This window comes from Mustela nivalis (genome assembly GCF_964662115.1).
Source record: "Mustela nivalis genome assembly, chromosome: 5".
Taxonomy (NCBI): Eukaryota; Metazoa; Chordata; class Mammalia; order Carnivora; family Mustelidae; genus Mustela; species Mustela nivalis.
In genome coordinates, this window is record NC_139024.1 from 55,418,622 (window position 1) to 55,706,979 (window position 288,358).

The following is a 288,358-nucleotide window of genomic DNA, read 5'->3' on the forward strand; positions in this document are numbered from 1 at the left end:
TCTAGGGGGAAGCCAAGGGCTAATTTAGTTTGACCTTTAGCACACAGTCTATTTCAGACTAAATTTTATTATGGAAGCACATTCCACAATATACTTGTAGCTGAGAAGTAGAATCTAATCAGAGCTGACAGCAGCTCCTAGCCTCAGCAAAACTAACAACAGTATGCGCAAGAACCTGGCTTGGTGGAAATATGAAACAAAATTATTGGAACTGTATGAAAACAGAGTACCTGAGGTACTTCAGGGAGGCTGGGCAGGCACATGGTAGTTGCAAGGATGAGACTGGCAATGTTAAAAGTATAGGTAACCCATTGCATTGGCGGCAGCAGCTAAATAAAGCCTGACATCAAAAACCCAAATGAGAACAGAAGCTGCTAAAATATGTTAACTCAAACCAGAGAAAACACAAGAAAAAGGAAAGGTTTAGGGAAATAATTCTTTGAATTAAAAAGAATAACATTAAAATAATCTACTCCTTCTCTAAGAATTCCAAGGAAAGCATTTTTAGAACTATGGGAGCATGCTTGCTAAAAAAGAGAAATCATTCCATTCTGTGGTTTATTTTTCAACATTACATTTGGTTTTGAAAAAATAGAAAGATAGAAGTTTTATAGTCATTGTACAAAGAGTAAGACATAAAAGTATAAAAAGATAAAACGACTTCTTCACAATTAGGCAATGAGTCAGCATGGGTCCAAGTTTTCAAACATAGATCTCCTGCACCAACTTTAGGAAAATGTTTTTAAAAATATAAAATCCTATAAAAACAGATAGAATAATTACCAATAAAGTCATATTGCCTATCATACAGTAAGTGTTTTACTTATTATGTTGATTGCACACAAAATTTTTATGTTTTCTTTTTCTCTTTCTTTCTCCATTTAATTTCATTATTATTATTATTTTTTTTTTTGCTCTGGGTAACATCTGTGTATGATATAAATTTAAATGTTTTCTCATTTTTATCCCCATATGTAACCACTTTTGTTGTTTTTTTAATGCATCTCTCTGGAGCTAATCTATGCACTGGTAAGACTATACGTGGAAATAGAATTGTCTTATACGTGGAAATAGAACTGTATTTTGCACATTATTCTGCATTTTGGTTTTGTCATTAAACCTGAATCCCACGAGTTTTTACCTGGTTGTCTGCCTTATCCTTCTTCTAAGAGGTCATACATCATTATTCACATCTAAAAGCCAAGGCTATATATTTAATAGCTCTCTACTGATGCACACTTGTTTTCAAGTTTTTTGGTTTTGGTAGTGCCAGCAATTCTTCAATTAATATCTTTATCAAAAACATTTTGCATGAGTGGGAGTATATCAGTAGAATCATTTCCTCAAATTAGCACTTACTGAAACATTAGGCTGCATCTGTGATTTTGATGGATATGCCCAAATTGCTCTCTATAGAACTTCTACCAACTTATATTCACAACAACAAAAGATGAGAATGCGTTTCCCATATCCTGGTCAGTGAGCATGTTATTTAAGTTAAAAAAATGTATATCATTGTCAATTTAATCTATGCAAAATGTTTTCTTTTTTCTTTTTTTTTTTTACTTTGAGAATGAGCATCTTATCATAAATTTGTCATTTTTATTTCTTGAACAGCTAGCATAAGTTTGAAAAAATATTCTTTTATCTTTTCATTTAATTAATTAAATTAAAAAAATTAATGATGCTTAACATGTATTCATATCTTAGTGATATAAACTGTGTACTTGACCTCGTAATTCTCTCTAGACATCTTAATTTTTCTCTTCTAAAAGTGGAGCGGTGTGTGTGTGTGTGCAAAATGGATTATCATCAAGATAGCTTTTATTTAGCATATCACAATGTGACTCCATTGGCAAGCTTATATAGCTGTCCCTTTGTTGTCTGTCTTTAAATCTTGAATTACTACAGTCTATCTGAGTACATTATCCAATAAATGACAACTTTGGCATCAGGGGAGTAAATGTCAGAATAAAGCTGAGGATTATCCATCTTTTCCTCCTTTGAAAAGGATTACTAGAGTTTTTTCCTTGTGATGAGCACATTTTGCAAATTCTTTATGTGACTTCAGTTCATGGTTAAACCTAACTTCCCTATTTCATCTAAGAGATTCTCAGTCTCTGAAAGAGATAAGCTATCTGAATCTTTTAGGAGCTTCTGAGGTCGATAAGGAGCTCCATGCCAAAGGAGATGACTTTTACCAGAAAAGCAATGTACTTCATCTTTTAATACACAAATAAAGTCTGCACTATCAATGAAAATGTCGTATGTGAGACCTTCTGGTGAATGATTGATGCCATCCCTCATGTCTGCTGCAGACCTCCCTGGGTTTTCTCAGGCTACATTTCTCTAATCTTATTTCCATGAAAAGGCCAGTAGAGAAGAGCAGCCTATATCTGGCAACCCTGGACTGGGTCACATGACTTAAGAAGACTGGTCAGAAGTGGGCTAAGGAACTGTACTGGTCTCTGTTGTCATTTTATTGACAGAAAAATGAGTCATTAAAAAAGGACATCTGAAATTATAAACCTGATTTAGTTCCTGTCTATTAACCTGCAATTCAATAAAGCCTGAGAGCCGTTTTCATGCACCTGAAGTAGCTGAAAGTAACTGGTTTAAAAATCTGTTTAGTCTAGTCCCAGGAAAACTCAAAGATCTGCTGATTTCTCTCCTTTTCTCTAAAACACAGCATCTGCAAGGCTGGAAGACAGTCATCCCTCTACAAGATGCTGATAGCATTTCACAACCTGCTCAACCACTTTCTTTCAGCCCAATTTTGGAAGAAGAAATAACTTAGAGCTGTTTGTTTCCTGACTTGGGAACTTGATTTGAACCTTTGAAATCGTTTATTGAAATCTTTGATTTTTTTTAACTAATGATACCACTGTAGGAAAAGGAGATTTGCTTATAAAATTCACCAATTTGGTTCTGTTATCTCTGTGTCTTGCCATCACAAGTATCATTGGTGAGATCGCTATTGAGCATGGAAATAATTTGGGGAAATAAAATAGAGAAGTTTATAAAAAATCTAAACGCCTATAAATTCTAAAGTAACTATATGGAATATTTTAGCCTTTAAACCATTTGTTTTTTTAAGAGTATATCTTCCAACATTTTTAGGTTTAAAAGCTAAAATCAAATTAAAAGATGAAAAGAATATTCTGTGATTCTGTCTTTTCATGGATTTATACAAATATATTTTTTAAAAATAAGAAACCACTCAAGTAATGCAGAATTATGCTCTGAGTTTATGCTGTACAGTCCCAAGACTGTTATCAGAGGACAGTGTTTTTCTCCATATTGGTGTCCTTACATACAGAATATGTGTACAAACAAATGGACCATATTTAATAGTCTGGTGACTGTACAAACTGAATTTATGGTTTTCCTTTATGCAAATCTAAAAAATATAATGGGAAAAAGATATTATTAAAAATAGCAACAAAAATTAAAAACCCATAGCAAATACCTTAAAAGAAGGGTCTATCCATATAGAAAAAACTACTAAAGTTCATTGAGAGTCACACAGATGGATGTGAATAAATATCTTCCAAATGGAAAAAAAAAACAAAATATTGTGTGATGTCAATGCTTTCCAAAGTGATGTTTATATTTAATTCAATTCTTTTCAAACGTGAATTTTTGAGAAACATTCTAAAGTTCATTTGGAAGGATAAAGAGCTGAGACTCACCATTTTTGAAAGAAAATCTTAAGTTGAAACTTGCATTGCCAGAGATTTGAACATATTAAAAAGCTATGGAATGTGGAATGGGTCGTGTTGGTGTCAGGACAGGTACACAAATGAACAAAACAGTAGAAACACCAGAAAAAGACCCATGTATACATGTTTTTAGCATACAATGAAAATGACATTTCAAATAGGTGAGGAAAGAATGAATTACTCAATAACTTGGATGATTGATTAATTATTTTTTTTATAAAGTCATGTCTTATAGCAGAAGTGCCAGTGGTATGCCAGTAGTGGGTTGTAGATGAGCTGGGATGCTATCTTCGTAGAGACAGGAGTGGCTAATAAATTCTGTGAACAGCCTCATTTGTTTACTCCAAAGTATCATAAAATAATCATTTTCTATGTGTACTTTCTGTGATATGAATATGGGAGCAAGCACTGTGTTTTACTGTATACCAAAATATGTTCAAAGTGGATTTAAGAACTAAATGCAGATAAAACTGTAAAAGCACCACTACAAAATATGAACAAATGTCTTGGGTTCAGAAAGACCTTTAAAGGAATAAAACAGAAAAGGGAAATTATAAGGGAAAATAAATGAGATTTGATGAGATATCATGAGAATTTCTGCACTTGAACAGTATGAGATGAACAGAATTTAAGGGCAAGTGATCAACAGGGGAGAAATGTTTCAACCTGTGTTGAACAAGTGGAAAACTCCTACCAACTGAGAAGGAAAATATAGTCATCTATATATCGTAAAAAGAAAAAGGCATGAACAGGCAATTCACACAGGTTATTTTTTAAAAAACATCAACCTTATGAAAAAAATGTTAAATATCATTAATATAGAAATGCAAACTGAAACAATAACAGGACCTCTTTTCACGTATCAAATGGGTAGACATGAAGGATATATAATTCCTAGGGTTGATTAGGGTGTGGGACAGCAAGCATTTTCATACTGAGAAGTAAGTAAATTGAAATAAACTTTTAAAGGGCAATTTGAAAATAGATTTCCTAAGCCTTTAAAATGTCTATACACTTGGACCTACTAGTTTTAGGGGTCTATCAGAAGTAAATAAAGATGGAGTTCAATCAGCATAATTCATAAAAAGGTCAACTTAAAAAAGTCTAAAGTTTCTTTGAGCAGGGGATTATATAAATTATGTTATATATTTACTGTAGACTTATATTTAGTCATTGAAAGTGTTAATAGAAAATGCTTACTGGTAAGAGAATATATTCACAATATAGAGCCAAAAAATAAAATGTAAGATGTCAGAGTGTGACACTATTTTTGTAAAATAATATTTAAACAAATGAAAAAGAATAGTAAATAGCAAAAAGTGAAGGATTATATATCAGTGCTGGATTACAGACAATGAGTGCTTCTCTGTGATTTTTCAGCTTCTTAAGTTACCTGCACAGAACATTTGTTCCTTTTGTAACTATTTTTGAAAGGTAGATATTATTAAAAAACAAAAAAAAAATTAAAAGTTTATTTCATTTTAGCTATGTTTATGTCAGCATGCTTTAAATGATGATTCAAACTTCACCACATATCAGAGCTACCATCATCAGAAGAATCAGTCTTCTGATGTTTGACTTGTCATCTTCATAGGAAATTGGCCCATCTTAAAAGATGAGGTGATGAGATCAGATGGAAATATGTAGTGGGGCTGGAGCACTGGCCAAGACTCTCCTAGCTTTGCTATCCATCCCACAGAGATGGCATCACCTACATAAGTACCTTGTACACAGTCAATAAATATTTGATGTTTATTTTGAAAATTCCTACTCTTACTCACTTACATTGCAGAAACTTTGCATCATTGATTCTGACAAAAATAGTAATCAAAAATTTAAGATTATCATTTAAACTACCCAAAACTTTGTGTTTATATAATGTTATAGTCTGAGCTCATATACTAGTTAAGAAATAGATTTGACTTTTAAGACTGTATAAAGCTCAAGGTTGGGGTGCCTGGGTGGCTCAGTGGGTTAAGCCGCTGCCTTCGGCGAGTCATGATCTCTGGGTCCTGGGATCAAGCCCCGCATCGGGCTCTCTGCTCAGCAGGGAGCCTGCTTCCTCCTCTCTCTCTCTCTCTCTGCCTGCCTCTCTGCCTACTTGTGATCTCTCTCTGTCAAATAAATAATAAAATCTTTAAAAAAAAATAAATAAAGCTCAAGGTTATGTATACAAAAGGACTCTGTAACCTGTTTTAATGACACTCTTCGAGGTGTGGTGTTGGCTTTATGTGTTCATAAGTTTGGGAAACTCACAAATTTAATAACCTACTGTGATGTGTTTATTTTTATCAGCTATAGAACATTGAAACTTAACGTTTATGTGGATATACTACATTGACAATGTGTGTAGTTATATCAAGTTTTTAAAAGCAGAGGGAAATAATTTGGATCAAGAGAAGTTGGGGGCCTCATATGTGGAATTTAAGAAAGAAAACAGATGAACATATGGGAAGGGGGAAAATGAAAAAAAAAAAAAAAAGGAGAGGAAAAGAAGCCATAGTGACTCTTAATGATAGAGAATAAACTGATGGTTGATGAAGGAAGGGAGGTGGGGGATGGGCAAGCTGGAAGATGGGCATTAAGGAGAGCGTCCGTGATGAGGACTGGGTGTTGTCTGTCAGTGATCAGTCCCTGCATTCTACTCTGCAAACCCACACTGCACTGTATGTTAACTTGCAAAATTTAAATACAAATAAATAAATATAAATAAAAAGAGAGGGTGGGGCAAGCACTGTAAATGTCTTAAATATTTAGTTATATTTAAATATGTCTTATAACTGGGACACCTAAGTGGCTCAGGTGGTTAAGTGGCTGCCTTCCGCTCAGGTCATGATCCCAGGGTCCTGGGATCGAGTCCCACATCAGGCTCCTTGCTTGGCAGGGAGCTTGCTTCTCCCTCTTGCCTTTGCCTGCCACTCTGTCTGCTTGTGCTCGCTCTAGCTCCTCTCTCTCTGACAAATAAATAAATAAAATCTTTAAATAAATAAATAAATATGCCTTATAACTTAAGATATTAGGTTGGATAAAATTGGTCAAAGATGATGTGCAATTTGTAGCCTCTTTTCATCAGTTCTGGGAACTTCTAATGACTTGCGATGTCTTTTTACTTCACAGGCCCATCCACGCTCTCAGTGAGTTTGTGGCTGAACTTGAGCCCAGAATGAGCACGTGAAAGGAAAGCCCTCTTGACGAAAGTCCAGGAGACACCTTGATGGATAATGTGTAGTGTTTCACAGCGTGAGTCACTAGGGTTTCGAAGCAACATCAATTTGGCCATAATATGTTTCTATGGTTTCCACATTTATCACTCTCTACCTTGGTAATGAGCACCAATAAAATATGGCCTGAGCAGATTATAGCAAGAGAAAAATCTGGAAAAACAAAAAACAAAACAAAACAGTTTTTTTTATGTTTCTTCTCTTGTAAAACACTCAGAGGACTCCTCTTGCTAAGGCCACCCTGTATTTTATTGTACGGAGCAGTATAAGGTCATTGGTTCTCAGTATTACGGGAGGCTTCTACGCTGCAATCACAGAAGGATTGTGTGCCTTGCCCGTGTCCTTAGAAAAGATATCTGCCTGGAAACTAGAGAAAAAAAAAAGGCTGGAGAGTGGTATAAACAGGAAACCGTCCAATGTGTTGCCAGTGTCTATAAAATGCATGAAATGCACCTGCATCTTTTATGGATCAGTAACAGATGGAGCTGTCAGGCAATGGTTAAAAAAATAAAATAAAATAAATTTTAAAAAAGTAATATAAATGGTCCTCCAGAGCTGTTTGAAGAAGCAAGACATGGTGCTTTCAACTTTTAGCTCCTTAGTGTTGGGTTAGGTGATAGAACAAATGGGAGCAGTTTTTCAAGTCTGATGATTTATAGATCACTCAGCCATACAGAGGTCCTTCTGTGGAAGATGCAACATCTATTCATGTTCTCTGTGCCATGTGTGTGGCTTCTTCAATGATCAGAATTCCCAGTCTGTATTTCCTTTTAGTAAAAACTGCACCATGTGTAGGAAGAATCAGCTTGCTCCCTATTGTACTAAATCCCATATGACCCTCTCTTCCTCTGCTCTCCAGCACCTGGCTTGAATAGCTGCTGCCTTTCAGCCTCCTCTGTTGGGTGAAAGGGTTTACCAATGGGCTGTTTGGTGCCTTTCCTGGTGGAAGAAAGTGGCACGAAGGACCTTGTACCTCTGGCATTTGTCAGAGCGGTACCAGCAAGCCGGGAGTCCCTGCTTCTCTGTGGGGCAGAGGCACCTGACAATAGGTATCTTTGTTGTGTGGCTTCTGCTGGCTGTTGATGCCTCAGTCATGCACAGAAAATCCAGGGCAAAAAGTCATAGGGCCCTGTTTATCCATAGCATTGGTGAAACTCCTCTAGTGACTATGGTTGAAAACTCTGGAAACCAAGTTTGTTTTCTTTTTTTTTTTTTTCTTTCTCCAAAGAAAATGAGAGAGAGAGAGAGAAGATAACTAAGGTTCAAGGCTAACTTAACAGAGGTTATATAGTGATCATGATTAGTCCTATTCATTTTCATATTCAGATATCTTAGAGACCAAAGTTTGAGTCCTGGAATAGAGAAACAGTCTTATTTTGAAATTCCAAAAATGCTTATGTCCAGATAGGGCGTTCTAGTCATAGCCAAGATATCTATTCTGTCACTTGGGATCTGTGTTGCTGCCCTGAGCCATGGACTTGACAACTTTCTATTACAGTTTCCTTGTCTGGAAAACTGAGATAATGATGTGTATTGAGAAGCTTAGATGAAATAATGCATCCAATACTGTGGCATATGATAAAAATTCAATAAATGTCATTTATCAGTATTATGATTTTAGGAAAATAGCCTAATTTTTTTCTAATTACTACACATTTCCTGGCTGTTCTATGCATAGACTGCTTTTGTTCAGAAAACAAAAATAACCTTCAAAAAGTGCTTTTATTTCTCCAGGGGCTATTAAAATGTCTAGTCCAATTATAAAAACTTTTACTTTCTGCCCAACAGACATGCTCAGAAATGGAAAGGATCTGTGGCAGTTGGGGCTATGGGTTTAATGACATCAGATATATAACAACTACCACTTTAGGCAAGTCAAGAAATACCCTCTGTCCTGCCTAACCATATGGCAAGCCAAAATCAAGCAAGTTACATAGCTAAGAAATGATTTTTGGGCTCTTGAGTCTGTTTTCATTAATTCTTTATCAATGACGTACTGAGTACTTGTTGACTTCTATAAGTGAAGTGTTGTAGGCTAGCTGCTTTGGGACTGTATAAACATAAGACACAGTCTGGTGACCACAGGAGTAGATGCATAGTAGAAAAATTTACATGCAAAAAAATAGCTACAATAAAAGTAAGTGTGGAAACTCTTATCAGAGTGATTTTTTTTTTCCCATAAAAATGTTTGGATTTTGTTGGATATTTATTCATGGAAGAAAACAGCATTCAAGAAGTGGCAAATGGCATAAACAAAGAAGTAAAGATTCTAAAAGTGATTACTGTGATACCAGAAGATGACTAATTTACATTTTATACAGTGTGCTGAGATATCTATCTATCTATATATCTATCTATACATATGATCAAATGGATATTAGAGAATGTCTCATACTTCCCTATCAGGAATAAAAGGCTTTCTAGTCTGGGGTGGCCTATAGCTATGGTGTCTGGTGGCAGGTGACTAAGTGAATGTAAGTCTGGTCTGGTCAGCTTTTGGGATTTATTGCCTCAAAACCATCCCATGAAGTAGGTAGTGAAGATGTTGTTATGTCCACTCTATAGGAACCAGAGGGATGGTGAGTCATTTTCAGAGGTCGGAGTGTCCAAACCTTGCTTGCCTGACTTTCAGTGTGCTTCAGTCTCAAATCCACATTCTCCCCTGTGGCTGTAATACCTCAAGTTGCTAATTTTACAGTAGAAGGCAAAACCTTTATGTCCAGAGATCTGTAAAAAGGTCCAGAGAGCTGTAAAAGATTAAAGTAAGTGACAACAAGTCCACTTGAACTACTTGAACTGCATGTAAATTGTAGACTATAATTGTGTGATATTTATTTTTGAGAAGCTATACGAGTGGTTCTAGAGGACATGGGAGAGTCCAAGAACCTGAGCATTCAGAATTCATAGGTCATAGAACTTCAGAAGTGGGAGAATCGTTGAAAACATCTAATTTCTTTATTTTACTAATGACGAAGCCTTAGAGAGGTCAAGTGAATTGCCAAAATCATATGGAGAGTGGAGTAGGGCCACAGCTAGGTCTCTTTTCTCTTAATCTACTTGTTATCAGTCAGGATTCTCCAGAGAAACAGAATGAGTAGGAGACACACACACACACACACACACACACACACACACACACTATATGTGTATATAGATATATAATATTTATATATTTATATGTAGGATATAAATATTTACATATAAATATATACAGGAATGTATTTATTATGAGAATTGACTCACATGTTTATGCAGTCTGAGAAGTTCCACAAGCTGCCATCTGCAAGCTAGAGATTCAGGAAAGCCAATGGTGTAATCTAATCCAAGCATAAGTTCAAAGGCCTGGGCACCAAGGAAGCCAATGGTACAAATCCAAGTCCAAAGACTAGAGAAGATGAGATGAGATGACCCCACTTGAGCAGGGAGACAGACAGAAACGAAAAAGGTGGCAAATTCTTCCTTCCTCCGCCTTTTGTTCTGTTCAGGCCTTTAACAGTTTGGAGGTGCCCACCCACATTTGGGAGAGCATTAGATTTACCATGTCCCCCAACTTAAAACACTGAACTCACCTAGAAACACCCTTGCAGACACACACAAAGCTAATGTTAAATCTGGGAACCTTGTAGCCAGTCAACAGATAATATTAACCAATATTAACCAACACACCACTTCTGATAGAGAATGAAAACCTATATTCTTCATCTTTTAGAGGAAATATTAAAAGTGGCAACATATGAGATGGGAAAAGAATGAATGGATTAGGGAACAGAGGAGGGTGAGCTGAGGATAGCTGTGTGTGAACAGAGGGGAAGTTGTTCTATAAATAAATCCTGGGACATTTGCCACAGCTGGTACACAAATGTGAAATTATAAAGTGTCCTGACTCCCCTTGGAAACACTGTCTTCAATTTTACCATGTTCAGTTTTACCATGTCCCTCTCCAGATGAGGAAGTTTTAGAAAAAGTTTAAGTGGTTTTGAATATGTCTGAATTTTCAACCCATAGTGACTGAGAAATCATCAAATCTTATTAGCTTCAAATGGAATTGGTTGAATCAAGTTTTCTACAGAAGACAAATTAGGGGGTTCAGAGTCATACATTAAAAATTAGTTTTAGAAAATAAAGTCTCAGCAGCACCTGAGAACATTATGGTAAAAGTACATATTTATAAACTTCCAGGTGAAAAAAAATCTTGTGATTTAAAAAAAAAAAAAAACTTAAAACTTCTGTTCTATTAAAGAGGGTTGAAAATTCCTAGTCTGTCCCTACAGAGAGATGTAACAATTTGCCCAACGTCACAAAAAATAACTAGGGCTAGTGGAAGACATGACCTGGGAATATTTCTATCCCTCACTTTTAGAACTTGTGCAAAACAAAGGAATTCCAGATATTACTAGGTGTTGAGTGGGGGCGGGATCCTTTTGTAAGCACACACCATCTTCTTTGTGGGAGGTACCTTGGGGCAGATATTCTTGGTTCTGCCCAGGGTGACCTGAAGCCCCTCTTGGTGATGCCTGTGTAGGTTGGAGAGACATTTACTATCCTGGGGGAAGAACAGACCAAGACCTCCAACAGTTTGAGAAAGGCTGCCCTTTCTAAATCCTAAAGAGAAGGTATATCGGTTTGCATAAGAATCCCTGGGGCTTTAGAAAAGGAAAGGAGGTGAGATGGGTTAAATTGCCCTGGTTACTCAGGTACAACAAAAAGGCCTTGAGCCTTAGGCAAGACGAATCAATTCAGATTATGCAGATCTGGTCACCCACAGTAGAGCCTGGTGTCCACTTTGTTAGTGTGTTTGCCAGATTTTGTATTTTTCCCTCTCTTTGACCCACCACCTGTCCTTCTTTGGATTTTCACCCAATAATTATTTCATGTATAAATAAAGGCATTTTTACTTAAAAACAAAACAAAACAAAACAAAACAAAAAACCAACATTCTCGAATGAGTAAGCACGTAGTGTTCTTGGTTAAGTTGGTAAGAGGGAACCTGATTAAAATGAGCAGATATTTTTCTAATAAAAATTGTTGAGCTTCAAAAATTAATTGAGAGGGAATAGGAATTTAAAAAGGAATATAATCTTAAACAGCAAGCTGAAAAAAAGTGACTCATCCTGGCTACACGTGAATATCATCATCTCAACTAATCTGTAGATAATTCTCGTTCTAAAATTCTGTAATCCAGCATTTTAAAGAGCTCATGGACTTTAAATGTGTTGGTGGATGCTATGCTGAAATGGACAGGCATGGGAAGAATACATTAGAAAAAGTGAAAGAAGAAACAGTGAATCTTCAGAGAGCAACCTTTATTATAATTATTTAATGAACACCTAATTTTGAATGAAAATATAATATACTTAAACTGATGTTTTACCTTAGTAGGTTTGGGCATTTTCTCCATTTTACTGATAAGATAATGCCATTTAATGTACAGTTAAGTAAGCAAAATAATTTCTTGCACATGTATTCTCCTTAAGTTTTGAAGGACCACCATATTTTCACCCGATGTGGCACATTAACAGCACATATTCAAGGTTTGCTACAAAACAAATAGGATCTTGTAATAATTAAAGTACAGTTATAAAAATAATATATAAGAAGATTACTTATGCTCTTGAGATAGCCTGCCAGTGACTGGCATTATATCTGTACTTATTTGGTTATTTCCATTATTAATTTTGCTGCTGGCAAGTTGGTTTTCTCCACTTCTCTACCAAGCCTCTGCTCAACACTTCTCAGAGGCGCCATATAAGTTAGATAACTGAAAAGGTTCCTGATAGCTTTACTCTGTTCTTCCTTACACAATTATTTTTTTGGTACCCAAAATTTATAAATGAGTATGTGGAAGTGAATGAAACCCCATTCAAAACCCTGCTTATGGAAATAAACTTGAAATATGGAATTTATAATGCATGTTGCTAAACTAAAACACTCTGCAAACCAGCAAAGGATTTGAGCTTCTCATTGAATAACTCCATTTCACTTCCACTGCCCTTCTTGTGCCGAAGGCCGAGAGCAACCTTTCTGGTGCAGGTCAACAATGCTGAGTAACACATACGCCCTAGTGGTCCTTCTTCTAGAGGTGTTGAAGCTGCAACACAGAACACACCTAATTCTGATGTCCAAACCAGATTACTCATGAAACTCCAGCTATAGTTCTTCTGTGTTCTTCATGGCCTGTCCCATATAATTTAGTTTAACACATAAATTTATATTTGAAGATTTAGGGACATATGGCCTAACTCCTTGGAGGGCTGATGACTGGTACAATTGAAGCAGGTACTGACCTTGTTGTAGAATACAGGATTTGGAGTGAGAAGCAAGCCCCAGCTTTTCCTTTTGTAACTGTTATTTCTCCATATATTGACTGTTTCTTGTGCCAATCATGGACCTCTGAAGGTCAGCTTCATCCCCTGGTCAACCTTAGTACTGTATTGCTGAATAATATAACAAGGAAATATATTACTAGATCGCATACAGTTTGTTATGTGCATTTATACTACATCATTTCAAATGAACAACGGAAACTGATCTACTCTTCCTAGGAACTGGATTTCTGCAGTTATCAGAGGCACTCCCATGCCTGTTTTCTGGGAAGAGCTCAGGGATATGGGAGTTCAGTCTCTGGAGCACAGTCAGAGTCTTAGGCTCCTTCCCACAAATACATACACTCTAAGGGGGAAAGGCCAAGGATTTTGGAGAGGTGTAGAGTCAAGAATAGAGTCACCGGTCCAGTCCTTGGATCTGTGCCAGCCCTCCACTCCTAAGTAAATGTGGGATAATGTATTGTACTCTTCACAGGCAAAGCAGATCATGGAAATTATTTTATGAAAAGTACCTGGGAATTTTGCCAAGCTCATTTTGGTTCATTATACCATCTATTATTAATACATTATCACATAATGATCACTTGGTCTGATTTTTTTACCCCATGCATACAGTGGTTGTTTTCCCCTTTTCTGTGCATGCAGACAATATAACTGAATCATAGTCAATGCTCAATTTTAAAATTTGATCATATGAATATTGGCAGAGAGAATCATCCTGGTGCATGCAGTTCTTCTGAGAATTCTTAACTTATTTTGTCACAAGGCTCACTTTTCAGAAGGTAGAGAAAAGAAAAATAAAATTGCTATGATGGACTGAAGTCAGAGCAACTGGGAATAAAATGTGAGGTGAAGGGAAATGGTAAAGGATGTTGGGAGACAGTAACCATGTCATCTTAGTTTTCATAATAAACGTGGAGGGAAATACAGAGAAAACACAATACACAGGATTTTAAGTGATCAGAAAGAAAATATAGGAACAATTCCATGACTGAAGATTTTAAAAAGTAAAGACAGCTCAAAAAGGAATGAGATTCTGAAAATATTGTAATGATACAATCTTGGAAGACCTTGATAATATGGCAGTTTATTAAACTACTGCAATAGAAAAGGGCTCACTAACTACTTCCAAAAGTGGTTAGATTAGAAAAAGGAAGGGCTAATGCATAAAGAAGAATCAATTTTTACAGACCCATATAGGGACTGGAGTATGGCCCTATTTTATTCATCTGCTCAACTCCAATAGCCACTGTAATACGAGAGTCACCACATTTCTCTCATTACTCCATTTGGAGAAATTTTATCCCAAGTTCTTATAAGTGACTGATGAGATTCCGGCATCACCGTTGATGGGATGACACATAAAGAATGAGAGAGGTGTCAAAAGGTGCAAAAATACTGTGGCAGAGACATCTGGTTGCCTATCCCAATAGCTAGTCTCCTTTTCTTCTTTAGTAACAGAACTGCAGCGACCTATACAGAACTAACTAAACTGATTTCATTCGGAGGCAATATTTTCAGTGAACCATATGCATTTCTCAGCCTCTCTTCCAGCTTCCTATGGCCATGGGACAGTATTCTGGTCAACGAAATATAAGGACAGGTGTCAATATGATTTCTGGGTTGACCAAGATCCCTGAGTTGGAAAGAGTGGCTCTTTTGTCTCTTCACTGTTCTGATTACTGTCATCCTGTAGTGAAGCCATCTTGGACCACACCAGAGTCTGAAGGACGGAAGTTAAATGCTGAGAATAGTGAAGGTGGCTATTAAAACCTGGATTCTTCATGGGTCCGTGGAATGTCTGCCTCTGAACTGTCCACCCTGGATATTTCAGGAAAAAAAACAAAAACAAAAACATGTCTAGTTAAATGAGATTATGTTAGTTAATCTAGTTAAATGAGATTATGTTATTAATGGAGAATCATGCAGCTGAACCTAATCCTAACTGAAAAAATTTCCAGAAACTATGAATGGGTTTCAAGGACTAAAGACAACTGCATGTAAATCCTGGGAAAAACCCTTAGGAAGAATTTTAAGTCACCTTGAAAATATTTAGGGAAGGAAATGGTGAGCTTTAGAAGATAAGACAAATTCAAAAAGAATAGTTATTGCCAAATTAACGTCATTTATTTGGAGCTTGCTATCAGATCAGTAGCTTTATCTTATAGCAAATGCTTGAGAAAGATCTAGTACTCGCCAGGTATTGTTTCAGGGACTCTACATGTTATCTTTTAAAGTCATCACAACAGCTGAGGTACTAGAATTTAAATAACCAATCCAATGGAACACAGTTATGAAATGATGGGACAAGATAGAGCCCAAGCAGCCTAAGTTCAGAGGTCACCCTAATGAGTACACTACACTGTCCTTTAGAGGAAAGATGTAGATGATGGTATTATAATTTCAAGTGCCACTGGATATAATCTCATGATAGATGGAAAAATGTAAGATGTGCGTTTAGATAAATCCAAGATGGTCAACCAACGTCAGCCTGGAATTCTCCTGATACTTGTCAAGGTGTCTTATTCAATCCACTCCTGTTTAGAAATTTATTAATGGCTGCAGACACAGAAGATATGTTTCTCAAATGTGTGCGACAAAAAGTAAGTTTAGCCTGAAAAAGAGAAGATCCATGGAAACATGGGAGTTCTCATCAAATATTCCATAATTTTAGATCTTTAGCAACCTCCAACACATCAGTTTAACAGCCTTACCGAAGGCAAGAAGGCGAAGTAGTATAAGACCTATGGAAATATTTTGCAATACTGCAAGAGTTGACAATATTTTGAGAAATTACATGTACACTTATACTTTGATCCAGAAATTCCATTTCTAGTATATCACTACACAGATATACCCATGAAAATGAAAAACACAACAGAAGAGTACAAATTCACAAAGCTACCAATTGTATACTAATCACATATAATCTAGTTTCCTTAACAAAATTGTAAGGAAAAAATTAAAATAAAATTGACAAGGGGCCCCTATAGATTAAAATAGATTTAATTGAAATGATAGGCCCTTATTTGCATCTTGACTGAAGCAAAGAGGGACAGAGGACAAGGTGGGGAGTTGTACATGTTGGAGAAATATGAACATCTCCTTGTATAGTTAAAATATATAGGAATTTTTTTTTTTTAATTTGGGAGAAGATAATAATGGTTTGGGGTTGTTACAAAGTCAGAGTCCTTAGGTCTTAGAAAACTGAATTGTTATGGATGATATGGTATGGTATCTGGGATTTGCTTCAAGAAAAACCTAGGGAGGAGGTACGTTGGATGAGGATGAGCATCTCCTTACCACTTCCCACCTTCCTCTGGGCCTCCTCACAGCCTCCACTGCTCAGCAGCATTTGCTATCCTGAGTAGAGCCAATTAGTGGCAAAGCTGGTCATGTGTGGACAACCACATCCTCTCACCGAGGAAGGATGGATGGAGGTCTTGTGAAATAAGATTAATCACAGGTGGATATGTTTACAGTTGGGTGCTAACTATCAGGAGTTTCCATTATCCTATCACATCAATTTCTGTATATGTTTGAAATTCTGCATTATAAAAAGTAATAGTTAAACCATATCTCTGTTTAAACTAAAATACTTCAATGTATTAACAATTTTTTTCCACTTGAAATGTAGAGACACGGATCTTTAAAAAGAAACTCACCAATGACATCCTCAGGGAAATACTGAATTTAAACTAAGGGTATTCATTTCTAGCAGAGCTAAGAATCAAATATGGACTCCAGAAACTTACTCCCATGCCCAGTGTATTTTGTGGTTGACTTTCAGTTAGGGGGCACGGAGGTCAAAGGCAATGCACTGTTTTCTGGGTTGCTGGTGGGGAGCCAATCAACCAAAATTATACAAAAATATATCTTGCTCAAACAACACAAATGTTTCCTACAACTGAGGTTCCTGGGCAGCACAATGGGTTTTCCTCTAGGTTCTGGACAGCCCCAGCCTGGGTGAATACCTACGTGGGTAGAGACTTGAGAGCCCCCTAAAGGATGCTGTAAAGAGAATTCCTGTATCATCTCCGAGGCTGAACTTGGTGACCTTGAAGTTCCCTTTCTAGTTGATGATGCCATAATTCTGTAATGAGACTATCCTTCTTGTTTTGACACATAACTCATAACTCTTGCTGGAGGGCCAGCATGAGCAAGGGCAGCATTAGTACCTGACTTGAAAGAAAAACATTTGATTTTCAGAAACAAACTGATACAGTCCTTCAACAAGCAATAAACCTGAAGACTCAACTTATTAATGCAAATAATGCAGTTGTAGTAGTTTGGCTTTTAATACATATACTGAATTCCTTGAAAGTGCTTAGAAATAGAACACAGAGAGTAAAGGAAGTCATGCCCTGCTCCATGTCCTGAGATGAGTCTGAGACCTCCAGCCTCTGTTTTCCCTCTGCTGAGAGCTGCCCATGACCCACCACCCTTAAGCAGTCTTTCCTGCGAAGAAACTTGCTCCTAGATGAAGTTCTGAGACCCACCTTGTAGTAGAACCTGTAGAGCCAAGTGTGAGCTAAAAGCAACATGCCACCATTGAAATAAAGCTTTATTTCAACCAGAATGAAAAGATTTATTCCTCTTAAAAAAGAACTCCTAGGGTGCCTGGGTGGCTCAGTCAGTTAAATGTTTGTCTTCAGTTCTGGTCATGATCTCTGAGTCGCAGTTTCGAGCCCTGCATCGAGCAGCCTGCTCCCTGGACAGCCTGCTATTCTCTTGGCCTCTGCTGCTCCCTCTGGCCATCCCCACCTACCCTGGCTCATGTTCTCTAGCTCTCTGTCTCTCAAATATATACATAAAGTCTTTTTTAAAAAAATGAAGAGGAGGAGGAGGAGGAAGAAGAAGAAGAATTCCTAGTGTCAACAAATAAATGGTGGGAAGAGCTGACATGGGCCTTCTGAAATGACACAGGATAACCAAACCGTGTATTCTGGAGATTACAGAGAAAAGCTAACCACATGATCACACCAGAATAGGTCAGGGCTCTGCTACCTCAGGCCAAAGGTGGATGCCATCCAGGACCTCGGAGTTAACCTTGCAAGGACAGATCAGGAAGGACGTGTTGCCGGCCTTCCACAGATCCATGAGGGTGTCCATCCGGCCTCTGTTATGCTATTACCTTCTCTCTCCCTGCTTCCCTCTCTCTCTCTCTCTCTCTCTCCCCCCGTCTCTCTGGTTGTCAGTGACATGACTTTCGGCTCCATCCTACATGGAATATTTCTGATCTAATTCTAATAGCCCCTACATTTCAAGAGATGGATATAAACACCAGATGGATATTACAAAAAAATTGGATTGCTCTGCCATGAGTGAGATATAGAAAGGCCTTTTCGCAACCAAGCAGTAGACAAAATTGTAACAATAAGTTGTGTTCGAAATAAAATGGTTCATAGATCAGAGGTGACACCGCCTTTTGTAAAGCATGAAATTGTTCCTTCTGTTGGATAGAATGAGGATTAAAAAAATAAAAAAGAACACAGAGAGTCTGTTATCTATTGGGTTATGATCTGCCTTAATTCACAAAAATGTACCTATATCTCTATGAATATAGCAATAAGGCTACATATTTAATGTGTTTCCATGCTTCATGCGGAGCAAATCTGATTTGTCCCTGCAGACAAATTATCCTCAGCTCTAGGGTTCTTTAAGGTTGACTTCGGTCACCTGCTAGATTTCCAACGTGAGAGATGAAAGTGTTCTACATCCACTCCTCAATTATGTCTCCTCTTTTACATTCCGGCCGTATGTTAATGTGCCCTTGACATTGTCTTTCAGTTCATTCTTCCCTCTTCCTTAATCATTTCAACACCAAACTCACGATTTCGCTTCTCAAGCCACCTCTGCCAACATTCGTGGTGCCCTGAGAAGTCTATGATCCTCCTGGAACCTTACCATTTAGCACATTAACACCTTGTATCGAAATTTTTACAAACGCATTTTTATCCATCTGGACGCTGTAACTGTATAACTAAACTTTGCATTTCCCTTACAGAGACAAAGAGAACTTGCCCAATGTCTGCTTTGACCCCTTGTGTGGTGGGATAGCTTTGATCTTGGACTCACCCTTTCCACCATCCCCATCCCCTTAATCCTCCCTACAGGCTAGCAGCTATCAAAGCTACCACAGCGGGAGAGGGCTTTGAAAATGTAATCAGGCTGGGAAGGAGATGAACTTTTAGGAAAACTTGTGAGAAAACTGGCAGGAAGCTAATCTCAGCGCAAAATGTGTGCTCCCACAGGCCAGATGACCACGAGGGACCTGCCCTCCTTGCCAGTCTCCACGCTTTCAAAGGTCTCTGTCCAGAGGCGGATCAAACACCTAGTCACACACCCCAGGGGCAGAGGCAGTGGTGGTAGCAGAAATTGTTATTTATTTTTAGTTTAGTTTTTTTTTTTTTTTTTAGTGGGTGGTGATCAGGCTATAAAGAGGTCACAGGAAGAGGCACGTCTGGTGAGGAACAGGGGCCTCTCTGTCCAACAGTGGGGCTCACTAAGGCCCTAGGACCACAGATGGCTGGAGGGCAGGCTGGAACAGGTAAGAGAAGTTATTTTCAAATCAGCACAATCTCATGGATTTTGAATGTATTATTCAACATTATTAAAAGTCCTCTAAGGTTCCATATAAGCACTGATCCAGCTAATAGTTAAACCTTCATGTCCCAAAGTAAGTAATGAGTGCTGGGGTTATAATTACGACGAGCACAATCTCAAGGTCTAGCTGAAGTACAGCTTTGGATGACAAAGGATTGAAAAGGAAAGGAGATATTTCTAGAAGAAGGTGCCATAACAGGGCTCTGGGCCAGTTTGTTGAAAACTGATTTTTTAAAAAAGATTTTATTTATTTATTTGACAGAGAGAGAGGTCACAAGGAGGCAGACAGAGATAGAGAGGGGAAGCAGGCTCCGTGCTGAGCAGAGAGCCTGATGCAGACCTCAATCAGAGGACCCTGAGATCATGACCTGATCTGAAGGCAGAGGCTTAACCCACTGAGCCATCCAGGCGTTCTGTTGAAAGCTAATTTACTAAAATTAATTTCATGAATGGCCAATAGCCTGACTCTTTGAGGGCTTTGCTTATAAATTTTAGTTTAGTTCCTACCCCTACCTCTGCCTCTGAGATTGACCCTGCCTCACAGGCAAAACAGCCTGGCAAACCTCTGAGAGGGGGTAGGAGAAAGCACAGGGCAAGGATAAAACAAATTTTAAAATGTCCCCAAAGTCTTACAAATTGAGCACTTGGCAGATTGTGTTTCAGTAAATTGGTGGCTCTGTACATTGACTTGCCTTCCCCAAAGCAGAACTATCTCCTACTTGTCTCTCTCTTTCCTAGAGGAGAGAGGCTCCTATCCCTTTAACACTCAGTTAAAATAAGAAGGGACAAAATCTGCAAAGACATGCATACCCAACTATGCATGAATGCATACTTGTATGTCCAAACCGGTTATGGGGTTTGAGACACCAGGTGAAGAAGGATTTTTGAAAGGTCATCTCTTCCCCCATGCAACAATCTCACCTTATGGTAGGCCACCTTGGGAGCAAAAATCACCAGAATCTTGTGCTTAGTCTTTCCAGCCATGGTGGGTTATTTATTTATTTATTTATTTATACATTTACTTTAGATTTTATTTACTTAATCAGAGAGAGAGAGAGCATACAAGCAGGGGGAGTGGCAAGCAAAGGGAAAAGCAAGCCCCCCGTTGAGCAGGGAGCCCAATGGAGTTGGGCTGGGAGTCCTGGCTCCATCCCAGGACTCTGGTATTGAGACCTGAGCCAAAGGAGAAGCTCAACCAACTGAGCCCAGCCATCCCACTTGGTGGTTCTTTCAGCTATTAAAGCTGAGTAACCAAATTTAAGCATTATTTAAACCTGGATCCCTATGCACAGTCTCTCTCTGATTTTCTTGGCCATGAATCCTTCCCACTAAAGGTCCTGGGTCTCTATAAATGCCTCAGTCTATGCAAGGGGCTTTTTTTCATCAAGTCTCAGATGTCTTAAATGCCAGTGCCTCCCACTGCATGGCCTTCTTTGGCTGCTGTACACTCTTATCTTTTATTGTTTACATCAGAATCTAGGCCTGTTAAAAAGGTCCTTAAAGAAAATCTGAGTAATTCAAAAGAAAACAGCAGAGGAATACAAATTAGAACAACAACAAAACACTATTTGTAATTTATAAAACTGGCAAAGCATACAAAAAGGAACGATATCGGTGTTGGCTCAGAATTGATGAAAAGACAAATTGGAACCATGTTTTCTGGAAGGGCATTTGCAAACACACAGTATCTTAAAATATCTGTTGATCTTTAATTTCTCTGGTAGAAATTTTCCTAAGGAAATACAAATGTATATAAAGACTATTATCCCAGTGATGTTTACCATTGTAAAAAAAAATGGAAATAGATTTAATGTCCATCCTTATGGTATGAACTGAACGTATCATGCTACATTTATATGATAAATGACAAGGCGTACTATGCAGGAATTAAAGATTGCCACATATATTAAAGAAGAAAAACAGATTATAAACCAGTATATATATTATAACACTTTGTAGCATAGCATTTAAAATGTTAGAACAGAAGGCCATCAATTCATACACTAAATTAAATAACAATTATCTCTAGGCTAAATGATTATGGATGAATTTTATCTTCTTTTATTTTCCAGATCTATACTTGACAAATTTTCCACAGTTAACTTGTCTTCAATGAAGGAAGCTGGGTTTTGACCTCTTTCTTCTTCTTTAAAAAATTATTTCATAATTTTCCTTACGGTATAATTAAGACGGGAAAGGGATAAAACAAACAGTCCTCTTACCCTACCAAAAAGAACTCCATAGTACCTTTGTCTCCTTTTAAGCCAGTATTTTCTTTAGAATATGATATCAGAAAAGATCACCAACACATGTGAGGAAAATTGAAAACAAAACAAAGCCACACACACACACACACACACACACACACACACACACACACCTTAAACTGTAAAATAGCGGCAAGATGCAACTGATTTCAAAAGAAAAGAATCAAACAATACTCGGTTCCCTGCTTGTTCTCTAAACGTAAGCTTTCTGTTTGATAAGTCCAGTAAATGCGGGAAAGGGTTGGTTTCCTCCCTCCCTCTCTCTCCCTTTCAAAAACGAGCTGTGTTCGCGAAGCAGCACAGTCTGATGTAAGGCGCTGGTGGGACCCCTCACTGCAGGATGGGGAAGAGAAAAATGCAGAGCTGAAAAAGATCCGCGGTGCCCGTCAAGCACCTAGCTTAGCGAAGGCATTTGGGAGCTGCTTAGGAAAAGGTGCCTAGGATTATTATTATTTAGTGTAAAAAATTAAAATCAGGACAACAGTTTTTGGAAAACAAGCAGGAGCCCTGAGCTAGGGTCACCCAGTTCACAGTCAGCTGACAGCTGTGTACAGCAGCAAGTCAACCAGAAGAACTACTGAGCCGTTTCCAGGGTTTCACGGAAAGGATGAAGAGTCCTAAGAGCCGGTCTCCCCTCAGGGGAAATGGGCCACTTGGGCCGCAGATGTGCCTCTCTGCCCCGACTCCTGCCTGCGTCAGCACCAGCCGGCCGGGCGGTCCCGGGCCGAGCATGCGCCCTCGGCGTTACATAATCCTCCCGCGTTCTGGTCGTAAGCTCCCCCTGCTGGACAAGCGGGGAAACGGCGCTTTCGCCACCCTCCGCTCCTTGCCTCACGCTTTCGCCACGTGTAGTGAGTGGTCTTTTCTCACCACATCACCACCGGAGGGGAATTTTCTGCCCAGGAAGAGAAGCCATGAACCTTAACCTCGCACCATAGAGCATCCACTGGGGCATCAGTCAGTAGAGTCGTTCTTAAGCCTGGGAAGTGGAGCAACCAGGCCTCTGTCTGACAAGGGTAGAGCAGGGACCGGGGTCCGGGGTGGGTACCTTAAGCCTGGGCGGCAGCTTTGCAGCCGTCTCTTGTTTTAACTGTGCGTCAGATCACAGAAGCAGAGGGACCCACAGATTGCAGGGATGTCCTTCGCTTTCTCCCCCCTTACTCCAGTCTAGACGAACTGCGTACCCATTCTGTAGAATCGCAGTAATCTCCCTTGAAGTGAGAATCATCTAGCAAAAAGAGTATCAGAGACATTGGAGGCTTGCTTCTAACTTGTCTTTGCAAAGTTTTAAGACCGCTGAGCTTGGGTGAGCTGTGGCAGCACCCACTTTCCCGCAGGGCAGTGCGCTTGCACTCTGGCACGGAGGTATCATTATTGTTCAGCAGAGGAAAAGTTAATGATACTGTCACCTTTCCTTTGCTCAGGATGTGACAGATGTGACAAATCTCCCACCTGAGCCATGGCTCCCTTGTGCCTGGGCTGAGTAGAGATTGAGGGGCTGAGAGCGTGGTGCGGGGAAAAACGCGGGCCCCCAGAGTATTCTGTCAGAATCTTTAAGGGAATCCTTGGCATTTAATTTTGGTCCAAGTTATTTATGATCTTGTCTTCTCATGGTTCTCAATCCTGGCTGCACTTTAGAATCACCTAGGGAGCTTTTAAAAATCGCCGATGTTCAGGCTATGCCCCAGAATAATTAAATCAGAATATCTGGAGAGAGGAACCAGGGCAACTGTATTTTCTTTTTAAGATTCTGGGTTGACTATGTGGATGGACCAAGGTTTAAAAGCACTACCCTAGTCTTTACTTTCCTATCTTGAAGGACATGACTTAGTACAGAATAAGAACTCAGCAGTGTTTGATGAATGCAACAAGTCAGTGAATGAATAAAAGAATGAAGACTGAATAAAAGAATGAAGACAACATGTGTTGGAGAGGATGTGGAGAAAGGGGAACCTTCTTACACTGTTGGTGGGAATGCTAGTTGGTGCAGCCTCTTTGGAGAGCAGTGTGGAGATTCCTCAAGAAATTAAAAATAGAACTTCCCTATGACCCTGCAATTGCACTCCTGGGTATTTACCCCAAAGATACAGATGTTGTGAAAAGAAGGGCCATCTATACCCCAATGTTTATAGAAGCAATGGCCACGGTTGCCAAACTATGGAAAGAACCAAGATGCCCTTCAACGGACCAATGGATAAGGAAAATGTGGTCCATATACACTATGGAGTATTATGCCTCCATCAGAAAGGATGAATACCCAACTTATATAGCAACATGGATGGGACTGGAAGAGATTATGCTGAGTGAAATAAGTCAAGCAGAGAGAGTTTCACTTATTTGTGGAGCATAACAAATAGCATGGAAGACATGGTAAGTTAGAGAGGAGAAGGGAGTTGGGGTAAATTGGAAGGGGAGGTGAATCATGAGAGACTATGAACTCTGAAAAACAATCTGAGGGGTTTGAAGTGGCGGGGGGTGGTGTGGGAGGTTGGGGTACCAGGTGGTGGGTATTATAGAGGGCACAGATTGCATGGAGCACTGGGTGTGGTGAAAAAATAATGAATACTGTTGTGCTGAAAATAAATAAATTAATTAAAAAAAAAAGAATGAAGACTGTGAAGGGCAAAAACAGGTAAGCTAAATATTGCATATTTATTATTATGCATATTATGCATATGCAATATTATGCATATGCAATATTCTGCATAAATATTGAAAAACCAGAATGCTAAAATATTGCCATTAGCAAATTAACAAATAACAAAGAGTAGGCAAAAAACAAACAAAAACGCAAACAAACAAACAAACAAAAACTAAGAGTAGGCCAAAAACCAGGGGTGCAAAACTCCAACACAGGCATAGGGAGATGGGTCAGTGGGCTAATGTTGATGAGAAAAGACCTCAAAGCAACTCATATTTACTGCTGGCATTCATCTTGTGAAGTCCTCCCTTCCTGCTTGGAGGGTGAGAGACAGAAGACAACAAAACAAGGAAGAGGAGGAGAGGGGAAGAATTTGAAGTCTCATAACTGATTCAGAAGAGAGGATGGCAGGGCTGCCTTTGTTTCTAGGAGTTGATGTGCCAGAAGAATCTTGCTTAGCCCACAGAGCCTGTGGAACTTGGGGTGCCTGGGCGTGGTTGAAGCGGAGTACCAAGGTGCCATGTGTTGAGGAGGGACAGGATGCAAACCCATCCAAGAGACTCAGGAACAACAATACCTACCGGGGAAGTCTAGGCAAATCCAGTCTGCTGCCCAGACTTGTGGGTGAACTCACTGAGACCAGAAATAGTATCTTTTTCAGACTCTTTCTGGAACGTTTCTCTTTCCCCATATACACCGAAGTGTACTGGCTTCTCAGGTGAGTGTAAACGATAGGAGAACTAAAAGGAAAATGTACGGCAGAATTCGAGTTCGGTGGGTTTGGAAACAGTTAAATTCATACCATGAAGTGTAGCACCAGATGGAGCTCTTCTGGGGCAAGTGTATCGCTAGAAAGGAGCCAACTGGTGAAGACATGAACAGAATGAAAATAGGTCTCAGCTTGGACTAGGCTGGCCCTCAGGGATTATATCTCCAGGCTTGAAGCTGACCAATTTTTCATGAACAACTAAGATTGTTTCCTTTCTCATTTTTTGATTCAATATAGAATTAATAGCACAGAGTTTCTGTCAGTGCTTGAAGCAAAACAATGCTTCTTATTAGTCACTTGAGAATGACCTGCTTCATAATTTAGTGGAATCCATTCTCTTCCCAGCTAACATTTGAAATGTAACTGGTGCATTTAATGCAATGGAATAGTTAGGTAAATCTGGAAGCTCTTAGGTAAAAGTGGAAGGAAAAAAGTTCTTTTTCCATCCTGGGTTGGGGGAAAGGACTTTGGTGAGGTCTTGAATACAAGCATATATTCCCTAATTTGACTTTAAAAAGCCTTGCCCAGTCTAATAATTACGTGATTCCAGGCAACTGTTATAATGCAAACTCTGAATGCTCAGACAGTCTGAAGTTTCTCCTTCCTCCAACTTGGGCTTAACAGAGGTTTTGACCAGACCAGACAGAGGGGTGGGAGCAAGGTTGCCTTCTCCCTGAGTCCTCACTACTAGTTGCTGCTTTTTAATTCCTCTGGGATTGGGTCCAGGGGAACAGACGATTGGGGAGTTGTAAAGGGTTAGAGGCTGGGACAGCTGTCATCTAGTGCTGGTGACCCACGGCCATGTTAGTTGTTTGAAGGTATCTCGTGAGATGTTTGTTAATCTTTGGCAGTCCTCTTTCTGGACGCCTTGACCTGAAGTTCTCTACAAATGGGAGGTACCTGTCCCCTCTCATCTGGCAGTCAGCTGTGACTCCCAGCTCAGGCCCTGCAGTCCGGTGCTCAGCCCCTCTCTTGGAGTAATACTTGACTCCAGGCATTCCCTGTGGGTGACTCTTTCCTAGATTATCTCTAGCCAGCTCCCCCCTGGTATTCATACTTCTCTGAAAAACTCAAATCTTTGCCTGTTCATGTGGTTTATTCTCCTATAAGAGGTTTATGCTCATGGCCTCTGATCTTTAGACTTTTCAAGTGTCTCTCTGAATCTAGTCCTTACATTCCTGGACACTCAGGTACAACTCTTTAAAGAGTCTCCTTAAAACCCCTTTCACTTGGGCTTAAGGTAAGGGGCACCCATCCCTCTTCCCATATTGGGAGGATTTAGGGAACATAACTAAATCCAGATAAGTTCTCTGGACTCTTACATCTTAGTCTCTAATAAAATTAGAAGTGAGATCAAGTACCTCACCTTAGAACATAGAAGTAGTTGGCGCTAGTTGTGGTTTTAAAATATGTTCATAATTTGCATAAAACTCCTCCCTTTTGTGGTTTTAAAATATGTTTATAATTTGTATAAAACTCCACCCTTTGAAAAGTGGGACCTAATTTCCTTGCCCTTAAGTGAAGGCTGGACTTTGTGGCTTGTTTCTAGAAAAAGAATAGAAAGACAGTGAGGATATGAGTCTTCCAAGATGAGATCATAAAAAGGCTTCCTGCTTACTCCTTTTCTTTCTTGTGAAGATACTCATACAACCCCTGAAGAAGTCTATGTGGCAAGAAACTAAGACCTCTTTCACCAGCTTTCTAAGTGAGCCATTTTAACAATGGATCTCCCATCCCCAGTTGAGCTTTCCATGCCACAGCCCTTGCCAAAATCTGGACAGAAAACTTAGGACAGACCCTGAGCTAGAATCATCCTCCTAAATTTCTGATCCATAGAAACTGTAAGGTATTAGAAAAGTTATAGTGGAGTGTGTGGGTGGCTCAGTCAGTTAGGCACCTGACTCCTGGTTTCAGCATAGGTTGTGATCTCAGGGTCCTGAGATTGAACCCTGCATTGGGCTCCATGCTGAGTGAGGAGTCTGCTTGAGATTCTCTGCCTCTGCCCCTCCCCCTGCTTGCATATGTGCTCTCTCTCACTCTCTAAAATAAAATAAATAAATAAAATCTTTAAAAAAGAAAGAAAAAGTCATAGTTATGCTTTTATTATATGCTTATGTTATATGCATGATCATGGCCTATATAAAATAGTAACTTCATCTTTTGAGAAGTACCAGGGAAAGTCACTTGTGCATGGATAACAGAAGTTGGCAATGCCCTGCCCATATCCCCAAACACTTACCACTCCTCTTAGGTCTACAGCTTTTTTCCTGCAAGCCAAGTGGGAGTCTCTGCCAGAGGACTTTGGAACTATGGCCATAGGAACTTGCTCTCCTGAGTTGGGGCCACCAGAACTACTGAAAAGTCTTTGCCTCCAGGAGCAGCTCTCCTCTGATGATGGGAAGAATTGGTTGATAATACCCCAGGAGCCTCTCTGACTGGATGGGGCAGCTTTCAGATGTGCTATTCACAGTAAGGCACAGGCTCCTAGTAGCCACGTGTTCACTGATGCCCCATATTGGCTCCCGTCCCTTCTGGGTCTCACTTTCCCAACCCATTGTGGAGTGGGATCATATCCCACATAAACTGTTTGTATTCAAGTTCTTCCTCAGGATCTGCTTCTGAGGAAACCCGAACTAGATCACCTTCCCTCTGTCCCCACCACCCTACACTTTCTTCCCTTGAGGAAGACAGACTGAGCTGATGGGTGAGTTTGAGAAAAGGATTGGAGAATGGGTGACTCAGCCAAGACTGGGATCTCTCGATGAGATAAGTCTGTCAGGGTCAGGGTATCCTATTCTCAAGAGGTCTACAGCCTCTGTGCACCCAGTAACATAATATCCAGGGCACACTCTGCCTTTGCAAAGGGGATCTGAAATTAGGGGTTGATAAGCTTGGGAGGGGTGGTGGGTAGATGTTCTAGGAGATCTGATTGTGGATTGAAATTAACCCATGCTTTCCAATCCTGTTCTCTCTTTCTAATAAACCGCTGATTCCTGTCTCTTTTCTCAAGTTTTGGAAGCCAGTAAGGGTAAAGGAGAATGTTCTTTATTTGTACCCTAAAACTTCCACTACTTACAAAAAATAGGAGGTGAAATGTGTAAAATATGAACCTTTTCAAAGGTTTTTTGTTTGTACAAAGAAAATTTAAGAATCTCTAGTCAGCTATCATTTAAGAGTCCATCTCAGATACTCAAGCCCTACAAAAGACTGAGAGAAAAAAACAACATGGCAGGAAAGTAGGTTCATAAACCATACATGCCTACATCTAACACTGTTTAGAGAACTCCAGGATAGGGTTCTGGAATGTCATTGGGATTTTAGCTTCACAGAATTCAGTATCTTTTAGCTTGGTATGAATTTGTTTTTGGCACAGTGGGAAGTCCTTAGTCATAAGCTTCTGGGTATTTTTTAGTCAAGATGGTGTTTAGCATTTACTTTTTAGCTACTTTTTTCTAAAATTTTATTTTATTTTTTCAGTGTTCCAAGACTCATTGTTTATGCACCACACCCAGTGCTCCATCCAATACGTGCCCTCCTTAATACCCACCACCAGGCTCACCTATGCCCCACACCCCTCCCTTTCCAAAACCCTCAGTTTGTTTCTCAGTCTCTCATGATTCGTCTCCCCCACAATTCACTTTTTCTTTCCTAATGTCCTCCATGTTATTCCTTATACTCCACAAGTAAGTGAAACTATATGATAATTGATTCTCTCTGCTCGACTTATTTCACTTAACATAATCTCTTCCAATTCCATCCATGTTGATAAAAAGTTGGGTATTCATCCTTTCTGATGGAGATGTAAAATTCCATTGTATGTATGGACAATATCTTCTTTATCCATTCATCTGTGGAAGGGCATCTTGGCTCTTTCCACAGTTTGGTGATTGTGGCCATTGCTACTATGAACATTAGGGTACATATGGCCCTTCTTTTCACTACATCTGTATCTTTGCTTTAAGCTTAATTCCACCGCACCCCACACATCCTCACTACTCTTCCCTCCCTAGAAATGAATAATTAGGAATGACAGATAAAGTTCTTAAAATTTTAATCAAAAGGATGTAGTTCACTCAAAATTTAATTGTTTGTAAGACAAACAGAACAAAAGAAAGAAAGAAAAGAAAGAAAGAAAGAAAAAGAAAGAAAGAAAGAAAGAAAAGTAGAACAGAGCCACACAGTAGAAACTAGAGCTGAATCTGTGGCTATATGAGCTTCCAGGAACAGAAACAGGCATTTGATTCCATAGGTGATGGAGCGCAGACATACTCAGCAGATGGGAAAGAACCATAGCCAAAGTCAGGGTATAAAATTGGGAGCTAGGTTGGCTTTCTCCCTCCAATAAAAGGAGACTGAGAAACAAGCCTGCTCACTGTCAAGGGCTGTGACTTGTCAAACGTGCATGATGGGAAGAAAGTAGTATTACAACTAGTACCTGAGCCAAGCCACCTGCCATCTCCATGCACAGACTTTTAATGTCTCTGATGTCATTGCTAGAGAGGAGCACTGAACGATAGTAAAGGGCCTAGCTAGAAAGGGAAGGAAGACGAAGGCAGAGAGGGTTACATTTAAGTTCAACCTACAAACTGAAGTTCGAACACAGCCCAAGAAAGCGATTGCTGAGAGAGGCATCCAACAAAACCAACACAGAAACTCAAGTTATTTTCAACAAATCACAAGTAAGAGAACACTCTGTATAGAATTAAAGCATAATTGTGTTTAATATCCAGACAGACATTGTCCTAAGAACTTCACATGTATTATAGCATTTGTTCAAGACAATAGCATTATGAAACAGGTACTATTGTCCTTGCTTTATAAAAGAGAAAAACCGAAGTGCAGGGAAATTTAGGAAGTAACACTAGGACATCTTTCCACTGAGAGTGCAGAATTATAGATTCAACAATAGTATGAAATTATAAAGAACAACAAATTATGAAATCAAGTTGAATGGAATAATAAATTATGAAATTTAAAGAATGACATAAAAATCATAGGTGGATATTAAAAAACTGTAAATTGAGGTGGGGGATGGGTGGCATGCTGGGAAAGACAAAGAAACATCCCCAGTAGAAAATGAACTTTAATAAGATATATTTGACAGGAGTGCCTGGGAGGCTCAGTCAGTTGAGTGTCTGACTCTTGATTTTGGCTTAGGTCATGATCTCAGGGCTGTGGGATAGAGCCCCACATCAGGCTCTACTCTGGGTGTGGAGCCTGCTTGTGATCCTCTCTCCCCCTCTCCCTCTGCCCCTTCTCTGCCTCTATCTCTCTCTCTGTCCCCCTCTCTAAAAGAAGAAAGAAAAAGAGAAAGAAAAAAAAAGACATAGTTATCAGATGACGGCGTGCAGTCGCACTGAGTCATTTACCTAGAATTTGACACTGCAAGATAAAAAAACCAAATGTATGAAACAGATGTTAACAGTCCTAGTGACTAGAAAGAAGGATTTCAGCTTGGATCTCATAGAAGTCCTAAAAGTAGAGGCATGAGAGAATGCCTGAGAAAAACCATTTCTGACACTATATAAACACTGTCTCTAAGGAGACATCAGCTGAGAGTTTTTCAGAACCAAACAAAGATATAATTTCTCAGATTGAAAGTATACACTGAGCGCTGATCAAGATAAACAGAAATAAGCTCACACTACACACATTAGGTGGACTTGCAGAACAAGGGTCATGGTAACATCTTAAATGCCACCAGAGAGAAAGAAATCACATTGCCTTCAACAGAATTACAATTAGATCGAGGTCAAACTTCTTATCAGCTAAAATAGAAGCCAGAGGTCAGTCAAACGATATCTTCAGAATGCTTCAGGAAGTTGTCTCTCCAAAGTTCCCTTTGTGTCAAATTCTCTTGCAAGGGTGATAAAGGGGCGAAGAAAGTTTGCTGTGTGGTCGCTCAATGAAACAATGAGTGAAAGATATATTTTTTACGATAAGGAAAAAGCCAGTCCAGAAGGAATAAGAATTACAGATATTGCAGTGAGCATTAAGAAAAATTATTTAAATATGTCAGGAAAATCTGAGTTGTGTATATTCATGACTTTTACAATCTGTTGATGTGCCAGTATATGGTAGTCTTCAATTTTACAACCCCAAGTTTCTCTGAGAAAAGAAAGTCAGTTACTTTGGTTAAAAATTATAATATGGGTGGGTCAGAATACATTAGGAGCAATAGTGACAGAGAAATATAACCGTGTTTGAGCTTCTGTTTTTAAGGAAACAGTGGGTAGCTTTGTCCTCAAGTCATGTCATTTTGTTCTAGATTACAAAAGAGCATAGTGAAGGAAAACATTTAGAAAATGAATTTTCCTTACCTTAGTTATAATACCCAGGTGAGAAAAAAGCCATGACGTATTTTTAAATTTTGGAGAACAAAATTTTTGATGGAATCTATGTGTATTGGCATACATACAGCATACATCTGAGAAAAAAATCACTTTATAACATATATAATAACAACACCATGTAAATTCAGTTTTAAATCTCTGCTGAACATATGGTAATGCTCATATAACCATCACTTAAATGAAAAATAGTTTAATAATGTCATCTCACAATTTCTTGTCCCTTGGCAAACTCTCCCTTTCCTATAGGTAACCACTTTTCCAATTTTGACACAATAATTTAGTTTTGTTTTCAAACTTTATATTAATGAAATCACTTAAAACACATTCTGTTGTGTATTCATTCTTTTGTTTAGCTTACATTTGTGATGTTTACTGATGTTGGTGGTTTGGGTTCAACTATCTATTCATTTGGAAGAAAATTCTAACTATCACCTGTTCATGTTGTAGTCATAGTATATTACATTTTATTTGTCAAGGTATATTAAGCTTATGTAGTAATGTAAGGGTAGTAAAATATCTGTAACATCTTAGTGAATTAGCACAGTGTTTATTTCTTATTCATGCAAAATCCACCACAGATGAGGTGAGCCGCCATGGCTATTTGTCTGCCACCTGTGACTCAGAGATCCAAGCTATTTGGTTCTCATGGCGCCGACATTAAATAGATAGACCCCACACTTGCTACCAACAGAGAAGCCACAGGTGTTAAACCACAAAGGGGCTGTGTTCTGTTCCAGCATGGAAATGAAACACTCATCACACCGACTACACCATTTGCCACAAAAGCCATAGAGCCTTCTTTATCTACCTGGAGGCTGGGAGTCTAGGCAGGAGAGGAGAATCAGATACTGGGGGACATTAATAGGGTTTATTGTACATACTTAAAAATATTTTTAGATAGATATGATATAAATTATATATCATAATCATGACAGAAAAAATACTGGCTACTGTTTTGTGATACACTAATGGTGGACAAAACCTATATAAGCAAGATAAAGAATTCAGCTGTCCTAAGAACAAAAAAAGTTAAATTTAGTTACAAAATATGTCAAAATGTTTTTACTTTTAAAATATTGTATTAAGGAGTACCACAAACAAAGTCAAATCTAAACAAATTAGAATGTAAGTACTGTAAGCCTGACTGAAAGTCAGTTACTGACCTTCCCCCGTCTTCCTTAGAACACCTCCCTCACACCACTCCTCTCTGTCTATTCCTCAGTGAATACACAGAGCCTTCATGACATTACTATATTTATGAAAAACAGATTTTGTTTTCCCTCAAATTGTTTCTTATTGCTTATGTAAACTTGATTTCACTGTCAATGAATCTATTTTTCCCGTGAAAATCATTGTGGCATATTAAGTTGGGTTGAAAGGAATCATAATTTTTTTATTAAAATTGATATAAATATTTCCTTACAATTTCATTACTTTCTACTTAGTGGCATGGTTTCAGGTATTAATTAAAATTGTTAAACAAGATATAAGTGTATTAAGGAAATTTTGCATAATGATGTTCAAGGTTTTCTATGATAATTGCATGAGAAAAAGCAAGTTACTGGCTATTTTATAAGTTATGACCTTGTTTTTGTAAAAATGATCTGGAATGATCCAGAATGACACTATTTTTTTTTTTTTTAATATCTGACCATCTCTTTATGAAATGGTGATTTGAAACTGTTTACATTTATGAGGTTTATATAAAATTGGGCTTACTTTTTTCAGTTTCTTTTTTTTAATTTTTTTTTAATTTTTTTTCAGCATAACAGTATTCATTGTTTTTGTACCACACCCAGTGCTCCATGCAATCCGTGCCCTCTATAATACCCACCACCTGGTACCCCAAACTCCCACCCTTTGCCCCTTCAAAACCCTCAGATTGTTTTTCAGAGTCCATAGTCTCTCATGGTTCACCTCCCCTTCCAATTTCCCCCCAACTCCCTTCTCTCCATCTCCCCATGTCCTATTAATAGTGATTTTTTTCTGGGCTTATATAGAATACTAGTTATAGTTCTAAGACCCTGAGAAGTACTGTAAAGGATCACATTCTGCCTCCATAACTTGTTAATTATAAGACTTTGGACAACCTAACTCTTTACTCCTTAGCCTCAGTTTTCTCTTTAACCTGAATATCCAGAATAACAATTACTTCACAAGGTATTTGTGATTATTAAATAAAGTAATTAACTATCACATACAGTAGATAAACTTCACATTGCATCTATGGGTACTACTTTTTTCTTTCTTTTTTTCTTTCTTTCTTTTTTTTTTTTTTTTACATTTCTGTATTGTTCAAGTTTATTTAAAAATAAACATGTAATAAATTTGTAAAAAAAAGAAAGAAAGAAAGAAAGAAAATAAACCTATAAGGTCTACTGAGCTTTTGGAATAGGTTTTCCTCTACCACATAGGTTTTGCAGCACTGTCCTGAATAACTTACATAAGTATGTACATTTGAATAAGTTTGAATAAATGTTTCTACGACTCAACTATCAATTCCTGGGTCTAATACTAGCTCTATTTCCACACTCTCTCTCTACTCCCTGGTAAAGATGCTTCTCTAGCTTTACACTTCTAGGTAAAGCAGTTCTTCAAATTTTGAACACCATAAAATTATTTAATCCTTTGTGACCATCTTCACCCATTTTGCCCATACTATTTTGAGTGCTGGAATTTTTTTTAAGTCTTATTTATTTATGTAGTGAAATTTTAAATGATAAGTGGAATATATGTATTTTTTCACATAAGGTATAAATACCTGCCATTTATTAATTATTGCTTCTTTTTATGTTCTTTTTTGTCTTCATTTTTTGAGAGAAGGGACATGGTCATGAGGTTAATGTGGAAATACTGAGTTCCTGATTTCCACTCACCTGCCTTCTGAGGACACTGATAAATGGGGTTAGTTAAGGAAGTGGGGCGCTCCTGGAATATGGTAGTAAATCTCTGTCTGCTGCCCCACCAGAAACTGAGAGACCTTATAGGTCAACTAATAAGGGTTAAAGGAAAGCAAAATGACACTAAACCAGACTTAGATTATCTACTCAGTGACAACATTCTGTGGTAGAGTGAGTCTACATAGGAAGCACTCAAAGAACATGGAGCAAAGAGACCTTCTTTTCCTTGAAACATAAACAAATGCGTTATCTCCCCACATTGTGAGGAGGAGGCTATCTGGAAGGTGAAAACTAAAAGGGGAAAGGTTTGGGAGACCTAAGGGAAGGACATGCACTCACTCCAGTTTTATAAAGATATAGCTTTTATTCCTTGCTTTATCCACAACACAAATTACATAATGAACTTTTAATTTTGCTGGAAACTGAAGGAAATCCACTTGAGACATCAAACTTTCTTCCCCTTGGCCTGCCTGGTTTTTGGTCCTCACAGATCAGGAGTTATTCTGGGTGTTCCATCACTCAGGCTTATATCTGAGGCTTGAGAATCATTTCACACTTCAACAGCTCTTTAAATGAAGCATCAAGTTACCTCATAATTGACTTGTCTCCACTGTGTGCTTCAACACACAAAATTCCAGCCAAATTAAAGTACAACAGATGGGGAAAGTCGCTTGGGAAGAAACACTAATGAAATAGTTTTACTTTCTCTTTGAAAGCTGGAATAACATACTGATTTCAAATAACTCCGGTTGTGTTTCAAATACTTGGGGTTTGGAACACAGGTATGTGGATTAAAAATGCGGGTAATGCTTCTGAGCATGTAAAGAAAGATCCCCATTTCAGAAGGGTCATCATGGTCGTCATGGATCATGGCCTATGTCCTGGGTCCTGAGCTCTTCACACCACTCATTGCTCCTGAGAGCAGCTGACCCTACCAGTATTAACCTACTGTGAGTCAGCCCTGTTCCTACACAGGAACAGAGCCAGAAAAACATAGTCAGGACCATCCCAAGCAAACCCCAAACCCCCAATCCTCAAGCACAAATTTTCTGCTGTAATACAATGTCAGATCAAGAAGATTGACATTGATACCATCCACCAACCTTACTCAGGTTTCTGCAGGGTTTTTTTGTACTCCTTTGTGTGCATGTGTGTTTAGTACTATACAGTTTTATCACCTGTGTAGGATTGTGTATCTCCTACCACAGTCAAGACACTGAGCACTTGTAACCCCACAGGGCTACCTTGCAATGGCTCTTAATAACACAACCAGGATCCCCTCTCCAAATCTTGACAACCGTGAATTTGTCCTCCATTTCTACAACTTTATCATTTCAGCAGTGTGATATAAATGGAATCATAAATGATGTAACCTTTTGGGATTGACTTTTTTCACCGAATATAATTTCCTAGGGATTTCTCCATGTTGTTATGTGTATCCATTGTTCATTCCTTTTGATTGGTGAGTACCATTCCATGGTACATGTCTGTCACTGTTTACTTCATCACTCAACTGTTCAGGTACAATGCACTGATTCCAGTTTTTGCCAATTGGGAATAAAGCCTCTATGGGCATTCATGTAGAAGTTTTTGAGAGAACAAAGTTTTCATTTTCTGAGGTAAATGTCCAAGAGTTCTATTGCTGAGTCATATGATACTGCATGTTTAATTTTTTTGAGGAACTGCCAAATTTGCCATACTGATGGTACTGTTTTATATTACTACCAGCAATATATGAGTAATCTAGTTTCTTTTTATCCTTCTCAGCTGTTGTCAATATTTTTTTAGCTGTCTGGTGGGTATATAATAATATTTCATTGTGGTTTTAATTTATATTTCCCTGATTGCTAATGATGTTGTACACCTTGTGCTTATTTATCATCTCTCTTTCTTCTTTGGTGAGGGCTTTTCAATGTTATTTGCCTATTTCCTAATTGTATCATTTGCTTACTGATGGATTTTGAGTTATTTATGTATTTCAGATACTGGTGCTTTGTCCGATACATGATTTGTAGTTTGACTCTTCCTACGATGTTCTGCAGAGAAGATTTTTAATTCTGATGAAGCCAATTTAGCAAATTTTCCTCTCTTGGGGTTGTGATTTGGATGTCAACTGTAAGTAAACCTCTTTGCCAAAAGTCCCAAAGATTTTGTCCTATGTTTTTTCTAAAAGTCCCAAGTTAAATTCATGGTCTATTTTGGGTTAAATCTTGTCTGAGTCAATAGGTTTAGGTTGAGGTTCTTTTATATTTTTCTTCTCTCTCTCTCTTTCTTTTTTTCTTTTGTTTATGGAATTCCATTTGCTCTGGGGCCATTTTTTGCAAAGCTATCTTTCCTCCACTGACATGGTTGCATGCTTTAGCACATTGGTCAAAAATCAGTAGGGTATATTTGTGTGGATCTCTTTCTGGATTCTCTACTCTGTTCCATTGATCTATTTTCTACAATGTTGACAATATTCCATTGTTTTGATCATCATAGCTAAGAAGTTTGCCTTAATATTGGTTATAGTAATTTCTCTCCTGTCACCATTGTTTTAGCTGCCCTAGGGCTTATGATCTAGAGACTCTTGGGCTCATGAAGACAGAGATGCTTCCTTGACCAAGTACCAGCTGTACCTGGGTCCCTCCCACCAGCTCCACTAAATGCCTCGTATCTAAGTGAAAAAAGGGAGTCACAGGCCCTGCTAGGAAGGACAATGTTTCCTTCAGCTGTTTATTTGTAGTGGGGCTCTCAGCTGGTTATCCTTGACAGTGGTGTCAGCTCATCTGTGGTTGTGAGAGAGATTCCTTTTCTAACAGAAGAAAAATGTATTGCAGGAATTCTCTGACTTTAGCGCCCCCAGTTCTTGGTCACACAGCTTCAAAGGATGAAGAGGTGAACCAGAGGAAGAGTGGTGGGCAGTAGAGCAAGGTTTATTGAGCAAGAGCACAAAACTTCTAGAGACAAAGACTCCCAAGAGGATTGTCCCTGGAGTGTCTACATTTAGGGGTTTTTATGAACTCTTTTGTGGAACTAGCTTAAGCAATCAGGGTGTGCTGAGTCTTGCCAATCAGGGCTCTGGTCACATGTCTGTATATCTATTAGGTTAATGTTTATGAGCTGATGGTCATTTTTTGCTGACATCTGGCAGCTTAAGCTTTAACTGTCCCTTGCCCGTGATAGGGACAAATGCTCTGTGGTTAATTGTCTTATTTTAGGACATTTTGCAGAAGTGACTTCTGCAAAGGCCACAAAGCAGAATGCTAGAATGGTCCTGGCTAAGCTGCAAAACCAGATATCAGTGCTGTCTGATCTTAGCTGTCCTGAGTCCATATTTTCTTGTTGAGAATCCCACCCTGACTATGGAACTGTCCAACTCACTCCTAACAAATACACCTAGGTGATTTTCTTTTTCTGGTAATTTGGTGATCAGAAAACAATGGGTCTGGGTGGTCTTTCTATGTTGTGTGGGGAGCAGAAAGATGCCTGCTTCTGCACCATTTCTCCAGTACGAAAGCCCCAAATCAGCTCCCTTTCACGCCCATTGTCAGGATCCCCCTTTTGGTTATGTGGGGCATCATTTCTAGACTCTACAGTTGTGCTTAGTGGAGAAGAGCAAGGATAAGATCAGAAGTCAGAATCTATCACACAGATATTTTAAAAGGCAATAGATAAGCAACTATGTTTTTCAATAAAGAAGATACTGGTATATCAAGAACCACCCTTGACCCTTTATACAGAATTGAAGAGAAATCTCAGAGCCTGAAGAATGTGTGCCATATCCCCAATTAACTGATGTTCTTGTGCTTTATTAAAATGCTTAAACTTTTTTCTTTTCCCTTTTTTTTTTTCCTTTGACAAAAATAGAGTCTGGGCTAAATTCCAATTTGAATAAGTACACTGATCTTCCAAATTCCCTTGGCAGTGTAAATCACATGCAGTCTTCTTCATGTTCTGTCTTTAACTAGTGGAACAGGATGGCTGTGCACACTGAGATAGACGCCGAGTTCTACCGAGAGCTGCCTGGAGATGAAACACCTTTCGATGAATTCCCCACCCCACGCCCCAATTTACACTGTTACCCAAGCCTGCAAACTGTGTACTTGAAGAAACACTCTCCTTCTCTCCCTGATTGAAACCTCCTTATTTTCCTTGCCATTGTTTTTGAATCTGTTTCATACTTTTGTGAAAATAAAGAGATCTGTTTGCTGGGGGAAAAAAATCATGTTGACTTTTCATTTGGATGAGTGTACCAGCGCCTGCCAATGAATCCGCACCTACCTCGGTCCTTTACCCTCCCACATGCTAGTTCTGATGTAGAAAATGTTGGGGTTCGGAGCCCACAGCCAAAAAAGAATTCTTGAGACATTTTCGGGCTAAAATGGTGGTTTTATTAAAGCAAAGGGATAGGACTCCTGGGCAGAAGAAGCAGCACTGAGGTTGTGAGGAAGGGCTGATGGTATAATTTGCAGCTGGGGGAGGAAAGATGAAGAGAAGTTTCCAAAGGGACTTTCATATGCTAAAGAAGACTTCCTGGATCCCACAGGCCTAGCTACTTTCCAGCTAAGGCTGTTCTTCCTTCTAGCAAAGCATTAACATGAAGACCGTTGGGAATTTCCTGAAGGAAGGTTAGACTCTGCACGCCTCAAGGATTTGTCAATGGGCTGCCGCTTATAAGGACGTTTAGTTTTATCTGCATTTCCTTCTGCCTTTTTTTCCCCATAAGTAGAACTGAAGAAAGTATCTCCACCTTTCTTTCTCAACTGAACACCTCCCACTTAAATATCTTTGCACTTATGTCCTTAATGACTGCGGGCCAGATTCTGACCCCATACGGTATTTTGTATTTAGATACCACCCTATTTTTTCCCCAAAAGATAGAATCTTAAAAATATAGAATTCACAAGATGTCCAACTCAATCTTTTTAAGGACAAATGTAAATCAAACAATTTACATTGTATTTAAGAACCTCCAGGGAGATAAGTTTCATAATGTCTTTTGCAGATACATTCTAATATTGAATAGGTTTATTTCCAAGTAAATTTCTACAAGTAATGATGGGGTTTGGGAATATAGGTGAGGTTCAACGGAGTGAGGTCCAGAGCTGACAACAAAGAAGGAATTCTTGAGACGTCTTTGGTGCAAAAAGGTGGTTTATTAAAGCACAGGGACAGGACCCGTGGGCAGAAAGAGCTGCTGAGTGGTTTTGAGGGTTGGTTGATTATATACTTGGGAGTTGTGGGAGGTAAGGAAAAGGAAAGCTACGCTTCTTTTCTTTTTCTTTTTCTCTTTCTTTCTTTCTTTCTTTTTTTTTTTTTAAGGGAGATTTCAAAAGAACTTTCATATGCTAAAGAGGACCTATAAGATACCAGAGACCTTGCCATTGCCAATTTAAGGTTGCTTTTCCTTCTAGCAAGGCATTACAGTGAAGACAGTCCGGAGCTTCCTAGAGGAACATTACATTTTGCCCACTTCAAGTATCTGTCAGTGGCTGCAGGTTATAAGGACATTTAAATGTACCTATATTTCCTTCTGGAAGCTAGGCCATTGATAGAAATGCTTTGTTCTTGTAAATTACTGAGACATTTGTAAACTGAGGGAGACTCGAATCTCCTCAGTAGATTGTGATCTCTGTAAGTTAACTATTTGTTTTTCCTTTCCTTAGCTTTAGGGCAGCCTAAGGAATGTCACACAGATCCCATGGGGGCGGAGGGCATTGTGGGGTGTCAGCTTCTGCTTTGTCCTCAGCTTGCCTTCTCTTTCCTCATCAGTATTATAGGCATTAAGACATTCTTCAAAGAAAAAGAATAATTTTCAGTAATATCGCTTATGCTAATGAAAAATTGAAAGTAAATTTGTAGAGCAGTAATCGTTAGAATTTTATGCGTTGCAGGGTCCTTTAATAATCTGATCAAAGCTATTTTTTTTTTTTTTTTTTTACCAAAAGAAGATATATATAATTGCAGAAGGCTTACAGGTCACCTAAAGTCCACCCAAAGCCCCAGGTATAGAGCCCTCATTCTGAAATATAAGTAGTTTTTGATGAGGGAACGGAAGGCTGGTTGAGGACAAAGCAAAAGCTGACACCCTGCAACCTTCTCCCACCCCCACTCCGGGGTGGGACATAGGTGCCATTCTTTAGGAATCTCCCAACTGTCTTTTTTTTTTTTTTTTTTTAAGATTTTATTTATTTATTTGACAGACAGAGATCACAAGTAGGCAGAGAGGCAGGCAGAGAGGGAGAGAGGAAGAAGCAGGCTCACCGCTGAGCAGAGAGCCCGATGTGGGGCTTGAAATCATGACCGGTGCTGAAGGCAGAGGATTTAACCCCCTGAGCCACCCAGGTGCCCCTCTCCCAACTATCTTAATGTTAATACCTTGCTGGAGGGAAACAAGACCTTGACAATGGCAAGGCCTCAATGCCTCTAGTATCTTATAGGTCCTCTTTAGCATATGAAAGTTCCTTATTACCTCCCCAACCCCATCCTACATAACCTGCCACCCCTCACATTTCTAGGGCAGAAGCTCTTTCTGCCCACGGGTCCTGTCCCTGTGCTTTAATAAACCACCATTTTGCACCAAAGATGCCTCAAGAATTATTTCTGGGTCATCAGCTCTGGACTCCACCCCACTGAACCTCACCTATATTCTAAAACTTCATCATTTGGCACCCAAACGTGAGACTTTGAGTCTTTACATTTGAATGCTGAGCTTCGGTGCAAAATTGGTGAGTACTTTCTCACTTCTCCCTTTACTCTCATTTCAGGGGCTTTTCAAAGAGTATGGTCTTATTGGAACACTTCCATGTTGATTGCTCAGGCTGTAATCCTTTAGCCCATGGCTACTTTATGGGGAGGAGAATGTCTACCTTTGCTTGAAGTTAGTACCCTGGCCGGAATGGTAATAAGACCCAGAAACCTGATGCCCTCTCTTTATTCCTGTTCTTATATAAAGTTGTCTGTGTTGGGCACGGGACAGCCACCTAAGTAAACAGGACGGCTGCCCATCTAAGACTCCCATGTGACGTTTCCTCTTGATGGATCTAATGTGATCCCCTCTTTATACTTTGTCTAGCACTTCTGGCCACAGGACCTCCACAGGGAGCCAGATGAAACCAGTACTTGATTGAATTAAAACCCAACTGGGACTGTTTCTTAGGGAAGTTGGGGACCGTTTCTTAGGGAAGTTGGCTGTAAGGACCACATGTGTTGGAATGTCGCTTAGACCATGATGGATTTCATTCTTTACTGTTTCTTGTCAGTGTCCTTTACAACTACTTAGAGCTACAGAATTCAGTAATTTCCCCTTGTAAAATTTTCTAGTATTTCCCATGGGTTAAAATGGCAGAACAGTATGCAACCTTCAGTACAGAGGATGGCATGGTATGGGACAGTATTTTAGTCCATTCACCAGGCACCCATCGGCAGCCTAGGATGTGCTGGGGTAGGGAAGGGGTGCTGGCACCCTCCAGGGCCTTTTATGGCAGGAATGCCTTCATGGGAAGGCAGGACCATGGTCAATAGCGATGTCTTGTCTGCGGGATGCCTCCAGTCGCTTTTGACAAATGGGAACCTCTGACATATCCTGCGTGGGACTCCACCCAGGAGTCAGGGGAGATTTGGTAAGTGACCTTCTTTACTTTTCTGGGAGCATGGCCTCAATAGGCTTCTTTAGTTCCCAAGGGCTCTACCTTGGGGTGCCTTTTAACCCACTGGAGACAAATTGTATTGTAAAACCTAGGAAAGGACTGAGCTCCTGGAACACTGCATGGCCTCAGTGGATCTATCAATTAGATCTCCTCTGCAGGAAATAGGGCAAACGGACCTAGGATACCTTCATTTCTCTACACCAAGACCCCACCCTAAGGGCCTTTTGCAGAATATGTTTGCCCGAATGGGTCAGCTAGTAAACTCCCTCCTGACATATTGGGTGATAATTATCTAAGTAAGCCACCGTCTGGTAAACCCAGGTTGCTGGAGGATACACAGGCCATCCCTAGCAAAGGGGACTCTGACTTTCTCTCTCTATATTCTTCCTAATAGATGTGGGGGCTTCTCCCTCACTCATTTCCCATGTTAATGACTATAACTGGAGCCAACTGAGGCTAGTCTAACTTGGGATGGAGAGTTTAAGGAATATTCCCAAGCAGCTGCAGAAACTGCCTTTGTTTTGGGGAAATTCCCTGTCTTCTCTGGCTCAACATGGACTGCCTAACTTCTCCCCCACTTGTTGGTAGGAAAACATGGTGTCTGCTCCTCTATTGGCTGATGAGCTCTAAAATCGGGAACGCTTTCTCTTCCTTTGGCAGCACTTTGTTTCTTCTGTCTCCCCCTTCTCCTGTTTCTGCACCAACTTGGCTGTGGCTTGGATAACTGGCCTCTAGACCATCCTCAGTGCCTCCTGCACCATGGTTCCTTCTCTCTTCACTGTCAAGGAGCAAGAAAAGCACCGCCGGACATAAAACTTCCCACTCTAAATTTCTCCACCTATGTCTCAGGTAAACACTGAAAATGGGGTGGGCCCAGGTGGAACATAAATCAGTATTTAAACTAAGTTAAGTTTGTTGGTTTAATTAAGATAGACATGAATTAGAATTTACAACAGTAAATGTGAAACTTTTATTCTATCAAGGTTTACTGAAGATCAAATAACCTTGTGTTAACTCTGTTGGGTTGTTAGCAAAAAGATGACTAAACTGATGGTTCATTGTCTGTCTCAAATTTTCATGGATAATTGCTGAGATCGCTTTCAGAGTCTTTGGTAACCTGAAAGTTTATAGTTTTGTTTGGATGACAAATGGAATTAAATTTGTTAGACATCTAGGTCTTTTAAAATAAGATAAAATGCTGAGTCATTAATTACTGGATGTAGGTTTGTGCTTTTGACTTCTTACTGCATAGAAAACAATACTAAATCTGTTGGTAACCATATTTTATGCTTAACTGATTAATAAATTGGCCATCTAAAGAATTCTGTTGTAACAGCTCACAATTGGTTAATACTTAGTCTTCACTAGAGATTAAGGTGTTTCTAAGAGTACAAAAATCTGCTAACTGCAACTAAGACTGATGGAAATAAGGGAAACAGCTCTGTATGTGGGAGATATGTAAAAAAAAAATAAGGAATGGGAATGCATTTTGTTGAAGGTAAAAGAAGGTAATTTTGTCCTAAATGAGATGGTTGTTTGGAAGGAAATGGCTTGGGACAAAGCCTGAATGCAAAGGAAAGTTAGAAGGTTTGTGAAGGGAAGTCTTCAGAAAGAGTTTTAGGTGTGGTCAGGACAGACTAAGATTGAAATGAGTGGGTTTTATTTATTTATTTTTAATGATTTTATTTATTTATTTGATAGAGATCTCAGGTAGGCAAGAAGGCAGGTGGGGGGGTGGGGACAGGCTCCCCGCTGAGCAGAGAGCCCGATGCAGGGCTTGATCCCAATACCCTGAGATCATGACATGAGCCAAAGGCAGAGGCTTAACCCACTGAGCCACCCAGGAGCCTCAAACTCTGGTTAATTTAAGAAGAAATATTTTTGAGTAACTCACAGATTTGAAGAAAAACACCAGACCAGAAATGACTTCAAGTCTTTAGCAGATACTAATGCAGCAGTCTCATGATGACTCAACTTCAGCTCTTTTGTTACTACTACCAAAATAATAGCAGAAAAGGATGCAGGGTAGGGAGAAACAGGAAATGCCCATTACAGAAGCCACAGACTTCTGAGAAGAATAGAAACGACTGCTTTATCTTCAATGTTGTTTAATATTTTGATTATAACCACAATTATACTCTTACTTCTTACTAACTTATGCCTGCTTGTAACATATGTACATGAATTTTGAGGAACTGGGATACAAAGGCTGGTCAACCTCCAAGAAGAACTTTCCAATAACCACTTCACATGCGCCCCAAGAGTATAATAGACAAGAAGATATTCTCAGAAGATGAAACCAGAGGCCATGGATATAAACTAAACAGACCAGTCTTTTTAGAGCACAAAGTCAGACCTGATCATGGAATTCCCTACTTCTTGGGGGGTAGGAAGGAGGCCTTCACCTTGTCTATACTGAGGAATTTCAGAGTTGCTGTGAAGTGTGTGCGTATGTGTGTGTGTGTCTTCCATTTTTTTTTTTTTCAGCATAACAGTATTCAGTATTTTTTCACCACACCCAGTGTTCCATGCAACCCGCGCCCTCTATAATACCCACCACCTTGTACCCCAACCTCCCACCCCCCCCCACTTCAAAGCATTCTTCTCATTTCGGATTGACTGCTAAGAGTCTGATCCGCAGTTACATATTGGGTTTGTGTGAAAGCAATGGGCAAAAAAAACAACAAAAAAAGGGTGTTCCTCTGACCAAAGACAAGAGTAAACACCAGGGACTATGGTTGCAGGATTGCAGGGTTCCTGTCTCACAGAGTTGAAGAATGAATCTCATGGACACAAAAGGGTGAAGTGAAGTGAAAGCTTATTAAGTGAAGCTGAGAGTAGTAAAGAAAGCTCTCCAGAGTGAGAAGGGTCTCAATAGGTTGCCACTGAGGGCTTTTAGTGCCAGTCATTTATTGAGAACTGACTGGGAAGCTTGAGGCCTTTGAGATTCTTGTGCCCTCTTCGTTTGTTCCATTATCTCTTGTGCAGCTCTATCTCAGGGTCTCCACCTGTAGCTTCAGGGCCCAGTCAGGGGTTCGCCAGGAGCCTCCTATCTCTTCTGCCTATACCTTCCCCCCTTCCCTCCTCATGGGATAGGACCTGTGGGCAGCAAGAGCTATAGTGGGATTGTGAGTAATGACAGATTGTATACTTTTTAATTAGTGGGGTTAGGAATCTCACAAGTCTCCAAGGAATGTGGAAGCAAGGCTTTTAGGACATTGAGGGGCCAGCTGCTGCCAAGATAAGGTTCCTTTAAAACATTAAGGCACAAAAGCAGCCCTGAGTCCTTGAGGAAGGTCATACTCTGCATGTTTCCGGGATCTATCCCTGGGCAAAGCCAGCCGTAAGGAGATTTTAATTTAAGTTCCATTTCTTTTGCCTCTGTTTCCCAAATCACTAGTAACAGTTTGGAATATTTTTACTTTAATTGCATGAACATGATGAGCTCCCTGGTTGCATTAGTGGTATATAAATTAAGGTCCTATTTGGAAAATGAAGCTGTGTTGACTAGACTCTGATACATATCTTCTGTGAATACTGCAGAATACCATTGTTGACAACCTGCCATCTGGTATTATCACAGTCTCTTAGGGGTATGAATCTTTTATCCAGTCCTATAAACTGTATTTTTCAATATTTTCACTTGAAGGCTAATCTGATAGATTTTTGGAAATGATCATAAACACTGCTTTAGACCCATTTTAACATCAGCTTAATAGCCCACATAATGGGAAATAGTGTAGTTTATCTGATTATAATCTATTGAAAGCCCACTTTGTAAGGTTTTGTGCTATGATTTGTGGGTGATTAAAATGCATAGTATATGACAATTACAATATAGTCCTTGCAGTCAAGTAATATAAAAGCCATTGTACAACAGAGAGATGAAATCTTTACACAAAGTATTAGAAATGGCCCTAATGTGACAAGCTAGTTAAACAGTAATGATGCAACAGAAGAAATAAAGCTTATCGGACAAATCTGAAGCACCCAATTTCCTGAAGGCCAAGAGTTGTTGAAATCTGCAAATCATATATGAGTATCTCATGAGGAATTTTAACTTCCCTTTAGGACATTTTTTTTTTGGTCATATCTTCAAACCACAAATGAAACTCTGGATTTCCCCCTGCTTTCTTCCTCTTTGTCTTTATAGAGCCAGAGATTATTTAAAAGTTGATAAATGAAAAGCAAAAGTAAATACAAGCAGTCTGTATGAATCATAAATTGGAAAGCAGCTTTTGAATGCAAGTTAACCATTTATTTATTTATTTATTTATTTATTTATTTATTTTAAGATTTTATTTATTTGAGAGTGAGGGGTGGGGAGCATAAGGAAGAGAAAAGGGGCAGAGGGAGAGGGAGAAGCAGACTCCACACTGAACAGAGAGCCCAACATAGGACTCCGTCCCAGGACCCTGGGATCATGACTTGAACTGAAGGCAGATGCCAGGCATCCTCAAGTTGACCATTTTAAAAACTATTTCCATGAAGTCTTATTTTAATCGCTAATGATTCAGATGATTTGCTCCAGAAATGATGGTCTTAGGCAGAAGTTTAATATCTGCCAAAAGTCTAATGTTTTTCACACATTATGGTGTAAAATATGTGGACTTTGGGCACCTGCTACTCCAGAAGCAACTTAAGTTAAAAAAATCGGCTAAGTTCATGAAAAAATACAGGAAGACTTCAAAGTTCCTTCAGAAAAAATATACAGCAAAAATTTTGTTATCCTATTAATTGTATAACAATTTAATCAGTAATTTTATCACTAATCAAATAGTCATTGGTGAGTTTGTATCTAATATGATTTTAACCATTTACACAACTTTAATCTTCCTGTTGAAAACAGCATGAAAATTTTCTATTCAAACCTGTAAAATACTATAAAGATGTTAATCAACTGATCCCAGTTTCACCAATGAGCTATATTGATTTATATTATTCAACAGTTTAATAGCTAATAAGTCATTACTGTTTAACATATTAGTTTGGAATCTTTTTCACAAAGCCAAACATCATTTTTAATGAATTTTCTTTGTATCTGTATCAATATATCAACCACCCACAGTTGAATGTGGAATGAAGAAGATATCCATGTGCCATCTGAATTTCTAATTCTGAAATCAATGGTTTGATGAACAATGAAAATAAAGGATATCATTATATTTTATGCCAGATGGGAAAAGGATTTACACATTAGGTAAGTGAATTTTTATTATTAATAAAATGTATTTAAAATGGTTGGTTTATTTGGATAAACAGATTTTTTATTTATGGATTAAAATTATCATACAATGGTAATTTGTTATATAGGTTCACTTAAAAAATAAATCATACTGTGTGTTGATGCTGCCATCTATGCCCATACCAAAAACAAGGATATTTAGCCTAAGCATATGCAAAGTCTTCAATATGTAATGAAACTGTTCCATAAAAAACACACCTGTGGTTGGAAACTATTTTATCTAAATTAAGATGTATAGAATTTGTTTTATAATTGATTAGACAAAAAATACTGTATCAGCTTAAAACAAAGTTCCTTCGTAATGTTAATTTCAGAAATGGGAAGGCCATTGAAACTTTTATTAATCTGTTATTAATGATCCCACTTGGGATATTGCTCAGGGCATGCAGTTTCTTCTCTGAGGCAAATTCCATTACTATATGGCTCTTCTTGCCACTTCCCCCTCTACTTCTCTTTTCCAAGAGGCAGTAGATACAAGAGTTTCATTGAAATGAGTTAGAGACATGAGCTAAACATCAGAATACCATGCAACATGTTTTTAATGTTTGAAAATAGTCTATATAAAAGAGAGGGCTCAGAGACTAGAAATCTTTTTGTTTTTGAAAGCTTGATTTCTATTTTTTAAAGGATTTTTTTTTTTTTTTTAAATTTTAGAAAGAGAGAAAGTGCAAGTGGGAGAAGGGCAAAGGAGTGGGGGAGAGAGATTACAGTCGGGTTCCACACTGAGCCTGGAGCCCAGCAGGGGGCTCTGTATCACAACCCTGAGATCATGATCTGAGCCAAAACCAGAAGTCATACTCTAAATGATTGAGCCACCCAGCCGCCCTGAAAACTTGATTTTTAAAAGCCAGTTAAAAGTTTAGTGAGGTTGTCAGCAATTTTCGGATTCATTTAAATGAAGGCTGTCCTTTCTTAAATTTCAGAAAACACTTTAGTGGACACTTTGATTTTGCAAAAGGGAAAGCCACAATCCTATTCTTCAATGGAGGTGTTAGAGACAATGAGGTGTTAAATTGCTCTTATAATGATGTTTCATTATCACCAGAGTTGCACCCTGGGGATTATTACTCAGAAGCAAGCCTTTGACTGCAGAAGAAAAAGATTTTTCTCTACTCTTACAAGAGCCCCTGAGAAAGGGGATGAAGAGTTGACCTTGAAGTACTTGGGAAGATGTAAAGAGGTAAATGATACGAGATGGAGAAAGAAACTGAAACTTAATGAGAAACCATACATTTGTCAAAGACAATGATCTAGGGATTGTAGGAAGTTGGTATACTTTATACACACACCTTGGTTAATGCAATTAACACAATTGAGGGTCTTTATGCTGCTATGCATTCTAATGGAGTTATTTATTAACTACTATTCACAGATTACTATCTTCAGCTTCTTAGTAATCTTTACTGTTCTTCTACATGGAGGTGATCTCAGTAGGGACAGTGAAAGCCCTCTAGAGGATATTTAGGAAAAATGTAGGGGCAGTTTGGATTGGCCCAAGAACGGCAGAAAACTATTGCTATTTTTACTGGTTGAATGTCAAGGATGTTGGATATCCCCAATCTTCGAAAGAATCACATGCAAAAAAGAATTATCTTACCTCTCTAAGATTTGAATGGTCTGCATTTATTTGTACATACTGCATTGTCAGTGATTCCAAGTATAGGCATAAACATTGCCCTTGGCATTCTGTGTCCCATGTATTTCCAGTGTAGTCACTCCAAGCATTTATTTATATAATAATATTTATAGTATCTTTTTGCAAAATATTTTGATTTTATTTTTCCTTTATTTTAAAGGTCAGACACTATATTTCTTTTTATTAGAAAATACTTAGTTAAAACTGTCTACCATCTTGCTACCTTTTTTTCTATTCTTACCCATTTTTCTTGTACAGAAAAGTTTAGAAACAAAGCAAATATTCATCACAAGAGAATTAGCTGAATCAATGACAATGTATTTGTACCATGAAATATTTCACAGTAATTAAAAAGAATGAATTATTTTTGTCTCAAAGAGATTTTGTATTGTTTGGTTTGAAAAATCAAGACACAGTCAAGAATGTATAATAAAATGCCATTTTGTAAAATAGGTCATGATATAAAATGTTGATGTACGATTATATCAGGTGAGTGAAGAACAGAAATATTTGTACTAGGTTGTTATCATGTTTTATTTTGTGGGGTTGGAAGAACACAGGGTGATGAAAAAAAGGTTAGACAAGAATAATAGGGGAAAAGTGCATGTGTTTGCATATTTAAGTAGAATTACATATATATATATATATGTATATATATATAACTAAACATTTTAAAAAGCTTTAAGTACACGAAAAAAGAAAAATCACCTATCAAAGAGGAACAGCTTCTTTAAAAAGATTTTATTTATTTATTTGAGAGAGAGAGAATGAGAGAAAGTGCATGAGAGGGGAGAAGGTCAGAGGGAGAAGCAGACTCCCCGCGGAGCTGGGAGCCTGATATGGGGCTGGATACTGGGACTCCAGGATCTGAGCCAAGGGCAGTGGCTTAACTAACTAAGCCAGCTAGGCACTCCCAGCTCTGACTGATTACAATATATCACTGGAGTTTTTATCTCAGGAAGGCATGAACTAGAAGTGTGCTTTTGGGAGAAGCCCATTTCCAGTTACATGCCTCAGTTAATCTATTGCAGTTTTCTACAACTGGTATTAGAGAACACGCTCTGTGACTTACAAAAAACAAAGCGCTGGGACTGATGACAAGGGGTGTATTTGTGGTCACTCTCTTTGTGTCTGGGTGACCTGACTGTCAGGATTCTGAGTTCAAACACTTTGATTGAGCTTAACCCATAACAGCTCTTGCCCTTCAAACAGTGAAGGACATTTCTGGAAGTTCAGCTTTTTTGGGGGGTGGGGGAGCACAAATCTGAAGCATATTTTTAAAATATTATAAATTTACAATATTTTTTTATACTTAGAAACAAAATTTCCTCTAAGAACCATAGTTATTTTTCTTATTGTTCAAAGTCTTCAAATGCAATCCTGTTAGCCCATTCATGATCTTGTTTTACTGCTTACCAAAAATGCAGCAATTCAGAGGGAAACACATCAATGTTATTGTATTTTAAATATTTTGAGGCTCTTTTATTGAAATTAGAAAAATTGAAACTGTAATGGCTATTCAAATTATGGTTTTCTGGGAGAAACCAACAATTGAACATTAAAACGCAGGAAGGCATTCTAAGAAGGAAAACCTAATACCTCATCAGCAGGGAAGTTTATAGGTCACAAAAAAGAGACAGAGAGAAGAAGGAAAGAAGGGAGCAAAGAAAGAAGGAAGGAAAAAGGGGGTTTTCCTCTCCAGAAAAAGGCAAATATTGGGCACCTGCTGGTTACTTCTTCTTTCCTTTCTTTTTTTTCTGTGTGTCTGGAGACAGTGTCTTCTTCTCTGGCTCCACTGGACTTGTTGCCTCCTCCACAGCCAGAGCTTCTAATCTTAGGCGCTCAGCTTCCAGCAACTTGTTTCTATACTCTTCCCGGATATCGAAGATCTTCTGTCGGGCTTCATCTAAAGAGTCCTATTTCAAAACAAAATCCTAAGCAATTAAGATTTACTAATAAAAGCTCATGGTCCCAGAAAAAAATTAAAAAACAAAAAACAAAACAAAACAATCCCCTTATCTCTTCCTCATGCCAATAGATTTCTGTGGCAAATTACTGAAGAGAGACCAAAAAAATTAGGTTATGGTCTCAAATGTTTATCAACACATGAAACGTGAGACAGCAACAGAAAGCACATGAGATTTTAACAAAATGGTGAATAGAAGCATCAACAGGAAAAAGAGACAGAAAGGTGAAGAGATAGGCAAGAGTTCAAATATAATCTCTAGAAAACATCCGGCTCAGAGCGACTCTCACCGTAATTGTGCTCAGTAAGTTACTGTACTAGACCTGATACACTGTACTAGTAAGTTACTTGAACTAGAGCTGATATACTATGCTAGTGAGTTACTGTACTAGACCGGATATACTGTACTAGTGAGTTACTATACTAGACCTGATGTATTGTGCTAATGAGTTACCTTTACTAGACCTGATATACTGTACTAGTGAGTTACTGTACTAGACCTGATGTACTGTACTAGTGAGTTACTGTACTAGACCTGATGTACTGTACTAGTGAGTTACCTATACTAGACCTGATGTGCTGTACGAGTGAGTTACTATACTAAATACTATACTAGTGAGTTACTGAACTAGACCTGATGTACTATACTAGTGAGTTACTGTACTAGACCTGATGTACCAGACCTGATATACTGTACTGGTGAGTTACTATACTAGACCTGATATATTGTATTAGTAAGTTACTTGTACTAGACCCGATGAAATGTGTTTGGCATGTATTTGAAGAACTTTCAAATACCATCACCCAGTTCACTGCTTATCTTTGTTATCGTCAGTTTGGCTGTCGTTCAAGTTTAATTTTAAATGAGAGACCACATCTTGGTCCAATTCTTACTTACCCCTACCCTCTCCTCCTGGATCAACTGATTCACTTGGTTTTCTGGACCTCAGGCTCCACTGACTTTTCTTCTACTTCACTAACTGCTCCTTGTCAGTTGTCTCTGCTGACTTTCCCTCTTCTCCTTTATTTCTTAATTAGGAAGTGGCCACGTCTTAAATCTTAGACTTCTTTCCTTGGTGGTTTTTTTAATCTAGCCCCGTGGCTTTAAATTCCATTTCTACACTGATGGGTCCCCTACTTCTTTAATCTCCAGCCCAGATCTCGCTCCTAAATTCCAGAACCGTATATCTAACTTCTATTCCGTATCTCCACATGACTGTAATACTTAAGAATGCCTTTTTTTTTAATATAATAGGTATATCCAAAAATTTCCCAAATTGAAATCTTTGTATTTTCTTTCAAGCCATCAGATCCAATGGCAACTCAACCTGATAATTGTTTAGCCAAAAACCTTAGAGCATTTCTTGACTCTTTACTTTCTCTTATAGTATACCAACAATCCATCAGGAAATCCTGATTCTACTTTCAAAATATATATATAACTAGATTTGTATTATAGTTTATATTTTCAAAAAGAAGGGTAATTTTCAAAGCTTAATGTCAGCTCCAGGCACCATCCTAAATATGTTCACAAATAAAGCAGTTATATAACTAAGTCCCAATGTAGCTTTCCTAAGAAGCTTTGGCTTTCTTATTTCATTTGGATATCTGATAGTATGAGCACAATCACGGTCCACCCTGTTGATTGTTTCCTATTTCAAAAACGATATAATTAAAAAAAAAAAAAAAAGATTAATGAACTGATGCTAACCAGAAAAGAAGCATCTAGAAATGGCTGTTTTGTCTGCATTGCTAAATTCTTTAAGAAATTTTCTGTGGTTTTGCAACATGCATGATTGTGGTAGAGATTATGGAAGAGCTGAATGTCAAAATGAGACTTTTTTCAAATCTTTTGATAAAAGAAAATTACTGTATCCACCACAATAAAATTGGCTTCGCTAAATCAATTGTACAAGATGGTAGTAGTACCATATTAAAAAGAGAAAGAAAGTCATCTAAAGGATTTAGGATAAAGTAAGTTTAATATAGGCTAGTAATCTCTTGAGGATTGGTATCTTTTTCTCCCATCTAATAAGAAATGTGATACTGACAATGCTTCTATTAAGTTTGATTCAACCAAAACTAGGGGTTTTGTACCTCATACATCCTATTCACATTCAAACTAAATTCTATAGAAGACAGATTTAAAGTGTGCACATACTTTATATATATATATATATATATATATATATATATGCTTATATATTATATATTTTATATGATAAATAAATATTTATAATATTTATAAATAATATGTATAAAATAAACATACCTTTTCATGTTAAATCAATAAACAAATACGCATATAGGATGATTGTTTTAAAGAAAATAATAAGGCCAGGCATGGGCCTTCAGATATTGAAGGATGCTAACTATAAAAGGGTAGCCAGAGAAGATCTCTCTAATAAAGTGGCAATAGATATAAGATCTCAAAAAGTAAAGCTGTAAACCATTTGACTCTCTAGGGGGAAGAATATTCTAGGACAAGGTTAAGAGCAAGTTAAAGACCCCAGAGGTGGGAACATGTCTGGCTATTAGTGGAAAGGTGAAGTCAGGAAAATGATTTTATCCTGTGGTGACAAATAGCATCAGTGTCTCAGTGGCTTATGGAAGAAAAAGATCAGAGAGGAAAGCGGGCACTAGATTTTATACATTATATAGAACTCTAGACACCCTAATAAAGACATCTTTTTCTTAGTGAAATGTGAAGTAGTTACAGGAGTGAAATTTTAGAGATGTACTATGTACTATGCACTATGAACTATGATCACCACTAGTGCAACTCATAAAATATTCGCAGTTCTCCAGGCATAAAGTAGCAAAGACCTCTTAGTCTTAGTCTTAGTTTTAGTCTGCTAAGGCTTTTGTTACAAAGTGCCACAAACTGGGTATCTTAAGGAACCAGAATTTATTGTTTCAGCATTAGTGATGCTAGAAATTTGAAATCAAGGTGTCCGCAAGGCTAACTCCTTCACCGTCATTGTATGTGACCATGTGACTAGCTTTGACCAGTGAAATATGACTATGAAACATAAATGTGCTGAGAAGGGCCCTCTGCAGACCTTCCCTGTATATGCAGCTAGAAGGAGAAATACTCTTCAGTTGTTTTAATCCAGGAGTTGGCAAATGGAGGCCTGTGGAAAAATCTGGCTCATTGCCTATTTTTCTAAATAAAGGTTTCCTGGAACACACGTAGACATTATCTTTGACTGAATTTGCATGAACAACAGCAGAGCTGAGTAGATACCATACCTGACCTGCAAAGGCAAAAATATTTACTATCTGGCCCTTTACAGAAAACAAGTTTGCTAATCCCTGTCTTAAGCCACTGAGACACTGATGCTATTTGTTACCACAGGATAAAATCATTTTCCTGATGGTTACAATCATTTTGGTTTGAAGCAGAGATTCCATTGCAGAAGAACAAGATGGCAGCAGTGAGATCAGTCAGGAGGCAGTGGTGATAACTCTGAATAGAAATTACCAGGGTTTGGACTAGGGTGGTAGGCATAGAGAGAACGAAAAGTGATTGAATTATAGGTATATTTTTCAAGGTGATGCGGACAAGTATTGATAATGGATTAGGTGAAAGAGGTGAGAGAAGTCAAGGATGTCTCTGAAATCTGTGCTCTGAGCAATTGAGAGAGCACAACTGCCCTTCCTGAGTGGGGAATGTTGGTGCAGGTGATACGTTTGGGTTGATGTGAGAAAGAGGGCAAGAATGATAGAATCTGGATTGGTGGAGGTTTGCTGAAGGTGCCTATTGGACAAGCAAGAGGATATGCCAACTAGACATATTTCTGAGCCTTTCAAAGATTCCATGGAGCAAATTGGGTTGATTATTTTAAGAGCTTTTCTACTACCAGCTTAGAATTGGGCTGCCTCAAGTCTCTGAATACCATCTTCACCCAGCTCTTTACCTTCACACATATTTCTTTGTTGTCTTCTTTCTCCTTCCTCTCATTTTTGTGGATAGATACTCAATACTGCATTTTGGAGGGGTTTAAGGAAATAAGTGAAATTCGGTGTGTTTCACCGATCCTCCATCTTTTCTGAGGAGTTGGGAACTAAACGCTTTCAAGACTGCTTCCCACCCAAGTCCTATGTGATTCTATGATATTTTTTTTAACATTATAAGAGAATGTGTCAGTGGTACTCTGTATGTTGAGACTCACCCGCATCTCCCCATACATCTCCAGGATTTTATCCTTTATTTTAAGCTGTTCTTCTTGGTCAATGTCTCGAACGCTGAGGACTCTGGTCCTATACTGGCGGAACTGATGAACCTCCTCTGCCTTTTGCATTGCCTGATGCTGGTTCGATTCCTCTGTTTGTAGCATAGGGTCATAGTCCATTGTTTTTCTATAAAAACATCAAAAGAGATGCATAAATCATTTTGGAATGCTGGAATTCAAATAATTTAAAATCATATGAACAGTGAGGTGGTCTGAATCCAATCAAATGTTAGGAATAGAAGGATAAACTTACTATTTTTTGATGGGTTATTCTCCGTTTATTGAGTCACTAATATTTTAGGAAACAATTCTAGGAAAGTACAAGGAAAATCAGATGCTTCATCTGATGAGGTGTTCATGGAATTGGTGTTGAAAAGTATGAGAGTATTTGGAGGTTTTTCTTTTTTTAATTTATGCAGCTAAATAATGTTGAATATATTTTCAAACTTATAAGTATGCTTGAGTCACTATCTCTCTCTGTTAATCCTACTGTCTGGTTCTTGATAAAATTAAATGTACTTAAATAATGCCAGCAGGCATAGTGGGAATTTTCTGCAGCTCACCTCACCTTAATCAACTTACAAATTAAATCTTTACAGAAAATATTCAAATGCTTTTATGATTGACTTAATAAAACATTTGCTAAATTTAAGGGGTAAAATCACGTACCCCTAAAAATTTGAATACACTGATGTATATTAAGTATTTAAGTTCAAATTTTCAGTTGTTTAGCAACTGCTTACTAATGTATCCAAAATTCTGTGAACACAGATTTCTGCATTGATCATGTTTATTAAAACTTACCGTACATACTGATTTAAGTTTACACATTCTAGTGCTTTTCGAATAAGTCGTGGAGACATTTCCAAAATTGTTGGGGATCGTGAACGAGATCCTGTTAAGAAAATAAGTCCCAGGATTTCAAAAAAAGAATCAACACTGCCTACATGACCGTTATATCTTATTTTAATTAAAAATAATATCTTGTGTTTAAAAAAACATTGATTGGACTTGTCTAATATGATTTTAATGTGATTCAATGCAACTTTATTAAAATATATTTCATATTTATCTTCTAGTTGGTGTTACTATACTTATAGTTACTTGAGGGAGATGGCAAAGTGAATATACTCTATAAGAAGGGTAACAGAATGTTACCCCACTGGTAGTTAAATGGAGATGGAGACAAGAAGCAAAAGTCATGCTGTATTTCACCACACACAAATTAAATGACCTAATATTTAAAGTGCTTCATCTAGAGGTAAAAATCATCATTAACACTACCAGGGGTGGGATATAAAAATAATTACAACACAGTAGTCTACTTTAAGAAACTTGCAGATCCAGTGGAATAGGCAATATATAGCAGGTAAACCGTGACAATCAAGTTAGCAGGAAATTTCTACTCCCGAAACGCATATGAACCCACAGGAACAAACTTAATAAGGAGATTTTAGAGACTATAATATTAACCACTCAGACTTTACAGGACATTTAATCTCCTTTTTAAAAAATTATTGGAGTATAATTTACATGCCATAAATTCACCCATTTTAAAAGTATAAGTTAAGGCTTTTTCATACATTTACAGAGTTGTGTGATCAGCACCCAAATTCAATCTCAAAACATTTCCATTCTCCACGTAAAATCTCTTGTGCCTTCTACAGACCTTCTTCATTCCCATCACAAACCTAGGGCAGCCATTGATGTACTTTGTCTTTATAAATCTGTCTTTCTCGAATATTCCATGTAACTAAGAATAGTAAAATGACACCTAACTTTTTAAGAAACTGTCAAATCATTGTGTTTTGATTACGGTTAACCTCATAACAAATTCTGAAAACATGAAGTAAAGATCTTTCCCCTTGTTTCTTTATCAAAATTACTTGGGTCATTTCAGGTCTTTTGCATTTCCAAGTAAGTTTTGGGATCAGGTTGATAAATTCTATAAAATGTCTACTAGAATTTTGATGGAGATTATACTGAATTTATAGATCAATTATGGGAGAAATGCCATCTGACCAAATTGAGTCTTCTAGTCCAAAGCATGGACTGCCTCCTTCTTTCTTTAGATTTTTAAAAATTTCCTTTAGTGACATTTTGTAGTTTTTGGTATACAGGTCTTGCACTTTTATAAATTTATTTCCATACATTTATTACTGACATTACTGTGAATAAAAGGGTCTTAATTTCCTTTTTTGATCACTCATTGGTATTATGTAGAGATGAAAGTAATTTTTGTATATTAATCTTGTATCTTGTACTTTATTTAGTTATATGTCTTCAGAGTTTTAACATGTCTTTTAATTAATTTTTAGTTTATTAGTGCTTTGGGGGAGAGGTTATGTTAAGTCCTAACTTTGCCATCAGGACATCTCATGCCCACAGACTATTTAGTCTTACTTTTTACACGGGGTTGCGATCGCCTCCCACAATATTAGAAAGTGCTTAATTTGTAACAACTTGTTAAAAGTGATCACTCATTCAGAAATTCAATCTAATATAAACCTTTAAAAAACATTTTAACATGATGTACAAATTATTCATTTTTTTTTGAAAACACATGAAGACATGGTACATGTGAAATAAAAAAATATCCCAACTCAACTCTATGATGAAAACATCAATTCAATCATGTCTTTCATTTTATAACATAAAACATTCTTGAAGAATTAACATTCTATAATATGTATTGTAGGAACCAGTAGCCAATAATTTTTCTTTTATCATTGTGACGACTATGGGATCTTAGGTTTCTAAAGTTCATTGGCTTTTCTTATGAACATATCTACTTATGTTAGCTATATTTTTGGCATTTCAAACATGAGTTGTTTTAATAAGACACTAACTCTGCTGACTTTGACTGGAAAGTAATTACTTTTAATTAATCAGTGATTAATTAGATAGTTATGTTTTCTTGCCTTCTGCCAGATAACAGAAAACCACTCTACAAACAGAAGAGGGTGTGGGAAAGGGGCAGAGAAGTTTAGCCTTCATGTTCTTTTCTCTCTCTTTTTTTAAAGATTTTATTTATTTGACCGATGGAGATCACAGAGAAGCAGGCAGAGAGAGAGGAGGAAGCAAGCTCCCTGCTGAGCAGAGAGCCCAATGCAGGACTCAATCCCAGGACCCTGGGATCATGACCTGAGCCGAAGGCAGAAGCTTTAACACACTGAGCCACCCAGGCACTCCTAATCTTCATGTTCTGGCTACTAAACTCTTTTGTGTCAAAATAGGATGTGTATTATGACAGCCTGGTATGTTTCCAACGGACTAAGGGAGAAAACTTACTTCGTCATAGATAGTCTAAAAATCGCTGTTCAAGGGCATAGTGATTGTGAAGCCTGGGGAAAGGATGTAGGAATAAAGACAAAGATCACCTGCAACATTTGTAAACAGCATTTTCTAGAGCCTCCCAGAGATAAAGGGGAAGTGGAAAGCAATGTTTAGATTGCTGAACTTGACGATGGCTTTGGTATTGAGAAAGAATGCTTAGATGTGAAATCCACAGTAATATCATTTTCATATGCCCTCTGCTACTATGAAGGAAATTGTTCTAAGTTACCTACTGTATGAAAATAGGAAGTAGCAAGAATAAGGTAGGTTTTTGTTTTGTTTTGTTTTTAGAGATTTTATGTATTTATTAGAGAGAGAGAGAGAGAGTATGAATGAGGTGAAGGGCAGAGGGAGAAGCAGACTCCATGCTGAGCAGGGAGCCTGATGTGGGACTTGATCCTAGGACTCTGGGGTCATGAACTGAGCCAAAGGCAGATCTTAACAAAATGAGCCATCCAATCACCCAAGAATAACACAGTTTTGTGGGAATTACAAATTTCAAATGGAATAAAGAGACCAGATCATGCAAAGTTCTCCCAGGGTCTGTAATCTCTTACAGGTAATGCTTCTCCAGGAGTGAGGGCTAGTATGGGGCACCAACAGCGGAGATAAGAGCATCATATGGAGTTCCAGAGAACAGCTGCACAACCAGACCCATTGTTCTGAAGCAAGAGTCCTTCTACAACCCCCATACCCAAAGTCCATGGTCATGTTTCAGTGCTGTAAGAGGTACTGGAAACCAAACAGCACACCTTTTCTTGGAGGGAGAAGGAGTCGACTTTTCTTGATATTGTGTGAGTAAATTTATATTTTATTTTACATGTAATATAATATGTATGTATATTATATTATACATATATTATTTGTATTCAATAAAAGTGATAATAAAACACATTTCAGAATGTGTTGAAGACATTTTTGGTTGAGGACAGACCACTTTGGCGTCAGTTCTTAATTTCCACTCACATTTACCTTTCCTCCCTGTTTCCTACCCACTCCTTTCCATCCCAAAGTAGACTCTTTCACAGTGCTGTGAACATTAATAGAAAGGACTAAAGACCAAAGGCCAAAAGTGTGAAGAAATGAAGAACACAAAAGCTGACACAGAAGCAGTCCCTCCCAACACACTGGTCTGGGGCTCTGCACAGAAAATGATTCCACACCATGACTGAGGGGACACACTTTCCAAGGCTGGAGTGAAGAATCATGATTACATTCCATTTTTGCAACTTGAAAAAATTACTTTGTTAGCGTATAAACAGGTCGACCTCCAAACGTAATTAGATTTTCATTTCACAAGTCTTTAACCAAGTGTGACGAAAAGTTTGTGTTCCATTAGAGATCACAACATGTGGAATGAAAAGAACTAGGATTTGAGTCCTGATTCACGCCACATTGTTTCAGCTTCCTGCCCTCACGTGAGACATTTATCAATCACTTAAATTTTGAGGCAGAGATAGCAGTATATGCTTTGTCTAGTTCATAGAGGCTCCAGTGAGATAATAGATGTAAAACCACTCTACAAATTAAATATTAATATAGAATGATAGCTGCTATTCGAAATAAGTTTTAGTGTTACATCCTGTATGTCATTATTTATTAAACGAGTGCCTACTTTCAAAATATTGGCTAAAATAATGGAATCTCCTGTTACGGCAGTAAAAGAGCCCTTTGAATTTTGGAATTTTCCTCTTCCTTGTGGAACTCCTTCAAGGACATGGTTTAGCCATAAGCAGTTTTTAATTTAAAAATTCCCAGACTGGTTTAGCAGTTTTGAGAAAAGAACCATTGCTGTTGGTGTTCCTGAGGATGCATCCTTTCAAAATATCTTTCTTACCTGCCTGGGTTCTGAACAAGTAGAGAAATAAAGATTAAGATTTTTGCTACTGATACAGGTATAATTGGAGAATGTAGCTCCATGTGAGAGGCAAATGGGCCACAGTCACAGAACGCGACAGCCAGATGGCCCCTGCCATTCACCTCACTACCATAAGTAGTGGTTCCAACTCGGGGACAAGCAAGGGACTCAGGATCCCCTATGGGCAGCCAGATTTATTGTTTCAACCACAGAGGACACTTAATCCCTTAGCAATTTTGTCCCTTCATCCAGGAGTTGGGGAGAGGAAATCCTTCCTCAGGGAGACCCGGCATGGAAAGACATTTCTCTGTTAAAACTTCCGTAGAGGATTTACATTCATTTTAGTGAACAAATACGAATCCCCACTATACAAAAATGAACCAAATCAGTGTGGCTTGTGCACCACTGAAAACTCACTCCTCTCCTCCAAAATTTTTAGAATCCAAATATTTAAAATTTGTTATAAAAGGTAAAAAGAAAATACACCATGAAGCCTATGATAGATTAAAAAAAAAAAAAAAAGGATCTGTGTTTGGTGACAATGGCATGCGTGGTCACTGCAATTTTATTTTTAGTGTTTGTAGACACATAGAAGTGTACAAAAATACACCTCCTGTTTTTTGTTTTTTGTTTTGGTTCACTTCTACCTTTAAGTTAACTACTGAGCAATGAGGTCATTGAACCAATTATCTACTCTGATAAGCAAAATGAAGACCTATGAATCCAAAATACGTATTTTCGTAGCTATAACCCTACACATCACATGTGTTTTGTCAGTCTCTTTCCAGAATTTTTATTTCCAAGTACATATTTTTCTTACAAACGAGAACACCACTTACTGATCTCCTTCCGCATGCTCTGCTCCTCCTTCCCTGCTGGGGACGTTCCTCCACTTTCGCTGCTCCCCGATTTGGAAAGATCCTTCAAGCCCTTCCCCATTTGCCACTTCTTCCACAGCATGTTCCCTGACGGTATGACATCTTTGTTATCGGAACTCACAGAACTCTTTGTGTCTGACTCTCTTGTGGCACTTGACAAAGTTTCAACTACAACACGACATGTGCGTTAGCCAAGACAAGCTTGTATTCTATAAAATCATATGCAGAAACTAGCGAGGGCTTGTGGGAACCAGGTTTGGAGCTGACTGGAAAGCTTTGCCACCTCCAACGAGAGCACTAGCGAAAATAATCATTGGTAGCCTCAGAAATTATTTGGATGGCCCAGACCACCAATGTGTTTGGAAGTATACCTCAGGATACAAACACATCACATAAAAATAGAGGCTTTGGGGAGGTGAGACATTGCAAGAGGAAATGGGATCTCTGAACACTGGGACCACTGCTAGGGTGGGCCCTGGTGGAGGTAGCAACCTGCCTGGTATGGGAAATGTATGTGAATGCAATTCTCTCTGGAGAGGGAGCTCTGTGTCTAGGCACTTGTCTAAATTATCTTAAAATAGAGGTGGGAAGAGCTTTTGCTTGTGAAGTTGCAAAGCTGGGAAGTTTTTCCTTAATGCTACAATTCTACTCCCACTGTTCTAGATCTTTATGCCTGGGGGAGAAAAAAACTGTGTAAAACCTATCACAACCTCCACATTATACAGACATTCTCCCCCCATTTACCAATTGTAGATAATTTAATTAATGTTATATTCTGCTTTGAATAAAAGGTGGTAAGAGGTTAGTAATTGAAAGCATGGAGAAATGTTAAAATAAATACACATTTTAACATATTATTAAAACTGATGTACCCTTCAGACAAAATGGATCAAAAAAAAATGAAAAATAAATTTATTTTAGGAAGTTTAACTTACATAAAATAGACAAATTTCTTCTAAAACACATCTTACTAATCTGACAAAAGAAATGTTAGAAGAGCTTCATGGTGAGGGATGGAAAGTATATACTGTAGTAGTCCAAATATATGAAGTTCAAGAACAGGCAAAATGGAAACAGGGTAATAGAGGTCAGACTAGTTGTTACTTTGAGGGAGAAAATGGTTGACGGAAGGGGAATGAGGAAGACTTTGGGGATGTTTAAGTGTTTTATATCTTGATAATGGTGGTTCCGGAGTGTGTACGGATATAAAAATTTGTCAAATTGTACAATATTTGTGTCTTCACTGCGTGAATGCTGTAGGACAAGGTCAGCCTCCTCTTGAGCCTTGCTCTCAACTAGGCCTTGTCCTTGGTTTGTAAATTCCAGTTTAGGCAAAGAATACTGCTGGATTAATTTATCAAGAAATGCCCCCCAACCCCGCTTTGATATTCCAATCCAACTTCTCTCTTCCCCCTACCTTCGATATCTAACCAAGTTTTCTGGGTAACTTTCCACCCATTCCCTACCTAGTCACTACAAAACCCCACTTTTCCCTGCTGTATTCAAAGTTGAATTCAATCTCTCTCTCTCCTACTACAATAGTCTTGACTCCTATTGCAATAGTTTGAATTGTCATTGAATTGTCATTTTTAACAAGTGTCCTGTGCAACATTTTTCTTTTGCATATAACTTAATACATTTTTAAAAACAATAATAAACTCTAATAAAATAATAAAATTCAAAATAATGAGATGATAAAATCATAATAAAACCTATTCACTTTTGTATACTCGATATGACATTGGACTTTTACATTTAGAAAAGTGAGTACTTTGGGAGTTAGAAATATTTCAAATCCTACTCTATCTCCTTTTAGATCTGTGACTTAGGAAGTTTGGTGACTCTCTGAGCATTGGTCTCTTTATCTGTACAAAGGAATAATAGTGTCTACCTCATTGCTGCTGTAGGTTAAAAGGAGATAAAAAGTTCTGTGAAGAGTACTCATCCCAAGAAACAAAATCAGGGTGATACTTGCTGTTTATACTCTTTTTATAAAAAGTTAAGGGGCATTATCATTATAAAAATCATTGAATTTTATTCCTAAGAACATAAACATGGAAAAGCATAGTTGGGAATGTTAACGTCTTCGGCCTACCTGGCATCCCAAGGAGGTTATAGATAGGGGCAGTGAAGGGTTAGTGAAGGTGCTCTGGGGTCATGGAGAGTTATCTGTAAGCTGGCCTGTCTCTGGGTATCTTGTGAATTCAGCAAATTGCAAAGAAAATCACTCTGAGCCTGTGTCCTTATTGGTAAGCCAGAAATCATATTATAGATTACAGATTATAGTGAATTCATGTGAGTGTTCAATGAAATAATTAGTATTTTCAGTTCTGGGCCCAAAACAATCACTCAATAAAAGTGGTTAGCTTTATCTTATTGTTATTATTCACAGCTATTGTTACTAGAAAGGTGCCAGATTAACAGTCATGGGCCTGCCTTCAAATTCACACACTGCTATTTTGACCTAGGCTTCACTCTTATTTCTGGTTTCATCTTTTCTTAAATGGAGAAAACCATATCTACTTGGGGAGAAAGCAAACATCTGCTTGATTAAAAAAAAAAAAAAATCAGAATCTATTTTCCTATCCTGTAGAATCCTCTGTCTTTTAAGAGGTGCAAAGCACAGCTCTGTGCTCTGAGATGGCTGGGGCAGGGCTCACTGACCTTCCTCCAGAGCTTTGGTTTGGCTCTCAGACACAGGCATGCTGTCCGCATCTGGTATTTTCTTAATGAACCGGCTGAGGTAATGCAGGCGAGCCTGGGAAGCCTAAAGAACAAACATTATCAATGAATGGCCCTGGAAACAACATTTCAAGAGTGCATAAAAGAAAGAGGAAAATGAGAATAAATATGGCAGTTTGAACTAGGCCAGCTCTTATTATCCAATAAACTCAGATTCTAAGCCATCCATAATTCTGACAGTTCTGAGAGCTAACAAAGAAGCAGTCTTAAAACGGATACACAAGGCATGCAGCCTTAGGTCCAGTTGCTCCTGAAGCTTTTTCATCTGGCTTAATAACCCTGAGTAAGGCCATGAAACACATATGAGTAATAAAATGGCTCACTATAGCGATGATTCTTACATAGAGTAGGGAGGGAGATGTGAAGTATGTATATTCCACAAGGGGCAGCACAGGCTTTTTATCCACTCAAGGCTGTTCAAAGTATATGAAAACCCATATTAAACATGTTTATGCTTTCTTACTTAGGAGTGTGAGGACAGACGTGGATACTGATGAGGAAACAGAAGGCAAGCTGAGGACAAAGCAGAACCTGACATCCCACAACCTACCCCCCACCAATGGGATCTATGTGACATTCCTCAGGCACTTTCTGGCTGCCCTAAAACTAAGGAAAGGAAAAACAAATAGTTAATCTATAGAGATCAAAATCCTGCAAGACCCAAGTCTCCCTCAGTTTACAAATGCCTCAGCAATTTATAAGAACGAAGAACTTCTATCAATAGCCTAGCTTCCAGTACCATGCTGTCTTGGTGATCACAGCTTTGTAGTAAAGCGTAAAATCAGGTAACGTGATGCCCCCAGTTTTATTTTTGTTTTTCAACATTTCCTTAGCAATTCGGGGTCTCTTCTGATTCCTTACAAATTTTAGGATTATTTGCTCCAGCTCTTTGAAAAATACTGGTGGAATTTTGATTGGAATTAAAACAGACACATAGACCAGTGGAACAGAGTAGAGAGCCCAGATATGGACCTCAACTCTATGGTCAAATAATCTTTGACAAAACAGGAAAAAATATACAGTGAAAAAAAAAGTCTCTTCAATAAATGGTGCTGGGAAAACTAGACAGCTATATGTAGAAGAATGAAATTCGACCATTCTCTTACACTGTACACAAAGATAAACTCAAAATGGGTAAAAGACCTCAACGTGAGGCAGGAATCCATCAGAATCCTAGAGGAGAACATAGGCAGTAACCTCTTCGATATCAGCCACAGCAACTTCTTTCAAGATATGTCTCCAAAGGCAAAGGAAACAAAAGCAAAAATGAACTTTTGGGACTTCATCAAGATCAAAAGCTTCTGCACAGCAAAGGAAACAGTTAACAAAACAAAGAGGCAACCCACAGAATGGGAGAAGATATTTGCAAATGACAGTACAGACAAAAGGTTGATATCTAGGATCTATAGAGAACTCCTCAAACTCAACACCCACAAATCAGACAATCATATAAAAAAATGGGCAGAAGATATGAACAGACACTTCTCCTATGAAGACATACAAATGGCAATCAGACACATGAAAAAATGTTCATCATCACTAGCCATCAGGGAGATTCAAATTAAAACCACATTGAGACACCACCTTATACCAGTTAGAATGGCCAAAATTAGCAAGACAGGAAACAACATGTGTTGGAGAGGATGTGGAGAAAGGGGAACCCTCTTCCACTGTTGGTGGGAATGCAAGTTGGTGCAGCCTTTTTGGAGAACAGTGTGGAGATTCCTCAAGAAATTAAAAATAGAGCTTTCCTATGACCCTGCAATTGCACTACTGGGTATTTACCCCAAAGATAGAGATATAGTGAAAAGAAGGGCCATCTGTACCCCAATGTTTATAGCAACAATGGCCACAGTCGCCAAACTGTGGAAAGAACCAAGATGCCCTTCAATGGATGAATAGATAAGGAAGATGTGGTCCATATATGCCTCCATCATCAAGGATGAATACCCAACTTTTGTAGCAACATGGACGGGACTGGAAGAGATTATGCTGAGTGAAATAAGTCAAGCAGAGAGAGTCGATTATCATATGGTTTCACTTATTTGTGCAGCATAACAAATAACATGGAGGACAAGGGGAGATGGAAAGGAGAAGGGAGTTGAGGGAGATTGGAAGGGGAGGTGAACCATAAGAGACTATGAACTCTGAAAAACAATCTGAGGGTTTTGAAGGTGCAGGGGGTGGGAGGTTGGGGGAACCAGGTGGTGGGTATTAGAGAGGGCACGGATTGCATAGAGCACTGAGTGTGGTGCAAAAACAATAAATACTGTTACGCTGAAAAGAAAAAATTAAAAAAAAATAGCCTAGCTTCCAGAAAGAAATGTAGATGCAATTATATGTGCTTATAACCTGCAGCCTATTCACAGATACTTGAAGCAGGCAGAGTATAATGTTCCTCCAGGAAGTTTCCAGCTATCTTCATATTAATGCAGTGCTAGAGGCTAAAACAACTTAACTTGACAGTCGCAAGGCCTCTAGTATCCTGTGAGTCTTCTTTAACAATGAAAGTTCTTTCAGAAACCTCTCTTCTTCCTTACCTCTCCCAACCCCATAGTATATAGTCAGCCACCCCTCACAACCTTGGGCAGCAGCTCTTTCCGCCTGTGGGTCCTGTCCCTGTGCTTCAATAAACCAACATTTTGCACCAAAGACATCTTTCTTGGTCATTGGCTCCAGACCTCACCACACTGAACCTCATGTATATTCCAAAACCACATCAATACAGCCCACACTATGTAAAAGAACAAGGGAACCCACAATTTGGGCCAATAAAGTGGCACCATCATGTGCTTCACTTTTGTGAATCATCTGGTATCAGCCATTCTGCACATTTCACAGTGTGTTTAAATATGGTCTTAACATGTAGTAAGTGAGTGTCTAACAAAATTCCAGATACCGTTCCTAAAGGAAAGACTATGTGCTTTCACTCTCATGGCTCTCACTTCAGACTGGTGCTTAGGAATGGAAAGTTAAAGAACAACGTTTCCCACTCAAGTGACCTTGATAGCTCTTCCTGGCTCAGTCATCTCCCAGGCTTGCTTCATGGCTCGGATTTCATCTGCTCGTTCTGTATCCTTTTTCACTTCAAAAAATTCTGCTTCATTGTGTTCTGTGACCAACCTCAAAATCCAGTAGGGTTTATTTGGATCTTCTTGTTGAGGGTGAACAGTGGATATCTGATAAATAAAAACCTTTGGGTTAGGTATTGCCCTCCAGTCAAAAGGGTCTGGATTTTAGCTCACGACCCATAATTTCACTATTAAGTATGTACCCAGGAGAAATGAAAACACACGTTCACAAAAATACTTGGACAGAAAAATTCATTACAGCTTTATGCTCATAATAGCCAAGAAAAGGACGAGACAATATAAATGTCTATCAATTGATAAATAGATAAACGAATTATCGTATATTTATATCATTGAATACTACCTTAACAATAAAAAGTAATAAACTATTGAAGTATACCACAGTGCAGATGGATCTTACAGATAGACATCATACTGAGAAAAAGAAGCCGAGCATAAAAGAATACAACTTGGGTGACTCATTTGTTTGAAATTCCAGAACAGGCAAAAACAGCTGCCTGGGGTAAGGTAGGAAGATGACAGAGTCCATTGCAAAGAGGTTTGAGGGACTCTCCAACCTTATGGAAATGATCTATACTTTATACCTTGATAGAGATGTAGATTACAGCATTGAATGCACTAGTCAAAATTCATTGAATTGTGCAATTAATTTTACTGCATTTCACTAAACACAAATTTTATCTAAAATTGTAAAGAAAAAAAAATTTAAATTACATTTAGAGTTATGTGGCACCTCTTTACAAAAATTAGGGTAGGGATAGTTGATCATGCCAGGTGTGGATACACTGGATATATATTCATTATTAAAGTAACATTTTGATATCTTCTAGGATTATTTTCATTTTTATAAGCCATAAGCTGGGAGCAGATTGATTTAGGACTGGAAATATCTAGATGAGTGACGCTCATGGTGACAATCTGGTAGAGAGAGAGGCTTGGATCTAATGTGGTTACTAGCACTTTACACGTGACAATTGTCAATTATTCATGTTGAATAATGAAGATGGGGAAGCAGGGATTGGTAGGGCCACTGAATAAAGTTGTTGTGGGCAGTTTGGTTTCAATGTTACCAAAAAGATCTCATTGCTTTCTACAATATTCCTCTAATATTCTGATGAGAACTTAAATCTCACAATCGGAAATTCTTTTCTCTCTTCCTTTTACAACATGGTACAAAAGATTTTATCATCTTTTATATTTGATGAATGAGTTAATCAGAAACTCTGGGGTCAGGAAAGGGAGTATGATGAAGGACTAGGGGGGCACTGTAACAGTTTATGGATTGAATTAAGCTTATTTGTTTTAAATTTCAATTTGTTTTAAATTTCAATAATTTATTTTGTTGATGATAAGAATATATTTTCGGTGCCTTCAAATAATTGATTTTCTAACACTAAATAATAAACTGGAGCTACAGCTAGAAAAGTTAACACACAACATTATCTCGTTCAAGAGGAACAAAATACTTTCTTGAAACCACTTCACCTATATTTTCTAACAAAACAATATTAAAATAAGCTAATTTTAAAAAGAAAACTGTATGTGGCCCTTTCAAAAGTAATAATCCCTTGGTAGAGAAACTTCTCTTTTTCTCTATCCATTTAGATATTACAATAAAAGTAGCATTTGGATTATAAAATGTAGCTAGTGAAAACACAAGTGATATAAATTTAAGAAGAGATTAGCTTTTCCACATGAAATAAAATCAATGATCAAATAAATTCAACATGATTATGGTAATTAAAGTAAAAATACAAAATATAATAGTTTTCAGGTTCTTGTTTGGCACATGTATTAATACATTTTAAAACATGAAAAGATAAAACACCAAGGTCTACCAAACAACTGGCACAATATTAAGATTCCTAAAGCTTAGTTATTAATATCCTAAAAACCGAATTCTGATATGAATTCTGTAACCAAGAATACATTTGGTGCTATGCAAACTGATCCAAACACCATCTTTTTCAGTATTCCCCAGAATTCAGGAGCATTTCAAAGTTATCTCAGGATGAATCCCACAATTCCTTATTAAATGATGGATTTTCTGAACAAGCTTCTCATTTTTTATTATATATGTGCACATTTATCACAATTTCAAAAACAGTGGAAAACCACCAAACATGTTAGTTTTTAGTTTTATCCAGTCATTAATTTTCTGCAGAATTACTTTTCCTTGACTTAATATTTTTGCAAGATTTTTCATTTTTTCATTTCCTTATTTATTTTGTTATGTTAGTTACCATACAGTACATCATTAATTTTTGATGTAGTGTTCTGTGATTCATTATTTGCATATAACACTCACTGCTCCATGCAATCCATGCCCTCCTTAATACCCACCACCAGGCTAACCCATCTCCCTACCCCTTCCCCTCTAAAACCCTCACTTTGTTTCTTGGAGTCCATAGTCTCTCATGGTTCATCCCCCACTCCGATTTCCTCCCCTTCATTTTTCCCTTCCTTCTCCTAATGTCCTCCATGCTATTCCTTATGTTCCACAAATAAGTGAAACCATATGATAATTGACTTTCTCTGCTTAATTCATTTCACTTATCATAATCTCCAATCCCATCCGTGTTGATGCAAAATTTGGTATTCATCCTTTCTGATGGCTGAGTAATACTCCATTGTATATATGGAACACATCTTCTTTATCTATTCATCTGTTGAAGGGCATCTCAGCTCTTTCCACAGTTTGGCTGTTGTGGACATTGCTACTATGAACATTGGGGTACATATGGCCCTTCTTTTCACTACATCTGTATCTTTGAGGTAAATCTCCAGTAGTGCAATTGCTGGGTAGCTCTATTTTTAATTTTTTGAGGAACCTCCACACTGTTTTCCAAAGTGGCTGTGCCAACTTGCTTTTCCACCAACAATGTAAAAGGGTTCACCTTTCTCCACAACCTTTCTAACATTTGTTGCTTCTTGCCCTGTCAATTTTTGCCATTCTCACTGATGTAAGGTGGTATCTCAATGTGGTTTTGATTTGAATTTTCCTGATGGCTAATGATGATGAATATTTTTTCATCTGTCTGTTAGCCATTAGTATGTATTCTTTTGAGAAGTGTCTGTTCATGTCTTCTGCCCATTTTTTGACTTGTTTTTTGGATGCTGAGTTTGAGTTCTTTATAGTTCTGATATATATATATCAGCCCTTTGTGATGTCATTTGCAAATATCTTCTCCCATTCCATCAGTTGCCTCTGTTGTATTGACTGTTTCCTTTGCTGTGCCAAAGGTTTTCATCTTGATGAAGCCCAAAGGTTCATTTTCGTTTTTGTTTCCCTTGTCTTTGGAGACTGTCTTGAAAGAATTTGCTGTGGCTAATGTCAAAGAGGGTATTGCCTATGTTCTCCTCTAGGATTTTGATGGATTCCTCTCTCATATTGAGGTCTTTCATCCATTTTGAGTTTATCTTTGTGTATGGTGTAAGAGAATGGTCAAGTTTAATTTTTCTATATATAGCTGTCCAATTTTCCCAGCACCATTTATTGAAGAAACTGTCTTTTTTTTCCACTGTGTATTTTTTTTTCCTGCTTTGTTGAAGATTATTTAACCTTAGAGTTGAGGGTTCATATCTGGGCTCTCTCTTCTGTTCCATTGGTCTATGATTTTGTGCCAGTATCGTGCTGTCTTGGTGATCACAGATTGTAATATAGCTTGAAATCAGGCAACATGATGCCCCCAGTTTTGTTTTGTTTTGTTTTTCAACATTTCTTTAGCAATTTGGGTCTTTTCTATTCCATAAAAATTTTAGGGTTGTTTGTTCTAGCAATTTGAAAAATGTCATTGGCATTTTGATCAGGATGGCATTGAAAGTATAGATGGCTCTAGGCGGTATAGACATTTTAACAATGTCTATTCTTCTGATTCATGAATATGGAATGTTTTTGTGCCTTCAGTTTCTTTCATGAGTGTTCTGTAGTTCCTAGAGTATAGATCTTTAACCTCTTTGGTTACATATATTCCAAGGTATCTTATGGTTTTGGGTGCTATTGTAAATGGAATCAATTCTCTAATTTCTCTTTCTACAGTTACATTGTTAGTGTATATGAAAGCAACTGATTTCTGTTCAATGATTTTGTATCCTGCCACATTTCTGAATTTCTGAATTGCTAGTAGTTTGGGGTGGAGTCTTCTGGGTTTTCCACACAAAGTATCATGTGATCTGTGAAGAGAGAGAGAGTTTAACTTCTTTGCCATTTTGAATACCTTTTATTATTTTTGTTGTTGTTGTTGTCTGATTGCTGTTGCTAGGACTTCTAGTACTATGTTGAACAACTGTGGTGAGAGTGGGCATCCTGGTCATGTTCCTGATCTGAAGGGAAAGGATCTCAGCTATTCCCTATTGAGAATGATATTTGCTGTGAGTTTTTTATAGATGGATCTTATGAAGTTGAGGAATATTCTCTCTATCCCTATATTTTGAAGAGTTTTAATCAGAAAATGATGCTGTATTTTGTCAAATGCTTTTTCTGCATCAATTGAGAGGACCATGTGTTTCTATTCTCTTCTCTTACTGATTTGTTCTATCACATTGATTGATTTGCAAATGTTGAACCACCTTGTATCCCATGGATAAATCCCACCTGGTCATGGTGGATAATCTTTTTAATGCACTGTTCGATCCTATTAGCTAGGATCTTGTTGAGAATCTTGGCATCCATATTCATCAGGAATATTGGTCTGAAATTCTCCTCTCTGGTGGGGTCTTTGCCTGGTTTGGGATCAGGGTAATGCTGGCTTCATAAAAAGAATCTGGAAGTCTTCCTTCAGTTTCTATTTGTGCAACAGCTCCAGGAGAATAGGTATTAGTTCTTCTTTGAATGTTTGGTAGAATTCTCCAGAGAATCCATCAGGTCCTGGGCTCTTGTTCTTTGGGAGGTTTTTGATCACTGCTTCAATCTCGTTACTAGATACTGGTCTATTCAGGTTGTCAATTTCTTCCTGATTCAGTCTTGGTAGTTTATAGGTTTCCAGGAATGAATTCTGGAATGAATGAATCCTTCCATATTGCTTAATTTATTGGCATATAGCTGTTGATAATAATTTCTGATAATCATTTCTATTTCCTTGGTGTTAGTCATGATCTCTCCCTTTTCATTCATAATTTTATTAATTTGGGTCCTTTCTCTTTTCTTTTGGATAAGTCTGGCCAGTGGTTTATCAACCTTCTTAATTTTTTCAAAGAACCAACTTCTAATTTCGTTGATGTGTTCTACTGTATTTCTGATTTCTTATTCATTGATCTCTGCTTTAATCTTAATTATTTCCCTTCTTGTATGTAGGTTAGGCTTAATTTGTTATTGATCTTCCAGTTCTTTAAGGTGTAAAGACAGTTTATGTGTTTGGGATTTTTCTGGTTTTTTTTGAGTGATGCTTGGATGACTATGTTTTCCCCCTTAGGACTGCCTTTGCTATAGCCCATAGTTTTTGGACACATGTGTTTTTTGTTCTCACTGGTTTCCATAAATTGTTGAATTTCTTCTTTGATTTACTAGTTGACTGAAACATTCTTGAGCAAGATGGTCTTTACCTTCCAAGTGTTTGAATTTCTTCCAAACTTTTTCTTGTGAAAAAAACAAACAAACAAACAAACAAACTTTTTTTTTTTTGAGTTATAGTTTGAAAGCATTGTGGTCTGAGAATATGCAGAGAATAATTTCAGTCTTTTGGTATTAGTTGAAACCTGATTTGTGATCCAGTATGTAGTCTATTCTGGAGGGAGTTCCATGTGTGCTCAAAAAGAATGAATATTCTGTTGTTTTAGGGTGGAATGTTCTATATATATCTTTGAGGTCCATCCAGTCCAGTGTGCCATTCAAAGCTCTTGTTTCTTTGTTGATTTTCTGCCTAGATGATTTGTCTATTACTGAGAGTGAAGTGTTAAGGTCCCCTACAATTAATGTATTATCATCAATATGTCTACTTAGGTTAACAGTTGGCTTATGTAGTTGGCTGCTCCTATGTTGGGAACATAGATATTTACAGTTGTTAGGTCTTCTTGTTAGATGGACACTTTTAGAATGAAATAGTGTCCGTCTGTATCTCTAACTCAGTCTTTAGCTTAAAATCTAATTTTTATGACATGAGAATTGCTACCCCAGCTTTCTTTTGAGATCCGTTGGCATGACAGATGGTTCTCCATCTCTTCTCTTTCAATCTGGATGTATCTTTAGGTTCAAAATGAGTCTCTTGTAGAAAGCATATGGATGGGTCCTGTCTTTTTATCCAGTTTGCAACCCTGTGTCATTTTATGGGAGCGTTAAGGCCATTCACATTGGGAGTGATTATTGAAAGATATGATTTTATTGTCTATCATGCTGCCTGTGAAGTGCTTGTTTCTATAGATTGTCTCCGTATATTTCTGTTCAATATCACTCTTGGGATCTTTTTCCTTTTATAGAACCCCCCTTAATATTTCTTGCAGGGCCAGCTTAGTGGTAACATGTTGTTTCAGTTTCTGCTGCTTCTGGAAACTCCTTATCTGCTGCTTCTGGAAACTCCTTATCTCTCCATCCTTTCTGAATGACAGTCTTGCTGGATAAAGAATTCTTGGCTGCATGTTCTTCTCATTTAGTTCCCTGAATACGTCTTACCAATCCGGCTTGCCAGGTCTCTCTGGATAGGTCTGACATTATTCTGATGTTCCTCCCTCTGTATGTAAGGAATCTCTTCCCCCTAATTGCCCTTACAATGGTTTCCTTGATTCTAAGATTTGCAAGATTTACTATTACATGCCAGGGCATTGGTCTGTTCCCCCTGATCTTGGGAGGGGTCCTCTCTGCCTCTAGCACACAAATGCTGTTTCATTCCCAGAATAGGACATTCTCAGCTACAATTTACTCAAATATATTTTCTAGTCCTCTCTCTTTCTCCACCCCCTCAGGGATCCCAACAATTCTGACAATGGAATGTTTCATGGCATCATTTATTTCTCTAATTCTGTTTTCATGGATTTTAAACTGTTTGTTCCAGGCCTCCTCCTGTTTCTTCTTTTCCATCAGCTTGTCTTCTAGATTACTAATTCATCCTTCTGCTTCATTTACCCTAGCTATTAGAGTATCTAGACTAGATTGGATCTAATTGATAGCATTTTTTAAGTTCTACCAGATCAGTTCTTATTTCTGCCCTTAGAAAATCTATGTCGCCATTAATAGTTTTCTCCATCCTAGCTATTGTCTGTGTAATTGTTCCCCTGAATTCTGTTTCTGATCTCTTGCTTATATAGCCATTATTTCTGTGACAGAGATCATAGTCTCTGGTCTTTCCTATGTTGGGGGTTCCTCCTCTTAGTCATTCTGTTGAGGGGTGGTTGAAGGATTGTACAGAGTCCAAATTATTGACCACAAGCCAAGGAAGATGCACTTGTTTTATAGAGACCTTAGGGTTGTCAGCCTCTTGTTCTTCCAGCCTGTCTTCTGGGGGAGGGGACTGCCACACTGTTACTCAGGTAACCCTCTTTGTGTAGAATTGTTCTGCCCCCTGTGGAGGGGGAATGGGCTCAGTGAAAACCAGGTTTGGGGAACTTTTGTTCTCTGATGACTTTCTCTGGCAGCTTTCTGCATCCCCCCCACCTGAGAGTCAGAGCAGAAGTATCTGTATCCAAACCTCTGTCTCAGAACAGAGAGCTTGCAGTCTGCCCCTCAGTGAGCTCTCTAGGCCACACTGTCTCCACTTTTGTCTGTACTGCCAAAAACCACAGCATCCTGGTTGTGAGCCCCACAGCAGCTCTCTGAGCTCTTGCTTCCAGGTCCAGGCATGTCCCTGTCCTTTGTGTTCTAAAACCTCCAGCCGCCCCCAGTTCGCAATTGTGTCCCTGCAGCTCCAGGTTTCAGTCTAGGGTGTTGTCTTAAAGTCCTTTCCTCACTGCTACCAGTCTGCAAGTCTGTGCCCAGTCCCCAGTATGGGAGGCTTTTGTGCTCCAGTAGCACAGGATCCCAGAGGCTCCCTCCCTCTTCTATTTATCTTCTGATGGATGCCTGCAGAATCATGAATCTCTGCTTCCTACCTCAAGACCAACCACCTAAAATATTCTGTTTGTAGAAATCCAGATACATCTTCTTCTAATAAAAACTGATTTCAGGGGTGTTCAGAATGGTCTGGTAGATATCCAGCATAATTCAGGGGATTGGTTAAAAGAAGGTTCTCTACTCCTCCGCCATCTTTTTCTTTTCTTTATTTAATTTTTTTTTTTTTTTTTTATGTACCTCAACACTTCCAACTTCAGCTTTTCATTTTGACTTTCATCTAGAGGTATGTTTTCACACATTATAGGATTAAATCTACAATAGATATCAGGAAGTAATAAGTCAAGATCTATATGGACTTCCATATCTATAGCAGTTTGTAACATTAGACAGTTTGGTTTTCAAACTTATGTATATCATGGTATCTCTCACATGTCTCTTATAATGTCCAGTGCCTAGGGATACTATGTATTTATGGGACATCTGGCCAAAATGTTTATGCTCATGCAGTGCTAACACTTAGGAGTTATTCAGAAGCAAACCACCTTGATGAAGATCATTTCATCAAATCTACACTCTGCAAAGTAGCCTAGAGTAGCAGATGAGGCTCAAATGTCCTGTCACATTTTATATGGACAGTTTCCCAAATAGTGAGACTTGACTCTGGGGAAATAACCATAGTTTTTGAGCACAAAAGCTTTTGGCATTCTTCCCCTGTTTATCATGGTACATACTGCAGCTACCACAACACAGCTGGGACTTCTTACTCATTCAGTCATTAGTTCATATCCCATTCTAACCTTAAGAGCACTTCCCCATGTTTGACTCATAAAATGCCTGGCTCCAACTCATTTTGACTGCTTTAACAATGACATTTTATAAAAACATATGTGATGCTAATTTTTTATAAAGTTCCTCACATTCACCCAGGGCCCTATGAAACAACCCAAATATGCAAGCTCATATGGCCCTGTGCTTATACCTACAATGCAGTCAAGATGCTGAGGAAATGGGTTCTAAGTAATTTCAACTAATTTTCAAAGTATCTGAAGAGCAACCACATCCCCTTGCTCCTCTGCCATCAGCTGTGAGACTTTGGATATCTCTTTTCATTGGCTTCATGAAGCCAATTAAGGCCTAAAGAGCACCATTTTTATATCAGTTGTAATAAATATAAATTAACTCTTTCCACAAAATCCTCTTCTTTTCCCTCAAGACATTCCAGTAGATAAAGAGTCAGTTCTTCAATCCTATTAATGCCAAGCTTTGGGTCTGCTGTTCTTAATGTTTGAACTCAAGCTCAGGTTCTGTCATTAATATTCACCTTTGTACCCTTTTCTTGCTGAAGAGATAAACTCTTTCTCTCCTTTGCTTGTTTGTCTTTGCCATAGTCTGCTCAGCTTTGATCATTTGTTTTTATTCTTCTGACTCTATCATACTTTGATCTGGGGATAAGCCCACCAGTATAACTGGCTATTGGGCTTGTACACCTTCAATGGGATAAGAAAGTAAGTTTAGCAGTACTTTGTTTAGTTGAAACTGGAAGAATCTCAGCTGTCCCAGTGGGGCTTGCAGGCTTGTCCATAGGGTATAAAGAAAATATGAGCATAACTTCTGTCAGTCAGGATGCTAGGACCTGGAGAACTGGATTTTTCTTCTTCAATGTGTTTATCTTTAATTTCTGATTTATCCTGGAAATGTTTATTTTCCTTTTATAAGGCATTTTTTCCCTCACACCTGAAGTTTGAATTAATATGATTTGGTAGAAATTGGAATGACTCTTCAAATTTTGTGGTAATAACTATTTGTATAATAAAAGGCTTTACTTTGACTATCTTTGTCTTCATTCACACCATGACATCCCCCCACAAGAAGACTATTTTTTGCTCTTATACAGAACACTGCATTTCTTCAGAGATTTGATGGTTTGTTTAATGTTTTTCTGTCTTAACCAGCCACTAACTGACTTTTTTTAAATACTCTTAAACTTGCTTTACCTTGAGCTAAATGTGAAATCTTTACATTCTAATGGATAAAAACAACCTTCAAAACAAATTTCAAAGTATTTTTAAAAATAGGACATTTGTGTGGCACCTGGGTGGCTCAGTCGGTTAAGCGTCCAACTTTTGATTTCAGCTCCGGTCATGACCTCAGTGTCCTGAGACTGAGTCTTATATGGGGCTCTGTGTGCATCTGCTGGAGATTCTCTCCCTCTTCTTCTCCCACTGTTCTCCCCTGTCTTGTGCTCTCTCTCAAATAAGTAAATAAATCTTTACCAAAAAAATAAATAAATAAATAAATAAATAAAAACAGGACATAGGGATGATCACTTGTATAAGTCCATTGGGAGCTGAAGTCCTAAAGCTTTAAAATTTCAATTTGTAAACTATGGGTGTTCGAAGAATAACAGGATTTACCATAAAATCGGCTTCTCTTTTGGTTCATTCACATCTTATTTTGCTTGTATGAAAACCTCTTTGTAGACTGATGTGATTTTTCCTCCAATAATCTTTGGGTGAGCACAAAAAAATGCAGCTGTTTCTCTCCTTCCAAGACTTCTTGTTTCATGGGATGCAGGTTGCAAATTCTGTAGCCTTGGCAACTTGCCTCTTCCCAGCACTGACATTGACTAGGTCAGCCTGCACTAACTGAATTCCAACACAAGGGAAGAGCCCCACCCAAGGGATTACCCTCCCCTCCCCCACCATCAGTTCCATTCTACTCTCAGCAGAGGTCAGGTTATGCTTTATTTCATCATGTTTCCAAAGGCAGACTCCAACTGGGAAATTAAACTTTGGTGGGGCACGAGAGTGGCTCGGTCTGTTAAGCATCCAACTCTTGGTTTCAGCTCAGGCCCTATCTCAGGGTCATGAAAAGGAGCCCAGCATCAGGCTCTGCCCTCAGCATAGAGTCTGCTCAGGACTCTTTCTCCTGTCCCTCCTCCCCACACATATATTCACAAGCACTCTCTCTATCATAAAAATAAATAAAATCTAGAAAGCAAAGAAAGAAAGACAGATAGATAGACAGACAAACTTGGCAATGCAGGTGGACAGCTTTTCTACTACTGAATTGTAGGACATGATCACTGCCTCTTCCCCCTAATTTATTAATTTCCCTTTAAAGTTCTGTACTAGTGGTACCAACATCCTGTTCAGTTGATTCAGCTGTAAACCTGAGAGATATCTTTTATTTTTTCTTGTTCCTTATCACCCATTTGGGATTAATAACTACATAAACTATTTGTTTCCTTGATGGTTTTTTTTTTTTTTAAGATTTTATTTATTTATTTGACAGACAGAGATCACAAGTAGGCAGAGAGGCAGGCAGAGAGAGGGGGAAGCAGGCTCCCTGCAGAGCAGAGAGCCCAATCTGGGGCTCGATCCCAGGACCCTGGGACCATGACCTGAGCTGAAGGCAGAGGCTTTAACCCACTGAGCCACCCAGGCACCCCCCTCGATAGTTCTTTTTGTCGTCTTCTTCCTTTCTCACCTGTACCTGATACAACTTGCCCTCTTTTGCCTGGACTACTGCAGTACTTTCTTGAGTTATTCTCCCCATCCCTAGTCTTTCCCCCCTTAAATGTATATTTTTAAAAGCCACCAGCATATCTGAAATATAAATCTGATTGTGCCAATAAGTTTTTTTAACCTCCTGTCTCCCAACCCACCCTCCGCCTTGCTGAGCCTAAACAGTGATGACAAATGTTGGGAAGATTTTATCCTCATAGGTATTTTGAGTTCAATGTTTTTAAATAACCTAAATTTGAGTATCTTTCGGCCTATACTCGCACTCCTCAACTCTGCCCTCACATCCTCTTCTTTACCCCTGTCATTGCAATTACCGAACTGGCCCTGAAGGAATTTGGAAGGAATGACCTCTTGGCTATAAACAGAATCCCAGCCTCTTAATGAGGCTTAAAGGCCTTTCTCGTTCTGACTCTTATTTATCGCTCCAGCCCCATCTCTCACACTTCAGTGCCGGAAAAGGAAAAAAAAAACAAAACAAAACCAGAAAAACAAAACACAGAGATTGTGTTCACTTTCACCTTAGAATATCTTTGCTCATTAACTCAGGTCCGGATTTGGCTCCTCTAGGAGAAAGAGGCTAGAATAAGTACCTCTTCCTCCTACCACTTCACATGTGATATTTAACATTAAAACTCTGTTTACCTTCAGTCGCCTCCATTAGACTGCAAGTTCTTTGAAGATAGGGACTGTATAATATTAATATTAGAAACCCAAGGCTCCAAAACAGTGTCTTATAGACATACATGTCTTAAAAGTTTGATTAACCATTTTCGATACTGAACTGGGAAAAGCAGCTTGCAGAAGGTGTCCAAGGAATGTCCTTAAGGTTATCTAGATGGTTGCTAGAATCAAGGAGGTGGAATTTTTCAGTTTTGTCCTTGGGAGAGATAGACAAGTGGGAAATCAATGGACATACATTTATGAAATGACTCCAATGAGAAAAAGTTGTACACCCACCTGAGGCTCAAAGCGAGGGGCTTGTTTTTCTCTGGCTGTCTTGTCTTTCTCCGAAGACTTTTCTTTGCCTTTCCTTGTTTTAGAAGTTCCTGAAGATTTCTGCCCCTCACTAATAGTATGGGAATCTGGGCTTCCCAAGGTAACTAATTCCTCGTGTTTCTCTCCATGAGCTAGAGACATAAAAATGGAAACCAGTGAATCACAACAATAAAATCATGTCATGCAGGAAAAGGGGAGAAGTCAGTAAAAAAGTTGTTAGTTGAAGAGGTTTGGATTTCTTTTCTTTTTCAAAGAAATATTTTATAAAGATCTGTGTGACTCCAATTCATGTACCATACACCACTGAAGTAGAGAAATCAGTAGGTTTTAATATATTTGTAAGATTAGACAAAAATTATCACTATCTAATGTGTTTCCAATCTGAATGCTTTCAGTACATTTTCTCACCTAATTTCCTTGGCCAGGATCCCCACCACAGTATGAATGAGTTCATCTCTGCTATCATATGTATTATTCTCTTCCCTCTGCTTCCTCAGAAGAGGATGTGAAGGGTTTTTTGCCTTATGTTCTAGTCATTCTTTCTACATAACCAGTGGCAGAGGAACAGATAACATTTGTTGAATCCTTACTATGTTTTCTTCTTTTTTTTTTTTTTAATTCTCAAAGCATCCAAACAGAGCAGAAGCAAAAATTTGCTTACATTCCCCCAGCTTGTTGGGGTTGAGTTAGCATTCAAATGAGTTCAAAGGACATGTTAGCCCCTTTCAAAACTGTAGTCTGTAAGTCATCCCATTAGGAAAGTTAAATAGTAATTGTCAAGAATGGCTTGTGCCAGTTATTGGCTACTTTCAAATTAGGGAAGATTATCCTGCATGACTGCAAAGGGACTGTAAGTACCACAGTTTTACAAGGGGGCAACTTGTCTTTCTGTCAACAATCCCAGTTGCTGTGGAGTGTTGTACTAGGGAAAATCTTTGGTCATGTCATCAAATGACTTGGAGGTGAATCTTGGATCAGCCACTAAATAGGTTCACTTTGGCAGATTTATTACATTCTTTTGATTTTGTTTTTTCCTTTGTGTAATGGAGATGTTAATACCATGCCCATGGGGTTTACAAATAAACTATATAGGTCATTTAAAATAGGATTGTACCTAGTATCATACACACTGGGTTTTAAGATATTAACAAATGTGAGCTAAAATTGAATCTCAAACAGCACCAATAAGTATTTCTGGGCTCTTTTTCTCACTATCCATAGGTCTTAGAGTTTGAATCATATATATAGGTGTATTTGATTCCCTTCAAATTAACATATTCTAGGGCGCCTGGGTGGCTCAGTGGGTTAAGCCGCTGCCTTCGGCTCAGGTCATGGTCTCAGGGTCCTGGGATCGAGTCCCGCATCGGGCTCTCTGCTCAGCAGGGAGCCTGCTTCCCTCTCTCTCTCTCTGCCTGCCTCTCCGACTACTTGTGATTTCTCTCTGTCAAATAAATAAATAAAATCTTTAAAAAAAAAATTAAGATATTCCAATATTCAAATTTACATATGTCAGCACATAGTGTGGTGCCAGGCATATAGCAAGGGCACATCATCTTTTTTTATGTTATGAATATATAAAATAAAATAATTTTCTTATTCTTTAATGGCATACAGTATAGTAACCTTCTCTCCCATGCATTGCAAGTTCTCTAGAGGCCAGAATGTCATTATACACCTCATTTTGACCCCTAATCTCACCTAGTATATTTCTGAATTCATAGTATGTATTCATGATCAGATTGTTTAACTTGATCAGATTGTTTAACTCATGATCAGATTGTATGTGAAGATTTTGGGGAAACTGTATGTGTTGAGAGCAGTAAGGTATCATCAGTAGGGTATAAGAATAAATATCCTACTAATTCAAAACCTGTGAAAAACGTGACCTCACATTGCATATTCATGTAATTAGAGGGGTTCTAGAGTAAATGACCATTGACACAAACTAATAAACCCCTTGCAGAGAAGAAATGCTCAGGCAGTATCTGTTGAGGAAATGAACGTGAAAAGACCTTTAGCTTTATGACTTTAGTCGTAATAGTTTTCCTCTTATGTACCTTACATTTATCCAGAATATAGGAGACTGAAATCTTCAGTGGATAATAAGACATAAAGGTTACAGAAACATATTTTTATGATTAAAATTCAGATTTATGTATCCAGAAACTAAAAACTGAATGGGATTAGAACATTAACATAATTTCTAAACTAGAATAGTTGCTCAGGAAAAGGTATACATTTACGAAGTGTGACTGTATTTGGTAAACGTAAACAGGAAAATCTTTAGACGATGGATAGATAGATAGATAGATAGATAGATAGACAAATAATAGATAGATGATAATCTCATCATGTTTGGTTACTTCAAAGACCATGAATTAGAAAGACCATGCATACATTGTGCCTAAGAAAGAAAAATATATCATTAATTAGAGTTAAGGAAATAGTGTTATAGTCATGCTAATAAAATTGGGTGGGGCTTGAAAACAAAGATTTTGAGAAAGATAAACAAAGTACATATGTGACTTTACAAATAGACTAGAACCTGAAAGGCCCAGACCAGTAACATAAAAATGTAACATATTGGCAAAAAGACGCTAAAATAACAACACAATTAATTATGTATGAGGTAGTTGGTATCACAAAGGGTTACCTGCTCCAGATCCTCCAATTCCTATTTCCTTAAGAAAAAGTCACCTGTCTCAGCAAGCAATTTTTACTAAAACCTAGGTATTAAAATACACTAAAGGTGGCACTGTTGTCTCATGTTAACCAGAGGACAAGCTTCCTAAACAGTTATAACAGAATATTCTGAGTTGAATGCAGTTATATTTTAGGCCTTACTTTTTTATTGTGAGTTATAAAGATGTGAATTTTTAGAAAAAATTAAATATTTTCTTTCTCATAGAAATTAAATGTTAAATTTAAATGAGTAAACGTGATATTTCCACTGAATTCAGGATATACATAAAATTTTAAATTAGGGTACCAATACAATAATGACAAAAATTTGATTAATTTCTATTTGATCTAAAATATTTGTAATTGCAAAAGTAAGCTAAGTTAATAAGTGAAGACATTAGGGGGTGCCTAGGTGGCTCAGTCAGTTACGCATTTGCCTTCAGCTTGGGTCATGATCCCTGGATCCTGGGATTGAGCCCTCTGCCTCTGCCTCCCCATCCCTTCCTAGCTTATGCTGTCTTTCTTGCCCACTCTCCCTCTCTAAAATAAATAAGTAAATAATCTTTTTTAAAAGATTGAAGGTATTTGTCATGATTTTTCTGAAATACATCATACCCAGATGTCTGGGTGGCTTAGCTGTTAAGCTGCTGCCTTCAGCTCAGGTCATGATCCCAGGATTCTGGGAAGCAGCTCCACACCAGGCTCTCTGCTCAGTGTGGAGTCTGCTTCTTTCTTTGCCTCTCCACCCCACTCCCTAGCTTATGCTCTCTCACTCTCAAAAAAATTTTAAAAATCTTTTAAAAAATACATCATACCCTTAAAATTGAAGTTTCTAGGTCTTAAATTGTAAATATAATTGACATATGTAAGTTGACATTGATATGTTTTCATTTAAACAAGCTGGCTGCCTAAAAATTCACATTTATAAATGTGATACTGATTATTCTAAATTCAAAAGCTGCTTGACTTTCATAAGATTGGCCAAATGCTTTTATAAGAGAAAAAATTTCCTAGTTCATAATACAATTCAATTCTGGATTTATTTGCTAGCTGCTTTCAGCAGCAAATGTATGATACAATGCAACATGTAATTTAATTTTGGTAGCTGCTCATTCACACATAAAACTGTCAAATGTTATGTCAAAAAAAGAAGATGCAATTATTCCCAGAGACTTCTTTTCCATTTAGGTACCTAATAACGAGAATGCCATTTTTGTGAGGGCTACTTGGTTCTAGAAACTTTATATACATTATCTTGAAACTTCACGACAACTTTGAAAGATAGGAGTTATTATTCTAACTTCTCAGGTGATAAATAACTGAGGTTTAGGTAGTCTAAGGAATTTTTGCTGCTATGCTGTATTTCTCCACTTAACAGTAACTTCCTTTTTTTTTTCTTCTCTTTTGATTTTCATTTTTTATTGAGGTATGATTGACATAAAACACTATTAGTTTTCAGATAGACAACTTAATAATTTGATATTTGTACATGTTGGAAAATGATCACCACTATAAGTCTAATAAATGTTAACTTACAAAAAACTTATATTTTATAATCTATATATTTATAACTTTGTAACATTACCCAACTCTATACATTATACTATTTCATGAATTATACTACTGTGTTTATTTCAGATATTAATTTTTTAGTTTCCTCTGGAATTTTAACATTTATCCATTAATATACCTAAATGTATTAAATATGATAGTTTATCATGTTGGTTCGTTTACGGAACTCCATTTGTGTCGGACAACTTAAGGTGAGAAACTTATTAGATCTTCAGAGAAACCATGGTAAGACCCTTTATGCAAATTTGTATGTTCAATAAAGAAATATAGACAGTTCCCTAAATAAAGACTCTTATTGAGGACACAATAAAGGCTTGAAATTAGTACTACCATGTATTATTGTTTTTTCCACCCAGACACCCTTAGTAGATAATTAACTCCCATTTAAAATCACAGCTGTGCAGTAACTAGCTATGTGACCATGGGCAAGTTTCATGGACAGTGTGTGCTTCAGTGTTGTATGTAAAATGATAGTAGTTACAGCATCCACCTCATAAGTTTATCATGAGGATTCCTTCACCAATTTACAGTCCCTTCATCAGTTCCACATAAAACCTTCAAAAGCTTCTGACATAAATGTTACCCACTATAACTTCTATGAGCATTAGTACTGTGTCAATGCTACTAGTTAGGAAGTCTTTAAAGGACAAAATGGTAGAGTGGAAAGGTTCTGGGCTTTCGAATAAGTCAGATGTAGGTGAAACTCTTTACTCTGCTTCTTCCGGCCATGATTTACAGCATTTAGCAGGAAAATTATTTACAGCATCTAAGCTTCATCTTCTCATGTGTAAAATCAAGATGGTAATAATTATCTCTCAGACTTTTTCATGAGAATTGTGGATAATATATGAAAAAAAAAAACACAGTACAATAAGAGGCCCATAATGGTACTAAAAAAATCATAATCAAAATTCTAGAGCTCTCCAGTGTTTTCTTTTTGGTTACAAAATACAATTATATTCTTTTCGGTGTGTTTTGTTTCATTTTGACTAAAATAGTAGGTGCTCATTTAAAACTTCTGATTTATAAAATTTGTATTTTAAATTAAATTTTGTCTTTAGATACTATTAATATAAATGAGACATAATTGTTTCAGCGTATATACTCTACTTTTTTTTTTCTGTGTGTACCCCTTTTGCTCTGGGACCCACTCATATATTCTTAAACAATAGTGGCAATGTAGGATCACCAAAGTCTAATAGTAGATGAACTGTTCATATTAACAATAAAGAATTTCTGTGAGTTAAGCACAGGTAAGCATTTCTGGATCTTTCTTCCCCACCCTTCCTGACCTGGGTGAAAAGGGGAATGGCCTTGAAGAGTGGGACACGCACATAGGGCTTTCCTGGTCGCTCTGTTCTGCATATTCCTCTGACAAGAATTAGTCTCAATCCAGCCACACCTTACACCTGGTAGGAGGCCCTGTCAGTCAAGTGTGTCCAAAATAGGCTCCCACATATCTTTTGAGACACAGTCTTCTGTCACTTTCACTTCCAGACAAAGTTCACTTCCCCTGCTTGGTATTCATCAGGATGTCATCATACAAACTATTCAAACCCCGCCCTTCCCCATACACTCGTCTCTGCTTCAAAGTGTCATTTCTTCTTTTTCTAAAGATTTATGTAAGTCTACATAATTCACACAACTTCCATATACTGGGAACAAATTTCCAATTATTGAAGAAAATACACACAGAAATTTTTAAAACCTGCACTTGACTAGACTTGAGCATATTTGAAAGTATTTTGCACCTTTTTAGACATTAGAAGTTCACCTTGGAGAGTTGGCAAGAAAACACCTCATTCACTCTTCCAACAGCATTATTCAATGCAGCGCTACATTTCCTGAATGGCTTAAATGTTTTCACGAATATCTCCTTTATCAGTGTGCATTCTTCTATCTTGCTGGAACATTATTCTGAAACAGGTGTTCCCCATGAACAAGATCCCCACCTGGATTTAGAAATACTGTTTCTGTTGTTCCCTTTTCATGATTTAAACTGGGATTATTTATTCTGTGTCATGTGGGTGTGAGTTCACACCGATCATTGCTATAAACAATAGTTAACATGACTATTTTGAGCTTGTCAAAACAGGCATAACAGAATATTCAAATATAGAAATCAGAAGTATAAAGAGCTACAGACAACTCATGAAAGAGCTCACATAGGCAAAACAAAAACAAAAACAAAAACCTAGGATTTGATTCTCACTCTCTGGTCTATTAAAATCCCTGATACCCTGAACGGTAATGTAAAATCTAAAAGTACTATACGTTTTCCTTGAAAAACAATAAAAGAAATAATATCTTCGCAGAACACACATCATACACACATGCCCTTATAAAACAGTGCTGCTTCTCTATTATTTTGATTTATTTTTATAATTATGAGTATTTTATTTGCACATAAATCTTTAGCATAAAATATTTAATCCAATTCATATTGAGCAGATACTATCTACTTCTTTCTAGGAGGGGAGACACAAAATCACCAGTAATTTGCATTATTTGTTATTTCAAGCAGATTTCTGTTGATTTATATTGGAAAAATATCTAGATTTTTTTTTTTTAGCACAGTACAAACTATGAGATTTTGATTTGGACTATAGAGAAAATGGAGATAATAATTAATTTAAGGGGCTTTTCAGCTTCCGTATGCCATTTATTCATATCATAATTGCAGTCTTTTCTGGTAGACAAGAATTCTAAATTGAAGTCTTATCTGCTCTCTATTCCGGATATTCTCAGTGGTGCTGGGCAGTGGGGGTATTGCTTCTTGGAGGAGAGGTAGAGGCAGAAGGAAGAAATATTTCAACAAAACTCACATTCTATGAATTTACCTAGGGGATGTGGGAAAGGATATCTGCCTTAGGGGATTTTATGTACATCACTGGTAAGCAGTAACTCAGCCCCTGGTTCAAGAAATAAATTCTGAGCTCCAGGGCACTTGGCGTGGGTGAAACGCACAACACATATGAATAGCAAAGAGGTAGGAACAATGTGGTTCTGGTCTCACCACTTTCTCTACATGTGTCCATGCTAGACACCGACGGAAGGTCACAACTCTTTCTCGCTGATCCCAAAACAGCCCAGAATCCTTTCAAGACCCCAAGCCGGGATGCCATTAGAAGTGAAATACTCCTGCTGTTCCTAGCAATGCACGCTCATCCATTATTCAACAAACATTTACTAACAGCTTCTATCTGGTTCTGGAGATGCAATGATGAGGCTGAGGCAGAGTCCCTTGCCCAGCACGAGAGGGGCAGTGGGGAGGCAGACAAGTTCAAGATTCCCGTAGAATGCATGTTCTGTGGATGCACACAATATAGTGGAAAGAAAATGGGGACTCTCAGTGTCATTAGTATTATCAATTTTCTTTGGCTTTGATGTCTTGCCCTAGAATAGGTCCCTTCTTAACAAAGATTTAGTTCAGTAATAATAGCTTTCTCTTAACTTTGGTGATAAACCTTTATCAAGCCTTAAAATGAACAGGTTCATGAAGTTAGTATAAGCAAGCAAATACGTGAACAGGGTTTTTGACAATTAGTGAATAATGTCAATAACAAAAATAAGAGTGGCTTAGATGTATCCTTTCTTTCTTACTTGACAAATATCATGGAGTGATTACTGTGTGCATTGTCTGCACTATGGATAATGCAGGATTGAACAGGTAATAATCTATGGAACTCCCTGACCTCAAAGGCATCGTGTTCTCGTAGGAAATACTGCTGACCCTTGAACAATATGGACTTTGTTTTTGTTTTTGCTTTTTTTTTTTTAAAGACTTTATTTATTTGACAGAGAGAAATCACAAGCAGGCAGAGAGGCAGGCAGAGAGAGAGAGGAGAGGAAGCAGGCTTCCTGCCAAGCAGGGAGCCCGATACAGGACTCGATCCCAGGACCCTGAGATTATGACCTGAGCCGAAGGCAGAGGCTTAACCCACTGAGCTGCCGAGGCTCCCTGTTTTTTGTTTTTTTTTTTTTTTAAGATTTTATTTATTTATTTGTCAGAGAAAGAGATCACACAAGCAGTGGGAGCACAGCCAGAGGGAAAAGCAGGCTTCTTGATGAGAAGGAGCCAGATGACCTGAGTTGAAGGCAGACCCTTAAACAACTGAGACACCAAGAAATCTGTACAAGATGTGTTTGAACTATGTGGGTCCACTTGTGAATATCTTTTTCTAATGCATCAAACTCCCTGCTCAGGACTTTTAAGAGTAGCTTATATTTGAAAAAATAAACCTGAACCCTTTTTCAGTTGGAGATTCTCCTTCTCTTAAATATTTTAAGAACTAACCTTTAGGGTTATACTATCTCAACAATTAGACAAATATAATTTTATAACAGAAAAGTCTTCTGTACACTTCTTAGATAATCATCAAGTAATTTTTACTAACTGGACTAAACACATTTAAACTAGGCCTAAATAATCATATATTTTTAGTTCTTACTAACCAGGCAGTAAAGATTTTGAGACATAATCAATTAATAAAGCAGAAAGTGCCACTGGATATGAAATGCAAATTGTAAACAATAATGTTTTAATAATTACATGATTAATTTACTATTAAATATTTATATAAAATACAAGGTATATGACTAACATTTAGGAGGGCATACCTTTGCTATCACTTTTTTCCAATTCTTTCAATGCTTGAACAAATGTCTGCTGACTTTCAGTGAGAGGCCAACTGTTGTATAATACCAAACACTGTATAATGTACTTGTTAACCTGTGAAATAAAACATGATGTTTAAACACAAACGATAAGAATAAATATAGCATATGCCTAATAAGCACATAATAAGTGCATAATTTTCTATATCACACAATCATAATTTGGTCAAATACTATCAGATGTTCTCCAAAATTTTGTAGTATCACAGTCTATAAAATTTATCCTCACATCCCAACCCACACCTGCAATTGTATAGTCTAGTGTTTATAATTTTTGCATCCATGCTTAAAAATGAAACTTAATCATTTTATTTTTGTTCCTTGTCGGTTTGGGAGTCAGGATTACAGTAATCTCTTTAAAGGGATTGAAAAGTTTGTATTGTTTTTCTGTTTTCTAGAACAACGTACTCCTTGAAGGTCTGTTAGATCTAATCTGTAAATCAAGCAGGGCCTATGACTTTTGGAAAAGTTAAAACTCTGATTATCATTTCATTGTTATTATTCTTTACGATTATTATTATTATTTTATATTTTCTATCTTCTCCTAAAGTAGTTTGCCAGTCCTCTTCCATGCCTGGCATTTGTAACATCTTTTTTACCGTAAGTCTTAAATTCACTAGCATAGAGTTGTGCTTAATAGTTAATTTTTCTTTTTTAAACCTGTTGGTTGCATTTATACCTCCACTCTATTTTTGTTGTTCTGTATTTGATTTATTTACCTTTTTTTTTTTTTTTCTTGCTTAGCTGGTCTTACAAGAAGCCTGCCCACTGAATCACCTTAAAAAAGCTTAGAGTTAAGGCACCTGGATGGCTCAGTGGGTTAAGCCTCTGCCTTCGGCCCAGGTCATGATCTCAGGGTCCTGGGATTGAGCCCTGCATTGGGCTTTCTGCTCAGTAGGGAGCCTGCTTCCCCGCCCCCAACCTCTCTGCCTACTTGTGATCTCTCTCTGTGTGTCAAATAAATAAAATCTTAAAAAAAAAAATCTTAAAAAAAAAAAAGCTTAGAGCTAACACATCTTGCTAAACTTTGTTCTTTGTTTTTCTAATTTCTACCTCACTTTTATTAAAACATTTTCTTCTTTTATCTTTGAGTTATTCTTTTGCTTTTTCTAAATTTTTGTTTTGATAGCTTAGCTCATTTGTTTTTAACCATTCATACTTTCTGATGGATTAATTTGAAAGTCAACATTCCACTGAAGGCTGTTTTAGATGTTATAAATTTTGATTTGTATTTTTTAGTTGTTACTGAGTTCTTAGTATTCATTTCTTTTTTAGCTATTCTTTGTAACTGAAGAACTATTTAGCATATGCTCTTTTGCTTCTACATTTATGGGATTTTAGGTTGTTATTTACTAATTTCTGTATTATTGCACTACATTCTGATAACATCTGTAAAGTATAGGATTTTATTGAGGCTTCACATGTGTACTATGAAAAAGTATATTCTCAATTTAGTAGGTAAGTGTTCTATAAATATCTAAACAATAAATACTTAAATTTTTCAAATCCTAGTAATCATATGTATTTTTTCAGCTCAATCTATTGGTTTCTGAGAGTTGTTTATTAAAGTCTTCAACTATTAACTAACTTTATTTTTCTCTGTAATTCTAAACAACTTTTACTTTTTATTCATTGAGTCTGGACAGTTAGGTTATGCTGTATAGTTATGATCATATTTGCTTATTATATTCTTCCTTTTATTTTTACATAATATCCTTCATAAATTCTATGCCCTGAGATGTTAATATATCATCACAGTTCTTTCGGTCCAACTTTGAATTTTCAGTGCCATTTTGTTTTAAAAAGTGTCACTTTTAGGCTCCTTATAGTTGAATCTTACTTTTTAATCTAACTTTAATTTTTTATTCTTTTAATTGATTAATATTTCATTTGTGTTTATTGTCATTAGTCATATTAGGATTTACTTCTTGCCTCTTAATTTTATTTCTTTTTATTTATTTATTTGTTTTGTTTCTGATGGATACATCATTTTTTTCTGAAATTACATGAATTGCCCTTTATTTTACACACACACACACACATATATATATATATATATATATATATATATATATATATGTTTTTAACTTAAGATATATACAAATTAGTTTTTATTAATATGTGACCTTTTTTTATAATTAGCCTCATAACTCATGTAACATTAGATATTTACATCTACATTATAGAGTTAGTATACACACTAAACTTGCTATTTATTTTAATATCTTGGCACAGAGAAACCATTAAATAATGTTCAATCCCTTGATTCTGTTATACACTGGAGGCAATGAAGATAGAAAATATCATATACATATTGATAATGCTTAGGAAAGGAATCATCATTATATTTGTTAGATTTTTAGGAGTAATACCAGATTACTTTTAAATGGTAAGAGAATCACCAAAGGATTCTCTTAAACATAACTATACCTGTTGTGCAGTGCTAGCATTTTCTTCTATGGTAGGCATACTGACAACCTCCTCCTCCAGAATGGGCTGCCCAGGGTCTACAATTGCACTTGCAGGTCTGCCCTTATAGGATTTCTGACTTCCCTGGGTAGATTTCTTCTTGCTGTACAATTCTTGCTCCTTCTTGGATGCAGAGTGCATTAAAAGAACTTGTTTGCTAGCTGAAAAGGAGAGATTTATTACACTTAACTTAAAATGTGTGAAATGCGTAGTTATGACTGACTGTGTTCTTTAGGTATATCCTTTTATAAGACACTCAAAGGAACAGGTTAATTTGTTTTGTTTTAATGAGATAAAAAGCAATATCACTGGCTCTTGGGAGATATTCCAGTCTTAAAGAAACTTATATAATAGCCTGTGACTTGCATAGAGTGATGCATATTCTGAGCAACCAACTGATTGCTAAAAGAATGTACAACAATTCCACAATTTTTCATTCGTTTTGTGTGACACTAAATGACACTTGAATGACACTAAGCTAATAACATACATTCTGAATGACACTAAACTAATAACATATATTCTGACTTCTTCAGTACTTCTTTTGTGTTATTACTTATGTAAGACTCCTATTTTATTTTTTCTCTATTCTTTTTTTTTGTAATTAAAAGATAATAAAACTACCATTTGGAGGGATAAAAAAAGAAATGTGCCCAGTGTAATTAATTGATCAAACATATATTGAGAGAACATAATTAAATCACAGAGAAAGTCCAGTTCTAGCCATGACAGAGTAATGGGCATTGGATTTACTCAAAGCCATGAAAAAATAAAATTAAGTAAAATGTGTAAAGCAACTGTTTTCCGCCATTGAACAATGTGCAACCCAGGACTGTAATCCTTGAAAGAAAGAAATCTGCAGATTTCTGACTGTGAGCACCTTCTTGACTGTGGCACAGAGAAGCAGAGTCCAAGCAGTATTGTCAGGTTCAGGAAGCAAGATTATAGTTTGAGGCTCCTGAGACAACTAAAATTTTTGAGGCAGGGTACTGGTGGAGAGAATGGCACCCAGAAATACACATAGGGTGTCCGCTTGGGTCTTTAACTGAATTCTAAACTTGATTTGTACAAATACCTAATGGGGCCTGGCAGACGACTCCCAGGAGATTGTGAGCTAAATAGAGATTCTGAAGTTTGTACAGTGTTGAAAGACATTGAAGTTCTGCCAAAGTATGAAAATTTAATGAAAACACAGGGCATCAGGTGAGACTCAACAAAAGCTATTCTTTAAGCTAGTACAATGCTAACCCTAGAGTAATGGAAGCTCTAGACCCAATTTAAGAAAGCTTAGAACAAAGTCTTGAGAGGATTAAACTAAGCTGTCAATAAACCACTTACTAGAGCAAAATTAAAAACTCTTTCAATGAAGAGAGCATAATCTTGACTCTTAGCAATGTAGTTTGTACTATGTGCAGTACACAATCAGTCTGATATGTGAAGAAGCCAAAAATATGAACATAATTTGAGAAAAAAGTCAATAGAAATAATGACACAGATGTTGGAGTTAGCAATAAAACAAAATGAAAAACTTTAACAAATGAATACTTTAAAATAGCTATGAGAAATGTGTTTAAGGGTTTAAATGCTTTCATAAAATGACACAAGGTAGCAGATTGGATAAAACATCAGGACCCATCCATATGCTGTCTACAAGAGACCCATTTGGAACCAAAAGATACATCCAGACTGAAAGTGAAGGGATGAAGAAGCATCTTTCATGCCAATGGGCCTCAAAAGAAAGCTGGAGTAGCAATTCTCATATCATATAAATTCGATTTTGAACTAAAAACTGCAGTCAGAGATATAGAAGGACATTATATCATTCTAAAAGGGTCTATCTACCAAGAAGATCTAACAACTGTAAATATTTATGCCCCCAATAGCTGGCTTAATAAGCCAGCTGTTAAGCAGGATAAAGAGTCATATTGGGGTACCTGGGTGGCTCAGTGGGTTAAAGCCTGTGCCTTCAGCTCAGGTCATAAATACAGGGTCCTTGGATCGAGCCCCACATCAGGCTCTCTGCTCAGCAGGGAGCCTGCTTCCCCGCCTCTCTCTCTGCTTCCCTCTCTGCCTGCTTGTGATCTCTGTCAAATAAATAAATAAAATCTTTTTAAAAAAAGAAGTAAAAAGAATCATATTGATATGAATACATTAATAGTAGGGGATCTTAACATGCCACTCTCAGTAATAGATCATCCAAGCAGAAAATCAATAAAGAAACAAGAGCATTTAATGGTGCATTGGACCAGATGGACCTCATAGATATATACAGAACATTGGATCCTAAAACAACAGAATACTCGTTCGTTCTTTTCGAGCACACATGAACTTTCTCCAGAAGAGACCACATACTTGGTCACAAATCAGGGCTCAACCGATACCAAAAGATTAAGATTATTCCCTGCATATTCTCAGACCACAATGCTTTGAAACTGGAACTCAACCACAAGGAAATTTTGGAAGGAATTCAAACATTTGGAAGCTAAAGACCACCCAGCTTAAGAATGTTTGGATTAACCAGGAAATCAAAGAAGAACTTAAACAATTCATAGAAACCAATGAGAATGAAGACACTTTGGTCCAAAACCTATAAGATAGAGCACAGTTGGTCCTAAGGGAGAAATACATAGTCACCCAAGCCTCCCTCAAAAAAATTGAAAAATCCAGAATATACCAGCTCTCTTTACACCTTAAAGAACTAGAGAATCAACAACAAATTAAGCCAACCCCACACACAATAAAGAAAATAAGATTAGGGACGCCTGGGTGGCTCAGTTGGTTAAGCAGCTGCCTTCGGCTCGGGTCATGATCCCGGCATCCTGGGATCGAGTCCCATATCGGGCTCCTTGATCGGCAGGGAGCCTGCTTCTCCCTCTGCCTCTGCCTGCCATTCTGTCTGCCTGTGCTTGCTCTCTCCCCCCTCTCTCTCTGATAAATAAATAAAATCTTGAAAAAAAAAAAGAAAATAAGATTAGACTCAAGATCAATGAGATAGAAACTAGGGATAGAATCGAACACATCAATAAAACTAGAAGCTGATTTTTTGAAAGAATCAATGAGATTGATAAACCATTGGCCAAACTAATCCAAAATAAAGGAGTAATGACCCAAATTAATAAAATTATGAATGAAAAGGAAGAGATTATGACTAACACCAAGGAAACAGAAACAATCATCAGAAATCATTATCAACAGTTATATGTCAATAAGTTAAGCAACCTAGACGAAATGGATGCATTCATGGAAACCTATAAACTTCCAAAACTGAATCAGGAAGAAATTGACGACCTGAATAGACCAATATCTAGTAATGAGATTGAAGCGGTGATCAAAAACCTCCCAAAGAACCACAGCCCAGGACCTGATGTTTCCCTGGAGAATTCTACCAAACTTTCAAAGAAGAACTAATACTTATTCTCCTGAAGCTGTTGTAAAAAATAGAAACTGAGGGAAGACTTCCAGATTCTTTTTATGAAGCCAGCATTACCCTGATCCCCAAACCAGGCAGAGACCCCACCAGAAAAGAGAATTTCAGAGCAATACTCCTGATGAATATGAATGCCAAGGTTCTCAACAAGATCTTCGCTAATAGGATCCAACAGTGCATTAAAAAGATTATCCATCATGACCAGGTGGGATTTATTCATGGGATGCAAGGGTGGTTCAACATTCACAAATCAATCAATGTGATAGAACAATTCAATAAGAGAAGACAAAAGAAACACATGGTCCTCTCAATTGATGCAGAAAAAGCATTTGATAAGATACAGCATCCATTCCTGGTTAAAACCCTTCAAGGTATAGGGATAGAGAGAACAACATTCCTCAACTTCATAAAATCTATCTATGAAAAACCCACAGTAAATATCATCCTCAATGGGGAAAAGCTGACAGACTTCCCTTTGAGATCAGAAACACGACAGGAATGTCCACTCTCACCAGTTGTTCAACATAGTACTAGAAGTCCTAGCAACAGCAATCAGACAACAAAAAGAAATAAAAGGCATTTAAATTGGCAAAGAAGAAGTCAAATTCTCCCTCTTTGCAGATGACATGATACTTTATATGGAAAACCCAAAAGACTCCACCCCAAAACTACTAGAACTCATACAGAAATTCAGTAATGTGACAGGATATAAAATTAATACACAGAAATAAGTTGCTTTCTTATACAGTAACAATGAAAATATAGAAAGGGAAATTAGAGAATTGATTCCATTTACTATAGCACCAAGAATCATGAGATACCTGGGAGTAAACCTAACCAAAGAGGTAAAGGATCTGTATTTGGGGAACTACAGAACACTCATGAAAGAAACTGAAGAAGACAAAAAGATAGAAGAGCATTCCATGCTCATGGATCAGAATAAACATTGCTAAAATGTCTATACTGCCTAGAGCAGTCTATACTTTCAATGCCACCCCAATCAAAATTCCACCAGTCCTTTTCAAAGAGCTAGAACAAACAATCCTAAAATTTTAATGAAACCAGAATAGACCCCAAATTGCTAAGGAAATGTTGAAAAAGAAAAATCAAAACTGGGAGTATCATATTGCCTGATTTCAAGCTTTACTACAAAGCTGTGATCACCAAGACAGCATGGAACTGGCATGAAAACAGGCACATAGACCACTAGAACAGAGTAGAGAGCCCAGATATGGACCCCAATGTTAAGGTCAAATAATCTTCGACAAAGCAGGGAAAAATATACAGTGGAAAAAAGATAGTCTCTTCAATAAATGGTGTTGGGAAAATTGGACAGCTATGTATAAAAGAATGAAACTCAACCATTCTTCTACACCATACACAAAGATAAACTCGAAATGGATAAATGACCTCAACGTGAGGCAGGAATCTATCAAAATCCTGGAGGAGAACATAGGCAGTAGCCTCTTCAACATCAGCCACAGCAACTTCTTTCAAGACATGTCCTCAAAGGCAAAGGAAACAAAAGTGAAAATGAACTTTTGGGACTTCATCAAGATGAAAAGCTTCTGCACAGCTAAGGAAACAGTCAACAAAACAAAGAGGCAACCCATGGAATGGGAGAAGATATTCGCAAATGACACTACAGACAAAGGGCTGATATCCAAAATCTATAAAGAACTCCTCAAACTCACCACTCACAAAACAGATAATCACGTCAAAAAATGGGCAGAAGACAAGAACAGACACTTTTCCAAAGGAAACATACAAATGGCTAAAAGACACATGAAAAAAAAAAAATGTTCATCATCATTAGCCATCAGGGAAATTCAAATCAAAACTACATTGAGATATCACCTTACACCAGTTAGAATGTCCAAAATTAACAAGACAGTAAACAAGTGTTGGAGAGGATGTGGAGAATGGAGAACCCTCTTCCCCACTGTTGGTGAGAGTGCAATTTGGTGCAGCCACTTTGGGAAAGAGAGTGGAGACTCCTTAAGAAATTAAAAATAGAACTACTCTATGACCCTGCATTTGCACTACTGGGTATTTACCACAAAAATACAGATGTAGTGAAAAGAAGGGCCATCTGTGGGATGCCTGGGTGGCTCAGTTGGTTGAGCAGCTGCCTTCGGCTCGGGTCATGATCCCAGCGTCCTGGGATGGAGTCCCACATCGGGCTCCTTGCTTGGCGGGGAGCCTGCTTCTCCCTCTGCCTCTGCCTGCCATTCTGTCCACCTGTGCTTGCTCTCTCTCCCCCTCTCTCTGACAAATAAATAAATAAATAAATCTTTAAAAAAAAAAAAAAAAAGAAGGGCCATCTGTACCCCAATGTTCATAACAGCAATGGCCACAGTCACCAAACTGTGGAAAGAGCCAAATGTCCTTCAGCAGATGAATGAATAAAGAGGATGTGGTCCATATGTACAATGGAGTATTATGCCTCCATCAGAAAGGATGAATACCCAACTTTTTATCAACATGGATGGGACTGGAGGAGATTATGCTGAGTAAAATAAGCCAAGCAGAGAGAGTCAATTATCTTATGATTTCACTTACTTGTGGAGCATAAGGAATAACATGGAGGACATTGTGAGAAGAGAGAAGGGAGTTGGGGGAAATTGAAGGAGAAAAACCATGAGATACTGTGGTCTCTGAGAAATAAACTGAGGGTTTTGGAGGGCAGGGGGCTGGGATATTGGGTGACCTGGTGGTGGGTATTATGGAGGGCATATATTACATGGAGCACTGGGTGAGGTGCATAAAAAATGAATTTTGGAACACACACACACACAAATTAAATTAAATTAAATTTTTAAAAATTGTCATTACTATTATGGCCAAAACAAGAAAAAAAAAAGAAATGTGTTTAAGGGTTTAAGAGAAAAGATCAACATATTGAAAGAATTAATGGTGAATATCAACAGAAAAATAGAAAAGAGAAAAAGAAATTCAAGGTTGGACTATATCTGGTATCTGGAATGACACATTCCTGAATGCATTTTTTTAAGAATTAATTAATTAATTAATTAATTAACTTAACAGAGAGTGCAAGAGCACAAGCAGGCAGAGCAGCAGGGAGAGGAAGAGGGAGAAGCAGGCTCTCTGCTGAACAGGGAGCCAGATGTAGGTCTTGATCCCAGCATCCTAGGATCATGACCTGAGCCAAAGGCAGACAACTAACTGATCTACCCAAAAGCCTCATTCCTGGATTGACTTTAAAAGCACATAGTTAAATCAGAAGAAAATATTAGTAAACTTGCAGATAAGCAATCAACACGATCTAAATAGAAGCATAGAGTGAAAAAAAAATGAATAGAGGCTAACTGCCTCTAGTATTAGAGTGTAGTGGGTGGAATGTGATTCACCCAGAAAGATAGGTCTATCCAGAATGTGATCTTATTTGACAGAAGGGTATATGCAGCTATGATTAAGGTAAGGGTCCCAAGGTGAGATCAACTTGGATTAGTATGGCCCTAAGTATAATGATGGGTGTCCTTAAAAGAGAATGAAAATGAGATGACAAAAAGTCACACAGAAAGAAGAAGGCTATGGGACGAGAGAAGCAGAGATTGCCAAAGGTGTGCCATCACAAGCCGAGAAATGTGAAGAGCCACCAAAAAATGGAAGAGGTAAAGGAGAATTCTCTTGTAGAAACTTTGATGGGACAAGAGAATCCTCTTGGCCTTGACAACACCTTAATTTTGAGCCTGTGACTTCCAGAACTATAAGAGAATTAATTTTTGTTGGTTTAAGCCACCCAGTTTGGGGAAATTTGTTATAGGAGCCTTGGGAAATTAATACAGATATCAAGTGATCTAAAGTACACGTATTCCTAGTCCTATATGGCACTAATATAAAAACAAAATATTTAGGTATGAACTTAAGAAAATATGTGTAAAGTCAATACATTGAAAGTATAGAACACTGTTGAGAGAAATTAAAGACCAATAGGTTGAGAGATATACTGTGTTCATGGGACCAGCAAACTCAGTTTGTTCAGATGCCAATTCTCCCCAAGTTCAACACAATCCCAATCAAAATCTAAAGCTACAATTTTCACGAAAAGTGGTGTTGGACTAAGAGGAATATTGATTGATTGAATATCGGTTGATCAAAATAGAGTTCCAAAACAGACCTATGCACACATAGTCAATTGATTTTTGACAAAAGTGTCAAGGGAATTCAATGTGCAAAATAATGGCTTTCCAACATATAGTGTCAGAACAACTGGATATCCATATGGGAATAAATAGAAACAGATCCTCTACCTTACATTATATACAAACATTCAAGATGGGTCATAAAATTAAACATAGATGCTGGGATTATTAAATGTATAGTATAAAATATGACATGTAATATTTATGACCTTAGATTAAAGAAAGATTTCTGAGATAATACACAAACTGCATTAGTAATTTTTTTCTAAATGATGACTGACTTCATCAAAATTAAAAGCTCTTAAGAAGTTATTGCTGGGGAACCTGGGTGGCCCAGTCAGTTAAAGTTCTGCCTTCTGCTCAGGTCATGAGTCCCAAGTCCTGCATCAGGCTCCCGGCTCGGTGGAGAGCCTGCTTCTCCCTCTCACTTTGCCCTACTCCCTCTCAACCTCTCTCTCTCATTTGCTCTCACTCTATCTCAATTAAAAAAAAAATATCTTTTTTTAAAAAAGCTATTGCTAAGGAAATGAAAAGACAAGAGATCGTCTTTGCTAAGCAAATATTTGATGAAGATGTGTATCCAGAATATATTAAAAAAAGACAACCCATTAAAAATATGGCCATAAGGAATGAATAGATAATTCAGTCAATGACTTGTACATATGGCCAATAAGCACACATATGCCCAATAAGCTCAACATCATTAGTCAGAAAATTTAAACCACAAAGAAATAGCACTACATGCCCACCGGAGTGACCAAAATAAAAAACATTGGCAATAAATGTTAGCAAAAATATGGAGAAACCAGAACTCATACACTTTGCTGATGGGAGTATAAAATGATGGAGTCCCTTTGACAAAATTTTTGGCTAAGTCAAAAAAGATTAAATATACATATGTCAAGCCATGGCATGTTAATTTAACTCCTGAATATTGATTCAAGAAAAATGAAAATATTGTTTAAAAAATATACAAGTATGTCTCTAACAGCTTTAATTATCATACCCTAAAACTGGAATAAACTCATATGCCCAATAAAGGAATAAATAAATAAAGTGTAGTATTTCCATACAATGGGATAATACTTCAATATAAAAAGAAATGCAATAGCAACAATAGGAACGTATCTTAAAAACATTATTCTGAGCTTAAGATACCAGTGCCAAAAGAGTGTTTGTAGGGTTTCGTGGAGTTCTAGAACAGGTAAAATTACTATACTGTGATGAAATGTGAACAGTGGTTACATCTTTGGGGAGATGAGAATTGAATAGAAATGGCCTTGAGAGATCTTGTGGGTAAATAGAAATGTCTATATCTTGTTAGAAGTGTGGGTCACACTAGTGTACGCACTTACCAAATTCATCAAATTAGATTTGTGCCTTTTCCTCTATATAAATTATACTTTGATTAGCAGTTAAGAATGAATGACACAAAGTCTCTACCCTTGTGAAGTAATTCCTTCATTACTTCCTTCAGACATTAAGTCATTCATTCAATCCATCTTTTAACCATATATTAAAAAGAAGAAAATCTTCCTTAATACATGAGAATCTACAAATCAATCAGAAAAAAAGTTAATTCTAACAGAAAAGCAAGCATAACACACAGAAAAATTTTGAAGAAGAAAATACAAAAGGAATATAAGTAAGATATATAAAATCATACATGCTTGAACATCACTAACTCTAAGTATAATATAAATTAATATTTTTAGCAGTCACATTGATAAAAGTAAAGAATATGATAATTTAGAATAAAGGATAAAATAAGGTAAGCTTAGGCAAACTCCGTGGAGGACAATTTGGCAATATATACCAAAATTAAACTGTACATACCCTTGATTCCAGAGTTCTACATCTAAGCATTTATCCAATATATATGCATATATAAGTTCAGAATATACATGAGTTAAAAAAAAAACAGCATTCTTTATGTAAATATAAAATTAAAGTTATCACAAATCATTATCACTAGGTGACTGACTACATTAATTATAGTATATCATCAACAAAATTGAGCCTTATACAGCCATATGAAATAAAATATTTTACTATCCTTAATCCATAGTACTTTCTCAAAGACCCAATTTCTTAGATTGTAAAATCTGTGGAAAATTCAAAATTTAATATTAACTCTATAGCACGAGTACTGCTATAAGATTTTATTCTTAAAAATTATATGAGATAGGGGTGCTTGAGTGGCTCAGTCATTAAGCACCTGCCTTTGGCTCAAGTGTGATCCCAGGGTCCTGGGATTGAGCCCTGCATCAGGCTCTCTGCTCAGCGGGAAGCCTGCTTCTCCCTCTCCCACACCCCCCTGCTTGTGTTCCCTCTCTCACTGTGTCTCTTTCTTCAAAAAATAAGTAAATGAAATCTTTTTAAAAATTGTATGAAATATATTGACATTCTTTCAAATTCTCCTGAGATAAATCAAAACCTGAAGAGCCTATACTTAAGATTTTGTTACTGGGTCACTTCAGAGCCTTCTAAATCTTTGCAAAGGAGTTTATTTCTTCTTTTTTACAATAGAATGTTTGCTTACAGAATAAATATAGTCTGCCACATCCTATTCTCCTACAAATATTATGTGCACATACACACACACACACACACACATTTTTTTACATGCATATTGGTGGAGGTACTCCAGTACAGGTCATAAAGAATTCATAAGTGAATATATTTCTAAGAGAAGCAGCTAAAAAATGTTTAAAAAGAGAAAAAGGAATTTCAGTGTCTCCTTATGTGGTTCATAAATGCAAATTAATAGCATCCCTTTAAAAATGATAACCTGTTTGTAATCTAAATCAAGAAATAATCTAACTCACAGTAACAATTCTATAAGTATCTATGGAGATATTTTAAAATCTAATCTGTGAAACAAAGAGTCATGAGTGAATGGAAAGAAATAGTTTTTACTTGCATATGAATTCAGTACTATAAAGGTGTCTATTCTCAAATTAACTAATCTACATAGTCAAGGCAATCAGAAGGAAAATGATAGATTTTTACATGTTTGAAGGGAATCCAAAAAAATTATACTGAAGACCACAAATGTGAAAATAGAAATATCTTGTAAAAGAAGAACAATTTTGGATAATGACTGTAATTTTGGATTAATTTCTGAATTCTGTTCAAATTACCGTTCTCCATTTCTGTCCCTTTCTTTGCCATAGTAAACTCATAAAATTATTTAAATGGTTATGTGTAATTTTCTTGGAAATAGTGACCTATGAAGTGAAATAATGATGACCTATGTGACAAACTATAAGCAGTGTTAGACTCTACTAATTTGAAGATTTTATTTATTCATTTGAGAGAGTGGGGAGAGAAAGAGCGCACAAAGGCATGAGCAATGGGGAGTGGCAGAGGGAAAGGGAGAAGCAGGATCCCCACTGAGCAGGGAAACTGACACAGGACTTGACCAAGTCCCCTGGGATCATGAGTTGAGCTGAAGGCAGATGCTTAACTGACTGAGCCACTCAGGTGCCCCGACTCTACTATTTGAAACAAAGGATTTGCTGTTAATGAGTTATATATATATATATATATATTAAAAAAACAAAACGAAACAAAAACATGAGACCACAAATACCATAGGAGTGTTGGTATGCTATGCCTGCTAAAGTTTTGGAATTAAGGTATCCCTGCATGAAGCAAACTATGAAAACTATACTATCTGTGTAGAATAGATTAGAACGAAGAAAACAGAGCCAATTTTTTAAAGAGTGAGAGCAGGAGTCAGACTAGCAGAACTTAACAGTAGTTTGACAGTCTTAACATATCAAAGGAAAAGATATAAATGGAGTTCAGGCAGATTTGAATGAAAAACCATGTGTAGTAATGTGAATTGAGTACTGAAAACAACCCTGGGTATCTTCAGGGATGAAGGGCAAATGATGGGAGAAGAAGGAGACAGGATCCAAAGAATCGTTTAATTTGCAATTGTACTCAAGTTCAGTCTTACTAATCTAATAAAGTGCATTTCCCACTTCCCTGTGCCATTATAGTGTGAGGTCTTTATTTCTCTGGTCCTCCAAATTCTTATTCATATTAGAAGGGAATATTCCCTTCTACAATGACAACTCACATATTGTTTCTGGGCTTAATAAGAAAAAATAAAGAGAGCCCTGCTTTAGGGGCATCTATTCTAAAAAAGACAGAAAAGAAGAAGAAGAAGAAAAAGAAACATTCAAATATTATAAGATACGTAGAAAGTCATTTTTAGTAATTTGCTGATACACTTAAGATAATCAACATAAGCACTATTGGGAATGAGAGTTTAGGAAGGATAGTGGCGACAAATTGTTATGCAAAAGTCAACTATAAGATGTAATCAATTATTTATGGATGCTGGGTTGGCTCAGTCAGGTAAATGTCTAACTCTTGATTTCAGCTCAGGTCATGATCTCAGGGTTGTGAGATTGAGACCCATGTAGGGCTCTGCACCCAGCTGGGAGTCTGCTTGAGATTCTCTCCCTCTCTTTCCCTCTACCTGCCCCCCATATATGCAGTCTCTCTCAAATAAATCATTATTTTTTTTAAGATTTTATGTATTTATTTGATAGAGAGAGAGAGAGCACGAGTGGGATGAGGGATGGAGGGAGCAGCAGATTCCCTGCTAAGCAGGGACCCTGACACAAGGCTCCATCCTGGGATCCGGGATCATGACCTGAGCAAAAGGTAGACATCCAACGGACTGAGCCACCCAGGTGCCCCAGATAAATAAATAAATCCTTAAAAAAAAATAAAAGATATAATCAATTATTTAAAAAAACATAATGACAGAATTCAGGGAAAGCACAAGGGACTACTGTTCTCTTATTTACAGTTTTCTGTTTTAAAATCTTCTACATTGGGCAATGTATTATTTTTATGTTCAGAATCATTACAAAAATAATTGAATCTGTATCTCAGTATCTCTGTCTTCCATTATTTCAGAAACAATTTTATTTTATTAATTAATAGTTCTTATGACTTATATTGAAAGTAATGATTTTAAAGGTTCTCTTAATTTTTATAGTTTTAAAATAATGAAGTAGGGATAAAAGAACAGTGAAAACTTCTCCCAAGATAATAAAAATGTTATTTCTTAATCAGAATTCTAAGAAGGTATATATAAGAAAGTCTTTAAAGTAGAATTATATCTATTGATCTTCAGAGACTAATCTGACACACAAATGAAAGTTTTAAAAAATATTTTACTATTTACTATTTAAAAAATAGTAACAAGTTTTACAGATATATTTACAGATATAAATAATAGCTTATTTTCTATTTTACCTTAAATAAAATAATTTAAAATCAGTTGCATACACATAAATACTTATTTACAGATCTAAATAACACATTTAAAAAGGCAAGAGACACACTTACACTGAGAGCTCACAACTTTTTCACTCCCCAAGAAGTTGATTGCTGGGATTATAGCATGGCCTTTCCCAGTGGAGCTGACAACAATTTCCTCATTTTCTAAGATCTGTAGCTTGATGAATACATCTGGTTTAGACGTGCGTACCTGTACTGTAACAGGATGTGGTAAGGCAACTTTAATGGAATACCTATAAAGAAAAACATTGACTTATAAGAAGTTTGTTGATCTTTCCCTCATGTCAGTAGAGGACACTGTATAATTTGCTGATATGGTAATCTAAAATAAATCCATTGTGTAAAATTGACCCAAATCCTGGAAACATTATTGCTATTATAGACTGTAACAAAAGATCTCAATATGCTATGGTAAAATGAAACAGCAAAGGACATTTATTATCATCAGATTCCAAGCAGGAAATATAACTTATTTTTAGATATGATAAACACTTATAAAACATGAAAGATCTGCACACTATGGCCACACCAAAACTTCCCGTTAGACCCTTCTCTCCAGTTGTATAACTGACAGCATCCTTCTGAGCTTCACTGTTTTTCACGTTTTCTTTGATTCATAAAAATACAGAGAAGTCAAAATTAGTATCCACCACTTGTACTCTCAACCTTTACCATTACAAATTGGAAACCTTTTACAAAAAGACAAAATGTACAGTATAGCACCATCCCAACCCTTCTCTTGACACAACTGAAGACATTTTGTTCTGTTTCATTTTTTATCTTGTTGGAGTTCTTTTTCTTAGTTTTGGTGAATCTTCACAAATGCTCAGGACCTTATAAACTCTCAACTGCTCTAGAAATTTGCTTTTCTGAATCTTGTCTTTCTCCTGTATCTTAAATCTCCCCTTCTTTTTTTCTTGCCATCAGTTTTTGTACATGTAAAGGACTCACCCATCTTTTAATGAAAAACCAAAGCAAAACAAACCAAAAACACAAACAAACAAACCTTCAACCCACCCTGAGGTACATACGGCCTCTGCTGATTTTTTCACTCCTCCCCAGCTTGACATCAAAGGAGAGTGTTTGATTGTCACTGTCCACAACCCCATTTCTTCCTATTGGCTCACGATATTCTACTCAGTCCCCAATAGAAGTGCTAACCTTGCTCTTGCAAATTTCAGCAGCTTGTCGCCACCCTGTAGAAATTTCAGTTCTCATCTTTCTTGACTTCTCAGGAGAATTTGATAAGGTTGAATCAACCCTCCTTTACTCTTCTTCAAAAACTCTTCTCTGACACATGTAACAATTTCTGTACCTCCTGTTTTGGTGTTGCTGTTTTTTAGACTTCTTTCCCCATTGGCATTCAGTATCAGAGAATCTTAATGTTCTGTCCAAGTCTGACTGTTATGGGACAAACTTCCCTGGGCATTTCCATGGACAGAAACAGAATAATAGTTCTCAGATTTGTGCCTCCAGCCCCATTCCTTATGCAATATCACTTGGACATTTCACTGACCTACCCATAAATAACATCTAAAAATAAACTAATTATCTTCCTATTGCTCAACCTGCAAATGGGGTTTTCTCCCTGTAACCACTAAGGACACTTACTGTCCCCTGATCCCAAGTCAGATCCCAGGAGTCCCAACCAATCAGGACTGTCAATTTGACTTCCTCATGTCTTAAAACCCTTTCTCTTCTCTCCAGATCCACTGTTACTGCCTAGTATGGTTTCATTTGTGCCCTGCCATAAAAATGCTATGTTGGAGTCCAGGACCTGGAGTATCTGCAGTACCACACAATGTCACCTTTTTTGGACATTTCTTTCTGAGGGAATCAAATTCACATGAGGTCATTAGGGTGGGCCTTAATCCAATATAACCCATAGATGTCCTTATGAGACAGGACATTTGGAAACAGAGACACAGAGCCAATGCCAAGTAAAGATGAATACAAAGACCATGGTGATAAGTATATGTCAAAGAACACCAAGGATTATCAGAAACCTCCAGAGGCTAGGAGAAAGCATGGAATAGCTTGTCCCTCACAGCACTCAGTAGGCACCATTCCTGCTGATACTTTGATTTCGGTCTTCTGGCATCCAAAACCGTGAGACTATGAGACAATTGATTTCGGTTATTGAAGGCACCTACTTCGCCACTTTGTGGAATTTTGTTAGGGCAGCACTAGCAAACGACTCCACTGACAGGCTCCAGGTTGTCATCAGAACACACCTGGGTTATTTCAAAGCTTCTTCCTGTCTGGTTCCTCTGTCTCCAGTTACACTGCCCTTTGTCCATTCAGCACACTGCAGTCTTTTGAATTTTTCGTTATTCCATATTCTGTACTTTGTATGATTATATATAATTTCACAATAATATGGTTCTAACAACATTTCTGCTCTTAGAAATTATATTTAAAATATGTATTTTTTCAATCCATGCTTTGCAGACGTAATGTCTCAACACAAGTCTGTTGTGGCCATTTCTCTTAAAACTCCTCAAAGCATGTTTTGCCTCTGAGATAAAGTCTTAATCTCTTGCTTTATGAGGCTCTTCAGGAAAGGGTTCTGCCTGCCTCTCTACCCTTACCCGTGCCAGAGCCTTCTAGAGCCCCACTTTGCAAACAAACGTCTTCAGTTCCCTGAGAAGGTCATACACTTCTTAATTTCTGAACTATCACATTTGCTCATGAAATAGTTCCCTCCTCACCTTGCCCCCCACTAAGCTTCACAGCTTTAGGACCAGCTTCTAGGACAAATTTAGATATTGCGTTAAATATCACTCGTTAGCCTGTTAGTGGTCCTGCAGTGTGATACAGTGGCCTCCTGCTAGAGTAGTTAAACTATCTTATCACAGTTGTAATTTTTAATTGCTTGTATGTTTCCTTCCTACTTTTTTCCTTTTTTTTCTTGCTTTCTTTCTAATACCCAATGTGCAGATACATGACAAGAGGCAGACAAATTAAAAAGAGAGAGGAGAAGTGACTTGGGGGAAATTGGAGGAGACAAACCATGAGAACTGTGGACTCTGAGAAACAAACTGAGGATTTTTGAGGGGAGGAGAGTGGGGATTGGGTGAGCATGGTGGTGGGTGTTACGGAGGGCACATATTGCATGGAGCACTGGGTGTGGTGCACAAACAATGAACCTTGGAACACTGAGAAATAAAATAAAATTTAAAAAAAGAGAATTTTCTGCCCCAGCTACTAGCCCCAGTTCATATATTTTCTTTCAGTATTTTCTCTAAACTTTTACCTACATATAAAATATATAAACAAATAGAAAAACTAAAACAAATGCTGGGTATATACTGTATATATTGATGTATATACTGGATATATTGATGTAGAAAGACTTAGAGAGAGAGGGAACGCAAGTAGGAGGATTGGCAAAAGGAGAAGAGGCCGGATATGGGCCTGGATCCTAGGACCCTGGGATCATGACCTGAGAGGAAGTCAGCCACTTAATGACTGAGCCACCCATGCGCCCACTACTGGTTATTTTATAATACAAAAATGCATGCTAGTTCTTTACAAGACAAAAAGTTTTAAAACACAAATAACTAAGAGTTAGAGGGGAAAACTAGCCAGAATGCAGAAAATTATATTTATACATATATTGTCAAATAGACTTAGGTGTTTCTTTAGTAAACAAATTTACCAATATATATGGAATCTTTAAAATATATAATCTCTTTAAAATAATAAATTTTTAGACAATAATCAAAAATTTACTTTAATATTTACAATAAAGTACACCTATCACATCTCTATTAATACTACAGAAAAAGTAGAAATGGGAAGATTGTAACAAAAAATAATCAGTAAATTGTTGTATTTTCCTACAAATGATTACCACGTAATTATGAAAAAGAGTTCACAAAATGTCTTAACAGCATTGGGAAATGTGCACACCATAATGCTAAGTAAAAAGGTCAGATTATAAAACTTTAATTATGTTAGGATTTCAATAATGTTAATCTATGACTAGGAAAAACCACCATAAGAAAATGTAACAAGATACTAACAGTGATTGTTTCTAGATTGTTTGATTACAGGTGACCCTTACTTCCTCAATAATATAGTCATATACTAATAGTTAAGGGTGGTCAAGCCCTGAGCCCTGTGCGTATCTAGAGGTCCAACCTCTGTAGACATAGTTGGTGAAGGACAGCATATTAGCACCCAACTGGTGACAAAAAATGCCAGTTGGGGCATTTCCCTTCTGCCATATACTTATACCTGAATAAAATTTTCTTATCATTGGGTATGTAGTAATCTCTGATTTCCTTTATAGTAAAAGTGTTGCATGGAGACTCTCGAGATAAGCATGGGAGTGGATTACAGGACCCAATGATGCGCAGTTTCCATCGTGAGGATGGTACGTATGTGTCACCAGTAAATGCTTCGGCCACAAATGTATAGCCTTTCTAGAGGAAAGAGAATTAGACAGAAGTAAGGCTTACCGTTACTGATCTCTCAAAGGTACAACACATGGCTTCACAGTAGTAAAATGCTTTATTATCTTGATATACATGAAAATCCCAAGATCCCTTCACAAAAGAAAATCATTAGCATTACATTTCGGAAATCCCTCATAGAGGATCTTACATGTTTTCATAGAAAATTAGTAACTCTAACGCTTTTGTTTGTGTGGTTCTCAAGCTATAACACAAAGTCTGTAACTCTGACAGATGATTGTAAAATTTTCTTCCAATTCTGCTAATGTTGGTTAAGGTAGATTTTTATCACTGCATCACCCTGCAGGAACCCAATAACTTCCTAAGAAATGTCCCTGTTTTTTAAATACAAGATGAGAGGAACAGAAGCATTTATGGAAATGTAATTCCCTCAGAATGACAACTGACAGATAAAGCTATCAAGTTAACAAAAGATCTGGTTTGAGGGAAACCAGATAGGAGTATGGAGATGAGCTCTTTAGGTTGGGGAAAAGAAGCCCCTAAGTAACCTGGGATAATATCATAGTGGGTAATAACTTGGTTCTATATAATTGGATATCCATCTGGCAAAAATGTCAGTGAAGCAAGAGCATGATATCATAATGAGATACAAAAGTTCAAAGTAATTCTGAGTTTGTAATTCCAGACACTTCTAATAAGGAAGAAAAATACAGATTTGTATTCCTGTCAATTCTGATACAAAGGAAACTCTCTGATGTGTTTAGATTTCCAGAAATAAAAAGTAAAAATATATAAGACAGAATGAATTCAACACATTGCAATAAACATCTAGGAATATTACCCAAAATTTCAATACCCATAATGAGATGAGAATTACAACACCAATAAAGACCGTTTAACATTATTTTGGGGGAAGGAAATAAAGGAAGATAAATTCATATATGCTAAAGTATTTTTACTTGTATAATGCACAGATTTATTGCAATTCTCATTACTTTTTGAGCTTGTAGTACTAATGCATTCAGAAGCAAAATAAAATAACATGACTCTGATTTTGTGTTTGTCTAGGCTCAGAGAAAAAGTTTGAGAAGGAAAAAAAGTGTTATAAAATGGTGGGATAGATATCAATAAGTGGAAGTCTAAAGCTAAACCAGGGATAGGGTTTTAAGAGTGAACCTGACTATTCTAAACAACTTCAAGGCTCCTGAGTAATTTATTCCTGAATACTTCCATATTTGCAAAAGACACATATAATAAAGGAGTTACCCAAAATAAGAAATAAGAAAACAAAATAAGAAAATAAGAAAACAAAAACCTAGTTAAAACAAAATAAGAAAAATAAGAAAACAAGAAAACAAGAAAAAAAATAAGAAAATAAGAAAACAAAAAACCTAGTTAAAACAAAATAAGAAAAATAAGAAAACAAGAAAAACAAAGATAAACAAGAAAACAAGAAAAAAAAATAAGAAAATAAGAAAACAAAAAACCTAGTTAAAACTTTCAACAGACTTCTCACCAGAGAAGATATATAGACAGCAAATAGGCAGACAAAAAGATGTTTCATATTGTATATTATCAGAGAAACTCAAACCACCATGAGATACAACTACATTCCTATTAGAATAGCCCCAGTCCGTAACACCGGAAATACCAAATGCCAATGAGGATACAGAGCAGCATCAGGAACTTTCATTCACTGCTGGTTGGAATGAAAAATAGTACAGACACTTTGAAGGACAGTTTGGTGGTTTCTTACAAAATTCTTATTATACAGTCTAGCAATAGTGCTCCTTGGTACTTATGTCAAAAATTTTATGTCCGCACAAAAACTCGCACACAAACATTTGTAGGTGCTTTGTTCATAACTACCATGACTTGGAAGCAACCAAGATGTCCTTCGGTAGGTGAATAGGCAGAAGAATTTTGATACAGGCAGCAGCGGAATATTATTATTAAAAAGAAATGAGCTATTAAACCACAAATAGACATGGAAAGATCTTAAATGTATGTTTTTTAGTGAAAGAAACCAATCTGAAAAGATTACACACTATAGGATTCCAACTTTACCACATTCTGGAAAAGATAAAACTATGGAGACACACAAAAGGTCCGGCGAGGGGGAGGAGGAATACATAGATGGATCACAGAGGATTTTTTTTTTTTTTTTTACTTTTATAAGCACATTTCTTTTTTCTTTTTAATTTTTTTATTAACATACAATGTATTATTAGCCCCAGGGGTACAGGTCTGTGAATCACCAGGTTTACACACATCACAGCATTCACCTTAGCACATACCTTTCCCAATGTCCATAACCCAACCACCCTCTCCTTACCTCCCTCCTCCCGGCAACCCTCAGTTTGTTTTGTGAGATTAAGAGTCCACAGAGGATTTTTTAGGACTATAAAACACTCTTTATGATACCATGATAACGGACACATGTCATTTTACATCCATCCAAACCCATAGCGTGTACACCACCAACAGTGAACCATAATATAAACTATGGACTTCGGGGGATTATAATGTTTCAAGGTAGGATGATCAACTTAATAAGTGTGCCACTCTGCTAGGGCTTGTCGATAATGGGAGAGGCTGTGCACATGTAGGGGCAAGGTGTATATGGGAAATCTCTGTGTTTTCCTCTTGGTTTTGTTGTGAAGCTAAAACTGCTCTCATTTATTGCTACTAAGAGTTGCAATGAAGTCTTTAAACTCTTCCAAAGCTTTTTTTTTTTTTTTTTTTTTTTTTTTAGAAAACTTTCTTTATTTGAGAGAAAAATGGCACAAACAGGGCGGGCAGCAGGCAGAGGGAGAGGGAGAAGCAGGCTCTCCACAGAGCAGGGAGCCGAACATGGGGCTGGCTCCCATGACCCTAAGCCAAAAGCAGAGGCTTAACTGACTGAGCCATCCAGGTGTCCCAAAACCCTTCTAAACCTTAAAAAAATATAAATTTCAATTTTAAAAAACCTCTTAAACAACTCAAAAGAGCAATTAGGTTTTTTGTGGAGTTAATGTTTTTAAAAATTTATCATTCATTCCTATAAACCAGTATTTATTAGATAAGTATGTCTTAATGTGTGCAAAGTAATACACAGAATCATGGGCTGAAATGAACTTTGAAAATCAAATACAACCATAACTCAAAGAGAAAAATGAAAAGATTCAAAGCCATATAGGTAAAGAATGAAAGAATGAAATCAGAGCCAAAACAAATCTCCCAGTTTCCAGTGTGGGTGTATACGCCCTTTTGTTATGCTTCCCCTCTTAGAGGAAATAATCAAAAACACAAATTTGAGATACAAATAAACAGGCAACATGATTTGAGAGGGATCATCAGAAATCAAGGTCTATCATGCTTCAGGAATAATGCACCAAGTGTTTTTTAAGGAATCTGTGTAGCCCTAGAAAAGACTGGGGTGGTGGGTGACGAGTGCCCATGTAAGCACAATCTTCTGAAATATTTAGGGCTGGAATAAAAACCCAGTGGGAAACTGAGACAACCAGCTAATTTGATTGAAGAATTGGACTAAATGAGTCCACCTTCACCTCCATTTCCATTTTAAGGATTTGTATGATTTTATGATTTTAATAGGAATCTCCAATACTTTCCTTTTGTTATATTTTCTTCACAGAGAAAGAGAAAAAAAAGAGCTGAGAGATGAATGTTCTAGCACTCAAATTAAGTACCTTGGGTTGTCAAATAAATGGGACTTCTACAGAAGAAGACCAGGACCCTATTCCTCTGTTAAGTAGGTTGAAAAGCACATGTGCTCTACCTGCTCCTGGACTCTTATTAAGGTGCTGGCTTCTCACTGCCAATCTAACATATGGGGAAAATAAATTTTACACATACCTTATTCTTGGTATAATGATAAGGCACTACTCTTTGGAACACCTTTGGCACTTGTTCCATTGTGTCATTATTAACAATGTGGAGCATGCAGACTGGAAGTGTAGTATATACTTTGGGAACCAAAATCATATCTTGAGGAACCAAAAATATTTCTCTGCAATTAAAAACAATGAACTTCATCTTGATGCGAATCATAAAAAAAGTTTGAAATTTGGTTTCAGGCAAGAAAGAAAAAAGTCTAAAATTTCAAATAACTACACAGTATACATATTTTTTCATTATTAATATACTATTTTGTAGTGTAAATGCAAGCCCTTTAAGAAATCCCATTTTATAAGTAATTCATGACTTTTACCTAATATGATATTGCTTGAAAATTAAATAATTTCTTTCTATACTGGTAACATCAATTTATTATGTTTATCATACTCGTAAAAATACTAATAAGTTTCACATTCTTCATATTTTATTTAAAAAATATGGATAAAATTCCTATAAATCTCATTTATGCATAACAGATGGGGAAGAAGTGTTACGTTGTGAAAACAACCTGTAAATTCATATTTTTACTACTACCATAAATAAAACTCTCTATATATGACTATTGCATGCTATTTAAAGATGACATCATATACGGATTTATGATAGCCTCACCTGAATACTATAAACCAACTATTTGGTAGCTGGTCTGCATAAGTCACAGTATAGTCAGCAAAAACGATCTTAGTTTCCTCATCTTGATAGCATGGATAAGATTCAATAGACTTGCACTTGCTTTTAAACATTAGTCTAGAAATGTAAAAATAAATTAAGTTCCAATGACAAAGGCAACTTTTAAAATAAGTTTTTATTTACAAAAAAAGAAGTAGGGAAAATAACACAAGTATCACAGTCTGTTGTTGGCTGGATTGAGTCCTTGATCAAAGGCTATGGAGTTCATAGTGCAGGGCACTCAGTTCAGGGAGCCCATTCCAGGTCAACTATGAAAGATGTCTCTCAAAGGTCTTTAAAGTTATCTGAAGTTCTTAATCAAAGGGGAACTTAATTCATGATCAAGAAAGTAATTACAGTTTAGAGGTGGGAAATCAGCACCAAAGCTCAAACTACAAGGGTAGGAAAACAGGAAGAGGCAAAGTAGCAATAAATCTGGGTGAGGTCCATTCAAGGTCTGGAATTCCCGTGGGAATCGATAGTCTACTATCGATGGAGTTTAAAGTAAGGAATGGATTTGTAAAAAAGAATTAAAACAAAAAACTAAGGCCATGATCGAGGGGAGAATGTCAGTTTTCCTTCTGCGTAATTTCTGGCCCATAAGAGAGTGTTATATGCAACTGGTTAAAAGAATTATGGAGAGAGATTTCTCCGTGTTTGCCCCTGGAGGGCTGTGGCATATTTCAGAGCATGATGGAAGTCATGTGAGAGAGGCTCTAGGTTCTTTTCCTTCAATGGCCAGGAACTGGATCTAGCTTCAGTAGCAACAGCAATCTAGGGTCTTTTGTATAATGTCTATAGGAATTAGCTGGGATGGAAGCCATAATGGCCATAGAAAATTGTTCTGTATTAGAGGTATAGACAGATCTAGTGGTGTTCTTGCCTTCCAGGAGGCAGATGGCTTGATTGTACCATAGGTGAGAAGCAAAGCTGTGGAGAGTCTTATGGGGGATAGAATTCACATGCTTCATTTGATCACTGATCTTTGATGATGAAAGGAAATTGACAGATTTATATTTGGGAGAGTTTTAAGCCTTTTAGGTTAGTTATGAGAACAAAGATTGACCACAAATCCTGGTTTGCCCGGGGCAGTCCTGGTTTATACTCATAATCTTGTCATAATTATTATGTTCCCTCTGTCCCTTTTGTAAAACTGTCCCAGTTCAAATGATAAATAACCTGATCGCCCTATCTGAAAACTTTAGTGTGGTGGTCTGTCAATACAGGGCACCTTCACGTGGGAGCTGGCCTAATTCAAATGTGGGTGTTGACTGAGCCAACACAGCAGCTAAACAGGCCACTGAGGGAACTGACTGTAATGGGACCAGTTCCCATTCTAAGACAAGGGAGGGATTTAGAGGTATCCCAGTCATTGTTCCCATCATACATTCCATATTTTTTCATAAGTCTCGGGAAATTCCAATGCATATTGGGCCATCAAAATTCTGATGCACTACATTGAATGACCCAGAGAAATATTCCCACCCACTTGAAAGATTTTCTTTTAACTTTACATCCTAGTACAGAAAGAAAGTTATATCAGTAAACTGAGCCTTGCCCAAAGTTCACTTGGGAAAGTTCTATGCCTAAGATCTGAGAGTGTTAAGGCTGGATTCCAGGACCTCAAAGTTTTCCATTTAGTAGTAATAATAAAGTAATATTTATAATTAAGGCTTTGTAATGAGTATTCTGTAGTTTGTGCTAAGTACTTTTCCTGTGTTCCCTTAAATTATCTTTACAGCCTTACAAAAGAATAGTACTATGAGATAGATATTGTTTCTCCTATATTAAAATTATTTCCCTATATTAAATATTATTAATAAAAATATTTCATATTATTAATGAAATTTTAATTTTAACCTTAGAGAGGATAAGAGACTTACCCCAGGTCACACACCTGATAGTGAGTAGATCAGGAGTCATACTGAAAGATGTGTGCAAATCAGTCAGGTTGGATGATCAGTGTCCATGGGCCAGGATTAGGGTGAGGTGAATAACACACTTACCCTAAGGGTTAAGCAAGTACTGTATAGATTTCGATTTTCCCCATGTTTAAAATTTTGGTATTTGGTTCATCATGATTTTTTCATTATTTTTAAGGTTATTTTACATTTTGATATATTTTCATATATAATTTTTATTTGTCTGTTGCTTATAAGTAGAAATCCAATTGTTATTTTATATTGACCTTATCTCCAGCAACTTTTCTTAATTCTCTTATTAACTCTAATAATTTTTCTTTAGATTTTAAAATATTTTCTACTTATACACTCATATTATCTGTAAACAGTGGTGGTTTTATTTTTTCCCTTCAAATTCTAATGACCTTCATTATGTTTTATTGACACTTTGTCCTCAGAATTATTCCAGGGTTATTGTGAATGGAAGTTATCAGGCAGACATTTTTGTCTCATTTCCCAAGAAATGAGAACAACCCAAGAAAATGCTTTCAAAATTTCACCATTAGTCATGTTTGTAGTTAAGTCTTGAAAATACCAGGTACTAATACCATATTAATGAAAGACTTCTCTAAATTTTTCTTCCCTAAAAGTCCAAGTTTTCTAAAAACAAACAAAAAATAATAATTTTTAATTAATGTTAAATCCTATCAAATGTTTTTACTGAATCTATCTGGAGGATCAAATCATTTGTTGCTTTTCTGTCATTGTACTGACTTAAAATGATAAATCTTCTAAACTTAAACCAGCAGTATATCTCTGGGAATGAGAGGCCCATTGAATTATAAGACATTTTCCTTTTTATTTAATTCTAATGTTGATTTTTAAATGTTTTATTACATATTTTTTGCATCTTTTCAAAGGGTCATTGGTTTGCAATTTGAAGAAGGTGATTAGTTTGCAATTTCATTTTTTTACTGACCTTGTTGAATTTTTTAAATCAAGATCATGAATTGGTTAGTGTTTCCTCTTTTTCTGTTCTCTAGAAGATTTGTGAGATTAATATTATTTCTTCCTAAATTCGCTAGCTTTTCATTAGTATATTGCTAGAAAGGGTATCATGCATTCCTCCTCTGTTAGCATTTCATTTAAATTATTACTTTTACCATTTCTGCATAATGTTATAACCTTAGAACTCTTTAAAAATTTATACCTAACATCTACTTTTTTCATTGCTTTAGGTCATGAATTTATTTTTATATGTAGCTATTTGTTGATTGCTCTTTGAAGATAATATGCATTATTTTTCTGGCTGATTTGAAGGTTTTTCTTTTGGTCTTTTTTTTTTTTTTTTTTCAGTAGTTTGACTGCAGTGAGTATAGGAATACTTTTCTTTGTAACCTTTCTGCATGGAGTCGGCTTGCAGTCTCCTGAAAATGTGAGTTGATACATTTTACCAGTTTTGGAAAGTTCTCAGTTATTATCTTTTCATAGTCCAGGGCTATAGTGATGATATTTGGACTTTTTGAACATATTCCATATGTCCCTTATGCTCCTTTCTTACTTCCTATTCATTTTCTCCTAGGCTTCAGTTTGGATACTTTTCTATTGACCTATCTCCAAGTTCACCAATCTCTTCTTCTGTTCTGACTAATCTGCTGTTAAACCTACAAGTAAATCTTTAATATAGTTGTTAAAATCATTTATGTAATTTCCATTTGACTCTGCTATATTCATCTGAAGTTTTAATCCAATTTTTCTTTATTTTCTTTGGCATTACCAGTACAATCAGGTTTTGACATTTTGCTTGCTAACTCCAACATCACCAGAGGATTTGCTTCTTTTATATATGTCTGTATGTGCATATATAGATAGATATGCACAGATAAATATAAGTAATTTATAATTTATAATTTCTCAGTTTTGTTCAAGTTATCCTGTTGCTCAGATATGGTTTGTGGCTACAGTACAGTTTTGTTGAGGCTCAGTCTACTTCCAGTTTATCCCTATTTCTAGATTGTTACTGTTCAGAGATTTCAACCAACAATTATTTATTTATTTATTTGACAGAGATCATAACTAGACAGAGAGGCAGGCAGAGAGAGAGAGGAGGAAGCAGGCTCCCTGCTGAGCAGAGAGCCCGATGCAGGGCTGGATCCCAGGACCCTGGATCATGACCTGAGCCGAAGGCAGAGGCTTTAACCCACTGAGCCACCCAGGCGCCCCTCAACTGACAATTCTAATTATTTGCTGGAGTCCCCTCCCCTAGTAGGTCCTAAACTCTGACTGTGGTCACATCAGCACCATAAGACTTCAGGAAACTTTTCTCTGCTTCTCAGAGGTTTTCTGTTTAGGATCTTAATTAAGTGTAATTACAATAAATCGAAAGCAACAAGTACCATAGAAATGCTTCAGATAAAATATTGTGGAAGTTCAGAAGAAGCAGTTTCTCACTGTGGTGATTAGGAACACTCAATGAACATGGTAGCACTTGAACAGGAACTTGAAGGATACCAAGATACTATAATAAGAAACTTCATTATACTGCTTTACCTTAAGAGAGAAACTGCATACTGTTCTATATTCGGTTCCAATGTACTCCAAACTTTTTGAAGAGTGTCAGCAACACTGGCATTTTCTTTTGTATCTAAAAATAGTAATTAAAAATGCAATATAAAAACTGCGAGATGTCTGAAAGATCATCTTGTTCAAAGCTCTCCTTTTACAGATAAAGAAGCTGAAATTTACAAGGTGGTATCCAAAGCCACAGGCTTTATTAGCAGCAAAATTTTGCTAAAATATAAAGTTATAAACTTCTAGTCAACAGCTCTGCTCATCAATTTGTGCTGTTTCCCTTCATCTTCAGTTTAAAAATCACAAAGTGTCCCTTGATCTAATTGAAGAGTCTCATCAAAGAGTTTATATCAGGAGACCTTTTGTCACCAAAAGTTCCTTATGAAAGTTTTTATGACAGAAAAAAAAAAAAATTCATCCAATTTTTCTAAAAAACAATGGCTAATGGGATCCCACTAAAGCTCAATCCCATAATCCACATTTGTTTAGGAGTAAATGAAAATGGTAAGAAAAAATGCAAATACATACTAGCTGGCTCAAATTTAACATGTCAGAAACTGACTTTTTCCCAAATTATCCTATTGTAATGTCTTCATAACACTTACTAGCATCTGAAATTGATATCTTAATATATTTACTTGTCCATTGTATGTCTATCACCATTAGAACACAAGGTTCATCAAAGCAGAAACTGTCAGTTTACCTGACTTCAACAGAGTCAGAATTTAGAACAGTGCTGTGCACACAATAAATAAGCGTTAAGTGAAAGAAATGCATATATTATTAATTATTAAAACATTATTAAGTTGTTCAAGTTTTTATGTCTCAAAAGAGAAAGAAAACCATTGTTTATAATTTTTACAGCATATGTGGACAAAAAATATATTTTACTATATATTTGATTTGATAAATCTATCTTTACTTTTTCTAATAGAATAATAGCAAAATTAAGCAACAGTAATATTTTTCTCACACACAATTATACAATACAGTTAATTAACTTTACATTTGTGTATCTGTAGTTTTCCCCGCTGAGATGGACATTTTGATTATTCCCATTAAATACTTCCAATAGAGACACTTTACAACAAAATGTTTCAGTACATTCAAAGAATTCTATTGGCTGGTGCATCTGGGTGTCTCAGTCAGTTAAGTGTCTGCCTTCAGCTCAGGTCATGATCTCAGAGTCCCCAGATGGAGCCCAGAGTTGGGCTCCCTGCACAGGGGGTTGTCTGCTCCTCCCTCTCCCTTTCCCCTGACTTGAGCATTTGCAAGCCACGCGCGCGCTCTCTCTCTCTGTCCCCTCTCAAATAAATAAAACCCTTGAAAAGAATTCTATTGGAATTTTCTTTTGAAACTTTTTTTATGAAACAAAATCTGCAGAATGAAAATAATTAAATATAGTTTTGCCCTGCAGTGTTTTATTTTAAGTTGATAAAAAGCTAAAATAAAATAACCTTTTTCACAAAAGGTTCATTATACATACCTAAATAATTTAATAGGATACACTGATAATTTGGTTTAACAGCTAGAATACACTGCAAACGCATTCTGTGTACTCTAAACATATACCACGTGGACATATGAAAGCTTCCTTCATTCAGCTCATTCATTCATTTACCCATTCATTCATTTATTTCTTTGAAAAATGGTCTACAAATATAAAATATCCATGACTTAGCTGAAGCTGACTGCTGTAGCATTCTGCTAGGTATTAGAGATGCATGGAGGAAAAGACGGGCTGTCGGTGTTTTAAGACTCACAACAGACTGGGAAGACACAGCGGATCTTCCACTGACTCCTTCATTCTTTCTTCCAGCACATATTTGCTTTGTGCTTACTCTGTACCAGGTACTGTGGTCAATTCTGGCAGCTAGAAAGTAAGGGTGCTGACATGCATTCTGACCTCAAGGAATTTCAATTTTTTTTTTTTAAGATTTTATTTATTTACTTGACAGACAGAGATCACAAGTAGGCAGAGAGGCAAGAAGAGAGAGAGGCAGAAGCAGGCTTCCTGCCAAGCAGAGAGCCCGATGCGGGGCTCGATCCCAGAACCCTGGGATCATGACCTGAGCCGAAGGCAGAGGCTTTAACCCACTGAGCCACTCAGGTGCCCTGGAATTTCAATATTTATAAAGTTACAAAGAATCAGCCCAATAGTAAAGTAAGACGACTCCAAAATGTTTTTCCTTAGCACACAAATATTCCTTCTTACATACACAAGTTTATTTTATAAATGACTAGAACATGATACCTGGTGTTCTAGCTTTCATAAGCAATCTGACATAAGTCCCTCTCCACATGGCTTGAATTTTAATTGCTGCTGCTACTTCCTCGGGAGAATATTCTTTATCACTCACTGGTAGAGAGTATTTAACATCGACCCATTCCGCTGGAAAGAGAAAAAAAATTTTGGACTGAAGTTTAAGTTAAAGTATTTAATCCTTTCCCCAGTTCTCAATGCTTTTAACTGCTAAAGTACCCTGACATATAAAGTGCCACAAGGATAGATTTATTTTTATAATTAATATTCTGCTCTGCAGGTGGCCCTTTTTTAGAATGTAAACACTCTGGAAAAGGGAAACACTACATATTGACCCATGAGTAAGCTTCTACTAATTATTCTGTGAAAATAGTGAGGAGTTTCTCTCAAAATTGAAAGAAAATATTAAAATTGCATGACTAGCGCATAGGGAGAGCAGGAAAGGAGAGTTACTTGGATCTGAAGATATTCCCAGAATTCCTCAAATCATACCATAAATGTTAGCGACATTCATAGTCTTTCAGGGAAGTAACAAATAGAACAGGGAAATTCTGGGCTTCCCTGGAAATATGCAAGTTGGGGACACATGACAGATCCTTGGAGAACTGTGGGCTTCCCAGAGCACAGCTTGAATTCTCCATGTCTCTACCTACTCCACAAAAACTTTGTGCTTTTTTCAAATTACTTCTCTTCTATAAGCCTAGAAAGCCTTTTGTCAAACAAATATCTAAACTATTCAGTACCTAAAGAAACCTCTTCTAAGGAGTAATCGAGTAACTCCAAATCCAAAACCATAGCACGAAATGCAAATTTAAAGTTGGGAGGAGGTTTTGTTAGCTGAGTTTTTTTCATTAAGCGCCATAAAGAAATATGAAAAACCTGAAAAAGAGAAAATATGTTAGTACATTTTTTTTAAACCAAGAAAATGGCATTACCTGGCCAAAGAGGCTCTAAAGAACTTTAAATACTCTAAAAATAAAAATACGTATTTCTCAGATGCACAATAACAGAAGATTTTGAAGTCTCACTCACCCAGGAAGAAAGCAAAATTACTTATCACCTTACCATTTCTAGTTTAATAAAATTTAATCACTATAACGTTTATAATGTACCCTCAATCAGAATATAACTGTTTAAAGAGATAAAGCATAAGATGAAAAATATGGCCCGTGTCCTTAATTAAGCAAATTGAATATTATATTTCATTTGTTCTAAAATGTCATCCACTGTAAGACACACTATTGTTTCATGTGTTACCAAAAGAGAAAATATGCTGTTTGGATTTTTTATTACTTGCTTATTTTCATCTATGAATACTTGCTTCTTACTGAAAAAGCTCTTTTAGATTTGTTTAGACAGAGCTTTTCCATCATTCATCACACCGAAACACACATGAAGAAATAAAATGAGCTGCCTAAGTTTTGGTTAAGAATTCTGAAAACATTCATATTCAAACTCTTACCCTTGAAAGTCACTTTTTGAAGATATTTAATATGTGTGTTTTCCTATATAATTTTGTCCTTTATGTTGTCAAGCTTTGAAGCACCATTGCCTAAAGTGCATTCTACTTTTGTCCCTGGGGTTTCACTCAAACCACCGACCCCTGTCAGTAAGTGCTGGTGCTGACTCACTCCTGATCCTACCAAAGAAGACCCATGGAATGTTTTTAGACCATAACCAGAACACATACTCCTTCTTCCAATTTTATTTTCATAGTTTTTATCTTGAAATTCTGAGATTCCATTTACCCAGTCTTTCCACTGAGAAGGCCAACCAAGGCCCAGCACCTTGCTGCTGGATTATTTTTATCTACTTATTTGTCCACAGGGAGTAATGTGCTTAGTGGATTATGTAAGGTGCCTGGGACAGCATCTGAGATGATTTTTAGCCACATTCTCTTCTCCTTCTCTCTCTTTTCCCTGGGCCCCGGAGGTGGGGAGAGGTATCAGTCTGGTGTGGGGAAAATCCCTCTGCTATCTTGTTTTTTTCAGAGGCTCTCTAATGTGATTTCTCTTCCCAGAAGGATTAGGCCTTTGTCAAACAATACACATATTTCTTTAGAAGCAGTAACAGTATGAGTCCTTATGAACATGTCCATGTGTGTGCAGAGAATTCTGAAGGCTACCTGGCCAGCAATGACTATAAGGAACCACCAATTACAAGGCAGATTTCCTTCTCATGTTAAAATGTGGAAAGAAATGTGCCCCTTAGAATTGGTGAAATACAGTGCTCTTCAAAGACATATGATTATTGTACTCCCTGCTTAGTCCACATTTTCTGACTACTTCTCACCCTTCTTCATATATTTAGAGAAAAGGACTTAATCTCATAATCTATATTTGTAACTGCCCCATCAACTGACAATGGTGGATAAGCCTGCAAGAAACCACCTAACCCATGCTGAGCAAATCATTGTTACTTTGGTTGAATAGTTTGAAATCAGGATCAAGACATTCTAAACTGGCCTCATATGGGAAAGTGATGCAAGTCAGGAGTCAGTTTTTCCATGATATGAATTTAGGAGTAGAGACAACATGTTTACAAGAAGAAAAACAAAATGAAGAAGATATGTTCCAAAGGCTGTCTATCCCTTCTTTAAAGTTCTCCACTGAGTCCTTCCTATCCTTGGGAGCCAAGACCTCCCTATATCCTTATAATAAATTAGCACAACTAACTCCTTGTTATGACTTAAATGAGTTAGATTTGTTTTTTGTGCCATGCAAACAAAATGCTCTAAGTATTTCAGTGTCTAAGATAAAAACAAAAAAAAATAACTGGTTATATTAATCATCCTACTCTCCTACACTTAAGTGTTCAGTGTCCTTGATCATGTTGGTGTTCTACAGGATATCAATCTGGGTTCTGTGTGAATGTTGATGACAGCAGTGAACTCGGACCTGAGGGCAGGAAGGGGCCATTACTCTGACATCCTGATTAAGACACATGCATGTTAGAGAGTAGGGCATAATCTCACAGATTCATGGATTCACCATATCAGTGATTTCAGGGGTCTAGAGGATTAGGCATGCTGGGACATCCCTTCTAAGGTAAAGGATAAGATACTACAATTAAGAAAGAGGCCAGTCCTTCATAGTCTTCTCTGGAATTCCTGATAAAATATTCTGCTTTGGGGAATATTATTCCAATCATTTACTGAATGACTTAGAAGGCCTTAAGGTTGAGCAGAATCCAAAGCAAAAGAAAGATCTCTAGGAGATTTGAGCACCGTGGGAAACAAAGAAAGATCACCTTGTCCAATTGTGTTATAAACATTGCTAATGAAAGATCTCCCAGAAAACACACTAGTGTTATTCACTAGTGAGAGAGTCCTTATCTGTGGGATACTTACCTGACCCATCTGGAATTGTTTATGGTAGATAAATTTGAAATTTATTGATTTATGGGATGTGGCTCTAAAAAAGTGTCACATAACTATGTAATATAAAAATGTAAAAGTATTCAAAAATTTAAAGTATTTCGTTACCAAAATTGCTCCCTTTTGTGTAAATGAAGCATGCACAAAGGTCCTTTACATATTAGATCTGGCCAAGCGACAGCAGATTCATGCACAAGTAATCTGGGTGGCAGAGACAGGAACTGCAAATGGCTCCAATAGTTTGGGCTCTCTTTTATCCAGGTTTAGCAATCTGTCAGTAGCAGAAACTTTAATACAATACCATCCTTCGGGGATTCCAGTCAGTTGTGTGGTAGCAAGTTTATTTCAGTGGGCTTCTATCAAGGGTATACAGAAGCACCAAGACATGTCCCAGCAAATTCAGACATAATACTTCCTGTCTCCATTTTGTCCTTCCTAGCATTGACACTTACCTCAAATATGAGTTTGCTTTCTCTTTCTTTGGTGCCTCTGCCAGTATCATTGTCCAAGGGGTTATGGAAAGTCTGATTTACAAACATTAGATCCAACCTAACATCCCCTGGGAGCAAGGTCATATTATACAGAGAAGATTTAACCACTGGAGAATGTCTCGGACTCAATGGGCCTAATATATACTGTAGAAGGAACCGACAAAACTCCTGGTAAATTGGTAAATATAAAAGTAAATATAAAAGTCTCAGCTAAGAGGCCATCCTAGTGATGACATCTTGTAGAACTGACAGGATATCTTCCAGGGCATGGTATACATGAACAGAACCAAAACCCAACATGCAGTGTTGTATCTGTAAAAGCTAAGACACATAGGGATTCAAAAATTAGAAGTAAGATTGGCCTCTCTCACCATTATTTTGCAACGGATGTTTCCATCAGGCAACGTGTTATGATTTACAATAAACCTAAGTTATGATATAGGCCTGGTTGCTTTGAGCTTCTCATTCAGGTATGCGAGTAGGAGAAAAGGAAAAAATATAATGCTGTGTGGGGAGAATTTACCCTGACTGTCATGAAGTACTAGGGCTTCTACTCCATAATGGGGACAAGAAGAATTATGTTTGAATTCACTGGGACACTTCTTGGTGCTTCCGCAGTAAATGATTAATCACAGCCTGAAAAGAGTAAGGCAATCAAGGTCTTGGGCACATCAGGATTAGAAGTCTAGGTCACCCACCAGGCAACAAGAACAACTGAAGCTTTGGATGGAAGAAAGGAGAACTCTAGAATGGTTGGTAGAGGAGAGAGATGTTGAATACCAACTATGGCTTCAGGACCAGATGTAGCAATGGAGACCACAACTTTCTAGTCCTATGATGATTTAATTATTTGCTTATTTTTAAGGTTTGGGAATACCGCCTTAAGCCATCTAGAACCACCACCTTAAAGAGTGGTTTGATAACAGAGTTCACTTAAGGGGGGAAATCAGATTGGTTGAAGAGTAAATCATGGCAGGTATTTCTTGCAGATTATTCATGCTATAGGTAAACAGTTCTCAATTAGGGGTGAACTATGTCCCAGGTAGAGTTGCCAGATAGAATACAAGATACTATAAAGGCAAAAACAAATTACAAGAGAAAGGCTTAATTCTCTCTATGGAAAATAAAAGAAGAAACTATTTCCCTCCCTTTTTCTTAGACACCTCTTTCAGAAATTTACTATTGCAAGTTCTTTCTCTTTCTCTGTGAAATGTATGTAAGTCTTTCTTAAAAGGCTAAATTTTGAAGATCACCTACTATTTTTTTTTTTTTTTTGGCAAATGGAAATTATCCTTCTAGAAACATCATAACTTAGATGTGCTTACCCTGAAGTGCTGTGTAGTTAGTTCTTTATTGTGGAGGGGTACAGGGTAGTGAGCCGCTTGTAAATCCTTCATAGCCACAGAGAGTTTACCCTTATCTTTGAAACTAGCAATCACATTTCCAACAGCTTTCAAAATCGTTAGAGACTGCTCTGTGAATCGGTAGCTCTCCTGTGGAGACAAACCATAGCAGCCAGCCTTAGTTTCTTTTTCATTTTTATTAAAGTGTAATTAAGCTTATACAAATTTAATTTCTGTTGGTATAATAAACCTCTTCTGTATAGTTGATTCAATAGTTATTTATGAAACCCTTGCTTGATCAAGGCATTTTCCTAGGGTCTATGATCTTAAAGATATAAAACAAGTGTTATAATTCCTGCTGTAGTGGGGACACATGGGAAGGACACCTACCTCATACTGGGAGCCAGAGGAAATTTCTCCAGAGTATTGATACCTAGACTTAGTCCCAAGGACATCGAGGAGTTACTTTGACACAATTGTGTGGGATTGGAGAACTGATGGGCAGAGAAGAGTTTAGGGAGAGAGTGATAAAGATTAAAAAGATAAGTGGGTGAAAAAGGTAAAAAGATAATTCCTGCTATTGACTCTGAGGAGAAAATGAATGCAAAAGGGGGATAGGGATATGGAAAACAGTATGGAAGTTCCTCAAAAAATTTAAAATAGAACTATCATCTATTCTAGCAATCTTACTTTGGGTATATAACAAAGAAAATGAAAACAGGACATTGAAAACATATCTGCATCCCCATACTCATTGTAGCATTATACATATTAGCCAGGACATGGAAACAAACTAAGTGTCCATCAGTGGATAAATGGATAGAGAAGATGTAGTGTATGTGTGTGTATAGATAGATGTATGTGTATATATAAATACAGATGTAGTATGTATATATATATTATATATCCATTACACATAACTATATATATGTAAAGCTGTAGTATGTATGTGTAATATGTACACACATATATTTTATATATATACTTTATACACACACACACAAATACACAGAGACAATGGAATATTATTTAGCCATGAGAAAGAAGGAAATCCTGCCATTTGTGACAACATGGATAGATAGACTTTGAAGGCATTATGCTAAGTGAAATAAACCAGACAGGGAAAAACAAAGATTGCACAGTATCATTTATGTGTGGAATATTTAAAAACAAACTCAAAATCAGAGGGTAGAAAAGTGGTTGTCAGGGGCTAGGAAGTGGGTAAAATGAGTGGTTCATGAAAGGATATGCACCTTCAACTACAAGATGAACAAAGTCTGAAGATCTATATGTAAACCATAGTGACTACAGTTGATAACATTGTATTGTATAATTGGTATCTAAGAGACCAGAACTCAAATGTCACCCCCCCCAAAAAAATGTTGTTAACAACAAAAAGATAAGTATGAGAGGTGATGGTTGTGTTAATTAACTAGATGGTGGGTATCCTTTCACAATGTTTATGTATATCACATGACCACAATGTACAGTTTGTATAACTTAGGATTTTATTTGTCTATTTTACCTCAATAAATCTGACAGAAAAAAGAAATTGGATGTCAAATTGCAAATCTGTAGGTCAAACACAAAAAGAGAGTCAGTGTGGGGTGGGGGAGCAGAGAAAGAGAGAGGAGGAGAGAGAGAGAGAGAGGAAGAGAACCCTGAGAGGAAAAGGAATTTACAGATTATTTTGATCGGTGTGTAGTAGGTAGTTGGTGGCTAGAGGAGAAGCTACCCAAAGCAGAGGGTGCTTTGAGACAGCATGAAGAGGGTGAAATTGTGAAGTGTTTTCATTCCTTCCTAGGGTGCACCATGGTGCCATCATTATTCCTTGGTTCCCTGCAGAAATTGTGAGGAATGGCCTAGCAGCTATGCCTGGACGGTACGATACCCTGCTGGGGTGACCGGATGAAGACAGATGCAACTGAATTGCCCCCTTAATGCATTCGTCATTCTATTACCTTCTACCCCAGCCTCTGAAAGCCTAGAGAAAGCATCTTCTCATGGTGTTTCTCCCTGAGGTGAAGCCATGACCAGAAAAATTGGTTAAATGATAGCACTGGGCGTGATCATGTATGGCTCTGAGGAGTTTCTGTCTCTCTGCCCTTGGACTAGTCTATCTCTTGTTTCTTCATTAAAACTGAAGAATAATAATAGGTCCTGGTTTTCAGGCCCAGTAATTTTTACAAGATGGAGGAACTGATAACCCCAGGGAAAGATGAGTTCGCAGACTAAAATAACTAAACATTTATAAAGTTAAGTCACCTAAAGAAAGAGACAAACTGGATAATCCATACTACCTGAAGCAGAATCTTTTTTTTTTTCTTTAAGGGAAACAAAGAAAAAATGAAATAAGAATTTAAATAAGCAAGATAGGGGCACCTGGGTGGCTCAGTGGGTTGGGCCTATGCCTTCAGCTTGGGTCATGATTTCAGGGTCTTGGGATTGAGTCCCGCATCGGGCTCTCTGCTCAGCGGGGAGCCTGCTTCCCCCTCTCTCTCTGCCTGCCTCTCTGCCTACTTGTGATTTCTGTCTGTCAAATAAATAAATAAATAAATAAGATCTTTTAAAAAAAGAATTTAAAATAAACAAGATAAACATAATTAAGGGAATAAGAGACATGTATTTATAAGGTGGGCTTGTTGATCTTCTGTCTATGGAGCAGGAGGGAGAGGACAGGTGAGAAACAGCACAGCAGAGAGGGGGCAGCCATGGGCAATCCTATACAACCACTGCCCAGAGAGGCAAGAATTCATGACTGAGCACATCTGGGCCACAGCAACATTAACATAAAAGAGCTGCTTCTGAGGCATCTTGTTGCTACCTGGGCCCAGAAGTTTACTGACTGGCTGAGAAGATCCTGCTTCATTAATATGAGGAGGTGCTACAGGGAGATGGGTTTGGTAGAGGGTGTAAAACTGGACTGTGCAGCAGGAATGCCTCACACAAATTGGGCCCTCCCCAAAGCATCAGGCAACGTATCTAAAGAAGAGGTCTTATGGAGATCATCTAAAACTAAGACAGGCTCTCAGGGGAAATGCTGGGTTCGTTTACATTGTTTCTTCTTTCAGATGTTTCAGAACAGAGGAGTAAGAGAAACTAAGAAGAGGCCAAGAGAAGAAGAGATGAGCAAGAATGACAAAACTATCCATGGATCCTCTCTCCCTGGATTCCAGAGTCAAACACTCCAAATTCTTTAGGTCAGTGAAGGGGCACAAGGACAATATGATACCACAATTTTAAGCTTTAATGAAAAGGTCTGTACTGACCCTCTATACATCCCAAACGACCAATATGCTATGGGATCTACCAAAAATGTGGATGTGACAGGGAATTCCACAGAGCAGCGGTGAAGGCAGTTGTTGGAGAAAAACTAAAATTATTTTATTTGTATCTGTATTGTTAACAGAGTTTAGACTATTTATTATACATAAATACATTTGGGAGGAGTTTCTTAAAATTCTTAGTTCTTAATTCTTTTTTTTTTTTTTTTTTTTTTTTTTTTTTTTTTTAGTTCTTAATTCTTAATTAACAGTTTTAAAAGGTAAAAAAAAAAGTAAGGAAAATGATTTAGTTCCGAATTTTTGGAAACACACACACACACACACACACACACACACAATCATGGTTGCTTAAATACTTACGGGCTCAAAGTGGGGTAGCACAACATCTTCATCTCCAACAACAAAAGTCACCATGCTGCAGATGTGTATGGAATGTCCTACTGGGGAGTATGCAGTGAAGAGCAGCATATGTCTCCTAAAGACAATGGAAAATATATAAGGACCAATGGGCTCCTTTGTTGTAGTTCTAGCCTCTGTTAGTTGCTTGATGACAGTCTGTGCTCAAATGAAGTCAAACATTAGTGAGACTTGAATTTTTTTTAACACAGATGGGATAAAGACCTTTGAATTTTCATTCTGAAAGAATCATCAGAGGTCATGGGATTTAATTGCATGAATTATATAGGACAGAAAATAGTTACACTAAATGATGAACTTGACCATGAGGTAGCTCTCTGCCATATACCACAGTCACATCCCAGGAGATGATTTTTCCCTAACAATAATTCATGGTGCTTAAGGCTTTGTAGATTTCAGATTCATTTCATAGTCATTTTCTCACAAATGTGTCATTTCACCTATGCTGTTTGTGCCTCTCCTACCAGGTTGTGGTATCACTGAGAGCAGCAATGCTCATTTCTCCTCAGTTACTGAGCACTTGGAACATTCATAAAACACTCACACAGATAGATTAGGTCCTGGGGGAAACACTTGGATATATATAAGAAGGTTCTTCATTAATTCCCTGGTTTTGGTTGTTGTGATGGATGAGCACTCAGACAGAATAATGACTTCTGGGAAAGTCTCTTTTATGACAAAGTTTTTAGGGTAGAAGTGAGAAACTCTGAAGTTTTAAAATTTATTATTTTCTAGGAATACTGGGTGCTTGCCACACATTATTTTAGCATTTGCTTTTGCTGTGTAGGCTTTGCTTTTTCTATAAGAGCTGTAGCTTTTCACTGATTACATAGAATTAACATGATTGATCTTAGGAAATCCAGTAAAAATATTTATTTCATATGAAATAGGAAGTTATGTTTTGAATTTTAGTTATCAAAATCAAGAAAGCTTCAACTATACGTATTTTCTTTAAAATGGAAAATGTTATCTCAGTCAAAGTTATCTTAATTAAAAATAAAACTATAGGTAAGATTAAAAGCAAACCACAGGTTAAAAATAAAGAAACCATAGGGGAAAAAAATGCTATGTTTGTCAATCTGTTTTTAAATAAAATCATAGTTTTACTAAGGGATATAAGATTTACCAGAAAACAAAAAGGATAGTTTAATAAATGAATTTTGGAAATGCTATTTTAAACCATATTTTTTTTTAAAAAGATTTTATTTATTTATTTGACAGAGAGAGAGACAGCGAGAGAGGGAACACAAGCAGGGAAAGTGGGGAGAAGCAGGCTTCCTGCGGAGCAGGAAGCCCATTGCCGGGCTTGATCCCAGGACCCTGGGATCATGACCTGAGCTGAAGGCAGATGCTTAATGACTGAGCCACCCTCAGTGCCTCTAAACTATATTCTTCCTTAAGAAATTACCAGACTTTGACAATCATGAGTATTCCAAAAGGAGATTCACTGAACAGCATTTATTCAATTTCTTTGTTCATGCAATCATTTTTCTCAAGAATCTTAGTGATAGCTTTGTTTCTTACAAAATCACTTCAGGAGGCAATATTCTGGGTCCCATATTGTTTACTTATTTGGTAGCCAGTGGTTTACAAGGCTTCAAAAAATTCTTCATATGGGAAAAATGAAGTCACTCCATACCCAACAGGCAGGCGAACCACTGTAGCCTTAGTAGCATATGTATGAATCTTTGTAACAAGTTCCCGGGACTTCAGAGATTTCCAAGAAACTGATTCAGCTGTAAGCAGCCCAGGCTCTATTTGGGGACTGTCTTTTGCTAAAGCTAGGAGGAGAGGGAGAAAGGTTAAAATTTGACCGTGACAGTTTAGCTGGTCTTTACAACATTAGTAACAATAATAATATCAGGAATTAGAGATTTTCTGAAATTATTCATAAAACCCAGAGAAAATACTATGGGTAAATAACTACTAGAAATAACACTGGTGAGACTCAGGTCTTCCTCTCTGTCCGTTTTTCCTCCTCAGAATCATCTCTCACTAAAGAAACCAGGAGTGGGAGAGTTAACAAAAGTACAGACAAGACTATCCCATTTAATCATCTGTGGCAGAAATCACAATATCTCTCTAGATGCAGTTTTTTTTTTTTAAATATTTTATTTATTTATTTGACAGAGAGAGACCACAAGCAGAGAGAGAGGAGGAAGCAGGCTCCCTGCTGAGCAGAGAGTCCGATGTGGGACTCGATCCCAGGACCCTGAGATCATGACCTGAGCCGAAGGCAGCGGCTTAACTCACTGAGCCACCCAGGCGCCCCACTCTAGATGCAGTTTTAAGGGGGAAAGACACATCTGGGAAAATAAAAGATTTTCCTTAGATAGTGGCAAAGCAAGATCAAAATACTCCATTGTTTAATCAAAGTTTTTAATTTTGATTCTTAGCTTTGACTATGTGTAGAAATAGCAAATAATGGACAAAAATTTAATTTTCATATTAAGTGTTCCTCTTAAAATGAATAAAGAATATTAACTAATTTTCATTAGTAGCTAAGGCCAAAAGACTTTTTAAATTAAAAAAAATGTAATTGAGACAACATTGACACAAGATATTTTATTAGTTTTAGGTGTATCATATAATGATTGCTATTTGCACATATTGTGAAATAATTACCATGAAAATTTAGTTAACATCCATTACTATACACAATTATAATTTTTTTCTTGTAATGAGAAACTTTGATTTACTCGTTTAGCAATTTTCAAATATACAATATAGTATAGTGTCGTTAACTATAGTCACTTTGGTGTACATTACATCTTCAGGAATTAGCTTATATTTTTACCCTATTTATAAACTGAGCATATAAGGGTAAAACATGACCTGAAACACCTCCACACACATCGAATTTCAATGTTTGAAGACATAGTGTGGCTTAGGAGTTATTAGTTAGTAGATACACTAAGCTTATACCACTGAAGTTTGGCAAATTTATTCAATGAATACTTATTTTCTATGGCTACACTAGACACCATTCACAACACTGGGTATAACTGAGAGGAAAATCATAGTCCCTGCTGTCAAAGTTGGTAGGACCTTTAATAGTCAGCATTTAGCAAAATTTTATTGTACCTCCACAGTGCCAGGTATTATAAATTTGAACTATAGATGATTTGGTTTTGCTGTTTAGGCTTTACTTTTTCTATAAGAGCCATGGCTTTTCATTGATCACATAGAATTAACATGACTGATCTTGGGAAATCCAGTAAAAATCGTTTTTTCATCTGACACAGGAGCTACTACTTTGAATTTTATCAAAATCAAGAAAACTTTCGATTATACATATTTTCCTTAAAGGGGAAAATGTGATCTGCTTAGCCAAGTTTATCTTAGTTAAAAATAAATGTACAGGTAAGATTAAAAACAAACCATAGGCAAAACTACGATTGGTAAGGGGGGAAAAATGCTGTTTCCTTGCCTGTTTTTAGATAAACAGATTTAACTTTAACCCAACAGGACAGAGACTTGAAGAATGATGTTTTGTGTATGTGTGCAAATGTGCAAGGGGCTTGTCTTAGAGAGAAGCAAGAATAGTCCCTCCATGAGAGCAGGAGGGAAGATGACCAGTATTGTGAAGAGCTCATTATGGGAAGATGAGGTGGGTCATTCTTGATTTTTGTCTATCCTGCCAGTGGAAATAGCAGTAAGGTCATTAGCTAAAAATGCACAAGGATGAAAGCAACTGTTGGAGAGATCTGGAGGTTTGAGATAATCTTCCATTTGGACAAGAGTGGAGAATACATGAACCAGGGAAATATCAGCAGTGTTTAAGGGCCATTTTGAAATCTGTGGCCCTCAGGTGAAAGTGAGGCTAGCTCATAGGATTATTTTTTTCTCTAGTCACATTTAGCTGCTCTGATGCACACAGGTAAGATGCAGAGTTCATCTGTTGAATCAACCAATATCAAGGTTTTGCCAGGAAAGGAAGCTGAGAGGGAGAGAAAAGCAATCACACTGAGGTGTGTAGCCAAGGCTACTATTACAATGGCGGGTCGTGGACACTGGGGATGAGAGAAGTAGGGACATGAGGAGAAGGAGGACAGAGAAAAGTAGGAGGGTCAGTAGACGGTGGTCCCAGAAGAGTCAAAGGATTATAAGAGTAAGGGTTTTAGGAAGAGTGAACTGGAGAGTCAGGTCCTGTAGTCAGAGCCTGAAATTGAGATATTTGAGATGGCACGGTTATTGGCAGGTACCTTCTAGAATATAATTATGAAAACAAAGGCCAAGTTGAGAGGGCATAAAAGAACTTCAGAATTGTCAAATCAAAGAAAGACTGCATGTTTTTTAATAGATTTTTAAAAGACTCAAGAATGATGACAGGGGGAAGGAAAAAAAAAAAAAGTAGGTATCATGCCAAAGAGGGGAACACAGGACTAAGACAAGGAGAGGTGTAGGTGGCAAGAGTGAGCATAACCCACAATGTCTGAGCAGGAAGAGCCTCCTGAAAGGTGATGTAAGGAAGCCTTTCTTAGACACTCTGGAGAGGAAATAAGTTCCTGCATCTACAGCTTAAACATCTTGTATTTCCCCTGGACTCAATGAAAGTAAGCTGGGATTTAAGACTGTAATTAACACTGAAAAAAATTTTAAAAATTTAAAAAGAGTGTAATTTTCTCAAAGCTCTCTTACCTCCAGATTCTCCCCATCGTACCAATGCAGAAAAGCAAACCAGCAGTTCGATAGGTTTTAGACTATCCACAAATAGATAGTAGGGTACACGTTCATCTGAGAACTATAAGAAATCAGATAAATCACTGAATTTAGTATTAGTTTATTAATGCTGTATTTTCCACTTGTAACAATCATACAATACCTAACATTTAGAGAGAACCTACTATGCCCTAGACACTGTGATAAATATTTCACAGCTTTCATGATACGAAGAAAATCACACTAGGTAAATGTTGGCAATAGTCTATGGAAGATGGGTCTGTAGGACCTGTGTGTAAGATTGGTTGTCCCATCACAGAGAGTCAAAACTCTTCTCCAAGAGCAAAGAAAAGGGATATGCTTGTTCCAGAAATAACAAATGGAGGAGACTGGGCTGGAAGCGGAACAGTGCTCAAAGAATATATATTGGTCCTTGATAATAGGCCACAGAGTAATCTTAGCAGAGAATGGAAATGTCTAATGGGTTCTATTAAGGTATTTTGCAGGGTGGTATGTGATATAAACACTTTTGTCCTTTTTTTTACAGTTATCTTCAGAAATACAGCCATTGAACACCAATGCAACAGGCTGGGTTTTTGTTTTGAAGATGCAAGAGAGTACTGAGTAAAACCAGAACTTCCCTTAAAGGACAGCCATGTAAGAGTTACATGAACATGAACTCAGTCCAACCTAATTGGGTACTATTATATGCATAATCGTGGATGGAGAAACTGAGACAAAGAGAATAGGTAATTTGCCAAAGGTGACAGAACTTGCAGATAGCAAAGCTAGGAGTCAAAAGTAGGTCTTTCTATTGACCAGCTCCAGGACTGGTTTTTTTTTTTTTTTTTTTTAGATTTTTTTTTTAAATTTATTTGACAGACAGAGATCACAAGTAGGCAGAGAGGCAGGCAGAGAGAGAGGGAGGGGGAAGCAGGCCCCTTGCCAAGCAGAGAGCCTGACATGGTGCTCAATCCCAGGACCCTGGGATCATGACCTGAGCCAAAGGCAGAGGCTTTAACCCACTGAGCCACCCAGGCGCCCTGCTCTAGGACTGGTCTTTGAGACTATTGTACTTTTATTGTCTCTCAACTGACTGGTGCTTCAACATAATTCTGATGATGGCATATAGTAAGTGTGTTAAATTAATTTCATTGCTATTATAGATTTAAGCTTTCATTTTATTACACAGTGATATTTAAATAAACAATTAAAATATGAAAGAAAAATCTCTAGTGATACTGTGAAAAACACAACCTTGTTATTTAATCAAGTGTGACAAGATTGCTGGAAATGCTTGATGCAACATGACCATGTTTTAAATGATTGCTTCCCCTGATATTTTTCAATAATAAGCATTTGCCATTTATCTTCTTTGTTTCCTTCTGGCTGCCACACGTTGGTTATAAAGGCAGTTGTTGCAAGTATTCACTCTCTAAAATTATGAAGGAAGCTTGGGTTTGCCAGCCTACCTGTGCATGCTGGAGGAGGAGTTTCAGCACAGAGCTCATTTGCTGCCATTTTTGAGAGTCTGAGAATTTAGGGACAGTGTGGCCCTAGAGGTCACACAGAGGTGCTCTGGTGCCTGCACAGGGCACCTTTGGGAACCCCCTGCCCCACCTTCACATGGAGCACCAATGGAGCATCCATAGAATGTGCTGGAAGGAGCCTCGGGCTCAGCTGGCAGTGCCTGTGGCCTAAAATCAGGAATGCCTGGCCTTAGACCACAACCAACCCTTCCTTTCAGGCCATCCCAAAGGCTTTAAGTTTGGATTCCAAAGCCCTCTAAGAAAAAAATTATTGTTTGCTCATACCATTGATGTTAAAAAGAAAAAAAATTCAGGGGAATGAAGAAGGGACTGAGAAATCCGTATTTACATCACTTTGTAAAAATAGGATCAGAATAAAGAACAGTTGGCCATTGTTTTACACACACACACACACACACACACACACACACATACACACACACACACATATGTGTTGGGATAGAGGTGTAATAGCAAATGCATAACCAAACTGCCTTTAGTAACAATGACCACCAACACTGATTATCCCTTGTTAATAACAGGCATTCTTCCAAGTGCTTTGCATACATTCTCTCCATTATTTCCCAACCCTATCTATAGGGCTCATACTGCAATAATTTCATAGATGAGAAAATGGAGGCAAAAAGGAATGAACTTAGTCAGATCCCACCCCAAATGAAACATGAATTCAAAACCAGGCAGCCTGGTTCCAGGCCACCAACCCAGCAAACCTAGTGAGAGGGAAGAACTAGTGACAAAGGCACAGGCCTCACATCAGGCACAATTCTCAGGACGCTTGTGCCACTTACCAGGTAGGTGGTCTTGGGCAGTTTACTCAGCCTTGACCTGCCTCAGTTTCCTTCCCTGAAAAATGTTGATCATAAGAGTCCTTTTCTAGGGTTTGCTATGCAGAGTTAATACAATAAAGAACCTAGTGCAGGGCCGACAACAGAGTAAGCACCTCTAAATGACTTCATCTTATTATTGCCCACAGTGCGAATATGGAAATATGCTGCAGTGACCTGTAAACTCTATGTTATTCTCACCCCATACTCTGGGTTCAGTTATTGCCGATTAGCAATGAGAAATGTCATCTCCAACACTTCTTTCTTCCCCCACCCCTGCACAAGCCTTATAGAGATGTGCCATTATCCCTGGGGGCTTGAATGCCCCCCTACAAGCAATATAAGAGTTTCAGTACAAGCCAGTTTCCTAGACTATGTTTCATAGTTTTCTCCAAAATACCCCACAATGTGAGATTTGTTAATTAATCCAGTCTTTAATTTTTTATTGAATTTCTGCCTTATCCCAGGACCAGCATTGTAATAATACACAAAAGGACAGAGTCCTTCTCAAGATGATAACATCAAGCGGGTGGGTGGGAGGAGGAGCACAGAGAAGTAATCAGGCCATTGGGACAGAGAAGGGTAAGTATAGGTCACACAGAGTGCAAGGTACTTGACCTAGACTCTGTGGCCAAGGAAGAAAGTCTCACAGGGTCAAGGACATTGATGCTGTTCTGAAAGACTTCTAGCACTAGCCAGATGAAAGCAATAAAGATGAAAGGGAAATGGCTCCATGTAGACAGAAGAACATGGACAAAAAAAGCAGAAATGGTAGTAGAAATATGCTTTTGTTTTAGGAATAGCATGCAATTCAATAGACACTAATTGAAATCCAATATAGTGAATTTATTTGTGCTTTAGTTATTCATAAATCAAACATCTTTAACGTGAATTTACATAATAATGCAGCTCAGGATTGAACATAATCAGATGAATAATACTTGGAGATACAAGGTAGCAGAATCTTGCTTATTGTCTGGATAAGAGATCAGTAGAAGACTCTAGGAATTGATTTTGTTAATATAATTACAAATTTGGAAATGCTTGATAGATTTGAAGGTGTTTTGTACTAGTATGATTTAATCAAAATTTACATAAAAGGAAAAGAGAAGAGATCATAATATATTTACCTTGAATTCTGTTTTTTGAAAGCTAAGGCAGTATGAATTGGGCTTGTGGAAAATATATATGTTCCTGAAAAACATTATTTATAACAGGTTACTGTCACCATATGCAATGAACTAGTACTACATGCTAAGTTTCATGGAATCAAATGATTACAGGCAGAACAAGGAAAAGACAGATGAAAATTTAAAAAAACTTATATAACAACCACCCAGGAAAACAGTGGTTGCCAGGGGCTGAGGGCGGGGGAGATGAGAAGAGGTTGGTAAGTGGATACAAATGTTCAGTTATAAGATGAATAACGTCTGAGGATCTAATGTATAACATGGTGACTGTTCTTGATAATACTGGATTGTATCACTGAAATTTTCTAGGAGAGTATAACTTAAATATTCGTGCCCCCTCCTACCAATTGGCAAATGTGTGAGGTGTTGTATGTGTTAACTCAATGGGGAGAATCTTTCATAATGTATATTGATTCATCACCATGTACATTAAGATATATAATATATATAATATTTATATTTAGATATGTTTAAGATATATATATAAATATATATATATTTAAGATATATAAATATCTTATAATTTTATTTATGAACTCTTAGGTCAATAAAGCCAGGAGAAAAGAATAACAACTGCATTGAATTAGTTGTCCGAAGGAGACAAATATGATCCCTCTCAGTAAATAAACTATCTTTCACTTCATCAACAAATAAGTCTCTGAGGATGAGCAGACACTGGCCTGAGATCTGTTAGGCTATTATTAATATTCTATGTGGACTATCAACTCACTTATTTTTCTCTCTAACATTTTTACTGGGTATCATATCAATATCAGACTAATATTGATTTAACTCTTTTGAATGATAGGTAAAAATTAATGGCTTATATATCCACTATATTTAATACACATTAAAAAATTTATACTTACTGAAAACAAACACAGAAGTCTTCAAAATCCAACCATATTTCTTTAGAAACATTATTATTTATGGTTGCAAGCTCCTCCTGTGATTTATCCTGTGTTGCTGTTGTCAGGCTGACCAAATCTCTTTCCAAACTTAATCCTTCCCCTTGATGGGTTGCATCATTCAATCCAAGGTCTATCAGTTCGTCTGTGCATAGCAGAAGACAAACATGTCAATTGCACCTACGTCATTAAATATTAAGTTATTGAGATATGGAAAATTATAGAGGGGAAAAAACACATGAACTGGACTCATGGGCCCTTTATCAGATATCTTTGATTTTGACTTTAAGAATGAATCTAACAAGTGAGATTATCTGAGTTTTCTAGCCCAGAGCAGATTAAAGTTAACACATCAGAGGAGACATTGGAGACAGGCCACCAAGAGCCAGAAGAAGGGACCTCTAAGAGCTGTCAAGAAGCAGAGATCCTTTTGTGTTTTGATGTTTGTGAAAGTCATGAGATTATTAATTTACCTTTTCCAAGTATAGCTTGTGAAATAACATTACCCTGTGAAATGAAAGGAACAAATTAAGAAACCATTTATAAATTCAGCAAAACATGTTAGCTATTTAAAGCACCAATGCTTTTAAAAGAGTTAATACTGTCTTTTAATCATTGAAGAAACAAATTTCTGCAAATAGTTCCTAAAACATGGTAAAGCAGAAACTTTGTTTTTAACCTTAAAGTTCAAAGATGTGAATTTATTTTAATAATTGCTTGAGGGTTTAAATTTTTGAAATTAAAACCCAGAATATAAGAGTTTATTAAATAATTGAGTCTTAAAACACAAGTTAAATTAAAACAATAATATCCTCAAGTAGTTATTCTGCTTGGTATGAAGCACCTGATATGATTACAGATCAAATACAATGAGATGAGATTATAATTGACAGTTAATGTACGGAAACTAGAAAGGTGTGTTTCAAATTATAAAAATGCTTCCTTCAAATTTAAACAGGGAAATGAAGTTGAATTCATTTGTGCAACTCCATTTCCTCTGTGACACAATCAAAATATGTATAAAAGGTTAAACGGTACAAAGTCATTCAGACATAATGGATGATGGCAACAATATTTTGGATGATGTAAAGAGATGCAGGTAATAACAGAACAGAGCTACCTGAGAAGCAAGGGAGAAGCAAGCCTGTCACATGCCTTAGGGCCCCAGAAATGAATAGTGGGCATCTGAAAAGGAGAGAATGCTATACGGCCTTATATAAAATACAGGAATGGGTTAAATGACTATTTAAGGAAGAGACAAACCCCCATTTTGCTATAATCCTTTGTGATTTAACATCTAGCCTTCTTCTGCCTACATGGGGCATTGGAGATTGCTTCACATAGAGAAATTAAATGAGCACTCTCCAGACCTGGGTTCACAGGTACTGTGGGAAACAGCGCTACTCTAAAGAGAAGGGAGGAATTAAGTGAAAGTCCCCATGCTGAACTTTGAAACTCTTGGCTCCCCTGTACTGCCTGGCTGTAAGAACACTGATGGATAAGTGTATGCCAATCCCCGTGACTCATTCCACCCCAGGAGGGAGATTAGAAGACTCTTAACTGGAGAAACCGACCAAGGACAAGGAAAAAACCCCCAAAGAATCTACCTTTGGAGCTAATCTCACCCCCAAATGAAACTCATTTATCCTCCAATTATCCTAAGTTAATTATCCTACCGGCTGACAAGCTCTAGCCATTCTATAAAGCCACCTCCAATCAGCAGCTAATTAATGTCATGAATTCCTTGGATATATATGTGCAACAAAGTATCACCAGACAATTGAGGAAGGAAACTTAGATCAAAGAAAGAAACTAAAGTGTGTGGGTGGAGAGAGTAATAGAAAACAAAAACAATATATAGGGATACATTTTTTAAATTGGTAATATCAGAAAGATCAGAGAACATCCATCTACAAAATAAAAAACTTCTACAAAAATACAATGAAGAATGAGAGCTCTTAGAAACTAAAAATAGGAAAGTGAGATAAACTCAACAGAAAGTTTGGATGACAAGGTTGGCACAGAGACAAAGAGATTAGAACTATAAATCTTTTAGAAGAAAATAGGGCAAAAGCTTCATGACATTGGATTTGGTGATGATTTCTTGGATATCATACTAAACAGCTGCAATAACAAATGTACAAAAAGATAAGCTTGACTACATCAAAATAGAAAATTCTGTGCATCAATACCATGAAGATGCAACCTGTGGAATGGGAGAGAATATCTGCAAATCATGTATCTGATAAAAGGGTAGCATCAACAATATATAAAGAACTTATACAAAGAACAACAAAAATCAAATAAATTAATTTAAAAATGGCAAAAGACTTAGATATTTATACAAAGAAGATATACCAGTGACCAAGAAAAGATGTTCAATATCACTAATCATTAGGGAAATGCAGATCAGAAGTATAATGAGTTATAACCTCACACCCATTATGATGGCTACTATTATAAAAAAATAAAACAGGAGGACATGTTGGTGAGGATGTGAAGCAACTGGAAGTTTTGTGCACTCCTAGTGGACTATAAAGTGAAAAACTGTATGGTAGCTCCTGAAAAATTAAAGTAGACTTACCATGTGCTCTAACAATTCCACATCTGGATAAAAACCCAACAGAATTGAAGGCAGTATCTCAAGGAGATATTTTTACACCCATGGTCAGACCAGAATTATTCACCAGGTGTTCTTTGATGGATGAATGAATAAATAAAGTGTGATATGTCGATAGATGATTGATAGACAGACAGATAGATAGATAGACAGACATGGGAATTTCTTTTCTTTATTGTCTCCACAGTAATTATCCTTATATAGCTAGAATATAAATCCAACAAAGACTTCAGAAGTAAACTAATCTGGAAGACAGAGGAAAGTGAAGGTTTGCCATTGTGAGAGAGGACAGCAGTGCTAAACACTTATCTTCCCCAACAAGGGGTAATATCTAAACTGATAGATCAAGAAATAATAGAATCCCATCATTGAATAACTATATAACTGTGTTTGCCATATGTCAAGCATTTTCACCAGTGCTGATAAACAACAACGGTGTGCGTGCCTACTATTTAGAAATGTAGAGCTAAGCACCAGAAGAAACACTAATAAAAGGGATTGACTCTGGGGAGGAAGACTAAGGCAATAAGGAGGAATAAGACAGATTGACTATTTTTATGGTGTTTTTGACTCTCTAAAACTACTGCATGGAATAGCTTAAAACTAAAGAAAAACTCTTAAAAATGTTCAAATCTATTCAAGCTCAATTGTTTGTCTGCTTTCCAACTAATACGGAAAAAAAAAAAAAAAAAATTGCTCACTTGAATGCAATGGTGTGCCCTGCAAGGTATCTTATACCATCTAGAGAGGTGAGTAGAAATGAACTAGGGTTCAGTCACCTAATGAAATATTATGCAACTTTAAGAATAGAGACACTCTTTATGTATAGATATGAAATCATCTCCAGTACTTACTAAGTAAAAACTCTTTTGTTAAATTTTGAATCGAAGAAGGGAGGCTATGGAATATTATCTGTGTGTTTCTCTGAATTTGCATAACAAAATGTAACAAATGTCCTACGGAGTGCAGAGCAGTGAAAATGTAGCATATTAATAGGAACAAGAGTTCTTCATGTATGCCTTTTATTTTTATTTATTTTTTATTTTTTTAAAGATTTATTTGTTGGAGAGAGAGAGAGCATGAGTGGGAAGAGCCGAGGGAGAGGGAGGAAGAATTCCAAGCAGACTCTGTGCTGAGCGAGGAACCTGACATGGGGCTCAATCTCACAGCCCTGAGATCATGACCTGAGCTAAAACCAAGAATCAGATGCTTAACTGACTGTACAACCCAGGGGTTTCTTATATTTTTATTTTTGAACATGTGAATATATTACCTATTAAGAAATAAATGCTCTTTGACACTGACCACACTGGCAAAATTTGAAATATTAGGTAATATGAGTGTTGGACATGATGCCTACAAAGAAATTTCTTATCCAGGGATGACAGAAGTGGATATTGATACACCTGTATTGGAAAATTGTTTGGCATTTTGTTGTAATGTCAAATGGGTAAATGACCCATGACCCATCAGTTATGCTCCCAAGATTCACATTCTGGACGAAGGCTTCCTAGTCAAGTGTCCTTTGGGGTCCAGAGTTAAAATTTCAGGAATCCATGAACATGAAGAGTTGAAAAAAATTCATCTTTAGTCCAAGTTCAACATTTTCTTCAGTTATCGGTTTATCAATGCAGGTAAGTAAAGCCACAATATTATTAGCAATAACTGTGACTTTATGGAAGAAATTACACTATTTTACATATAATTACAGTTGTTGCAAATATCTTCAAATGTCACATATGTTGATCACTACTCTGAAATTGCAATTATGGGGCCCATTGTTAGGTTCAAGTAGTCATGTGTTATTCCCTACAGATACTTCCATGACCTGCAGCTGGCCAACCATTTGGCAACTACACTTAGCAGTCATTCCTCCACCAAACAGTGAAGTGATGTGTTCTCATGGTGCTAACCCAAACATCTATTTAGTTTTCCATCGTTCCATGATGCAGTTATTTTCATTGTGTGCTGAAGTTTTACAAAATTGGCAACAGGAGCCACAGCGCATAAAAGGTTACAAACTCTAGAACTCTGGAAACGCTGGAGCATGTGTACAGGGACATACAAGAATGGTCATGGTACCACTGCTTACCATAGTAAGAAACAAGAAGCTCCCAATGTTCATAGTGGCAATGTCCACAATAGCCAAACTACAGAAAGAGCCAAAATGCCCACTGACTGATGAATGGATAAAGAAGAGGTAGTGTATATGTACAATGGAATATTACTCAGCTGTCAAAAAGAATGCAATCTTGGCATTTGCAGCAACATGGATGGAACTAGGGTATATTACGCTAAGCAAAATAGTGAAAGACAAATGCCTTATGATTTCACTCATATGTGGAATTTAAGAAACAAAGCAGTTGAGCTTATGGGAAAGGGAAAAGAAAAGAGAGAGAAGCACACCATAAGAAGAGACACTTAAAGACAGAGAACAAACTGAGGGTTGATGGAGAGAGGTGGGTGGGGGGTGAGCTGAATGGGTGATGGGCATGAAGGAGGGCACTTATTTTCGTGACTGGCTATTACATGTAAGTGATGAATCGCTAAATTCTACTCCAGCAACCAATATTACACTTTATGCTAACTAACTAGAATTTAAATAAAAATCTGAAAGAAGAAATAAGAAACAAGGAGCAATGACTATAGCCATTAACAATGTGGTGATTTAAAAAAAAAAAGTAGTTTGGTTATATATTAAATTTCAACCAGTTGAAATGAATGAACTATGACATACAACACCAGGTAAAGCTCATAAATGATGCTAAGTGAAGGAAGTCCCAGAGGAATTAATGGGTCCATTTAAAGAAAATTATATAACAATTAAACTAAGGTTATACTGTTTATAAATGTATATATGTAATTGGCAAAATTAGAAGAGTATGGGTTTGGATGCCTGGTGATTCGGCTGGTTTGAGTCTGCCTTCAGTTTGGGTCATGATCTCAGGGTCCTGGGGTTAAGCCCTGCATCCAGCTCCCTGCTCAGCGGGAAGTCTGCTTCTCACTCTCCCTCTGCTGTACTGCTCATGTGCTCTCTCTTTCTCTCTCAAATAAATAAAATCTTAAAAAAAAAAAAAAAAGGAAGAAGTAGAAGAAGAGTATGGGCTTGATTAACACCAAACTGTGAATGGAAGATAGGAGATGCACACGGGACTTCTTTTTTCTTTCTTTTTTTTTTTTTTTTTTTTTAGATTTTATTTATTTATTTGACAGAGATCACAAGTAGACAGAGAGGCAGGCAGAGAGAGAGGAGGAAGCAGGCTCCCTGCTGAGCAGAGAGCCCCATATGGGGCTCGATCCCAGGACCCTTGGATCATGACCTGAGCGGAAGACAGAGGCTTTAACCCACTGAGCCACCCAGGCGCCCCACACAAGGGACTTCTATAAGGAATGAATATGTTACTTCATAATCTAAAAAGCTTATTTTCATAACATTCTTTAGTCTGTTCAATTGCATGTTATGCAGTCTTTTGTGTATAATATATTTCACAAGTTAAGAAAAGATATTTTATAAGTAAGAATTGGGCTGATAATGAGAGTAACATAGTTACCTGAGAAACTGCTCCTGTCAGTTGGCTTAAGTCTGGCTGACTAATGGTGGCGGTTTCATCATTTTCAGTAATGGATGATAAATCAAATCTAGGAGGCACCCCTTTCTTAATAAAAGACTGTACAAAGTGGCTAATAAAAAAAAAAAAAACTTCTGTTATCCTAATTTCTTATTTGAAGTTACTAATAAATAACTGTCATTTTTTAAATTGAGTTGTAACTCCTATATAACACCATATTAGTTTCAGGTGTACAACATGATGATTTGGTATTCATATATATTGTAAGAAGATCACAAGCATAGTTAATATCCATCACCACACATAGTTGCAGTCTTTTTTCTTTGTCATGAGAACTCTTAGAATCTCCTCTCTTAGCAACTTCCGAGTATACAATACAACATTGTTACCTGCAGTCGTCCTGGGCATTATATCTCATGACTTGTGTATTTTATAACTGGAAGTTTGTACCTTTTGACCCCACTTTACTCATTTCATGGACCTCCTTCCTCTGGCAACCATCAATCTGTTCTCTGTATCTTGGGTGTTTGTGTTTGGTTTTGACTTTTTAGATTCCACATACAAGTGAGATCACACGGCATTTGTCTTTCTCTGACCTATTTCGCTTAGCAGAATGCCCTTAAGTTCCAGCCACATTGTCACAAATGGCAAGATTTCCTTCTTTTTTATAGCTGACTGATACTACGTTGTATATTAATAACAGCAGTTTTGTCAAGAGTAGGAACTTCTGATTTTGTTCATTGTATCATCTCCTTTTATATCTGATAACAAATTTTATTTCCTGTTAAAAACACTGACTTGCCTTCTACACTCCTGAAGAAATATCCATTTCAGTCAATGCATTGTCGTAAAACTTTTCTGGAATGCTATTTTAAAACTATGGTGGTCATCTTTAAATGTTGATGATCAGAATGTAGGAATTTGACATTTAGACCTGATCTAACTCAGTATTAATGTATCAGAAATGGGACTCAGAGTCAGAAATCTGAGTGAGTCTTGAACACTTGAGTTTATAAGCGTGATATTCATGCTAGCTACAGAAGTGTAGGATATTTTCTTTCAAGTCATTGCTGAATTGCCTTTGTCATTCCTACGAGCTTACAAGCACAATAAAAAGACATTTGTTGTGATAAATACATTTTAGGTTATATACTTCACAAAGATAAAATTAAATTTCATGTATACAGATTTCCTACACTTTCCTTTTTTTCCTTTTCTTGTGTTCAGTGAAAAAGTTCTTAATTAATTGGTCTCAAGCTAGCCATGTCTGATTTACCTGAAACTGCCACTAGAGGGTAGCACAGTCATATTTGTGAGGTTCTGATTCCCACAAGGCCAGGAGCCAAGAATGGGCAAATTTGGCATGTTGCTAGCAGAGACAGAGTTCCAAGGGGAAAATCACATGGGATAGCAGTCACTCTCAAGGACTTGCCAAAAAAAGGGATTGCACTCATGTTGACCTGAGAACTCTGACTGCACAGCAAAGTAGGACAAGTGACTTTTCTTTCATGTAGGATGAAATGTCATTCACATTTGTTTTTGCTTCTGCTGGATTGAATAAAGCCAGGAAACTCATAACAGATTCAAACAGTGACTAGTTGAATCCAATCAGGTGTCAGAGTCACTTAGATCTGGGTTTTAGACTTCTGTCCACCTTGACCATATAATGAAGCTGAAAGAAAATATAAGAAAATTGAGTAAGGGAGTAACTCAAGGAATTCAGGCTATGAAACCAACCTGTGCTTATTGGCACAGAGATTGTAAAAGTCTGGGTCATGAGGAAATTTTTCCTGATAGTTTGCAGCTCTGGCTTTCAAAATTCACAAAATCTCTGATCAGTATGCAATCTCCTCAGTTGAGAGATGATTCAAAGTTACTTGGAATGGAAAAATCATTTAGTGGGTAATACTAAGTATAAAATTTAGAAAAATTATGAAACACTAACATTTTTATATTAAGTTCAGGAAAACTCTATGTAGATATGCTTTTGTATTTATAACATATGAAAGAACTTAGCATGTTACATAATCCAACAAATTAGGCTTTAAAATGTATGACATATTTAATTTTAGCTTCATGATTAAGTTACAACATATAAGAAAATTTTGGTTTGTAAAAACTAATAGCATATATAGGAAAAATTAAGGTTCTATATTCGAGTTTGATTATTTGAACTTTAAGAAAGATTTAAATACTTGGCAAGATTTTATTTCCTATGATTTCTGTCTTTTAAAGTTCTTGGGGAGATAACAAAACATAGTGATATAGCAAATGCCATCTAAAATATTTAAATAAATTTAAAAACTAAGTATATTTAAAACTTCTATGGAAATTCACAGATTTAAGTATAAAATAAGATTTTATGAAGAGTTAAAACAAAAGTTTGAAGAAAACTGGGTTTACAAATTTGTAACAGTAACAAATTTTTGAAATCAAAGTAGCAGCAAACCATGTTTTCAGTTGATAAAGCTGCCCCTCAAGGCTTGACATTACTAACTGCCAAGGACTATCCAGAGGAGTGTTACCAAGGGGTCCCTCCTAACCCCCTTCTCAGTGGTCAGTTGTTGGTACACAGAACTGACAGGAGCCTTGACAGTAACTGCTTTGAAGAATCTAATATTTTCAACTTAAATAGAGTTCATACAATGTCAATTAACTGGCTGTGATGTAAAGAGGCTCTAAAAGTAAAACAATGCAACGAACTGACTTCTGATCTCAAGTTTAACTGCTCTTCTTCCTCAGCTTACATTCCAGTCGTGGATCTCCCTACATCCAAAGAAAGGTAACCCCTCACTCCTGGGCACTGGGTGACCTAGAATATAAACTATTCAAAATGTTTCATGAAGTTTTATTAAGTTTAAAAGACATTGAACAAAGAACCAAATCATAAGTGTTAAACTTGCTGGAAAATCTCAAAGGAAGCATGGCCATGTCACCATGATTCAGACCAAGGGATGCTAATGTTGCCAGTGCCCCCTGAGCTGTGCCGAGTGTCTCCCAAGCATGGCTGGACCTCCTCACCACCGAAAACCACCATCATGACTTCCAAGACCATGGATTGCTTTTTATTTTTCTCTGCATAATGTCTGTTAGTAGGATAATTAAAAGCAAGCCATGTACCTTTGACACCAGACTTCTTCGGTCTAATAATTTTGTGTGACATTCATCCATGTTGGTTTGTGAGGCAGGACTTTGATTTTATCCCTACATATCCTTGTACCCTCTCTGTCTTCGGTTCTACCAGATGTGTCTAGTTGCAGGTTTTTTTGTGTTTACGTTGCTTGATGTCAGAACTTTCTGATTGATTCTTGATTTTATTTCTCTTTTACTTTAGGATATTTTGCCATTATATTTTTAGTTTGTCATTATTCTCCATTCTCTCTATTTCTGAGACCCACTTGCAAATATGTGGGTCTTTTTCAACTTGTCCCTTTAGCTTTTATTGTACTTTTCCTCATTTACTTATTAATGTTTAGTCTTAATCTTTCAGTCTGGATATTATCTCTGATCTGCTTTCCATTTTGCCAGTTGTCTTTTTTGCTGTATCTAATCTCTGATAAAACACATCTGCCGAATCCTTACTTTCAGCTATTATTGTATCTCTTGAATTCTTGAATTCTTAGAATCCCTATTTTTTTAAAACCATTTTACACATTATTATTTATCCTTATGCATTACAATGCTATTGGTGGATAACTGAAGTACAGTTAGCTCCACAAGCTTAGGCTATAAATTTGGTAATCTTTGACATATGTATATACCCATGTGTTAGTTACTTAACACTGCATAACAAATTACCACTGTTTTAGTGGTGATAATCATATTTTCCCCTTATATCCCTCACTAATTCTTCTCATTTATTGCTATTTGTGGACTTGCTGTTCACTTCTCTGAGCTCATTAGAAATTTTAGATTCAGGATGATAGTCTTTATTTTTATCCCTTTTGCCATAGACAAATAGTAGTATATTTGGATTTCTCTTTCTCCTCTTCCTCCTTTTACTCGATTGTCTTTGTTGTTCTACTTAGTTTTTGTTTTTGTTTTTGTTTTTGTTTTTCCTAAGACTGACACACTTCATCTCTCTGGTTTCTATGACAACCCTCTGCTCTTACGATTTCATTATCAGATAACAACCAAAAGCATTTGTTAGTGTTAATGTTTAAGTAAAACAAAGTACTTTACTCTTCTAAAACAGTAGCCAAAGCTGTAAAGCCAGGCAGAGTTAAGCTTTATTTTTACCTATTCAGGATTTATCTTCTCTACTTATTACTGTGAAAAAGAATCTAAAAATATGGTTTTCCTGTAATCACTGCAGTGATACAAAGTTTAGTATATCTGTCACCAAAGCATACATTTCTAACCACACAATTCACAAAATACTTCATTTGTCAGCAAGATGTATTTGTGGGAAAGAATGTTACATACTTACGTTTCTGTTGGAATGGTAAATGGAGTCATCCTATAATTCAAGAACGGACTTGAAATTTCAAGAAATTGTTCGGGCTTCTTGGTTATTAATTCTAAAAGAAACAGGTGGCATAATGTACTTTTTAAAATCTTCTAAGATTAAATGCATAACTTAACTTCTATTATAGTACTGATAACACTAATTATTTATCCAACAAATTTCAAAAGAGGGAAATAGGAATGGACTGGGATACGTAGATTTTATATTGAAAGGCTTTATACCTCCTGCCAATATTAGATATTTAAAGTCTACTTCTCTATTGATTTCCAGACTTAAACGTGAAGCAATCAAATCTCAAGGGAGAAAGTTAACAACATCTCCTTGTTATTACTGGACGTTCATTCCTACTTTTTTTTTTTTTTTAAGATTTTATTTATTTGACAGAGAGAGAGAGCATAAGCAGGGGGAGCAGCAGGCAAAGGGAGAAACAGACTCCTCACTGATTGAGGAGCCCAGTGTGGGCCTTGATCCCAGGACCCGGGGATCATGACCTGAGCCAAAGTTAAACACTTAACTTATTGAGCTACCCAAGCATCCCTCACTGTTACTTCTTTAAATGTTTTTCACTTAAAACTGTGTTCTTTTAGTTGACCTCTGCAATACAATTGCTGAAACATGAAGAGGAAATGCAGACTAACACCTGGAGATGGTAGTAGAAGCACAGAAAATGTAACAAAGTGAAGGTCATGGGTAGAAGAGAAAGCAGTGGATCAAGAAAGGCCTTGTGGAGTCTCCTAAGGAGTCTGAAATTGATCTATAAGGAAGAAACTCTCAATGCATATGGCACAGAGCCCAAGCATCCCATTAAACAAAAGCTTCTCCAGCAGTGGAAAGGGTAACTATTGGGGGAAAAATAAAAAAGTAAAGCTTTGAAACAAGTACATAATTTTTTCTCCTTGTTCCATGGTCACCACTAAAATGATCTCTCTTTCTCTCTCTTTCTCTCCCTGTTAATTTTCCCCTTAAATATTAAACTGAATACATAGAAGAAAGAAAGTTACAGGGCGCCTGGTTGGCTCAGTTTGTTGGGCGACTGCCTTTGGCTCAGGTCGTGATCCCAGAGTCCTGGGACCGAGTCCTGCATCGGACTCCCAGCTCCATGGGGAGTCTGCTTCTCCCTCTGACCTTCTCCCCCCTCATGCTCTCTCTCTCAAATAAATAAATAAAATTTAAAAAAAAAAAAAAGATGAGGTTACAGGGTGAGACTCGAGGTGGCATACCAGTTATGGATTTCCACCGATTTTAGATTTTTCTTCCCCAGCTTGCATCAGAGCCATCACTTACCTAGAACAACATTACAATCAGTTCTGAAATCAAAAAAGGTCTGTGGGGTCAATATTTTTCGCTTCATCCAACTATTCCTCAAAGCTCTGAATGAACAACTGTTTTCAGTGTGGCTCTACACACTGAACTAAAATATAGCATTTAAAAGCAAAAGACTTTCTTTCGAGTATCATGTGAAAGCTGATCTCTGATTCAGAAAGACAGAGAACAGGAAAGAGGAGGTCAGGGAAGGAGGAGGGGGTGTGGGAGGGAGGAATAAAAATTGGAAAATTCTGTATCCCAAGCAGGCATCAACAGCTCACTGCAGAAGCTCAAAGGATGTGAAGAAATGGAATAATCAAGCAGGAAAGAGAGAGGCAGATAGGCCTAGTTAAAAAAATTAAAAAAAGAAAGAAAAGAAAAGAAAAGAAACAAAAAGAATTGACCGTTTCATCTTCCCTTTAAACCAGATTATTTCTTTAGTCTCTATTCTTTTCTGGAAAAGATAAAATACGCTGTGCTAGAAAATCTTTGCTACCTGATGCACTATTTGTATCATGTAGGGCAAAAAGCAAATGTGAGGAAAATTACATGGTTAACAGTTATAATTTGTATTTTTAAAACATGTAAATTATGGTTGGAAGTAGAAGGCAGGGAACAGGTAAATATTCCAATCTCTGTGGCCATGGAAGATTTAGGGTTCTGAGTACCACCCAGACTTCGGGATTACATCATGAACCCAGGGGTTCACCCAGGGGTGGCCCTCTGGTCACCAGCAATGGGGAATCAACTAGTCTTGAACTGGTAGCTGGAGCCACAGGAAACAATACCAAGAGAAGGTACAAGCCTGACTGCAGGGCACCAAAGGCTTAAAGCCTACTTCTGAGCTTCCCAGTGATGCCATTAGTAAGCAGGCAAGAGCTTTGCTTTCATTGTTCCTTAGGGTCTAACAGACCTGTTAACAGGACCCCTAATGTGAAAACCTCTAGAATGTGATATCCCCAGTGCTGGAGGAATGCAATTAGAAAACAATGAGCAATCATTAAAGACAAAGGGAGAAAAAGCAAAAGCAAGGAGACAAACACAAAAGACATTAAAAAAAAAAAAAAAAAAGCTTTTTTGAACAAAGACAATTAAAGCAATTGAAGTATTTTGGAATAAGAAAGATATATATATCCACAGGCACAGAGGCCTATATATAGATAAATAATCCATCGCAGGTCAATTCTATTCTTTATCATCCTTTATGAGAAACTGCAAGTTCTAAATTAGGCACAGAAATGCAGTAGATGTAACCTAAAGAAAAATTGTGAGCTATTCTGCCAAGCCATAATTTTTAAATTATTATTTTTTCCCTTTTTTTAATCACATCTGCTCAGATTCATGCTTCCATGTTAAAATTGATTTTTTTTTTTTAATTAATGCCCTTGGCTCACATCTTTTGCCATTCAAACATGGTGCTCATGAAAAATAATAGAGTAAGAATGAAGACTTGGAGGGAAGAAACATTGAAGGATTTGGGATTGTGAAGAATTTAGATTGTGAAGAAGTTAGAAGTGAACTGAGAATAAGAGCCAGGTGGGCACCATCCCCTGCCCCTCTTACTCCCCACAGCCACAGGAACCTCTTTATTTCTAGCCCAACAGCCATTCAGGGTGGCTTAGAACAACATTCCCATAGAAGCCAGTCCAGGGCAGAAGTTCCATTCCTATATTCTAAACAGAAATCAGTTAATTCAAAAGTTATGTTCTACAGGGTACACTAGAGTGATTTCACCAGTGACTTAAATATGCTCTTTACGTTTTTTTCTATTATTTGTTACAAATCATTTTCTGTCACAATAATGACAATACCCTCACCCCAAAGAACGGCCTGGATATAGCTGGTCAGTTTGTTTATTTATTTTAAGGAAACCATTTTTTCTTTTTCTTTCTTTCTTTCTTTTTTTTTTTTTTTTTTTTTTAAGATTTTATCCATCCGTATAGGAGAGGGAGATCACAAGCTGGGGGAGCGGGGAGTAGCAGCAGAGGGAGAAGGAGAAACAGACTCCCCCAAGGAGGGACTCCCAACACAGGGCTCGATCTCAGGGCTCCGAGACCATGCGTGACCTGAGCCGAAAGCAGATGCCCAAACAACTGAACCACCCAGGCACCACAGCTGGTCAGTTTAGATGCAAACCAAACTACTCAGCTTCTGACATGTAGAGAATTGATCCTTTAAAGACATAAAATTTAGATATAAAATTGAATGTAGGCTTTAGGTATGATGTTAGGTGGTTTGCCTTGATCTACATCTTTCATTACAAATGAAACTATTAAGACCTTCATGCAGAGTAAGGCTTGTTAGAAAGATCTGCAGACAACGGGAACAATACCTTGAGCTTCATCTGTGATAACAGTTTCCTTTTTTTGACGAAAGAGTTTCCAGGCAGGTACAGGAGGTGATTTCGGAGGTGCTATGAGGGGGCAAGACCTAGTCCTGGTTACCAGCACGGGGTGGCTACAGATGTGGGAGAGGCCGTATTCTCTCAGCTTCTCCGCAGAACCAGCCTAAAGGGCAGAAGGCACATGTAAAGGGATACGTGAAATTGCCTTGTGCATTTAAATAAACCACTTTTTTGTCGTTACAAGAATACTGATGCCACAATAAAGTGTTAATAAAGAAAAAAGAACCTATATTTCCACCTCCTAACATAAGCACTATTATCATTTGTATTTCTCTTCATGTTTTTATTTTTCTGAGGCCCCCATTTACTCATATACAAAATGAGAGGCTAGAGCTAGAAGCCACTTTTCAGTTCTAAAAACTTAAGACCTTCTGAGATTGGGAAAAAAAAAAAAAAAATCTTAGTACATCAGTTTTGGTCCAAAATAAATCAACCATTATTATTACGATCAGTTAAAGATTTGATAAAAGTGCTTAATATGTGAAGTTTTTGTTTGTTTGTTTGTTTAGTCACCAGCAACCGCTACATAGTATTAAAGAAAAAAAACCCACTGCACTTAGTAGGTCAGGTCAATGTGGTGATAACTAGTTCCTTGTCTGTAGTTTACACCTCACCCTCAAAAAGAGGCTCTCCCACAGGAAATCTCCACAATCTCTCCCGACAATGGAGCCACTCATAGAAAGCCAGAGGAGAAAGGCTGTCCCAAATCCTGCCAAATCAAGTAATTCCCCAAGATGCTTCCCCCATGCAAACATTCAGATCTCCTAAAGCTGCTGTGTTGCTTTGGAACAATTCAGAATCATGCTTAAGGAGAACTTCAGTAACTCACTGATGGCTGAAATATGCCATAAGAAATCAAAAAGTCTGTGAGAGTTAAAGTAATATATTCTGTAGTAAATTCTGGCATTCAGAATCTAAATGTTGAAACATTTCAAGTAAAATAAAATAAGTACATTTAAGTCAGTTTTGCCAATAACTATTTTTCTTCCTAGTGATTTTGCATTATTGATTTCTCTGCGAATAGCAATGCTTGAAAATGTAAATTTATAAAACAGTCATTTAAATGAGGACCAGAAACCCATCAATTAGCCTGTTCCAAATTATTGCCTCAGCCAGAACATGCCTTGCCCTGATGCTTTGTTTCTCTATAGCTCAATCTATATTTCCGGGAGAAGCAAAATAGGTGGGGTGTCTGTGAGATAAAACAGTTCTTTCTGAATCCAGGGATTAACTAATGATTGTAACAATTAATTAATAATTGGAAAGAGCTTATCAGTGCACTGTTGAGTCCAGAAAAGCCACTTAAAAGTGCTAAAAATATGCCAAATAAAGAAGAAACTAGTGCAATGTTTAAAGGGGGGAAAGGCCTAATTAAAAAGCAGAGGAGTGGCTCCTGGGTGGCTCAATCGGTTAAGCATCCCACTCTTAATCTCAGCTCAGGTCTTGATTTCAGGGTTGTGAATTCATATCCCATGTTGGGCTCCATATTGGGTGTGGAACCCACTTCAGGAAAAAAAAAAAAAAAAAGCAAAGGCAATAGTTACATCTCTTTTATCCTTTTGGTGAATGTTAGCAATTTCTTGAGGAAAAAAGTGGAAACCTCTGGTATTATAATGGCTTAAAAATGTTTTCTCATAGATATTCTAAAATCTAAACCTTTTTCTACAACTTTTACCCTGACAAATTTAAAAGTTTCTCGTCACTCAAAATGGGAATTTAGGGGGGAATTTATTTGTTATTCAATAAGCAATGCCTCGGGATAGTAACCAAAAAAAGAACACTATAAAATTTATACCTGAAGGGTACCTGGGTGGCTCAGGTATTAAGCATCTACCTTCAGCTCAGATCATACCTTCAGCCCCATGTAGGCCTTCCTGCTCTGTGAGAAGCCTACTTCTCCCTTCCCCACTCCACCTGCTTGTGTTCCTTCTCTGGCTGTCTCTTAGTCAAATAAAATCTTTAAAAAAAAATTTATACTTCATCTCCAAAATAGAAGCCCTGCTCAAAGTAGTATTTATAAACGGAATCATTTCCAGATACTTTATTATTCATTAAATTTGGCCTATACATCTCAAATCCTTCTTATAACTGCAACCAAATATATAGATTCTTTACTCTTTTTGGAGCCATAAAGCATCAGGAAATAAAGTTATTTAAAGCATTTGAAAATGTAAGGTCTCGTGTCAAATAATTAAGTATAGCATTAACATCTATGGTATTGTTTGAATAACCCACAAAAATACTAGCTGGATTTAAGGAAAGTAAGCTGATTTCTCATACTTCATTTTATTTCTAACATATTTTAAGATACTTCTGAATGATGTAATAACTTATAATAATTTGGATAATAGTTATATTTTGATATCGAGAGACTTTGTTAAAGGACCTCATATTTTCTTCTTAGAGTTAGGGGCAGAGAGAGATTTAGAATGGTAAAGTTTCACTCGGATGAAACCCTGAGTAGGCACTCGAGAAATATTTTTGAATATTTCATCTATAGACTTATATTAGAATTTTCCTTGCCCACAAGCCCCTTTCACCCCTCTGGCCATCCCACCTCAAACATTCTTTTTTTTTCTTTCTAGCCCCAAGGTGGGACTAGAACTCACAACCCTGAGATCAAAAGTCACATGCTCTACCAACTGAGCCATCCAGATACCTGAAATCGTCTAAAACTAGGAGTTTGAGCAAGTGGGTGGTTTTCTTAGAAATTGCAGATTACTTATTTAAATAAAACAAAAAATATTTCAAATATCCAAAAGCAAGAAAATGGGGTAATTCATGCCATCTTGTTCCTTTCCAAGTGTTCTTTCTCTTGTATTCTGGACCAATTCTTTCAAGAAATGGAAAGTGTTGCCTTTATTTTACTTATTGGTCTCATTGTCTTTGGGCTAAAATTTTTAACGATGTACTGCATTTAACAAAACTCTATTAAGGGGCGCCTGGGTGGCTCAGTGGGTTAAAGCCTCTGCCTTTGGCTCAGGTCATGATCCCAGGGTCCTGGGATCGAGCCCCATGTCAGGCTCTCTGCTCAGCAAGGAGCCTGCTTCCTCCTTTCTCTCTCTGCCTGCCTCTCTGCCTACTTGTGATCTCTGTCTGTCAAATAAATAAATAAAATCTTAAAAAAAAAACTCTATTAGAATTCTTTTCTTGTTGATTTTTCTTTAAAACATTGTATCTCATTCTGATTGGCCAGGAGAACTAGATTAGCCTAATAGCTAATGGAAAAGAATCAGCAGGTAAGTTAGGGAGACCATGAGGCTATAGCCGGTTTATTACAGCCTTGAAGTTGATTTATCAATATATCAGTTTCAGGTATACAATACAGTGATTCAATAATTCACCCAGTTCTTATCACAAGCGTGCTCCTTAATTCCTGTCATCTATTTCACCCAAGAAACAGACTCTTAACTATAGAGAACAGCTGATGGTTACCAGATGGGAGGTGGGTGGGGAGATGTGTGAAATAGTTCATTTGATATTATTACAGACATTGGGCTAACTCCTGAACCTCTGGGTCCTTGAAGCCATTTTCAACCCCCAGAGGAAGGATTTATAACACTTTGTAGGTCCTGACTCCCTCCCACATCTCGAGCTGCCTCTAGTCTTCTCCCCTTGCCATTTGCTCAATTTCTAGTACTTCTCTGAACCCAGTGAGCTCTCCTGTACCTCCAGATTTTCCAAAAGAGACATCTGCTTTGAGCACACTTTTCCCCATTTATTACGCTAACTTCTTAAGGCCATCACTTAAACCCTTCTTTCTTTGGGAAGACTTCCTTAATCAACCATTAGAAAGATGTATAGCTGCTGTGTGCACCATATTCATTTTTCTGCTCACTGACTCATTCAGTTGGTCACTCATCCAACACACAATATTTGAACACGCTTTCTATTATATGCCAGATACTTTGTATGATCTCTGTTGTACCAGTTTTCTAACTTTATTACTCTTGTTGGCTTGTCTGTCTTCTTCATTAGACTCTGGGTTTTATAAGGAGGGAATTCTCTTAGACTTGCTTGTTACCAGGTCCTCAAAGACTAAATCATTGTTTAGCACATAATAGTTAATCAATAGACGTGTGATGAATTAACAACAAACATGGGTGATCTTTTTTGTCCTTTAAGTTCAAAACTAACTTTGTGTTTAAATACTAATTTCTCAGTAGGACAACCAAGTACTTTTATATTTTGTAGTTTTAAGAAGTGTTGGAGTACTTCCCATTAAGAGACCATGGCACTCCCCAAAGCATGGCTCTGGTCATTTTGCAGTCCATGGTCTTAAAACTTTGGAATACGTAAGACAACAGCTGAGCCAGTGCCACATGAATTTTACTTTAAAACTGAGGCCTGAGATAGATGGCCAGCTCAAATCTGAATCAGAGACTTAATTTGGTGGGAGGTCAAGGAAGCGTACTTGGATTTAGCCAATGACTAAAGTTAATTAACTTTGAATTAAAATCAGAGAAACTGCCACTGTCTCTACATTCATAAAGGCACATTGTGCCCTGTCATCTTGACAGTATTACCCCTGTTAAGCGGCAGATTTTCTCATGAAGAAATGGTTTCAATTCAAAAAGGACAAAGGAGCAGAAAAAGGAAGAGAAGGCAGGAGAGGAGAAGCTGGAGGAAGGAGGAGGGAGAGAGAAGGAGTGATATTATGCCGCCTGGGCAAATGATCTAGAAGATAAATATACTGTATAGTAAAGTGCAATGAGCAGTCACCTGGATGGTTTACACTTCAACCAAACTGTCATTGAATTTTTACTATCTAGCTCTTTCTAACTAGCCCACTGAACATTTATGTTTATATCACTACACCATCTAGTCTACTCATGCTTTAAGTGAAGTGATTTCAGAGCACGTGGAAATCTTTGACCAAAGTGCTGCGTGTCTGGGAGTCCCCCAAGGAGTTAGGATTCGGTAAGCTCCAAATGCAATATTGTGTTTGTCTAAGCAGAGTGAAGAGCAAGTAATCTGGTGGACTTCCTTTCCAAAGAGAAGGAGAAAAGTGGTTTTTATATCCAATCCAAGTCTGGTCGATTGCACCCAAAGTGAAAGAGGCTCACCTGCTCGTATTAGAGTCTCGTCCTGAGGGATCAGCATTTTATTTCATACACACACGTAGGTGCCTGCTGGAACATTCTCCAGGAACCCGGGGTATGTGTGGGGGGCAGTGAGCCAGCTTCGTACTCTCCCTTTGCCAGCTCCAGAATGCCAGTATCTCCTGGAAAATGCTTTCTATAAGCCTCTGATGCCTGATCTTTGTAGCTGCCACCCAGGGAATGCCTCTTGACCACCTAGCTCTGGAGGCCAGGGAACTTGCATTCCTGGTCCTATGGGATTATAAGAACTAGCGACACCCAGAAAGGAGCTCATATTCCCATCCGGTGCCCTGATTTTGTGACTGCTGCCAGGGGACACCTCTCCTTGTAGCCCCCACCAGACTATAACCGATCGAGAAAGAGTTGTTAACCAGCTGCCACACCTGGGGCACAACGAGAGGCAACAGATCTAGGAGGTCAGTCTTTCCATGGAGGAGGCCTATTAAGTAATCCTCCTGGCTGCTGCCTGAGGGGCAGATTTCTAATTCAACACACACCATGGGACTGACAGTGATGCTTCCCAGAGACCTCGGAGGGCAAGCACTATCTTTGTTCTTTCCTCCACCACACTCCAGAGTCCCCGTTTCTCCTGTAGGGAGGATTTACATGTGGCTGGTGCTCTGCTTTTTATGGGTGGCATCCCAATTTTTGCAGCTACCACTTTAAGGAAGCCTCTTGATTGTCTGGCTCTGATAGCAAGTGGTGGTTTGCATTCCTGGGTGCCAGAGGACTGTGGCAAGTGGAGAGACAGTCTTTTGCAGGCTGTCACCCATGGGCACTGTGCAGGGGCAAATTGAGCCTATAAAGCAGGATTCTTGGCATGCCCTGGAGCCTACCTGATGCAGGCTTCAGGGACATCAGATTTGTCCACACGTAGTGAACTATGGAGTTGCCTGCTCTCGAGGAGTACAGGCTGTGGACACCATCTTGGATGCTCCCTCTGCCTTGTTGCCACTCACTGGGATCTCAGAAAAGGGCTTTTTAATCATTTGGAGCCTTACCTTTCTGTGGCTGCCAACCAGGGTACACCACCAGAGAGCCTGGCCACTTGCAAGCCCTAGGACTATGTGTATTTACATACTTTTAAAAGCTGTGGCTTATAGGTCTGACTTCCTAATTGCCTGAATCTAAGTGCTAAGATCCTCCCCTTAGGGATGCTGACAGGTCTTAGCACATCCTCACTGATGGGAGGCTATTAAAAATATGATAGCTTCTGCCCAGACAAGCACAAAGGTTTAAGTGACAACCAGAACTGAGGCAAGGTTGAATGACAAGCTTCATCTACTGCATGGAGCCACTCCTTCAAGACTGGGAGAGATGATTGTTCATCACCTGTATAGAAGCTAATAGAATTAAGCAAGATAAAGAACAGAGGAATATGTTCCAAAAGGAGAGAGAGGAAGAATAAGATAAAAACTCAGAGAAAAACTTTAATAAAAGGGAGATAAGTAATTTGTCTGATAAAAAAAGTTTAGCATTGTTGTCATAAAAATGCTCATTAAATTGGGGAGAAAAATGGATGAACACAGTGGGAACTTCAACAAAAAGATGGAAATACAAGAAAGTACCAAAGAGTAGTCAAAGAGCTGAAGAATACAGTAACTAAACTGAAAAATGCACTAGAAAAGTTCAGCAACAGACTAGAAGAAGCGGAAGAAAGGATAAGTCAGCTCAGAGACAAGGCAGTGGAACTCAAACTATTAGAGCAGCAAAATGAAAATGGAATGATGGAATATTAGTCAGCCATAAAAAGAATGAAATCTTTCCATTCATGACAACATAGATGGACCTCAAGGTCATTATGCTGAGTGAAATAAGTCAGAGAAGGACAAATACCACATGATCTCTCATATGTGAAATCTGAAACAAAACAAAACAAAACAAGCTCACAGAAATAGAGAGCAGATTGGCAGAGTTGTCAGAGGCAGAAGGTGGGGAGAAATAGGTAAATATATATTTACTTAAATATATATATTTAAATATATACACGTTTACTTAATTTACTTAAATATATATACATGTTTAGAAACCTAAATACACCATACCACTACTAAATATTATGTGGACAAATATTTAACATCATTTAAAAAATTTAATGATAGAGTGTAAAGTGAAAAACTGGCTTCCAAAATTTAATAAATTCATAAAATTTAATTCCACTCTGTAAAACAGTAAATACACATATTTATACAGAATATATGCACAGAAGAAAAAAATCAAAGGGTATATCCCAGAATGTTAACATTGCATATGTCTAGGTATTTATACTATGAATATTTTAATTCCAATGCCTTTATGTACATTTTCTAAATTTCTTCCAAATTGTTAGACTTACAAGAAAAATCAATTAACATTTTTTGTGTATATTATCTAAAGATTACAAGGAGGTTATAATAGTAGTTTGCCAGCTGTGGTTGTGAGTTCATTTAAATCATCTTATGTTAAGAAAATAATAATGATCTGTTATGGAAAGTTAATTTATTATTATTTAGATATGTTTACATGATTCTTACTGAAATATATCTCATATGCCTTTTCTTTTGCTTAGAATGGAAAAAATGATACATTTTTTAACAAGAAACTTGCAATCATCTAAGATAATTTTTTTCATTTTTTTATTCATTTATTTATTTTCATCATAACAGTATTCATTATTTTTTCACCACACCCAGTGCTCCATGCAATCCGTGCCCTCTATAATACCTACCACCTGGTACCCCAATCTTCCACCCCCCCGCCACTTCAAACCCCTCAGATTGTTTTTCAGAGTCCATAGTCTCTCATGATTCACCTCCCCTTCCAATTTATCCCAACTCCCCTCTCCTCTCTAACACCCCTTGTCCTCCATGCTATTTGTTATGCTCCACAAATAAGTGAAACCATATGATAACTGACTCTCTCTGCTTGACTTATTTCGCTCAGCATAAACTCTTCCAGTCCCGTCCATGTTGCTATTTTGAATGTTCCAGGTCCCTGTGTTTAAGTGTCTAATATTTTAAACATAAGTAGACTGAAATCCAGGTATAGAATTTAATTAAATTCTGATATACCTTCTAGGACAACAAATAACCTCTCTCTTTATTTCTCTCTCCCTCCCCACTGCCCTCTCTCTCTCATCCACCTACTCATACACACACACACACTCTGTCATATACTCATACACACACACACACACACACACACACACACACACCCTGTGCTTCCTGGCCTTGAGTTCTTACCATTTTTTCTAATGAAAAGATCTTTTTTTCGAACAAATATAGGGGTGTAAACGTAGCATATACAACCATGTGTGGAGATTGTATTGCTGAAGAACCTGTAGAAAAAACATATACCATGTCATGGAAATTCTAGCCAAATGGATCTGTCAGTAGATCATTCCAGATTGTTCAAATTCCTTAATGAGCACATCTTTGCATGGTGAAAAATAGGTAAATGACTGTAAACTCATTTATTAAATGTTAAATGTCACATATGCATCTATTTTATAGAACATCTCATTAGTTTTGCCTTCATCATAATACCATTTAATTGCTTAAGAAATCATTTTATGTCACTATAAAAAAGTTATCAAAAAAACTCTATTAGTCAATGTCACTTATAATAGTCTACAAATGATTATATTCAAAAGGAATGATTTTAAAATTGAAACTTTTTAGCTTTCATAAATAAAATCTTATTTTGAATTTAAAGCAGGCTAGAACTTTCTATGTCATTTCAAGAAGAAAGAAAACATAGATACATTTGGCCAGGAAGTTCCTATCTATCTCTCTATCTATCTATCATCTATTTCCAGGATAGTTAGCATACAGTGTTGCATTAGTTTCAGGTATACAATATGAGCTACTTAATATTTAATGTTTCTGAGCATCACTTATTTTTTCACATATTTCTTAGGCCTGAAATTACTATATTTGATTCAGTATGCATTTGTTCTTTAAAGAGTCTGTCTAAAATGGTATAATTTATTTTTCTCTATTATCTTTATTTTTAATTAAAAAGTTTGTTTTATCCCTTTACAAATTCAAGTACTAATATTGAACTGTATTGGATTTTTATTAAAGAAAAATATTTTTAGAGCCACAAAATACAAGTTAAATATGAATCAGGATCAATCTAGAAAAGATTAAAAGGTAAAATATATGAAACTTATGAAAACATATTTTTTACATTTAAATTAAACTTTGTATATTTTTCATGGAGCAGAGACCTGAATCTAGGAATATATATACATATATATGGATATAGATATATAGATGTATAGATATAGTTTATTTATACAGAGGAAGCATATACCAACATATATTTATATATACTAAAATGTAATTATATTTTATATTTATATAGTTTATGTAACTATATATCAATATTTATGGATATTTTACAATGTGTCATATAATATAGATTGTATTTTATGTAGTATGTTTATATATTATAATATGCTATATATAACAATATGTAACAGATTGTTATATGTTACTACATAACATATACATTTATTAGTATATGACCTCCTCCATGCAAACACTTCTGTGACTGTTGTACCATAAGAACTGGGATAACCTTGGCTTCTGTCACACATGCAAGCTTTGCCCCCACATGCATGCATGTTGATTTGAGAGTTCAACAATTATGGGCAAACTCGAGCAAACTTATTTAGATATGCCTAAACAGGCAATACACTTTTATATTCCAAAGTTGTATTCCAACTTTGGAAACTCCAAATTTTCCCAACATTTTAGGATACAGCTAAAATAGCTATTATTCTAGAATACTGAAATCTTACAATCTGACAGAGACTGCAGTGAGTACTGTACATCTGATGAGGGTCTTGAAGCATGAAGTGACCATTTGAATTTTTCTTTTTCCTTTTCTTTTTCTCCATTTTTACTCTTTTTCTTCCCAACATCTTTTGCATCTGCTTTTTCTAACATATTAAAAATATATATGATAAATCTTTTAACTACAAAATCTCAAATTATATTACTTATTCAGTTATTATGTTGAAAGTTGGCCAAAACAATAATGTTATTTAAATGTAAAACAATAGCCACAAATTTCCCAAAGCACTACCCACCTCTAATTAGAAACATCAAAATAAAGCAATAGAAAACTTTGAAAATTGGCGATGTACTGCCAAAGACATGAAGAATTATTGGTTATTGATTATACATTTATTTTGCTAAATGGAGATGATCATTTGAATATAATATATATCTAACAATATATAATTTTGTATACTATATATAATTTTAAGTTAGTTTTCTCATTTTGGAATGAGGCTAGTTTTCTCATTCTTCCTCCATCATCATAAGATGTATATCTACTATTTTCTCACAGAAAATGCTCTTTCCACATTCCCTCATCTTCCTCAAGAAATCCCTCTCATCTTTGTAAACATAGCTCAAAATTCCTTAGGGAATTCTTCCCTGATGCCCTAGACTAAGTATGCACTCCCATACTTTTCTGTATTTTCCTTCAAGGCTCATGTCTTAGTATATAGTAATGGTTTTTAGAATTAAAATTAATGTTAGTCTCTCTCACTAATCATAAGCACTAGGAGATAAGTTCCACATCTGATTTTGTTCACCAGATTATTGTTAGTTCCTGGAACATTTATTGGAATTCTACTCAGAAAATAATATATCTGAATGGATGGATATACATATGTTAATTTGTGATACATGAAAAAAGGCTTCTAAGTTCAAACTAATTTGAGATATGCTAGGTAAAACAAATTTAATCAGCCTTCTTTTCCCGTTTCCCTTCATAAACTAATACACATTAGGTCATTTAAAGAAGGGCTTATGATAGGCAGATATCACTCATACACTTGATCTTGGTAAACTCTTGAGGAACATTTATAGCAATAACTTCTGCATGGTAAAAGTTGGTAGATAAGATCTTGCTAAGGAAAAATTTGGGCAAAATATAAGATTTCATAAATATTTTAAAGATCATTATAGATGCTTTTAAGGTATACAAAAATCTGAATACATCATAGTATATTTAATTCTACTTTACTATAAAAGCATTATTATTCATATGTATAGCTATATGAAATATTTTAGAAAATATAAAATAATTATTCAATATGTTTCTCACTTTAAGATCTTAGACTTTGAAAATAACTTGACATTATTTTATTTTCAAATTTGAACTTAAACCTTACAACAATTGGTCAGCAAAACAAAATCCATACTGTGTCTATTTTGAATTTCCTTGGTAGAAGAAAAAAAAATAGGACAACTTTCCCCTTTGCAGTTTTGTTCCATTCCACTCTACATATAACATATAAGGAAGTGTGTCTGATGGAAATTAATGCTTAATGTGTCTTCCTATGTTAATACTACATTACTTTAGTATCATCAAAACATATAGTTGCCCTTGATTTTTAAAGAGAGCAAAATGTGGAATAATAACTAACATCTAGTAAATAACATTACTAGTTCTAAAATCCTAGAAAGATTAGATCCTGATTATTTTCACAACACAGTAAATGATAATGACAACAAATAATCATTAAATTCAGCAATGAATGTAAATCACTTATACACAATATCCATACACATGAATGACATTGTAATATGAAATGTCTTACCCTTTGGAGTTTTGTCACTTTTCTCAGGTACCTTTAGAGCTGTCATTGAACCTTCAGGTTTGAAATCTTTGCTGTCCTTCACTGGTTCCTTTAACTTGGCATCTAACATAGCTATTTTGCTTTCAGAGCTGGACTCATCTGACAGCTTAAATTCAGGCAATATTTCTTTCAAGAGCTCCCATACTTTGTCCATATATCCTGGGCTTAGATAAAACACATCAACATTAATTTCCAAATCAAAAAGAAATAAAAAATCTTAACAGACCAATTACTAGCAAAGGTATTGAATCAGCAATCAAAATAATTCACAAAAACAAAACTCCAGGCTTCACTAGTGAATTCCACCAAACATTTAAAGAATAATTAATACCAATTCTTCTCAAACTCTGTGGAAAAATATAGAAGGAACACCTTCTAATTCATTTTATAAAGCCATCATTACTTTGATACCAAAACCAGATAAAGATACCACAAGTAAAGGAAATTACTAACCAAAATCTCTGATGAGCATAGATGCAAAAATCCTCAACAAAATATTAGCAAATAGAATTCAATAACACATTAAATAAGTGAGATTAATTCCAGGGATGTAAGTAACTAAGATTCAACATTTGCAAATCTATGTGATACACCACATTAAAAATGAATGATAAAAATCATAAGGTCATCTCAATAGATGGAAAAAAAAAACACTGACAAAATTTAATATCCATTTATGATAAAAACTTTCAGCAAAGTGGGTATAGAGAGAACATACTGCAACATAATTATGACCATATATGACTAGCCCACAGCTAATATCATGCTCAGTCAACTGTGAAAATCTAAAATCTTTTCCTCGAGATTAGGAACAATACAAGGATGCCAACTCTCACCATTTTTATTCAATAGTATTGCAGTTCTTAACCAAAGCAAGTAGGCAAGAAAGAGAAATAAAAGGCATCCAAATTAGCTAGGAAGAAGTAAAATGGTCGCTATTTGCAAATGATATAAAAAAGAGAGAAAACTCAAAAGACGCCGCCAGAAACTATGAAGCCAATAAATGACTTCAGTCAGGTTGCAGGATACAAAATCAATATACAAAAATCTGTTGCATTCTATACACTAGATGAATCATCAGAAACACAAATAAAGAAAACAATCCCATTTACAATCTCATCAAAAGGAGTAAAATACCTAGAAATAAATTTAACCAAGGAGGTGAAAGACTTGCATACTTAAAACTATAGGACATTAATAAAAGAAATTGAAGATGACACAAATAAATGGAAAGACATTCTGTGCTCATTGACTGGAAGAATTAATATTGTAAAAATGTCCAGACTACCCAAAGTCATCGACAGATTCAAAGCAATCCCTATCAAAATTCTAATGACATTTTTCAGAGAAATAGGAAAAACAATCATAAAATTTGTATTGAACCACAAAAAAACTCTTAATAGCCAAAGCTAGTGTGAGAAAGGACAAAGCTGGAGAACTCACACTTCTTGATTTCAAACTATGTCACCAATCTATAATGATCAAACAATATACTATTGACATACAGACACTTAGATCAATGGATCACAATAGAGAACTAAGAAATTTAAAAAAAAAACCATATGGATAATCGAAGATACATGAAAAGATATTCAGCATCACTAATCATCAGGGAAATACAAATCAAAACCACAATGAGATTTTACTTCATAACTTTTAGCATGGCTGTTATCAAAAAACAAGAAATAACAAGTATGGCAAAGATGTGGAAAAAGAAACTTTATGCATTGTTGTAAATTGGTGCACCCACTATGGAAAACAGCATGGAGTGTCTTCAAAAAAATTGAAAAAGAACTACCATATGATCCAATTCCAATTCTGAAATTATTTGAATAAAAGGAAAACACCAGTATGAAGAGATATGTGCACACTGTGTTTACTGCAGCATTATTTACAAGAGCTAAGATATGGATAAGGAAGGTGTGGCATATTATATATATGTATGAATAACATTTTCATTATATATATGTATATATATATAATATTTATATATATATATATATATATATATATATATAATGGAATATTATCAGCCATAAAAAAAGATTGAAATCTTTCCATTTGTAACAACATGGATGGATCTAGAGGGTATAATGCTAGATGTAAAAAGTCAAAGACAAATACCATATGATTTCATTTATATGTAGAATGTAAAAGACAAAACAAACAAAAGTATTTTCCCCAAATATCTGTACCCCAATGTTCATAGCAGCAATGGCCACAGTTGCCAAACTGTGGAAAGAGCCAAGATGCCCTTCAACAGACAAATGGATAAAGAGGATATGGTCCATATATACTATGGAGTATTATGCCTCCATCAGAAAGGATGAATACCCAACTTCTGTATCAACATGGACAGGCCTGGAGGAAATTATGCTGAGTGAAATAAGTCAAGCACAGAGAGTCAATTATCGTATGGTTTTACTTACTTGTGGAGGAATAACATGGAGGACACTGGGAGATGGAGAGAATTGAGTTGGGAGAAATTGGAGGGGGAGACAAACCATGAGATACTGTGGACTCTGAGAAACAAACTGAGGGTTTTGGAGGGGAGGGGGTTGGGGGAGTGGGTGATCCTGTTAGTGGGTATTAAGGAGAGCACATATTGCATGAAGCACTGAATGTGGTGCATAAACAATGAACCTTGGGACACTGAAAAAATTAAATTTTAAGAAAAAATTCCTGAGCCAGAAACCTGAAAACAAACAAACAAACCAAAGAAAACAGACACACAGATACAGGAAATAAACCATTGGCTGTTTGAGGGGGAGGCATTGGGGTGGAGTGAAATAGGCGAAGGGATTAAGAGGTCCAAATTTCCAGTTATAAAATAAATAAGTCACGGTGATGCAACATAGAACATAGAGAATATAGTCAATAATATTGTCATAACTATATTGTAACAGATGGTGATTAGACATCACGGGGATTATCTAGTAATATATAAAAATGTTGAATCACCATGATCAATGCCTAAAACTAACAGGATATTGTATGCCAATTATATTTCAGTTTTAAAAAGGAAGGTGACCAGTTGCTCTATTACGGATGAACCATGCAAACATCAGAGAAGTGTGCCTAGGAACTAATCATCTCTTAATTTGAAATAATCTTCTTATATCCACAGAGACATATCATTAATTGTTTCTATTATTATACGGAGGGTCAAAAGGTTTCTTTCTTTCTTTTCAGATGGTAAAACTGCACTAATTGAAGGAAAATATAAGAGGCAAGGCCAATAAATGTATGTAGACCAGTGCTTCCCTCTGGTACACCCACAGGAGAGTGGAAGGGAATGTGTCTGTTGGAAATGCCACAGAAGACTTTTATCCTAACTGATCTTCATGCGGGAAAAAGTTCTAATAGTCAACACGAGTTTAGAACTTCAGCATTTTAATTCTCCTTGACCCCTGTAAAACCATGAACACTCACTCCTGCAGGTCCCTCAGAGGCCTTCTCTTCACATTGTAATACTTCCTGGTAACACAAACATCCCACTCCTGAATACATCATGTGGCACTGAGAATATTGTTCTCCTGCCCTTACTGGGCCTCTCCATCCCTTCCTTCAGACAAACCCAGTAAAGACTCAGACCAAGTGAGAACACTCTCCATGAAACCCTACCTGACCCCCACTTGCATCCTTGGCTGATGGCAATTGCTTCCATATTTCAACCTAAACATTTCATGACAATTATCTATATAGTATTTCATGACATCCTTTTCATTTAATAGTACATAGGTATGCATAAATAAATTTTGCAATTTTATAGTATATTATAATTTTAAACTATATGAATAATGTGACAGAATACCCATGGGAAAAATTATAAATTATACATAGATCAAAATATGTTTTTTTTAAAGATTTTATTTATTTATTTGAGAGAGAGAGAGTGAGAGACAGCAGTGAGTGAGGAGAAGGTCAGAGGGAGAAGCAGACTCCCCATGGAGCTGGGAGCCCGATGCGGGACTTGATCCCGGGACTCCAGGATTATGACCTGAGCTGAAGGCAGTCGTCCAATCAACTGAGCCATCCAGGCGCCCCCAAAGTATGTATTTTTTTTTTACTTTTTAGTTGTATTTAGGAGAAAATAGATAAATTTGAATGCTTGGATCAGTCTCATGTATTCTTGAGAATTTTCAAAGTTTAACTACTAATTATTATACATATATCTAGATAATGCTAAATAATCTAGTGATAGCTACTAGAGAGGAAAAGAAACTTACAGTAAGTTATGGTAGTATGTGTCTACCATACAGTAGCTACTTTTTCTATCACCTACTCACTTATCTTTGGAACAACCATATAGAATAGGTCATTTTATCCCCACTTTACATATGAAGAAACTGGGACCCAGAGAAATTACATTACTTGCAAAATTCACACAGCTTGAAACTGAAGTGTCAGAACAAAAATCTAGCTATATAGTTCTGACTCCAAAGCTCAAGATTTCCCCCTTTATATCATTTTCATAGAAATTGCATAGCAACCAGAAATTCATGCAAAGAGTATGCCTAAAACTTCTTAAAATTTTTATCATTAATTTTAAGGTAGTGTATGAAACACTTTTCAGTTTTCATGTATGACTCTGGCAAGAGATAATTCACAATTTCTAATGGACTAATTTTCTAGTTGTAAATTATTTTGATTTCCTATTTCTTCACCATCTTTCAATGGACTTCTGAGGATTTCATGTCTTGGCTGTATTTATTCACTATCGCACAGGAAAAATTAAGGCACAATTATAAGCATTCCATCAATGCTGAAGATAAAAATTTAGAAAAGTCCAGTTTTAAACCTCATCTTAAACCTCCCTCCACCAATATTACTCATAGTATTTCAAGAAATATTCTCTTTGCTTAGATATCCGAAAAGGATTTTCCATGAGAAGACCTATCTAGATCATCCCCTAAAAAACATGATCAGCTCTCCCTTCAGGAAAGCAGTCCCTTGAGGAAGGGGTCTACTTTTCTTCTTCTTTTTTCACCCTATAGATATGTTTATTTGAACCAAGCAACAGCTAGTTTATCCTGCTAAAAAGATGTTTCAGATGGTAGAATCCAAGTTACTGGGGACTGAATTCAATCTCCTTTAACCTGGATCCTTTGAGAATGGCACATTTCCAGTAAAAATCAAAGATCGGAGATGATCCGATAACTATGCTATGGATTTGATTCTATAAAAACTAAACCACTCTGGGCTTCAGTTTCCTTGTTTGTAATGACACATACCCAGCTGATGAGGCCATATGAATGATTAAATATTTTCAAGACTGTGGTTTCTGATTAGAGATATTATATTAAAGTACCTAATACCTAGTAGGTATTCCATTATTATTATTTCCTATACGTGTGGCTAATTAAAAGTTGCCTTTATGTTTCTGTATTGAATAAGTTTAGTAACTGTATAATATAAAGGAATGCATGTAAATAGTTTACTACAATAAAGAATTAACATTGTTTTCATATTTGTAATCCAGATATTTAAAGATTAAATTCACAGTCTTTTTAAGGAAACAGAAGTTATCCTGAAATTCTCAAGGAATTTTATAGAATACTATAGAATAGTGTTTTCACAAACATTTTGTAAAATATGTCATTTCTTGATGTTTTCTTAAAGACTAAAAATGTTTAATTCAAGAAACATTACATGGGAAGAAAGAAAAAAAAATATATGAAGAAGTTAATGGTAAAACCTACTGGAGAGAGATCACTTCTGGTAACCATCCTGTGAGTGCGTGGATAACAGTGAACTCCCCCAGTTCTCTCCTCTCTGCTATATGGATGCTAAAGAGGCAAATGTACAATAGCATAGTTAGTAGCAATGATAATAAAAATAATAATAAACAATGATATAGTCATAAAAAATGTAGGGGTCATAGTGGTTACCTATTAAATTCAAGAAAATACTATTGCAAAAGCCAAATGATTTGTTTTGTTAAAGTGTTTAAAGAGATCCAAAGATAAAATTTCATGTTTATTTTAGAAACATGCTATAAGCCTTATTTTAAAAATATATGTTAATATTCATGTCATATACATAAAACATATTCACATATATTATAAAATATGTAAATTTAGATTATATATATTTTATATATTCAGTATACTAACATGTTCTTTAAAAAAGAGAACAGTGTCTTTTATCCTTGTGATTTCAGTTCCTTTTTTTTTTTTAAGATTTTATTTATTTATTTGACTGAGAAATCACAAGCAGGCAGAGAGGCAGGCAGAGAGAGAGGGGGAAGTAAGCTCCCCACTGAGCAGAGAGCCCGATGCGGGGCTCGATCCCAGGACCCCAGGATCATGACCTGAGCCGAAGGCAGAGGCCTAACCCATTGAGCCACCCAGGCGCCCCATAGATTATGAATTTTGATGTGTCTACATATGTCACAGATAACAAAAATCACTTGGGGTAGTTCACAGTCTAGTCTAAACTCCTCTGTGGATAATCCTACTTAGGTAACAACTGGCAAACCTCATAAAAATAATGTTCTGGGGGCGCCTGTGTGGCTCAGTGGGTTAAAGCCTCTGCCTTCGGCTCGGGTAATGATCCCAGGGTCCTGGGATCAAGCCCCGCATCAGGCTCTCTGCTCAGCGGGGAGCCTGCTTCCTCCTCTCTCTCTGCCTGCCTCTCTGCCTACTTGTGATCTCTGTCTGTCAAATAAATAAATAAAAAATCTAAAAAAAAATGTTGTCCTTTGCATAGCTCACAATGATATTGACATAATTACTGCACATTAATTTTTAATGTAGAAAGATAAAACTCATATGAAAATAATTGCTATATACTATTAAATCTGAGAGAAAAATGTATAGACAAATATAAATTGTACCACACAGTTCAGGTATCCACTAGAAAGCCTCAGAAATGTCTTAAATCTAGTCTGGTCCTTTATTTTCATACTGGATTTATCTATTTTTTAAAATAAAAATAATCTTATTTCTTAGGTTGCTATAAAATTCTATGGAACTGTAGCTTTAAGAAAGACAAATTGCCACTCCAATTTTCCAGGTCACAGGTTTAACACTTCACTGATATTAATTCAGCTCTAATTCTCAGAAATTCAAGTTAGGTCTGAGAATTAGGAACGCGAGGAACATTATTTTCTTTCAAAACAAACAAACATAGCTGTCACCAGTATGAATACTTAGTACTATTTAGCTACCTAAAAAGATCTGGGCTGAGTTCTTTAAAAAAAAAAAAAAAAAAAAATCATTGAAATTAAGAGTTGTGAGCTGGGTAAAACAAATTCCAAACAGAAAATCAAGGGTTGGTGAGAGAAAAAAGAGATGACAAGGATGGCAGTAGGAGTGGCTGGTTTTGTTGTGTAGCCATGGGAAAGAGAGAGAAAGGGGAGCCAAAACAAAATCCACAAAAAGCAGAGCAGAGGTCTGATGACAGACAAGGTTATATTTCCTGAAGGGGAGAAGGCTGAGATTTGAGCAAAGGGCTAAAGTGGTCTCTGTTTGAGCCTGTGGGTGTTCCATCGAGAATGAGATGCTCTCACACACTGTAGGAGGGTGAAGGGTATCAAATTCAAGCCAGTGCCATGTGTGAGAGAATTCTCCCACTGAGCAATGATACAAAGTTGCCATGCCTTTGCAACACAAGCATCTAAACTGTTTTTGCATGGCTGGGTGGGGGATGGATTGGCCTAGGGTGTCTGTAGGTGGAAGCCAAGAGAATGAACACAGCAGACATGTCTCATATACATTGATGCACAAGACATTCAGGAATGGAAGGTGGCAAGCAGATTTCACAAGTACTGAAGCAAATATGAGTAGTTTTTATTACGAATGTATTAAAAGGGGCCAATGTTACCAAAAACATGAGGAACATACTGACATCCCTCAGAAGAGTTCAGGTTTTCAAGATTAGTAAATTATTGCTGCACACACACAGAACCTAACATTTGAACTGGATCCAGGATATATTATTTTGTATTTAGATGAACCAATATTTCCCCCTACAAACCAACTTTTTTTTCACACTAAGCCAAAATATTATTTCTGATGATCACTAGCCATTTGCAAGAAAGCAATGGATATAGAATAATTTTTGAATATTTTTTCTTGGGAGAATGCCATCTTATTGCTGACTAACCCAGTATTTCCAATTAGTGATTTTGGCATATTCATTTTTATATTAGAACATTTACATTGTCTGCAAAGAAAACTCCTTTACATTGATTTTAAAAAAAAAAAAGCTATATGATATAGATGTATAGTTGTCTGTTGTCTTTTTGTTTTTATATAACTGAATGATCATTCTTCTTTCCACGTACTCAACATTTGCCAGCTTAATGATAGCTTTACACAGAAGCATTGGCCAGAGTTCAAATTCACAGGTTGTGGCTGGAAGCAATAGATTGTTGTCTTCATCAAAAGGCAGAAAGTCATCAATAGTTATCTTTCTCCAGCAACCCTAAACAAGAGAAAAAAAGGAATGCATCAGTGACTAACATTTTTTTCTCTCATCCATTATTGTACAGCACTGATGTGACTTTCCAGTGTTTTTTTATTTTACCTTAGCTTCTTACATGTAAAGCCTAGCATACTGGTTTTCAATACTACCATGGCCGGGAATTTGAGTGGATTATTTTATGTAAAGTCAGCACATCCCTATCTATATCAACAGATATGTTGATATATCATCATGTCAAATATGTCACTATTTCTGAGGTCTTTTTTTTTTTCATTTTATTTATTTGACAGAAAGAGAGAGAGAGGAAGAGAGGGAACATAAGCAGTGGGGGAGTGGGACAGGGAGAAGCACGCTTCCCGAGAAGGAAGCCCAAAGTGGGGCTTGATCCTAGACCCTGGGATCATGACCTGAGCCAAAGAAAGAAAGATGCTTAGGCATCTCTTTCTGAAGTCTCGTAAACATATTCTTGGGTATCCCATCCTGCATAACACAGTAAATTAAAGAGTTTCCAATAGCAGAACCAAAACATTATACAGCCATAGATAAGTTTGGCCATAATTAAATAACTCAATATAGTCATAACACAAATTCCCCAAATGTAAGTAATTATTGTTTATCCTGCTGGAGTCAGTGATATTAAACTTCTAATTATCAGATTGCTTCTGCTCATAATTAAAGATCTCATTCTTAATATGAAGTTGATTGATACTTTATTTAATAAAATCATGATATATTTTTCTGTATACATATGACTTCATAATTAAAAGTTTAAGACAAATGATAACATTAATGATTATGAAGTCAAAAAACTATGTATTTTTTTAGATTTTGGTTTTACATGTAAAATTTTATCATGGATTTATTCCTTTGCCCAAGAAATATTTTCAGTAGTAGTGTGACCACTGTGAACATAAAAATCTGGAAAACACCTGGCCTAAACCATTGCATTGCTTCAAGTCTAGTGAGGGAAGACATATATGCAAACAGTATCATACATAATAGTTCAAAATGTTCTAGGACCAGAAAAGAACGCGTGACAAATATAGCTTGTGGAAGTCTTCACAAGAAGTTAACATCTCAATTGAAGATTCAAAGAACGGTCTACTTTTCACAAGTAGATAGGAGCAATAGGGTGAAACCTGGTCTCTTTGCATGGCACATGTAAGTCTGAACTCAGATCGCCTGCCCTAGTGGTTACGTATCTTTCTTTCTTCCCTAAGAGGTGAGATAGGACAAGACAGGATTAAACACTGGAGTTTAGCCACTCTCTCTTCTAATTTCAAATGATATAACCCAAAAGAATACCTAGTGAGTTAAGTCAGACACAAAGGACAAATATTGTATACTTCTACTTATATGATGTATCTGGAAAAAAGCAAATTTGCAGGCAAGAGACATGATAGAGGTTACCAGGGACTGGGTGAAGAGGAGGATGAAAAATTACTGTTTAATAGGTACAGAGTTTCTGTTTGGGATGATATTAATAGGTATAGAGTTTCTTTTTGGGATGATGAAAAAGTTGTAGAAGGAGATAGTCTTGATGGTTGTACAACCTTGCAAAAATATATAATGCCTCTGAATTGTAAATTCAAATTGCACGGTTAAATGCTAAATATTATGTCATGTATATTTTACCACAATGAAAAACTAATAATAGCAGTTCCCTTTCTACACTTTAATTTTCAAAAAAATTTTTGAAGGAACCAACTGAATCCCTATGAAGGAAAAGTTTTAAGCCAACTTTTTTAAGTTAACTTAAACCAGTTCAACGAATGTCATCTGCTTCCAGCTAATCAATAACATATCTCAATTGAGAATGCTTTGATTGCTAAATACCATCGAACTGTACAGTCTAAATAGATGGACTACATGGTATGTGATTGCATCTCAAAACAGCTATTATGAGAAATAACTCGGAAAATGCGTTCAGTATTATATATCTAAAACATAATTTAACTAGATATCACAATTTTCTTAGGAATTTTTTTGATTCCTTGATATTAATACATTGGTTGGGTTGCTTCCTTAAAATTTATGAAGAAATTAAATATTATATATATAGGGGCCCCTGGGTGGTCCAGTTGTTAAGGGTCTGTCTTCAGCTCAGGTCATGATTTAAGGGTTCTGGGAGCCCAGCTGGTGGGGCTCAGCAGGAAGTCTGCTTGTCTCTCTCCCTCTGGCCCACGCCCCCACTTATGCTCACTCTCTCTCTCAAATAAATACTTTAAAAAATATATTACATGGGGTGTCTGGGTGGCTCAGTGGGTTAAAGCCTATGCTTTTGGCTCAGGTCATGGTCTCAGGGTCCTGGGATCAAACCCTGCATTGGGCTTTCTGCTCAGCAGAAGCCTGCTTCTCCCTTTCCCTCTGCTTGCCTTTTGGCCTGTGATCTCTGCCTGTCAAATAAATAAATAAAATCTTAAAAAAAAAAAAGAAATATATTACACATAAATATATAATATATAAATAGTATATAATGTAAATACATAGAAGATGTCATCATAGAACATTGAGTTTACTTATTTGAGTCCTTATAGAACACTGAAACATTTTTACACCTTTTTTTTTAACTGCATGTAAATGACGAATATTGGGCAGTTTTTACTGAGATTACTGTGTTAGCACCACATAATTTTAAATAACTATCAAAATACTTAATTACTTTACATGCTTATGAAGAAGGGCGCCTCCTTTATTAGTATAAATATAAATTACCAAAAGTCACTTTAGAATGCAGTTGTATTGGAATCTTAATATCTTCCTAGGTCAAGATAACTAAATACCTACATAAATTTATATCCTCTTCCTCCTATGACAATGCTAAAGGGATAATAAAAAATGCTTTTTAGTTAATCACATCAATCACAATTCCAAAAGATCAGGGACAGAGACTTGAGCAAGCAACCTGAATGAGCATAATTATGCAGAGAAGAAAGAGCTCAGACCGCACTTCCCCACCTTCACCAGGGTAACAGGCGGTGCCCCTCCCATACAGCGCCTGAAGGTGGAACTCTGACTTCCTTGCCTGTCCTGAAGCAAACAAGGTGGTCTCTCTCCCCAGTGGAGTCAGGGGGCAGAATTAGGACTTCTGTCTTCCTTCTGCAGTAAGGAGGAAGTGCTTTCTACATTAGTAGAGCCTGTTGGAAAAACTCTTATTTCCCCACTCTGCCCATGCAGGAATGAGGAGGTACACTTCCCCCTCCTCTGGTGGTGCTCAGGATACTGTGGGATGGAATCTTATCACCTGGATAACAAACAAGAGTGGCAGAGCCAAGTAGCATTGCACAGGCTCTATAAACTAAAGTAACATTTGAAACACAGCCCACGGAAGTGAGCCAGTATGTGTACTCTGAATCTAAACAGGTTGAGTATGTGCTAAATAAAAAATTTAATTAGAAAACAGTCATAAAATAGAACACTAAAAATGTCCAGGAAACTCTCCAAAATTATTCATCATGCAAAAACCAGGAAAATCTAAATTTCAATGAGAAAATACAGTCAACAGACCACAATGCCGAAAGGACAGGGAATTTGGAATTTTTAGTTAAGAAATTTAAAGCTGATGTCATAAAAATGCTCCAGGAAGCAATTATGAATACTCTTGAAACAAACAAAAATAGGGTATCTCAGCAAAGAAGTAAAAAAAATGTGAAAGAGGAAACAACCAGAAATACTAAACTTAAACAAACAAAACAGGGAAAGATCAATAGCCAGATGCAAATAGCAAAGAAATTAGTGAACTAGAAGTTAGTTCAATAGAAATTATGAACAACTAGGAAAAGTTTTTAAATGACATGAACCTCAAAGATCTGTGGGACAAGAGAAGAAGATATAACTAGTGTGTCATCGGAGTCCCCAGAAATGAGGGAAAAAAAAATGTGGGGCCAAAAAAACATTTAAATGAATAATGGCTGAAAACTTTCCAAATTTGTCATAAGACACGACTCAACAGTTTCAGATAGCTCAGAATATCCCAAAGAGGATAATCCCAAAGAAATCTATGCCCAGACACATCAAATTCAAACTTCTGAAAACTCAAGACAAAGAAAAAAGCCTTAAAATGGCTAGTGAGAAAAGAACACCCGATTGTTCCTCAGAAACCACAGAAGCCAGAAGAAAATGGCTAACTAGTTGTCAATGTTGAGGAAAAAAAGCCTGCCAACTCACAACACTGTATTGAGTGAAAATACCTATTAGGAATAAGGGTGAAATAAAACATTTTCAGACAAGGGGCACCTGGGTGGCCCATTCAGTTAAGTGTCTGACTCTTAGTGTCAGCTCAGATCTTGATCTCAAGGTCGTGAGATTGAGTCCCAAGTTATGCCCTGTGTTCAGTGTGAAGTCTGTTTGAGCTTCACTCTCCTTTTTCCTCTGGCTCACTTTCTGCAATCTCTTTCACCTTTGAACCTTTTAAAAAAATTTTTTTCCAGACCAAAAAAGGTTAAGATAATTTATCGCCAGAAGACTGGCCCCAAAAAAGAATGGTAAAAGGAAATTCTTATTAAAAAAAAAAAAAAAAGGAAATGGAAGAAATCTTAGGACATCAGGCATGAATAAAGAGCAAAGAAAAATATATAAACATATGTATAGCTATAAATAAAGTATAAGCTATGTATGGCTATAAATAATACAAAATGGTTATAAAGTATTCTTTGCCTCTTGAGCTTTAAAAATTATATTTGACATTTAAAAACAATACTTATGAGTAGGTTCTGATTATGTAGAAAGAAAATATCTAGACAGCTATGCTATAAAGGGAGGGTGATAAAGGGTTAAGTATCTATGTTCCAATATCAAATGGCAAAATGCTGCTATTACTGGACTGTGAAAAGCTAAGCATGTATATTTTAATCCCTAGAGCAACTACCAGACAAAAAAGTAATACATAGAGACATACTAAACACCATACTAAACCCCAGAAATAACTCAAAATGGAATCCCAAAGAATGTTCAAGAAACACACAGAAAAAAGGAAACAGATACAAAAAAAAATAAATAACAGAAGTAGCAGAGTATACAAGTAATAAATTACCAGGCTTAAATCCCAATTATATCAAATGCTAATTGCACAGAAATTAAAATGTAAGAGTAGCTTGGATATACCTATAAAAATTAAGAATTTGTATATAATTAAATAATTCCACATGTAGAAATCCCACAAAAAAAATAGTCATATAAATGGGCAAAATATATACACAAAGATGCTATTTTACAGAATTGTATTGGTAAAACACTGGTCATAATCTAAATGTCAAGATGAAATTAATGAAATATGTATGGTTATTGTTACATTTGAACAAAGGAGTACAAGGTAGATCAGTATATATATTAGCATAAATAATACCTAGAGTTAGGGGAAAAAATACATTACAGAACAGGAAGTACCATACCATCCCACTATTACTATAAATTATATGTAGTAGGCTTACATATATTTATAAGAAAAATGTTTAGGAAGATACACGTAAGTCATTTATTATGATTGTCCATGTAGGCAGAACAATAATGAATTTCCATTCTCTACTTTGAACGATTTTAATAATGTTTGAATTTGTTTTACTAAAAGCATTTACAATGTTAATAATAATAAAATAACAAAAACATTTCTATTTTGTAAAAAGTAACTTAATGATAGAAAAATAATTTGTCATGGTATATATCTTGAAAACACTGTTGCTGAAGCTTAAAGAACAAAAATGTCACTGGCTAGGAGAGAGTGTGCGTCAAATGCTGGAGTGCACGGATTTGGCCAGAGACTTCTCTCAGGGCGTCAGGGCTGGGGCTTGGGAAGCAAAAGAGGTTGTGTTGGTACTGGTGGTTTTCTGCACCTTACTGTCTAAGAAACTGAATTTGACAATAATTTTGCCCTTAAAAAGTGTAAGGATCTATCAGAAACAAAAGCTAATACTTTTTTTTTTACATATCAATAGATTGATGGTGACTGGAGAAAATTATTGTTCCCAATGTGTATATTTTCCCTGTTTAATTCAGAGACAGATGAAAGCACTGGGACACTCCCAGCAAAGCAGCCGAGAGCAATACATATTGTGAGTGGAAAGTGCTCACTTAATTGCTTCTATCAAGGGGCCAGAGGAATGCTGAAAACAGAGGGAACAGGACCCAGCTGCATGTGGCCCCAGTAGCGTACCATCACTTCCACGGAGAGGAAAAGAGGAAATTCTCTGTTGTATAACATTGTTCCTTATACTCCTCAACAAATATTTGTCTGACTGGTGTCGAAGAACTTTGATTCCAGGTCCTTAGAATCCGAACTGGAAATAGTAGAAATACTTCTATGGGGAAAATGATATGCTGGTGTAAAAATCTGCACCTTAAATGTCAGGCAGAGAGTTTCTGACAGGAGGGTTTGCTTCAAAGAATGGTTAAGATAAATGCTTGGAGGGACAGTAGGAAAGGGGAAGGAGATACATGTGCAAGAAGGCAGAGAAGGAAAATCAGTGTCCAATAACAAAAAGGTGAGCAAGCATCAAGAAATGGAAGACAAAAAGGAAAAGAAGAAAAAGACAGCAAGGGGAACACGACTCAAAGTGTAGGAGAGGTGACAGGGGAAGGAAAAGTGTAGAACCAAGATCAGTCCATCTCCTTATACCAAATCAAGCAGTAGAAGGTAACAGAGCTTATTGCTATGAATATGTATCTCAAATATTTGAAGTGAAAAACAAAGAATAGACATATAAATACTGAACTAGAATTAGAAGGAAAAAGTCAAAAATTAAATTGTGTATATCTAGAAAGAGATTTTTAAAAAGAAAAAAAAATGTCTATCTTGTCAGAAAGAAGTTACTCTAATTCTTTATTACAACTGCCATGCACATAGATGTTGACTCAGCCCTGCCATCTGGGGATTAGGTAGAAACAAGTAAAAATATTTGCCCCTGGCCCCAAGAGAACAAATTTCTACCAACCAGAAAACAAGGTACCATCTCCCTATCATATGAATGCAGCCTCTGAGATAGCAAAGTCCTTGTTTTTTGCCCTGTAAAAATTGCATCTATTTATTTATTATCCCTGCTATCTGTATTCGATATCCTTTCAAGGACTACAATTCCAATTTTAAAGAATAGACCAAAATAGGGAAAAACTAGTGGGAGAGTGGAGTGACCTGGCTTGTGTATTTACCTTACAAAAGGAACTGAAGGCAGTATTTGCAGATTACATGATGCTATATATAGAGAGAAAATCTTAAAGACTTCACTACAAAACTATTAGAATAAATGAATTCAGTAAACTTGTGGATACAAAATTAATATATAAAAATCAGTGTGTTTCTATACACTAATAATGAAGTAGCAGATAGAGAAATTAAGACAACAGTCCCATTTACAATTATACCCAAAAGAACAAAATACCTAGGAATAAACTTAACGAGGGAGGTGAAAGACCTGTACCCTGAAAACTTTAAAATACTGATGAAAAAAAATTGAAGATGATACAAACAAATGGAAAGATAGCCCATGCTCATGGATTAGAAGAATAATTTTGTTAAAATATCCTTCTTGCCGAAAGAAATCTACAGATTCAATGCAATCCCTATCAAAATACCAACCACACTTTTCACAAACTAGAATAAAAAAGATTAAAATTTGTAAGGACCCACAGAAGACCCCAAGTAGCCCCAAGCAATCTTGAGAAAGAAGAACAAATCTGGAGGTATCATAATCCCAGATTTCAGGTATACCATGATCCTTAGTAGTCAGAACAGTATGGTACTGGCACAAAAATAGATATATAGATCAATGGAATAGAACAGAGAGCCCAGGGGCACCTGGGTGGCTCAGTGGGTTAAGCCTCTGCTTTCAGCTCAGGTCATGATCTCAGGATCCTGGAATGGAGGCCCGCATCGGGCTCTCTGCTTAGCAGGGAGCCTGCTTTCCCCTTTCTTTCTGTCTGCCTCTCTGTCTACTTGTGATCTCTCTCTCCTTCTGTCAAATAATTAAATAAAATTAAAAAAAAAAAAAGAACAAAGAGTCCAGAAATAAACCTATACTTATACGGTCAGTTGATCTATGACAAAGGAAGAGGCAAAAATACATGATGGGGAAAGTGTCTTCCATAAATGGTGCTGGGGAAAATGGACAGCTACATGCAAAAGAATGACATGGGACCACTTTCTTACACCATACACAAAAATAAACTCTAAATGGAAGAAAGACCCCAAAAATGGATTAAATATGAGACCTGAATTTATAAAACTTCTAGAAGAAAACATAGTCAGTAATTTCTTTGACATTAGCTATAGAAACATTTTTCTAGCTATGCCTCCTAAGGCAAGGAAAACAAAAGCAAAAATAAACTATTGGGACTACACCAAAATAAAAAGCTTTGCACAGCAGACAAAGCCATGAAAAGGGCAACATAGTGAGTAGGAGAAGATAGTTACAAATGATATCTACAGTAAGGAGTTATTATCCAGAATAAATAAAGAATTTATACAAGTCAGCACCAAAAAACAAATACCCCAATTAATAAATTGACAGGGATTCTAAATAGACATTTTACCAAATAAAACATACAGGTTAACAGACACATGAAAAGATGCTCAACATCACTCATCACCAGGGAAATGCAAACCTGAACCACAATGAGATATCACTTTACAGGTGGCAGAATGCGTAAATAAAAAAGATAAGAAATAACATGTGTTGAAGAGGATATTGGAGAAAAAGAAACTCTTGTGCACTGTTGGTGGGAATGTAAATTGTTGTGGCCTTTGTGGAAAACAGTATAGAGGTTCCTCAAAAAAATTAAAAATAGAAATGCTACATGATTCAGGAATTCCACTACTAGAAAAACAAAGAAAACTAAAACACAAATTTGAAAAGATATATGCACCCCTATGTTTATTGCAGCATTATTTACAATAGCCAAGATATGGAAGCAACCTGGTGTCCACTGATACATGAATAGAAAAAGATATGGGATACACACACACACACACACACGAATATTACTCAGCCATAAAGAAGAATGAGATCTTGCCCTTTGTGACAACATGGATGGACCTAGAGGGTAGTACCATGCTAAGTGAAATAAGTCAGTCAGAGAAAGACAAATACCATATGATTTCACTTATGCATAGAAGCAAAAAACAAAACCAAAACCAAATGAATAAAATAACAAGCAAAAAGCAGAAAGAGACCCATAAATGCAGAGAACAAACTGGTGGTTGCTAGAGTGGAGGAAGTGAGAGTATGGGAGGATGGGCAAAATGGGTGAAGGGGAGTGGGAGATGCAGGCTTCCAGTTATGGAAAGAATAAGTCATGGGGATAAAAGACACAGCATGGGGAATACAGTTAATGGCAGTATGACAGTTGAAAGGTGACAGATGGTAGCTACACTTGTGGTGAGCATAGCCTAATGTATAAACTTAGTGAATTGTTATGCTGTATACCTGAAACTAATGTAACTTGCATGTCTTCTGTACTTTAGTAATAAAAAAAATCTGTAGATTGGACCAATTTATGAATATAAGAAAGATACATTGAAGGAAAATGCCTGAATGAAGAAACCATCTAGAGGGCTAGCTTCTTGTATATTTTTACATACACTGATGAATTCACTAGGAGGATGGGGTATGGGGTACTCCATACTCAAGTGCTCTGGGAAAAAAATGAAGCAGGGACTGGTGAGATAAGGTATTAGGGTTTCAGATAAGATATAGAGTAAATGTGTGTGTGTGTGTGTGTGTGTGTGTGTGTGTGTTTAAGATTTTATTTATTTATTTGAGAGAGAGACAGTGAGAGAGCATGAGCGAGGAGAAGGTCAGAGAGCGAAGCAGACTCCCCATGGAGCTGGGAGCCTGATGTGGGACTCGATCCTGGGACCCCGGGATCATGACCCGAGCCGAAGGCAGTCGTCCAACCAACTGAGCCACCCAGGCGTCCCTAAATGAGTGTTTTTAACATTAAACTGAGAGGATATGCAGACATTGGCTGTTGTGTTCTAAAACAAAAGGGTATTACCCAAGTATTCCATCTGTAAGCAAATTACATTCATATAATAATCATATATAAAGGAAAATAGACCTCAGTATTTAAAATGACCCAAAATAAACAGCATATATATTCTAAGTGAATAAAATTCTGGAATGCACATTCCAGCTGAATGAAAGATGGATGAAAATAAAATGCTCAAGAGAGAAGCTGAGCAGGATGATAAACACTAAACCCTTTTATAGAGGAAATAAAGGATACATTATTACAAATGTGTTCAGAGATAAATACCAACAAAAATGTTTACTCAAAAAACATATATGTTAAGAAAATATTGAAGCAAAAAAATTTTAGGTGGATTTTGTTGTAAAATATTAAATCAAACAATAAATTCGTGACAACTAAAGCAAAATGGTATTTAAAAAGGATAAGAAAAGGGGCACTTGGGTGGCTCAATCAGTCAGTGTCCAACTCTGATTTCAGCTCAGGTCAACAAATTGTCTACAAAAATAATTCATATGGAACAAGTTCTATCTCAGTGCTCAACAGCTTAGCAGCAGGCCCCACAAGCCATTCCTCAGGAGAGACCAGTGAGAAACTAGAAGAAGCCACTGGACATCAGGCCCTTCCTTTCCCCAGGGCTAAGTTTTCTAGACTGCTTCAATGATTGGTTCAGAGTGAGATTTCAAATTGGAGTAAATATTTTTGTTTAAATTCTGAATCCAGGTAGATTTGGGCTTATGAAGAATCAGTACAATTAAAGAGAAATAAATCACCGTGTCTTTGTAAAATGAGATGTAGTGTTAATAAAGGTTGACCACTGTCCAGAAGGAAATTTGCAAAGAAGGAAGGATGTCAAGAAGCAGAGAAAGAGAAACTAATGGGGTTGGTCTAATATTCTACTGATGCTGCTTTGTAATACTTAATGATTTTGAACTCGCTCCTACCTCAAGTGTGAGCAAATGTGTGGAAAATGGGGAAGGCGGCAGATACCCTGACCTTTGACCTCTGTGTTCGCCTTCCCTCTGGAATCCCTCATCCATACTCACGGGGCACCCACCTTCTTAACACCACAGCCTCACTCTCACTCCTTGGTGCACATTAAAACTTTGAACTCTTGTCTACCAAATCTGCCTCCTGCTTGGTAAATAAGGAAGACAAAGACATTTAGGAAGTCATTTTCAACTCCTCACAAAGTTTTTACTTTCAAAGTCTGCTGTCTTGCAGTAAACATCAAAACACCAAGAATCCTATTTTAGAGATCAGAGGCTAATACCACCTTCTATACTCTTACCTTCCTGCTGTAATGATCCTATTAATTCCTAAGCATTGGCCTTTCAGCATCCCCCATCCCAGGAAAGATTGGCCCAGGCTCCCTGGGTAAAGTCATGTTCTTTAGAAATACAGAATGGAATGATTAACTTTTGATACTTCTCCACATCCTCAAATGTTCGAGAACATTCTTCCTTAGTGACTAGGACCAGCTTCAGGAGTGTACAACCTGTACAGTCACAAGGAACCTCACGCTTAGAAGGACCCTATGCTCTTTTTTTTAAAGTACTACTATCACCATATTGACATTCTTAATAATTTTCATTTTAACAAGGGGCTCTGTAAAACATGTAGCTGGCCCTGCCTGTGAGTCTGGGCCTTTAGAAAGAAGCCACCAACAAAAACTCAAAGGTGTTTAGTAATCTAGTCTTGCCAAATGTGGTGTGAGCCTACTTTGCCTTATTAACTAGGGGATTTTTTAAAAAAATTCTCTATTTCTACTATCCCATTTGCTCCTTTTCAGGCAGAAGCAAAAACGTCTTGGCAAGCCAAGATTTGTTAACTTGAGTACAAATCTCAAATTTAGGGCAAAGCCTGGGTGGGACCAGGCCCCTCAGAAGCAGCAAATACCAGGGGAGAAAGAATGAATCAGGTTCAAGCACTCCCTATGCTCAAGACCCTATGCACAATCACAGACAAAGGAGGAAGGAAGAGAGCCCCATGCATCCACCTGTCCACCCAGGCCACCTGCCTGACAGGACAGATAGCAGAGAACCACCCTTCCATGGTCCAAGCAACTGCAGTATAAAAAGCATGTGGGATTTGGGGTCTCAGGACAAACAACAATGTTTGTTATTGACCCCAAATTACACATGTAGGACCTATCTTCCCAGTGTCTGCACAGTTGATGTCCTGTATCTTCTAATAGCCTAGGTAACAGCGTGTAAGACAAATATATTTCAATATGAAGGTCAGACGAATTTCAATGCACGTGAATGTGAACTAACTTACCATCCAATAAAGTTTCACGATATACTTCCCATAGTTATTGAATAAAGGCATGTGACCTTTCACAGCCTTGCACAGAGAATAGATGTGTTCCCAGGGCTTCCAGATGAGAGGAGGGGGTTCCCCTGCATTCCCTTTAAAATAATTGTTCAAAGTAGCTCCATTGAAGATCTTCCACACTGCATAGATTTCGCTGATAATCCATCTCATCAGCTAGAGACAAAAGCCATTCGTGTTAATCAGTTGTTCTTCAATTGTTGGTACTGTAATTTAGGTGGGAAAGAAGTCAAAATCCATTTCCAATCTACTTTTTCATATTAAATTCTACTTGTGCTTCACATTTTGATTTCCAATCTACAGAATAAAGTCATGGCTCTTGCCTTTGTTGTCAGGAAATATAGTCACAATACATGCTAAAAAGACTTAATATTAAACACACTCAGCTAAGAGCTGTCTTCCAGAGTAAACTACTAGAGGTTTGACATCGACTTCCTTTTGACATTGACCTTCATTTCAACTGTGTGTGTGTGTGTGTGTGTGTGTGTGTGTGTGTGTGCGTGTGTGACACAGAGAGAGAGAGAGAGAGAGAATGAATGCTCCTGAGAGCAGTGATATTATTTTGGGATTAACATTTTATAAATGATTAAGCTACCCCTCTGTAAATGTTGAGAAGTTTGCAAAGAAAATGATCTCTTCTATGTCAATAGGGTCAACCAGACAAGGAATGAGATATGAGAAAGAAAATTGCACACACATTTAAATATCCTCTAAGTCTCATATTTCATATGCCAATCTGCGGGGGCAGAACGGCTCTGAACAAAATTCCCACCTGCAGAGTTTTCAATGGGCAACAAGGCGCAGTGGGGAGTTGAGCTTTGCAGTGGAAACAGACCGGATTTGAATCTCCCTTCAGATCCTTCTGCTCTGGGGAATGTCATTTCACCATCTTTAAATTGCAATTTATGTAATGCTGTCTGTAAAATGCAGATTATGCTATCTATTTTTCAGCATTTTATAGGGAATAGAAACAATGTATAAAAAAAAATCTCTGGGTCACAGTGGTTGTTAAGTAAAGACATTACCCTAGTAGCATGGGATTTTCTGAAATAATCGTCTTGCGTTTAACTGCCTGGTTTATAAGAAGATTAAATACTTGAGACTAACCTTATAAGATTCATGTTTTCCTTAATTTACATTATCTAGGATGTTTCTTCAAGTTTAGTTTAGTTGAAAATGAAAGGTAAATCAAGTGTCTTGCTGTATGTACACCTCGAAATTTTGCTAGAATATTTTATACTTCCTTTAAAAATGAAAAGCTGAAGTCTATGCATGCTTTGGATTATAAATAATAAGCATATTTTAGACTAAATTGTAAAATATAAAACACTTTAGATATATTATACTACTCAGTACAACCTGGTTGGAGAAAGAAATGTTTTGACTTTAATCTTGGTCAAGATATTTAAGATAAGATGGGTTCCTGGGTGGCTCAGTGGGTTAAGCCGCTGCCTTCGGCTCAGGTCATGACCTCAGGGTCCTGGGATCAAGTCCCACATTGGGCTCTTTGCTCAGCAGGTACCCTGCTTCCCTCTCTCTCTCCTTCTCTTTCTGCCTACCTCTCTGCCTACTTGTGATCTTTCTCTGTCAAATAAATAAATAAAAATCTTTTAAAATAAAGATATTTAAGATAAGAAAGGCAAAGTGTTTGAATCAATAATGACTATTAATTCTCACTGGCACAGAATTTTTTTCTGGGAGAAAATAATTTTAAATGAAAAGACCTGCTTCTGACATAACTGTCTTAGGGAAGTGGAACAGAGTCCGCTTCTGAAGGAGAAAACCCAGGGTGGAGAGACAGAGGTGTTTAGGTGAGATTTTCCCTGTATTAGCAAGTCAAACAACATCAGGACACCCTGCCCTTGAGCACTATGTTGAGCAAGTTCCAAGCAACTTCCTGTCCATCGCTAGGCACTTGCACTAAGAGGAGAAAGCCCAGATCATGAGACCCCAGCTACTGTGGGTTTATGGGGCAGGAGAGTAGGGGCACAGCAAAGCTAATGCTAACATTTTCCCACCATCTGCTCATTAAACTTAACTGAAGAGGCTTCTCTACCTCTTTGAATGTCTGGTGTATAAAATACTGAGTTACACCAAAACTTAGAGGTGCACAAGGGAGAACTGAAATTGATGGTCTGGGAATTATTTTAAGCAGGTCTGGAAAATGAAGCCTGAAAACAGGCTTCAGTTAAAACTTCCTTACATACCTCACTGCAGAGTAAATGTTCATTTGCTGAAAACAAATCAAACAGGATTTCATTTCTCACAACTACTGGAGCCTGAAATTAAAAATATATGTAAAAAAGAGATATTCCTCATTAAGAAAAATAAAGGAAATGTAGCTGAATGAAATATAGTTTCATGCAGTATAAACAAGTCAAACCTGATCTCATTTCTCACAACCAGAGGAATTAAAAGAAAAAAAAGATAAGTGAAGCTCATTATTCCGTAAGATAACCCTTTTAGAGCTATGGGTGCCATTCACTTCATAATGTAATGCCTATCAAACACAGTATTTTCATATACATATGAAATGTTATTAGATATAATATATGCATATGGTCTCAGCATGCATACACACACAGTCTGAGAGTTTAAAAAATGACAAAATTTAAATTAGCCTTTCAATTTAAACCTGAAGCTTAGTTAACACATGCTACCAGGAAAAATATCTTCATCCCTTTGATAAAACATACTAGGTATCACAGCTCTTTAAAATCTTGCCAAATTTCAAATCCTCTTATCTTTAAAAAAATCATATGGTGGTCATTATTTAATTGGCATATATCTAAAGATGCTTTTGTATGTTTAGATCACTAAGGAATAAACATAATAAGGGAACATATGATTTATAACAGTTTTTAAAAATTTGTTACAATTCATATCAAGCTTATATACTTAACATATCAAATTAACATAAATATGGTTTTGATTAAAAGATTTTCATGGAAACTACTGTCATCAACTACTCTCAATCACATGTATAACGAGCATCTTGAAAACTCAATAAAATATTTCTTTATGCCTGAGAGAAATTAACCCAAACTACCTTGAAGGCCTGAGTTGACTCTTAGTTTATAATTTGTGATCATAGTAAGTTTTACATAAAATATTTTATACAAAATGTATATTTTAACTTCTGTTTTGGCTAATTGCACTTCTAAAATGGCCACACTCTTCTCCAAGTAACAACATACATTTAAATTGATTATAGATTAAATATTGAATAATAACTGCCTGCCAATCGATATAAGATAGAAGCTGATGGTGTGTAAAAGACAGCAGATATTAAGGTAGACGTCTCTACGGAGGTCTTTATTTCCTACACCTGTCCTTGAGACAGAATCCATCTTCAGACAATTTACATCTGCTCAATATCATCATTACTCAAGGACCTGAACCATCCACACCTGATTCTCAGAAATATACAAAACTGATCATTCCCTCAGTGGCCAGAGCTTGTTAACTTCCTCAGCTGTATAGCCCATGTTGATTGTGATATCTTGAATCAAGGCTTTTAAGTTTGTTCATAATTTAGCTTCTCTCTGACTTAAATCGTGTCCTCTGACTTCATATTTGGCTTAGAGTAGAATAGAGTCAATCTCATGTAGGAAGGTCGATATTGTTTTGCTAAATTTTTGTCTGAGCTTTCTGTATGCCCACAGTTATTTCCATGTAAAATATACTTACCACTGTGGATCTAGACATTAAAACTTAAAAAACATTATTCTAAGACTATCCTAGCTAGCTAGACTTTTAGCTGTGGCTGTTCTGATCCACACTCCAAGAGGAGTTCATGCACAAGATCAGGAGGAAGAGGTCAGCACAGAACAGAGGTGTTGAGTTGGGCAGCAACATTACGATAAATGTCAGGAGAAGTGTTACCGCCACCAACGGATGAATTCACTTATAATACAAGTGTTATCTCTCAGAACTAAGGTATGTTAAAAAGAAAAAGATGGTGTGAAACTTTTCTACTTATTCACATTTGAAACACTCTCACTTTAGGGACTTAATATCCTTTATTTGCGTGGAATGTAAACCCTGCACTTCCACTGCACAGAGCCTGAATATTATGAATAATACACTATTATTAAGTGCACTCTATTAACACCAAAGAACTTATATTCTTCATACCAGTATTATCTAACATTATAAGTAATTTAAAGTCTTGGTTCATGGACATTTGATTTATTTAAAATATCTTACAAGTAGGCATTCAATAAATATTCTGTTGAAATATCTTATTCTTTTATTTTACTAAATATATTTGCAATTAGGATTAGCTGACCTCGGCTAGTAACAGCAATTGAAAATATGGTGCATAAATTATATTTTCTTGCAATAGTAGTGGTGCTTATAAAGGCTAAAAATTTTAGGAATAAAATCACTTTGTGTGGAACTGATTCAGTGGATTCCATAATCGATGGAAGAATCAGCTCCTTTACAACCATTGGTTAACACTAAATAGCAATTTTAGCCTACTGGCTTTCCGTGCATTAAATGAAAATTCTAGGAGAGTCATAAACTAAAAAAAAAAAAAGGAGTTAGTGATAATTAGACCCTTGGACACAGCAAATATGTTCAAACTAACATGACTGTTAAGAAGGCAGACCAGTGGATCTAAAGTTTTCATGTACATAATGCTATTTTAAAGGATGGCTTCTCTGGAGATGTCCCAGTCAATGTGACTCAAGTGGCTGGGTGTCAAGTCCAGAAATGAAGATGGCCCTTGGAAAATGCTTCAGGGATACCTGGAACACAGAGAGCCAAGTGCCAGTCTCCTGGGCTAGAAAATTAACGCTGGTAAACACTAGAGTAAACAGACCTTCAGGTCACATAAATTCCTGCTAAGCAGCAGTAACGGATAATTCTGTCAGTCAGAAATTAAGGAGTAACTTCCCACACCTTTTAGGCTCTTCTTTGATATCATGTAAAAAAGAAAAAAAAAAAAAACCTCAAGACTTTACACAAAATTTCGATATGCTCTTGGGAGCCAGTACAAGTGATATTAAACTATGCTGATACACATTTATCTCTATTAAATGTCAAAAAGTAATTCCTTTTTCTTACTAAATACCATGGGAAAAATTTACCCTACATTGTTTTAAAAATGAGAATTTTCATAACTAGGATATTATAGCCCGCAGTTAACATGTATTTTGTTCAATAGTGAAAATGTTTCTTACCCGATTAATTAAAAAATCCTGTGGACGTTTCCAGGAATAAATTTTCAACGATGGTGGTAATTCAATCTTTCCTTCGGGGTCTTCAAAAAAATGCTATATAAAAAAAATATATATTGAGTTTTTTGTCTCCATATGATTCTAAAAATATGAAACCAACTCAATACTAATAAAAATCAGTAAGTTCATAGATTCAATCAATAAATATGCATTTATAGAGCAATTTGTATAATTGCTCTCAGAAGTATCTCATGGAGTATTTGGTGAATATGGAAGTTAATAATACTGTATTTAGTGAACAAAACCTCAGTTGTTGAGTAACATTTTATTGCAGAGGACGCAATCAAAATGAGCATGAGCTGCTGTGGTATGTGAGGTAGGTATGGTAGGAAAGCAATTTGGATGGGCCAGATATGGACATATTTTGCACTGAAAAGATTGTTCTTGTTTTTATTTGAGAAAATTAAAAAATCATAAATATGATTGTATGCCAGTGAAATTTTGAACCTTGGATCTGACTTTCATTTATTAATTTTTAAAATTAAACATGTTATTTTGAGATAAGTATAGATTCACAACTCATGCTGTGAAATAATAAAGAGAGTTCCTGTGTTCTCTCTACTCGGTTTCTCCAGTGGGAAATCTTCCAAAACCAGAGTGCAATGTCACCACCAGGATACTGACATTGACAGTCATGGTATACCACAGTTCCAGGAGCACAAGGATCCTTCCTAGGCCCTTTTATGGCCATGCCCACCCCCCCCTCCACCCCCTTACCACCTGTTTAATCCCTACCACCTGGCAATCATTAATCTGGTCTCTTTTTGTCATTTCAATAGTGTTATATGAGGGGCACCTGGGTGACTCAGTTGGTTTAAGCGTCTGACTCTTGGTTTCAGCTCTGGTCATGATCTTGGGGTAGTGAGATCAAGCCCTGCTTTGGGCTCTGTGCTCAGCAGGGAATCTGCTTTAGATTCTCACAACTCCTCCCTCTGCCCCCTTCTCTGATCTCACATGCATGCACTCTCTCTCAAATAAACAAATAATAAATCTTCCCAAAAAAATAATGTTATATGAATGGAATCATATATCACGTAACATTCTGGATTGGCTTTTATCTCTCTCCGCCTAATTCCCGGGATATTCAATTCATTCAAGCTGTGGCAAGTATCAATTTGCAGTTTGTTTTGTTTATTGATGAGCAATATTTCATGATATGGATATTTGTTTGTTTACCATCTGTTCATTGAAGGACATTTGGGCTGTTTCTAATTTGGGGCTCTTACTTATAAAGCTGCTATAAATTTTTGCATATAGCTTACAGGTTTTTATAGTGTTTCTCAGAGGTAAGTGTCCAGGAATGCAATTAATTAATTAATTTTTGAGTCCTTAGAATGGGTCAGTTAGTGAGTTCTGGAGGAAGAATGATATCCAAATATCTACTCTCCAATGCTAGCAATATAGCAAATTAGATTTCAAGTAGCTACTGTGTAAAAGTTCTCACAGGTCCTAAAATAGTTAAGTTGTGGCGGTGAGCCTTACAGAAAATGGAAAGTGCTGGGAGTACAAAAACAATGCTGTAGGAGTATAAACTATCTGTATTGAAAAATAAGGAGTACTAAATTTCACCTGAGTTAATAGTGACGGGGGGAAGTAAATACTATTTTGTGATTTTTATGGTAAACACATTTTTATCCAAATGCTAGTGTGACCTGAGAAATTGGTTATATTTGAGGGCCCTGTCTGAGCTTTTTCACAAAGTGTCTATGTGTATCTGGAGCATATTTAAGATTCTGAAATACTTTGAATGAAGATAAAGGCAATCCCAATATCTAGTCAAAATGATCCAAGAATGAGTCCCTGAACAATAGACTGACGTTTCCAAGAGACACACTAGACTTCTGGGGTTGCCTCACGTTGTTTCGTTTTCCTCCCTTACAAATAATTCAGTTATTTTAAAGTCCCTTATCTGACAACCCCAAATCAGAGTCACTCGTGGATCTATTTCTATTATTTAATTTTCCTCTTGTTTTTCAGCCACTTTTTTATCACACTTTTCATGTGTGATAAATTTGGGTTGTATGATAAATGTTGCATATAAAAATGTATATGGTCCTAAATAATGATGCCTTCCTCCAGAGAGGAGGACTTCATCCTTTCTGGCATCAAAGTACAAAATGAACTTGACCCCATCAACACTGGGTCTCAGGGTTTGACTGGGCTGGTGTAGGCTTGGTTTACCCTTACTCAACACAGATTGCTATCGCCATGTTTGGGTACTCACTGAAAAGCTGGAGTGTCTGAGTCCCTTCACCTTGGTATACCCTAAATTCCAATCTCTTGCCATAGCATCATGAAATATTTTCTGTTATTTAACTTCCAAACTGTTTTTTACTCATTTGCTCAGCAGCAAAATCTTCACACATATAGCTTAGGATTTGGTTAAATGTCTTGAAATAAAATTATAAGGGAAACATTCAGATTGTGGTTCTGTAATTACCTCTGGGATTTGGGTTCTAGTTTTGGCTGCTTTCGCAGCCCTTGTCAATATCCTCTCTCTCTTCAGCCCAGAAAAACTGGCATAAACCCCAGCCACTACTTTCTGTTTGACCTTTCGTTGTCATGCCTTGAATTATTAAATGTCTTTAAGGAGAGAAAAAAAAGGTAAATGGGAGTTTACCATATCATAATCTGGTATGATTCCCTTTTCTCCATGTTAAGTTAGTGGTAAATGGTAATCTTTCTATGTCATTTTGCCTTAGGTGTATTTCTTATATGCACCTTACGATGCTTCATTATATATATCTCAGTTTGGTTCATCCACCATGTCTTCTTGTTGCTGTCACTTAGAAGAATTGAGACTTGACTCTGGAATTACAGGGAAGGGTTAGTTTATCTGATGCTGATTTCCTGATCACTAGCCTCAAATCTAAAGAAGAAACTTGCTATAAAATTCCAAGGATACTTGCTATGGTCATATGATTAAGGTAACTGGCCCTGGTAAACGTGGATGTTGCAACTGTGACATGCTTGGGGTGTCCACCACTCACTCCCATGAGGGACTGTCACTTCACAGCCATGAATGTTGAGATTGTAGAACAGAACTGGGAGTGGGAAGCAAGATTGTATCCCATATGGTATCTGGGCTGTTGTAAGAACCAGGGTTTGACCTGATACTCTTCCATCTTGTGAAGATGGCAGAGGCAGAATGGAATGTTGGCTCAGGTTCTGAAGTGTCACATGCCATCGGAATAGTCCCAATTCACCACAGGAGGAGGGCTGGTGCTGCCCTGATCGTGCAGTTTTATACATGGTCTGACGATCACAGAACCAAGAATGGAGTCTGATGTTCACTTAGCAACATTCCTATATGTTGCTCCCAAATGAAATGGGCATCAAGTATCCAGCACACGTGTTACTTTTCCAGTCTCAGTGGTTTTTCTCCAATAAATGTTCTTTCAACAGATGTGCCCTTGTTTCAATAACATTGGTAAGTTCTAGAATTTGATGCCTAACCTCCCAGAGATCTGCAGGATTTCTCCGTCGTCACCTGGTAAAGGCTTACTTACACTTCAAGGGCCCTAACATGTTACAGTTTATAGCTTATTTACTATTTCAGTTTTCAGACACGCTGCTCTTCACCCTGTTATCCTTCACACTCTACAGTGCCTTGTCTTTAGGTCTTTTCTAGAGCTCAGTGCTTACCTGAGGATTTGCACAGTCTATCTTCCTGATGTACATTCACACGCAACCCCCATTAGTTGTAAATTTCTGTTAAAAATATGTAGGCTATGACCATTGTCATTTGAACCCACAGAGTTCAAAACCCTGTCCATCTAAAAGTTCCACAGTCACCCTAGGTATGGTGAAAAGAATGTATTACCTCATACGTTCCTAATCTGAAATTGTTCAGGTACTAACAGAATCAGCAATTAGTTACATTTGTTATCTTTTGTAAACAAATTACTGTAATGAATTATGCAGTTTATACTTCTGCATTTTGTGAACAAAATATAATTGCTAATAAGAACCCTTCCAGAGCTCTTGATGCAAATAAACACCCCAGAGTTCATCATGGTCATTCTGGCAATTTTGTTTGTGTTTTGAAACTGCATTGTGTTTCATAAACATTTTGGTTAAATGAATTGTTGCACCAAATAAATGGGTCATTTTTTTTAAATTTTTTTTAAGATTTTCTTTATTTATTTGAGAGAGAGAGAGAGAGAGAGAGCACGTGCACCAGCAGGGGGAGCGGCAGACAGTGAGCTGAGCAGTGAGCAGGGTGCCTGATGCTGGGCTCCATGGGAGGACCCCGGGATCATGACCTGAACCAAAGGAAGACACTTCACTGACTGAGCCACCCAGATGCCCCAAAGGGTCATATTTAAAATGCAACCCAGACTCATACCCTCAAAAAGAAGTCTTTAGAAATAGAGTAAACATTTTTAAAAAGGCAAAAGAACCTAAGATAATATACTTGGAAAATGTAAGCACACTGTTCTCAGCTCCAATCCCATCATGTTTCAATGGCCATAGATAAACAAAGAGTACCTGAAATCCTTCCCCAAATATCTTCAGGGGGGCAATATTAAGAGATTCAATCTTTATCTCAGTAACAGTAACAATTAAAAAAAAAAAAATCTCCTATCATCACTAGGTAACAGTTCACAGGTCTGCTGGGGCTTTCATTTTCTAAACTACTCGAAATGCCTTGTTCCCAACCCTGCCCAAAATCTACTATCTGACTTGTTCTATCAATTTCCCCTTTATTTCATTATGACCCTCTGATCATCTCTCCCCTTTTCTTACTCAAATGGAATTAGCAAAGCCCAGGTCTTAGGCTTGGAAAGACAGGCTAGGATGGAGGGAGACAGGTGGACAAAGACAAAATTTCTCGCTTGAAGGGAGCCTCTGGAGAAGAATGAGCACTCTCCCATGTTAACACATCTTATGCTACTATTACATTAGGACTAAAATGACCTCTAGTCACATTCCAGCGGACTTACAAATAGAGGGCTTTTTCCTGCTTTGTCCTTTTCTTTTCCACCTTTGCCTGCGTCCCACTTCTCTGCATTGACGTCAGCCTCGCTCCATTCCGGCCAGATTGGGAACTTCCCCTTCTTCTGCTCCACGGAACTAGGCTGCGCGCTACTGCCCAAGTAGTACTGACTAGAAACAGAGCAGGGAGATGGGTTAGTTTTAAGTCAAATCTCTGAGGTAAAATATTGGGTTCATTGCATGGTTTGACTTTAATGGTCTTGTCAGCAGTCATGTTAAAGACATTTTTCAATCGTTGTTACCTGTAGCCAGATAGCTTCCACAGGTTAGGGTTCAAAGAAACTAAAATACCTGAAGAGATTATTCTGTAAACCAATTTTGAGCCTTAGGCCCTACTTACTAATGTAGGACATTCATCATAAACACATAAAATGCCATGAAGGGGCATATTTATATACAATTCACACTTAAAATCCTTTGCACGTATAATATTAATGGCTTTCTGAAGATCACGATGAATGTAATTTTGATTTTTCCCAGTATAAGTGTGCTATGTGATCGTTATTTTAAAATAAATTTTTTTTAAAGATTAGGTAAGTAGGAAAGACATTCCCACTCCATTCTATAAACCACATCGTTAACAAGTGTCCAAAGATATACATTTCTTCTTCAAAAATAGCATCATTTAGCACATTCTCTTTATAGACTGTTTATTTCCATTTACCAGCATATCATAAATAGTTCCTACGTCGATGAGAATTTATCTAAATACAAATTTAATGATTGTATACTGTTCCATTGTATAAATATACTTCTTTTTGTCTAAGTTTCTGTATTTAAAAACGTGAATGTTTTGATTTAAAATTTTTTTCACTATTTCATATTTTTTAAACATTTTATTTATTTATTTGACACAGAGGGGGAGGGAGAGAAAGCACAAGCAGGAGGAGAGGCAGAGGGACAGGGAGAAGCAGGCTCCCCACCTGAGCAGTAAGTCCAACACGGGGCTCGATCCCAGGACCCCGGGATCATAATCTGAGCTAAAGACATACTCTTAACTAACTGAGCCACCAAGGTACCCCTTTTTCCACTATTATAAACAAGAGTTTAGAGGCTTTCCTTATTCCCAAATCTTTGCATTCCTTATTAATTCTTTTTTTAGGATAGATTTTAATAAGAGAACGTAAAGTACCCAAATATATGCATATTTAAGTTTGTGATATATTTTCACTAATTATCTACAGAGAAGTTGGACTTGTTTTATACACTCATTATTGTGTTGCAATTCTATATCTCTAAACCTTGACTTTTGCCTTTTTTTTTATTATTGTAACCTTTAAAGTCTAAAATACGTGTCTCATTTAACTTTTTGAGTTTTAACTATGAATGACTACAACCCTGCTCTAGACCCTTGGATAGGCAGTGAACAAACCGGACAAGAATCTCTACCTTTATAGAGTTCATATTCTACTGGGTAGAAACATAAAATCACAGGATAAATTAACTAAAATATAGAATGCATTAGAAAGTGAAAAATTAGGGGGAATCATAAAATAGGAAGGGGGAACTGAAGAGTTAAGGTACACAATTTTAATACAGTGGTTAAGGAAAGCACTCCATCATAGGGTAATCGTTCACTCAATGGGGAAAGAACATGAAGGATCGAGCGGTGTGGATCCGGGGAAGGCTGCTCTGGAGACCGGAACTGGCAAGTACAAGCCGCATGGCAGTCTTCCAGATGCGGAGCGCATCCTGGCTTATCTGAAGAATAAAGAGATCAGTGGGGCTGAAGGAAAGTAAAAGGAGATAATTTCAGAGAGGGAACAGGAGATGCAGAGATTATAAAGGTGATGTAAGCCAAAGGAAAGACATCGATTTCCCTAGGTGAGAAAGGAAGCCGGAGGAGAGTTTTGAGCAGGGACGTTTATAAACATTCATGCCTGCGGCTATGTTGAGAAAAGGGCAAAGGGAACAAGAGAGAGAATTTAGAAGGCGCTGAAATAACAGGTGAGAGCGGATGGTGATGTGAACCAGGTTGCTGATGGTGAGGCAGCAAGAGAGAGGCCCCCGTTTTTAAGAGAAAGCCCATAGATTGAACTGATGTTTCCTGCAAGACAGAAGACTATGGGTTTGGGCAAAACAGAGGTAAAGAGTAAAGCAGCATTTCACTTGTAAATGAGCTGTGTTTATCACATATTTGTGGTGATGTTGAATAGTTAGTTAGACATAGGATTCTAAGGCTTTGGGAGAAAGAATCAGTCTAAAATGAAAATTGGAGTCATCGGCGTTTAGATGGTCTTAAGACTTCAAGCTATTAAGACTTAAAGCTATTCAAGACACCTAACAACCGGTGAGCAATTGACCAAACCTTAAAGCCTCGTTATGTTAGACATTATTTATTTGAGTCGCAGGGTCAGGAGTATGAGGTCTTCGGGATGGGTCATGGGCTCAGGGCAAGCAGAAGACAGAAATGTCTAGGGCTCAGGGTTATTGGTAATGTTATTGTTAAGGTTATTCCACAATCAATATTAAAATATTTCAGTATTCTGACTATCAGTACAGCTGTATGCCTGCTCTGATACTCCAAGTGAAAAGTCAGAAATAGTAGGAAGAAAACTGAGAAAAGCAGTCTGTGAGTGTGGGGGACAGAATAATGCATCCTCCCCCTCCCCCACCTCTCGCTCCTCCAGCCACCCATGTCCACACCCGAATTTCTGAACTGGGGGATAGGTTACCTTTCCTGGCAAGAGATGGTTTGTAGACAACTTTAAGTATTTGAGATGGGAGGTTATCCTGGTGTCTGCATGGGTTCAGTGCAGTCACATGTGTTCTCAAAAGTGGAGGGAGACAGAAGTCGTCAGAGGGAGATTTTACTCCAGAAGAATGAATAGAAAAATGCAAAACTGTTGGGTTCTGAAGACAGAAGGAGGAGGCCACATGCCCAAGAGAGTGAGCAGCTTCTTGAAGCTGAAAAAGGCAAGGAAATGGATTCTCTCTGCGAGCCTCTAGAGAGGAAGGCAGCCCTGTTGGTTCCTTCACGTTAGCTCAGTGAGACCCATTTTGGACTTCAGACCTCGAGAATTGCACAATAATAGTTTTGTACTGTTTAAGCCACTAAGTTTGTGGTATTTTATTATAGCAGCAATAAGAAAAAGAAACAGAAATAAAACAGTAGAGGGTTATGCCTTAAAAGTCAAGTAAAACATTTTTTTTAAGTAAGAGAATGCTCAGCAGATCCAAATGCTGCTAATCAACAGAATGAAATATGAACAAATAAATGTTGAATTTAACAACAAGAAGGTGAAAGGTCTTTCTCAAATTTCACCTTCTGGGGCAGGGGGTGGGAGGAACTTTCTCGAACATCCTATCTAGAATAGCAACCCCTCTGCCTCCTTTCATATTGCTTCATTTTGATAGCACTTGATGGTTCTCTCACTAATCTTTTGGTGCTTGTGTGTTTCCACAGGTAGGCTTTGTAAGCTTCACAGGAGTAGGATCCATGGGTTTTTTGTTCACTCCTTCTATCTCCAGCAATTAAAACAATGCCTGGATAACATAAGAAATCTGTCTCCCTCTCTGCCATCTATTTACATGAAATAAAAGAACGAATGTCTTGACATACTACTTCTAACATTTCTAATTAGGACTGTTTCAAGGTTTTATGAATAGGTAAAGGTTGATCAGGTGGCTCACTAGTCCTGTTCCTCATTTCTTATATTTCCCAGTCCTTTGCAGTTTGGCTGGTACTTTGTGGTGGTGTTTTAGACAATAGCATGTATAGGGAGATATTTGTATCCTACCTCTAGGCTCACAAAACATCCTATGATATACTTGTCTGCATGCTCAATCCTTCAGAGAAGATCTTGGGAAATGGTAATTCGTGGGGTTTTGGAATATAGGTGAGGTTCAGTGGGGTGAAGTCTGGAGCTGATGACCAAGAAAGAATTCTTGAGACATCTTAGGTGCAAAACGGTGGTTTTATGAAAGCACTGGGACAGGACCCGTGGGCAGAAAGAGCTGTTGCACCAGGGTTGTGAGGTGTGGCTGCTTATATACTTGGGAGTTGGGGGAGGTAGGGAACATGGGGGTTTCAAAAGAATTTTCATATGTTAAAGAAGACTCACAGGATACCTGAGGCCTTGCTGTTGTCAAGTTAAAGTTGTCCCCCCCCCCACCAGCAAGGCATTAATGTTAGGATAGTTGGAAGCTTCCTGGAGGAACATTACACTCTGCCTGCTTCAAGTATCTGTCAATGGGCTGCAGGTTATAAGAACGTTTAATTGTATCTACATTTCCTTCTTCCTTCAAAGCTAGGTTATTGATGGAAGTGCTTTGTTCTTATAGATTGCTAAGACATTTGTAAACCGAGGGAGACTTGCAGGAATGTGATCTCTATAAGTTAACTATTTGTTTTTCCTTTCTATAGCTTTAGGGAGCCAAGAGTGCATGAGAAATGTCACACAGATACCATCTGGGGCTTGGGGGGTGTTGTGGGGTGTCAGCTTCTGCTTTGTCCTCAGCTTGCCTTCTGTTCCCTCATCAGTAACGCCACAAGATGGAAAGAGCCAAAAATCCTTATTTAGCACATGGAAGGCCACTCCTAAATTCCCAATCAAACTCTAATATAAATGAGAAATATCCTTTGCTGTGTGATCTGGGGTTTATCTGGTATTGTAGCTAACATTGATTACTTCCTACTTGCTTCTTTGATAGTGTAGCTAGCATTGATTGTTAACATTGACAAATATAAAGGGTATAATTATTTTTTTAGGGTTTGGATTTCTTCTTTTATGACTTTTAGCATTATAAATCATTATATCATTACACGTGGTAATTTACTTATACATTACTTTTTACTATCTTGAGTCTTTGACACTTGATTCTTTTTTCTTTCTTGTGATTTTTATTGTTTTTGTTTGTTTCTTGTTTTGGGATTTTTTTTTTTTGTTTGTTTTTGGTATATTCTCATGTTTCAGGACACTTCTATTATGATCCCATCCTTATCAGGGTGTTCTTTTTCTCCAATCCCATTTCCCCAAGGCAATCCTGTATTGAAAGAATGCTTTTTCAATGTTAATATGGAATTTTCTTCTTTCGGAAATCCCAAATAAAGAAGGCATCCAGGAACCCATAAGTACTTTAAAATCAGATCTCAAACCTACCAGAGTCTCAATCCCAAGATTTCCATTTCTCAAGGAAGATTTTTTTATTTTCCAGCCAGACACTAAGCATAGAAAAGCTTATAATCTAAGATTATAAGGCAGATTTTTCTTATTCACCTTTTAAAAAGAATTAAACTTTTGGAAAGTCATGCCTTCGTCCAAGGTTGGAGCACTCCCTTTCATCATTTGTCCTATATATGTTAAAACAAAAGAGTCTACTTTCGTAAGGCTGCTAAGCCTTCCCCAGGGAAACTGGAGTCTCAGCTTAGAGTTAAAATATCCTGACTTTCAGTTCCCTCCTCATTTCTGGATCCTGAAGATTTTTTATTTCTTTAGGTAGGCATTTATAAGTATTAGGTTTTTGTTTTTGTTCTTTGTTTTGTTTTTTGTCTTAATCCACTATGTTGCTGGAAAAGAAAGTCTAAGAATATATCCATTGTAAAGGAGTATTTCTAAGAAGCATCTAAGAAAAGGTGACAGAAGGATGATTAGAATAGTTTTCAGGAAGAAAGGAAAATTTTTCAAAATATTAATAGGAAAACAAAGGCATAAAATAGTAAACTAAGAGTACCTCTGCTTTATTCAGTTTTGGTACAACTGTAGAGATAAAAAGAAATCCATGACTATGTAGCCAACAAAATCATGATAAAATTTAACTCATTCAGGAAGCTCAGTCTCCTTAAAAGCTGTTTTTGTAAGGGGAGGATCTAATTTCTTAAAAGAAATAAAGGCTCTGCTGAGATGATGTTTTGCTCTCCTCTTCTTTCTGTCAAGTGTAAATGAATGTTCTGGCTTTTCCTCCCTTAAACTATTAAGCTTTATCACTAATTGGCCTACTTCTCTTGTAAACATATCAAATTTGATTCTGTCTGTGTTGAAGATCACTTAAAAAATACTCTCATTTGAGGCATTTCATACCAGCTCCATAGCTCACTTCTAGTGTTACTCACATAATATAAACAATAGTAAAATATGGCCCAATGTCAAATATACAGTAGATTTGATTCAGATGTGTTATTTTTGAAACAGTCAGCCCAGTGTGCCTTTGACACTCATTGCCAGAATGTATGTGCTGCTATGGGATAGCTGAGACCCTCAGACACTCAAAGTACACTATTCCTGGTCTCATCAATTCTGAGAACAAGCTAATCTTTAAACGCAGAAGTAGCTCAGGACTTTTGAAGATTTGTGAACTGGTAATACTGGGAGATAAAAAGTGCCAAATTCTAGGAAAACTCATAGGTGCAGAGAAATCACACCTGACACGCTAAAGTATCAGGGGTACCCGGAGTTATTTTATTCGCATAGCAACATACCCAAGTACTAGCAATCCATTAAAATTATAAGCTGTATAAGAGATTTGAAAGATAAACATATCCTCAGATATATGACTAAAAAAAAAAAAAAAAAAAGAATATATGACTAAATACTCCCTTCTACACAGTGAGTCTAAATATGCTATTGAGATAGAGGAAGTCTCACCCACACTTTTAGGAGAGGCTAGAAATCTGTAGACAAAGCATATTTATGGAAATTTATTATTTTTTAAAAAACTTAATGTCAATGAAGAATGTTTATAACATCAAGCCTGTGCATTCAAAATGCCAAATGATATTTTAAAGGAAACTGATGCTTAGAGGGAGAAAAAAATTCCACAGAGCCAGACAACGGGCTGATTTCCAGAGTAGATACATAAAATATAAAGATGCTCCTGGGGAAAAGAGAAGCAACAGTAGAAAGGAAGCAAATTTATAACAGCAGATCAGGTTGGACAGAATAGTCTGACACAAAAATGATATATTAAATAAGCAATAGGTTTAGAGTTGTTAAGATGATTATATATAAAATACATATATATATATATATCTTATATATATGGAACTAATATACCTATTAATCCCATATATATATTTGTGACTGAAATGAACTGATCATGATTAAAAGACATTGAAAAATGTGAATGAGTGTTTGCAGAGGTAGGAAGGAGAGGGGCAAAATGGGTGCAGGTGTCAAGATGTAAAAACTTCCAATTATAAAATAACTAAGTCATGCAGAATGTAATGTACAGCATGATGATTATAGTTAATAATATTGTATTGAATATTTGAAAGTTGGTAAGAGAGCAGATCAAAAATTCTCATCAGAAGAAAAAAAAATTTGTTAACTATGTGTGATGATAGATGTTAACCAGACTTAACTGTGGTGATCACTTCTCAGTATCTACAAATATCAAATCATTATGTGGTACACCTGAGCTAATATAATATTATATGCAAATTATATCTCAGTTTAAAAAAGAAGTCAATGCACTAATTAGAAAGAACCTGTAGGGGTGCATAGGGAGTTGAGATAGTGCAATCTGCAAGTAGGTACTGGAATTAGATTTGAACAGTGGTAGTCCAAGCTTAAAAGTCTCTAAGTCCATTTTGAAAAAAAAGCAAAGTTTACCCTGTAAGTGTCAAGAGATCAGAAATACGATTCATGAATAATCACGTAGCTAGAGCTACTCATGAGCTTCTAACTTTGAACTTGGGCTGGTATAACTCCTCCTATAGTTTATGGCATAACAGGCAATGTGCCACTTTCTTATGATTCTAAGAGGAAATAGGTTGGCTATAGAAAAAAAAAAATGGATATGGGTGGGTGGGATAGCACTTCCCACATGGGAGAAAAGCCTTCAACCTCCCAATGCTAAGACTTGAGTGGGAGCAGGGTAATACAAAAATGCACCTCTAATCAGAAAAATTTTATACTGTGTGTGTGCTAGAACAGTGTGCTAGAGACCCTCTACTGGTCCCTTAATCAATTAGTAACTAAATTATGAATAGGTCATGAGGTTTTCAGAGAGGTCAGAGTCCAAAAGATTCTTTGGAAACCTCAAAAAAGTGGCTATTTGTCAACTGATAAGGAAGTATTTCAATATTGTAACAACTGCCCTATCCTTTTCAGTAGTCTATCACAACAGGATGTTGCAATGGGTAGGGACTGACTTATTCTGGAAAACCATCCCAATCACATGGCAAAGAACAGTTTACATGAGTTTAAAATACCTACAAAAGACCTCAACGTGAGACAGGAATCCATCAAAATCCTAGAGGAGAACACAGGCAGTAATCTCGTTGATATCAGCCACAGCAACTTCTTTCAAGATATGTCTCCAAGGCAAAGGAAGCAAAAGCAAAAATGAACTTTTGGGACTACATCAAAATCAAAAGCTTCTGCACAGCAAAGGAAACAGTCAAGAAAACAAAGAGGCAACCCACGGAATGGGAGAAGATATTTGCAAGTGACAGTACAGACAAAAGGTTGATATCCAGGATCTATAATGAACTCCTCAAACTCAACACACACAAAACAGACAAGCATATCAAAAAATGGGCAGAAGATATGGACAGACACTTCTCCAATAAAGACATACAAATGGCCATCAGACACATGAAAAAATGTTCATCATCACTAACCATCAGGGAGATTCAAATTAAACCTACATTGAGATATCACCTTACACCAGTTAGAATGGCCAAAATTAGCAAGACAAGAAACAACATGTGTTGGAGAGGATGTGGAGAAAGGGGAACTCTCTTCATTGTTGGTGGGAATGCAAGTTGGTGCAGCCTCTTTGGAGAACAGTGTGGAGATTCCTCAAGAAATTAAAAATAGAACTTCCCTATGACCCTGCCATTGCACTACTGGGTATTTACCCCAAAGATACAGATGTAGTGAAAAGAAGGGCCATCTGTACCCCAATGTTTATAGCAGCAATGGCCACGGTCGCCAGACTGTGGAAAGAACCAAGATGCCCTTCAATGGACGAATGGATAAGGAAGATGTGGTCCATATACACTATGGAGTATTATGCCTCCATCAGAAAGGACGAATACCCAAATTTTGTAGCAACATGGACGGGATTAGAAGAGATTATGCTGAGTGAAATAAATCATATGGTTTCACTTATTTGTGGAGCATAACAAATAGCATGGAGGACATGGGGAGTTAGGAGAAGGGAGTTGGGGGAAATTGGAAGGGGAGGTGAACCATGAGAGACTATGGACTCTGAAAAACAATCTGAGGGTTTTTCAAGGGGTGGGGGGTGGGAGGTTGGAGTACCAGGTGGTGGGTATTATAGAGGTCAAGGACTGCATGGGGCACTGGGTGTGGTGCAAAAATAATGAATACTGTTATGCTTTAGGGGCGCCTGGGTGGCTCAGTGGGTTAAGCCGCTGCCTTCGGCTCATGTCATGATCTCAGGGTCCTGGGATCGAGTCCCGCATCGGGCTCTCTGCTCAGCAGGGAGCCTGCTTCCTCCTCTCTCTCTCTCTGCCTGCCTCTCTGCCTACTTGTGATCTCTCTCTGTCAAATAAATAAATAAAAATAAAATAAAATAAAATAAATTTAAAAAATGTAAACCGAAAAACTAACACTAAAAAGGAAAAAAAGAAATTTAAAATTACAAAGGACAGTCAGTAAATAAATTTTTAAAAAATCACACCCAAGAAAAGAGAATAATGTAGCAAATTTAAGAGATATTTAAATGTTTAGAATTACTGAAAAGATAAAGGAGGGAATGTTCTGCTTTGCAACAAGCACAAGAAGATATTAAGCAAACAAACAAAAAACGAGATCAATATAAACAAAGACATATTGATTGGAAAATTGCAGCAATGACAACATCAGCTGTTGAAAGAATAGACTAAATAAAGCCAAAGAAAGGAGAGGACTAGGGATTTAAAAGGTAGAATTTTTTAAATCGAGTGTTTGAAACAGACTGTTAACTATAGAGAGCAAAGTGATGGTTACCAGAGGGGAGGTAGGTGGGTGGAGGGATGGGTGACATAGGTGACAGGGCCCAAGGAGGGCACTTGTTTTGAAGAGCAAGGGGTGCTCTCTGGAAGTATGGAATCACTATACTGTACACCTGAAATGAATATTACACTGTATGTTAACTAAATGGAACACAAATAAAAGCTTGAAAAATAAAATAAAACAAATAAAATAAAATAAAATGTTTGCATAGATAGAAAATGTGAACTAAGGATGTGGATAGATTGAAGAACTCCAGGGCATGCCTAAAAGAAGGTGCAGACAGATAAAATAGTTAGGATGGGGGTAGGGAGAAATATCTGGAAATGGGACTGCTGAAAAATCTTCAGAATTGATGGAAGATATGTCTTCAGATGGAAAAAAATACATCAAGCAATAACATAAGATAAATGGGAGGTCAGGGGGTTCAAATCTGCCTCTAGATATATCAACTAACATTGTAGATAAATGATGAAGATGAAAATCTATCTACATAAATAAGTATCTATCTACACAAAGAAATAAATGTAAAAACTATCAAACTAACAGCAATCACAGTCACAGTAATATAAGGAAGCAGTATCATCAAAGCTGAGGTAAAAAAACTGTCAATCTTGAAATTAAGATCCAATTAAGCTCTTATTTAAAAGTGAGGTAGAAACATTTATCTTAAATTATCTAAAAATATTTAAAATTGTGAATTTACCATAATAGATTCCTATAAAAATATTTACTGAAGGATTTATCTAAGGAAAACAGGAAATGAACCTAGATTGAAAGTGTAGGCTACAAATAGCAATGGCAAACAAATTAGTCAATATATTTTGGCAAAATTCTAAAAAATATTTCCTACTAACAAATAATGATTACAATAACTCTGGGTTTTTAAAACTTTAAAATAGTTTTTAAATATTTAAAACTATTTAAAAATAGTTTTATTTTTAAAAACTATCAAATATAAGTGAGGTGGGAAAGAGAATTCTGATGGGCACAGTGTGCCTCTTTTTTCTTTAGGAATAATGGTAACTGTAGACTAGATAGGAAAGTATTTGAAGATAAATCTGTTTTTAAAATAAGGATTGTCTTAATCAGTTTGGGCTGCTCTAACATAATACCATGGATTGCATGACTTAGAAACAACAGAAATTTATTCCTCACAGTTCTGGAGGCCAGAAGTCTGACATCAAGATGCTAGTATGATCAAGTTCTAATGAGAGACATCCTCTGGGTTGCAGACGGCCAAATCCTCATTGTGTCCTCACATGGTAGAAAGAGAGCTAGATAGCTCTCTGTCCTCCTCTTCTTCTTCTCCTCCTCCTCCTCCTCCTCCTCCTCCTCCTTCTTCTTCTTCTTCCTCTCCTTTTAAGATCTATTTATTTATTTGAGAGAGAGAGAGCATGCACGAGTTGGGGGATAGGCAGAGGGACAGAGAGAATCTTGCAGACTCCCCACTCCCACACAGGACTCCATCCCACAACCCAGGAGATCATGACCTGAGCCAGAACCAAGAGTCAGATGCTTAACCAACTGAGCCACCCAGCTGCCCCTCTCTCTGTCCTCTTCTTAAAAAGATGCTAATCCTATTCATGAGAGCATCACACTCATGACCTCATTGCCTCTCAGATGCCCATATCCAACATCATTGCATTTGGATTAGGATTTCAATATACAAATTTTAGGGTTAACAAATATTCAAGCCATTGCAAAGACCCTTCAAGAGATAAAATTTAAAACTTCCAAACTGAGAAAGAGCCAAAGAGTGGACCTGATATTAGAAGACAACTCAGTATAAACTCTGCCTTAGGTAGATGGGAAATTGAGAATGAAGAATTCTTTTCATAAAGATCAAATCAACCAATCTGTCTGGAGCCTAAACCATTTTAAAGAAAAATACTGTTTTAGAATGAGAAAGGCATCTCACTCACCCAACAGTTCACTTATTTTTAACTAACATTTATTGAACACCTGCTCTGTGACAAGCTCTGTGCTTGATGATAGGGTTACAGACTCATAAATACATGTCTCTAATCTTGAGTTTATTTTAGAATTCAAACAGGTAAACAGATGATGTCAATATAATGTGGTATACACAGAGATGGAAACATTCACAGATGGCATTGTGCCCAATGTAAGGCAATTAGAAAAAACTCCCGGAGATAAATAGCATCTAATCTGTTTTGAAAGATAACAAGAAATCTTCCAGGTTGTAAAAACAGAAAGGGCATCAGTAAGAAAAGAGAAGACCATAAGAGACAGTAAGAGGCAAGAAATAGCAGAGTGGGTGCAGGGAACTATGAGCTTTTCAGCACTGCATGAGCATATAGTATAAAACAGCGGGGAAATTAGGTTGGGAAGCAATACAAAATAAACAGGCTAGGGGCGCCTGGGTAGCTCAGTGGGTTAAGCTGCTGCCTTTGGCTCAGGTCACGATCTCAGGGTCCTGGGATCAAGTCCCACATCGGGCTCTCTGCTCAGCAGGAAGCCTGCTTCCTCCTCTCTCTCTCTCTGCCTGCCTCTCTGCCTACTTGTGATCTCTCTCTGTCAAATAAATAAATAAAATCTTAAAAAAAAAAGATAAACACTTTGCCCATTGTATAAAAATGAACATTTTATTCTTAGATATATGGTATGTAATGTTTACCCATAATGGACCATCAGTTTTAAAACAGAATGCTTGAGGAACTCTGAAGTTTCAATACAACTCAAAAATGAGCACAAAGATAATTATTATGAAAATGTGATTAAAGATGATCCCCATCACATCTGTAAGTTGCGTTCTTTTAATTAAAATTCTTATAACAAGATGTCTCTACTATATCAAAAACCAGTATTTTAGGAGATAATATATACTGTCAATTACATATAATTTAGGATTTAACTTTTGGGGAAAGAATTGTACCCATACCCGCAATATATTATTTGTGAATATATATTTTTAAATACTGCTTCAAACCCTCCCATCTTAATATTTAGAAATAAAATGTAAAATTTAGGTAACAAACCTAAGAGATGTCATATTCATTTCAGTTGCAATAATGAGGACTGAATTTATCTTCCCACCTAAGGCAACCAAAACCTGAGCAAAACACATGAAACTGGTTTTCAAGGCAGACATCAAGTGATGAAGGATGGTGCTTCTCAAAAAATAGGAACCAAATGAGGTGAGCCTTATAACTCCCTCAGTTTATGTCTGTGAGAGAATTTGGGGCTGCAGTACAAGAAGAGGTCATCCAGGCATATCATAGCAGATTCCTTGAGTAGAGGAACAGGAGGTGAGAGTCTGGAGGAGACCAGATCTGCTAGAGTTTACAACAGAGACTAAAACAGAGAGCTTCACAGAAAGAACTGCTGAGATCTTCAGAGGGTCACCCATTCCATATATATTATAGTGTGAGTTTTTCCATTTCTGCAAAAGACAAAAATCACTGATATTTTAATAGGAATTGCATTTAATCTGTAGATTGCTTTGGATCGTAATGACATTAAAATGTCATTAAGACTTTCAATCCATGAACATGGGAAGTGTTTCCATTTTTTTTTATGCCTTTAATTTCTTTCAGCAATGTTGCTTAGTTTCTATTGTATAGGTCCTTCACCTCCTTTGTTGGTTTAGTTCCTAAGTATTTTATTCTTCTTGGTGCTATTGTAAATATTGTTTTTGTCATTTTCTTCTCAGATTGTTCATTGTCCATGTATAGAAATGCAACAGATTTTCATGTGCTGTGAACTTTGTAGCCTGCCACTTTGATAAATTTATTGTACTAACAGGTTTTTTGTGGAATCTTTAGCATTTCCTACATGTAAGATCATATCATCTGCAAAGAGAATCCTTCTTCCTCCTTTACAATTTAAATTATTTTCTTTTCTTGTCTAATTGTTCTGGCTAGTACTTCTAGTCCTATGTTGAACAGAAATGGTGAAGGTGAGCACACTTGTCTTGTTCCTTGTCTCAGGAGAAATGCTTTTAGCTTTTCATAATTGAGTATGATATCCTCCATGGACTTTTCATGTATGGTTTTATTATGTTGAGGTACTTTCCTTCTATTCCTGGCTTGTTGAGTGTTTTTATTATGAAAGGGCACTGAATTTCATCAAATGCTTTTTCTGAATTAATCGAGATAATTGTGTGGGTTTTATCTTTATTCTGTTTATATGGTGTATCATATTGATTTATTGTCATACATTAAACCATTCTTGCATTCCAAGAATAAATCCCACGTGGCTGGGTGTATATTCTTTTCACTACCTCTCTGAATTCTGTTTGCAATGATTTTGTTGATGATCTTTGCCTCAATGTCTTTAAAAGTTTTTGGTCTCGGGGCACCTGGATGGCTCAGTGGGTTAAGCCTCTGCCTTTGGCTCAGGGTCCTGGGATCGAGCCCCACATCAGGCTCTCTGCTCAGCAGGGAGTCTGCTTCCCTTCCTCTCTCTCTGCCTGCCTCTCTGCCTACTTGTGATCTCTCTCTGTCAAATAACTAAATAAAAATTTAAAAAAAAAGTTTTTGGTCTCTGGCTGGCTTTGTTATCAGGGTAATGCTGGCCTCATGGCATGAATTGGAAAATATTCCTTCCTCTTCAATTTTTCATGAAAGTTTGGGAAAAATTGGTATTAAATTTTCTTTCAGTGTTTGGTGGAATTCATCAGTGCAGCCATCAGGTCCAAAGCCTTTCATTTTGAGAGATATTGATATTTGATTACTGATTAAGTTTCCTTAGTAGTTACAAGCTTATTTAGATTTTCTGTTTTTTCATGAGTTATTCTGGTAGATTTTGCAGTTTTAGGAATTTGTCCACTTCTTCTGGGTTATCTAATTTGTTGGCATGCAATTGTCTGTAGAACTCTTGTTATCCTTTTTATTTGTATAGAACTGGTAGTGATGTCCCCACTTTCATTTCTGATTTTAGTAATTTGAGTTTTTCCTCTTTTTTTTCTTATTCAACCTAGCTAAACATTTGTCAATTTTGTTGATATTTTCAAAGAACCAATTTGGGGTTTATTGATTTTATTTATTGTTTTTCTATTTTCTATTTCATTTATTTATTCTCTAATCTTTATTATTCCTTTCTTTCTACTTACTTTGGGTTTTGTGGATGATAACAATAGAATTAGCTCTGTGTGAGTCCTCCAATCTTTTTGAGTACTTTTTTCTTTGACCTTGGGTAGTTTCTCACACACATGAGATTTTTTTTTTAATGATTGAAATACCTGAAATGGAAACTAAAGTGTTTGAGAAAAAAATACTGAAGACTAAGGAACTTAAAACAATAGCAATAGAAATAACCCAAAATGAAACATGAAGATGAATTGAAAGTAAACAGAGCATCAGTGAATTCTAGGACAATTTCAAACAATCTGGGGATTATGTCCTCAAAGGAGGGCTCGGAGGAAGAAAAAAAATTGGAAGAATTTATGGTCAAAACTTTTAAAAATTAAATGCAAACTACAAATCCACGAGTTCAGGAATTTCAATAAGCCTGAAACTCAAGAAACATTAAGAATATCATGCTTAAGTACAACATAAGCAAATGACTCAAAAGTTCTGTTGAAAAAAAAGTGCTAATAACTGGAGGGAAAAAAAGACACATATTACATGCAGAGGAACAAAGAAAAAGGAAAACAATCAATTTCTCTTAAAAACAATTCAAATAAATGGGGAATATCTTTTAAAAATTAAAAGGAAAAAAATCTGTCAAGCTAGAATTATACACCTAGCAAAAATATTTCTAAAAAGTGAAAATGACATAAACACTTTTTTCCTGACATAAATAGCTGAAAGCATTCATCAGCAGAAAATCCTTAGCACAATAAAAAGATAAAAGAAGGCCTTTAAGTAGAAGAAAAAAAAAAATACCAGATGGAAAATCAATAAGGCTGCAGAAGATACAGTATATAGAACACTATCCAATATAGAACAATATCCATTAAAATTGACCTAATTGACATTTATAGAACATTTATCACAATAAGATGCACATTCTTTTCAAGAACACACATTATATTTATAAAGATGGACCACAATCTAAGACATAGAACGTCTCAACAAATTTAAAAGAATTCAAATTATAAAAAGTATCTTCTCTGACCAATGGAATTACATTAGAAATCACAGAAGAAATATGGAAAATTCTAAGCTAGAAATATAACAGAAATAAAACACTTATGATTAACCAATATGTTAAAGGAGAAATCAAAAAAAGAGTTAGAAAGTATTTGAACTGAATAAAGATGGAGAAAACATTAAAATCTACAGGATCCTACTGAAGCAGTACATAAGGGAGAAATAATAGCCAAAAAAACCTATATGAGGAAAGAGTCAAAGTTTCAATATACTCAGTTTCTACCTTAAACTGGTAAAATCTAAACTAAATAAAGCAAGAAAATTAAGATTATATCAAATCAATAGAAATAGAAAAATGATAGAGAAAAATCAATGAATCCAAAGTCCAGTTCTTTGAGATCATCAAAATTAATCAAACTCTGGTCAGATTGATCAGAATATAAGACAAAAGACACAAACTACCAATATCAGAAGCCAAAGTGGGCCATCACTAATGATTCTAGACATTAAAAGGAGAATAAAGAAATACTACAAACAACTCTTAAGTCCATATATTCAATAACTTAGATGAAATGGAACAATTTCTTGAAGGACATAAATTAAGAATAACTCAGAGGTTGGATTGGAGATACTGAGTATCCCTGTGTCTATTAAAGAAAGTGAATTTGTCATTAAAAACTTCCCTACAAAGAAAAGTCCAGGTCCAAATGGCTTCATTGGTGAAGTCTACTAAATATTCAATGAAGAAATAATACCAATTCTACCCTACCAGCTAGAAACAACATGAAAGAATATGAAAGTAAAATAAATATAATGAATGAAAGAAACCACACAGAGAGTATACATGATTCTATTTATATAAAACTCTAGGAAAATTAAAACTAATCTATAGTAACAGAACACAAAAGAGTGGTTTCCTGGAGACTGGGGTGAGGAAGGGACAGAAGGTAGGGGTCACCAAGAAATCATGAAAACCTTTTTGAAAGGTAAATGTCTTTGTTGTCTTAATCATGTGGATTTTCATGTGTGTAGATGTACTTCAAAACTTATCAAAATATATCCTTTAAATACATGGAATTTTCTGTATGTCAGATTTACATGAATAAACCTGTTTTTAGGGTTGCCTGGCTGGCTCAGTCAGTTAGGTGTCTGCCTTTGGCTCAGGTCATGATCCCAGGCTCCTGGGATCAACCTCTTGTCAGTCTTCCAGCTCAGTGGGGAGTCTGTTTCTGCCTCTTTCTCTGCCCCTCCCCCCACTTGTGCTCTCTCCCTCTGCCAAATAAATAAATAAATAAAATCCTTTTTTAAGAATTTTAAAACATAGGGGCACCTGGGTGGCTCAGTGGGTTGAGCCGCTGCCTTCGGCTCGGGTCATGATCTCGGGGTCCCAGAATGGAGTCCCGCATTGGGCTCTCTGCTCAGCAGGGAGCCTGCTTCCTCCTCTCTCTCTCTCTGCCTGCCTCTCTGCCTGCTTGTGATCTCTGTCTGTCAAATAAATAAATAAAATCTTTAAAAAAAAAAAAAGAATTTTAAAAAATAAACCTGTTTTTAAAAAAGAAAGAGAAAGAGGGGTGTCTGGGTGGCTCAGTGTGTTAAACATCCAAATCTTGATCTTGGCTCAGGTCTTAATCTCAGAAATAAAAAGAAAACAAGCCTGGGAATTATAAAAGGCAAATTAAGGAAATTCCGAACACCATACCGTGATAGCAATATTATCCGTTCCTAGAGTCATAATACATAGTAAAATTAAATCCATATTGTATGATATATTTGATTACTGAGTTATGTGCAATAAAATATATTTTGTCTATATATTTTGTTTTTCATGTATACCTATTCCTGATAAATTAAATATCCTGAATAATCTGGAATTGGGAAGAAGTCAAAACTATCTTTATATATAATGAAAGTAATCCATAATTGTATTAAAATGTATTTTATAATCCAATTATTCATAAAACATGAATAAATAATTTTTTAAAACTTAAAAACACATTAATCACATTCCTTGCAAAGATGACAAAATGATTTTTTAAAAATTCTTAAATCAATTAAGAAGAATAATTAATACAATAGAAAATGTCTAAGAGTTGAAAATCTTCAAAGAAAACTTTAGCTGGTACAAAGTTATTAGAAACTTCTAAGCAAAAAAGAAAGAAAGAAAGAAAATCAGAAGCTGATTTACATATACACAGTCCTATATGTGCTTTAATTAGATTATTTTCACTGTGGGGATTAAAACTTCAATAAAATGAGGGTCTGGAATTTTGCCATTTTTTTTCTTCAAGCATGCTGTTCAGAGTTAAGACACAATATTAGTCATAGTGGGAAGCTGTTTATTTGTCCACTGTGCAATCAGCAGGCCTTCTTAAGTAGTGTCAGCTAATACCCTGAAAGAATTAGAATATGAACACAATTACACAACTGACTTAATTTGGGTTGGGACATTCTGAGCCATACTCTTTAGAAACCTCACATATGTAAGGAAACAAATTGCAATCTTAAAAAAATTTTCAATTAAAAATAGTTAAAGCCAGGTTATCGTGCTGACCTTTTATCCTCTTGCTTTTATTAAAATCATTTAATTGGATACTAAATTTTTAAAGTTCATCATTTTTTTCCAATACATTGTGTTTGAGTAAATATGAAGATGGCTTAAGACTCAGTTTCTGTTCTCAAATAACTTAAAATTAGTGAGCATCAATACACCCAGTAAGAAAACCGCAAAGGCAAAAGTTGAAAGGGCTTGAAAAAAGTTAAAAACTAAGTGCTTTATCTGCACAGAAGAGGAGGAAGATGATTTCTAATTTAGCCAATCCGTGATGGCTGCAAGGAAAAGCAGGTCTTAAGATATTCATACAATGGCAGGGGTAAGGCCAAAGCAACCATAAGCAGAGAAGAGAGGATGGGGAAAGGCGCAGAGGTAGAAAAGTGGGAGGATGTCCATCGTGTGTTAGTGTTTGGCTGGTAACAGAGACTAGGAAGGAGTCGGAGTGGGCTATGGCCCTGCCAGCTAGTTCCAGGCCTTCTTCCTCCTTCTTTTCCTTCCTCCCTTCCGTCTTTCTTTTGTAAAGCAGGAACATCCTGCTAGTGGAATAGTGTGTTGAGAAGGTGACCAACAGTACGGCATAGAAAGAAGATTGGGACTAGACTGAAGAAAACAACAAGTTGGAATGCTTTCTCAACGGTTCCACCTGGAGTTATCAAAAGACCCAAACTAGAAAATGACAGGGAAGAAAAGGAAGGTTGAGCCAGGCTAGAGAAGAAATTTGAACGTAAAATCAAAAGAACAAAGGGACGAACCAGATGCTGGGCAGGGGAAAGTCAACCATGACTGAACTTTGGAGTCCGAGAGGGTCAGCGCGGATGGTAATAAGATTCTTCAAAATGAACCACACGGGAAATACGTACATTGGAGAGAAAAAATAGGAACTCCATTTTCGACATATTTAACCTGGAGCAATAGACCACCTCCGAGTGGATTTGTCCACTTGAACCTGAGCTCAATTACATGAAAAGGACCACAGATGCTAATTTAGTCCACTTTAATCAGGAATGACTGTTTTAGATGATCAAAAAGGAGACAAATCGGTGAGAGGACAGGTGAGTGAGACCACTGCAGAATGACTTCATGCAGGGGGGCAGAAGCAAGCAAGCAAGGCAGGGGCAGGCCCGAGAGAAGAGAGACCTCAGGGAAAGGGCAAGAGAGGTGAGATTCAGCTGGAGTGACCCATGCTCCCCTGGGAGGCAGCTAAACCCTCTGGAAAGACAGGAGGAGTAATGAGAGCTGAAGAAGAGGCAGCTGCATCTGCTTTTCCAGTCCCGAGTCAAAGTACACGAGGACCTTATGCTTCTCCCGCTTCCCAGGATCTGACACCTTCCACCAGCAAAGCTGATATTTATAAAGAGCACATGGTGTTTTTCTTTTACTCTAACTCCAGCTAGTTTCCTCATGACCTCATTCTTTGTTGGTGGTGCAAACCAGTCCTTAATTTCTCCTAGACTTTGACCCAAGGTGTAGCAAACATGGGGCTAATTCATTCATTATAATAGTATGTAGAAAGGGCCTTGTTGGCAGTGTGTGCAGTACAGCCTTCACCTTTGACCTTGACCTTACCTGCTTAAACTCTCACTGTGTTTCTGGCTCATACCTGGGACCAAAGCAAGCAAAACAGCTCATTCTTCCTGCTTCCTCTCCTTTTGCCTCTGGATCTATGAGGTTTTACAAGCTGGAGACTTTCACACTAATTTATAACTAACCTCGAGGGTAGAAAGGGCACAGTGATTTTTGTTTTTTTAAGAACTACAACTGGAGTAATATATGTAATTCTGATATTCATCCTATGGCAAAAAAAATAAATATAAAGTATTTAGACCACAGCATTTGTTTTGACACCAGCAAAAACAAAAAACAGACAAGCAAAAAACCCATACAAAATAGAAGTAAATGTTCGCTTTAAACAGGTCACATATGTGAATTCAGCCCTACAAATTAGCAGAGGTGTAGCCCCAGAATTTAGAATTAGTTAGCCCGAACCTATACTTCTTATGATAATATATGTGCATCTTCATTGTTGAGAGTAAAAGTGGTAGTAATATTTCTTTTTTTTTTTTTTAAGATTTTATTTATTTATTTGACAAAGATCACAAGTAGGCAGAGAGGCAGGCAGAGAGAGAGAGGAGGAAGCAGGCTCCCCGCCAATCAGAAAGTCCGATGTGGGGCTCGATCCCAGGACCCGGAGATCATGACCTGAGCCGAAGGCAGAGGCTTTAACCCACTGAGCCACCCAGGTGCCCCGATAGTAATATTTCTATTCAATTTTTCACATTACACAAAACATATCAAATTATATAGCTCATATCAAAGATTTATTTTTAATCTGTCTTAAATATACTTTTTAGCCATTTCATCTCACACCAAGTAGTATAATCAGTTTATAGATTATTTAATCCCTTGAATTAAATAACCTGTGACCTAGAAATGTCAAAGAAATATTAAAGTCAATGAAAATATTTTAAAATAGTCACCTTTGATAAAGGCAACATTAGCTTGCACATCTAGAGGCATTAGCAACAATGCTACTAGTTTCAACGTACACATCTGATTATGTTTTTAGGGAACAATGAAATACAAATTCATGAGTTTATAAACTTACATCTTTTTAAGGTAGCATCTACTTCTCTAATAATGTTACCAAATCAACTTTAGAGGGAACCATTTCTTCTCCAAAACTAAACAAATTAAAAATTGGGTGATGCTAAAAAAAAAAAAAAAAAATAGATTTCACTGCCAGCAATGATTCTTAAACCACAAAAAAATCTTAATAAATTTTTTAAAATGTACAGATTAGGTTTTTTTTTTTGAGATTTTATTTATTTGCCGGAGAGAGAGAGTACACACAAGCAGGCAGAGAGGCAGCCAGAGAAGCGGGCTCCCTGCTGAGCAAGGAGCCCCATGCAGGACTCGACCCCAGGACCCTGGGATCATGACCCGAGCTTAACCAACTGAGCCACCCAAGCATCCCAGATTAGGTTTATTTTAAAAAGAGAACAAATGGCATTCCCCAAGACAAATGTGGTACTTCTTTCCTCATTAAGCAGAATTTTGGGGCTGAGATTTTATATTTAAAGATAAGCAACAGATATTTACGTAATGCCCTAGTGTGTGCCAAGAGTTACCCTGCGTTCTGGGGTATGTCCAACAGGCCGTCTTCCTTACTCTTGCAGTCTCATTCTGGTTCTGACCCAGAGGGGTTTTATGGCCAAGCAACCCCACCAGGGTTCCAGTTCAACTCAATTAAATTAGACACATTTGTTAAACACATACTATACCAGGCCCTGAGAGAATGCAGATAAGCCAAATAAACCAGGCAAGGCCTTCAGAAATTTGCCACTGAACTTTATTTCCACTTTTCTCTTTCAGACAGGGTGGCATCATTTCCTGGACATCACAACAAGTATTACCACCGCAACTGAAGATCAAAAATTTGGCTTTTGTAGACTTCGACAACAAAATTATCTTACAGATCAGCTCTGCACCCATCTTTATAAATGTCTTTCATTACCATTGACAGTTCCCCTTGAAAAATATCGCTCACTGGGACACCTGGGTGCCTTGGTCAGTTACGTGTCTGCTTTGGGCTCAGATCATGATCTCAGGATCCTGGGATGGAGCGCCATATGAACTCCCTCCTTGGCCAGGAATCTGCATCTCCCTCTGCCTTTCCCCCCTGCTCATGCTCTCTTTCTCTCTCTCTCTTGCAAATAATTTTTTTTAAAAGTCTTTAAAAATAAAAAATAAATAAATAAAAATATCCCTCACTAGTTGCTGGTCGGAGGGCGGGTGGGTGAAAGGGATTACTGGGTGATGGGTACTAAGGAGGGCATGTGATGTAATGAGCACTGAGTGTTAGATGCAACTGATAAATCACTAAATTCTACCTCTGAAACTAATTTTTTTAAAATGTCCCCCACTATCCTCGAGAGTTCCCCTTTCATAATGTCCCTCATTGCCATGGAGAGCTCTCCAAATCAGGCATTCCCCATTATCTCAGCCCACCACTCATTTCTTGCTATTATGATTCTTAATCCAACATATAGTCTATGCAGACAAGTGTCGAATTATTCCTCATAAATCACTATTTTAATATAGAAAAACATCCGTGTTTTTCCCTTATACTTCAAATCCCTTAATTAAGTTTAAATCCCTGAATCCGTCCCTCTCATTCTGCTGCATATTCATTTTAGATGCTTTAGGGGCCAGTCCATTCAGACACAGACACTCTACGCCAGCCATCTGGTTGGCTTTCTGTGCCATTCACAGGCCCATAGCCTGCACTGACCATCTTGCTAACTGGTGCCTTCTGAATTGGGGATTGGCTAGTAGAGGAGTGAGGACAGACCACCTCTGTTTGGACGTGATCTTCCTCTCCTCTTCCCTATAGAGGCCTCATTGTAGGACTCTCATGATGTCTCTCATCTAATTCCATACAAACATATGGCCTCTTGCATTATTTCCAGCAAGTACCCCTGACCAATGTGGAATCACCGTATACCTCCTAGTTACTTCGGTGTGAATCTTAGGGGATATTTTTTCTTCCTAGATCACATATCCCCAGAGAAAAGGTACCATGTTTCACAATTCCTTGTCCTCTCAGACCTACAAGTGAGTTGGGCATGAGAAGTACTCACTGAATGCTTGAGTAATTGACACAAAGAAAAAGCTTTGCTCTAAGGAAGCTTCGGTCACAGGAAGTAACTTTTTAAATTTGTTAATTGACCTTAGTTGTTGGGGTCAGTAGAGGTCATCTGGGAAAATCACAAAACTCATTGTGAGCCCTGGGTTGTTTTGTCCTCCACTGGCTCTCTTACCTTTGCCTTCCTCTGTGGAGCTATGAGGACTGGACATGGTGCCATAGGCACCTTCCCACTCTCTCATGGGGAATTTCTTTCCTGATCCCTGAAGGTGGAGGAACATATTACCTACCAACCACTATGGCATGTTTTCATTTAATCTGCTCTCCCTCTTGAACCTCTGATGACCAAGAACCCACTTAATTTAATCCTCAGTAAGATAATTATTCTTCTATTTTGTGTTGCTTTTATAACATTGATCACAATTAGTCCTGTTTTCAAATTTTCATATGGACTGATACGTTGTTCTTTTTTGAAAAGCCTACAAAATATTTAGATGTGCTTTTCAATCAGTAAGGATAGATTACTGAGCATTATGAAATTTCATTCTGTTTTGGAAAGAGGGTTAATGATATTTCATCATCATTAAGAATCTGGAAGGTTGCATAATCCTTGCTAGTTTAACAGATTATCTATTTATTTGAGCTTGGTTTGAAGGTGCTATTGGAAGTGAAACAAAACTTTGTTTAGTATAAACACCAAATCTGTCTCCACCTCAAATGCCCATTACAGTTCCAAAGAGTTTGGTGTTTACAAACAAAAGCTTCAACACTTCTAATAACTGCTAATATTTAAAAGGCACACTTTCTTTTCTTTCTTTTAAGTTAGCCATGGTAACACAAAGGCTTATATTCAGTACTTCCAAGAAAATCAAAGTTTTGACTTAAAGTGTCACTACAAACCCTTCTAATAGCATCTACCGAATGAAGGTGTATTTGGCATGTCTATCAGTTTTCAAATTGATTAAGTTAGACTGGTTTATAATTTTTAATTATCATTAGATATTTGATACTGAAAGTTATAATTTGTGACAGTTGTTATGACAGTTACTGCTCCTGAACAAAGAATTTTTAAAAGATAACTTCTACTAGAAAAATGAATTAAATCAAAGTGTTAAATACTTAACTGTAACAAAATTCTCTCACCCATTGTGGACACAGTAGATTTTTTGTTTTTTGTTTGTTTGTTTGTTTGTTTGTTTGTTTTATCTGATTAAGTCATGGAAGTTTAGAGCTGAAAGGGAAAATACAGCAGAAAAGGGAGGACATATGTTGGATCTGGGGCGATTTTAATTAGGTGGTTCTTCATTTAAAGAAGAAAAACACTGAATGTCAGAATAGAAAAATGACATATCCAATGTCACAGAAAATTTGTGCCAGAATGAACCTTATAACAGAAATTCCATCCTTCCTGAGTCAGGAAATAGACCAAATGATAGTAAGTGAGTCTAATGTGAGGACTGACAACACAGTTCCCTCGCATAACATTGCTTGGTGATTCAAAGTCATACTGACATGTGAATTTGGTCAGAGCTGGACATAGATGACCCTGCTTTCTCAGTTTTAAGTTCTCAGTTTTTGTACTTTGTCATCTCAGCAAAACAGATTAAAAGAGAAGGAGAACCAGGCTTTAATCTAATTCAGAAGGAATGGAAACCAAGCTGGGTCACTAAACTATGAGCTCATTCAATCAACAAGTGGAAATGGTCACTATTAGCCACCATGCTAGGTGAGAGCCAAACATGGTATTTGTCCCCATTAGGACAAATAATTTGAGGGAATAAAAGAGGTATTCTAGAGATTGCTATTTTCAAAGCTCTGAAGACCCTTCCTCTCCTTCCCATGTCTAGGACCATGTTAGAGTTGGTTGCATTTATTGGATGTGTAACCATAAGGTACAGTAAAATGATGTAGGGAAGCTTACTGTAAATATCCCCAGACTATTTCAAATGACAATTACACTGAAGCCTTGATAGACTTTGTTCCCTAGGTCCCAGGCAGGGTGACAACTTATCTTTTGTTGATGACTTAGCCTGATATCTATGCTTGAATTTCCAGAAAAATTTTAAAGGGAGACTTGATTTATAATAAACTTCACATTTTATTATATTATGTACAGCAAAATCTAATGATTTGATGTTTAATGCTCAATAGTTTCTAGCAATGCCTAGCTTTTGTGTAACTATTGGCCTTTACGCTTGTATCTTCATACATTGACATATACAGTTTTATTGATGCAATTCAACTCGAATATTTTCTGGAAGAAATAAACATGTTAGAAATAACATTATCATCTCAAAAAGAAATGGGAACTGCTTGCAAGGAAAGTTAGAATCTTACCAGCAAGCACCTTGTCTCTCTCATGTGACAACCATCACCAGCCCAGGCCATGTGCTATGATTTATGGTATCTGGTTTGGTCAGTTTCCTCCCCTCCCCCATGAGAGTTAACAATCTCATCTCTTTCAGGACATAAACTCTTTAAAGTCAAAGATTCTCCCCAAAACTCCTTGAGAGTTGTCAGCCGTCAAAGTTCATTAATTATAACCATCATTGACTAAGGGTTTTTTTTTAAATATTCAAAAATTCCATTGCAACCCTTTTATAATCTCTTATTCAATTAGTCATTCACTCATTAAATAAGCATTTTTGAGTGTCTGCTATGTACAAGGCAAGAATCACTTGAAATACTAAGGAGTCAATAGTATATAAAATTAAAAAAAAAAGAAGCTCTGCCCTTGTGGAACTTACATTCTATGAGGAAGATACATAAATAAACATAATTTTTAAAAAGCAAAATATATAGGTATGTTAAATGAATAAAAATTTCAAGAAAGATAAAGCAGCAAAATAGGGAGGGCAAGAAAATGGAGGCTATGATTTTAAACCAGTTGGCCCAAGAAGCTGACACAAGAAAAGGACATTTAAGTACATACCTAAAGGTGGTGAGGGAGAAGACCACATAAAAATCTGGGGAGAAGAGTTTTTCCACAGTAGAAATAGCAAGTGCAAAGATCCTGAGGTAGGAACAACACAGGTGTTCCAGGGAGTGGAGAGGAGACTAGTATGTAAACAAAGGAGTGATAAAGTTAGAAAAGTAATAGGGGTCTGATCCTACAGGGCCTTGTAAGACTTGGACCTAGAGGAATGAAAATCCTTGGTAAATGTTAAAATGACCTGATTTATAAGATCTTGTTAAAATCACCTATATATGTAATATAGTATCTAAAATTTAAGTTGATAAAATGAATGGATTATCTGCCAGATAGCTGGAAGCCTGCTTAGGAGGGAAAACAGAACTGGGAACTAGAGAATCAGGAATCAGGATGTGTGTAGGAAAGGAGTTACATTAGTAACATGAACCATATATTTATATAGTTTTAACTTAAAAAAAAAAAAGATTTTGTTTATTTATTTGACAGAGAGATCACAAGTAGGTAGAGAGGCAGGCAGCGAGACGGGGAAGCAGGCTCCCCTCTGAGCAGAGACCCTGACAGGGGGCTGATCCTAGCACGGAAATCATAACCTGAGCCAAAGGCAGAGACCCAACCCAGACCCAACTGAGCCTCCCAGCGTCCCTAGGTTTAACGTTTTAAAACCATTTTACTTCTGATGTCATCTGATACAAGTTCTTTAGTTGTTGGATGGGGCCCATAGAAGCCAGGGAATCTCCATTAAGCACTGAGTTCAAATCTCTCTGTCTCTGTGTGTGTGTGTGTCTGTCATTATTGGGGCCAGGAAGATGTGACCCTAACGGGACATCCTTTGAGTTACGCCTCTTTCCTCAGGCAGCTGCGCCCCAGGATGTACCTGGGTGGGCTATGAAGGAGGGGAGGGGCGGGAAGAGTGGGAGGTTCACCGCGGGAATCCAACAGTGCCACTGGGCACCTGAGGCAGAGAAACCAGGCGCTCTGGGAAGGGGGAGGGTGGAGGTAGGCATGAGGAAGGAATGGGAGCATGAATCTCCCAGAGAAGACAGAGGAGCTGCGAGTAGGCCGGCCCCACTCCCGCCCTGGCAGAACGTGCTGCCCGAGAGCAGCCCCAGGACCAGGCTAGGCCAGGTTGGGACGGGCAGACAGAGGTCCCTTACTCTTTAGATTTATCCGATCCGTGCGCCGAGTTGATACGATGCACCTCTTTCTTTTTGGTTTGTTTGGAGGCCATGGTAGAGGCAGACTCGGACCCGGGAACCAAGTGGCGACCGAGCTCTGAGCGAGGAGTGGCACCCGGGCCGCTCCGCGTCTGCGGTTGCCAAGGAGACGGCGGCTTCGCGGCCGCAGCAGAAGGGCGGGTCCCCCTCGGCTCCTGTGCGGCGGCGCTGGGGGCGGGGACCGGGGACGCTCCGCGGCGAGCTCAGGTCTCCACCTCCAGGTGGCCTAGGGGTGGGGTGACTGGGGAGGAATCCGGGGGGCCTTGGCATGGATTTGACGTTAGGGGTGATGGGCAGCTCTCATAAACCGCAGCTCTATCAGGTCCGCTCTACTGGGCTTTGCTCTTTGGAACCATGGACATACTCTTCTCTTTTGGATTTTCAATTATTTGAAGACGGTTTCTTATGCGATGTCGCCTCTCCTCTGGTCTTGTCTCCGCTCAGCAAGCTCTTTCATTTGCAACTAAGGCACATTATGGACGCTCCGAATTGCTAATGGCTTGAAAAGGGCTGTCCAGGAGAATAGGGTGGGTGCAGGGGGGTCCCTGAAGGGAAGACGAGATCGTGACACCCTTAGTTGCCCAAGTTTAGCTAATAATGAATGAAGTCTGTGATGGAAAAGCCCAGTGTCTCCGTTTTTCATATTGAAGAATAAATCCTAGTCATAGAGTCAAGTGGCCCTTGATACACTCATATATGTGTATCATATATATTGATACACTGATATACTTGGGAAGGCACTGGAGGAGAAGAAACAGATCCAAGCAAACCAAGACCCATTAAGGCTCAAACCTAATGCTCTGCCGGTCCATAGTGGTATTTACTGGTTGCCTTTGGCAAGTTTTTCTTTTGAGCCTCATTTACTCGTTTGTAAACAGGAGATGCTAATATCTAACTCACGATTTTCTCTTGAAAAAAAAAAAAGTATGTAAAATGCTTGGCACACGAAACGCACGGCAAATAGGGGGCCCCTGCTTCAAGGAGCGGGCAGATGCCATGAATGAATGAAATCCAGCCATGTTTAGACTGGAAATGCTTTAAAACTTATAACAAAGCAAAATATTGTGTGGGCCAAAAACAACCTCACTATAGTGAAGTCTGGCCATGCACAGGCCTGAGGTTTAGAACCCCTATGAAGTTCCTTGGCGGCTCCCATGAGCCTAGAAATAATTAACTATCTTTAAATAATCCCCTTCAAATAATCTTGGGACTGAGCATTGCTCAGAGGCCCAATTCCACAGGGGAAAACCAGCCTCCTATAAAGCAAATCTTTCAGCTCTTTTGACAAATGAATGCCCAGCCCTCTGCACTCAGCATAGCCTTTGCCTGACACTGTCCCAATCTTATTGTTTTGGGGCGTTACACAAATGACAATCAATTGAACAGCAACATCATTGTATTTCTATATGCAAGATAAATAACTTCAGAGTCTGTAGTGTTAATGTTGTGACTGAAGAAGTACCCTACAAACATCTCCTATATATGTGAAGACAAAAAAAAAAAAAGGCATCTTGAGGGCTCCACCTCATTTATCCCAGGATTGAAATTTCCAGAGAACTCCTGAATGAAAATACAGGACCAAACTTTGAGAAAATATTGTTGAATACCAGCTCTTATCAAAGTAATCAAATGCATACCCAGAAGCAAATACAAAGACTATTGAGTATAAACAGCACAATTTTAAGCAACCAACCCACAAACAGGTGAGTTTCACCTTGAGCCAAGGTCATCCCTGAACTCATTGTTAAAGAACCTTAGAAAAGAAAAGTTTTAGAAATCAAATCCTCCTCGGCCCACCCATATGTTATAGATGAGAACCTCCAGACCAAGGAAAGTGTCTTGCCGAAAGTTTCACAGCTACTGGTATAGTCCGGATTAGAGGCACTAAAAGGGAGGAACACTGGTCTAAGCCAAATATATCAGTACTCCCACTCAGAAACTGCTTTCTCTTCTATTAAATTAGGACAAAAATAAGGGATATAAGACTTAAGAATGACATAAGAATGAAAAGAGATAATAAAAAAAATTTTTTTGAAAATATAAAGTCCTTAATTGATTCTTAGTCCAATGTTCTTCCTCCTTTATTATGCTATATATGCAGCACCCATAAACAGAATTTCTCTTCTTTCTGAAACTTAACACTGGTCAGGCCATTATTCTAAGCGGCAAACATGCTCCCCTATAAGCCATAAAATGGTATTCATATGTGTCAGTGCAAAAAAAAGACAATTGGCCCTACATTTATCTTTTAAGAAAAACATTTGTGTTCTGTACAGATGGTAATCATGGATGCCGTTTTGAAATACCAGTAATAATTGTGATTTATTGCATTCCTTCTACATGCCTGACTTAGGGAGGGGTGCTAGCTCCTTAGGGCACGCATAGGCTTTAGAGGGAAAACATGAATTTTAATGCTGACTCTTATTAGCTGAGTTACCTTGGGTAAGATATTCATACCCTCTGGATTCCATTCTCTTTGTGAAAAGGGAAAGATAATACTTAGCTCAAATGTTGTGTTTGGGGACATCATAAACACTCAAATAATGATAGCTAATATCATATTTCACAAGTAAAGAAGCTATAGTGCAGAGAGGTTAAGAGGTTTGCGGGTACATGGGGAAGTGGGCAGAGCAGGCTGAGCCAAACTCCATAGCCTTTGCTCTGGGCAATATCCCAGGCTAACCAACCTTGTTGCAATCTTTCAGAGTCACAAATCCAGACGATTGCCCTGCAACTCAGCTCCAGCCAGGATTTCTAAGTTCTCTGGCTGTTGAATAACTTTCAAAGGCTGAGAAACAGGGCTTACCTGTGCTTAGAGCTTACTACCCACAGTGCAGTTTCTCTCCGATCTGTACTTACTTTTTGAGGAAGAGTTTTTTGACTTCAGGCAACAGGAACACTCCCAGGCTCCACAGGGAAGTCGTTAGAAACACTCACTTCCCCATGCCTGCAGAAACAGAACAGGCAGCGCTTTCTCTTTGGACTAGTTGGGGATCTGCTGAAATGGGGAAGTGAACTTTGGTAATCACTTCTCCACCCACCATTGGGAGCTCCAGATGACTGGAACTAGGCAGGGTCTGGCAAAGAGAGGGGCAGCATTCCTGTTTCTTAAGCCTTAGTTCTGGGTGCCTTGAGACACTCGGTCCCGTGGCCAGAAATAGTTAACATCCATGGTGCTTTTCAACCTGTCTTTGCAGTCAGGTCAGGTGTAAGTCCCCTAGAATTTAAGCAATCAGATGAGAAGGTGTAAATTCTACACGTTCTGCTTCTGGTTCTGGTGACTTGACCTTTCAAATTTTGTCCTTAGAGTGCCATTCCTCTGTACGGTTGACTTCATTTTCCTTTATTTGCCACAGAGCTTTTTGCATCCTAAAATTCTTACAATATTCTGCTTTCTTATGCCCTTATGCCCTGGCCCTTCTCACGTGCTAGCCTCCAAGGGCACGAGAGCAGGATCTGTTTGAGTTCTCATCAAATTCGGTTCAAAGTTGCAAACTCCCTCAACATCTCATCATCCGAGCTCACACCTACTGAGAATTCGCTGTCTGCTTGGCTCTCTACAAAGCTCTTTTCCTGCATTAACTCACATAATTCATAGAAACAACCTAGGAATTTGTTAATATTACAATCCCTTTTTTGTGTAAACAAGGAAACAGGCAGAAAGGTTAAGTTAAATTAGTAAGTGTCGGGCAGGATTCTCACCACGCGGTCTAGCGCTGACCAATGCTCTTTACAATCCCATTAATCTGCCTTGAACTCAGTATCGCAGCCCTATGAGGTATACAATCAGCCCATTTTATAGAGAAGAAAAGTGAGCTTTTGGCCAAAGTCCAAAGCACAGAGGGAGTAGAGGCACAGTGTAAATGTGAGCAGTCTGGTTTTGGAGTGCACACTATTACGTCATGTTGTGTTGTAACGTATTGTATTTCTTTACTGTGGTAACAGCACTTAATAGATGATATTAACATATTTCTGAATGTACAATACGGTGTTGTTCATTGTAGACACAATGCTGTACAACAGATCCCTAGAATTTATTCATCTTGTGAAACTAAAACTTTATACTTGTGGTTGCTCGTCAGCCCTCTGCTACCATGCATGCCCCATTCAGAGGGAGTATAGAGGAATGGTTACTCCAGGTCATGGAAAATATTAAAAATTGCAACTTAGATTCAGTCTTGTCCCCAGATGTTCTGCCTCTCCGGACCCCACTAGTTATAAAGGATTTGAACCTTGCAAATATGAAGCCAAATGTCCCTGCTCAAGATAGTCTCATTAGTCTGGGTAGATATTAACTTACAGTTTTAATTATCTTTGAGAGTGGGGATTCTTAACAAAAATGGGAGACTAAGGAATTAAGATATTTTCATGATAGTGGCCGAAAAATAATTTCCATTTGAATTAGTTGTTTAAATCTGAAGCAATAGTTTTCCAGGGAGTAATAAAACACTTCATGGGGTTGCATAGGAACCTAAAGTTGAACAATGATGCAGTCACCTCTCCTATGAGAGGCGGTTATGTCACTCAGCTCCTGGACAGCTGCCTGCATCTCATTAGTGCATAAAGGGAGGGGATAAAACCTCCACAATCCTGAAAGTTTCTTCTCTTTCCAGAGCTCCCTTGCTACTGGTGGAGACTTTGGTCACAAGGACACTGCACTCTATCCTCTGTCTCATCCTGCTTGCCTTCCATTTAGAGATGTTACCCAAAACACTCACTAGTAAACATCAACCATTCAACTCTCTGAGTGCTGGAGTTCATTTCCTGAAAACTGACGCAGCGCTGTTGATCTCAGGCTTGATTCTAGGAAGCGGACTCTCAAAGGAGAGTTGGAAAAGTTTCTGCTCCCAAACAAAAGGCAGTAACAGGAACTGCATTTACCTTCTCGTGCAAAATAACTAACACACCGAATGAAATAGATGAGGACATTGGCAATGAAAGGCAATGTTCCCCCAAGAGGTAGAAACAAAAGACAGGCTTTATAATGGTCCTAGCTTACTGTGAGGCTCTGACATAGGGCGAGAACACTGGCAGAGGCTGATGGTGCCCCTGATTTGGGGAGACAGAGCTTGAATCCAGGGAAGCTTTGTGGCTAAAGTTTCCAACTCAGAGTATGTGGAGGAGTGAGCTATACAGAGAGGAGAAACTTGAGGGCAGGCCCTCAGTGTCTGTCTGAGTGCCAGTCTGCACAAGCACGTGAAAAAATGTCCTGAGGCCACAGTAAAACCATAGGAGACGATTACAAGGAGCAACCTTCTTTGAGTTCACATAGGGCCTATTCCCACCAGCATGACGGGAGACACCTCATAATTCACAGGAAATGGGCCTTGGCATTTTGCCTCAGTAGGGATGAAAATTTCACTCTGTACTGATACTTCATTGTCGCATCTAACAAACCTTAGAAGCAGAACCTGAAATGATCACACTGTTTCCATGTAAGTTAACAGATTCCCTGAACAGATCTTAAGAATGTTCAGAGGTAGTAGTAAAATAGCCAACACCCAACAGGTAGAATTCAAAATTACTGGTACCCAATAAAGATTACCAGGCTTGAAAAGAAGCATGAAAATATTCCTACTAAAAGGAGGAAAAGACTAACCAATTGAAAAGGAATGAGAATGATGATGGAATTAAGCAGGATATTAAAATAGTTATTTTAACTGTGTTCAAGAAGTTAGCAGGAAAATTGAATATGTGAAGTTCAGCTGAATAGCATCTAAAACTGCAAATACAATGTTCATGTTGGAAAACTGTATATGGGATGGGGTTGAGGGCAAATTAGACACTGCAGAACAGTGAATTACTGAATTGTGAATTAGTGAATTTGAAGACACAGCAATACAACCAATCCAAAATGAAACACAGAGGAAAAAGACAAGAAGAAGGAGGAAGAGGAGGAGGAAGAGGAGGAGGAGGAAGAGGAGGAGAAAAGCATAGGGAGCTATGAAACAACCTCAAAGAGACTAATACATGTGCAGTTAAAGTCCCTGAATGGGCAGGGAGGGTAGGCAGGTGGGTAAAGAAATACAGAAACCTCAAATGGAAAAATAATGATTGAAAATTTTCCAAATTTTGTCAAGTCCATAAATTCTAGGAACTCAATAAACCCAAAACCCAATAAAAATGAAAACATCTATACCTAGAAAAATGAAATCATGATCGGATTGATTAGAAACACAGTTAAAGGGAAGATTTTAATTTGGAAACTGGGATCTGATCAGCTGGTAAGGAAGAACCCATCCCAGGTGACAGATGGAACATCAACAGCACGACATAAGTTTGACCGCAGCTGTGGTAAACTAGAATAGCGAGTTTGTGGAAGAAAATGCATCAACAGGTATTTCTCAGGCTGATGAGAGGTTCAGTAAATAGTTATTGGAAGAACTGAAAAACTGGAAGGCTGTTACCATTTTACAATATGAAATATAGTATAATATAAATATTTTAATATATCCATCTATTAAATTGTCACCTATGACACTTTTAGGTCAATTTCAGTTAATTTAATTTTTCCCCTTTTAATGGGCTATATTCTCCTTTATTTGCTACATTTTTTATTAGTTACAAGACATTGTGAATTTTACCATGTAGATGCTGGCAGCATATACTATAATATTTGTTTCTTTTGTAACTTTAACTTGTGTTTATCTGGAAGTTTAGTTTCCTTGGAGATTTAACTTTATGCCTTGGGAATTTCTAAGTAGATCAATAAGATTTGGTTTCTGTTCCTGAAGGAATTGATCTTATGGAAAAAACAGAAACCAGAACAAATACTTACAAAATGATGCAATGAGTTCAATGGGAAAGAATGAGTCAGACACAAAGGAAGCCTCAAGTACAGCTATCCAAGGGGGTGTCCTCAGGACGGGTGACCAGTGACAAGCATCTAGGGAAAGTCGCTGACACATGGGCATAGGCACAGAAGAGATAAATGGTGACAGTGAGAGTGACAATTCAGATCTGGGTCATGGAGCAGCCCTGGGCAACTTGCCGCAGCCCTAAGTTGTGGATGGTGAGAGGTGCCGCTTTGAGAGCCTGGGAAGAGCGAACAACGTGATGAAAGGACACTTGTGCAGAGAAAGGCCACCAAGTTAAGTTAAAGGACTGTGGACAGACAGCAGAGCGTGAGTTTATTAGTGGGTAGAGCTGATCTTCAACCAAACTCCATCACATACTAGAAAGCGTGCTATTTAGACTCTTTGAACCTCATTGTATTTGTCCTCCCGCCCCCACCAAAGGTTATAAATAGATTATTGGGATGATTGATTGAGATTCATATGTTAGAAACAACAAAACAAAGTTTAGCATCGCCATTTTCCTATGAAGCACTATTATTTATCTCTGTGCAGTTCTAAAGTAGTGCCCAAAACTACAATTGCAAAGAAGGGACTGACAGAATTTTGTGTTAGGGTGACCTATGAGAACTTTAAACAACTTCAAAAATTTAGGGGAGGGTAAAAAATAAATTAGATTGAAGTATAATTTTAGAATATGAGAGTTTCAAGGGAAAAAGCAAGGCTTCCTGATTATAATAATGTATTTGCATAAAAAACCTCCACATTATATACCTGAGGAAGAGAGTTAAAAGTCCTTCTCTCTTTCAATTTAATTTTAGTAATTTTTTAAAGATTTGTTTTTTATTTGAGAGAGAAAGAGAGAGGAGAGAGAGCACAAGCTGGGGGAAAGGCAGAATGAGAGGGAGAGAGAGAATCCTCAAGCCGACTTCCCAGCTGAGTGTAGAGCCCAATGTGGGGCTCCTTCCCAGGGCCCTGAGATCATGACCTGAGCCAAAATCAAGAACCGGATGCTAACCTGAATGGGCCATGCAGGCACCCCTCTAGTAATTCTTTTTTCCTTTTTTTAAGATTTTATTTATTTATCTGACAGAGGTAGAGAGAGCACAAGTAGGCAAAGAGGCAGGCAGAGAGAGAGAGGGAGAAGCAGGCTCCCCGCCAAGCAGGGAGCCCACGTGGCTCAATCCTAGGACCTTGGGATCATGACCTCAGCTGAAGGCAGACGCTTAACAAACTGAGCCCCGCAGGCACACCCCACCCCCCAAGTAATTCCTTACATTCATGAAGCTCATTCAGTTTTCCACACATTTATGTCTCATGCGTATTGTATGAATGCTATTTATATAAGAAAAGTTAATGTTTATAAATATATCATAGTGTTTAAAAATATGGGGGCTTAAGTGGGTAGGAGAAGAGTAAATGAAACAAGATGGGATTGGGAGGGAGACAAACCATAAGTGACTCTTAATCTCACAAAACAAACTGAGGGTTGCTGGGGGGAGGGGGGTTGGGAGAAGGGGGTGGGGTTATGGACATTGGGGAGGGAATGTGCTTTGGTGAGTGCTGTGAAGTGTGTAAACCTGGTGATTCACAGACCTGTACCCCTGGGGATAAAAATATATGTTTATAAAAAATTAAAATTTTTTTTTTAATTTAAATAAATAAATATACACACCTTTGAACTAATCAGAAGTGTGGTGCAAGGATAAAATACCCTTTTATTCTAAAAGTATTGATTTGGGGAATGCCTGGGTGGCTCAGTCAAGCATCTGCCTTTGGCTTGGGTCATGGTCCTGGGGTCCCAGGATCGAGCCCTATGTCAGGTTCCCTGCTCTGTGGGGAGCCTGCCTCTCCCACTCCCCCTATTTGTGTTCCTACTCTTGCTGTCTCTCTCTCTGTCAATTAAATAAATAAAGTGTTTAAATAAAGGTAAAAATAAAAGTACAACGTTGGAATCATAAAATATAAAGACAAGAAAATATAGCTCACAATCTCATCTTCCAGAAATGACCACAGATTTGATGTATAGAGCCTTCCCATATATACACAAATCATAAACATGAAATGGTGATTATACTACTTGGGTTTTTCAGTTCTCTATGTTGCCTACATTTACCATTGTTATTTAAGAATTTTCTACATCATGATGTTTCATAGCTCTGTCGTAAACCATCATATGAGTATACTTAACCATTGTCTTATTGTTGGAATTTAGGTTATTTCTTCTATTTATTTAATGAGACTACCAGGCTGATGAAACTCAATGCAGTCAAGACTGACAGGAGAGAGGACTGAGGCCTGACCTCCAGGGCCAGTTCTGAGTGGTTTTGGGTAAGTCATTTCCCCTCTCAGAGTTCCCAGTTTTCTCACTTAGAAAATTTTCAGGTTGAACCTAGATGCCAGCACTTCCAGGATGCGAGAACACTTTGGTGGGGAGGGTCCGAGGTGGGGAACGCTCAACAATGGGAAGGTAGCATAAGGACCTATAGTTTGTGGGTTGTCGGCAGAACTAAAACAGCAAGAAGTGAGTGGTGGCCCTGGGAAAAGTGGGAAAGCATCAAAATACTCTGCTTCTACCAGCTGTTTCCTCTGAGAACGAAAGAGGACTGACAGCCAACCTTGCCATCTCTTTGAGACTCCAAATATGCATGGGTCTTTTGGAGGGTATTGCTTACAGGTGTGCTTGGCATTTTACCCTGTTGGCATTTGTGCCTATTTTCAGCCTCATAAACAAGTTTCTGAAAAACACGGTCTACAAATACACGTTAAAGAGAACGCATTTGAAATAAGTTTGCTTTATCAAGGAGTGTTTTCTTTTTGTCGTTGAATGGAGCTGAAGACTGGAAGAGAAAGAAGAGCACTGGATAAGAAAAACTTTGTCAAGCAAAGAGATTCATTCATTCTCTCATTCCACAAATACTTATTGAACATCTACTATGTTCCAGTCCCAGTTCCCAGGGATGGAGAGCTGTAGGGAGGATACAAAACAGACAATGCCCCAGACCTCTTGAGCTTACATTCTAGGAGAGAGCGACAGATGACACACACACACAATACTGTATGTTGTTCCAGTGCATCAGATGAGGCTAATTACTAAGGAGGAAAAGGAATTAGGGTAAAGAAAATAGGAAATGTGGGAATGAGGAGGAAGTTGTTATTTCGTATCAAGGGTGCAGCAATGACCACTCTGAAGAGAGAGACCTGAAGTGTGTAAAAGATAGAACCATTCCTTCCTCCTAGGGAAAGCTGATTCCAGGAAAGTCAATAGTGGGTTATCTTTTGAGGTAGGAGGGTATGCAGTGTGTTCTATTGCCACCGATCAGTAGAACAAACAGAACAAGGAGAAAAGTAGTAAAAGATGGAAGTCAGACAGTGACCACACTCAATGGAGGTGCTCAGTGAGTCACATAGGGAACTGTTGAATCAATTGCAATTTCAGTTTCAGTTGCACAACTGAAACTAAGAAAATGTTTCATGGCGATCGTACTTCAACAATAAAAACACTTCATCAAATTTACACTTTAGAAATATGAAACAAGATGAAACCAGAGAGGGAGACAAACCATAAGAGACTCTTAATCTCAGGAAACAAACTGAGGGTTGCTGGAGAGGAGGGGGCTAGGAGGGATGGGGTGGCTGGGTGATGGACATTGGGGAAGGTATGTGCTATGGTGAGTGCTATGAATTGTGTAAGACTGATGAATCACAGACCTGTACTTCTGAAACAAATAATATATCATATTTTGTTATAAAAGAAAAAATCAGACCTTAGAATGGCAGATCCTATAGACCCCTATCAGGAACATGGCCGTCATTGTGAGTCACATGAAAACAATTTGAGGATTTGGGACAGAGAGGTTACATGTTCTGGCAATTTAGGTTTTAAAGTGATCTTTTGGGATGCTTTGCTGAAAGTAGGCATGGTGAGTATGGAAGCGGGGGTGGGGGGCAAAAAAGCTGGGGAAAACCAGTTAAAATGCTATGGCTGGGATTCAGAGAGATACAATATTGTCCATATTAGGGAAGAAGTGTAGGAGAGTGAGACTGGTCTGATTCTGGGTACATTTCAATGGATAACCAAAAAGGTCTATAGTGTATGAGATAGAAGGGAAATTAAGGCAGGCAGCAAGGATTTTGGCCTGAGTAACTAAAAGCAGCTGTCCACTGAGAAGAGAAAAATTGTGGGAACAGAAGGTTGGGGGAGAAAACTTGGAGTTCGGGTTTGAACGAGTTCATTTTTAGATTTCTACTAAAGCATAAGCAAAGAATTCACAGAAAGCTGAATATGAGTCTGGAGTTAAGGGGACAGATGTAGGCTCTAGATAGAAACTTGGGGGTCATAATCATAAAATGAAATCCCTAAATAACGTCACCTATACTGTAAAATATGTTTTAGCATTATAACAATGTATGGAAAAATTCAGTTAGGTCAGAAAAGGATTAATATGATTTTCCACTTGAGTCTTTCTGCAAGTAAAGTCATTCTGGTTATTATTTTTAAATCAATCCATCCTACTTAGACAAAATTCCACTTTAGAACAATGTCTTTTATTGCTTTAGCTGACTATTCTAACTTATGAAGAACATTGCTCTCCTGTTCTCCCTCTACACAAAGCAGCTGTTGACTTAAATGAAATTTGGATCAGGTTTCACAAGCAATCATGACATGTATAGCCAGAATGGTCTTAATCACCTCATTCCATGTAGGACTTTATTTTACAGAAAGGGTTGGGGGGAGTTCAAAAGCAAAGTCATTCAGCTTGTATACTTACTAATTATTTATTAATACAACAAATATTTACTGAGTGTGAGATGCCAGTGATGCTCTAGGGGCTGAGGTAAAACACTCAACAATAAAAATGCTCATCACATTTTTAGTCTCTTTGGGGGAGCTGGAAAACAAACCTGCAAATCTATAATATGACACACAAATGAAAAGGGCCATGAAGAAAAATGAATCATGATAAAGGTAGAGTGATAAGTAATTTAATGTCCAAATTGGGACACATTTTATAATAAAAACACTTGAAAACTAAGTGGGATGCCAGGGCAGCAGACATAAAAGCTGGAGTGCCCAGCATGGGCAAATGAAACTGTGAGTCACCCAGATAAATTGGTTTGGGGGTGCGGAACGAGTGAGTCGGGTTTATTTCAAATACAGTAATCAGGGGTCAGGTGATATGGTGACATCTAAGGAGAGACCTGAAAACCATGAAGGAGAAAGACATGGATGTATCTGGAGTAGACAACTGCAGGTAAAGGAACAACAATGAAAATTCTCTGGAGGAGAGAGGCATCTCGAGAAAGAGCAAGGGGGTCAATGCAGTTGTTGGAGAGGGAACATGGAAAACAATGGTAGGTGTTGAGGCAGGATGATGTAGAGATTTCTGGTTCTTAAAATAATTTTAGTGTTTATTATGTTTCATATAAGAAGCCTTTGTTGGTTATGAAATGGGGAGTAATCCTCAATTTCCATTTTAATAAAAATAATTGGCTGTTCTATCAACAATAGATTGAAGTGGTGACAGAGGATTAAAAATAATACCATTTATAATGCTAGCACGAAAAATCACTTAGTAATAAATTTAACAAGATCCATACAAGGCTTTACCCAAATATTTTATTGCTAAAATTAAAGAAGACCTAAATAAGTAGAGAAATACATCATATTCCTAGATTAGAAGGTTTAAATGTATTAATGTCAATTTTCCAAAATTCTCTAGATTTGATGCATTTCCAATCAAAACTCATGCAGGTGGGATGCCTGGGTGGCTCAGTCGGTTAAGCAGCTACCTTCGGCTCAGGTCATGATCCCAGAGGCCTGGGATTGAGTCCCACATCAGGCTCCTTGCTCGGCAAGGGAGCCTGCTTCTCCCTCTCTAGGCCATTCTGTCTGCCTGAGCTCGCTCACTCTCTCTCTCTCTCTCTGACAAATAAATAAAGAAAATCTTTAAAAAAAAATGCAAGTTATTTTTTGTACTGATATTAATATAGAGCTATCAATGACTTAGAATAATTTTTTAATTAGAACAAATTTGAAAGAGTTGTATTATTTGAAGAATTACCATAAATCCATGATAATTATTGATATGGAATAAGAAAAGATAATAAATTAAAATAGGAAGCCCTGAAATAGAGACTTGTACAATGAAATGTAATAAATTTATTGTTACAAAGACACCAGTGAAATTTAATATGGAAAAGATTATATGTGTTTTTCAGCATGTAGTACCAGAAGAACTGGATGTCTTCATGGGAAAAAAAAATGCAGTTTGAACAGTACCTCACTCCATATATAAGATTTAACTCAAGATAGCATGAGGATCTCATTGTAGAGAAAACTTGCCATTTGCATGCAACAACATCGATGGATCTAGAGGGTCTGATGCTAAGTGAATAAGTCAGTCAGAGAAAGACAAATACCATATGATTTCACTCCTATGAGGAATTTAATAAAAAAGAAAACTAACAAAGAAGAAAGAGACAAACAAACAAAAAATCAGACTCAACTAAAGAAAACAAACTGATGGTTATCAGAGGAGAGATGGGGGGGGGAATTGGAAAAAATAGGTGAGGAGGATCATGGTGAGCACTAAGTAATGCATGGAATTGTTGAATCACTATATTGTATACCTAAAAGTAGTATAGCATACTATTTTAACTATACTGGAATTAAAAATTTAAAAATCATTAAAAAATAAATTATTAAAAATATTTTAAATCATTAAAAATAATTTAAATCATTAAAAAATATTGGAGAGTATCTTTGCAAACTTGGAAGGTATTCAAAAATTTCCTAGAACACACAAAACCATAATAAAAAGTTTGATGAACTGAACTTCATTAAAATGTCTGTTCAAAATAGTTACTGTTAAGAAAATTAAAAATCAAACCTCAATGCAATGGAGTAGATACAGACCTACTGTACTGCTGAGATCTAAAAAATATGACTAATAAAAATGCACTGGATTATTCCATGCAAACCTAGTTAAACTGAGGACTACATTTCCCAGAATTTCATTTTCTTTTTTAGATTTGGCCAAAAGAGGAACTTGTGTACTATTTAAAGCCTATAAGGAAGCAGTGACCATTATTCTCATTACTCTCTATCAGTGTCAGATTTAGTGTCAAACAGGTACAAATGTGTCCCCGGGTCACAGTATGATCTCATTTTGCCAAGCTGTTTAACTCTCCTTCCAAGCAGAACAAAAGCAGCCCCAGTCAACCATCAGATGCTTGCAGCGGAGGGGGTGGGGGGGGGAGTTGCTTGGCTGTGGACCTACAAAGATGGTAGCTACACAAAGGCAACAACTTCCCATAAATCTCACCATGAACTTCCTCTTCTTAATCCTTCTACAGTGGCTGGATATGCTGAGTTTCTCAGATTTGCCTGCAAGCTCTAACTGGTCTACCTGGAGCAGTACGGTAGGCAGTCTCGTTAGTAACTCCTTCTTATCCTCCAGCATCCTTCCGTTTACTTCATCTTTGCATAAAATCTAATTCCTATAACAAAACCCTTATTTCATGACTTTCTGTGGCTACTGGGATATTAGCAAACATCAACCAGGCAGAGGATTGGGAAATGAAAGTGTATCGGAGCTTATCTTCTCTTACTGATTGTGTAACCCTGTTGCCATGTGGCTGAGTCCTGGCTAGTTTCTAACACCCATGGGCAAGTCATGCCTGTTATCCCAGGTGACAGTGAAGCAACCATCAAATACGCAAGTGAGGCTATCGGAGGCCATCAAGTTCCAATGAGCTGGCTCAAATCAGTGTTGTTTAACGGTTCTAAGTTATGTGGGACATTTGTTATGAAGCAAAAACTAAGTAATTTGCATATAAAATGTTGAGAGGATGACAAAGCAATGACCAATTTCACTGATGCTGGGATATGACTCTGGAAAACTATTTGGCAGTTTCTTATAAAGGTAAACACACACCTACCTCAATATCCAGCAATTCCAGTTTTAGGTATTTACCTAAGAGAAATGAAAACACATCTTCACACAAAGATTTGTACAAGAAATTTATAGCGGCTTTATTCATGACCGCAGCAGTTGGAAATAACCTAAAAGTCCATCAATAGGAGAATAAACAAAATGCGATGTATCGACTAATACCATTCAGGATTTAAAGATTGAACTACAGGTACATACAGGGAATAAATCATTTTAAAAATTGGGTTTAAGAGTTAAGCAAAGCACAACAGTGTTTACTATGTAATTCTGTGTACATAAAATTCTAGGAGAAATACATAATATGTAAGAAGAGGAAGGGAGTAGTAATATTTGCGAAGGTGTGATTATAATGTCAAGTCATGGTATCGAAGCTGGATGTGCAGAGAAACTGAGGACACAGGACCTGGTGGTCAGTAAATCTCAGGATTATAATGTATAGGTCCCGGATAGGTTAAAATGAGATAAAAAGAAAGAAAGTTTGGGTAGAGGTTTAAGTGCTTGAAATTATCATTTTCTGTCTACAATTTTTTTCTCTTCTCTCCCCAATATTTCTACCGTGGTTTATGTTTCAACTAATTATCAGTTAACTTCAGAGGCCTTTGCGAGCAAAGCAGGCAAAGTTACCACAATCTGAAGAAAAGATCAACTTTGGAACTCAGAAAAGTATAATAAAATAGTTTCCGGAAATGACAGAAAAAAATTATGCAATTACTAGAAGCAGAATTATCATGACTAACAATGAAAGAATTTTAGTTTTTAAAAAAAACTTTTCACTCCTTAAATAGACTCACATACGTGTAAGATCACTTGATTTTGAAGAACAGTTCTTCCAGATAAACAGGGCGAAGACAGTTATTTTTTTCCTGATTTAGGTATTGAGGGGAAAGTGTGTTAGCCACTTTCTCAAAATTATACAGATGGCTAGTTTTTCCTCAAACCATCCCAGAAGACAGGTCTCATTCCACGTGTACTTTCTTTCTTAGTGGACTATAGTAGAAAATGTGTCTTGTCAATCCACAAAAGCATGTACTGACATTTAACTCAAGTTGGGTATCCAAGGCAAAATCTAAAACCTAAAAAAGACAAAATAACTCAATTTTATACCACCGATTCATTCTGAGAAAATTCAGATGACAGACTCAGAAACCAAACTCAAAAATAAGCTCAACACATAGAGATTTCAATGTACCATGTACTGAATCTGAAGTTTTCTTTCAGGATAACTAGGTTGATTATCTCTTGAGGTGGTCTGCTTTTGTTTTGTTTTATTTTAATCTCTTTTAAAATATATCATATCAACATCAAAGTTCCATCTAAAATTTGTTAACATCCTTCTGCTCTCATCTCATCTTATTAAAATAAAACAAGTGAACAATCTTAACTAAGGTAAAGTTCTGAATAAAAGCTTTGTCTGCAGGCTTCAACTTTAGAGAAGAGGGAGAACTTTTGACGTGTTAAGTTGGAGGTACTAAGAGGTCTTTCACAGACTCTTTGTCTAGGACCCAGTGGAATATAAAGCTTGGTTTTAGAAAAGAGATCAGGTCTGAAGGCAGGCTACTGAGTTGCTAAAATTCCCTTGAGGAAGTTCTGAGGAGACCATTGGATTATAATTTTATTTATTTATTTGACAGAGAGAAATCACAAGTAGATGGAGAGGCAGGCAGAGAGAGAGAGAGAGGGAAGCAGGCTCCCTGCCAAGCAGAGAGCCCGATGCGGGACTCGATCCCAGGACCCCGAGATCATGACCTGAGCCGAAGGCAGCGGCTTAACCCACTGAGCCACCCAGGCGCCCAGACCATTGGATTATAAACAGAGTTGTTGACATAGATCAAATTTACTCATTTTTTTACCATGCCCTCTGTAAACCTAAGTTTTAACACAACTTAACATACATCTTTATGTACATGATTGCTTCGATTATCTGTTGGTGTGTGACAAACCAGCCAAAAGGTAATACTTTAAAGCAGCCATATTATTACTCCTCACAGTTCTCTGTATTGATTGAGATCACTCTGGCGGTTCTGGTTCTGGGATGTCACTTGGGGCCACAGTTGTTGGGTGGCTCTCTTGAGCTGAAACATCCAAATGGCTCACTCACATGGCTCTCAGTTGACACTTGCCGGAAACTGGAGCTTGACCACAACATCTCACATGACCCTTCATGGGGTTGGGCCTTTCACAGGATGGCAGTTAGGTTCTGAGAGGGAGAATTTCAGGAGTCAGTATTCCCAGAGGTCAGTTAAGTGTCTGCCTTGGGCTCAGGTCATGACCTCAGGGTCTCGGGATCAAGCCCCACTTTGGGCTCCCTGCTTCTCCTCCTCCCTCTGCTGCTCCTCCTGCTTGTTCTCTCTCTCTCTCTCTTTTCTTCAAAAAAAAAGAAAGAAAGAAATCTATGGATCACATAAAAGTTTGGTGGTTTTTTTTTTTTTTTTTGGAAAACATTTTATATGTCTTTCATCTCTGCATGTTTGTCTCAGTGATATGGTAGCTATGTGGCAAATAATGCCACAATGATAATCAGATTGCTGTCTGCATTCTGCGCTTTTCTTAATCAGGGATTGTCTACTTCTTTCTGGTACAACTTTAAAGGCACAACTTCAGCAACCATATTTGTTCGTTCATGTAGGTACTTTCTCCCCATTTTCTTACGTGAAATTAAAGTCAGAGCTGCCAGAATGTCTTTCAGATCATGAAGCAGTATCTTTCTATCACCAGGTCACGGTTCCCCTCTCCAATCATCAGCTACATCCCACACAGAGCATTACATGTGAACTTGCATGACCTCTTTTATTATTTATTCCCAATTTCTACCCTCTGCATGGTAAAATTATAACTGAGTGGGAAGCAATTTCTGTTCAGTTCAAGGATCTGTTGAAATCATTCAAGAAACTTGCCCATAGCAACAGAAAGAAGCCACAGTGTCATACTTGCAATTTAATACTAAACTCTGCAAATGACCCAGATTCTTTTTTTCTTTCTTATAAGTGTCAGAACAGGTATGTTCCTATACAAGCAAATTCAACATACAGCTGTAAGTTGCAAATTTGATTTGAGATTTAGTGTTTTCCCTTTCACTAACATAAGCTCTTATTGGAAAATTTGTTTGACATGTTTATTTGTTTAGCACATAAGAATTTACTTATTATATTACCCAATATTATTATATTATATGACTTTATGTAATGTAGTGAGTTTTTAAATCAGGAGGTGCAAATCCTTCTTTGAGATTATGTTGACTATTTGGTGCCCCATGCATTTCCATATAATTTTAGGATCAGTTTATCCTTTGCTATGAAAAAGTAACTGGGCTCTGATAAGGATTGCATTTAATCTGTAAGTCATTTTGAGGACTATTGTCTTTTTAACATTGAGATTATGTTGACTATTTGGTGCCCCATGCATTTCCATATAATTTTAGGATCAGTTTATCCTTTGCTATGGAAAAGTAACTGGGCTCTGATAAGGATTGCATTTAATCTGTAAGTCATTTTGAGGACTATTGTCTTTTTAACATTGTTAGGTCGTCTTCATTTTTTTTTTTAAGATTTTATTTATTTATTTGACAGATAGAGATCACAAATAGGCAGAGAGGCAGGCAGAGAGAGAGGAGAAATCAGGCTCCCCGCTGAGCAGAGAGCCTGATGTGGGTCTCTATCCCAGGACACTGGGATCACGACCCGAGCTGAAGGCATAGGCTTTAACCCACTGAGCCACCCAGGCACCCCAACATTGTTAGGTCTTCTAATCAGGGTGTCTTTCCATTTATTTAGATCTTTCATTTCTTTCAATAATGTTTCCTGGTTTCAGTGTATAAATCTTATACTTCCTTGATTAAATTTATTTAGGTATTTTATTAATAGTACCATAAATGGAATTACTTTTTAATTTCAGATTGCTCATCACTCCTGCATAGAAATACAACTAATTTTTATATATTGTACATCAATCTTGTAGATTGCCACTTTGCTGTACTAGCTTATTAAAAACTAAACTTACTAGTTTAAATTTTTTAATGGGTTCTTTAGGGTTTTCTATATATAAGATAATAGTTTTTTTACATATAGAAATAATTTTACCTCTTTTTTTCCAATATGGATGCCTTTTAATTCTTTTTCTTCACTAATTGCCCTGGCTATACCCTCCAGTACAGTATTGAATAGAAGTGGCAAGAACAGTCATCTTTGTCTTGTATCTGAAAACTTTTAGTTTTTCCCATGAAATACTATGTCTCCTCCAAACTATATAGAAAACAATATGGAGCCCTCAAAAAAAAAAAACTAAAACTAAAAATAGATCTATCATATGATTCAGCAATTCCACTTCTGGGTATTTACCCCAAGGAAATGAAAACAGGCTCTTGACAAGATATATGCACCCCCGTGTTTATCACAGCATTATTCACAATAGCAAAGGTATGGAAACAACCCAAAAGCCAACAACAGATTAAAGGATGAAAAAGATGTGATACATACATGTAATGGACTATTATTCAGCCATGAAAAAGGAGGATATCCAAGCATTTGCAGGATGGACCTTGAGCACATTATGCTAAGTCAAGCAAGTCAGATGGAGAAAGATAACTACTGCGTGATATCACCTATATGTAGAATTTAAATCTGTCAAACTTGTAAAAAAAAAAATACAGACAGTAAAATCATGGTTACCTGGGGATAGGAGAGTGGATAAGATTGATGATATTTAAGGGTACAAACTTGTAATAAGTACCAATAAGCTATACAGATCTATTGTATAGTATATGGAATATAGTAAAAAATATTATGTGGTCAATATTGTTATATTATGTGGTCAAATTGGTAACCACACTATAATCTATAAATGCAACAAAGTATCACATAGTACAAGAAGAAAAAAAAGCATGATGTTTACTGTGGATTTTCAATAGATGGCCTTCATCAGATTGAGAAAGTTCCCTTCTATTCTGAATTTGTTGGGTGTACTTATTAAGAAATGGTGTTGGATTTTGTCAAATGCTTTTTCTCCATATATTTAGATGATCATGTATCTCTGTTCCTTTATTTTATTAATATGATGTTTTATATTTATTTTTCTAGGTTGAACCAATCTTGTATTCCTGGGGAAAATCCCACTTTTTCTGGTGTATAATTACTTTTATATACTGCTAGCTTTGGTTTGCTAATATTTTTTTTTTTTGAGAATTTTTGATCACTATTCATAGGATTTAGGGTCTGTGATTTTCACTTCTTGTGATGCCTTTTTCTGCCTTTAATATTGATGTAATACTAGCTGCCTCAAGTAAGTTGGGAAGTGTTCCCTTTCCTCTGTTTTTCAGAAGAGTTAGTGAAAATTTGGCATTTATTCTTTAAAGGTTTGAATTCACCAGTAAAGCCATCCGGTCCTATGATTTTCTTTTTGGAAGTTGATTACTCAATCTCTCTACTTGTAAGTCTACTCAGATTTTATATTTCTCCTTTAGATTAATGCTAACTTGATGTCAATAATATGCAAAAATTTTGCTCCTGTATTTCTCCACCCTTCACCTTCAATGCTGATATTGTCAGAAATTACAACTTTATACATTATATGTCAGTTAACACAGATTTGTAATTATTGAATTATGTAGCTGTTTTTAAAATCAGAAAAAAAAAAGAATCACAAACAAGAAACGTATTTATATACTTTTACACTTACCTAGGAAGTTAGTGTTCTCTATTTCTTCACATGGATTTGCATTACTGTGTGTTGCCTTTTTTTTTTCCTGCTTAATGGCTCTAGCAAACAAATGACCAGCATTTGTTATGGGATAGTTCTGCTAATGACAAACTCACAGTTTTATTTATTTCCGGAACATGTAAATTTCTCCTTCATCCTTGAAGGGTAATCCTGTCAGATGTAGCATTCTTGGGTGAAAGTTTTTCTTTCAGTACTTTATGCCATCCCATTGCCTTCTGGCATCCATGGCTTCTAGTAAGAAACCACTGTGAATCTTATGGACGGTCCCTTGTGAAATCACTTCTCTTTCACTGTTTTCAAGATTCTCATTTCGCTAGAAGCCTTTCGTTAATTTTCATGGTTTCAAAAAAAAAGTAAATTCTCATAGTTTTAGCAGTTCTTTGTTCCTTTTATGGAGCGGCAGAACTTGGGAGTTCCTTACTGGGCTGTTTTTGCTGACTACACCTTTTTAATATTAGTGTTTAGTATTTTACGAATTACCATTGACCTAAATGTAAGTTCTTACTGTTTTTACTTAAATTTTTGAAACAGTTTTCCGAAGGGACCTCTCTGGTCCCAATTACTACTCCCTCTGATCCAGCCATAGCACTCCTCAATCTGTAGGATAATAGCATAATTCCTTAGTACGGTGGAGGCTGGGGTGGTGGTGGTAGGAACTTGCTCCTGATTCCTCCCTGTCACCCCCATGAGCCCTTTATTATTCCACCCTGGGTAGTCCTCAGGTGTCCCACTTTCTCTGCCTCTCCAACTGTGCTAATGGAGTGCTATTGCCTGGAATTTTAATTCTTCCCTTTTCCTCCAGTACTCACACCTATGAGATGTTTCCCACAAAAGGCTTTCTACCCACACAGGATAGTTTAGATACCCTTCCTGGATATCCAGACAGGTTTTTACCCTTATCATGTACCTGCCTCATGGGATAACTATAAAGATTAAATACATTAGCACATAAAGGGGTGTATATAAAGAATTGTGTAAATATATATCATTTTTCTCATCACACTGTACACTAATTGTTGGCTTACTTGTCTACCCACACTAGGCAGTTAGCAGCATGAGGGACAAGACTCTATTACTTCTTGGTATTCCAGTTCTTAACACTGAACTTTTTTCCATATATTTTAACTTTTCTTCTCACATTTTAAGATCCTTGAAATCAAGATGTACCTTATAATTGATGAAGTCTTATAATTACTGTCAGCTACATGGGAGACATAAAGTGATTGCCATTTCCTTAACATAAGAGAATATGTTCACAGTCACCTATCGGATCCTCATTCATATCCAAGTTCCATGGGTTGTTGCTACTAAGTGTGCTGAATTTAAGTTCTATTTAATACGTCTTCAAAAAGGTTATAGCATATCTTGCTTTGAAATAAAAGGTTAATGTGTGTGCAAAAAATGTACTGCAAAAACAACAGGGCATAAGATTGATATTGATCAAACAATATTTGTCATTTGAGAAATAACAAATTTTTTTCTTTTTTCTTTTTATTATTGTACCTAAGAAAGGAAGACTCTTATAAAGAGCTAAAACTGTTGTATCTTGTTACTAAAATACATTTAAAAAGATTGCCTATATGACTGAAGCCTCAGAACAGTAGAAATTCCAAGATAGTAAGAAGACGAGGTGATCAATTTTTGAAGGATTATCATTAAGACATCAAACATCAATTTGTCAGACACATTGTTATCCTAAATTTTTATTCACGTGCAATTTAGTAGAGGACAATACGGCATAGTGTGTATATTATCCTATGATTTGCAGTTTTATTTTTTCAGTGGAACATTGAACAGTGATGTGTTTTGCATCTCACCTTTGATGAGATACTACAATAGCTACAATTGTTTCACAACAACGGCAATAGTTGTAATCATTTACCAGATTTGTCAATGAGTGAGTTACTCAGAATTGACGGCGGCATACTGAGCTGTCTTTGACAAATGTCTTAATCTATTTGAGTCTTTGCCTTCTCACCTGTAAGGATGTTTGATGTTATGTATCTTACTAATCCATAATGATTAAACACACAAACACACACATTTAAAATAAAAATAGTGCCTGCCGTGTAGGAAGTGCTGAGTGTTTGTTTCCTTCCTTCTGATAATGTAGTAAGCCTCTGCAGTGAAATCACGCCTGGGTGACACCCACCCATTTATTCACCAGTGGTGAGTTATTATTGATTTATGTACATAGCTATACAGGTTGGTTTTTTTTAAGGTATTTGTTTATTTATTTAACCCAGAGAGAGACAGAGAGAGAAGGAACACAAACAGGGGGAGTAGGAGGCAAAGGGAGAGGGAGAAGCAGCCTCCCCGCTGAGCCGCGAGCCCCATGTGGGGCTCATTGTGGGGCTCAATCCCAGGACCCTGGGATCATGACCTGAGCAGAAGGCAGACGCTTAACGACTGAGCCACCCAGGTGCCCCACCTAGCTATACAGTTTTTGAATTAAGTAAAATTTAGCTGACATCTGAGAGAATTTCTAAATCATTCAGAGCTGTATCACACCAATAAAAGGGGAGGACAACAGATTACTTTTTCGTCATTTGATACTGTTTGTCTTATAAGCTCTTCAGAAGCAGGAAAGAAAGCAGGAAAGCAGACAGTGCCCGTGTGTCATAACAGATTTCTTGGAAAAAAGTATGCAGAGTCACTGGGAATAGAAAAGCCGTCGTAGGGGAACATTTTATTAAAAGCAGGTTAAATAACCTTTTCAAGTGCTCAGCAGAGTTTATGGCATATAGTCACAAGGACAACCACAACCACAGTCACAACTGAGCTCTCATTGTTAAATCAAGGACATACCACACGTTGCATAAGAAAGCTTTTACTTCTACAACGCCAAATTGACTATAGTTGCTTTAGCACTTGATTTTCAAAGGACTTCGGATAACTTATGAAATTGCTATGCTCCTATGCAAAGCCTTTGTACATTTTCTGTACCCATGTTTTGTCTGATTATGAAAGGAATACCACAATACCGCTCTGCTTCTAATCTGTTCTTTCCACTAGTTTTGCTTTCATTAAAATTACTGCAATGAACATCCTCACAACATGAATTACATTTACAGATGTTCAGGCATATCTGTAGAATAAATGTCTACTGGCAAACATGATGCAACACAACATTTATAATTTTCACAGTTATTGTCCATTTGACCTTCATACAAATTTTGTCAAGTTCCACCCCCTTCAGCAATATGAGACGCTGTTTTACTACACTTGAATCATTTTAGCAAATACATTTTTGGCTAACCTAATAGATGAAAAATGGTATCTCAGGGTAGTTTTGAATTTGCATTTCTGTGAGTGTGTTTGATCATCTTTTCATCTGCTTAATAGTCATTTGTATTTCCTTTTTGGTGAACTGTTTCTGCTTATTCTTTGGTTATTTTTCTATTTGGCTGCTGAGTTTGTTTGTTTGTTTTGACCTGTAAGAGTTCTTTAGAAATCAAGGGCAATAGCAGTGTAACTATAACTTGGGTTAATTTTCCAGGATGATCATTTGAGTTTACTTATGGTGGGTTTTGGCAATGTATTTATTTATCTTCTGTAGTTGAATATATCAGAGTTTATGGTCTTTGTGTTATCCTTAGAAAGGTTTCTCTAATTTCAAGATATTTTAAAAATCCCATGTTTTACCTTAGTGATTATTAAATTGAAATGATTCACATGTGTGAAATTTGTTTGAATAAATAATGAGAAGTAAGGAGTCAACATTTTTCCCTGTGTGACCACTCTTTTTTCTCAACATATCTTAATAAAACAATCAGATTTTGTTTGCTGGTTTTAAATAACACCACTTTCATATTGGACACTTCCAAATGCTCTTACATTCATTTTTGACTTTTTGACTCTTTGATCAGTCTGGCTATTCTTAAGCTAATACCAAATTGTTTTACAATTTAGAGGTATACAGAACACTTATTTCAGCAGGATATCGAATGACCCAAACTTACTTTTTGGCATACAAGAGCAAATAGAAATTGCATCAAAAATTTAATGATAACAGTTATTAAAAAAACATTTTAGCAGACAAATTTAGAAGTTAAAGATAAAAGTTTAGATAGGTTCCTTGTCAAGGTCAGTATTTTCCCTGGGGTTGAATTATAAAATGCTCTCATAGCAAATATTGCATAAGAAATAGATGTACTCTTTGACATACTCATTGGTTACTTCATTAACAGTTTCCAGCAAGCGAATTATATTTAGTGCAAGCAACCATAGATGATCAACAGAACTTAGATCACTTAATAATTAAAAGATCTTTTTGTAGTTTTTATTCAGATTCCCTTTTACATGTAATGGATTCTGTTCTACATGTTTAAACATCTATGTTCAGAACAGACAGTTCCAAAATGAAGAGTGCTATCTAAATCTTTCATAGTCTACAACATACCTGTTCTGTTGTCAATTTTGTCACTTTTCTTTATTCTTTTCTACTCTCTAAACATATTTTCATTCCCTTTCACTGTGCTGATTTCAGAGTGAGACATAGAAATCTCTCTACAATTAAGTAAAAAAGCATTATTAAATATATTATTAATCTGTCATGCTGTCAAACTTACTACCCCCATGTCCAAATGCCTGAAATGTAAGTATCAGAAGAGTACACTTAACAACGTTGACATAAAAATAGTTTTTTTGAACAGCAAAATGTAATACAGGAAAAAAAAATGTCTTTTAGGAATGACTTCTAAAATAAACTTTTACTACAATTCATAACTTGAGAAAACCTAAAAAATTCTTCCCTTCATGTATTGAAAATTGTTGGAAACTCACAGCAATCTTCTCAGTGATATTGTTCGTTAAATTCTTAGTTGTCAAAGACCCCAAACCAGGTAATTGTTTCATTTGAACATCCTAAACAAGTTTTTCAAAGTCTGAATGGTGGAAGGAAATGTGTTTCGAATATTATGTTTTTCTCTAAGACTTATTTTTTCTTATTTTTACTTAGATTCATCATAATGTCTGGCTTAAGGATAATCTAACACAGATGTTGTACATGATTTTGAGGTTCTTGTCATGTCAATTACACAAGAAGAAAAATTAACAGTCTGGTTTTAATTTATCTTAACTGGATTTAAAGATTTCTCACGAGGAACCTTTTCTTGAAGGACCCTTGTTTGAGAGGGAATCAACCAAACTGAAATGCAGTTCTGAAAGGATAGTTAATTAATGTTACAAATGTAACCATCTGGTTAAACAATTCTGCAATGATCAGAAGCCTATAGGTTAGAATTCTCTTCTATTACTAACAGCAATGTCTAGGGTCCAAATGTGAAATTGTGAGACAAAGTAGGGTTCTACTAGCATTAAGTTTCTGTAGCTTTGAGAAAGGACACAAGACAGGTAACCACACAGAGTGCTTCCAAAGTCATGACCAACTCCCAACTTCTATCTTAGAACTCCCAGGAAGTTTTCACTATCCAGTCACTCAGCAGGGTCGTAAGAGAGGAGGTTAGGTGAACCTGCTCTATCTTACCTCAGAAAGCCCTTCAGCCTTGATCCCTGTGTAGTTATATAGTCCTCTCTGGAACTATTTTACTAGACCTCATCCTTCCCTGTGGCTGCTTAATCCTGGTTACTCTTTATGAAGAATACTGACAATGAAGTCTAGTTGCTTGATCTCCTAGATGATCCTCAGTTTGATTCTGATTTATCTTGGATCCAGTGGAGGTAAACACTCTAAGTTAGTGTTTCAAGGAGGATTTGATCAAGAGTAAAATGATCAGGGGTCACCGAGCCTGGACAAAAAGCTACCAAAGCAGCTTCCAATAACCTGCTGAGTCTTATACTAAATTTGTATAAACATGAATAATTTTTTTGCCTTATATAACATTTCTCCAAATACTCATTACTTCAAAAAGGACACGACCTTGTGTTCTAAATATACTCTGAATATTGGTATTAACTGTCAATCTCCTTCTATATTTAAAGACATTTATTACTAATTGTTTTTCCATATAAAATTATTTTCACAATCACTAATTATGCAATGTTTAAGCATGATAAAATGGAAGTTAGTACATGCTAAAAAGGGAAGCTCAATAAAAACCACAGAAAAATCCTAAATTGTTAAGTATCTTAAGTTTTACTAATAACCAATGACTGCTTGCAGAGAATATAATTAGTTTGCTGGAAACTGTGGAAGAAGTAGCAGAACTAATATGCTAGAGAGTGTATTTCATACATGATATTTACCAATTATTTAATATTTGACTTCAGGGAAAATACTGTTTTTCAAAATAATAAAATTGTCTCAATTTTTATCTGCATCTCAGGTATTTTGGATCCTCACCAATGTTAGCATTTTCCTTGGATGTAAGCTTCTGGGCACAATGGATAAACTTAAAAATAAAAATCACATTCAGGAAATAACCACTTACCCCAATGTTTACAAGTCACCATCAGCTTTTATAAAATTCCTTTACAGCATTTACAGAAGAATTACATTGTTTGTTTTCATAGCAAATTTCATTAATAGCTTTCCTAACAGTCTTAATAGTGAACAACTTTATAAAACCCCTATTGAGCATCCTACCTGGATCTTTATTGTGCTCTTGGTTTCATTTGCTAATTATTTATGTGGGCTTTTTGCATCGTTACAAGGTTGGGGCTAGTTCTCTATTTTTATGCAGTTTTGTCAGGTTTCAGTATACATATCATGCTGACGTCCTTTATTATGCTTTTGAATCCTAGAAAAACTTTATGGTTTGATCGTTTTTTTTTTTTTTCACTATAAAGGGTTCTTTTTTTCCCTTTTTTCCCCTAGCAAATAACTTTTCGTTTCTGGTTAAGAATTTCAATATTTAGGTAATCATCAACTCTGCAACAGTGAGATGTTTCATCCTTGATAGGAAGCCTAGGATGGTAATGAGACACCAGCTAGGCTGAGGTCATAGAATTGAATTTGCTTCTCTTTCCCCTCACTGCCTTCCTCTGTCTCCGACATAATAATACAAGCGTGGGTGTGCAGGCGGTCAATGTTTTTGGAGCCCTTGGGACTCACTTGCTTTTCATCCCCCAATTACTCATCTCACAGCACCTCTCAGATCCCTGTTTGCTAATAACTAGTCTTGTTCTGATTATAGGATGACAGACGCTATCCATGAACTGTCTGGGAAGTGACCATTATCAGCAGTGCAACTTGTCGAGCAATGAGATACCTCTTACACTTCAAGCTGACTTCCTTAAAATGGAGACTTTCCTGGGCTCCACATTTGAAACCATTTACGTGATACTGAGAAGATCAGTTCCTTAGATGTTTTTATTGAGTTCCCTGTAATCCCGTCTAGATCTGGTGCATTTTTGGTGACAGTGGTTACAAAGAGGGTGAGCTCAGTAAAGGTTAGATATTTGACCACTTATTTCTCAAATATAAAAATTAGATTATCTTTCTACCTGAGGCAGTTTAGGAAATGTATGCTTTCCTTTGCATTCATTTGCGTGGTGTTGAACAAAAGTTTCAATTGGGATTTTTTAACCTCCTCACGTAAATGTGATTATTTTTTCACCGTAATTTTCAAATTTACCTATTTCATCTTCTCCTGCCAAAAAACCTCATAATATGTTTTCTAGTAAACAAACTTCTGCTGCTAGCATTAATTCCTCCCTTCACTGGTCTTCTAAATTCTTGCATTGGCAGTTTACTCCATTCACTTGTATTTCTTAATTATTTAGAAGTAAGCATTTTGGTTTTGGCATTGCTATCTGCAGTTCAGTGGTTTCTATCAATGGTATCTTTGTCATATTGATTTTCCAGACATTCTATAATTTGTTAGAGTGTCTCCTTGGCCTAAAATACATGTCCAAGTTAGTTTGTCTTTAGTTGTCTTGGTTGGGTACCTTCTGCTATTTTCTGATTTTATTGCTTTGTGATGAATGTTGTCAACCTTATTTTTAAGGAATTTGAGGTTTTGTTATAGCTAGTCCAGGTGACTTGTGATTGATTTTTCTACCATTACTGAAAAACAAGTTATTTCCTTGGGCGGTGGGGGCAGGAGAAGTGTGTGTGTGTGTGTGTGTGTGTGTGTGTGTGTGTTTGCAGAGAATCTACCTTATATTATCTCACACTTGATTGAGGAAACCCCAACCGAAATCTTGTACTACAGTGTTTTTCCCTGACCTGGAAACAGAGCTGATGTTGGGTGTGTATTCCTTTCTTACAGTTACCATAACAAAGTGCCCCAAACTGAGTGGCTTAAAATAGCAGGAATGAATTGTTCCATAGTTCTGGAGGCCAGAAGTCTGCAATCAAGGTGTCAGCAGAGAGGGCCATTCTCCCTCGAAGCCTGTAGAAGAATCCTTCCTGGACTCTTCTTCCCTTCTGGTGGTTTGCTGTGCTGTTCCTTGACTTACAGACCCATCACTCCAATCCCTTGTCTTCACATGGCATTCTCCCTTTGTGTGACTTCACAAGACAATCCTCCCATGAGGACAGAGTCACATTGTTTTAGGAGCCCCTCTTACTCCAATGTGACCTCATCTTAACTCACTGCATCTGCTACTATCCTATTTCTAAATAAGGTCATGTTTTGAGGTGCTGGAGGGTAGTACTTCAACATACCATTAAGGGAGACACAATTTGACCCTTAACAGGTGTATCTGTCCTGAGTTCCTGATTCTGACCTATCTCTTATATTTAATAATTGTTTCATTGAAGAAAAGTCTTGGAAATGTTGTTTATACAGCTGCTCCTTGGTAAAATTTTTTAGCTAAGGGTTTGTCACTTTTGGTTCCTGTACCTATTTTTTTTCCCCCTGGTATCTTTGTATAAATTCTGACCTGGCTATAAAGTTGAAAAATAGCTAGCTAACAATATCATTTCTTTTAAAATGCAAGTGTGTTATTATACAACAAAATGATTTTTAAAAAGCTAATAATCATTTTTGTTAAATAGGACAATGATTATGAATTTAGTGTATAAAACCTCATCTTTACTTCAAGCTCATTTTTTAAAAGAGATAATGTTAATTTTCTAATATCTAGGACATATACTAATGCTGCCCTGGAAATAATAAACTCCAGCATTTTCAAGTGACTTCCAAAGCCAATGTTAGAACAATTAGCCAAACAGGATATACTGGACATTTTATTTAAAACTTGGGACTGATAAAAGAATGAAAATCACATGTAAGGACCTGGTGGGAGTTGGATAAAACTTCTCTAATCTAAGCAGACTGAGTGGGCAGAGAAGCTCATAGGTAATTCCATTAGACAGACCTGCTTCATTTTCTTACCAAGTTTGCCATTAGCCTTGGTTTGAAAAGAACAAAAAGGCCTCAAAAGTATACTTACAAATATGTCATTTAGTAAAGGTTAAAAGACAGACTCACTCTTTTATAATGTGCAGTTCCAAAAATAACTGAAGAGCCATTTGGAGGCGTCTCCAACTGTTTCGGGGGAAATAAAAAGTCTCCCCTTCCCTTCTGTATCTGTTGACTTAATACATGGGGCATTAAAGAAAGGAGAACATCTTTACTTGTCGCCCTTGAATCCTAAGCACAGGATTTTGGTGCTGACATTTCAATGGTGGTTCATGCCTACACACATCCACCACTTTGAGTAAAAGGTCAGTTATCAAATCAGAACCTTGTGTCCACGATTCAGAATGGTCTTAAATCATAATGAGTCCAAGAAATAGGGTACAGGAGTGGATATCATGTACTAACAATTCAGCTGAGTTTGATTCAGCCTACAGTGATCGTAAAATTTACATGAAGAAAATTCTTCTTTAGGGTCTGAGTTGTGAAATATCTTAAAAACCTGCTACAGGGGCTCCTGGGTGGCTCAGTGGTTAAGCTTCTGCTTTCGGCTCAGGTGATGATCTCAGGATCCTGGGATCGAGTCCTGCATCGGGCTCTCTGCTCAGCAGGGAGCCTGCTTCCCCCTCTCTCTGCCTGCCTCTCTGCCTACTTGTGATCTCTCTCTGTCAAATAAATAAATAAAATCTTAAAAAAGAATAAAAAAAAGCTTGCTACAGAGTGAAGTATTTGCTTTATGTTTCCTTGACAGTTAAAGAGAAATGTATGGTAAGACAATAATGGAATATTCTCACACACACATTTAAAATATCAGAGCATAGTATTTTCAACAGAACATCAATTTAACATTCTGTCTTCATATTAAACTGTCACAGGTCTTTAAATGTTGGAACACAAGCTGATTTCCAGTTAGCGATGACTATGATTTTAAAACACAAGGTACTTAATATTGAGTATACCCAAGGAATGGCTTACATTTCTACCCTGTCATCAGTTCCTGTTCTAAGCATAATTCATTTGTTTAGTGTCCACTATACAAACTACACATGATTAGCAAAATGCATGGAATTTATAAAGAAATCATCTTCTTGTTAAATAGGATTGGATAGAAATATGCTCAACTAGTACCACAAAAACAGTCAAGAGAAAAAGTATATATCTGATTTTTCAAAGGTATTATGTTATGAAAAATTAGATTCCACTCCCAGCTATTAAAATGGTTCCGAATCAAACCAGAATGAAAGTACTAGTATTAGTACTTTGCTAAAATTTCCAAAAAAGAAAAGTTTTTGGAGGGTACTTCAGTTTTGTTATCAATAAAAGAAAAGAAATCCACAAAATTTCATCTTTAAATCACAGATGAAGTAGTATGTTGATTTGAAATTGGAGCCAGGTTATTATAAGACTTCCCTTAGAGCAATTACCGTATTGCTTTAAAGCTCTCAAATCACAATTTAGCAACATGACTAAAGCGATACTAGAGACTCAAAAGCAGAATTTTCGTAAAGGGAGGAAAATGGCAGCTATACATTTAGTGGGCTTCAAACAAATCGGCAAAATAATCATACCCCTCAAAGATAGCATTACCGGTGAACTTAGAATGCACATAAAACTTATTTAAGTTATGATATATAAACGTTTAAACCTCTAGAGTGGGCTTGGCAGTAAGATTGAAAAATAATGGGTTTGGTTTGAGAAATGCTAACAGATGGGCAGGGCAATACCACATGGTATTCAGGGGATTTCAGGGACGCAGTAGATTCTTACTGAAATGTACACAGTCCCAGCATTATTTTATATGCAACTCGTACCTTATCATCTACATTCCTACCTCCCCTCCCAACACACACACACACACACACACACACACACACGTGTGCACGCGCGATTTGGAGACCCAGAAATAAGAACAGAAGCTTCATATATTCATATGACATATTCATAATACACCTAAGATCCCAGAATGGCAAAATTATAGGCAATGCTATTAAGTGCAGTAAAAAGTAAAGATAATTCAAAGTGTTTATTATTTTTCTAAGTATTATGCTCCAAACAGGAACATTGCTTGATTTCAGTGACAGTGTAGGAAACTTACTGACCAGAGTAAAATAAATTGCACCATAAAATTGTAAACATTAACTAAAAACCTCAAGTGAGCCTTAACTGACACCCACAGTTCTGGCCCTTACAATCAGGAATTTGGTATTAAACTTTTTACATGGCTCACACAGCCTTTAAATTCTTAATACTTTCTTAAAAATATTACTAAACTGCTTCACAGTATCTCCTTGTATGGGTATACAATTTTCTATTTTTCCCCTGTAGATGAGCATGTCGATTATTATTATTATTATTATTATCATTTGCACACATACCTCCATACATATCCCAACAATGCTGCGGTGAACAGATTTCTCTGTATTCCTTATACACAAGCAAATGTTTACCCAGGCTGGACAGTAAAGGCAAATACAAATTAAAAAGAAGAAGCTTAAGTCTCTTCATTGAAGTTAAGGGAAGAAACTCCTCCATCCATGCCCCTTCCCTGTTTTCTCAGTGTTTATGTTTGAAAACTTGTTTGTTTTTTTTTTAAGATCTTAATTTAATTTTTTTCATGTTCCAAGATTCATTGTTTACGCACCACACCCAGTGCTCCCTGCAATCCGTGCCCTCCTTCATGCCCACCGCCAGGCTCACCCCTGCCCTCCCGTCCCCTCCAAAACCCTCAGTTTGTTTCTCACAGTCTCTTATGGTTTGTCCCCGCCTCTGATGTCCCCCAACTTACTTCTCCTCTCCATCTCCCAATGTCTTCCATGTTATTGCTTATGCTCCACAAGAGAAACCATATGATAATTGACTGTCTCTGCTTGACTTACTTCACTCAGCATAATCTCCCCCAGTCCCGTCCATGTTGATAGAAAAGTTGGGTATTCATCCTTTCTGATGGAGGCATAATACTCCATTGTATATGTGGACCATATCTTTTCTATACATTCATCTTGTAAGGTCTTTCTCTGTCTCTTTGATATGTATGTAAATCTGTTTTAAAGCTAAACAAGACTCTCTCCAGGCGTTCTCAAGGACATCTTTGGGAGCCATCTCTTTGAAATATTTTGAGCAGAGACAGAGTCCCTATCTCCCAATTTCTTTGGAAGGGGAGAAATCTCTCACCAACTTGCACAACCACCTCTTGCCATGAAGATATAAAAAGTGATTTCTCCTTTGGAAAAAGCCAATTAGCTAATACTCCAACTATTAAGTGCATTTAGGATGTACCCTCTGTGACAAAAGGTGATACCAAGTCCTCTTGACTTCTGGTATACCTCATTTACCTTGAGAACAAGCATGGTAGGGGTGGGGGGGAGTTGTATCTGCTGAGCTATGCAAAAGGGCCTTTATAATCCCTTAGCTACTGCCCCTGAGGCAATCATTCTGGCTTTGTGCTTATTCAATAAACATTGCTTTCTCTCCCTTCTACTTCTGTGGAGCCGTCTTCTGAGTGGGAGGATAGTTTGTTATTTCCCCAACAATAGCAGTTCGGCTTCTCAGCAAGATGTGGGCAGAGTGTCAAGTGCACAGCAACACTGGAGGGAAACGGGGAGATATCTACCAAACCTGGTGGAATGGCAGATTGTGAACACCGATTTTCCTGTGTGTTCACCAACGTCAGGGATAACAATCAAATTTACACATTTCTTGTGGAATCTGATAACATCTAATTTTTTACGTTTTCTGGTTACCAAGATTTAACACAGGAATTGCTTCTTCCAAAAATGCTGGTTTTATATTTTTTGCCAATTTTTACTGCCTTAGAGTTTTTTATTATCCTGCTTCATTGACCTTCACCCAATTAAATGGATTACATACATTTTCTTTTGTCTGTTGCTTGTTATAATTTTACTTATATCCTCTTCTTAGATATGATATTGATGTACCCAATGTATCTATTTTTTTCCTCTTTGGCTTTAAGCATTTGGGGATTTAAAAAGGAATTTCTCAGTCTGATGTCAAAATTTTTACCACACATGGCAAAGTTTTGTTAGTTGTATTTCTTGTTTTTACATTTAGGTTATTAGTTTCCAGACTTATCATTTTGAGGAATAGCACAATAGAGATAGGACTTATTTTTTTTCCAGACGGCTAACTGTACAAAGTTACTTAGAAATTAGTCCAGCCTGTCAGAATCCTTTAGCCTCTATTTTTTTTTTTCCCAGTGGGATGAAAGCAGATTTATACTGCTTGTTCACTGCTTAAGCCATTCAGACTTTTTAATAACACTGATATATAAATGGAAATAAAAGTGCTATATATTAAAAATGTTCATGTTTTAGGCAGTGTCATAGATTTCAAACTCAGTAACACTTTAACTGTTGCTGTTTACTATAAGGGATTTCTGAAGGAATATCACCAGCTTTTTAAAAAAAGATTTATTTATTTACTGTAGAGAGAGAGTGAAGGAACAAGAGAGGGAGAGAGGGAATCTCAAGTACACTCCCCACTGAGCACAGAGCCTGATGTGGGGCTCAATCTCATCACCCTGAGACCATGACCTGAGCCAAAACCAAGAGTCCGTCAGATGCTTAACCAACTGAGCTACTCAGGCACCCCTCACCAGATTTTTTTAAAAAGGAAATTTCTAAGCCCCCATCCCCAGAAAAATATTTAAGTAAGTCTGAAGTGAGGCTTAGGAATTTTAATAAGCAATTAAGTGAATAAGGAAGTCAAGGTATTCTCTTCTCTCCTTTAGCCATTTATGTAACTTACCCTAAATTCAATTTTATGTTACAAAAACAAATTGTGGTGAGAATTTAAGAGTAAAGCAAAATACTGAGTTTTACTTCTAAAGTGTAAGAAATGATAAATAGAATAAATTATCTCATACTGACAAACAGAACCCTCAGGGTTTATAGAAAAACCATTATCTAAGGGACTCTCAATCCTTAAAATTATCCTCAGAGAGGGGAACAAATGTGGTAAAGGCGGGCACAGAGAGTGCAATACCCCTGATTTTGCTCAATTTAAACACAATTAATTTCTTGTAAAAATGAAAGCCAATATGTACAAAAAGAAAATTCCAAGAAGAATTGCTGCTTTCAGTGACCACCCAGAGTTAAGCTTTAGGTTTCTAACATTTAGGTTTTGGCACCAACTTTTCATACTACTTACACAATTGGACTTTGGAATCAATATAGATTAAGAAGTTGTAGTTTGGGGCACTGGATGGCTCAGTGGGTTAAGCATCTGCCTTCAGGTCAGGTCATGATCTCAGGGTCCTGGGATGGAGCCCCACATTGTACTCCCTGCTCCTCAGACTCCTCTCCATCTCTATTGCTATTCCTGTCTTTCCTTCTTAAATAAATAAAATCTTAAAAAAAAAAAAAAGTGCTTTGTACCTAAACCAGAAAAAATTTTAGAGTATGACACATATGTTTCTTAGAAAGCAAGATTAAATGCAATTTTTTTTTTTAAATTAAGAGGGGCTATATTAACTAAATGGTAAGTAATATTTAAATAAGGGGCTTCTTTATTTTCCTTAACTTCAGAAAATCTGATTCTATATAGAATACATGTCCCAAAAGATCAAAGGGTTTATTTACTTAAATGAAGAACATATAAATACATTTGCAAGCCCTAGGCAAAGCTTACATTTAACCAGAAAAGCAAGCTATATTTTATGGCCCACGATAACTATTTACTCCCAGAATATTCCTGTCAGAGCAAACACAATTCTTGCTAGTTCTTTTCTTCCTGCTCTCAATAAATGCATGGATTTTCCCTACCCACATTCATAATACTGTGTAAGACAATTTAATCAATGCCTCATTTTGCATTAGCTCTGGGTTATGTCACAAACACTTTGAAAATTCCTCTGAAAGAAATACGCTGGATCTTTCAGATGATAGCAAGTCCCTTAAAAACAAAAGGAAAAAGTGAAGAGACACCAAGTTTTGTAAGGCAGAAAAGTACACCCCATTTACCTTCACATAATCACATTAATTCACAAAAACAAGGTTTCAGTCAAAAAATTTATTCTTTTCCTTAACTGGGTTAAATGGTAATACAAATATTATGAGGCTGCCTTAAGTTTCTCATGTGTTATACTTAAAATGTCCCAAACTCTACAGAAAACCACACATGACCTACTCTCTTTCATAATTCATAATATAGAACCTCAGCTTTCATGGTACATGTTTCGAAGTGACTCCTCTCTATGACCATTACTAATACAGATTTAAAAAGACTAGCTCCAGTTGGAGATAATTGCAACAGTAATACCAGCCAGGCTCTAGGTAAAAAATAAACAACCAGAAGGAAGAGGGAAAAAAAAAAAAACCCAAAAAACAAAAAACAGAACAAAAGACTGGAGAGAGAGAAGGAATGTCTATTTATATCGTTTCCAACTGGCAGCAACCAGAGCCAGAATGCCGGCCATGCTGAGTCCTTAGCAAGGGCACGCTACCCTGGCTAGGGCTCATGAAATTATAATACTTAAGGATAACAATTTTACATGAAGTACCAAAGTTTGAAGTAGGAAAAGAAAGAGAGAGAGAGAGACAGAAAGAGAGAGTGGAAGGAAGGAAGGAAGGAAGGAAAGAAAAAGAAAGAAAGGCTGCAAAATAGGAACTTCAAGCCTTCTGTGACAACCAGAGCCTGCAGCCTCCAGAGCCTGGAGAGTGAGACCAGGATATGGAGACAAGACAGAGCCCCACAGCCTTGCTCAAAGACTGTAGGTCCGGTTTCTCACCTCAGCACTCCCACCACAAGGCACAACTTAGAAGTTGGTAAAGGGGTGGGGCGGGGGCTGAGGGAGAGACATCATTTAAAAAGATGTTACGGAGGATGTAAACATTATCCTGAACTTATGGCAACCACCAGAGAAGCCCTGTGTGGGCCAGGCTCCCGGGGGTGCTGTCACTGTCATTCAGAACAGGGAGAAAGATATATCCAACCTGAGGAAAAACCAGAGCATTCCTTTAAAGTGCAGCCCTGGGAAGACTCACAGGACAGCACATCTGCCACCTTATCCATACTCAGGCCTGGCTCCAGCCCAGGCAGGCTGCATCTGCTTGTGGGACAGAAGCAGAAGCCATGTCAGCAACACTGGGACTTGCTCTCTGCGGTCAAGGTGTCCTGATCCAGTTTAACTTTGTCCCTGTCGTTTTCTTCATTAGGAAAGCTTTGGTGGTTTGCAAGAATGTTCTCCACGAGGAACCGGGCTGCTTCATCGATGTTTATGTTATCCTATAATGCAGAAATGATGACCAGGATGAATTCCAAGGATTCATGCTTAGAAGAAAGCACGAAGAGTAGTAATGGTACGAGTGCAGTTTGTCAGAGGGGACCTCAGAATACACAGGCTACCATCTTCGCCCTCACTCCAGGGTACACACACCCTCAGAGTTTAATGCCATTCAGTAACGTGGATAGAGAACTTTCCTCTTTTCACAAAGGATTCCCCTTCCTGTTGTTCCTGTTTCAAACTTTTTGTCCCTGAGGTTCAGTGAACTATCTTAATGGTTGAAAAGCAACTGTCATCCCTGCTGAGTAGCCACTCCCATAAATGAAAGCACGAGGACAAAAAAGTTCCTGCCTTTAAACATTTAAGGTCAAGCATTCAGGATACATTGGGAAGAGGAACGTCAATGGGCTCACACATTAAAATATGATAAATGCATCACGTCATTTCCCCTCTCTGAGTACAGGTTATTACTTCTAGTTGTCATGTGTAAATTAATTTCCTTAGTTTCTGAAACAATGTTGTAGGTGTGATGTCCATTAAGAAATACCCTAAGGAGTCACTAGCTATCACAACATTTGTGTGACAGATTTAGCTGTCATTAAATACACGACTAACACATAGCAAAATCTGGGCTTTATTTTTTTTAATATTTAACTTTTCATTTCTAAATAATTTGGGGTTGACAAAAACATTGCAAAAATAGCAAAAATTCCTACATACCTTTCACTCATATTCCTAAAGTATTAACATCTTGGATAACCAGATTTCCAGATAAAATCAGGAAATTCGATAATAGTGTCAGAACTGATTATGAACCTTATTCAAATGTCCCCATTGTCTCAGCGTCCTATGTGTGATCCAGGTGACCAGCTGTATTTCACGCTCATGTCTTCTTGGTCTCCTTTAACCTGGGACAGTTCTTCAGTCACCTTGCCTTTCATGACCTTGACACTCTTGGAGCATACTGGCCAGAGAATATCCCTCAATTTGGGCTTGTTTGATGTTTCCATAGCATTAAACTCAAGTTATACATTTTTGACAGGAGTAAGTGATGTGTCTCTCTCAGCATCCGAGAGGCACACTTGCTTAAAGTCATGTCTGTCAGTCTTCTCCACTGAATAGTCACTATTGCTCGTTTGTACTTAGTAAGCTCAAATATGGAAATACCCTATTTTTCATCAGAGTTTTTCCCATTAACTTCAACATCAATTTATTCTTTCCTAAAACAGCTATTTCCATGGTGATTAAAGGTGACTGACTGTATCCATCATTGCTTTTTTAATTACTAGTTGGAATTCTACTGCCAGGAAGAGTTTTTCATTGGTTTACTCTTATCGTGGATTACTACTTTATTCCTTTATTCTAAGGATTAGATCCACTGCAATAGTCATTTACTTTGCTGCTCCAATTGTCTTGGATTTTTGGAGCTCCTATTAAGTAGGGTCTTGTTTCTTTTTGACCGGTCTCCATCATTTTGTGTTTCCTTAGTTTCCAGCACCACAAAATATCTCTGTCATATTTTTACTTTCCTTGTCCCACCAATCCTGGAAGCAATAATTTCTCCATGAGACCCCTGTTCTTTTTATAGGAGAACAGTATTTAAAAAACAAGTTCTGGGGGCGCCTGGGAGACTCAGTTGGTCAACTGTCTCTTATTTTGGCTCAAGGTCATAAACTCAGGGTGGTGAGGTTGAGCCCCACGTCCGGTTCTGTGCTCAGTGGGGAGTCTGCTGGAGAGTCTCTCCCTCGGCCCCTTCCCCAGCTCATGCAATCTAAAATAAATAAAGTCTTGTAAAAAAATAAGGAACAAATTCTGGGGACTAGGAAGCTCATTGGATCTGTGGCATCATTGCTCCTAAGCAAGGAGAACTAGTAAATACACATACGCCTCCGCAGATACATAGACATCAATTTCTACATTTATCTGTTTATACATGTGTGTATATAGACACGTATGTATACACATATATACACGTGTCTATAAACACATACAAACACAGAAACATATATATTTCTACATGCATATAAATCATTAAGTTCATACCGATCTCCCCAATTTCAGTCCCAGAACATTAGGTTTATTCTAGCTGTCTCCCTTATCTGTTGTACCTTCTCAGACAGTGAGAAACCTACACTCGGACTATTCATTCAGGTATCTGTTCCAGCACTTTTTTTTTTTTAACCTCCACTACCAAGATAAGTATTAACTTTAATTAAAGTATTGATCTTGGAATGTCCAAATGTCATTTAGCCCCCACCATTCCCATTATCTCAAAGAATTATAATGCTCTCTAACTGCATTTAGTAGCAATTGATAAGGAACTGAAATTCCCATATTGTAATTAGTAACACATTTTCGTATAGGAAATCCATTATTTGCCATAAAGGTGAAAGATGAAGTTCATGAATTCAAGACTGTCTTTTGGCTGTGTTCCCATTAAAATTCAGATCACTGCATTTCAAGCAGAAATCAGCTGTCAAGTCAGCTGCCGGCCAGCTCTGAAATACAGGCATTAGTGACACTAGGGCAGTACTTTAAGTCTTAACTACAATTTTAACCTAAATTTCATATTACTATTATCCTCTTGGAAATCCCTGGTTTACTACTAAGGACATTCTGCAAAAGGTGTTGCTAATGTATTTGTAGGAAAGCACAGAACAGACCTGAAACATCTATTAATCAATGTTTTCCTTCTCCTCTCCACAGGTAACTGTGTCTATAAATGTAACAACGCTGATGACTTACAGTCCCACGATACACGCCATATAACACTATTGTTTCTGGGGACGAATTTGGATTTATTACCTGAATAATTAATTCAAATAAAACTTGGAGAAGAAATTTTATCTGTAATACATGCATCTCTTCCTATAAATCCCATGTTCTAATAAACATTGCACATACCACTGATTATTGCCTAACAAAGCTGGGAAGTCAAGCAAATCACCTGACAGACCTGCCAAAGACAAGAGACCAAACGTGTAGCTTCCAGGACATGTGCCTCCGTGAAAAAAGCCTCCCCTTCTGCCATTTCTTCCTTCCTGCCTGTGTAAGTGCTCACGTAGCAACTTTCTTCTGACACCACTTTTTATGCATTAAACTAAAACTGAAGATTCTAGAATGTATTTATTTAAACAAATAGCCTTTAGCTTAAGAGTAGAAACTTCTGGTTTTAGCAGACACTAGTTTTTCGGATGACAACATCACTCAGTTATCTCCAGAACAGCTTTTCTGTGCAGGCTCTCATAGCTTTACTTTCCTTATTCTGATCATCGGTGGCATCAAATGATCTTCTACTTTTGGGGTGGGTTTCTGGTAAAACTAAAAGGGACCCAGTGGTAAGTAGGTAATCTGACCAGTAGGTAAATCTGGTCACATTTGTTAACTGAGAGGAAAAGGCTTTTTAAAAGGCTTTTTAAAGGCTTTTTAAAATTTCATACAAGAAATCCACAGAGGGTATCCCAAATGCTGAGACTGTGTTAAGATATACAGTCTTATGGTTTTGACTCTGTCATTACAGAATTTCTCCAACATATCATCATTCTGACATCAGTCCGATAATTATTGACCTCTAATGTGAAATTTCCAATGCATGTAAACAAACTCCATCCCCACTTAATATTTTGTGCTTGCGATTTTCACTTTTACTTTCTTGTATATCTAGGCTGGCAAGATTTTTAACAAGCTTAGTATTTTTGTTTTTCTTCATAAAACACCGAATCCCATAATAGATGAAAGAAAAAATTCCCCCTCCACTCTTCATGCCGCATGCCACAAATGCTGATACTTGCCTCTTGTTCAGATTCTTTCACATTTCTTTCAAATTTCTATACACAATCTAAAACTCTTCAAACACCAACTGAATACATCTCTGACATTTTCAGAGTCCATTTTTGTTAGTACTGCACATGACCTACACATTGACCAGTGTCATCTATGTCCCTAGATTTTGTGAAGCCTTCAGTAAAAATAAAAAATGCTTGTGCTTGACAAGACACTTTATCCTCCCCATGAACTCCAGTTGCAGAAGTGCTTTATTTAAAGGCTCAAACTCAGAGAACATCATTGTTCTTCACTCTAAATAATAGCTAATTTTTATTTTGATGGAAAACCTTCTATTCTATTCTATTCACTTCCATATCAGCCAATTTTGAAAGCATTCCTGCTGCCCTCTCAAAGAAGCTATAACAAATCCATGCTATACTTTGCTTTTTTCTAGGCTCCCAAAAACTGCACACATAAACTCATCTAAATATTTTATAGTTACAGCTCAGATTTAAGAATGAAGAGCAGAGCAGATACAAACACAAAGCAGACCTCACCTTTGCAGAAGTTTCGAACCATCCAGTGAAACCATGTTCTTTGCAGAATTGGTCCATCTGGGGAGGATTCTGGCCACCATCCTTTTTTTGGTCACATTTATTAGCTAAGAGGACAGCAGGAATAGGACTGCCATTTGGAAGGTGGACTTTACTATCCAGATCACTTTTCCATTTTAAGACGGCCTCAAACGTGGAACCTCTTGATATATCAAAGACTACAAAAGCACCAACAGCTTCTTTGTAGTATACCCGGGTCATGTTGCCAAATCGCTCCTGCCCTAAAAATAAATATAATAAGAGGTTAAGAGCTCATCATTCAGCAGAGTCTATATTTAGATATAACCCCTCTGACCCTAAGAATAGTGCTATAAACACATGTCTCCCATTACAAAGCAAAGAAAATTGGTGGGATAAAGGATGTACAGAAGCACATGGCTGATCATGGGGTCTGAGTACACAGTCAACTAGCTTAATGCTCTGCGCGTGTCTGACACATGCTCCATAACCATCCAGATAGATGACAGTGCTTACAGCTACAGAGCCATCCTTCCCCTGATCCCCTTGTCGCCCTCCCTCTGGTCTAAGAGAAGAGGTACGAGAGGAAAAAAGACAGTTGGTAGTGGAGGGGGAGAAGAGACGAGAATAGAAGAAAATGAAGCTTGCAGGAAGAAGATAAGCATGGTGGGCAAAATGTAGTCAAAAGACTAGGACTGGCTACGAGATAAAGGAGCTTATCCTTCCTCCCCATCTCTAGCCCGCACCCACTTTTGCCTCTGCATGCAAGATTGCTCTCCTCTAAGAAGGCAGATACATGCAAACCTGCTTACAAAAAATGGCCCATGTGGCCGTGTGACTAAAAGAAGGAACAACTGTAGAGCTCTTCAACTATCATGCTTTTAAAAAAATTTAACATGTTAAATACTTTGGGGAACATTCTACTGCTTCATTCTACTGCTTCCGTCTGGTATCGCTCTTTGACGCAGGAGGGACCCTAATCTTCAGCTGACAGAAGAAAAACCATGCTGAGAGCTGCTTGGGCAGGATGACAGTGGCCCTGACGACATACTGTGGGACCAGAACCCAGGTCTCATGGCTGCCATGCGCCCACATTAATATGATGCTGGGCATTCTGAACTATCCTGCAGTCGCCTTGACTTCTAAGATGTTCACTTTTCATTCTGTCAAGTTACGGACTACAGTGGTCAGGAAAAATGGCAATCAGTGCAAATCTAAGATGAGTAACTGACCAATGATAAAAACAAAAACTGACAGGACCCTTTCCTGTTAAAACACATGATGAAAAACACACTTTATCTACATGTTATTGATAGTAACAAATGCAAAGCTACCCACCAAAAAAAAATTCCTTCTTCTCCAAATTTTACTATAGCATCATACAATTTTAGATATCGCTTAGTGAGATAATGGAAGAAGAAAACAAAAGGCAAATGTAAATGGATACGCTTTAAGTTCATCTTGGGGGTGCCTTGGTGGCTCAGTCATTAAGCGTCTACTTTCCACTAAGGTCATGATCCCAGGGTCCTGAGATGGAGTCTGGTGTTGGGCTCCCTGCTCAGCAAGAAGCTGCTTCTCCCTCTCCCACGTCCCCTGCTTGTGTTCCCTCTCTCACTGTGTCTCTCTCTGTCAAATAAATAAATAAAATCTTTTAAAAAATAAAAAATAGAAAGTTGATTTGGTTTGTGACAACCCATCATATGGGCTTATCTGAAGCCATACAATGATGGCCCAGATGTCTGAACTTCAAGGTCACAAATGGCCACATATGAAACCCCACTATCATGTTCATGTTTTATTGGTAAGTTAAATCTGACCAGACAATTGTATAACTTATTTGATCACAATGCTGACATTTACACAAAGTTAACATTGTAACACTTTCCTTAAACATACACAATAATCACACATGGCAAAGTCACAGAGGATGTACCAACTGGTCAAAGTCAGTATCACTATTCTTCAGAAAGACTAGGTAGATTGCATTAAATTTGTTCCAACTTCAATTTTAAATAGAGAGCACATACTACTGACTTTTATTTTTATAAATCTTAATTACTAAGTATAAAATGACTATGGCAACAGGATAGTCCAGATTATAAGATTATTTCACAGTTATAAGAAAGTACTCTTTTGGAATATTCCTTCAATTTAGAAAAGAGGGTAGGGTGCCAAACTAGTAAAAGTATAGAAATCCAGAAGTTATGAAGAACAATTAAGGTTAATGACTGCTATTTTTTTTTTGAATCATTTCTAAATCCCTAAAAATACTACTTTCAACCAATCATACTAAATCATATTCAAATTTGCCCTCATATAAACTTCTTGGTAAAACATAAGAAAATCAGAAACATGTATGACAAGAATTTTTGAGGCGGACCCTGTGGCTTAGAAACCTCAAGTTATTTTCCCTGGGTTCCGAGGTTAAGACTCAAAACCCTCGGATGGTCTCAGACTGCTCTGTAACAACCACACCATAGGGCAGCTCAAAATAGTGTCAATTACACTATTGAGCAAATGAAAAGGAAAGGTATAACCTGGGAGAAAAAAGATACAAATTCTGTATCTAGTAAAGGACTTATACCCAGAATATATAAAGAACTCTCAAAACTCCCAAATAAGAAGATAAAAAAAATCTAATTAATAAAGTAAGCAAAAGACTGGAATATACACTTTATCAAAGAACGTATACAATGACAACCAAGTAGAGGTAAAGATGCCCAGCATCATTAATTATTAGAGAAATGCAAATTTAAATCACAATGAGCTGCGGCTTCATGCCCACACGAATTGGCTAAAATAAAAAGTCTGATTGGGCACCTGGGTGGCTCAGTGGGTTAAGCCGCTGCCTTCGGCTCAGGTCATGATCTTAGGGTCCTGGGATCGAGCCCCGCATCGGGCTCTCTGCTCAGCAGGGAGCCTGCTTCCCTCTCTCTCTCTCTGCCTGCCTCTCTGTCTACTTGTGATCTCTGTCTGTCAAATAAATAAATAAAATCTTAAAAAAAAAAAAAAAGATTTGTTTAAAAAAAATAAAATTAAAAATAAAAAGTCTGATTATACCCAGTACTGGTGAAGATGTGGAGCAATCAGTTCTTGTGCACTGCTGGTAGGAATAAGAATTTAAAATAGTACATCCAATTTGGTAAACAATTTGATAGTTTTTAAAAATTTGGACATGGGGGGTGCCTGGGTGGCTCAGTGGGTTAAGCCTCTGCCTTTGGCTCAGGTCATGATCTCAGGGTCCTGGGATCGAGCCCCACTTTGGGCTCTCTGCTCAGTGGGGGGCCTGCTTTCCCTTCTTTCTCTGGTGCCTCTCTACCTACTTGTGACCTCTCTCTCTCTGTCAAATAAATAAAATCTTAAAAAAAATTTTTTTAAATAAATTAAAAAAAATAAAAATTTAGACATGAATCTACCATACAACCAACACATTTTACTCCTAGGTACCTGCCCAAACAAAATGAAAGCCCATGTCTACACAAAGTCATCTTCATGAATGCTCATCAGTGTTTTATTTTTACAGCCAAAATAGTAATGAATAAAGTATGGTATATCCATACAATGAATATAACAATAGAAAGGAAAGGAACAGACTATGGATATAAGTAACAAAACAGATGACTCTCAAAGCAATGATGCTGAGTAGAAGCAGCCAGAACTCAGAGGGAATGGGTAGTACTCCATGAATACACTTATATCAAATCCTTAAAAATAAAAACTGTAGTAAAATTAAAAAATAAAATAAAATAAAAACTTAGTAAGAGGAAGCACATCAATGATTGTCCTCAGCAAGGCAGAGAGAGGAGTTACAAGGGGAAAGAGGAGGGGCACCTGGGTGAGGGAAAGTGGAGGGGCACCTGTCTTTGTTAAGTGTCTGCCTTGGGATCAAGCCCCATGCCGAGCCCCACTCCCCTGCTTGTGTTCCCTCTCTTGTTACCTCTTTCTCTGTCAAATAAATAAAATCTTTAAAAAGGGGGGGATGGCAAGAGGAAATATTTTTGGTGTGATGGAAATGTCGGCAATCTTGATTATACTGTTTCACTATGTTTACATATGGCAAAACACCAAATTGTACAGTTTGTTGCATGTCAGTTATATATCAATAAAATAATAAAAAATAATACCTACCTCAGAGGCTCACTGGGAAGGTTTAATGTAAAATGCCTGCCTGGGAGTCTTTTAGGGCAGAGTGCAATAAACTATAATTCATGGTCAAATTCAGCTAACGTTTTATCGGAATCTTGCCACCTATATCTGTTTATGGGCTTCTACATCTGTTTTCATTCTACCATAGCAGAGTTGAATAGTTGCAACAAGGAGTGAATGGCCCACAAAATCTAAAATATTTGCTACTTCTGTTCTAGGGGGTCAGGGATGGTCTATCTTGAACTAGAAGTGCTAAATAAAAATTCATGACAGCACGTACTTAAACTATAATTTACATGCACAGACCTTAAGTTCAAAAAGTAAAACATCAGGGCCTAGTAAGCACAGTGTAAATGTTAGCTAGTATTATTATAAAGTGCTCAATAAAGGTATTACATGATAAAAGCCTGAGCATCCTCTTTAAAATGGTGCAATTAAACATGGCAAAGCCTTAAACTAGTTATATGTCGTAAACTATAGTGGTGAAAACAGTTGGCAAAGGAAAATGAACTTGAGGAAAATACAAGTATACTAGAGAATCAAAATATCAAGCACGAAAGATCAAGAAACCCCAGGCAAGTAACTTTCTCCGCCTAAATAAGTGAAGTGTCTTTACAGATCTTTAGGGATCTTCTAAGCCCTCCCAGCTCTCCCTTCTGATGTTTTAAATTTCTCTGTCATAATTTTAATGTTGTAATGATTTTCTACAGATTCTGCAATCACTGAATCCAGACAGCAGTGGGGATTGAATGTAAATAGTCCAGCATCGAAAGGCCAAGCCATACACAGCATACTTTCCAACAAAACAGTACAGTATACTTCTTATTTTACTGAGTTCATTATCTCCTTTTTAAAAAATTCTAAAGTAATCCATTACCACTTCAGAGATATTCCTGAACTGGTCAAAACAAGTAAACACACACACACACACACACATTTCTAAAATGCATTAAGTATAATTATAGAATAGAGAAAGATACAATGAACTTATTTAAGATAATAACCTTAACATAAAATTAAGAGCTGTTCTAAAAAACAAAAACAAAAACAAAACAACCAACAACAACAACAAAAAGCCCTAACAAGGTAAAACCTAGATTTAACTACGTTGGTTTCAAAGGTTGGAATGCATAGATATGTCAAGCTCTTCCAACTGTTAAACTGAAAAATAAAGAAAACTTTGCTACTAGAGTAACAGTTGCATCCCATAACTTTGTTATTATTACTCTCTGGGTAATTTTATATATTCCCTTATTATTGCCTAAAAGAAAGAACTATAGTGGAAAACAAAAATACTGTTCACAAATATTCCATTCTCTTCCACTTCTAGATGCATGAAGGATCACATTCTCCTGGCCCCACTAAATTAGGAGTGGCTATGAACTAGTCTTGGACCATGAAATGTAAACAGAAGTGTCATTTCTAAGCAGAATCACTTGGGTGACAGTGTCCTTGTCCTGCTGCAGCAGGCTGGAACCCTAATTTTGAAAAGACACTATCAAGAGATAGTAGAGCCTCTGTTAGCCTGAGTCCAGGTAGCTCCAATGCAAAACTGCCCTCACATCCCTCCCTCCGCCACACCCCAACCTCCACCCTCACTATGGACATATAGAAAGAGTGAGGGATGATTATTTTAAACCACTCCCTGTCCCTCTGCCTCCCCCCCACCCCGCTCATGCACACATGCTCTCTGATAAGTAAATAATCTTTAAAATAGAGAGAGAGAGAGAAAGAATGATGCATTCTACTACTTCCTTTTCACAATGCTTTGGGAGTTAGCCCTAAGTTTAAAAAAGGGCTAAAGACAAAACTAATGGAAAAGACTTTCACATTCACATTAGAATTGCACAGGAATTCTGTAGGTTCAGAATTTTTTTTTTCTTAATTTTAGACAAAAAATACAAAGAATACTCTCTGGGAAGTAGTCAATCAACCATTCTAAGTTCAGTCCAAAAGAACTTTATTATTCTTGGATTCTACTTTCCACAAACATGCAAATAAAATGCAGGGAATTCCTACCATGTTGAATGCTCCTGGGTTATGTTCCCCTACAGGAGAAGATGGGGTAGAGAAGTCTGCAGTTATTAAACACAAAGTCAGATCCATGGGTTTTGTTCACATGAGTGTGAAACACATGAGTGCTAGTGAGTGTGTGTGTGTAGAGTTAAAGCTTATGGCAATATAAAAATCCAGCAGGACCTGGGAGATCTTCCTCTAAACAGCAAGAAGCTCAGACAGTGGGAAGATGCTAAGCAACACCATCTCTTTAACCAGTGCCATAGTCATTTCTGACTGGAGGAGGAACCACTTCCATGCCTTCCTGACCACCACTTAGATGGACAACACTGTAACTGAAAGGTGACGTCCCATATCATCTAGTCCAACCTCTCTTGTTTTATAGATGAGAAAATAAAATCCCAGGGAGGGAAAACTACTCCAATTCCCAAATTATTTGTTATCTAATGTGCTGTCCAATTTGTTAGCCAAAGACTTTCTGGAGTACACGTTGCTCCTTATGTCCCATGTTTTCAAACAGACCCAAGGCAGTCCCATGGGCTGAGGGTGACTCTCCTCAAGGACAGCACAGCCCTAATACACAAGGTAATCCCTTTTTCTAAGTCTCCTAGGGCTTTACCATAGCAGCTATGGGCTTGTTTACCAAATGCACTTTTATCTTGATCTTTTATCTTACCCTGCAGAATTCCACCATCCCCCTCCATTTATATGTCTGCCCTGTTCTCCCCCCAGAAGATCTCTGCAACCACAACACAACCCAAACTTGTCCACTAAGCCCACTTGCTACTATTTAAGTGTTGATTAAGTGTGAAATCATCACCAGTTTTTAAGGATATGCTATCCTCGGGCTACACATTTCTAAGGCCTTCAAAGTTTTCTTCTTTGGACGAGCACTTTCTTTCATCTCTCAATCTTTTCTAACAAATGCCTAGAAATACGTATCAATCGTGTTTTTAAATTTTCTATATTTTATAATGCATTGACATCTTGGGGCCTTGGGACCAGGGGAGGGACTGCCCCTTCCAGCTAGCTAGTTCTTATAGACAATGAAGGACTTGCTGAAAGCACATCTTTGATAAGCAAACCAATCCAGAGTCCTCACCACCCATCTGCCTCCTTTTTCAGGCTCCTGCAGACTAGGACACTATCCTCCTGCCCTAAACCACCCATGGCCAGGTACTAAAACAATCAGGGACCACCCCTATAGTCCAACTCCACTCAAATATACCAAACTAACCAATCCTAAACTTGCTCAGTTGCCTATGTTGCCTTGGCCATTTCTTCCTGCAAAAACTACAATAAAGTCTCTAGCCCACATTCTTCCCTGGCTCCTTCTGCCTCTGGACCAACCCTGGTGCTTCCCCATGTGGTCTCCGGCATAGGGCAGCGTGCTTCCTTCTCCTGGAACTATGAATAACAAACCATCTTTTCAATAGTGATGATCTTCTGATGTGGCCTTACCACACCTGATAAAAACAAAATCCTGGGTATGCTTTAATAAGAATAAGAATAAGAATCACTGAAATTTCCACATCAGAAGCTTAAGAAAGTCAGAAGGTCAAGAATAATGGATAAAATTTCTCCTAGAATACATTGGAAAGTAACACCGCCTCTCTAGGATAATGCATGGCTGACAGGTTTGATCAGTGAGCTCACAGAGTAGACTATGCAAACATCTATAATTAGCACCTTGATAAATACGTGCGCTCTACACATATTTATCAATAAAAAGGCTTTGTTATCTTCAGACAATCCACACTGTGGAAACAGTCTTTCAAAATGCCCCCCCAAGATGGAGCCAATCAAAAAATATACACACTGGACATTCTGTGTTAAGAAGAGTATAACTGGAAATTCTGAACTGATAACATAAAGAGATGGAATTATTAGAATGGGTATATGAGAAGAGTCATATGAGCTACTGTAAGAATGACCAGAACATATGCAAATTTAGACAAGAGTCTGTTAGACTGTTGGACAACAATCTTCAGACTGTTTTGACACCAGTGAACCAAAAATCTGCTACACTATTAAAAGCTAGTTTTCTTATTTCATATTTCAGAGTCATGAGATGTATCTCTGTACAGTGCCACTGATTATCTGTGTTTTCTTGGTCAACTCACTACACTTCTCTGTATTTAGACTATGGGATCTATAAAAGCCTCCAACACCTTCAATTCAAACAACAGAATGATTAGGAAAACAGGGAAAAAAGGTCAAATTTTAGTGGTTTTTATCAATGTCTCCCTCTCTCTCTATCGCTAACCTGGGCACTTTTCAGCCTATGTGGGAAACTAAGGCAACTGAGAATTGTAACATAATAATTTAAAAAAAAAAAAAGGAAAGAAAGGCAGTAAGCATATAATTTTCAGGAGAATTTCCACGTGCAGTAACAGAAATATGCTGTTATGCTAAGCCTGCCTGGGCAATCGTGGGTTCAAAGTTCAGACTGGGGCACCCAAAGAGGTCTCCAGAGTCATGAATTGAGGAAGATTTAAAAATGTAAAATGAGATACTAGACTTCGCTTGTAATTCAGCACAGCAGTTGAGTCTGTGTAATGCTCAGGATGGCAAAAGTCAGATATAATATAGATTTTTTTAAAAAAATTCCTTTAAATGAGTTAAGTAATTGGAAAGTCATTGTAATAGTCAGTGTTTAAGACAGAGACTACAAATAACTATAGACTAATTCCTCAGAGCACTGCTTCTTCATATTTAGAAGAAATCTGAACATTAGTAATTCTTGACTAATAGATACTTTGAAGGTAAAGGAGAGTTATGAAAGCAGATAACAGGAGGCCATGAGGGACAGGGACTGTCAATGTGGAAGATGGATCCGTGTTCTAATTTAGGATGGGAATCAAAAAAATAAAAAGTGAATCTAAGTATGGTTTATAGAACTTATAATGTCTTCAAACCACGCACTTTATGCTCTAGGTAAATAACATTTACAGGAACTTCTGAGTAAAATGTTCCTGATCTGTTCTTGAGCCTGAAGGAGGGTTATCCATTCAGATTTTTATAGAGAAATACTGATTCTAAAAAGTGAAATGTGGCAAAAAAAATAATAATAATTAAAAAATGCCACTTTGGCATAAGGATCATTTTGAACGAAAGGCACTTGAAAAAGATCAGGTGTAAGAAGAGTGCTCTAATCTTCCCCTTTTTCTCCCTGAAAGTAGATGAGAATATTCCCATGCGAGAAATATCCTCTTTTCTAGGAAGAAAGAAATATTCTTATCACCGGGGATGGGAGTCAAAGCTGAGAGAAGTCTCTACGAACAGACCTTATAAAATAACTCTTATTTTCCCTTAGCTTGCCCATATTAATTATTTTTCCACAATTTCCTCTCTTTGTTCAACCTGGTATAAAACCATTTAGGTTTTGCCACTTCTTTGGGTGTTCACTGTCCTATGAGGGCTCCTGTGTCACAGAAAACTTACATGAAACAAATTTCTGCTGCTAATTTGTCTAGCATCGATTTGATTTTCAGGCCTTGCTGAGAACTTTAAAAAGGCACAGATAAAATTATGTCTTCCCTGCAAAAGTAAATTACTTCAGCAAATACAGGAAGACTACACTGTATTAGATCCAAATGGACACACCAGTTTCTTTCTTTTAAAGATTTAGTCTAGACCAGCCATTCAACCTACCTGGAAAATCCTATAGCTGCTAATAAAGTTATCATAAGTTGTAATCAAATACCATTTCATACGCACTATATATGAAAGTGCAGATCAGATCCCACTCTAGGAAATACCCTAATGTGCTGTGACATGGCAAAATGCACCAAAAAGGTTGAAATCACCAGTAAATACGGGGCCCTGTCAGGAATATCATGAGGATAATTGAAATGGTAGTAGCTCCACCATTTAATACATTGCTGACCTATGAAAAATGGGTTAATTTATGTAACAACAACAAAAGGAAGCTCAGAGACATCTCTTGCTACATCTTAAATTTTAGTAGTATTTATTAAACTTCCTAAAATTTTTTTGACGACTTCAGTAACTTAGTGTATTTCAGTTAATGTGTTAAGAGCAATCTCAAAACACATATGAAGGAAGAGACAGTGGCCTAACACAAAAATTGGATTGCATCTGGATTTTAAAGCTACACTCATTTCTCACAATAAGCAAGCATTCCAAAGGCCTGCACCCAAGAGACACTGTGGTTCCTGATTTGAAGAGTTGAGCTGAAACTGCTTGGCCACGTTTATGGGAAATGTCTGGACAACTCCCACCTGCCAAATACCTGCCTAAGTTTCCAAGTATAGAGAGACTCAATGTAATCCTTTGCCAGCTTTCTCATCTCCAAAGCCGCGACGAAAAAACTAGTAATAGTACCACAGCTTAAGTTAGTCGCATCAACTGGCCAGTTCTACCTACTGTTTTGTAATCAAGGAGTATTTCTATCCTTTGAGAATTCAATATGATTCATTGTTGTTTAGCCCTGGGGAACTTTCTGGAGTGGCCTTCAATTTGCCTTCATTACATCATTACGACTTAATTCAAATGTTATCAGCTAGGATTCACTAACAGGTCAAATATTCAAAGCAAAGTACTTAATGATGTAGCTCCCTAAACCTCAAGTGAAAGCCAAATTATTTTTGTGGTAGCTTCCTTATATATTAAGACCCCATCTCTGAAAATCTTATTTGTAAGGTGAGCCTAGTAATTTCTAATTACCTCATTAGTTTACTTCAAATCTTGTTAACATCTGGTGTGTACCTGCTGAATGGTATCTCGCATCCAGGAATCCCTTTTAAAGATCTTAAAATCTTGCTTTCCTTCCTAGCAAAGCTCAACCTTTGGACTTAGGCAAAAGCGCAAGCACTTTTCATCTATTTCAATATGTACCAGAGTCTGACAAGACTGACTAGGTTCCCTTCCTGGCTGCATAGGTCTGTTCAAGGAGGACAAAAAAAGGGAAGAGGTGATACCCAGGGAGAAAATTACTCATGATTTTGCTTTCCCAATTCTTTAAATATATGCATTTTTGCATGAAGCTTAAAAACACAAATGTGCCAATAAAATCTTTTATTTACCTGCAGTGAGGCCCAGGGATAATTTAATAGCTAAACATGATACTGTTTTACAAGAAGAATAAAGCAAAGTCAATAACGCTCCTAGATGGGGGTTTAAAATCATCTTCATGGAAATCTACAGCTACACTGAAGATTCCTGGAGAATGACTATCACATGGCAAGGCAACCTTTAGAATTTACGACCTTGTCAAAAAGCAATACTAGTATTCATAAGTGTTCTGTGAAACACAGGAAGTATTTCGAAAGAAGCCTCTGGCTTCAAAAGATGACTTTTCAAACGAACTTTTGGTTTTCTCTAACCAAAAGAAAAAAAAAAAGCTGAGCCCAGAGCTGATCATCCCCCTTTCTCTGAGGAACTGACATACATAAATTTATTTATTTAAATTTATTCTCATATCTGAGGCAGAGAAGTCTGTTCTTAAATTAGTGCGTATATGAGTTATAATTCTTCAATACTTTCTCATATGGGATAAACTGTTGATGAAAAAACTGTCTACCCAGCAGACAGACCTATGTCGCCGTGCCCCACCCCCACCCTGCTACCCGAAGGGTGACCAAAACTTCTAGGGTTGATGCATCTATAGGATGAAGGATGGTCTCTCCAGCTCTGAACCTTCTCCCATAAAAATTCTCTACTGCACACTGAGCTTCCTACCAGCAATGACTGAACAGGGTAACTTTTGGTATCATTTCCATATTTAAGCTTTCCAAAGTTAACATCTTCTTAAATGCCCACCCCCCACCCACCCCACCGGACAGAGTTCAAGTTTTCATAAATTAAAGCAAGGAGAGTAAGTATCCTCTCCAAGAGGGATATTATGCTTCTAAATGACAACCGAAAGCAAATGACAGAGAAACAATCTACTGGGGTGTAGGGTTGAGAGGGGGCCAGGAGTGGGGAGAGAAGTTGGTTTAGGGAGGGAGGAAAGATGCAAGAGCAGCCTCCCCAGATCTTCACAGGCAGAGGACAGGCATGACCTAGCAGAGCACCCTGTCTCAAGAATGGAGTTTCACTCACAACGAAGGGTCTCAGATCCAAGGTCGTGATGAAAAACATTCTAAAAAGGAATCTAGTTGCTAGTGTTGGTTGTGTCACTAAGTAGTGACAGTAAGTACTGACTTTGGGTGAACCATTCAACTCCAGCGCTCATCTCTGAGATGTTAAAGCCAGCTGAGAGGAGCCCACGCCTCCCCTAACTCTTCCTGATGTATTATAAGCTTGTCAACCTTCAGAGTTCAACTTCTGGAAAAGCCTCCCTGGCTTGTCCCACCGCCGGTCAGGTGGCTGGAGTGGAGGCCTCCTCTCTGAGACCTCTTAAAAACGAGATGCTTTCTACAGACTTAGTAGAGGCATCTCACCAGGGTTAGTTATGTATGCATTTATCTATCTTATCCTGCTTTTAAATCCCTCAACTACCACTACTGCCCGTTCCATGGTCCAGTAGTTCACCCGGCCACGGCCCTTTCCTTGTCCCCGGCGGCGTTAGTCTCTTCCATACCTCCGGGGCGGGCCAGTGCAGGCTGCGGACAGAGAAAGAGGGCAGGAGACTGAGCGGAGCCCAGTGGCCGCCGGCTCCCGACGGAGGCCGCCGCCCGCCGCTTACCCGCGATGTCCCAGAGCTGCAGGCGCACCAGCGTCCGGTTGTCCCAGTTGAGGACCTTGAGGGCGAAGTCCACCCCAATGGTGGCCCGGTAGTGCTGGGAGAAGAGCTGATGGACGTAGCGCTTGATAATGCTGGTCTTGCCCACGCCGAGCTCGCCGATGACCAGCACCTTGAAGAGGTGCTCGCGGGTCTCGGGCGCGGCCGCCCCCTCCGCCCCCTGGCCCGGGTCCCCGGGTCCCCCGCCCGCCATGAGCACCCCCGGCCCCTCTCGAGCCGGCCGGCCGCCCCCCGCCAGCTCGGGCTCCGCGCCGGGGCCCCCGCCCTGCCGCGCCGTCCCCGCGCGCGCCCTCGGAGCCCCCGCCGGCCGTCGCAACGTCCCCGAGGCCGGCCGCCCTGCGCCCGGGCCGCCGCCCGACGGGTCACAGGACCCGGAACCGGCCGCCGCGGCAGCCGCGCGGGGCGGGGAGAGGCCGGGGGGGCGGGGGGTGAGGGGGGCTGGCCTGCGGGGGAGGACCGGGCGGGGAGGCCGCTTCCCGCCGCCGCCGCCTGCGCTCCGGGCGGGCCGGCTGGAGTTCGGCACTTCCTCCGCCGGGCCGTCCCCTCCTCGTCGGGGGACGCGGAGCCCGGCCGCCCCCTGCTGGCCCCGGGGAGCGGGCCCGGAGCCGCGGGGACCCCGGCCGCGCCAGGTGGGCCTGAAAAAGTGCCGAGGCCGAGCGCGGAAGGGCGGGCTGGGTGGTCCCGGCGCGCGGCGCTGGCCTGGGGCGCAACCTCCGTCCTGCTTCTGCCCAGAGAGGGCTTAACCCCTGGAGATGTCTGCCTGTGATTTCTTTCTCGCGGCCCACTTTTGAGGAGAAAGGGGATGGCAGATTGACCCTGAACTTGACAAAGGACTGATAAGGCTTCAGTATTAAGGGAAGGACTGGGTCTGAGGAAAAAGACGTAGAATCGTTAGAACAATCTTCTCGAAGTCTTCCACCTAGTAGAGGCTCTGAGATAAATCCCAGGAATTGACTGAAAAGTAGGAGGTAGTTTTGAGGGGTTTAATTTTAAAGAACAAGGATAGGAAGCCTCGCCTCGCTTGCCGTGTTTTTAACATCGAGGATAACCTCCCCCATAATTAGGAACACCTGGAGCTGATAGACTCTGGTAGCGTCCTTAAATCAACTAAGAGGCTGTTCGCTCTGCTATCATCTGACAATCTTTGAAAAATGTTTTTCAGAGGTGGAGGCGTTTTAAAATTTAGACGTCAAGGTGGGAGTAAAACCTTTACTAAAATAGCTATTGAAAAAGCATGGATATGTCTTTAAACAAGTTTTATGGCCTACCAGCATATGGCTTTTATGTTCGCCCATCTAGAGAGTCCTTTCAATATGTCTCCAGCTTGGGGAGAGAGGAAATCCTCTATTTATTGCCGTAAGTGTAGCATATTGTCCCATAGATACATATTACCATGGATTTTTCCAGGTTCCTCCTTTTCCGGCTCTCCTAGGTTTCCACTGACATTAGAAATAGAGTCGTGGTGCTAAAAATCATAGGCAACAAATGGTTTAAAGTTAAAAATGGTCACAGCTAAAAGGATAGTGGCTTGAATCCAGCTCTTCTCAAACTTGAGTGTTAAAACATCACCAGGCCTACCCCCAGAGGGGTTCTGATCCCCCAGAACTGGGGGTGAGAGGAGGAAATGGAGCCAGATAAGTTGCATAAGGGACAAGTTCCTAGTTGATGCTGATGCCTCAGGTCTAGGGGCACAGTGATTTACATCAGTGCTTGCTTCTCAAACTTAAAAGTTCATATGAACCATCTAGGATCTTAGGAAAGCAGGTTCTGACTGAGTATATGCAGGGTGGGGCCTGAGATACAGGATTTGAAATAAGTTCCCATGTGATGCAAATGGTGTTAGTGGACCACACTTCGGTTAGGAAGGGTTTAGATTAGAATTTAGGAGTTTCCATATTTGCTCTGTATTTGGCTCACCCGAAGTTATGGACTGAATGTAATCCCCAAAACTCTTTTGAGTGTTGAAATCCTAACTACCAATATGATGGTATTGGGATGTGGGCCAGAAGTGATCGGGGCATGAAAGTAGAGCTCTCATGAATGAGATTAGTGCCTTTTTAAAAGAGACTCCTAAAAGTTCTCCCCTCCACCCTGTAAGGACACAGCAAGAAAACAGAAGTCTGTAAACCAGGAAGTGGGTCTCAACAGAAACTGAATCTGCTGACACTTTGAACTTGGACTTCTTGGATTCCAGAACTGTGAGAAATAAATGTCTGTTGTTTAAGCTACTCAGTCTAGGGTAATTTGTTATAGTAATTATTACAGTAATTTGTTATATCAGCCCAAACTAGGACCTCTGGGGAGCCAGCTATCAACCTTACTCAGGCGTTCCATTTTAATCTTCCTGAAGGAAAGCCCAAGAAGGTATATTTAAAAACAAACAAACAAACAAAGGCAAAAAGGTGAGCATGACCCAAACTTGACATACAGAACCACTGACTTAAATAATGCCACGTAATGTAAGTAAGCGCTGAGTAACATCTGCTTATGCAGCCCCAGTTGGAAAACTCCCAGTTGGGAGTTGGGTCTGGTGAGTGCACAAGTCTTCAAAATCATCGGCTTATATTTCGGTGGGGAAGTGAGTGTTTATCTGTATATAAAATGAAGAGAAAATAATACAAATAATCTGAGACATGTGACTAACTAATTGATGCTTTAACATTTCCATTTGCCGCATATAGGAATGGCCTGCTCAGAAAACCCCCTTGTGATGCTCCCCAGCACATTCATCACCTTGCATCCTTGCTGTGCTCTCTACCTGGAATAGGTCTCAGACCATTACCTTTGTTTTGTTTGTTTTGTTTTGTTTTAAAGATTCTATTTATTTGACAGACAGAGATCACAAGTAGGCAGAGGCCGGGCAGAGAGAGAGAGGGAAGCAGGCTCCCTGCGGAGCAGAGTCCAATGTGGGGTTCGATTTCAGGACCCTGAGACCATGACCCGAGCTGAAGGCAGAGGCTTTAACCTACTGAGCCACCCAGGCGCCCCAGACCATTACCTTTGAATTAAATGTAATTCCTATAAAAATCCCAAGGCTCTTCCCTGTAAACCCCTCCTCAGCATTCAAGTGCTGGATCAAGGAATTACCTGTCTTTTTCACTCTGAATTTCCCTGGCAGATTTACCCATTCATTTATTAGAAAGATTATGATTGTGCCAACATTTATACAAGTACTTAGATATTCCAAGTACAGTGATGAGAATAGACAAAATTCTTGCTCTCAAAGACTTTATAGTGTAGTAGAAGCAAGGCAGAATATTAAAAAGCAATCAAGTAAATGGGATAGTTTCTGATAGATATAGATTTTACGAAGAAAATTAAATGGGAAAATGCCACTAGTTGATGAACTCTGAGTGAATAATAAAAGCTACACTAATCAGCAGGCCTATCCTATAGAAAATAGTGAGAGTAGGTATCAAGTGCCAATTGTTCCCCACTTGAGTAACCCGTTGACCCAGAAATATTTACCTTCTTGGTCTTAATTCAGGGGCTCATATGAGAATGGTCTGTATTTCACTCTTTCTTTCCTCCCACTGGTCTGTGTGTCTGCACTTGTACCAATTCTTACCTGCCCTAAATATAGTAGCTTTCTATAAATTTTCTTTTCGGGCAAATCAGATCCTCTCACTGTGTAATTCTTTTTCAAGTTTGTTATAGCCATTCTTGTTCCTTTGCATTTCCATATAAATCTTAGTATTGACATATCAATTTTCCAAAAATGTACCTGCTGTGATTTTTATTGGAATTATATTTAATTCAAAAAATAATTTGAGGAGAATTGAAAGCACTGAGTCTTCAAAAATATTGATGTGGTGTATCTATCATTTATGTAGATCTTAATATCTTTCAAGAACATGAACAGATCTTGAATTTTTTGTAATTGATATATAAGAATAAAAATAAAATTGATTTGTGTAGAAAGAATTTAGTTTCAGTGACTATGATGAGTCTAAAAGTTAATTTATGGAAGTGCATTTATGTATAGAAATGTATTTTTTTTCCAATCCTGATACATTTTATTCTATTCCTTTTTTTTCTTTCTTTTTAATTTATTGTTCCTATTTCATTTCACTGGCTAAGACTTCCAACATAATTTTGAATAAAATTGAAGATAGTAGGCAACCCAATTTTCAACACAGTCCCATTAATTTCTTTTAATGGCCTTTTTGTTTTAAAACAGTATTAGATTTACAGAAAAGTTAAAAGAGTACAGAGAGTTCCTATATACCTCATACCTTGTTTCCCTTGTTGCAAATATATTAGTTATGATACATTTTTCACAATTAGTGAACCAACATTTATACAAGTAATAAAGTCCCTGCTTTATTCAGATGTCCTTGTTTGATCTAATACAGATGTCTGTCCTTTGACCTAAGGACATTGACCTAATGCCTTCTTTCTATTCCAGGATCCCATCCAGGGTACCCTATTACATTTAATTAATATACCCCCTTAGGCTCCTTTTGACTATGCAGGTTTCTCAGACTTTCTGTGTTTCTTATGACCTTAACAATTTTGAGGAGTACTGGTTAGGTATTTTGTAGAATGTGCCTTAATTGGGTTTGTCTGATGTGTTCCTCATGATTACAGTTATAGGTTTTGGGGAGGAAGACCTCTCAGGGAGCACATTCCACTCTCATGTCACCTCAAAGGCATATGCTGTCACTATGATTGACGTTCGTCCTGAACACTTGGCTGAGGTAATCTTTGTCAGATTTCTCCACCGTAAAGCTGTTTGTTCCCCACCCCCATCCCTTTCCATATGGTTTTTCTGGAATGAAATCACTGTGAACAGCCAGCGCTTAAGGAGTGGGGAGTATGCGCCACATCCCTGAGGGTACAGTTGTTACATAAATACTTCGGAATTCTTCCGCGTGGCAGATTTGTCTCCTTTCTCTCATTTATTCATTCTATCACTTCTTTATATCAGTTTATCTGGATTGATATTGGAATAATTCTAAACTTATAGAATGGGATAGGAAGTGTTCCCTATGCTTCTATTTTCTGTCAGAGATTGTGAAGACTTGGTCTTATTTTTTCCGTAGACATTTAGTAGAATTCAGAGAATTCTACTATTCTACTATTCATATAACTTCACAGAAGTTATATGTCTGTGCTCTAGTTTGGGGCAGTTTATAAACTATTGATTCAGTTTCTTTAATAGATAGATATTCAGGTTATCCAATTCTCCCAGGGTGAGAGTTGGTATAAGGAAGTGGTCCATTTCATCTAAGTTATCAAATTTGCGTCCCTAAAGTTGTTTATAATATTTCTTTGTTATGCTTTTCATGGGCTCTGTAGTGATAGTCATGACTTCTTTTTTTCATTTATTGTATCAGTCATTTGCCTGTTTTTTCCTGGTTTAGCAAGACTCAATGTATGGATTTTATTTGTTTTAAAAAAGCAGCTTTGGATTTATTAAGTCTTCTCCATTGATTTAATTGTTTTCCACTATAATTTTTATTATTATTTTTTCTGTTTATTTTAGGCTACTTTACCTAGTTGGCTAAAGTAGAAGATTAGGTTTGTTTTTGTTCTTGTTTTTTTTTTTAAGATTTTATTTATTTATTTGACACACACAGATCACAAGTAGGCAGAGAGGCAGGCAGAGAGAGAGAGAGAGAGAAAGGGAAGCAGGCTTCCCGCTGAGTAGAGAGCCCAATGTGGGCTTGATCCCAGGATCATTACCTGAGCCAAAGGCAGGGGCTTAACCCACTGAGCTACCCAGGTGCCCCAGAAGATTAGGTTTTAGATCTTTCTTCTTTTCAAACATGAATTTTATGCTATATATTTACTTCTAAGTGCTCTTTTCACTGCATTCCACAATTTGATAAATTGTAGTTTCTTTTATTTAGTTCACAATATTTTAAAATTTATCTTGATACTTCTTCTTTGGCCCATGTATTATTAGGAGTTATGTTAATTTCCAAATAGTTTGGGATTTCCTGGCTGTTTATATTACTGGTTTCTAGTTTAATCCTACGAAGGGACATATAATTGAATGATTTCTGTCCAATATGGCAGCCACTGGCCACATGTTGCAATTTCCATTTCAATTAATTAAAATTAAAGTTTAAAAGGATTCTCTCAGTCCCAGGAGCTATATTTTAAGTGCTCAATAGCCACATGCATTCAGTGGCTACTGTACTGTTTTGAAACAGATAAAAAAACATTTCTATCATTGTATAGGTTTTCTTCTCCCATCTTTATGGAGATAAAGGTAACATATAACATTGTGCAAGTTTAAGATGTACAACGTGCTGAGTTGATAAACTTATATATTGAAAAAGGATTACCACTGTGGTATTAATTAACATCTCCATCACACCTCATAATTACTATTTCTTTTTTGTGGTGAGGACATGTAAGATTCACTCTCTTAGCAACTTGCAAGTATATAATACAGTATTGTTAATTATAGTTATCATGCTGTGTACTAGATCCCCAGAACTTCTTCATCTTATCATTGGAAGTGTATACCCTTTAACCAATATGTCCCCAGACCCCTCACTAGCCCCTCATAACTATCATCTACTATGTTTCTGAGAGTTTGGCTTTTTTTAGATTTCACATATAAATGATACCCTGAAATGTTTATCTTTTTCTGTCTAATTTCACATAACATAATGCCCTGAAGATCCATCCATACTGTTTCAAATGGCATGATTTCCTTCTTTCTTGTGGCTGTGTAATATTCATGTGTGTGTGCATGCGCACGTGCTCATGCACGTGTCATATTGTTTTTGTCCGTTCATCCATTGGACAGTGTTGTCCAATGTTGGAAACAACACTTAGGTTGTTTCCACATCTTGGCTGTTGTGGATAGTACTGCAATAAGCATGGGAATGCAGACATTTCTTTGCTATCTTGTTTTCATTTCCTTAAGAAATACACACTGAAATGGAATTGCTAGATCATATGGTAGTTCTATTTCAGACAGCACTGTTATAGAACATGACAAAAGAGGATATCTTTATGATTTTAGGATAACTTGGGATTTTTCAAACAGTCACAAAAATAGTGATAATTATAAAGGAAATTATGCTGAGTTAAACTACATAAACCTTTAAAAATTTGCCCTTAAATAAGCCAGTAAGAGAGCAAAGATACGTTAACAGAGTAAGGAAATCCATTTGCGACACAATAAAAACAAAGTGCTCCAATTTCAAATATGTAATAATTTATAAAATTCAGTAAGAAAACACATATGACAAAATAGAAGAATGGGAGAAAAAGAGTTGAAAAGATACTTCAGAGGATCCAAATAACCAACAAACATAAGCAAATGTGATCCACCTCATCAGTCATCAGGAAAACAATCATTTAAACCATGAATCAATATCTTTTCATACCTCCTAGATTGGCTAAAATTAAAAAGTGCTGACAATACCAATTGTTGGCTAGGGCAGAGAATCCAGAGCTCACATGAATTACAGTTGAGAGTGTAAACTTGTACAACCATTTGGAGAACTTTTATCCACTGAAGATGAAGGTTAACATTTCTACTCAAAGGTATATACTTGTGTGTACTGAAAAACATGCATTAAAATGTTATATAATAGCATCACATTTAATCAACAACAGATTAGAGAAATAAAATTTTTTAAAGATTTTATTTGGGGTGCCTGGGTGGCTCAGATGGTTAAGTATATGCCTTCTGTTCAGGTTATGATCCCAGGGTTCTGGGATCAAGTCTCACATAAACAGGGAGTCTGCTTTTCCCTCTCCCTCTCCCCCTGCTCATGCTCTCTCTCTGTCCCAGATGAATAAATAAAACCTTTATTAAAAAATTTTTTTAAAATATTTTATTTGAGAGAGAGCACATGTGCAAGAGAGAGTGTGAGTGGGGGGTGCGCGACAGAGGAAGAGGGACCAGCTGACTCCCCGCTGAGCAGGGAGCCTGACACAGGGCTCAATTCCAGGACGCAGGGATCATGGCCTGAGCTGAAGGCAGGTGCTTAATCCACTGAGCAACCCTGGTGCCCCTAGAGAAATAAATTTTTGTGCAGTAACACAATAAATTATGCAGCAGTTACAATTATCCCCTAGAGAAATAAATTTTTGTGCAGTAACACAATAAATTATGCAGCAGTTACAATTATCAGCAGTAGCTCTATTCTATAGCATGGACTAATGTCACAGATATATTGAGGAAAACCAGATGCAATGTCGTTCATGTGGTTTAGTTCCACTTCTATAAAATGATAAGACTAATCAATAATATTAGCTTTCAGGATAGTGTTTATTCTTTGGGAATAAGAAAAAGTACAGTACTTAGAAGGTACATTCTAGGTTTGGGTGGTGCTCATTTTTTTTTTTCAATCTAGATTCTAAATACTAAATAGTGGTTATAGTAGAAGTGTTTAGTGATAATTCATCAAATCCTACACTTTCAACTTTTGAACTTTCTCTTTGTGGATTACACCCTAATGGAAGTTTATTAAAATCACTTTTAATGTGATTTTTTAAAAGAAGTATATATATGAAGGAACAAATGGATATTTGAAAAATTTTTAAGTCAAGAAGTAATAGCAGTGGGGAAAATACAAATGAAAAAATGATAATATTTCACAATCATCACATTATATTATAGTCAAAAATATTATAGTATGAAATGCTGGTAGTAATGTAAGAAATGATCATTCTCCTAACTGCTGTTGAGAATGTAAAAATCCTAGAATATGTATAGAACATTATGGCAATATCCAGTAAAGTGCTATGTGTATGCATCCAATGATTTAGAAGGGTTGTCCGAAGAAATAGACTTAGTAGGACGTGTAAGTGTTGTAAGAGGCCAAGGGTAGTCTGCCCCAATGTAGACCACTTTGGCATTACCATTATTTTAAGTTAAAATACAGTCAAAACCCAGCGATTTGGGGGCCCCTGAGTGGCTCAGTCAGATAAGTGGCTAACCCTTTGCTTTGGCTCAGGTCATGATTTCAGGATCCTGGGGTCCAGCCCTACATGGGCTCTGCAATTAATGAGGAGTCTGCTTCTCCCTCTCCCTCAATCCCTCCCCACACTCACGCTGTCTCTCAAATATATAAGTAAATCTTGAGGGAAGGAACCTAGCAGATGCAGGGAAAGCTCTTTACCTTTCTCACAACAGCCTAAAAGGAATTTAGATACAGAACCTGCTCCAGAAGAGAGCTATCACCAGAGATAACTACATTATCCTATGAACTAGGTATAACAGCCAGGGAGAGACCTAGAAAGGTCTATTTTGTTCAAGACCTCTGTGCCCATTGTTTCTGAATGGCCCAGCAAACATCTGTTTACCAAACATGTACTCTTTTTCATCTTACTATGCATTGCAGTCCTTCCCTGTGAAGCCCCAGACCCCTGAGCCCTCTTCCTTAGTTCCAAATGACATGTATACCTCATTTTGTCTATCTTTGGAATTTCCATGTCTTCAGGGATTCCCCATCCATACAAGATTGAATTTTATTTTCTACTGATTTTCTACTGTCTCCTATCAATTTGATTCTTAGTCTGGCTAAAAGGACCTTGAAGGGGACAGGAGTTCTTGCTTCCTGTTTATGTAGGTATAAACACACACATATTTCTCGTTTCTGATCTCTAGATCTAGGGAGGAATTCCCTTAATTTAAGGAAATAATTTGTACCATGATTACAGATGCTGGCAAGTCTGAAATACGCAGGGTAGGCTGGCAGGGTGGAGACTGGGAAAGAAGGCTGCTGCTCAAGTCTGAGGGCCCTGCCGGGGGAATTCCCTTCTCAGGGAATTCAGGCTTTTCCTTAAGACTTTCAACTGCTTGGATGAGGTTCACCTACTTTATGGAGAGTAATCCGCTTTACTCAAAGTCTGATTTTAACATTCATCTCATCCAAAAAAAAGACCTTCACAGCAACATCCAAGACATGTTTGACTGATATCTGGATATTGTATCTTGGGCAAGTTGACTCAAAAAAATTAACCGTCACACCTAATAGTCCAATATCAGTGCTAAAAGCGAAAAGCAAAAACCAAAAATCCAATCTTTTACAAATATTCACTAGAAGTCATGTACAAAAATAGGTATTGCATCCCTGAGTGTGATAGGGAAAAGCAAAAACAAGAAGAATGAATAAATAAGCTATGATTTATTTAGTGAGATAAGATACAGGAGATAACAAAGGGAATTCTACATGGGTATATAAAGACATCTCAAAAATATAATGTTGAGTGAAAAAAGTAGGTTTTAAAATTATTTTTGTGGTACAAAATCTTATGGTATGGGCATGGAGAACAATTTGCTGTTGCCTTTTAGTTTCTCACTTGCTCTGAGTTTCTTTTCCTTCCTCTCATTGTTTCTCCTTCCATTGTTTCCTTTACTTCCCAAATGAACTACTTACTTTTGAAACATTTCCTTTGAGGCAGCTTCTGAGGAAATCCAAACTAAGGCATGCAGTACATGTAATTCAAATGTGCAGGAAAAAATACTATATGCATGCAAAGGTCCTTTATGGAAACCTCAGACCTTCAAGGGGTCTTGATTTTTCCTGAAAATAGTAATGTTTCTTTTCACCTTTTCTGCTTTTTGTTTCTGCTTTCTGTTTATGTCCTCAGGCTCTCAAAAAGACCTGTAAAATCTCCCTCAAGATAGTCAAGTATATCAGGTAAACTATTAGGCTGCTAGGTTCATTATTTTCCATGAAGATATTCCTCCTGAAGACTTTCATTGCCTTTCTCTAATTTGGACTGATTTGGTTGGCTACACAGCTGTTTTGGACCTTTCCTTTGCCATTATTCTGAATTCTTTCTTCACTTCTCATATGTTGGAGCTCTCACTGCGTTGATCTCAAGTCTACCTCATCTTACTGATATTCCTTAATAACGTTCTGAAAAAAAAAATGTTTTGAAAGTAAATAATTTTGGGTGCCTACATGCCTGAAAATACTATTACTTTACCCTCCTACTTGATTCAATGTTTGAATCATTACATGACTTTAGACTAGAATCTTTACTTTCTTAATTTTATTTTTTTAAAGGTTTTATTTATTTATTTCAGAGAGAGCACAGGCAGGGGAGGGGGAAGGACAGAGGCAGAGAGAGATGCAGGAAGAGCAGGTTCCCTGCTGAGCAGGGAGTCCGATTGCGGATTGCCCATTGCCGGTGAGTGGGTGAAGGGACTTGATTCCAGGACACTGGGATCCTAACCTGAGCTGAAGGCAGCTCCTTAAACAACTGAGCCACCCAGGTGTCCCAGCCTTCTCAATTTTAATTTCAAAGGCATTTGTTTACTGAATTCTTGCTTTCTGTATTGTTCTGTTAAGATCAATGCCATTGTGGTTAATATTTTTTTTTTATATGTAACCTCTTTATTTTGACTGGAAATTTTAATTTACTTTATCAGTGATATTCTGAAATTTCTTCCAATCTGTCTTGGTGTAGATCTATTTGTATATTGGGCCCTTTCGATATAGAAATTTATGTCACTCAATCTGAGGAATTTCTCATATATTTTTTTTCTACATTTTCCCCTAAAATTTTTTTGGTTCTCTTTTCATGAAATTTCTGTTATGTAGCTGTTAAAAATCTTAGATTGAGTCATTTTTCTTTGTCTTCACTTTTATATTTTTGTCTTATATTAGTCAGTACTGCAATAATGTCTATAACAAACTTCTCTAGAGCTCAGTGTCACACAAAAGCAAGTTTTTTGTTTGTTTATTTGTTTGTTTGTTTTTGTCCTCACTGGTCTATAGTTGGCTGGGGCTCTGCAAGGTTTGGCTGGAGTCACATGGTCCTGGCAAATCAGGGTTTTCTGCTCCATGCGTTTCTCATCTTCCTT

At 37.3% G+C, this 288,358-nt stretch overlaps 2 protein-coding genes and 2 long non-coding RNA genes across 8 annotated transcripts in view; 2 read left to right on the forward strand and 2 right to left on the reverse strand.

Annotated features, from left to right (window-relative positions):
* The window catches only part of LOC309864654, a 251,154-nt gene extending 248,023 nt beyond the window's left edge, over positions 1 to 3,131 (forward strand). The window contains exon 4 of the long non-coding RNA XR_014311666.1: positions 2,690 to 3,131. This is a non-coding gene — a long non-coding RNA (uncharacterized lncRNA). The remainder of the gene's footprint in view (positions 1 to 2,689) is intronic.
* A 33,371-nt stretch (positions 3,132 to 36,502) lies between these two features.
* Positions 36,503 to 39,006, forward strand: LOC309864661. Its single transcript, XR_014311677.1, has 3 exons — positions 36,503 to 36,597; positions 36,785 to 36,917; positions 38,753 to 39,006. It is a non-coding gene; the product is annotated as an uncharacterized lncRNA (long non-coding RNA).
* Positions 39,007 to 49,450: 10,444 nt separating this feature from the next.
* ADGB (androglobin) lies at positions 49,451 to 222,502 on the reverse strand. 4 transcript variants are annotated; one of them, XM_082730344.1, is made up of 36 exons: positions 222,327 to 222,502; positions 195,032 to 195,194; positions 190,029 to 190,121; positions 187,047 to 187,118; positions 184,786 to 184,995; positions 172,409 to 172,548; positions 169,821 to 169,907; positions 164,080 to 164,282; positions 162,265 to 162,405; positions 160,700 to 160,794; positions 152,305 to 152,479; positions 148,629 to 148,719; positions 144,182 to 144,311; positions 138,484 to 138,517; positions 137,972 to 138,155; positions 137,043 to 137,106; positions 133,518 to 133,620; positions 130,516 to 130,657; positions 128,820 to 128,934; positions 125,158 to 125,325; positions 120,709 to 120,844; positions 119,957 to 120,094; positions 117,682 to 117,775; positions 113,174 to 113,308; positions 112,520 to 112,673; positions 108,486 to 108,673; positions 104,292 to 104,476; positions 91,284 to 91,483; positions 88,797 to 88,908; positions 79,884 to 80,053; positions 67,332 to 67,508; positions 64,252 to 64,354; positions 61,549 to 61,674; positions 56,320 to 56,410; positions 55,456 to 55,642; positions 49,451 to 51,230 (listed from the first exon to the last, which is right to left on the reverse strand). In XM_082730344.1, the coding sequence occupies exons 1-36, from the start codon at positions 222,398 to 222,400 to the stop codon at positions 51,045 to 51,047; spliced, it is 4,866 nt and encodes a 1,621-aa protein (XP_082586470.1). In that variant the 5' UTR covers positions 222,401 to 222,502; the 3' UTR covers positions 49,451 to 51,044. The 4 variants fall into 4 exon arrangements, with proteins under 4 accessions (XP_082586470.1, XP_082586468.1, XP_082586469.1 ...); XM_082730342.1 differs by having other exon boundaries at positions 61,549 to 61,755; XM_082730343.1 differs by lacking the exon at positions 187,047 to 187,118 and having other exon boundaries at positions 61,549 to 61,755.
* Positions 222,503 to 258,131: 35,629 nt separating this feature from the next.
* RAB32 (RAB32, member RAS oncogene family) lies at positions 258,132 to 276,870 on the reverse strand. Of its 2 annotated transcripts, none has more exons than XM_082730348.1 (3): positions 276,511 to 276,870; positions 263,682 to 263,959; positions 258,132 to 259,406 (listed from the first exon to the last, which is right to left on the reverse strand). In XM_082730348.1, the coding sequence occupies exons 1-3, from the start codon at positions 276,758 to 276,760 to the stop codon at positions 259,362 to 259,364; spliced, it is 573 nt and encodes a 190-aa protein (XP_082586474.1). In that variant the 5' UTR covers positions 276,761 to 276,870; the 3' UTR covers positions 258,132 to 259,361. The 2 variants fall into 2 exon arrangements, with proteins under 2 accessions (XP_082586474.1, XP_082586473.1); XM_082730347.1 differs by having other exon boundaries at positions 258,132 to 259,361; positions 276,511 to 276,826.
* Positions 276,871 to 288,358: the final 11,488 nt, after the last annotated feature.

Excerpts from the sequence above, each read along its gene's own strand:
- ADGB (XM_082730342.1), bottom strand. The coding sequence starts at position 222,400 with ATGGCCTCCAAACAAACCAAAAAGAAAGAGGTGCATCGTATCAACTCG. Across the intron at positions 88,909-91,283 it reads ATGCTAGCACTGCACAACAG|GTTAACAAGTACATTATACA; the intron begins GTATAGTTATGT and ends TTTATTTCACAG. Across the intron at positions 51,231-55,455 it reads AGATGTATGGGGAGATGCGG|GACTCTTTAGATGAAGCCCG; the intron begins GTGAGTCTCAAC and ends GTTTTGAAATAG.
- RAB32 (XM_082730347.1), bottom strand. The coding sequence starts at position 276,760 with ATGGCGGGCGGGGGACCCGGGGACCCGGGCCAGGGGGCGGAGGGGGCG. Across the intron at positions 263,960-276,510 it reads GCAGCTCTGGGACATCGCGG|GGCAGGAGCGATTTGGCAAC; the intron begins GTAAGCGGCGGG and ends ATTTATTTTTAG. Across the intron at positions 259,362-263,681 it reads GGTTCGAAACTTCTGCAAAG|GATAACATAAACATCGATGA; the intron begins GTGAGGTCTGCT and ends TCTGCATTATAG.